The following is a 288,358-nucleotide window of genomic DNA, read 5'->3' on the forward strand; positions in this document are numbered from 1 at the left end:
AGCTGACTCCAGGGCTGCAGAGCTGGCTGCCCCCACTGTGGTTGTTCCTCCTGGGGCCTCACGGGGTAAACAACCCCCACTGAGCCCTGCACCAGGCAGGGGCAGAGCAGCTCCCCCAAGTGCTAACACCTGAAAATCAGCACAACAGGCCCCTCCCCCAGAAGACCAGCGAGACGGACAAGTTCCAGGGGAAGTCAAGGGACTTACAGTATACAGAATCAGAGGATACTCCACCGCGTGTGTGTGTGTGTTTTCTTCTTTTTGATTTCTGTTTGCTTCCCCCACCCCCTTTTTTTCCCCTTTCTTTTTCTATCTCTTTTTCTTCTCTCTTTTTCCCCCTTTTTTTCCTTCCTTTTTTCGTTTTCTCTTTTCTCTCCCTCTTTCTCTCCTCTTTTTCTCCTTTTCCCAATACAACTTGATTTTGGCCACTCTGCACTGAGCAAAGTGACTAGAAGGAAAACCTCGCCTCAAAAGAAAGAATCAGAAACAGTCCTCTCTCCCACAGAGTTACAAAATCTGGATTACAATTCAATGTCAGAAAGCCAATTCAGAAGCACTATTATACAGCTACTGGTGGCTCTAGAAAAAAGCAAAAAGGACTCAAGAGACTTCATGACTGCAGAATTTAGATCTAATCAGGCAGAAATTAAAAATCAATTGAACGAGATGCAATCCAAACTAGAAGTCCTAACGACGAGGGTTAATGAGGTGGAAGAATGAGTGAGTGACATAGAAGACAAGTTGATGACAAAGAGGGAAACTGAGGAAAAAAGAGACAAACAATTAAAAGACTATGAGGATAGATTAAGGGAAATAAATGACAGACTGAGGAAGAAAAACCTACATTTAATTGGGGTTCCTGAGGGCGCCGAAAGGGACAGAGGTCCAGAATATGTACTTGAACAAATCCTAGCTGAAAACTTTCCTAATCTGGGAAGGGAAACAGGCATTCAGATCCAGGAAATAGAGAGATTCCCCCCCAAAATCAATAAAAACCGTTCAACACCTCGACATTTAATAGTTAAGCTTGCAAATTCCTACGATAAAGAGAAGATCCTTAAAGCAGCAAGAGACAAGAAATCCCTGACTTTTATGGGGAGGAGTATTAGGGTAACAGCAGACCTCTCCACAGAGACCTGGCAGGCCAGAAAGGGCTCCTAAATGAGAAGAACATGCAACCAAGAATACTTTATCCAGCAAGGCTCTCATTTGAAATGGAAAGAGAGATAAAGAGCTTCCAAGACAGGCAGGAACTGAAAGAATATGTGACCTCCAAACCAGCTCTGCAAGAAATTTTAAGGGGGACTCTCAAAATTGCCCTTTAAGAAGAAGTTGTGGAACAATCCACAAAAACAGGGACTGAATAGATATCATGATGACACTAAACTCATATCTTTCAATAGTAACTCTGAACGTGAACGGGCTTAATGACCCCATCAAAAGGTGCAGGGTGTCAGACTGGATAAAAAAGCAGGACCCATCTATTTGCTGTCTACAAGAGACTCATTTTAGACAGAGGAACACCTACAGCCTGAAAACAAAAGGTTGGAGAACCATTTACCATTCAAATGGTCCTCAAAAGAAAGCAGGAGTAGCCATCTTTATATCAGATAAACTAAAATTTACCCCAAAGACTGTAGTGAGACATGAAGAGGGAACTATATCATACTTAAAGGATCTATCCAACAAGAGACTTAACAATCCTCAATATATATGCCCTGAATGTGGGAGCTGCTAAATATATCAATCAATTAATAACCAAAGTTAAGACATATTTAGATAATAAAACACTTATACTTGGTGACTTCAATCTAGCACTTTCTACACTTGATAGGTTTTCTAAACACAACATCTCCAAAGAACCAAGAGCTTTAAATGATTCACTGGGCCAGATGGATTTCACAGATATCTACAGAACTTTACATCCAAACTCAACTGAATACACATTCTTCTCAAGTGCACATGGAACTTTCTCCAGAATAGACCACATACTGGGTCACAAATCAGGTCTTAACTGATTCCAAAAATTGGGATCGTCCCCTGCATATTCTCAGACCATAATGCCTTGAAATTAGTACTAAATCACAACAAGAAGTTTGGAAGGACTTCAAACACATGGAGGTTAAGTACCATCTTGCTAAAAGATGAAAGGGTCAACCCGGAAATTAAGGAAGAATTAAAAAGATTCATGGAAACTAATGAGAATGAAGATACAACTGTTCAAAATCTTTGGGATACATCAAAAACAGTCCTGAGGGGGAAATACATCGCAAGACAAGCATCCATCCAAACACTGGAAAGAACTCAAATACAAAAGCTAACCTTACACCAAAAGGAGCTAGAGAAAAAACAGCAAATAGATCCTACACCCAACAGAAGAAGAGAGTTAATAAGATTTGAGCAGAACTCAATGAAATCGAGACCAGAAGAACTGTCGAACAGATCAACAGAACCAGGAGTTGGTTCTTTGGAAGAATTAATAAGATAGATAAACCATTAGCCAGCCTTATTAAAAAGAAGAGAGAGAAGACTCAATAAAATCATGAATGAGAAAGGAGAGATCACTACCAACACCAAGGAAATACAAATAATTTTAAAAACATATTATGAACAGATATACACCAATAAATTAGGCAATCTAGAAGAAATCGATGCATTTCTTGAAAGCCACAAATTACCAAAACTGGATCAGGAAGAAATAGAAAACCTGAACAGGCCAATAACCATGGAGGAAATTGAAGCAGTCATCAAAGACCTCCCAAGACACAAAAGTCCAGGGCCAGATGGCTTCCCTGGGGAATTCTATCAAACGTTTAAAGAAGAAACCATACCTATTCTACTAAAGCTGTTTGGAAAGACAGAAAGAGATGGAATACTTCCAAACTCGTTCTATGAGGCCAGCATCACCCTAATTCCAAAACCAGACAAAGATCCAACCAAAAAGGAGAATTATAGACCAATATCCCTGATGAACATGGATGCAAAAATTCTCAGCAAGATACTAGCCAATAGGATCCAACAGTACATTAAGAAAATTATTCACCATGGCCAAGTAGGATTTATCCCCGGGACACAAGGCTGGTTCAACACTCGTAAAACAATCAATGTGATTCATCATATCAGCAAGAGAAAAACCAAGAACCATATGATCCTCTCAATAGATGCATTTGACAAAATTCAGCATCCATTCCTGATCAAAACTCTTCAGAGTGTAGGGATAGAGGGAACATTCCTCAACATCTTAAAAGCCATCTTCTTAAAATCCACAGCAAATATAATTCTCAATGGGGAAGCACTGGGAGCCTTTCCCCTAAGACCAGGAACAAGACAGGGATGTCCACTTTAACCACTGTTATTCAACATAGTACTGGAAGTCCTAGCCTCAGCAATCAGACAACAAAAAGACATTAAAGGCATTCAAATTGGCAAAGAAGAAGTCAAACTCTCTCTCTTCGCCAATGACACGATACTCTATATAGAAAACCCAAAAGACTCCACCCCAAGATTGCTAGAACTCATACAGCAATTTGGTAGCGTGGCAGGATACAAAATCAATGCCCAGAAGTCAGTGGCATTTCTATACACTAACAATGAGACTGAAGAAAGAGAAATTAAGGAGTCAATCCCATTTACAATTGCACCCAAAAGCATAAGATACCTAGGAATAAACCTAACCAAACAGGTAAAGGATCTATACCCTAAAAACTATAGAACACTTCTGAAAGAAATTGAGGAAGACACAAAGAGATGGAAAAATATTCCATGCTCATGGATTGGCAGAATTAATATTGTGAAAATGTCAATGTAACCCAGGGCAATTTACACGTTTAGTACAATCCCTATCAAAATACCATGGACTTTCTTCAGAGAGAACAAATTATTTTAAGATTTGTGTGGAATCAGAAAAGACCCCGAATAGCCAGGGGAATTTTAAAAAAGAAAACCATAGCTGGGGGCATCACAATGCCGGATTTCAGGTTGTACTACAAAGCTGTGATCATCAAGACAGTGTGGTACTGGCACAAAAACAGACACATAGATCAATGGAACAGAATAGAGAATCTAGGAGTGGACCCTCAACTTTATGGTCAACTAATATTCAATAAAGGAGGAAAGACTATCCACTGGGGGAAAGACAGTCTCTTCAATAAATGGTGCTGGGAAAACTGGACATCCACATGCAGAAGAAAGAAACTAAACCACTCTCTTTCACCATAGACAAAGATAAACTCAAAATGGATGAAAGATCTAAATGTGAGACAAGATTCCATCAAAATCCTAGAGGAGAACAGGCAACACCATTTTTTAACTCTGCCACAGTAACTTCTTGCGAGATACATCCATGAAGGCAAGAGAAACAAAAGCAAAAATGAACTATTGGGACTTCATCAAGATAAGAAGCTTTTGCACAGCAAAGGATACAGTCAACAAAACTAAAAGACAACCTACAGAATGGGAGAAGATATTTGCAAATGACGTATCAGATAAAGGGCTAGTTTCCAAGATCTATAAAGAACTTATTAAACTCAACACCAAAGAAACAAACAATCCAATCATGAAATGGGCAAAAGACATGAAGAGAAATCTCACAGAGGAAGACACGGACATGGCCAACATGCACATGAGAAAATACTCTGCATCACTTGCCATCAGGGAAATACAAATGAAAACCACAATGAGATCCCACCTCACACCAATGAGAATGGGGAAAATTAACAAGGCAGGAAACCACAAATGTTGGAGAGGATGGGAAGAAAGGGGAACCCTCTTACACTGTTGGTGGGAATGTGAACTGGTGTAGCCACTCTGGAAAACTGGGTGGAGGTTCCTCAAAAATTTAAAAATAGACCTGCCCTACGACCCAGCAATTGCACTGCTGGCGATTTACCCCAAAGATGCAGATGCAATGAAACGCCAGGACACCTGCACCCCGATGTTTCTAGCAGCAATGTCCACAATAGCCAAACTGTGGAAGGAGCCTCGGTGTCCATCGAAAGATGAATGGATAAAGAAGATGTGGTCTCTGTATACAATGGAATATTACTCAGCCATTAGAAACGACAAATACCCACCATTTGCTTCAACGTGGATGGAACTGGAGGGTATTATGCTGAGTGAAATAAGTCAATCGGAGAAGGACAAACAGTGTATGTTCTCATTCATTTGGGGAATATAAATAATAGTGAAAGGGAATAGAAGGGAAGGGAGAAGAAATGGGTGGGAAATATCAGAAAGGGAGACAGAACATGAAGGCTCCTTACTCTGGGAAACGAACTAGGGGTGGTGGAAGGGGAGGAGGGCAGGGGGGGTGGGGGTGACTGTGTGGTGGGCACTGAGGGAGGCACTTGATCGGGTGAGCACTGGGTGTTATTTTGTATGTTGGCAAATTGAACACCAATAAAAATAAATTTATTATTAAAAAAATAATATAACGAATTTGATTTTACAATATTTTATTGAGAATTTTTGCATCCAGGTTTATCAGGGATATTGGCCAGTTTGTCTTCTGTTTAGTAGGGTCTTTTTCTGGGTTTGGAATCAAGGTAATACTGGCTTTGTAGAATGAGTTTGGAAGTTTTCCATCTATTTCTATTTCTTGGAACAGCTTGAAAAGACTAGATATTAACATTTTTTTAAATGTCTGGTAGAATTTCCCTGGGAAACCATCCAGCCCAGGACTTTGTTTGTTGGGAGATTTTTGATGACTGACTCAATTTCTTTGCTGTTTATGGGTCTGTTCAAATTTTCTATCCTTACTGTTTCAGTTTTGGTATTTATAAGTTTTTAGAATTTGTCCATTTCTTGCAGGTTGCTCAGTTTGTTAGCATATGGTTGCCCATAATATGTTCTTATAATTGTTTGTATATCTGTAGTGTTGGCGGTGGCATCTTCCCTGTCATTCATTATTTTATCTATTTGGGTCCTTTCTCTCTTCTTTTGGATAAGTCTGGCTAGGGATTTAGTAATTTTATTAATTTGAACAATTTATAAGAATCTTAGTTTTGTTGATCTGCACTACTGTTTTTTAAAATTTATTTCTATATTATTTATCTCTGCTCTAATCTTTATTATTTCCTTTTTTCTACTGGGTTTGGGCTTTGTTTGCTGTTCCTTTTCTATGTCCTTTAGGTGTAAGGTTAGGTTGTGAATATAATTGAGAACGTTTCCCCTATGGTCAGGAAAAAGTCAAGGATGTCCACTCTCACTTTAACATAGTACTGGAAGCCTTAGCCTCAGTAGCCAGAAAACTAAAAGAAATAAAATGCATCCAAGTATACAAGGAAGAGTTAAAATGTTCACTATTTGCAGATGAAATGATACTCTTTGTAGAAAACCTGAAAGACTCCACCACAAAATTGCTAGAACTCATACATGAATTTAGCAGTGGCAGGAAATGAAATTAACATGCAAAAATCTGTTGCATTTCTATACACTAATAACAAAGCAACAGAAAAAAATAAAGAATCAATCCCATTTGCAATTGCACCAAAAATAATAAGATACCTAGCAATAAATCTAACTAAAGAAATAAAATCTATAAGCTGCAAACTAAGGAAAGAAATTGAAGAAGACAAGAAATGGAAAAGCATTTCATGCTTATGGATTGGAAGACAAACATTGTTAAAAGTCTACACTAGCCAAAGCAATCTACACATTTAATGCCATCTCTATCAAAATACTACTAGTATTTTTCACAGAGCTGGAGTAAATAATCAGAAAATTTGTATGGAACCACAAAAGACCCTGGATAGGCAAAGCAGTTCTGAAAAAGAAAAACAAAGCAGGAGGCATCCAGATTTCAAGCTATATTACAAAGCTGTAGTGATCAAGACAGTATGGTACTAACACAAAAGCAAACACACAGATCAATGGAACAAAATAGAGTACCCAGAAATGGACCCACAACTACATGATCAACTAATCTTTGACAAAACAGGAAAGAATATCCAGCAGAAAAAAGTTTCTTCAACAAATGGTATTGGGAAAACTGGACAGCAACATGCAGAAGAATGTAACTGGACCACTTTCTTACACCATACAGAAAAATAAATGCAATATGAATGGAAGACCTAAATGTGATACAGGAAATCATCAATATCCTACAGGAGAACCCAGGCAGAAACTCTGACCTTAGCTGTTGCAACTTCTTATTAGATGTGTCACCACAAGCAAGGGAAACAACAGCAAAAATGAACTATAAGGACTTCATCAAGATAAAAAGCTCCCACATAGTAAAGAAACAATCAACAAAACTAAAAGGCAGCCAATGGAATGGGAGAAGCTATTTGCAAACAACATATCTGATAAAGGTTTGATATCCAAAATCTACAAAGAACTTATCAAACTGAATTCCCAAAAACAAGCCAATAAAGAAATGAGCAGGACACATGAATAGACACCTTTCCAAAAAAGACATCCAGATAACTAACAGACACATGAAAAGATGCTCAACATTACTCATCATCAGGGAAATACAAATCAAAACCATGTTGAGAGATCATCTCACACCTGTCAGGATGGCTAAAACAACACAATAAACTCTGAGAAAGTGAAACCCTCTTGTACTGTTGGTGGGAATGCAAACTGGTGCAGCCACTCTGGAGAATAGTTTGGAGGTTCCTTAAAATGTTAAAAATAGAACTGCCCTATGATCCAGCAATTGTGCTACTCAGTACTTACCCAGAGGATACAAAAATACTGATTTGAAGGGATACATGCACCCTGATGTTTATAGAAGCAGTATCAATAATAGCTAAACTATGGAGAGGGCCCAAATGTCCATCAACTGATGAATGGATAAAGAAGATTTGGTATGGATATATATATATACCTTATTTATTTATTTATTTATTTATTTATTTATTTATTTTCAAAGTCTAATTTTAATCCAGACTGAACAAACAAGCAGAAAAGTGAGAAAGCTAACTGTATTAGCAGACACAGATGTACCAAATGTGAAACAGTGGGTTATTAACAAAACTATTTAAATGCATATTTACAAGCAATCCTTTTGTACATAAGTTTTACTTTTAGTTAGTTGGAAAAAGGCTTTTGACAGTAGGTACAAATATTTTTAAATAGAGCTGAGGTGATACTACATTATAGTAAAAGTATTAGAAAAGTGATCCTCAGGATGTATCAATTATAAAACAGATGAAAACTTGAGTGACAAAGATCTAGTAAAATTCTCTAGTAAAAAAGTCAATGCAAACTCATGCTACAAAATAAAAATGAAAGCCATATAAATAAAGCAGAATAATGTTCTAGGCTTTAGGGTAATGAAGTTGGGGGGAGGAGGGAAGAACAATACTAGAATTGCAATAAATCCTAAGTGAAAAATCTGGTTTAGTTGGGAGTTTTAGGTCTTTTTTTTTTTTAATGACATTTTAAAAGCCCTTGGTATCAAATAGCCTATGGAGTATCACTCAGCCATCAAAATTAATAAAATCTTGCCATTTGCAATCACACGCAGGGAGCTGAATGTATTATGCTATGTGAAGTAAGTCAGTCAGAAATAAAAAGTCCATCACTCATATGTGGAATTTAAAAAAGAATAAAGATGAGCATATGAGGAGGTGGGGGGAAAGGAGAGAGGGAAACAAGCCATAAGAGACTCTTAATGGTAGAGAACAAACTGAGAGTCGATGGAGGGAGAGGGTAAAGGATGGGCTAGATGGGTGATGGGTATTCAAGATGGCACTTGTTATGATGAGCACTGGCTGCTGTATATAAGTGATGAGTCAGCGAATTCTCCAGAAACCAATATTTCACTGTATGCTAACTACCTAAACTTTAAATTGAACAAACAAAAAATGAGCTTAGCTCTCTCTGTTCAAAAGTAGTATGAAAACAATCAAGTCATTGTTAGACAAGAACAATCCAAACAGGTATCAGAAATACAAAGACAAGAGTAAAGCTATGAAAAGTTAAAGAATACCAGCTTACATTTTACAGAGAACACAAATTCCTAAGATCAAGAACTCAACAAAGACAGATCTAACACTAAAAGCAAGATAAGCCAATGACTATTTATAGGCATAATCCACCTCCTATAGTTTATATAACCTATTTGGTTTTTTTTTTTTTTTTTTAGTGGTTACTTTAGAGTATATAACATACATACTTAACATACCACAATCTTTTTTTTTTTTTTTTTTTTTTAACTTTTATTGGTGTTTAATTTACCAACATACAGAAAAACACCCAGTGCTCATCCCGTCAATTGTCCACCTCAGTGCCCGTCACCCATTCCCCTCCAACACCCGCCCTCCTCCCCTTCCACCACCCCTAGTTCGTTTCCCAGAGTTAGGAGTCTTTATGTTCTGTCTCCCTTCCTGATATTTCCCAACATTTCTTTTCCCTTCCTTTATATTCCCTTTCACTATTATTCATATTCCCCAAATGAATGAGAACATACACTGTTTGTCCTTCTCCGATTGACTTATTTCACTCAGCATAATACCCTCCAGTTCCATCCACGTTGAAGCAAATGGTGGGTATTTGTCGTTTCTAATTGCTGAGTAATATTCCATTGTATACATAAACCACATCTTCTTTATCCATTCATCTTTCGATGGACACCGAGGCTCCTTCCACAGTTTGGCTATTGTGGACATTGCTGCTAGAAACATCGGGGTGCAGGTGTCCCGACGTTTCATTGCATCTGAATCTTTGGGGTAAATCCCCAACAGTGCAATTGCTGGGTCGTAGGGCAGGTCTATTTTTAAATTTTTGAGGAACCTCCACCCAGTTTTCCAGAGTGGCTGCACCAGTTCACATTCCCACCAACAGTGTAAGAGGGTTCCCTTTTCTCCGCATCCTCTCCAACATTTGTTGTTTCCTGCCTTGTTAATTTTCCCCATTCTCACTGGTGTGAGGTGGTATCTCATTGTGGTTTTGATTTGTATTTCCCTGATGGCAAGTGATGCAGAGCATTTTCTCATGTGCATGTTGGCCATGTCCATGTCTTCCTCTGTGAGATTTCTCTTCATGTCTTTTGCCCATTTCATGATTGGATTGTTTGTTTCTTTGGTGTTGAGTTTAATAAGTTCTTTATAGATTTTGGAAACTAGCCCTTTATCTGATATGTCATTTGCAAATATCTTCTCCCATTCTGTAGGTTGTCTTTTAGTTTTGTTGACTGTATCCTTTGCTGTGCAAAAGCTTCTTATCTTGATGAAGTCCCAATAGTTCATTTTTGCTTTTGTTTCTTTTGCCTTCGTGGATGTATCTTGCAAGAAGTTACTGTGGCCAAGTTCAAAAAGGGTGTTGCCTGTGTTCTCCTCTAGGATTTTGATGGAATCTTGTCTCACATTTAGATCTCTCATCCATTTTGAGTTTATCTTTGTGTATGGTGAAAGAGAGTGGTCCAGTTTCATTCTTCTGCATGTGGATGTCCAATTTTCCCAGCACCATTTATTGAAGAGACTGTCTTTCTTCCAATGGATAGTCTTTCCTCCTTTATCGAATATTAGATGGCCGTACATTTCAGGGTCCACTTCTGGGTTCTCTATTCTGTTCCATTGATCTATGTGTCTGTTTTTGTGCCAGTACCACACTGTCTTGATGACCACAGCTTTGTAATACAACCTGAAATCTGGCATTGTGATGCCCCCAGCTAAGGTTTTCTTTTTTAAAATTCCCCTGGCTATTCGGGGTCTTTTCTGATTCCACACAAATCTAAAAATAATTTGTTCTAACTCTCTGAAGAAAGTCCATGGTATTTTGATAGGGATTGCATTAAACGTATAAATTGCCCTGGGTAACATTGACATTTTTACAATATTAATTCTGCCAATCCATGAGCATGGAATATTTTTCCATCTCTTTGTGTCTTCCTCAATTTCTTTCAGAAGTGTTCTATAGTTTTTAGGGTATAGATCTTTTACCTCTTTGGTTAGGTTTATTCCTAGGTATCTTATGCTTTTGGGTGCAATTGTAAATGGGATTGACTCCTTAATTTCTCTTTCTTCAGTCTCATTGTTAGTGTATAGAAATGCCATTGATTTCTGGGCATTGATTTTGTATCCTGCCACGCTACCAAATTGCTGTATGAGTTCTAGCAATCTGGGGGTGGAGGCTTTTGGGTTTTCTATGTAGAGTATCATGTCATCGGCGAAGAGGGAGAGTTTGACTTCTTCTTTGCCAATTTGAATGCCTTTAATGTCTTTTTGTTGTCTGATTGCTGAGGCGAGGACTTCCAGAACTATGTTGAACAGCAGTGGTGAGAGTGGACATCCCTGTCTTGTTCCTGATCTTAGGGGAAAGGCTCCCAGTGCTTCCCCATTGAGAATGATATTTGCTGTGGGCTTTTCGTAGATGGCTTTTAAGATGTCGAGGAAAGTTCCCTCTATCCCAACACTCTGAAGGGTTTTGATCAGGAATGGATGCTGTATTTTGTCAAATGCTTTCTCTGCATCTAATGAGAGTATCATATGGTTCTTGGTTTTTCTCTTGCTGATATGATGAATCACATTGATGGTTTTACGAGTGTTGAACCAGCCTTGTGTCCCAGGGATAAATCCTACTTGGTCATGGTGAATAATTTTCTTAATGTGTTGTTGGATCCTATTGGCTAGTATCTTGTTGAGAATTTTTGCATCCATGTTCATCAGGGATATTGGTCTGTAATTCTCCTTTTTGGTGGGGTCTTTGTCTGGTTTCGGAATTAAGGTGATGCTGGCCTCATAGAGCGAATTTGGAAGTACTCCATCTCTTTCTATCTTTCCAAACAGCTTTAGTAGAATACGTATGATTTCTTCTTTAAACGTTTGATAGAATTCCCCTGGGAAGCCATCTGGCCCTGGACTCTTGTGTCTTGGGAGGTTTTTGATGACTGCTTCAATTTCCTCCCTGGTTATTGGCCTGTTCAGGTTTTCTATTTCTTCCTGCTCCAGTTTTGGTAGTTTGTGGCTTTCCAGGAATGCGTCCATTTCTTCTAGATTTCCTAATTTATTGGCATACAGCTGTTCATAATATGTTTTTAAAATCGTTTGTATTTCCTTGGTGTTGGTAGTGATGTCCCCTTTCTCATTCATGATTTTATTAATTTGAGTCTTCTCTCTCTTCTTTTTAATAAGGTTGGCTAATGGTTTATCTATCTTATTAATTCTTTCAAAGAACCAACTCCTGGTTCTGTTGATCTGTTCCACAGTTCTTTTGGTCTCGATATCATTGAGTTCTGCTCGAATTTTAATTAACTCTCTTCTTCTGCTGGGGGTGGGGTCTATTTGTTGCTTTTTCTCTAGTTCCTTTATGTGTAAGGTGAGCTTTTGAATTTGAGATCTTTCCAGTTTTTGAATGTATGCTTGTATTGCGATGTATTTCCCCCTCAGGACTGCTTTTGCTGCATCCCAAAGATTTTGAACGGTTGTATCTTCATTTTCATTAGTTTCCATGAATCTTTTTAATTCTTCCTTAATTTCCTGGTTGACCTTTTCATCTTTTAGCAGGATGGTCCTTAACCTCCACGTGTTTGTGGTCCTTCCATACTTCTTGTTGTGATTAAGTTCTAATTTCAAGGCATTATGGTCTGAGAATATACAGGGGACTATCCCGATCTTTTGGTATCGGTTCAGACCCGATTTGTGACCCAGTATGTGGTCTATTCTGGAGAAAGTTCCATGTGCACTTGAGAAGAATGTGTATTCAGTTGAGTTTGGATGTAAAGTTCTGTAGATATCTGTGAAATCCATCTGGTCCAGTGTATCATTTAAAGCTCTCGTTTCTTTGGAGATATTGTGCTTAGAAGACCTATCCAGGGTAGAAAGAGCTAGATTGAAGTCACCAAGTATAAGTGTATTATTATCAAGGTATTTCTTGAGTTTGGTTATTAATTGGTTTAAATATTTGGCAGCTGCCACATTCGGGGCATATATATTGAGGATTGTTAAGTCCTCTTGTTGGATAGATCCTTTGAGTATGAGATAGTGTCCCTCTTCATCTCTCACTATAGTCTTCGGGGTAAATTTTAATTTATCTGATATAAGGATGGCAACCCCTGCTTTCTTTTGAGGACCATTTGAATGGTAAATGGTTCTCCAACCTTTTATTTTCAGGTTGTAGGTGTCCTTCTGTCTAAAATGAGTCTCTTGTAGACAGCAAATAGATGGGTCCTGCTTTTTTATCCAGTCTGAAACCCTGCGCCTTTTGATGGGGTCATTAAGCCCGTTCACATTCAGAGTTACTATTGATAGATATGAGTTTAGTGTCATCATATCTATTCAGTCCTTGTTTTTGTGGATTGTTCCACTGAACTTCTTCTTAAAGGGGAATTTTAAGCGTCCCCCTTAAAATTTCTTGCAGAGCTGGTTTGGAGGTTACATATTCTTTCAGTTCCTGCCTGTCTTGGAAGCTCTTTATCTCTCCTTCCATTTTGAATGAAAGCCTTGCGGGGTAAAGTATTCTTGGTTGCATGTTCTTTTCATTTAGGACCCTGAATATATCCTGCCAGCCCTTTCTGGCCTGCCAGGTCTCTGTGGAGAGGTCTGCTGTTACCCTAATATTCCTCCCCATAAAAGTCAGGGACTTTTTTTCTCTTGCTGCTTTAAGGATCTTCTCCTTATCTTTGGAATTTGCAAGCTTCACTATTAAATGTCGAGGTGTTGAACGGTTTTTGTTGATTCTAGGGGGGGATCTCTCTATTTCCTGGATCTGAATGCCTGTTTCCCTTCCCAGATTCGGAAAGTTTTCAGCTAGGATTTGTTCAAATACATATTCTGGCCCTCTGTCCCTTTCCGCGCCCTCGGGAACCCCAATTAAACGTAGGTTTTTCTTCCTCAGGCTATCATTTATTTCCCTTAATCTATCCTCATGGTCTTTTAATTGCCTGTCTCTTTTTTCCTCAGTTTCCCTCTTTGCCATCAACTTGTCTTCTATGTCACTCACTCGTTCTTCCACCTCGTCAAGCCTCGTCGTTAGGACTTCTAGCTTGGATTGCATCTCATTTAATTGATTTTTAATTTCTGCCTGATTAGATCTAAATTCTGCAGTCATGAAGTCTCTTGAGTCCTTTATGGTTTTTTCTAGAGCCACCAGTAGCTGTAAAATAGTGCTTCTGAATTGGCTTTCTGACATTGAATTGTAATCCATATTTTGTAACTCTGTGGGAGAGTGGGCTGTTTCTGATTCCTTTTTTTGAGGGGTTTTCCTTCTAGTCATTTTGCTCAGTGCAGAGTGGCCAAAAACAAGTTGTATTGGGAAAAGGAGAAAAAGAGAGAGAAGGAAAGAAAAGAGAAAAAGAAAAAAGAGAAAGAAGAAAAAAATAGGGGAAAAGAGAAGAAAAAGAAAGAAAAAGAAAGAAAGGAGAAAAAAGAAAAAAGGGGTGGGGTGGGGGAAGCAATCAGAAATCAAGAAGAGAGAAAAAAAAAGCACAAAACAAAACAACAAAAAAAAAACACAAAAAAAAAAACAAAAACAAAAACAAAAAAACAAAAAACAAAAAAAAACCACGGGGGAGTATCTTCCGATTCTGTGTAGTTTAAGTCCCTTGACTTCCCTTGGAACTGGTCCGTCTCGCTGGTCTTCTGGGGGAGGGGCCTGCTGTGCTGATTCTCAGGTGTTGGCACTTGGGGGAGCTGCTCTGCCCCTGCCTGGTGCAGGGCTCGGTGGGGGTTGTTGACCCCGTGAGGCCCCGGGAGGAAGCCACAGGGCGGGGGCAGCTCTGGGACCCTGGATCCAGCCCCCGCAGTAGCTCCGGGGCTCTCCTTCTGCAGGGCCTGGGGGCTCCGGGGCGGGGCCGCTGATCTGCTCAGTTCCAGGCAGGAGCGTCCTTGCTGTCCTGGGCCCTCCCGGCCTCTGCCTGTCCCGGGGGAGGCCGGATCCTGGGCTGTGTCCCGGCGCCCTGTGCTCCGGGGCCTGCGCTGTTGGATTCGCGCTCCCGGCGGTGCAGCCCCCTCCGCGGAGCCGCCGCCCGAGCCTCTCCGAGCTGTTCCCGGAGCCGCGCAGCCCCCTCCGCGCGGAGCTTCTTCCTCTGCGCGAGCCGCCGCCGCTGAGCTGTTCCCGGAGCCGCGCAGCCCCCTCCGCGGAGCCGCCGCCCGAGCCCCTCCGAGCTGTTCCCGGAGCCGCGCAGCCCCCTCCGCGCGGAGCTTCTTCCTCCGCCCGAGCCGCCGCCGCTGAGCTGTTCCCGGAGCCCCGCAGCCCCGCAGCCCCGCAGCCCCCTCCGCGGAGCCGCCGCCCGAGCCCCTCCGAGCTGCTCCGGGTCCCGCCGAGCGCTGCAGCCCTTAGGGAGCTCGGCGCACTCCCCGGGGCGCAGGTGCCTGTTAGTGTCCCCGGGAGCCCGAGGGCATCCCCGCCCTCCTGGGTCCTGCTCCACCTCCCTGCGAGCCCCTTTCCGCGGGGAAGGTCGGTGCAGCTCCTGCTCCTCCGGGACGGGGCTCTCCTGTCCTGGGGACACTCGCCCCGGCCTCAGCCCGGCTCCTCGCGGGGCCCCTCCCCCTTGGAGGCCTTTTGTTCCTTTATTTCTCTTTCCCCGTCTTCCTGCCTTGATAGAAGCGCGAACTCTTCTCACTGCAGCGTTCCAGCTGGTCTCTCTTTAAATCTCAGGCCGAATTCGTAGGTTTTCAGGATGATTGGATGGTTTTCTAGGTAATTTGCTGAGGACAGGTGACCTGGAGACCCTACTCCTCCGCCATCTTGCCCCTCTCTCCCACCACAATCTTTTTTTGTAATAACATTACATTCAGTATCCTTGTAACAATGTATTTCCATTCATTGTGATATATTTTGCTTCTGTATATATTTTGAAACCCAAACCCACAGCATATTAACTTATATATTTTGTTTATTATATGCATGTTATTTTGACTTTAATCAATTTCCTTTTAAAGAAATATAAAAATCAGTAAAAACCATTTTTAAATTATCCAGGTATTTATCATTTCCAGTAATCTACATTTCTTTGCACAAGCTTTCATTTGATATCATTTTCCTTTATTCTGAAGATGCTTATTTAAATCTTTTAGTACTGCCGGTATGTGTTGGAGGCACGGAATTCTCTTAGTCTTTATTTTTCTGCCACTTGTATTTGAAATATATTTTTACTATATATTGAATTCTAGGTTGACAAATTTTGGGTTTTTTCTTTTTTTCCTTTCAGCATTTTAGTGCTCTCATTGCTTTGTCTTCTAGACTGCATAATTTGTGATCACAATGTGCCATAGTGTGTTTTTCTTTGTGGTTTTCTTGCTTTGATTTCATTTACCTTCTTCAATCTGTGGGGGTTACAATTCTCATCAAATTTTTAAACATTTTGGCTATTTTAATGTATTTTTCTCCCCTCCTTCTCATCTGTCATTCTCATTACACAAATGTTAGATTTGTTAATATTATCATCGAAGTTACTGTGGCTCTATTCATTTTTTCAGTATTTTGTTTGTGTGGTTCACTATGAATAGCTTTTATTTTTGGTTTTGGTTTTGGTGATAATTTCCTTTGTGCTGTCCTATCTTCTGTTTAGCCCAATCAATGTTTTCAATGACTTTTTCATGTATGCTAATTTTTTACCCCAAAAATTTCATTTAGTTCTATGTTATAGCTTTTGTTTCTTCACTCATTATGTTCATAAGTTCCTGAATATATTTATAGGAACTATTTAAAATTTCTTCTCAGGTAATCCAATCATGTTGTCATTTTTTATTTGTTTCTATTGACTAATTTTTCTCCATGTTATGGATTTTCCTCCTGCTATTTCACATGTGTAAAAATATTGTATTGGATTCTTATCTTTGTAAATATTACTTTTTTGTGTGTCTGTATTTCACTGTCTTTTTAAAAAATAATTAAATTTTGTTGCAGTTTGCAGGTGTGTAACTTGTGGATCAATTGATTGTTTTTGGTCTTTATTTAAAGAACAGTTATGGCAAGTCTAGATTAGCATTTACTCTAAGACTAATTTAGCTTTGCTCTTAAGGCATGACTCTTGTGGGGGTCTGACATGAATTTCCTGGGTATTCCATAAGGTCTCTTCACTCTGGTTTTTCAGAATTTGACTATGTTTTAGGGTAGTGTGACCTCTAGGAATTGTTCAGTTTATAATTCCTTGTTTCTGCCTAGCTGCTTGGAATCTCATCATATGCCTTGCAATTTATCGTCTGGGACAGACTCAAGGGGATAATTTTACCAATTTAACCAATTTCTGGAGTTACCTCTGTTGATCTGCCTTTTCTCTTATATTTTCCCCAAAAATTCCAGCCACCTTAGTATTTCTCTCCATCCCTGATCTCAACTCAGTGTGAATGACATTTTCTGCTTGGGTTCCCTTTTTTCCACAGACTGGAAAGGTGTAGGAAACAAGGACGACTTATTTTCTTTTTTCAGCAGTCCCAATTCTGTATTAGTCAAATATCTAAAAAGAGTTATTTAGCATGCATTTATGTCTTTTTATAGTTGTTTACGGTATGAAGTCCAAGGCAGTTATTTCTCACAGCAGAAACATAAGTTCTCCTATATATGTATATTGTTATGTATCTTTATAAAATGTAATTTGGTAGATGACTGGTAGCATTATTTTGGGGGTTAATGAGTTAAAAAGTAAAGGAGAGGCCTTCTCTGAATTAATGGTAAGAATCCATGAACTAAAAAGTGTATATTACTGAAGTTGATAAATTATATCTGAGTTACATAAGCAAAGTTAAATTTAAAACATAGATGTATACAGGCAGAACTCATGGTAAACACTGGCTAGACTGTAAGGAGTGGTTTCCAAGGAGAACTAATCAGTGCCCAAAACTGTGGCAGCAAACTTTACTGTGGTTGGGTGTAATTGGGGAATTGATGATGGGCTAGAGGTAGGTGGCCAGTTTTGGTGATGGGCACAGTTTAGCATTGGAGGAAAGTTTGGGTATGCAAATACTGAACTGGAAGGCCAATTTTGATAGAGAAACATTGTTCCTCCATGTGCAAATCTACTCTGACATAATTCCTAGTTGAAGCCCTAGACGTCCATTTGGCAGGATACTGGTATGTTGCCCTAGCGCAATCATGAAAGGGTCTCCACATGAGATTAAAGGGAGCTGCAGTGGAGGTATCATCGAGAGATAGCCCCCAAAATAGCCCCACATGAAAGCCTAAGGAGTCGGAATGGGTTCCCCATGCAGTGGAAGATCCCTAACCAAAGAGCCTAGAGCAGCTAGAGATTTATGGATTCTCTTGGAGAGCTGGTTGACTTAGAGCACCTTTTCCTGGAGTATCTGTTCCTAAGATGCAGCTGTGCCTGTCTTTGCTAAGAACTGTTCTTCACAAAGACTTGGTTATACAAGATTGCTTTTCTATCTTTGTTCTGCTCAGTGACCTGACCCTGTCAATGCCATAACATGACTCTCTGGTGTCTGAAATTTCCAGGATGTTCTTTAGTGCTGTCCTTCAAAGATCTGAATGTGTAGAGAAATGTGATGAAGTAGTCCCTGAAGGGGATCCTGAGACCTCTAGCTGCCCACATTGTAGTTTCAGGGTCAGCTTGGCTTTCTAGCCCCAGAAAAATTGTTTTTCTGGCTCCAAAAAAAAGCAAGCCTCATCATTGATACTGTGGTTTTCAGTTACAATGGTTAAAATATGACTTTTTGGGATCCCTGGGTGGCGCAGCGGTTTGGCGCCTGCCTTTGGCCCAGGGCGCGATCCTGGAGACCCGGGATCGAATCCCACGTCGGGCTCCCGGTGCATGGAGCCTGCTTCTCCCTCTGCCTGTGTCTCTGCCTCTCTCTATCTCTCTGTGACTATCATAAATAAATAAAAATTAAAAAAAAATAAAATATGACTTTTTGTTTACTAAATTAGCAAAACTTTTATAAAGTTTTAATACTTTTTATAAGAATAATTTGACATAACTATCCTCATAAACTTCTTATATAAAAATAAACTGACTAAAGTTTTATGGAAATAAACTTATCAGTATAAATCAAGAATATTTAAGATAATCATATTATTTATCAAATATTTCCCTATCAAAGAATCTATCCTAGAAAAACTAACTCTGTCATAGGTGATTTTTCAAACTGTTTATTGAATTATTATTTATAGTAATAAAATTAAGAACAAATTAAGTATTCAAAATGGTAGAATGATTAAATTATTTGTGATAAATTCATTTGAGGTGATCCTGGTTAGGCATTATAGTGTTATTTCTCAGAGCTACGTTATGTAATAAGAAAAAGCTCATGTCATCATATAGATTGAAAATATCAGGATACTAATTATATACAATTTGATTCCAAGTTTGTAGAAATGCTTACCCATAGACAGTTATGGAAGGCAATGCACAAAAATATCAGCAGTGCTTACTGCCTGCTCTCATGGAGAAAATCATTATTTTGGTCTTGTACCTTTATTTTTTCTTAAATTGTCTACAATGACTACATATTATATGTTATTAAAAATAATTTCATGGGACTTTGTGTACTATTTTTGCAGTTTACTGAGAGTGTATAATTATTTCAGAATAGAAAATTTTGTCTTATTTTAAAGTAAATATTATATTTATTTACTTTATACTTATTCTCAGCTGTTATTTATTCCCCATGTGTTGTTACAGTAGAATATGACCATTCCTTTAGACAAATGAAAGAAACAAAACATTCTTCCTTCAGATCTCAATTATCAGGCAAAAATGAATCTTTCAAAAATTTATCAGTATCCATTTGTTTATTCAGTACATATTTATTGAGTGTCTCCTACATGCCAGATACTGTGTTGTGTGCTAGAAAAAAAAGGATGAGTAAAACAGACTCTTTTCCTTTCATCCAATGTGTTTTATCATTATTATGGGGAAATAAGAAGAAAGACTATAGCAAGAGGAGATGATCTAATCTTAGGGATGTTGTTTTGTTTTGTTTTCCCATAAAATATTGAAATCTCAAAAGACCATCAAATGCTCAGCTTTGGTGAAAAACGTAATTTGATTTGAATAGTCCTGTTGATACTTAACAGCTATAGGAACATGAGAGAAGTTATTTAAATTCTCTGAGCATCAGTTTCATTAACTGCAAATGAGAGATGTTGTACTGACCTCAAAGGATTTTGTGAATAATAAATAACGTGTAAGGTGCATTGTACAATGCTCAGCCCATAATTTGAATTCAACAAAAGTTAGCAATCATTAACTTTAACAACTGATTGATATAATGAGACTAAAGAAGTATGCAGATAATAATAAAAAAGATTGAGATACTGTATTAATTGTAGCTTTCAACATTTACTACAGTAGCGTATACTGAGAAAAGCATAGCAGCAATTAGTTCTGAGGTCAATAAAAGCATATGCAGAATGGTTAGGTAAAGACAAAGCAATAGAATAACCAAGTATAAAAATATTTTATTAACCTATTAAGGTAGAAATAGTGTTAGCAAGGAAAAGAAACGAAAACAAAACAGAGATAGTGAGATCTAATACTACTGAAATATATATCATGTTCAACTGGGATGTTTTATCAGATGGTTTTCAGTTCCTCTTTTTTACACCTTTACTGTCATTACAGCAAACATCCCTCTGGAAGGAGATCTACAACCAAAATTATGTGCTTTTTCAGTCTATGTCTTATAGAAATATTGTTCTGATTAAAAGGAAAAACAGAGACACCTGGGTGGCTCAGCGATTGAGCATCTGCCTTTGGCCCAGCACGTGATCTCAGGATGCTGGATCAAGTCCCACATCAGGCTCCTTGTGGGGAGCCTGCTTCTCCATCTGCCTATGTCTCTGCCTCTCTCTCTCTCTCTGTCTCTCATGAATAAATAAATAAAATCTTAAAAAAATAAAAGGAAAAACAGTGAAGAATATTGAATAAATGTTTTTGTTGGTTATCGTCCATGTAGCCTTCACACTCTAAGATGTGAAGACACATAATTTTAGGTTGTTGGCATTGCTAGTGAAGAAAGGAAGTCTGAACTCTCATCTAATTGATAACTAAAGAATTCATGATGGTGTATCTGGTGATCATAGGTAATCTTCATGGGACTCAATGGAATACTGTCTCATTGAATAAACAAAATAAGAATATTCACATGGGTATGTATTAAATATCATCATCATCTATTACATTCTAGTACCATGATTAGAACAGGAATCATTTGGTGAGTGCTGATTATGAGCCGTGCTCCATTCTAAGCACGTTGTATATACTAATTCATTCCCACGACAACTTTAAAAAGTGGTTACTAGCATTCTTTTCATTTTGTAGATAAATAAACTGAAGCAGAAGAGATAAAATAACTTTTCCAAGGTCACCCAGCAGAGGATTTAAAACCAAATCACTATGCTCAAGGCTCCAGGCCTGCTCATTATATCTCTTTTCTCTATTGCCAGATACTTAAGGAAGCCAAACAAGCAATAAACAAAATAAATGTAGCATTTTCCAATTTTAATAACTAGTTAGTTATTCACTGTACAAGCAGGAAACTTGGCCCAATTTCATGGAATATCATGCTTCAGGTGGAATAAAATTTGAGAACTTCCTGAAAAATTATTCTGCTAAGAACCCAAAAGTTTAAGGTAGACCAGGAATAAATAAGTATACATGACATTTTCCTTTTTCTTTCCTAGATTCATATGGCAAAATAATGACTAATAATAAAAATGATAGGAAAACCAAAAATAGCTATTAACACCCAGAACATAGTGGGTGCTCAATAAATATTTATTGAATGAATGACTAATAATTGGATATTTCATACATGCCAGAGGAAGCAGATCTTATATGAGCAATTTAATATTATTTTCATTACTTTACCAGTGAGGAAACTGAGATATTGAGGGATTAAATGATTTATCAAAAAGTGTACCTAAAATGGTAAAACTAAGATTGAAGCATAACTTCTCTTATTTTAGTTCCCACAGAATTTTCTACAGATGTCAGGCCTTTCCTTATATGTTCATATTTTGCAGGCTGGCAATAAAAATCTGCAGGTAGTAATCTAACAAAACTATTTTTAAAACTACTTAGTTTGTGTCATAGAATTTTCTGTAATGGCTTTTTATGTTTAGATAATATGTGTAAGTGCTGTAATGTAAGAAGCACTCCAAAATTTTATCTCATTTAATAGCTTAATACCCCTATGAGATACACTGAAAAGAATTATTATTCTTTTTAGTTTGATAGGAAAGAAAATTGATACTCCGAAAGATTAGGAGCCCTACTCAAGATCAAGTACTTTATTAAGCCATGGAGACAACTTTAACCCAGCTCTTTTGACTCCAGGTATCTGCACACTTCACTGCATAACTCTGTATTTTTGTAATGTTTGTTAGATTAATGGTAGACATTCTGAGAGTGTTTCCTATTTTACAATAAAACTATCTTAGAGCTCCCTCAGAAGTAGATCTTGAGACAAGGATGGTGGATGTAATTTGAGAGAAGTGGAAAACTGGTAGGAGAATTTTGTCCAGGACAAAAGTACTCATTCCTTAGCTTCTGGGAACATTGTCATCTGACAAACCTCAGCTGAATCCCTCTCTGGGGCTTACACAAAGTCACACCATATTCTTGGGGGTAGCCCATTTCTAGTGATATGGTCAGTGCAAGAGGCTTCATACCCTTTATTCCATATCAAGAACATTTTGAAGGAAGTGATACATTCCCATCGTAGGCTCTAGCCCATCTATTTGAACCATATAGAATGGGCTAGAGCCTACGATGGGAATGTATCAGTTCAGCTTCTTTCTGTGCCCAGTCCTGCTTGCTTCTTAACTCTCTTGACAAATGCTGTTTCAGAGAGTCTTTTCATTAAAGTTCTTTTATATAAATTTTGTCTCAGAATCTGTTCTCAGGCAACTGGGTATGTAACAGTTGGTATAGTCTGAAAAAGCAGACTCTAAAATGCGATTTTGAGTTGAATGTCTAGCAGTGTAGCTGAATGTCACATCACTGGTGGTAGATAAAGCATGGATAGTTCCTGGAATTGAGATAGTGTGTAATTGTCAGAACTTCCGCCAGTGGTGAAGTGGAATGGTGTACTAGTGAAATGGAATGTCTTGATTTGTGTAATATATGAGATGTTTGAGAAGCACAGGGGAAATATAAAGACTATGGAATCACATGCCTTTGGGGGAAATCAGCATGTCTACAGGTGTCTAGAGAATGCTTTGGTGGAGACATTCAGTAGAAAATTGGAGCACAAAAGAGTTTGCTTGGTAAATATGTTTTTGCAAGGTATCTACCTATAAAAAGAGTTTGAAAAAGGCACTTGTTGCAAAGAGACTTCCAAATATAGTGCCTTCTAGAACATAAACCTTAAAATGTAGCAGTATAAGGAATACACTAACAACACGAAGAAGGAATGGTTCTAAAAGTGAAGAGAAGAGCCAGGAGAGGAGAGTGTGGCAAAAGCTAAGGGAGCAGAGTGATAAGAAGATGGTCAATATGATAGGACTAATAACAGGGTAGTTTTTGACAATGAAGAGGTGATTGCTGATCTCAACAAAAACAAAGCAAATATAAACAAAATTATCCTTACTAAAATTGAAAAAAAAAGAACATAAACCACACTTTCAATAAGTTTGGCTAAAAAGGAGAAAAAAAAGAAGAAATAGAGATTTCATGACTTAGGTGGCATAGTATTTTAGAAAAGAGAGGTCCATATGGAAAAAAGAAAATATACTAAGACACCAACATGTGGATGATTCAAAAATCAAGGGTTTGGAGGATCGTTGTGAGGAAAATTTGTGTGTTCCAGAGACACAAAGGTTGAAATTTCAAAGAATTAATTTTTTTTAAAACAAGTACCAGTGAGAAAGGCTAAATATATGATATGTTTACACCTCATGAAAATTTTAAAATGAAATTAGTTCCTTAAATTTTACCATAAAATATGAAATACAACAGCCAAAAAGCCAGTTATCTGAAAATAGTAAGATAATACTAGAATGATATTACCAGTAATTTCTTTATATTTCACTAATGATTATTGATACTTAAGAGAGAAATTAGAGAAAATGTGTAGGTTAGAACTTACATAAATGCTTAGTGTGTTGGCAAGAATGGAATGTTTTTGTATTTGTTTTTTTAAAAGATTTTGTTTATTTATTTGACAGAGACAAAGAGAGAGAGAGTGAGAGAGCACGGGTAGGTGGAGCAGCAGGCAGAGGGAGAGGGAGAAGCAGCCCCCCTTCCCTGCTGAGCAGGGAGCCTGATCTGGGGCTCCATTCCAAGGCCCTGAGATCATCATCTGAGCCCAAGGCAGATGCTTAGCTGACTGAGCCACCCAGGCACCCTGCTTTCTTTCTTTTTAAAAAAGATTTATTTATTTATGAGAAAGAAAATGCAAGTGGAGGAGTGCGGGGTGAGAGAGAAGCAGACTCCCTGCTGAGCAGAGACACAATGTTAGGTTGGATCCCAGGACCCTGGGATTATGACCTGAACAGAAGCAGATGCTTAACTGACTGTACCACTCAGGCACCCCATTTGTTTTCTTTCTTAGAAAACTTTTTTTGTGTGTTTTGATAAATGAAGTAATATGTTAGTTTAGTTGGACTTCCCTATTTAAATTTTAGGTTTTGGGTGGCTCAGCGGTTTAGCACCTGCCTTTGACCCAGGGTGTGATCCTGGAATACCGGGATTGAGTCCCACGTCAGGCTCCCTACATGGAGCCTGCTTCTCCCTCTGCCTGTGTCTCCACCTCTCTCTCTCTCTCTCTCTCTAATGAATAAATAAATAAAATCTTTAATTAAAAAAAATCTTAGGTTTTGTTTGCTAAATTAGGCCTATGTGGCATTCATTTGGAACAGCTGTGATCACCTTAGTCCTTTACAGATATAGTCAACTCCAGGAAGGAGTTCACAGTCAACAACTTTATGATTTTGGAGTGCTATACCTTAGCAGGAAAGGCTTTAAACCTTAGAAGAAAAAAATGGCTGCAAGGTCAAGCCTTCTCTACTAAAAGTCAAGGTTCCTTGCCTGACCTGGTGAAATTACAGACTTAATTGTGTTAAAGTTTCCCTGGAAAAGACAATTCTCCCATCATAATGTTTCCTTAGTACATGGAGGAGCAGATCAGCCTTGAGGGCCAGAATGTGACAAACTTTTCCATCCTTCTCTCTAGCTCTCCCCAGGTTCTGTCACATGCACACCTAATCAGGATCTAATTGCGCAGTTGAAGCAAACATGGGAAATTCAAAGGTCCTTATGTTGCTTCATAATCAAAGATACAATCTGTACTGATTTCATTACTTGAATTAGTAGAACTATTTTTATGCACTCTAAAAAAATTTCCCATTTTCATATTGGTTATGGTTTTTTTGAAAGGCTAAATTCTTAGGGATGTGATGCAATAAATCTTTTGACTGTGTGACTTCAGTGAACATGCTTTTAGATTGCCTATATTTTTTAAATACATTTTTTATTTCTGTTGTTTTAATTAAAGTATCTGCTGCCGTTCACTGTGCTGATGTAGGTCAAATGGGAATAATTTACCTTTAAATAGCATAAAACATAAGAGAAAAATATTGGATAGCATGTGGTATCAGATTTATATTTTCTAGATTTATGGTATAATTTTCCAAGAAATCTTCAAGCTCTATATGCAGTATAAAAGCATTTGAAAAGGCTTATTTATACCTGTAGGAAAAAAGAAAGTTGTTCCAAAACACACATTGGTATTCAATTCTTTTGTATCACAAAGAGCTTCTTAAATTTGTTTTCAATCAGCAGTTTTGTGATTCCTGTATATTTTCTTTCTAGTTCTTTCAAACTTAATATGCAGGAAGCTTTTGAGTGTCTAGTTCTATGGTTAATATGTATTAATTAGTACTATATCTGAACCTGCACTGGAGCATAAACTAAAAGATACATTCAAGTCCCAGCACAATTTCATTATTACCTAAGAAACAAATAGAAAAAAAAAACTCTCTCTGAAAATTACTGTAAGAATTAAAACATACATTGTGTGTAAGAAATGTGCACAATGATTCTCAGTATTGACTAAATGACAGCTCCCTACTCCACTTTTCTATCTTTTATGATTCTTAGTTTCCTCATCTCTTATAAATAAAGTTTTCGGAAGCCCCTCAGGAAAGTAAATCATATTTCTATTTGAGTCAAAAATGCAGTGTCAAAAGAAATTGTCATTCCTGAGGTGCCTGGGTGGCTCAGTCAGTGTTTGCCTTCGGTTCAAATCAGGATCCCAGGGTCCTGGGATAAAGCCCCGCATTGGGCTCACTGCTCAGCAGAGAACCTGCTTCTCCCTCTTCCTCTGCTGTTCTCCCTGCCTGTGCTCTCTCTCTACAAATAAATAAATAAAATATTTAAGAAAAAGGAATTGTCATTTCTGCCCCATATTACCCAATGAAAAGTGTATAGTAAAGCATAAGGAAATCTTAATTCATTGCAGGATGATTTCCACAGATCCAACTACCTGAAGGGGATCCTGGATTAGTCCTTCACTACCTTAACATTGGATTTAACTGGGGTTCTCTATCATACAGTGCTTTGTGCTCAACTGCTGTGTGCAGTTTTTCTTCCCCTTAATTCAAGTCCAAATGAAGCTATCAAAGAATGTTTAGAGCAGAAACTGTGACATGAGAAAAAAATGAATTAGGTAATCTAAGAATTTTAGAAGTATGCAATATGTTTCCTCACCTCTAAGGTTCTTATGCTTCATATGTAAAGAAAATAAATGGACTTCAGATTCTAGCTGTAACAGAATGGTTTGTATCAAATTAACTTTCCCACTGAGGGAACAGGAGGGATAGTAGTAGGTATAGGATAGTAGTAGGAAGTACAAAAGGTAAAAATAATAGGTTAAAAAAACAAACAAACAAAACTATTGGAAAGGCAGTGGAGAGCAACCAATGCAAGCAGGGCTTCAAGGTCTTATGACACTTGAGAGAAGTGTTAGTAGGCGATCTTTATATTTATCCCAGTTCTTTCTTCTGAGGGTGCTTTCAAACTGTGGTTGGGGAAAGGAATTTGGTAGAACTAACTGGCTGTGAATACAGTCTCCTGGTACTTTAGAGGCTAAATCTTGAGCAGGACAATCCAATGAAGGAGCTTCAGAATCTGCCTATATAATCCCATGAGTTTTTGGCCAGTTGCTTAGACTGTGTAGTTCCCAGAAAATCACCAAAAAATCCAATAAAACAGGACATCCAGAAGGTTGAAAAGCTGAATAAAGGTTTTAGCATCTGTGTTATGCTAAGGAGACAGGGGTTGGAATTGAAGCAATTCAATGGTAGAGGAGCCTTCATAAACATCCTTGGCTTTCAGATGAGACTGTAGAAAAGCCACCTCTTAAGAATAAGTGATGGAGGAAAAGATGTTACGGTTCAAAGCCAAAGGCCAAGAAAGAATTCTTGAGACGTTTTTAATTTTTTTCTGTCTCTTTTTCTCCACATAATAAGGACCCTACCAAAGCAATAAGTATTATGTTTTGAGAGTAAGGGCACATCTGGAGAAGATAGCCCTAAGAAAGCCTGGCATCATGCCTCCATAGAATCACTACATTATTGCTGTTAATTTTAACTTATATAGCCAACTGTTAGTATTGCTTATCTGAAATTAATATAAATGGAATTATTTGTATGCTTAATGTCCAACTCCTTTCACTCAAGATAATAACCACAAGATTCATCCATATTGTTGTATGTATACGTAGTTCTTTTTATTGTTTTGTAGTATCCCATTATATGAATATTCCAAAGTTTATTAATCTAATCTACTGTTAATGGAAATTATTTCAAGTTTGGGGCCATTGAGAAATATTCTTGTACACACTTGGGGGAACTTTTGTACTTATTTCTCTGGCGTATATGACCAGGAATGGGATAACTATAGCAGATATTGCCAAGCTATTCTACAAATTGGTGGTGAATGTTTGCACCTCCAGCAGTGAGTTTTGAGAATTCCATTTACTCCACATCCTTGCTGACATTGGTATTGTCGCTCTTTGGAATTTGAGTCTTCAGGGAAGTTATGTAATGGTATCAAATTATGGTTTTAATTTTTTTCCCTTTGTAAGTAAAGATATCAAGCACACTTTTCTATTCTTATTGGCCATTTATATTTCCTCTGATGAAGTCCTTGTTCGAGACTTTTGCCCATTTTTGTTGTTTTTAAAAATTCATTTGTAGGAATGTTTTATATATTCTGATTATGAGTCTTTTGCTGGATATGTGAATTGCAGTATCTTCTACCATTCTGTAGACTGTCTTCTCAATTAATGGTGTCTTTTTATTGATAAAAGAATCTTAATTTCCATAAATTCAAAGGATTATCTATTTTCTTTTATGAGTAGTAGTTTTGGGTACTGTTTAAGAAATCTTTTGCCTACACTAACGTTATGATATTATTCTATTTTCTGCTAGAACTTTATTGTTTACCTACCACATGTAGGCCTATGATCTATCTTGAGTAAACTTTTGCATATGGTGTGAGCGTGTCAGATAGGGATATATATTTAGTGTCATTTAGCCCCACTTTGCATTGCATCACTCAATTTCCTTGCTGCTGCGTAGTTGTGCAAATTCAGCTTCCAATGGAGCCCTGATTACACCAGGAATAGAGGAAACTTAGAGTAATGACTAGTTCTGACTGATAGCACCTTGTACAATCTCATTGCAGCTGGAGAGGAATGGAGCCCAACTTGTAGCTGGACTCTACTAGCAGCAGCCTAGTAGAGTAATTACAGCACTGCGGACTTCCAGGTGGAACATCAGGGAATGAGAGCATCACCATCTGCTTTTGGCAGAGAGAGGATAGAGGATCAGTTCTCCACTTACTCTGCCTTGATCAGGGAATTGGAGTGCTGACAGCTCTGGCCGGTAAGCGATAGATTAGCTCCTACCCACACCCTTGGGGAGGAGAATTGGAAGGCAGCGTCTTACTTCTGCCAGGCAGGGCTGGGGTTGAGTAGAGTAGCTCCCTGTTCAGCCCTATGAAGTACCTTGTAGGAGGTAGGTGCAGTTTTTCTCTTGGTGTTTGACTGGAGTAGGGTAGATGTTGCCAAAAAGAAAGCCACATATTTATAGTCCTTTGGCTAAATGGAATAGGCTTTTCTTGGAGGCTTTGTTTGTTTGTTTGTTTTTTGGTGCTTGTTGCAGGTTTTGGGTTAGAGACTTCTGTTGCACCCTGCTGAGATATATGGGACCCGATAAGGAAACCAGGGAATTCACTGTGCTGCTACTCCTCTAAAGTCCCAAGATCCCAAGGCAATTTCCTTCTTTTTTTTTTTTTTCCACCATCTGTGTCTTTCTGTGCTTGTTTGTTGTGCTATGTCCATGGTTTTTAGTTCTGAGAGGCAGAGATCAGGCTACTCCAGTTTAGCCAGACCAGAAGTCTTTTTTATGGCTTTTGTACTGGCCAAGACCTCTTGTACATTATCTAAAACAAATCAAGGTAGTTGAAATTCTTATTTTGTTCCTGGATCTGAAGAAATTGTCCAATACATTGTCAATATGCTATTTTTGTAGATGCTTTTGCCTGATTAAGGAAATTTCCTTATATTCCTACTTTGCTGGGAGTTTTTAGAATAAATAGGTGTTGAAATTTATTCAGTGGTTTTGATTTTTTTTTTTTTTTTTTTGTCTTTTGCCTTCTTTGAAAGAACCAAATGGCTTTTCTCCTTTATTTTGCTAAGGAGGTGAATTATATTGATTGATATTCAAATCTTAAACTTGCCTTTTTGGAATAAAGCACAATTTGTCACGATGTGCTATCCTTTTTATATAGTGTTGAATTTGATATTCTAATATTTCATTAAGTACTTTTATTTTTATGGTTATAAGAGAGATTATCTTCTTAAATGTATTCATTGAATCCTTAATTTTATGTGGTATTTTTTTCAGTTCAAAAAGTTTTATTTTCTTTCAGATCTAACTCCCTTCATATTGTTAATAATTCTATTTCAAAATTATCAACTTATCCCATTAAGATATGTGAAATAATTCCATAATCCCAATATGTAGGGCCCTTGTTATTCTGTTTCTTCTGCCTGTTGCTTATTATTTTAGTTTTCATTTATGTAGTCTTATCTCCTATAGACTTGATCATTTTGATTGTATAACTGACATTATATTTGAAAATTTATTTGTAGAAATAAATTGAAGATTGAAAGTAATGTTACAGAAACACCTGAGTGGCTCAGTGGTTGAGCGTCTGCCTTCGGCTCAGAGAGTGATACTGGGGTTCCTGGATGGAGTCCGGCATTAGCCTTCCCCACAGGGAGCCTGCTTCTCCCTCTGCCTATGCCTCTGCCTCTCTCTGTGTGTCTCTCATGAATGGATAAATAAAATCGTTAAAAACAACAAACAACAACAACAACAAAAAGTAATGTTATAATCCAACATGGAGGATTTATAGTTACTTCTGCTGAGTGTCTGAGGATACTAGCAATCTAAGATTACTTTAAGCAATTCCCAGGAATTGAGGATATTTGAAATTTTATTTTTAAAGTTTCTATGAGAACAATATGGTTCTATTTTGGGTTCGCTCTTTTTCTGGGTTGCAGCTTTTTAAGGTCTCAATCCATAATATTAGAGATACCAATACTTCCATGTTTTTGGAACCTTGGACTCTAAAGATTTTTCCCCTGCCCTGAGGTATTATCAGAAGTGCCTCTTAGATTCTTATCATGTCCAATAGTACCAGCAGAAATACTGTCCCAAGTGCTGGTTGATCTCTTTGGATTTCTATCTGTGATTGGATTTGGTACTGGTAAAATAAATATTCTTCATCTTGTTAGTGTTCAAGGAGATTTACATGCCTTTATATGTATCTATCTTTCTATCTAAATATGTCTATCTGTTATTTATCTGATTCTTGTGGTTGTCCTTGGTGGGAAGATTAATCCAAATGATTTGATCTATTATTAAATATGAAGTGTGATTTTCTTGTTTAGATTCAAACAGTTAGTAATTCTTTGAATGCCAAGATTAGGGTTTTTTTTTTTTTACTTATTTTTTATAATGAACGAATATTCCATGTATAATAGGAAGTATTTATTTTAAAATATAAATTGTAAAAGATTAGAATGGCAGAGATCTGTTTGAAGTAGGTTATATGAAAAATCATGGAAGAAAATATAACACAAAAATCACAGAATTCATAGTAATCATAGGTGGTATAAAAAAACAGGCCATATTCACCTGCTCCTTGTATATTGCAATGTCCTGGTCTTAGCAGTACTCAATTTAACTCAAGCAATAAAATTTTCAGTATATTATTGATGAACTGTAATATACCAAAAAGATAATAGAAAAATCTTGAGCTTCTGGTTGTGATAAGAAAGAATTTGGGATGGGGAATGCCTAACAGGGACAATATGTGATTTAGAAGAGATATAACTATCTTTAAATATTTGAAAATGTATTATGCTGAAGAGAGAATTTAGTGCATGTGACTTAAAATGGCAAAAATAAGAAAAAAAAATGAAAATAGGAAGGAATATTTTCCAAATAATAAAAAATTTACATATGCTATATACTATGGAGAGCCTTGCAAAACATAAAGTTAGTCTGCTATTAGAAGTGTTAAATGAAAGAATGGATGGATACTTCCCAAGCTTCCTTTAAATGGGAGGATCCATCACAAATCTAGAATATTTGTAAAATTTTTGATTCCAGATAGTTCTGGCAGCAGAATACAGGAGATATTGTATATACAGCATATGATGTAGTGGCAGGTAGAATATATGTAGAGGTGAGAATTTAAGATCAAGTAAACGAAGTAATTTAAACACTAAATTTTGTTGTATCTGAATATGAATTTGACCCTGGGTATAGCCAGGAGATGGAAACCAAAAGGATTCTCTGAAAAAGAGTTAAATGATTTGGTGGTTTACCAGATATACAAAATGAAGTAGAAGAGAGTAATCAAAAATGCCTTTTATATTCCTCCATATTTGGAAAAATGTAGGATTAAGTGGGATGATACATATGAAAACTCACATTATAAGCTATAAAAGATTTATAAATAATTGTTATTACAAAAGTTTTTGTATAAATTTTCACTTTCTGATTTCTAAAACTACTTCTTTTCCTGAGAAGCAGTCATTTGCTCTATAAAATTTTCTACCTCTATAATCTGTCCTGTTGAAGAATTGCAGTAACCCATGTGTGAATAATAGAAATTTTTCATTATTTCTGGCTTATTCAGTTTTAAGCATTTCCAATTTTAGGGAAGTTCGGGCTCATTATCCATCCTGGAAAGGTAGATTATTGCTGGTAAGATAGTATTATTTTAGCATGGAATTTTTTTTAAAAATGGAATAATACTTCCCATGTCTGGTAAGATTGTAATTTTTTTATTATCCTTCTACTATTTGCATAACTATACAAGAGACTTGAATTATACCAGGAAACATGGACATATAATTCACAATTTATGTTTTTTTTTTTTTTTTTTTTTTGTGGTGGTGGTGGTGGTGGCAGTAGGCAAAATTATAGCTACCCATTGATGTCCCTATCTTAATCCTCAGAACCTGTGAATACTTACCTTCTATGGTAAAAGGGTCTCTGCACATGTGATTAAGTTAAGGACCTGGCTCTGAGGAGATTATCTTGGATTATCCAGACCCAGGTTCATCATATGAGTCTTTAAAAGCAGAGAATGTTTCTAATCTGGAGTCAGATATATAATTATTGAAGATAGGTCTGAAGATGGAGGAAGGGGATATCAGTCAAAGAAAATGTGTGGTCTCTAGAAGCTGGAATTGGTAAGAGAAGGGATTCTCCTCTAGTGGTTCCGGAACAGAACACAGCACTGCCAATATCTTGATATTAATCCAGTGAGATCTGTGTCAGATTTCTGACCTAAAGAACTATAAAAAAATATTTGCATTATTTTGAACCTATAAGTTGGTGGCCATAGCAGCCATAGAAAACTAATACAATCATCCTTTCATGTTTACTAAAACTATGTATTGCTCATTTTATTAGTTTGAAGTGTGAGCAGAAAAAAAAATCTGGGTCTAATCACCACTAAGAGTTGTATTCTTTTTTGTGTAATAAATCTAGAGTTAGTCAGCTCATGTCAGGTGCTACTGCTTGAGGCTGTCATCTAGACTCAGACTCATTTTAGCTTCTTGGGCCATCATTCTTAGCAGGTGTTTTTCATTCTTATTGTTGCAAGGTAGCTGCTGGTTCTCTAGATATCTCATCCTTATTTCAAATAGGAAGAATAGAAAGATAGAAGTGAGCAGATAACAAGATGGCATTGTATGGCATTGCCTAGACAAGTTCATATGGCTCCTTTAGTTGTGAGGAAACAGAATTTGAAATTCTTAGCTAAGTATATCACTACCCTGAACAAATGTGACTGTTAGGAAGAAACAGGGGAACTTATTATTAAGTTATTATTAAGAACTTATTATTATAAGTTCTAACAGGGTTAGAACTTATTATTGCCTTTTACCTCTATGACTACAAATTAAATTAATTAACTAATTTTATTGGAGTATAATTGACATATAATATCCTATTTGTTTCAGTTGTACATCACAGCGGTTCAAGATTTATATACATTACAAAATAATCCCCATTGTAAGTTTTGTTGCCATCTGTCACCTACAAAGTATATTGACTATTGTCCCTAGGCTGCGCTTTAATAGCCCCAAGACTCATTTATTTTATAAATGGGAGTTTTTCCTCTTAATCACTTTACCTAGTTGACCTATTTCCCTATGCCTCCCCCACTCTGGTGACCAACACTTTATTTCCTTTATCCATGCGTCTGTTTTTGTTTTGTTTGTTTTGTTTTTTAGGCCATAAATACATATTTTAGGAAGTACTGAGCTACTGCTGGAATAAAAAAGATCTTTATGTACTGTGAAAAAGTAATGATGAATAAATTATATAAAGGGTTAGAGTACAGCATTCATGATTTGGGCACATGAATGATAGGGAATAAAATGTAGGGGAGAATTGCTTGGCAAAGGGATCTGTGATTAAGATTTCTTTATCAGCCTATTCCTCTTGTCTGGTTGACATTTATTTTGTCTTCCATTTATTCTTTCAGGCCTTTCATTGTAGAAATAATCTAGAACTTAAGTTCAGGACTTCTCTTTCTGTTCTTTGTAGAAGTTGTCTATGAAACTCTTCTGATAATTTTGAATATCTATAGATCCATATTTAGTGTATTGCCAGAAGTTAAATTGGCCACAGCTAATCTAAATTCCCTGGGCTGCTTTTTAAAGCCCTTTGCCAAGTTAAGGGAATATCCTTTCACCCTCTCCTCCATTCTCTAAATAAGAGGTCAGTGAAACTAGGCTTGCAGGCCAAATCCAGCCCATCACCTAGTTTTATATTCACTTGGAAATATAAAATTATATTGGAACACTTATTTACATTTTGCCTATTGTGGCTTTTGTGCCACATTGGCAGATTTGAGTAGGTGGACTAGAGACTTGCCCTGCAGAGCTGAAAATCCATACTATCCGGTGCTACAGAAAATAGTTGCCAATGCCTGACATAAATTAATCATCATTATTTTATGTTATGGAGTTTAATAGGGTAGAGTATATAAGTAGAGACTGAATCAACCCAATCACTATGAAATACTTTCTCCTTATTCTAGGAGTTTATCTCCCATCTCCTTGTGACTCTTCAGCAGGAGCATTGCATCATGTAAGTTTTGTAAAAACACCTGGTACTTTGATTAACAGATGAACACCCAGAATTATTAACCTTAAATAAGAAAGGGTCAAAGCAATCTGAGACAAAAGAGGAGAGTATGTTACCAGATGGATCTGGTTAATAGAAACAAAAATCCAGGCAAGTATCTTGCCTAATCCTAGGATTGCTATAACTCCAAATTTCATAGTAAATTGTTGAGTCCAAAATATTCTCACAATTAAATTAGAGTCATCCTAACAAGATGAAGCACAGAGTTCTACATGCTAAAAGAATAGGGTGTATAAAGTACTTAGAAAGAGCAAAGAGGTTATTTCTCAGATGCAGTTGAGCTGAATTGTGAAGGATGAAGGAATCATACCAGGGAGACAAAACAAGGAAAGACATCTCAAGGTATGGGGAGGAAAAAATTTAGTACGTGCTGTGTTGGGGACTTAAATAAGTGTTATTTTTTGTATTAGTTTGCTAAGGCTGCCCTACCAAAGACTACAGACTGGTGACTTAGATGATAGAAATTTATTTTCTCATGATTCTAGAAATCAAGATATTGGCAGGGCTAGTTTCTTCTGGAAACAATCTTATAGATACCAGTCTTCTCACTGCCTCTTCACATTGTCTTCTTTCCATATGAACCTTTCCTAATTTCCTTTTCTAATAAGGATACCAGTATTACTGAAGTAGTGCCCACCCTAATAATCTCATTTTAACTCAACTACCTCTTTAAGGTTCCTTTTTCAAATACAGTCATATTCTGAGATACTAGGGATTAGTACTTAAACATATGAATTTTGGGGTGACATGTTCGACCCATAACATATGTATTCATAGATTCAGAAGTATGTTGATTCAACGATAGGGTAAAATTATGAACTGGGGGGATGGTGAGATAGGTGACTGTAAAAGTAGCCAAATCCTGAATTGAATAATGTCATACTGAGGAGTTTGGACTTACTTCCAAATAATGCAGAATGGAAGACTAATTTTAAACAGGCATTATTATCAGAATTGCATTTTAGAAAAAGAAGTTTTACAGTACTGGAGAAAGTTGTAAAGTAGGCAACACTAGAAGCAGAAAGACCTGGAGGTTAGGTTTTCTAATAGGCTATGCCACTGAAAATGGAAATATGAACAAAAGCAGTGTAGCATTACATGGAAGGGAGGGGACAGATTTCTAGGATATTTTAACTTTTCTGACTCTTTGAAAATGGAGTAAAGAGAGAAAACAGAATAAGCTTGGGTTGTGGGGTTTATAGTAGTTCTTATTAGTGGAGATAGGAAGAGAGATGGTTTAAATTTGGGAATGTTTTACATTGATGTACTTGTCATGATTAGTTTCATATGTCAAACATTCTAGGCTACAGGATGCCCATATATTTGGTTAAACATTATTCTGTGTGGGTTTGCAAGGGTATTTCTGGGTGATGGTAGCCTTTGAATTAGTAGACTATGTAAAGCAAATTGTCTTCCCAAAGTGGGCAGGCCTCATCCAATCCACTGAAGGCCTGAATAGAACAAAATGCTTAGCAAGGGAAAATTCACTATTTGTCTGATGGTCTTTGAGGTGGAACATTGGTCTTCTGCCTTCAGGCCCATACTGGAATTTAGATTATTAGCTTTCGTGTTCTCAAACCTTCAGATTACAGACTTTGGAGATTCTCAGCCTCCATGCTGTGTGAGTCAATTTCATATAATAAACCTACCCTCCCCTGGTTTAGTCTTTTTTTTTTTTTTTAAGATTTTATTTATTTATTCATGAGAGACACAGAGAGGGAGAGAGAGAGAGGCAGAGACACAGGCAGAGGGAGAAGCAGGCTCCATGCAGGGAGCCTGACGTGAGACTTGATCCCAGGTCTCCAGGATCAGGCCCTGGGCTGAAGGTGGTGCTAAACTGCTGAGCCATCCGGGATGCCTGTCTTTTTTCTTTTAAAAGAGTATGAGGGCAGCCCCGGTGGCTTAGCGGTTTAGCACCACCTTCAGCCCAGGGCCTGATCCTGGAGACCTGGGATCAAGTCTCAAGTCAGTCTCCCTGCATGGAACCTGCTTCTCCCTCTGCTGTGTCTCTGTCTCTCTCTCTGTCTCTCTGAATAAATAAATAAAGTTTTTTAAAAAAAGGAGTATGAAATGATTGTAAAGAAGAAAGGGGCGGGGTGGGAGGGAGGGGCATCTTTCCCTCAACTGTGAATATAGTCTTAAATTTTAAAAATGTGTAAATTGATCCTAGACCAATATTGAATTTTTTCAATACATTAATACACACTTTTTAGATCATTTTATCTTGTAGTATATAACGTCAAAGCCTATGGGTAGACTCTAATCTATGAATTATTGACAGCAAAGCCAGGAGTGGGTCCTTTGAGGCTCTTACAGTCTATTTTATAAAAGTGGGGTTTTTAAATGTGTGGTTCAACAGTGTTTTGTGATGCCAAAGAAGTTTAGAGTTGAATTCCACTAAGAAATAACATAAAAATTTATGTAGGTCATGATTATTGAGAGAATGATAGTCTTATAATTTAGTGATATCTGAATTAGTACTATTTTAAATAAATATACTTTTATTTATTTCTGTTCTCACAAAGCATGCTTTATACTTTGAATTTAAAATAATAGCAAAGTGTTAGGATTTTGACATAACTTCTTTAGTAATGAAGTCATCAATATCTTCAGTACATAGAGTAAGGAATATCCCAACTTGGTGGTAGGTTCTTAGGAGGGTAATGGTTTTGTAATTGAATTTTTGCTTTTCATTTTAACAACGTTATTTTTATTTGCTTTCAAAATTTTATTTATTTATTCATGAGAGACAGAGAGAGAGGAAGAGGCACAGGCAGAGGGAGAAGCAGGATCCCCGCAAGGAGCCTGATGTGGGACTCGATCCTGGATCCTGAAATCAGGCCTGGGCCAAAGGCAGGCGCTCAACCGCTAAGCAACCCAGGCGTCCCTCATTTTAACAACTTTAAAAATGACCCTTCTCTCCTGTATTGCCCACTTTCATATTGTCACCCTTCACTTTCTATACTCATGTCCTTCTTGACTTTAATACTTTGCATTCTACCATGCTTCAAACAAATCTCTGATAATTAACCAAACAACGTGGTTTTTAAAAGGCAGACCAATAATAGCCAGGCTATGTATGAGTAAGTACATCACATAGGATTTCTTTCTATGATAGAATTTATAATTTCTTAATGCTGCTGTGCTAGAGATTATACATGAAAATCATTTTGTAAGCAGAAATAGAGAACAATACATCAGAAGGTTAAAAGCACCTCAGTGTCGGACAGACCTATCTCTGAGCTCCGTCTGGACCGTATATTAGACATTTGGCCTTGGGCAAGTTGCTTTAAACTGCTTAAGCTATAATATTTTAGTCTATAAAACATAATAAAGGAAGTATCCGACTGCTACATTTGTTATGATAATTAAATTTCATAATGCAGGTACAGTGCTGGCACATATTAAACATTCAATAAAAGTCAACCATTCTTATACAGACTGGAACCAAATACCTTCTCTCTAAGTCACTGATACAAGTCCCTTCTTTGTAATGCTGTCTTTAAAATAATTGGTACCTACATGAATATTAGCAAAAATGAAAATAATCAAACTCTTACCAGGGAACACCCTGACGTTTTAGTGGATAGATCAACACCACATGTTCGTTTTTATTCACTTCATATTTTTATTAATTCTTTGCAAACATTCTTGTATCAGATTGTTAAGTCAGAAATTGATGGGAGCCATCTATGGTAAAATGTTGCCCTGTTATTACAGTTTTTAGTAGTAAACCCCCTTTAAAAGTAGACTTATTTCAGTGTGTCTTGATATTATAATAAATTTAAAACTAATGGAGTCCAAATAGACATTTTTTCCTTTTTCTATTTCATGGGCTATTATGGCCACTACCTGTTTGGAATGTCAGTTCTGCTTCATCATTCTGCTCTTTGATAGCAAAAAAAAAAGAAAAGGAAAAAAAAAAAGATTTTCGAGGATGAGATCTAGAAAGACTTTTTATTTTCATTTCCATTTTCCAGGACAGCCCAAGTTTTGTCTAGGCTAGAAAAGGCTTGAAAGAGTCTCACTCATCCACTGCATCCTTTATAATATAAACCAAATTAATCCCAAGGAAAAGAGCACCTCTCTTCAATAACTGTGAAGCTGGCATGATAATAATCTAGCCCTTGTATACCCACCTGCCTCCATTGAGCATTAATTCCATTCTTAGCCTGTATAATATGCTTTCTACACCCAGGGCAGGAGTAAGCTTGGCAAGGGGTCAGAAGGAAACTCTTCAGCATGGCAGTCAAGAAACCTCGGATGGTTGTACTACAATGCTGTGGTCATCAAGACAGTGTGGTACTGGCACAAAAACAGACACATAGATCAATGGAACAGAAGAGAGAACCCAGAAGTGGACCCTGAAATGTATGGTCATCTAATATTCGATAAAGGAGGAAAGACTATCCATTGGAAGAAAGACAGTCTCTTCAATAAATGGTGCTGGGAAAATTGGACATCCACATGCAGAAGAATGACACTGGACCACTCTCTTTCACCATACACAAAGATAAACTCAAAGTGGATGAGAGATCTAAATGTGAGACAAGAGTCCATCAAAATCATAGAAGAGAACACAGGCAACACCCTTTTTGAACTCGGCCACAGTAACTTCTTGCAAGATACATCCACAAAGGCAAAAGAAACAAAAGCAAAAATGAACTATTGGGACTTCATCAAGATAAGAAGCTTTTGCACAGCAAAGGATACAGTCAACAAAACTAAAAACCTACAGAATGGGAGAAGATATTTGCAAATGACATATCAGATAAAGGGCTAGTTTCCAAAATCTATAAAGAACTTATTAAACTAACACCAAAGAAACAGACAATCCAATCATGAAATGGGCAAAAGACATGAAGAGAAATCTCACAGAGGAAGACATGGACATGGCCAACAAGCACATGAGAAAATGCTCTGCATCACTTGCCATCAGGGAAATACAAATCAAAACCACAATGAGATACCACCTCACACCAGTGAGAATGGGGAAAATTAACAAGGCAGGAAACCACAAATGTTGGAGAGGATGCGGAGAAAAGGGAACCCTCTTACACTGTTGGTGGGACTGTGAACTGGTGCAGCCACTCTGGAAAACTGTGTGGAGGTTCCTCAAAGAGTTAAAAATAGACCTGCCCTACGACCCAGCAATTGCACTGTTGGGGATTTACCCCAAAGATTCAGATGCAATGAAACGCCGGGACACCCTGCACCCCGATGTTTCTATCAGCAATGGCCACAATAGCCAAACTGTGGAAGGAGCCTCGGTGTCCATCGAAAGATGAATGGATAAAGAAGATGTGGTTTATGTATACAATGGAATATTCCTCAGCCATTAGAAACGACAAATACCCACCATTTGCTTCAACGTGGATGGAACTGGAGGGTATTATGCTGAGTGAAATAAGTCAATCGGAGAAGGACAAACAGTGTATGTTCTCATTCATTTGGGGAATATAAATAATAGTGAAAGGGAATATAAAGGAAGGGAAAAGAAATGTTGGGAAATATCAGGAAGGGAGACAGAACATAAAGACTCCTAACTCGGGGGAAACGAACTAGGGGTGGTGGAAGGGGAGGAGGGCGGGTGTTGGAGGGGAATGGGTGACGGGCACTGAGGTGGACACTTGACGGGATGAGCACTGGGTGTTTTTCTGTATGTTGGTAAATTGAACACCAATAAAAATTAATTTAAAAAAAAAAAACAAATCCAGGGTGAGTAAAATAAATAAATAAATAAATAAATAATAAAAAAATAAAAAAAAATAAAAAAAGATTTACTCTAAAAAAAAAAAAAAAGAAAACCTCGGATGAATATGGGAACCTGCTATTTCTTGGAATCAAGAAATCCATTGCTGTAAAGGGTTTTCCTGTGCGTTCTCTCTTCCTGACTCTACTCAGAAAGACTGTTGCTGTCCTTAATAAAGTAACTGAAAGTCCCTAGACAAAAAGCTGTTTAGCAGACTCCAGCTCAGGGTCTGTATTGGTATATTTCAGAGTTCCCACAGAAGGCTGGGGTGCAAGATCTAGTGAATATCTAGGGGGAAAACAAATGGGAACTATGACCCCTGAGAAGTGAATCCCGACTTACCCTCACCAGTGCTCTTCTTCCAAGTGTGCTTCTATCTGTACAACTCTGTGCCATGCTGGTATCTGTCTCTGTGCTGGCAACTTTCAGGTCCTCCTAAGTTAGGGAATATTGGAGTGCTATATGCCCACTGAATTACCCCAAAATTGATTTTCACCAGAGCCAAGAGTATTTTTTAAAAAGATTTTCATTTATTTATTCATGAGAGACACAGAGAGAGAGAGAGAGAGAGAGAGAGAGAGAGAGAGAGGCAGAGACACAGGCAGAGGGAGAAGCAGGCTCCATGCAGGGAGCCTGACATGGGACTCAATCCGGGGTCTCCAGGATCACGCCCTGGGCTAAAACGTTGGGCCACTGTGGCTGCCCAAGCCAAGAGTTTTTAAGTGGTAAGATATTGCATGTAAGTTCAGAACATAGAATCTTTTTTTAAAACTACTTTATTGGGGCATGAGTGACATACAAAAAGCATATTTAATGTATGTAACTTGATAAGTTTGGAATAAGCATATATAGATGAAACTGTCACCATAACCTGTGCCACAAACATATTCATCACCTCCAGAGGTTTCTTCCGACCCTCTTTATTAATTGTTAATATTATTTTGTGATAATAGCACTTAGCCGACTTTTAAGTATACCATAAAGTATTAACTATAAGCACAATGCTGATCTCTGTAAGTAGATCTCTAGGACTTATCCATCTTGTCAATGAAACTTTGTACCCTTTGAGCTTCTCTGTTCTGTAAATTATTTTGGAATCTCACCTTCTATTCAATTTAATAATAATTAACTGAGGAAACATCAAGAATAGAGATCTGTGCCGAGTACTCTGAAGTATACAGAGTTGAAAAGGGCAAGCTTTTGATTTCCCATCTACGAACTCAGAATGAGCAATCAGTAGAGAAGCACAAAAGTCCATGCAACTACACACAAACAACTTTTCTATTTTCATCTAACCCCATAATGAAGCTTTAATAAATATCGAATGATGAGCTTTTCCTTTCATACGATATAGTTGCAGATACTTGGCCTCTTAGTCTGTGTTATCCATAGCATTGTCTACTCATTAAAGGACTGATGTAAAATCTATTTTGGGGGGTCCGCAAGGCCCTGTAGTTAACTGAAAACCACTTTAGTATCACTATAGATTATGAGATACAGAGCTACTTCCTATCTAGTAAAATCAAGTATAAACTATTTCTTGAACATCAGGTTACTTTCCTTCAGTATATTAGGCGATGTACTGGTCTGGATACCATGATGACATTAGATGTTTAAAACACCATTTCCTAAAAGCAACTTTGATTTGCAGTTTAGCACTTGTTGAGGGATAACGTGATAACTAAAATGTAAGCAAAAAGAATGGTCCTAATAAAGTAGAAATGTTGCTAAAGTTATACACTTCACTGGAATGACAATGTTCTTTGAATAAGTGAAATAGAGAGGATTCTCAAGGAAATTTGTTAAAGCTCATCCCATGAATCAACTAAGTACATACACAACCTAAAGATTGCTTTTGTCATTTTTGTTTCAAAATTGAAAATTGACCACTGAGAATTTAAATTAATGTATTTCTAATAGTTTCTGAGTAAATTCATGTGGAAAATAACCTACAAAGTTGATGGTGAAACATCAGTTGAACGTTGTTAGATTCAGCCAAGAGAAAGGTTTATATCACCACCTAGGATTCCCCCATTGCTGTCCTTCTCTCCACTGGGGTCTTTATCACCACCTGGAGTTAACTTAATTGTATTTTTGCCAACTCTGCTTAGAATTAAATATTTATGATTGAACAATTAAATATGGGATTATCTGGCAAAGGATTCTCTTGTGCAACCATTTCCAGAAATAATAGGAAACAGATTTCTTTAAAATATCATTCATAATGCAATATGGTACTATTATGGTGGTGAAATGACAAACCCTTCACCTGAATTATTAGACAACTTATATTCCTTCCCCTCCCATGTGCTCCAATAACACCTCACACTTGAACTCTGCAGTAGAGCCTCATGGTTAGAATTCCTGGAGTCAAGACAGTCAAGACAGTCTCATTTGGCCACCTTCCATTTGTTTTGCCCTCAGCATGTTATCTAATGTCTGTATGCCTCAGTTTCCTTGTTTGTGTACAGAATGAGTAATTATTACATCTATATCATATAACTATTGAGAAAGATTTAATGTGATAATGAATATGAAGCTCTTTTCACAGTTCCTGATGTAGAAAACTCTCTCTCTCTCTCTCTCTCTCTCTCTACACACACACACACACACACACACACACACACACACACACGAGTTGACTTGTCCACTTCCTTTGCAGATAAGCTCTTTCTCCTGATACCCTCATTTTGGTGAATTAAGATCAATATCCTTATAAGTGTGAAGATTCAAAACCTTAAGCAGAATCAATTTTTAAATTTATATTGAAACAGCCTCTCTCTTTGTAGCCAATGTTATCCATTGCTGAATTCTAGCAGTTCTGGGTTCTACCATAATATCTTTCTAAAGAAAGATTTTACTTATTTATTTGAGAGAGAGAGAGAGAGAGAGAGAGAGCATACTCATGAGCTGGGGATGGGGCAGAGAGAAGAAGAAGCAGACTCCCTGCTTAGTAGGAAACCCTAATGACACAGGGTCAGGAGCCAGAGTTGACCTGAGCCGAAAATAGATGCTTAACCGACTGAGCCACCTAGGACCCCTCACTGTGATGTCTTTTGAACATCTCCTTTATGTTCCATCTATTCTCACAATCATGTATGACTTCTCATCTAGGTTATTGCTTCCTCGCAAAGGAAGCTCCTACCTCTCCTTACTCTAATCCTTCTGAAGTAGAACTTCCAGATTAGTCTTTCTAAAATTTTATTTTGACAGAGATGAATGTTTGTAATAATGTACTGAGTATGATTATTATTCATTTAACAACTATTGATTGATCAAGTGTTATAGTCCAGGAAATGTTCTAATCACTGGGAATATAACAACAGTAAATATAACACAGATAAGTCTCTGTCCATAGGAAGCCTGAATTCTGGTGATCATACTGGTTCTAAAATAATGATTTAAAAAATTAAAAAAATAATATGACAATGTAATTTATAAAATAGTTAACTACAGTAATGCTTATCACTTGTAATCATTTGTTGTATGCCTAAACATTTTTAACTATAATGGCATATATTTCATATAGATTCCCTGTAAATTTTAGACACTTTTGAAAATTAAGCATGATTTGCATTTTACAAATGAGATAAGTGAGGCTCAAATAGATTAAGTAACTTGCTTAGCATTATGCAGTCAGTGGGAATCAGATCCATTATGTAACTTTAAGTCCATCTGATAACAAAATCAAGCAATTTTTAATATAACATGTAGCCTCTGTTTTATGACTTAACAAATGGGTAGTTTGTTTAATACTAATCAAGACACCACCAGTGCCCACTCAACTATTTATTTCTAACTTTATAGTTCTCATATTCTACCTTCAAACCATATAGGGTCACTCACTCTTCCAAAAACTGCATTCCACTTTCTCCCCTCTGTACAATGTCACCTTGATTTCCCTAGACCTAAGATTCTCCCTCTCTCTTTTTCTGTCCCTCTTCTTTCTTTCCCTCACTCCTCTCTTCCCTACCTTTCTCTCCTAGTATCTAAGATCCAAGAAACTTTCTAAAACCTCCCAACATAACTGAACATCCATAATATAGACACCATTGAATCTTTTGTACTTTTATATACTAACTTTAAGCTACCTTTTATTATAGAATTTGAATAAATCTTTGATTCTGTTCAACTAGATTCATTCTTTGATCTATCACTGTATATGATAAAGTGTTTGTAAGAATGCTCTACAAAGTGTATGAGTCCAATATGTCAAATGAAAATTGGGGAGAAGAAACAAATGATCTCTTAATTTGCATGAGGAAGTGACTGCCAACCACTCCATATTTAGCTGGGCCCAATTGGTAAAAGATATAAAATCTTTAAAGAATTAATAAAAATTATGGCTAAACTATAGTTTGTAAATGCAAAAACACATGAGTTTGATCAACTTAGAGGAAGAGTGATAAAAAAATAAGTGATTTTATTGATTTAAATGACATATCAGATGTTGGCTTGAATCCACCTTTTTCCTTTTTTCAGTAACTTCTTGTCTCAGGTCCAATTATTATGGGATTTTCAATGGCTTCCTTAAAACGGGCTAGTAGTACTTTAGGATTTATGTTTGGATACTCCTTTGAGATAATTCCAAAGACACAGGGAATATTTAAATTTAAAGCACAATAAAATGCACCTGGGTTTTCATAACCTTGCTCTAGTTTGGAATGTTTTTAAATAGTGGGATTTTTTAAAGAGCAATTTTTTTTTTCTAATACAGTGAGGCAGAAAAGCCTCAGTTCAGAAACATCAACTTTACAAAAAATGCCTTGAGGGAGGCCTAAGATGTATTATCTAGAGGCCTTTCACCTCTTCCTTCAGCCCTGGTGCCTGTCATAGCACCATCAATCCATTTCTAGCATTTTACTTAGCTATGAACTTCTTAGAGTGACAAGAGAGTGATTCATAATATATAGTAAGGCTTCCAGGAAGCTTTTTTACTTTAAGCTTCAGGGTAAGTGAATCAGCCTTTTGCTTTCTCGCAGGAACTACTTATCTTCAATCTTTCAATTAAAGGTCAAAAAATGAAAGAAGACACTCTGGTTGTCTATTACGGTGTTTTGTTCCCATTGTCAGCGAATCTGTTCTTTACATAGTTGTCTCTCAACCTGTTCAAGATTTATACTTTTCTCCTCCTGTTTCTGATTAAAGATGTGAGAAATTTTCTCAGGATTTTTGGAAATCTTCATGAATTACCAACAATAACAACAATAACAAAAGATGGAGACTTGTAATCACTTTCAAAAAAGGAAGAAATAAAGTGCCTCCCATAGAAAGAGTAATGTTTAAAGCCTTACAAATAAGGTTAAAGGCAAAAATTTGTAAGAGTCAAACTAAAATTTCTTTTTGGGAATTTAAAACCATGCTTCCTGGTGTCTTTCTCTGTGTCTGTATAGCTAAGTGATGAGGAAGATAAGTAAGTTTATGCAATTAAAAAAATAGTTAACAATCATTAGATGCTTATGATGTTCCAGTCTTGACATGAAATGTATTCAATCCTCATGGCAACCCTATGAGATAGTCCTGTTAATACTCCTTCCTACCTTACAGAGGAGAACTCTGAAGCATAGCAAATTGCCCACGGTGAAAGACCCAGGAAAGGACCAGGAAGAGACTTTATTTCCATGAGGTGTGATTTTGAGCACATATTCTTAACCACTTTGCATAATGTCAGAAACTAATATGGAAAATTCAGACTCCTAGCATTTAGAATGGATTTGGAGTCTGAAATGTTTTAGTGACTCCTCAGCTCTTCATTTTATATGTACATACTGAAGTAGGACACAGCTATGAACATATTATTCTTTCTCAGTCCTTGAAATAACAGTGAGGGACTATCAAATACATCCCTTAATCCAAAATCAATTTATACTTATTGAATATCTCATGACCTATTTGGATGTTCAACAAATACTGTTGGATGAATGTATGAAACTACATATTATTTAACTAAATTCTCTCATTCTACTACATTTGTAAGTCACTGTGTTAGCCGCTTCTACATACATTGTCTTACCTAAACCTCAAAATGCTTCTGGGAAGCATATTATCCCACCTTGATCTGAAGTTGAGATCACCAGCGTTTAAGAGAACGAATATAACTTTCTCTAGGTCAACAGATTGAGAGGGACAGAACTGATGTTTGGAATTCTGCTAATCCTGAGGGCCAAAAAGTTTACCAGTCATACAGAGTATAAATCACCTTTAAATAATAATAATAAAAAAACTCCTTTGCTGAAATATATTCCTTCATGTCTGATGTAGAATGATGGGAGAATTATTTCAAGGCCAACCTTCCAAATGATAAAGAAAGCTTCTAGCAAAAATTCATTAATGGAATGTATTAAAACAGTTATGGCTGGAGGATTTAAAGCTGTCCAGGTATCATAGTAATAACATGTTAACAGTATTTCAAGTACTTCTGTTTTTTAGGGACTTTTAACTTATCAGAATCCTAAGCCCCAACTGTTAACAATTAAAAGTCTTAAGAATGCTTTGTATAGTACAAATCCTTCTATATCTTAACTTATTCTGTGTATAATTAAAAGTTATTATAATTTCCTTCTGCAAATCTTAAGAAACTGCAGAATTCCTAATTAAAACAAAGATGATTTTTAAAAAGAAAACAAAATTATAAAGAAAAAAAAAGAAAACAAAATTCTAGAACTTAGAGGGGAAAATAGTAGGGTCTGAACTTCTGTAGTTCTATTTTCAGAAATTTTGCCACATGTCATGAGGAATCTAATTAAATGAAATGGACCAAAATCTCTCAGCAAAATTCCTCCATGTGTCATTGGAGTCCAAGAGAGATAAAGTCTCTAAAAAAGACATATTGATGAATTCCACTAATGTTATTATGGCTACAACATTAATATTGCTGGGAACTTAGTTCAAATTCCTCTCCAAAAAAAAAAAAAACCAAAAAAAAAAAAAAAAACAAATTCCTCTCCAAATGGTATTTTATCCACAAGCTGCAATAACAGATCAGTATATTTGGAGATTTATAAGGCAAAAGCCACTTTCTGGTTGTGCAAATACTGAGAATCAAACTTAATGAATTTGCAGAAGTAAACCTATGATATTTCTGGTTCATGGATACCTGTGTAGAATGACATTTACCTGAATAAACTTGGAAACTAATCAATAGTTCTGTGGTAAAAATATCAATAGAAGAAGGTGAATTAGACAGAGGGAAACCTTTAAATTCCTCAACTTGTCTTCAACCTTATTCAAATGTTGGAATAGGAATCTTTATTTGGCACATCTGCTACTCCAGACAACTGGATATGTCAGGAGGTCAGAGTTTGACAGCATCATCCATTAGGGTTTTCTTTTTTTCTTAAATTGTATTTTATTGTTGTTAGAATACCTAACACGAGATCTACACTCTAAAGATTTTTTTAAAACAACATATCATTGTTGACTATAGGTACAAATGTTGAACAACAGATCACTAGCACTTATTCATTTTATGCTTAACTGGATTTTGATGCATACTGACTCATAAGGCACATATCCTCTTCCCCCCAGCCCTTGGAAACAACCATTGCCCTCTTTGCTTCTATTAATTTGACTATTTTATATTCCTCATATATGTACAATCATGCAGTACTTGTGTTTCTGTGATAATTCATTTCATTTAATGTCCCCAAGTTTCATCTGTGTTGTGGTATATTTCAGAATTTCCTTCTTTTCTAAGGCTGACTAGTATTCCATTGTATGTATGTACTACATTTTCTTTATCCACTTATCTGTCAGTGGGCATTTTGGTTCTTTGGCTTGACATCTTGGCTCTGCTTTTGGTGACATATTCATTAAATTGTTGCCGAGACAACAATTTGTCAAGGATCTTTTACCCTATGTTTTATTCTAGGACTTTTATAGTTTTGAATCTTATGTCCAAGTCTTTAGTTCAGTTTAAATTGATTTTTGTGTATGGAGTAAGATAAAGGCCCAATTTCATTCTTTTGCATGTGGAGAACCAGGTTTCCCAACACCATTTGTTAAGGGGATTGTCCTTTCCTGACTGTATTCTTGGAATCTTTATATACAATCAGTTGATGGTAAATATGTGGATTTATTTCTGGATTCTGTTCCATTGGTCTATAAGTCTGTCTCTATGCTAATACCATACTGCTTTGATTACTGTAGATTTGTGATATATTTTGAAATCAGGACATGCAATGCCTCTAACTTTGTTGTTCTTACTATTGATTTGTCTATTCGTATTCTTTTGTGCCTCCATATGAGTTGTAGAATTGTTTTTTACTATTTACGTAGAAATTGCCATTAGGATTTTGCATTGTCTCAGTAGGTTGGTTTGGGTGGCATGGACATTTTAACAATAATACATCTTTCAATCCAGAACATGGAATATCCTTCCATTTGTTTGTGTCTTCATTAATTTCTTTTGTTAATGTAGTTTTTAGTATATACATCTTTTACCTCCCTGATTGTTTATTTTTATTTAGTAGTTTTACTACTATTACAAATGAGATTGGTTTCCTAATCTTTGTCCTTTATGACAGTTAATTACTTTAAGCCCACTTTGTTTGATATAAGTATAACCATACCTACTTTTTTTTAATTTATTTTTTATTTGTGTTCAATTTGCCATCATATAGAATAACACTCAGTGCTCATCCCATCAAGTGCCCACCTCAGTGCCCATCACCCAGTCACCCCCACCCCCCGCCCACCTCCCCTTCCAACACCCCTAGTTCATTTCCCAGAGTTAGGAGTCTCTCATGTTCTGTCTCCCTTTCTGATATTTCCCACTCATTTTTTCTCCTTTCCCCTTTATTCCCTTTCAATATTTTTTGTATCTCCAAATGAATGAGACCATATAATGTTTGTCCTTCTCTGATTGACTTATTTCACTCAGCATAATACCCTCCATACCTACTATCTTTTGGTTACCATTTGCAGGAAATATCTATTCCATCCTTTCACTCAGTTTATGTGTGTCCTTAATCTAAAGTAGGTTTCTTGTAGATAGCATGTAGTTGTGTCTTTTTTTTTTAATGCATTCAATACATCCCTGTATTTTGATTGGCAAATTTAATCCATTTACATTTAAAATAGTTCTTGATAAGGAAGAATTTACTATTACATTTTTATAGTTCTTTTCTATTAGTTTATATTTCTTTTGTTTGCATTTTTCCCTTTTTCTGCATTCTCTTGTGTTTTGTTGATTTTTTAAAATATTCATATGCTTTGATTCCTTTCTCTTTTTCTTTTATGTAACTTTTGTAGGCATTTTGTGTGTGTGTGTATGTGTATCTGTGTGTGTAATTACCTTTAGACTTACATAAAATAACTTACAGTTATAACAGTCTATATGTGGATATCTTAAACTTAGTTGCCTACAAAAACCGCCCATGCACTAGACAAAGAAGACACCTCTTCTAGTCTTTACAAATTGGCTTTGTGCAGGCAAATACCCCCACCAATCAGTCTAGCTTGAAATTCTGGGGGTCTCTTCCCAGGGATAGAATGCAGCTGTAATTTATATCCATTTGTGCTGAGCTGAGGATAGGAGTATCTAATCCAAATCACCATTGTGTTTTTCCCCGGGTGGATAGTCTATTCCATACCTATAAGAGCTCCAAGACTGGCAAGTCAGATGGTTGTTCTTTGGGCAGTCCTGGAGAATTTCAAGTGCTGGGTATATAGACTAGCTCTTTCCTTCTCCAGGAGTAAGCTGAGAACTTGCATTTTTTATTTTATTGCTTTGTGTTGAACAGGATGGGGATCTGTGATGACTCTTTGTTCAGGCCTCCATATCTTCTTATTTTTATTTTTTGTTTTTTAAATTTTAATTCCAGTGTAGTTAGCATACAATGTTATATTAGTTCCAGGTGTACAGTATAGTGATTCAACAATTCCATATATTACTCATGGAGATAATCAAGGCAAGTGTACTCTTAATTCCATTCACCCATTTCACCAATCCTTTTGCTCAACTCCCCTCTGATAACCATCAGTTTGTTCTCTATAGTTAAGAGTCTGTATTTTGGTTTGTCTCTCACTATTTCCTTTGTTTCTTTGTCTTGTTTCTTAAATTCCAAATATGAATGAGATCATATAGTATTTGTCTTTCTCAGATTGGCTTATTTTGCTTAGCATTACACTCTCTAGGTCCATCCTTGTTATTGCAAATGGCAAGATTTTGTTCTTTTATATGACTGAATAATATTCCACACCTTCTTTATCCATTCATCTATCAATGGGCACTTGGGCTTCTTCCACAATTTAGCTATTGTAAATAATGCTGCTGCAAACACAGGGATGCATATATCTCTTTGAGTTAGTATTTTTATATTCTTTGCTTCTATGCCTTTTTTTTTTTTTTTTTTTTTTTTTTTTTTTTTTTTGCCAAGGTGGCTAGACTATGCTGGGCTCATCAAAGCTTCAATACTGGCAAGGCAGAAATCCTTTAAGAAGCTCCCTTAGAAAAATTATATCTCTATCATCTATCTATCTATCTATCTATCTATCTATCTATCTATCTATCTATCATCTCCACACACCCTTTCCCTGTCCTAGGAAGTCTTTTCCTGATCATATGGTGCTGTGCTTGGGGCAAGGACTCTGGTGAGATGGTTTCACAAATCTTGCTGGCTATGATGAACCCTATTTCACATTCTCCTGGAATAAGCCTTTCAGTTGGTTTCTGGATTTTTTACAAAGGGAATTTATTTGTAAAGTATTGCTGAACTGATGTGTTTGTGAGATAGAGGAGGGTCCAGGGCTTCCTACTCTGCCATCGTGCTGGTATCATGACTATTTTTTTCTAACTGTTCCAATTTCATACATATTGAGCCAATACCGAGACATTGAACAAATCCAGGGAGCATCATTACAATAAAATGCAATATAAATGGTGCCCTCTGTGATAGTACAATTCTGTTGCCCTTCTATTAGTATATTTTGTAGACTGAATGGAAGTTTGTATTAGATATAAGAAAAAGAGTCAGGAAATGGGGAGCTAAGCAGTTATTAAAGTTAAGCCTCAGCTCTCTTAGAGTGATATCTCATTGTGGCTTAGTTTATATTAATTTAATAACTAAAGATACTGAACATCTTTTTTATGTCCTTCTAGGCTATTTGTATATGTTTTTTCAAGAAATGTCTATTCAAATCCTTAGTCATTTTTTAAAAAATGGCTTATTTGTATGTGTTTTTTATTGTTGAGCTTTTCATATTCATTATTGTGTGAGTTCCTTATGTATCCTGGTTATATGTCCTTTATCATATATATGATTTGCAAATGAGTACTTAATAGCTGATACCCTTTACAATGCAAAAGTTTTTGGGTTTATTGAAGTCCAACTTATCTCTTTTTCTTGTGATTTTGGTGTCACATCTAGAAATTGTTTGCCTAAGTAAATATAACAAAGATTTACAGTTATGTTCTCTTCTAAGACTTTAATAGTTTTAGCCCTTACACGTGGGTGAAGATCCACTTGTATTAATTTGTATAGTGTGAGACAGAAGATCTAATTTCATACCTTTGCATTTTGATATCCAATTAATATTGGCACAGTTTGTTGAAAAAGATGTGAATTGCCTTTGAATTCACTAGGCATCTTTGTCAAAAATCAATTGACTGAATGGGAGAATATATTTGCAAATCATAATCTGATAATGGATTAATATATAAAATAAGGAATGTACACAGCTTAATATAAAAAGCTGATTTAAAAAATTGGCAGAGGGCTTGAAGAGACTTTTTTCCAAAGACATATGATGCTGTCCAACCGGCACATAAAAGATGCTCATCATCATTAACCAGTTATCACCTCACACCTGTCAGAATGGCTATTATCAAAAAAAAAAAAATAAAAAAATAAAAAACAACAAGTGTGGCAAGGATGTGGAGAAAAAGAAAAACTTGTGTGCTATAAGTAGGAATGTAAATTGGTGAAGCTACTATTAAAATCAGTACAGAGGTTCCTTGAAAATTTAAAAATAAGAATATCATGTTATCTAGCAATTCCATTGCTAGGTATTTATCCAAAGAAAATGAATATAAGAATATATGTACCCCTGTGTTCAGTGTAGCCATTATTTATAATATGCAAGATATAGATACTACTAGTGTTCATTAGTAGATGAATGGATAAAGAAGATACAATATATACAGTGAAATACTATCCAGCCATAAAGTGGAATGAAATCTTGCCATTTGTGACAATGTGGATAGACCTAGAGGGTATTATACTAAGTGAAATACATCAGAGAGAGAAAGACAAATATATGATTTCACTTATAGGTAGAATCTAACAAAAGAACAAACAGAACAAAATAGAAACAGACTCATAGATACAGGAGGCAAACTGTTGGTTACCAGACAAAAGGGTTTAGGGAGTGTGTGTGAAATAGGCAAAAGGGATTAAGAAGTATGAACTTCCAATTACAAAATAATAAATCATGGGTATGTAATGTACAGACAGGGAATATAGTCAATAATGTTTTAATAGTTTTATATGGTGACTAGACTTAGTCGGATCATTTCATAATGTATAAGAACATTGAATCACTATGATTTATACCTGAAACAAATAAGATATTATATGTCAATTGTATACTAAAAAATCATTTGACCATAAATATAAAAGTTTATTTGTGGACTCCCAGTTCTGTTCTAATACTCTGGATGTCTGTTCTTATTGCAGTACCACATTATCTTTTTTAAAAAAGATTTTATTTATTTATTTGAGATAGAGAACACAAGTTGGGAAGGGAGGGACAGAGCGAGAGGAAGAAACAGACTCCCCATTGAGCAGGGAGTCCAGGATCATGACCTCTGCTGAACGCAGACACTTACTTAACCAACTGAGGTGCCCTTACGCTATCTTGATTACAATTGCTTTGTAGTAAGTTTTAAAATTGGTGTGAATCACCCAACTTTTTCTTCTCTTTTCCAAATTGTGTTCGTTATTTGGGGACTCTTGCATTTCCATATAAATATTAGGATCAGTTAGTCAATTTCTGCAAAAAAAGCCAGCTGGGATTTTGAAAGAGATTATGTTCAATTTGTAGATTTATTTGGAGTGTATTGCCACCTTAAGAACATTAAGTCTTCTAATTTGTGAACTTAGATATCATTCAATTTACTTAGGTTTCCTTTAATTACTTTCATTGTTTTTTTATAGTTTTCATTGTAAAAGTCACTTTTTTGTTAAGCTTTTTCCCAAGTATTTCATATTTTCTGATGCTATTGTGAATGCAATTATAATTCTTAATTTTAGGATTGCTTATTGGTAATGTATACAAGTTGATTTTTATAGATTGATATTATATCCTGTAACTTGCTGAACTTATTAGTTCTGATATATTTTTTTAATTTGCAAATTCCTGGGGATTTTTAATGTACAGGATCTTTTCATTTATGAATAGACATAATATTCATTATCCCATCCTCTCCAGATGCCTTTTTTTTTCTTGTCTAATAGTTCTAGCTAGACTCTACTGCAATGTTGAATAAAAGTGATTAGAGTGGACACAGTTATTTTGTTCTTGATTTTAGATAGGGAACATTCAGTTTCTCACCATAGATTTATGCACTTAGATGTTGGTTTTTCATAGATGCCTTGTATTAGGTTAAGAGGTTCCCTTCTATTTCCAGTTTCCTGAGTTATTTTATTACAGAAGGATGCTGCATCTTGCCCAGTGTTCTCTTTGTCCATTAAGATGATCATGTGTCCTGTTATTTATTTTATTAATATGACTTATTACATTGATTTGTTTTTGGATGTTAAACAAGCCTGCATTCCTGGGATAAATCCCACTTGTTCACGGAATAAAATCTTTTTTATATCTTAGAAGTTTTGGTTTGCTAATATTTTATACAAGGTTTTAAGGCTTATATTCATAAGAGATATTGTTCTTTGGTTTCGTTTCTTCTTATGTCTTTGTCTATTTATAGGACTAACATGACACTGACCTCATAGACTAACTTGTGAAGTATTCTCTCATCTATTTTTTCTTTCTGAGTTGGCTAACCATATGTGTTTTTTTTAATATTCAATAGAATTTGCCACCTAGTGTGTCTGGCCTTGGGCTCCTTTGTGGGAAGTTTTATTTATTTATTTTATTTTTTTCAACTTCTTGTTACATGTGTATTAGATTTCCTATTTTTTATGTGTTCATTTTAGTAGTTTGTGTCCATTTTGGAGGTTTGTGTTCTCCTATTTTTTATGTGTCCATTTTGCTGGCTTGTGTTCTTCTAAATTTATCCATTTAGTCTAAGTTATCTAGTTGTTTTTCATGTAATTGCTCATAATGCTCTTTTGTTTTCTAGTGAGAAGATATCAATAGAGAGTAACTTCCGATATGAGTAATTGTTCTGAAATAATTGGCTCTTCCTGCCTACGTGGCATTCAGAGATAGCCTTCATCTGTTTCCTCTCTAGTCTTGCTTATTTCAGTTTACTAACAGGAAGTCTCATTCAGTGGAGCAGGTCTGTGCAATGCTGTTTAGATATCCATGCAACTTCCTATTTCTTAGGTCTTTGACATTCCTCATGCCTTGATTCCCTTCTTGCCCCCCTCCTTTTTCGTAGTTATCCCAAGGATTCCTTTATTTCTGTTCAATTTGGCAGCCTCTGAGAGACTATATTGGTTATTTCAGTTCTAAGGAATTACTTTAAGTCCACAGTTGTACTAATTACTGTCCCACTTTTTTGGCATGAACACAGATGTTCATACATATTGTTCAGTGTTGCACATGTAAGTTCTGGCACTCCAGTTTGGTTTAGAGCTATATTAAGGGGATACAAAGTTGATTTTGAAATCTCTTTGTAATCTTGGTACTTAGCACAGGGACCTAAAAAGACCAGTCAATGAATTTAGAGATTTGAATGAATAATGAGTAAGTCCTTTTAGTATAGATTGTAGATTGTATTTAATAAGGCAGGAATTGCCTTTGAATAACTGATATGAGATATTCCTTAATCTTAGCTGATTTTAACTTGTACCAGGGATTCCTGTGAGATATTTCCTAGAATGTGTAATACTACTTTTTAGTGTCAGTGGAAAGATACACTGCAACTCACTATCTGCAGTTTATTTGTAATATGGGAATATTAATATGTACCTTCCAGGGAAAGGATGAAAATGATTTTACATGTAAAACTGGCATGAAAATTGTAAAGCACCCCACAAACATTAATCCTGTTGTTAAAAGAATGAGCTGAGGAAAATGTAGACAGCATGAATATATTATTGTGCCTTTAGAGGAAAAAATTTTTTAAGTGCCTAAACTATTTCCCCCCAACAGGCTTATTTTATATAGACAAAACAATTTAAAAAAAAAACAGATAAAAGAGGAAAAATGACTCAAATGATGAATGGTAGAATATAGGAACTTGAAGAAATGATGTCGCATCATATTCTTCTATGAAAGAGATGTAGGTATGTCTTTCTGTAGTCCTATTCCATTCATCACTGGGAAACTTGTGGGATGTGCACACTAAAGAATCAAGTGATATATTTTTATTTTTCAAAAGGACATTGGCTTGATATCTCTCACGCCCATTTCTTCTTTTTTTTTGTATGCCCAGTATTGGCCTACATTTCCAGCCTCCTTTGCAGTTAAGTGTGATCATGTGGTGGAGGTCTGACTAAGGAAATGTACAGTCTCTTTTTCCCCCCTTATTTACAGAGAGATACAGTGATCCCATCATATGCTTGGACTTTGAAGTTGGTCATTGAAGTTGCATCAGTGGGTTTCTGGGTGATTGAAGTTGCACCAGTGGGTTTTTGGGTGGCTGCATGCAGTCATATTTTGTAAAACAAAAGAAAATTATAGTAACATGATAAGGACTGTAAGAGACTCTACAATAATGAAAACTTTATTTTTTAGCCCACTGTTATCCAAACTCTAGCTCTATAAAATATTTTGAGTTTGTGGAAAGGGGAAAAATATTTATTAATAACTGGTAGAATGTACCTTACATTGAGGTGAATTTTGTCATGAATTTTGTCATGTAGAATGGATAGCTCTGAGGCTCTAATAACTATTCAGTAAGGCATGCTAGAAAAAGGCTGGCATGCAGAATAGATGGAGGATTGTAATAGTATACCTACTTGGCTGCTCTGAGTGCTACTGAAATATAAGAATGTTCATGTATTTACATTAAGCTAGGAAGCAAAATGGAAGGGAAAAGAAAAAAATAATTTTTTTCTTTTAATTTTTAGAACTCAAGTTTCCCTATTCAGAATTCTTAAATTTGAAAAGAACTGACACAGATATATTAGTTTTTCTTTTATTTAAAACAAAATTTACATGGTTTTTTCAGCATACAAATTACTATAAATTCAAACATTAAAAGGGTACAATTACTTTATTTTATTTTTTTTAAAGATTTTATTTATTTATTCATGAGAGACACAGAGAGAGGCAGAGACAGGCAGAGGGAGAAGTAGGCTCCGCACAAGGAGCCTGATGTGGGACTTGATCCTGGGACCCCAGGATCACACCCTGAGCCGAAGGCAGATGCTCAACCACTGAGCCACTGAGGCATCCCCAAAAGGTATGATTACTTTATTTTTAATATATCTATAGAGTTGTGCAACCATCACTACAATCCAGTTTTAGAGGATTCCCAAAGTATTCCCTTATGTACATTTTAAATCAGTCCCTGTTCCCACCATCATTCTCAGAGAATCATGGATCAGCTTTGCCTTTTATGGAACTTTAATATAAATGGAATGTTAACAGTATGTAGATTTTTGAATCTATCATCTTTTACTTAGCATAATTATCTTAAGCTCTATCCACATTATAGTATGTATCAGTCGTTTGTTTCATATATTTATGAGCATATGAATTCCTTGTATGGACATAACATTTTGTTGGTTTATCAATTAATGGACATTTAAATTGTTTCCAATTTTTAACTCAACAGTAATTTTACAATAAAGTTTGTGCACAAGTCTTCATGTGGACATATGTTTTTATTTCTCTTAGATATATGAGAGAAGGATTTGTCAGTCATAAATTGACAAAATGTTTTTCAAAGTAGCTTTACCTTTTAAATTTTCACCAGCAATGCAAGAGCAAGATTCTCCATAGTTTTACCAATAATAATAATTTTTATATTTGGATTATAGCTATTAAAATGGGAACAAAATGAAATTCTATTGGAGTTTTAATTTGTATTTACCTAAAGACTGGTAATGAGCATATGCATATTATGTCTTCATATATCTGTTTGATGAAATGTCTAGCATATGTTTTGATCTTTGTAAAATTGTGTTCTTTGTCTTCTTATTGAGTTCTAAGAATTCTTTATATAACTTGGATACAATTTAATTATATATATGACTGAAAATATTTTCTCTTTACTGTGCTGGCCTTCTAATTTTGTTATTGGTGTATGTTGAAGTTCTCAAATTTTGAATTTTGATTAAGTGAATTTATCAATTTTTTCCTTTTATATTATTTGATATCATATTTCAGAATCCTTTGTCTAACCCAAGGTCATGATAATTTTCTTCTGTGTTTTCTTCCAAGAGATTTATAATTTTAGCTCATAATTTTTCATTGTACTTCATTTTGAGTTACTACTTACATATTGGTCTGGGTTGTCTTCATTCATATTTTTGCATATGGAGATGCAATTTTCCTAGCATCAGTGTCAGTGTTGAAAATACTATTGTGCTTCATTAAATTACTTATGAACATTAGAAAAAAAATAAAAACAAAAAGAGTTAATCATAAATATAAAGGTTTATTTCTGTACTCCCAATCCCATTCTATATTTATATGCCCATCATTATAGCAGTAAAACACTCGTTCAATTACTGGGTAGTAGATAACAGGAATCCTTCAGATTTGTCTGTTTTAAAAGTTATTTTAGTTATTAAAAATCCTTTGCATTTATAAACAAATTTTCAGTTAAGCCTGTTGCTATCTAGAAAATAAAAGACTGATGTTACTTTGATAGGAATTAAAATGAATAAACAGATTAATTTTAGGAGAATTTCCATCATAATAATGTTGAAACTTATAATCCCAAACATAAAATATCTCCTGATTTATTTGGATATTCTTCAATTTCTCTTATTAATATTTTGTTTACCATAGATATATTTTATGTTGTTTTTCTAAGTATTTAAAAATTCTGTTTTTTTTGTGTGTGTGTGTATGTGTCTGTATTTTCACAAAATGCATCAAGTCTACTGTGAATAGTTTTATTTCTTCCCTGCAATCTGAATGCTTTTATATTTTATTTTAGTTTGTCTTATTGCAGTGATTAGGATTTTTTATTGAATTAAAGTGGTTAGAGTGGACATGCTCTTATGTCTATATTATGGGGAGGATTAAGAAAGTAGTTAGTTGTAGATTTTTCACAGGTGCCCTTTTCAGGTTTTTATTTCTAAATTGTTGAGATATATTACCATAAATTTTAGTAAAATTTGTTTCATGTATTTTATTGAAAAGGTGGGATTTGTCTTTTATACTCCTCATATGATATATTGGCTGATATTGATGTTAAACCAACCTTTCATTTCTGATATAGCTTTCAATATTATGTCTTTGGATAGGTATTATAGTATTAGTGGCTTCTTAGAATGAAGAGGAAAGTGTTGCCTCCTCCTGTTTTCTTGGAGTTTATGAATGATTGGTAACATTTATTATTTAAGTAAATGTTAGATTTTATAAGAGAAGTTCTCTGGGCCTACACTTTTGTTTATGTGGAAAATTTTAATAACAAACTACTTTACTGGTACAGATTTATTGAGAGTCTCCATTTTATTTTGAGTCATTTTTAGCAATTTTTGTCTTTCTAGAAATTTGTCCATTTCATCAGTTATCTAATTTGTTGGCATAAAATTGTACATGATATTCTCCTATAATCCTTTATTTTCTGTAACTAAGGAATAATGCTCCCCTCTTTCATTACTGAGTTTAAAAATTTATGATTTTTCTCTTTTTGTTTTCTTGCTTAGTCTAGCTAAAGTTTGTCAATTTCATTAATCTTTAAGAATCAATTTTAGGATTCATTGATTTTTTAATTTTTTATAGCTCTTGATTTTGTTGGTTTCTGCTTTAGTCTTTATTTTCTTCTTTCTGCTTAATTTGAATATAGTTTGCTCTTGTTAGCTTCTTAAGATGAAATCTTAAGTCTTTGTTTAGAGATATTTTTCTTTTCCTTTTTTCTTTTCTTTGTTAATATAAACACTAAAAAACTTGAATTTCCCTTTAAGTACTACTCTAGCTGCATCTCATAAATTGAAAAATTTTCGTTTTTATTTATCTCAAAGTATTTTAATTTCCATGTGGTTTCTTATTTTATCTATGTTTACTTTTTTCACTGAATGATTTGTATGAATTTTATAAAAAATTAAAATTCCCTTTCAAGGAAACAGTTTTTCATTTAGACAATGAAATCTATTTTCTGCTCAATCAACAAAGAAGGAATTCCTGTGCTTTTGTTTGTGATGCACAAATCTAGAGCCTCCAGGTGGCCATGTTAGCAAGAAGTGTTTTGTTTAAGCTACAGTGTGTTTAAAATTGTCAGTGTAGACAGTTTTATAAGGGCCATATTCTCCAAGTGCCTGTCTTATTTTTCAAACTGCCTATCATATTAAACCAAGTTGGCTTCACCCGTTACTGTTGCCTGATTGTTTTTTTTTAATTAAATTAAATTAAATTTATTTATTTATTTTTTTGTATTTTTTTTTTATTGGAGTTTGATTTGCCAACATATAGTGTAATCAGGAGGAGCACTGGGTGTTACGCCTGATTGGTTTCTATACTCACTTGAGTTTGAGAATCCTGATGCTACTCCTGCAACCTGAATGAGTGATTGCCCCTGTAATGATTACCAAAGGCCATTTCTCTAGAGAAAAGTTTTGAATCTCAAAGAACATCATTACTTTAACAAGTAGTATCTATGTTTCTTACTCTAAGAATTTAATAATTATGCTCTGTTTAGCCTTGTTTAAAAATCACAAGGGGTGGGCAGCCTGGGTGGCTCAGCGGTTCAGCACCGTCTTCAGCCCAGGACGTGATCCTGGGGATCCAGGATTGAATCCCATGTCAGGCTCCCTGCGTGGAGCCTGCTTCTCCCTCTGTCTGTGTCTCTGCCTCCCTCTCTCTCTGTTTCCCACAAATAAATAAAATATTTTAAAAAATCACAAGGGGTTATGGGTTCTCATTAGAAGGAAAGGAAATGAAGAAGAGATTTCTTATGGTTCATAGATAGTCCTTGGAGGATCCTTCTTTCCTGCATTCTAGTATCTCTATTTAATTGGTTCAAAGTACAGATTCTGAATTCTTCCAAAGAAAATTTTCACTTATGTTGTTTATCTGTAGAAGATATGTTGGTCTAGGAGCCGATACTATAAAGCCTGGGTTAGACTCTACACCAATCAAATTGATTTACAATAGTAAGGAAAATATAATTTAGTATTATAGTACTAAAATGCTACAATATTAGGACAAAATTGGAAATTATAAAACAGCAAACAGGAAAATTTGATGACTGAAAAATAAGTAGTTTGACTTTTTTTTGATTTATTGGTCTAATTTTCACAGTAAAATTCATTCTTTTAAGATATTCTCTTCTATGAATTTTGACAAATTTATAAATCATGAAACTATCACTGTATTTCAATTATTCCAAAATTTCTGTGAATCCTTTCATTTCATTTACATCTCATACCTTGGGCCTTCTCAACCACTGATCTCATTATTGTCTCTAAAATTTTGCTTTTTCCAGAATGCCATATAAACAGAACTATACAGTGTGCAGCCTTTTAGGTCTGGCTTATTTTATTGAGCATAATGCTTTTGAAAGGAATATAGATTATTATTATTATTATTATTCTTATTATTATTTTTGCTGAGTAGAATTCCATTGTATGGATGTGCTATATATTTTTTTTTCAATAGATAGATATTGCTTTGTTTTACATTGAGGGATATGGTTTTTAAGAACTTTCATATATAAATTTTTGTGTGGAGATATACCTTGTTCCAAAGTGGCTACAGCTTTTTTGCATTTCCAACAGCAATATATTAGCATGGCAGTTGCCCTGCACTCTTGCCACCGTTTTGTATAATCAGGTTTTTTCTTTTCTTTTTTTTACTTTTAATTTGAATGCTTCTAACAGATACATAGTAGTATCTTATTGTGGTTTTAGTTTTTTGTTTCCCCAATGACTAATGGTGTTGACAGCATGCTTTCATGTTCTCCTTTGCCATTTTGCATATATATCTTTGTTTGAAGTGCCTATGAAAATCTTATGCCTATCTTTTATTAGGTTTTTATACTGATTTTTGAGAGTTCTGTATATATTATCATTTTGTAATATTTTCTTCTAGTCTGTGATTTGCCTTTTCATTTTCTAAACATCTTCCTAAGAGCAAATTTTTAAATCCTGATGAAATCTAGTTTAATAATCTTTTATATGTAAGTTTTTGCTCTTTGCACCATATCTAAGAAATCTTTGACCAACCCAACGTCCTAGTGATTTTCTCCTGTTTTCTTCCATAAGTTTTATGGTTTTAGGTTTTATATTTAAATCTATGATACATTTTGAGTTAATTTTTTATATGATATGAGGTCAAGGTTAATTTTATTATTTAATTTTGGGCATGTAGATCTGGCACCATTGTTGAGAAGACTGTTCTCACTCCTTTGATTTATCCTAAATCATTTATGTAAAATAGTTGACCATACATATTTGAGTCTATTTCTGGACTGTCTGGTTCCAATTCAACATTTTGAAATACAAGTAGAGGTACATACTGTTTTATAGAACTTAGATCACATCACATTTTTGTTTTTAATCTGTTTCTATTATTATGAAAATCTTTCTCTTTATTAAGTAACATTTGAAAATGAGATCACTTAACATTAAATATCATTTTGTGTAAGAGTTCCATGTTACAGCTGAAGTAAAAAGCAGATTGAGATATTAAGAAGGTAGACCAATTTTTCATTTAAATATACTTTTTTTCATCTCAGGTAGGACTAAATGAGAGTTAAATGCTCCTAAAAAGTACTTAGAAATAATGTTAAAGTGTAAAGTGTAACATCAGTAGTACATACATGCAAAATAGAGCCATTTAAAATTAAAGATTGTTCCAGACAGATCTGATAGAAAGATCTAGATTCACACCTGAAAAACAAAACAAAACAAAACAAAACAAAACACATTTGTGACTTGTCACAGGACATCTAGAGTCTCACTTGGTTATGGAAACAAAAAAAAAAAAAAAAAGAAAGAAAGAAAAGGGGAAAAAAAAAAGCTCCTCATTAGCAACAGCTGCAACAATGAGCACCAGAGCAAGCAATGCATTTTCAGCCTGTCTTCAGTAATAAAAGTACAAGCCACAATGTGTGGGCTGCTTGTCAACTTCTAGGAACATTCCTGCCAGATAGAAAGAGAGGCTCTAGCTGTCCAGCCAGTCACTTTGCCCACAGCAGAGAAAGAATATTATAGCAAAGGCTGGGCTGCAAAGGAAAACCTCTTAGATTTATCAGAATATCAGAAAGCATCTCAAGCTTGCTTGATTTCCTTGTTCAGAATTGTCACTTTCTCCCTCTCTGTGTATACTACTGCTGCAAGTGGCATTTTTACTGAACAAAAGAATCAAACAGAAACACCAATGTGGAATGACTTGCTGTCCTAAAAGCACATCTCCAGTACACTTTGATCACAGGCTTTCAACATTAGCATTCTGTGCAGGAGTAAAAGAAAAGCTATTCATAGTGCAGAAGAGAAACTTCCCCAAGGTTTTAATGAATTACTGTTTGTTCAACAGTTGTCAGGTGTTTCAAATCGTTCTATTGATAGTACAGTACTATGTGTGTTTTATGAATGACAGTTAAACCTAATCTGTCCTTATATAATATACTACTATACATTTTGGAAATCTGTAAATTATAGTTAAAATGAACTTGGTGCAACTTGATTTAGAATCATTTGCTTTGATTCTCCAAACATCTTAGAAATTCTTCCCTAAAGCTTCACATTAGTTAAGAAGTTGAATGCAGCTGTAGAATGAATGGTAAAGACACTCACAAAGAGAACTAAGTTCACCGTAGGCCAAAATAGAACTATATTCATTCAATTACTGTTTTCTTTATTTTAACTAAAAAAAAAAAAAAAAAAGCTTGGGTAATTACCAAGGCTGATGTAGGCACAACTATATTGAGGGAATCATTGAGAGCCCAAAAGGGCAATACAGGCAGCTAAGAATGGCATTTGAAGTGTGGCTGAGTAACTCTTAAATCAAATTATGGAAACTTGCAAAACCAAGGTCTCACTATAAAGAACCAAGGACATCAATGCAATATACTTAGGATTTTGTCTCCTCCTGAAAATTCAGTTTGATAATTGCATTAGAAATATGTTCATGAGTTGGGGATTGTTTGGGATTTAGTTGTTTGAGTTTTCTTCATATTAAAAGGAAAACTTTGCTAGAAAAGTAATGCAGATCAGAACTTCTAGTTTTCACTTGGGAATGTAGAGAGAAAAAGTATCAATCCCAAATATGGAAAAGGAAAAAGCTAGCCAAACTGCAATTTCACAATATGTCTTGAACCTAAAATGGAATACCAACTATAGCAAATTAGTCTAATAGTGTTATAGATCACTAACATAACTAACATGACACTGGAAGGAGTCGGGAAGGGCAGAATTAACATAATTAACTTTGGAAAGTGATATTTTGACTGCATATTGTAAGGTTAAAAACAATAAGAAATGTGTAAAAATACTATACTCTAGTTAACAAATATGTTTCCTTCTTTGGGGAGAAACAGGATATTTGTATGTTATCAAGGTATTTTTCCTAAGATATTTATTAAATATAAAGGGTGATTTTGCAGTGGAAAAATGTGGCATACTACTCAAATATTTCTTATACCTCATTCTTAGATCTGCATCACATACCATAATATGGAAGTGCATTCATTTATTTAATAATATTTGGTTTAAATGTACTTCTTTCAATTTTGTATAATTACAGAGAGTGCAGTGCAATCAATCTTATACATTCATCTTTGCAAAGTTGTGAGTATATTGTACATATTTAACAGTAGAACTAATATATGTCAAAAGATTTCAGAGAAACTGGACCTATTTTAAAGTAGAGCCCATAGGATTATTGATGGAATGCATATATGATATGAGAAAAAAGAAGCATAAATGATGATGAAGCTTGTTTGCTTGAAAAAATGGAAAATATGATTTTCATTAGTTGTGATAAAAACCCATTAATAGAGAAGAGTTGCAAAGACTTGGGCTAGGGATAGGAGTAGAATGGAAGGTGTTCCAGGGCCAACTGTATCAAACCTTGCTGATACAAGTAAAATGAAGGCTGAGGATTAAATCATTATGAGATTACCTGTTCCTTGAAGTTTACAGTTATAGCAATAGAATCAAGTTTGGGGTTTTACCCTTTGGAAACTTTCTCACTTTCTTTTATTCTCAAATATATATTCAGGTTTTACATCTCTTTTTGCTATATCTTTGCTAATTTATATTCTTCAAGAAAAATGATTCATTTCAACCTAGTTTTCAAATCTATATGAATTTAATTAGTACAAACTATGTGTGTGAATATATATATCTTTTAGATAAATATTCTGATTTCATAACCAATAATATAAAGTTGTATTTTCTTTCCACTTTATATTAATTAATATGAATGATTTTTCTATTTAATTATTTTTATTGTATCAGAGGGCATAATATTAGAATTATATCTATTTCATTTCAGTTTTCTAATTAATTTATATATATGTCCTTAGAAATGCTTTCTTTCTGTTCTTTTTCTAACTTTTGAGTTTATTGTTTAATTCATTCTTCATTCTTTTCTGTTTATTAGTCAATTTATATGTTTAATAGAGGTTATTTTCAATATTGTTATTTTCTAGTTACTTTACAGATTTGCTTCTCATTTTCTATTTGTTTCAAGAATAGGTTAAAAAATATATAAAAATAAATTGTAGAAAGGTTTTTATACAACTTTTAGAATTTACAAACTTTATTAAAATTTAAGGTTATTAAAAATAAATTAGTATTTATCTTAGAAAAATGATTTATTGATATTAGAATAAAATACTTATATAAACCTATCTCTCTTCCCATCTATTATATAGCTAATGTTAGTCATTACTTACGCTTTCTATTTTTACTTATTTTATGTTCAGTTGTCAAGGGGATAAAAAAGTTAATTAAACATTATTGTGTTTCAATCTATTTCTTTTTTCTTTTTTTTTAAGATTTTATCATTTATTCATGAGAGACATAGAGAGAGAGAGAGAGAGAGAGGTAGAAACATTGGCAGAGGGATAAGCAGGCTCCCCTCAGGGAGCCTGATGAAAGACTGATCCTGGGACTTTGGGATCACACTGGAGTGGAAGGCAGATGCTCAACCACTGAGCCACCCAGGTGACTGTCAATCTATTTCTTTTAGAATTTCCTTCATGTACAGTTTGTGTAGTTTGATGAAATTATCAGTTATAATGTCCTTTTAGATTATATCTTTTATTGATCTCCTGATTTATTTTTTATCTTGTTTATCTCCCCTTTTATGCCCAGGCCTAATTTTTAAACATATAATCATTTTGAATTCTTTGATTTTACATATATACATTAAATTAATTCATGGGATATATTTTATTTTGTCTTCTTATATTTATCTTGGTGGAAAGTTCTTAACATGAAAGATGGAAAAGTGAACTAAATTTCCTCATACATCCATTTTCCCTCCTGCTTTTTCCATTTTTTTACACTGCTGAGATTTATAACGTTTCTAGATTCTTTTTAAATCATTATTCCCGGGATCCCTGGGTGGCGCAGCGGTTTAGCGCCTGCCTTTGGCCCAGGGCGCGATCCTGGAGACCCGGGATCGAATCCCACGTTGGGCTCCCAGTGCATGGAGCCTGCTTCTTCCTCTGCCTGTGTCTCTGCCTCTCTCTCTCTCTCTCTGTGACTATCATAAATAAATAAAAATAAAAAAAATTTAAAAATAAATAAATAAATCATTATTCCCATAGCTCTAGACTTAAATTCTTATCTGCCTTGAATACCTAAATTGATCTCCAGTGTTTACTATATATAGTTTGTTCATACCAACCATATTTTTTTTGTTTCTGAGTTCTTAATTTTTTTTCATCTGTTAGCTCTATAGATTACAGTTTTATTTATTTATTTTAAATCTGGGTTCATGGGTGGTAGAGAACTACCTATCATATTACATCTTTTTTTTATCATATTACATCTTAATGTTAATCTCAATTGTGAAAAACATTTGAGATAGGTGGGTACACATAAATCACATAGATGGAAATAAAATTCCCGTGACAGAGCTTTTTCTTTAAAATATTGTAAATATTGGACTTTGGGGAAAGGCAGCAGAATAAGAGGACCCTAAATTCACCTTGTACCATGGATACAACTGGATAACAAACACATCAGTGTAAATAAGCCAGAAAATGACCTGAATACTGGCAGAACAAACTTCACAACTAAACATAGAGAAGAGGCCACATTGAAGAGGACAGGAAGGGTTGAGACACAGTGGTGAATTAAAGGGACCCACAGGAATGGTTATGGTAGGGTGGTAGCCACAGGTGCTAAGAAGGGAGAGAAACAAACTCTTACATCAGGATCCCACACCTAGAAGTTGAATTCCCATAACATTTGGGTTTGAAACCAGAAGGGCTGAATTGTATATGTTCTTACAATCACCAGGGTTTAACACCTGGAACTTTGAAAATCAGTGGGCTTGGCTTTGGGAGAGCTGGTAGGGCAAGAGGAAATGGAATCTGACCTTAAAAAGATAGCACAACAAACAGCCCTGCATAGATACAACATAGAAACAGCTGTTTCAAAAAACTCCTGGGGCATAGGGAGGGAAATTTGTTTACTAATCTCAGAGCATGCGCTGGAGGGGCAAGGATCTTTGGAAGAATTCTTAGGGAACAAAGGAGATGGCAGGCACTATTTCCCACCCCCACCCCCCAGCCCAGACACACATGCCTACAGGAACCAGTATTGTGCCAACACTGGCTATCTAACTTACTAACAGCACACACTCATGTATTTCCTGCAGACATACCCTCCTTAGCCATGCCTTAGTTTCAGGTTTCCTCCCACAGCAGATCTGCACACACTTTGCTGAAATTGCATGCCCTGTCCCCATGAACATCTGTGGATCCACCCCTTCCAACCTAGACTGCAATTTGCCAGTGACTGTAGGTCCTCATACAGGGGACAGACTTTGATGACACTCATGCCATGCTCTATCAAGCCTTGCAGAAGGAGTGTTCTAAAGCAGTTCCATGTCCCCTCCATCAACAGACCTGCTCAAACTTGAACAGTGCACATTCCACCCCCACATTCTCCTATAGATCTGCCTTCTCCAGTATGGCATAGCCAGAGCCTATCCAAAGCAGTACCACACACCTGACAGTGTGCAAGCAGCCTCAACTGGGGCCAAGAGCACTCCAAAGCAACTTGTGTCCTGGGAAGAGGGGAAGATAACCACACAAACAGGTCCAATTGTAGCCTAATAAGTGGTCTGGAAGCATATATCTGGTCTGACTGCAAGTGTGGCAACAAACGATAACTTCTCAGGGGACAAAATTGGGAAAATGCCCTGTAGTTCTATACTACTACATCTCTGGCAAACACTCGGTCTGACTCAAAACAAGGCAACCCTACATTGAGACCAAACCTTGCCTACAATGGGCAAAGAGACCATTGCAGATGACTAGACAGAAGGCAAAAGCAACTCAGTCACAACAACAGGGTTCACGTAGTGTACATAGGAGACACCCCTGAAGTGTCAAGTTCTGATGAATAGTGGACATTGCTCTACAGGGCACTACAGGACCTCTTCTTCATAATGCCACTTCTTTCAAGAGCAGAAGACAGAGATGACTTTCCTAATAGGTAGAAACAGAGATAGAGAGTTATACAAAATGAGAAGAAGAATATGTCCCAAATGAAAGAACAGGACAAAATAACAGCAGGAGACCTAAGGGAAATAGAGACAAGTAATATGCTGGATGGAGAATTTGAAGCAATGGTCATAAGGATACTCATAGCACTTGAGAAAAGTAGAAGACCTCAGTGAGATCTTTAACAAATAGAAAACCTAACATTTACATTATAGGGATCTCAGAAGGAGAAAGGAAAGAGAAAAAAGGAGAAGAAAATGTATTAGAAGAAGTAATAGCCAAAAACTTCCTTAATATGTAGAAGGAAATAGAAATCCAGATCTAGGAGGTAGAGAGAGCCGTCAAAAAAAATCAACCCAGGAGGTCCACATTAAGATCATAGTAATTAAAATGGCAAAAAGTACTGAGTTTTGAGAATTTTAAGCACAAGAGCAAAGAAAACAATTGCATACAAGGGAACCCCAGAAGACTACCTGCTGATTTTTTAGCAGAAACTTTGGAGGCCAGAGGGGAGGAGTATGATATATTCAAAATGCTGAAAGAAAGACACCTACAACCAAGAATTCTTATCCAGCAAGGCTATCATTCAGAATAGGAGGAGAGATAAAGAATTTCTTAGACAAATGAAAGTTAAAGGAATTCATGACCATTAAACCAATCCTACAACAACTGTTAAAGGGGACTCTTTTAGTGGAATGGAAAGACCATAAGTACAAGTAAGAAACATAGGAAGCAAAAAGCTATAAAATCAAGTATTTCTATAAAAACAAGTCAAATGATTCACAATATAAAAGAATGTAAAATATGACATCATATACCTAAAATTGGGGGAGGGAAGAGCAGTGAAGAATAGTTCAACCTTAAGTGATCATTAACTTAATATAGAGCACTATATGCATAAGATGTTACACACAAACTGGAAAAAAAAAAGATGGTATACACAAACCTAATGGTAACCATAGATAAAGAAAAAAAAAAAAAACAGTAAGTGATATGCAAAATAAAAAGAGAAAGGAATCCAAGTATATCACTAAAGAAAGCCAGCAAGCTGAGAGAAGAGAGCAAGAGAGGAAAGGAACAGAGAGAGAAGAACTATAAAAATAATTATAAAATAAGTAACAGAATGACAATAAGTACATGCCTATTAATAATTACTTTGAATGTAAATGGACTAAATGTTCCAATCAAGAGACATGGAATGATAGAATGGATAAAAAAGCAAAACCCATTTATATATGCTGCTTATAAAAGGCTCATTTCAGACCTAAAGACAATGAGATTGGAAGTGAAGGGTTGGTAAAGCATTTATACTAAAAAATGAAGTGAAGAGAAAGCTGGGGTAGCATTACTTATATCTGACAAAATAGGCTTTAAAACAAAAAACTTGTAATGGGACAAAGACAGGCACTACATAATCATAAAGGAAACTAACCAACAAAAATATACGACAATTATAAATATACACCAAAATTGGAGCACCCAAATACTTAAAGCAGCTAATAACAAACATAAAGTAATTAATTGATAGTAATATAGTAACAGTAGAGGACTTTAATAGCCCACAATCATCATTGGACAGATAATCCAAAAGAAAATCAACAAGGAAACAGTAACTTTGAATGACATACTGGACCAGGTAGATCTCTGAGAAATATTCAGAGTACTCCATCTTAAAACAGCAGATACATAGATGAATTCAATAAGGCTGTGGGATACAAAATCAATGTACAGACATCTGTTGCATTTTATACACTAATAACGAAGTAGCGTAAAGAGAAATTAAGAAAATAATCCCACTTACAATTGTACCATAAATAATAAAATACCCTGTGAAAATCATGGACTATGAAAACTATTAAATATTGATGAAAGAAATTGAAGGTGATACAGACAAATTAAAATATATTCCATATTCATGGATGGAAAAAATAAATATTGTTATGCCAGCCAGAGCAATGTACCAAAAGCAATATACAGATTTAATGCGATCTATCAAAATACTGACAGCATTTTGCACAGAAGTAAAACAAATAATCCTAAGTTTTATACCAAACCACAAAGATCCCAAATACCAAAATGATCTTGGAAAAGAACAAAACTGGAGGTGACACAATCCTAGATTTCAAGATACACTGCATAACAGTAGTACTGGCAAAAATAGACACAAAAACCAATCAAACAGAATAGCAACCCCAGAGATAAACTCTCAATTATATGATAAATTGATTAATTGTCCACAAAGGAGGCAAGAATATGAAATGGGAAAAGGACAGTGTTGGGAGGCCTAGGTGGCTCAGTTGGTTACATATGTGACTCTTACTTCAGCTCAGGTCACGATCTCAGGATTGTAGGATTGAGCCCTGTGTTGGGCTCCAGGCCCAGTGGGGAGTTTTCTTAAGATTCTCTCCCCCTGACACTATATCATACTGAAAGGGTCTATCTAACAAGAAGACCTGACAATCATGAATATTTATGCCCCTAATGTGGAAGCTGACAAGTATATCAATCAATTAATAACCAAAGTAAAGACATACTTAGATCATAATATGCTAATAGTAGGAGACTTCAACAGCACTTTCTGCAAATGACAGATATTCTCAGCACAACATCACCAAAAAAAACCAAGAGCTTTAAATGATACACTGGACCAGACAGATTTCACAGATATATACAGAACTTTCCATCCAAACGCAACTGAATACACATTCTTCTCAAGTGCACACGGAACTTTCTCCAAAATAGACCACATACTGGGTCACAAATCAGGTCTCAACCAATACCAAAAGATTGGGATTGTCCCCTGCCTCTTTTCAGACAACAATGCTTGAAACCAGAACTTAGTCACAAGAAGTTTGGAAGAAACTCAAACACATGGAGGTTAAAGAGCATCCTACTAAAACATGAATGGGTCAGCCAGGAAATTAGAGAAGAATTTAAAAGATTCATGGAAACTAAGGAAAATGAAGATAAACCATTCAAAATCTTTGGGATACAGCAAAAGCAGTCCTAAGAGGGAAATACATTGCAATACAAGCTTCCCTCAAAAAATTGGAAAACACTCAAATACACAAGCTAACCTTGCGCCTAAAGGAATTGGAGAAAGAACCTAAACCAGGCAGAAGAAGGGAGATAATAAAGATTCGAGCAGAACTCAATGAACTAGAGACCATAAGAACTATAGAACAGATCAACAAAACCAGGAGTTGGTTCTTTGAAAGAATGAATAAGATAGATAAACCATTAGCCAGCCTTATTAAAAAGAAAAGAAAATGACTCAATAAAATCATGAATGAAAGAGGAGAGATCACAACCAATACCAAGAAAATACAAATGATTTTAAAAATGTATTATGAGCAGCTATTTGTCAACAAATTAGGCAATCTAGAAATGGATGCATTTCTGGAAAACCACAAATTACCAAAACTGGAACAGGAAGAAATAGAAAACCTGAACGGGTCAATAACCAGTGAGGAAATTGAAGCAGTCATCAAAAACCTTGCAAGACACAAATGCCCAGGGCCAGATGGCTTCTCAGGGGAATTCTATCAAATGTTTACAGAAGAAATAATACCTATTCTACTAAAGTTGTTCCAAAGGATAGAAAATACTTCCAGACTCATTTTATGAGTCCAGAATCACCTTGATTCTAAAATTAAAGAACCCACCAAAAAGTAAAATTATAGACCAATATCCCTGATGAACACAGATGCAGAAATTCTTTTTTTTTAAAGATTTTATTTTATTTATTTATTCATGAAACACACACACACACACAGAGGCAGAGACACAGGCAGAGGGAGAAGGAGGCTCCATGCAGGGAGCCAAATGTGAGATCCTGGGACTCCAGGATCATGCCCCGGGCCAAAGGCAGGTGCTAAACAACTGAGCGACCCCAGGATCCCCCAGAAATTCTTAGCAAGATACTAGCCAATAGGATTCAACAGTACATTAAGAAGATTATTCACCATGACCAAGTGGGAATAAGGATGTAAGTTTGGTTCAACACTCCTAAAACAATCAACATGATAGACTGAATCAACAAGAGAAAAAACAAGAACCATATGATCCTCTCAGCAGATGCAAAGAGATGGGTAGCCCTGGTGGCGCAGTGGTTTAGCGCCGCCTGCAGCCAAGGGAGTGATCCTGGAGACCCTTGATCGAGTCCCATGTCAGGCTCCCTGCATGGAGCCTGCTTCTCCCTCTGCCTGTGTCTTTGCCTCTCTCTCGGTCTCTATGAATCAATAAATAAAATCTTTAAAAAAAATAGATGCAGAGAAAGTATTTTACAAAATACAGCATCCATTCCTGATCAAACTCTTCAGAGTGTACGGATAGAGGGAACATTCTTCAGCATATTAAAAGCCATCTATGGAAAGGCCAAAGCATATATCATTTTCAATGGGGGAAAAACTGGGAGCCTTTCCCTTATGATCAGGAACACAACAGGGATGTCCACTCTCACCACTGCTATTCAACATAGTACTAGAAGTCCTAGCCTCAGCAATCAGGCAACAAAAAGAAATAAAAGGCATTCAAATTGGCAAAGAAATCAAACTCTCCCTATTTGCAGATGACATGACACTGTACCTAGAAAACCCAAAAGACCCCACCCCAAGATTGCTAGAACTCATACAGCAATTCTGCAGTGTGGCGGGATACAAAATCAGTGCCCAGAAGTCAGTGACATTTCTATACACTAACAATGAGACTGAAGAAAGAGAAATTAAGGAGTCAATCCCATTTACAATCGCACCCAAAAGCATAAGGTACCTAGGAATAAACCTAACCAAAGAGGTAAAGGATCTATACCCTAAAAACTACAGAACACTTCTGAAAGAAATTGAGGAAGACACAAAGGGATGGAAAACTATTCCATGCTCATGGATTGGAAGAATTAATATTGTGAAAATGTCAATGCTACCCAAGGCAATTTACACATTCAATGCAATCCCTATCAAAATACCATGGACTTTCTTCAGAGAGTTGGAACAAATAATCTTAATATTTGTGTGGAATCAGAAAAGACCCTGAATAGCCAGGGGAATATTGCAAAAGAAAACTATAGTCTGGGGCATCACAATGCCAGATTTTAAGTTGTACTGCAAAGCTGTGATCATCAAGACAGTGTGGTACTGGCACAAAAATAGACACATAGATCAATGGAACAGAGTAGAGAACCCAGAAGTGGGCCCTCAACTCTATGGTCAGCTAATATTTGACAAAGCAGGAAAGACTATCCAATGGAAAAAGGACAGTCTCTTCAATAAACAGTGCTGGGAAAATTGGACCGCCATGTGCAGATGAATGAAACTAGATAATTCTCTTGCACCATACACAAAGATAAACTCAAAATGAATGAGAGATCTAAATGTGAGGCAAGAATCCATCAAAATCCTAGAGGAGAACACAGGTAACACCCTTTTTGAACTTGGCCACAGAAACTTCTTGCAAGATACACCTATGAAGGCAAAGGAAACAAAAGCAAAAACTAACTATTGGGACTTAATCAGGATAAAGAGCTTCTGCACAGCAAAGGAAACAGTCATCAAAACTAAAATACAACCTATAAAATGGGAGAAGATATTTGCAAATGACGTATCAGATAAAAGGCTAGTATCCAAGATCTATAAAGAACTTATTAAACTCAACAGCAAAGAAACAAACAATCTTATAATGTAATGGGCAAAAGACATGAAGAGAAATCTCACAGAGGAAGACATAGACTGGCCAACAAGCACATGAGAAAATGCTCTGCATCACTTGCCATCAGGGAAATACAAATCAAAATCACCATGAGATACCACCTCACACCAGTGAGAATGGGGAAAATTAACAAGACAGGAAATAACAAATGTTGGAGAGGATGTGGAAAAAAACCTCTTGCACTGTTGTTGGGAATGTGAACTGGTGCAGCCACTCTGGAAAACTGTGTGGAGGTTCCTCAAAGAGTTAAAAATAGACCTGCCCTACGACCCAGCAATTATACTGCTAGGTTTTTACCCCAAAGATACTGATGCAGTGAAATGCCAGGACACCTGCACCTCGATGTTCATAGCAGCAATGTCCACAACAGCCAAACTGTGGAAGGAGCCTCGGTGTCCATCGAAAGATGAATGGATAAAGAAGATGTGGTCTATGGATACAATGGAATATTACTCAGCCATTAGAAACGACGAATACCCACCATTTACTTCGACATGGGTGGAACCAAAGGGCATTATGCTGAGTGAAGTAAGTCAATCAGAGAAGGACAAACATTATATGGTCTCATTTATTCAGGGAATATAAAAAATAGTGAAAGGGATTAAAAGGGAAAATAGAGAAAATGAGTGGGAAAAATCAGAAAGGGTGATAGAACATGACAGACACCTAACTCTGGGAAACAAACAAGGGGTTGATGAAGGAGAGGTGGGCAGAGGATGGGGTGACTGGGTGACGGGCACTGAGGGGGGCACTTGGCGGGATGAGCATTGGGTGTTATGCTGTATGTTGGCAAATCGAACTCCAAAAAAATATATATATACAAAAAAAAATTCTCTCCCTCTCCCTCTTACCATTTTCCCATGTTCCCTCTCTCTCTCACACACACACACACAAAATAAATTAAAAAAAAAAAACACGATGTCTCAACAAAAATGTTGGGAAAATTGGACAGCCACATGGAAAAGAATGAAACTTTACCACTGTCTTACACCATACACAACTTAATCTCAAAAGTGATTAAAGACCAGGACACCTGGGTGGCTCAGCAGTTGAGCATCTGCCTTTGCTCAGGGCGTGATCCCTCAGTCCCGGGATCGAGTCCCACTTTGCGCTCCCTGCATGGAGCCTGCTTCTCCCTCTGCCTATATCTCTGCCTCTCTCTGTCTCTCATGAATAAATAAATAAAATCTTTGAAAAAAATTGATTAAAGATCTAAATATGAGACCTGAAACAAACAAATCCTAGAAGAGATCACTGGCAGTAATTTCTCTGACATCAGCCATAGCAGCATTTTTCTAGATATGTCTCCTGAGGCAAGGACAATGAAGGCAAAACATAAACTATTGGGACTACATCTGAATGGAAAGCTTCTGCACAGCAAAGGAAATAATCAACAAAACTAAAAGGTAACCTACTGAATGGGAGAAGATGTTTGCAAATGACATATCCATTAAAGGATTGGTTCCAAGATATATAAAGAACTTCTACAATTCAAAACCAAAATAACACAAATAATCCAATTAAAAAAGGTCAGAACATAGACATACATTTCTTCAAAGAAGAGATACAGATGATCCACAGATATATGGAAAAAATGCTCAACATCTCTCATCATTAGGGAAATGAAAATCAAAACCACAATGAAATATCATTTTATACCTGTCAGGATGGCTAAAATAATTTTAATAAAAAACCCACAGGAAACAAATGTTGAGGGTGATGTGGAGAAAAAGAAATATTCATGCACTGTTGGTGGGAATGCAAACTGGTATGGCCACTGTGGAAAACAGTATGGAGGTTGCTCAAAAAGTTAAAAATAGAACTACCCTATGAGGCAGCAATCTCACTACTGGATATTTACTCAAAGAACACAAAAAACACCAATTCAAAGGGATACATGCAATTCTATGTTTATTGCAGCATTATTTACAACAGCCAAGATATACAAGTAGCCCTAGTGTCTGTCCATAGATGAATGGATAAAGATGTGGTTTGTTATCTGTAAATCAATTAATGTGATACATCATATTATTAAAAGAAAGGAAAAGGGATGCCTGGGTGGCTCAGCAGTTGAGCATCTGCCTTTGGCTCAGGGTGTAATCCTGGGATCCGGGATTGAGTCCCACATCCAGTTCTCTGCCTGGAGCCTGCTTCTCCCTCTGCCTGTGTCTCTGCCTCTCTCTCTCTCTCTGTCTCTCATGAGTAAATTAAAAAAAAATATTTTTTTAAAAAAGGATAAGAACTATAGGATCCTCTTAATACCTGCAGAAAAAGCAAAATACAGCAAACTTTCTTGATTAAAACCCTCAAGAAAGTAGGAATAGAAAGAACATACCTCAACATCATAAAGACATTATAAAAGATCCACAGCTAATATCCTCGATGGGGAAAAACAGAGATTTACCCATAAGGTCAGGAATATGACAGGGTTGTACACTTACACCACTGTTGTTTAACATGGCACTGGAAGTCCTATCCTCAGCAATCAGGCAACGAAAAGAAATAAAAAGCATCCAGATCAGCAAGGAAAAAAATTAAACTTTCAGTCTTTGCAAATGACTGAAACTCTATATAGAAAACCTGAAAGACTCTCACCAAAAATTTGCTAGAACTGATACATGAATTCAGCAAAGTCAAAGGTTATAAAATCAACATACAGGAATCTGCTGCATTTCAATGCTCCAATAATGAAGCAGCAGAAAGAGAAATCAAGGAATTAATTGCATTTACAATTGCACCAAAACCAATAAGTTGCCTAGGAATAAAAAACCAAAGAGTTAAAAAACCTGTACTCTGACAAGTATATGACACTGATAAAAGAAATTGAGTTGACACAAGGAAACGGAAAAACATTCCATGCTTATGGATTGGAAGAACAAATATTGATAAAGTGTCTATACTACCCAAAGCAATCTACACATTCAATCCAGTCCCAATCAAAATAAAACTAGCATTTTTCACAGAACTAGAACAAACAATCCTAAAATTAGTATGGAACCAGAAAAGTCCCTGAAAAGCCAAAGTAAAGTTGAAAAATAAATGCAAAGGATTAAATGCAGTTCCAGACTTTAAGCTGTATTACCAAGCTGTAATCATCAAGATAGTATGATACTGGATCAAAAACAGACACAAAAACAGATTAATGGAACAGAAGAAAAAACCCAGAAATGGACCCTCAGCTATATGGTCAACTAATCTTTGACAAAGTGGTAAAGAATATCCAATGGAAAAAAAAGACAGTCTTTTTACATATGGTGCTGGGAAAACTGGACAGTAACATGCAGAAGAATGAAACTTGCATTCATTCTTATACCACATATAAAAATAAATTCAAAATGGATGGAAGACCTAAATGTGAGACAGGAATCCATCAAAAACCTAGAGGAGAATACACACTGCAACCTCTTTGACCTTGGCTGCAACAACATCTTATTACACACGTCTCTCTAGAGGCAAGGGATACAAAAGCAAAAATGAACTATTGGGACTTCATCAGGATAAAAAGTTGCTTTTTTTTTTTTTTTTTTTTTTGACAGCAAAGGATATAACAAGACTGAAGGCAACCTACCAAATGGTGACATATGGATAAAGGGCCGGTATCTGGTATCCAAGAATCTATAAAGGACTCATGTAAATCAACACTGAAAAAATAAATAATCCAGTTAAGAAATGAGCAGAAAACATGAACATTTTTCCAATGAAGACATACAAATGGCTAACAGACATGAAAAAATGCCCAATTTTATTGTTTTCCTTTGACACATTGAATGAGTCAGCATGTAATAGCTATTGAATGTTCTCCTTCCACACACCCTTTTTATGTTTATAAAATTTTTTGACTTAGGAGTTAGATTCTTTGCAAATAAATATGATTATACTGCACACTTCTTTCTTTAACACTGCCTTCTCTATTGATCTTCTCTCTAGGATCATGCACACAAATGGTTGTCAACTATTTTATTAGTTTTCTTATCCCACCCTCCACCTAATTTTTCCAAGAAAAAGATAAGAATTGAGGTGTTCAGAAATGCCATACATACCTTTTAGGAAAGTATGCATACTACTTACACTGTGAAATATCATATTGGGTTTTAAGATCCATCTTGATTTAACCCAAAAGGCACAATATCTCACAGGCTGTGATGTGAAATTTATAGCCATTTTTGTTTAGTCTCACTATAAATAGGATTTTCATCTCACTTTTTTACTAATCATTTGTTTTACTTAGGGAGAGGAATGAAGTAAACATGGCTTTACTCCATCATATATTATTGAAAGTTATCCGTTTTGGGGGGATGCCTGGGTGGCTCATTTAAGCATCTGGCTTTGGCTCCAGTCTTGATCCCAGGATGCTGGTATTGAGCCCCACATCAGGCTCCCTGCTCAATGAGGAGCCTGCTTCTCTCTCTCCCTCTTCTGCTACCCTGCTTTGCTCTTTCTCTCTCCCAAATAAATAAATAAATAAATAAATAAATAAAATCTTAAGAAAAATGTTACCAAGTTGTTTTTCTCTTTTAAGCTATTGTCTATGACATCTCTCAAGAAAAAAAAAAAAGAATCCTCATCTCAGAAATTATTAGGATATATTTTATTCTCTATACACATTAAATACACTTAAAATTGATTTTTCTTGAAATATTTAAAATCTGTATTATTTCTATTATCAAATCCTAAACTATAGTAGAGTGGGTTTTTTTCTACAAATGCTCATTTCTGATGCTTTTAATATATAATAACATATTATAATATTTTATATTTTTTAGATGATAATAGTAACATTTACTGAAAATTACACTGAGGTCTTCAGATGCCAGGTTTTGAAGAATTGAATGAAAATTTAAGTATTTATTGTAATTATTTATGCTAAGTATAATTTGTATGGTAAGTTGTATGTTTATGGATCTCTTGATACTTCTTTAATTATGAAATAGTCTAAGCTTCCATCAGATACTTCACTGGAACTTGGCTTCTCTTTAAATACCTGCTTCACACTAATTTTTGATGCTGACATAATCAAGGACTTCTTGGGAAACAAAAAGTCCATGCTGTGGCATAGGTTAGCCATTTGGAGTTTGATTTTACATCTAGTTCCTATGAGAAATTCCTCTCTCTTTTTTTTTTTTTTGAGAAATTCCTCTTTTAATTCAACTTTAGTAAATGCTTATTTGTTTATTTATTTACTTTTTAAGATTTTAATTCCAGTTAGTTAACATACAGTATTATATTAGTTTCAGATTTTACAATATAGTGATTCACCAATTCCATACATCACTTAGTGCTCATCATGACAAGTGTACTGCTTAATCTCCATCAACTATTTAATCCATCCCCCTTACCATCTCCTCTATGGTAATCATTGATTCTCTATAATTAAGAGTCTGTTTCTTGATTTCTTTATCTCTCTCTCTCTCTCTTTCCTTTGATTGTTTTGTTTCATAATCTGACATCAATAAAATAATATGTATGGCATTTGTCTTTCTCTGACTGATTTATTTAGCATCATACTCTCTACCTCCATCCATGTTATTGCAAATGGCACTATTTCATTCTTATTTTGGCTGAATAATATACCATCACACACACACACACACACACACCATAACTTCTTTATCCATTCATCAATTGATGGATACTTGAGCTGCTTCCATAATTTGGATATTGTAAATAATGCTGCTCTAAATGTAAGGGTGCATGTACCTTTGAATTAGTGCTTTTGAATTCCATGGGTAAATACCAAGTAGTATGGTTGCTGAGTCATAGGGTGGATTTTTTTTTTTTTACTTTTTTGCAGAACCTCCAAAGTGTTTTATACATATATTATTGAAGTTCAATTTGCCAACATAACACCCAGTGGTCAACCATCAAGTGCCCCGCTCAGTGCCTGTCACCCAGTCGCCACATCCCCCCCTTCCACTACCCCTTGTTCATTTCCCAGAGTTAGGAGGCTCTCATGTTTTGTCACCCTCTCTAATTTTTCCCACTCATTTTCTCTCCTTTCCCCTATAATTCCTTTCACTATTTTTTATATTCCCCATATGAGTGAAACCATAAAATGATTGTCCTTCTCCGATTGACTTACTTCACTCAGCATAATACCTCCATACTGTTTTAGACAGTGGCTACATCAGTTTGCATTCCCACTTACGCTGCATGAGAATTCCTTTTTCTCCATATCATGGCCAACAATCGTTATTTCCTGTGTTGTTGACTTTAGCCTTTGTTATAGGTGTGAGGTGATATCTCATCGTAGTTTTGATTTGTATTTCCTTGATTGTAAGTGATGATAAACATCCTTTCATGTGTCTGTTGGCTATCTGGATATCTTTTTTGGAGAAATATCTGTTCATGTCTTTTGCCCCTTTTTAATTGGATTATTTTGTTTTGGGCTGTTAAATTTTATCAGTTCTTTATATATTTTGGATACTAACCTTTTATTGGATGTCATTTGTCAATATATCTTCTTCCATTCCATAGGATGCCTTTTTGTTTTATCAGCTGTTTCCTTCAGTCGGCAGAAGCTTTTAATTTTTTTTTAAGATTTTATTTATTTATTCATGAGAGACATAGAGAGAGAGAAAGAGGCAGAGACATAGGCAGAGGGAGAAGCAAACTCCATGCAGGGAGCCCGATGTGGGACTCGATCCCAAGACTCCAGGATCATGCCCTGGGTGGAAAGCAAGTGCTAAACTGCTGAGCCACCTGGGAATCCCAGAAGCTTTTAATTTTCATGTAGTTTCAGTAGTTACTTTTTGCTTTTCACTCCCTTGCCTCAGGAGAGATATCTAGTAAAATGTTACTACAGCCAATGTTAAGAAGTTACTGCCTATGATCTCTTCTTGCATCATTATGGTTTCAGGTCTCACATTTAGGTCTTTAATCCATTTTCAATTTATTTTTGTCTACTGTGTAAGAAAATGGTCCATATTTCTCTTTTGTATGTAGCTGCCCAGTTTTTCCAAAATCATTTGTTGAGAAGATTGTATTTTCCCATTGGATATTCTTTCCTGCTTTTTTTTTAATTTTTTTAAAAAATTTATTTATGATAGTCACACAGAGAGAGAGAGAGAGAGAGAAGCAGAGACACGGCAGAGGGAGAAGCAGGCTCCATGCACCGGGAGCCCGACGTGGGATTCGATCCCGGGGCTCCAGGATCGTGCCCTGGGCCAAAGGCAGGCGCCAAACCGCTGCGCCACCCAGGGATCCCTCTTTCGTGCTTTGTTGAAGAATAATTGACTATATAGTTATGGTTTCATTGCTGGGTTTTTATTCTGTTTCAATTGATCTATATCTATTTTTGTGCCAGTGCCATACTGTTTTGAATACTATTGCTTAGTAATATAGTAATATAACATGAAGTCTGGAATTGTGATGCCTCCAGCTGACCTTTTATTTCACAAGATTACTTTGACTACTTAGGATATTCTGTAGTTTCATACAAATTTTAGAATTATTTGTTCTAGTTCTGCAAAAAATACCAATGATATTTTGATTGGGATTGCATTAAATGTATAAATTGCTTTGAGTAGTACACACATTTTAATAATATTTGTTGTTCCACTCCATGAGCCTGGAATGTCTTTCCATTACTTTGTGTCATCTTCAGTTTCTTTCATCAGGAATTTATAGTTGTTAGAGTATAGGTGTTTCACCATGTTAATTAGGTATATTTGTAGGTATGTTTTTCTCTTTAGTGCAATTGTAAATGGGATTGTTTTCTTAATTTCTCTTTCTACTGCTATTAGTATATAGAAATGCAACAGATTTCTGTACATTGATTATGTGTCCTCTGACCTTACTGAGTTCATTTATCAGTTCTAATAGTCTTTTAATGGAATCTTAAGGGTTTTCTATATGTAGTGTCATGTTATCTGTAAAGAGTGAAAAAGAGTGAAAGGTTTACTTTTTCCTTACTGATTTGCATAAATGTCTTTATCTTTGTTTTCTGGGTGCTGTGACTAAGACCTCAGTCCTATGCTGAATAAAAGTGATGAGAGTGGACATCCTTTTCTTCTTCCTGATCTTAGGGAAAATGCCGTCAGTTTTTCTACATGAAGACTGGTGTTAATTATGGGTTTTTCGTTATATGCCATGGTGTTCTTCTGAAAAATGGAGAAGGCTGCTTCTCTCCCTTACAGTGCACTTTGAACGCTCTAGCTTAAGACTGAGAGTTTTTAGCCCTTTTTGCTTATAAATGTCTTAATTTTCATAAAACTTAGATATGAACCTAAACATGGCTGGGCCAAGATGCTACTAGGAATTACACACATATCCACTGCCTCCCCAAATACTTGCACACTCAGTGTATGTTCCAAAAGCTTCTTGTTTTATTTCTTATGACAGTGAGCTTCTCTTGATTCTCCATTACCGTCTATGTCCAGTTTTGTTTACAGTCCAACAGAGGATACTGCTACGTAAGTAATAGGCATGTTCTGTTGTTTAAACTAAGAATTCTACTTTTACAGTGAAAAATGCTCCAGTGGGGGAAAATACTATATCATATGAAGTATAAAAATCACACCTATGAAAAGCTAGTTGTTGTTGTTGTTGTTGTTGTTGTTGTTGTTGTTGTTGTTTTAAATCATAAGAGCATAATCTAGAGACTACAAACTGCCTGGTAAATACTGACATAAATTACGTGGACAGTGGCAGAAATAAAAGAATGTCTGTAAGCTTTAATCAGAGATTGCAAATTGGTAAATATTTTTGTTTTCCCTACACACTGTTTACATTTTTAATAAGTAACTAAGATAATAGTAAAAAATAATGGTAGCTGGTGTTAATTAAGTGCTTGCTGTGTAGGGCCTTATATGAATTTCACTCATTTAGTCCTCACAATATCCTATGAGATAGGCAGCACTGCACAGTGCATTCCTTCCAGCATAACAACCATGATATGGTCTTCATAGCCTTTGAGACAACACTATTTTGAGCTCCATTTTCAACTGCAGAAATTCAAACATGGAGCAGTTGAGGAACACAGGAAAGTCACAGACTAGAAAATGTCAGAGCCAGGATTCAAATGCAGGGTCTCAGGCTCTAAAACATGCCCTGTGCTATACTCCCTCTGAAAACAGAAGATTTCATCTTACAACTCCTGTTTTGGCTCCTGTGGAATAATCAGGTGATCTTTTAACAACAGCCCTGCATTTTATCATGATGGCTGCTCCTCTGCACAAGCAAACGCACATAACCATATTAGCACGGTCCATTCCACTGTCTCCTTGACAGGGAGCACTTTAACATTTTATTTGCCTTCCTGCTTTTCCTGTGGTAGAATTGAAGGAAGGTGAAAAGCTTCTCATATACGTGTCTGTAACCCAAAAGATAGTTCAAGAGGGCCAGGTATTCTATCAGCCCCATACATACTATGTCCCCACCGGCTCTGTATACATGTGAATTTGTGAATCTAGATCTAGGTTTTCAAACCAAGACCTATAAAATAACAGCAAATCTCAAAATTATACCTACAGCTATATAATTTTGAGTTCCACTCTAATGTAGTAGAATGGGTAGATTTTGATCATAGGCTTTGGATTAGTCAGACCTAATTTAAATAAAAGCTTCACCACCTATTAGCTCTATGACTTAAGCTAATTATATTTTAAGCCCTGAGTCTCAATTTCTATTACTATTCAGTGTATCTAACAAAATAAAAATGTTCAACACATCCATTCTCATTAAATGAATAAACAATTATATGAACAAAAATATAAATGAAAACGTATAATATGCTAAACAAGTACTGCTATTTTCTATTATTTTTCTGCATTAACTCATAGTTTCAAGTCTGAGTCTTTGATCCTTTAATCAGAAAAAGAAAAGTGCTGATATTAATCATTCAAAGCTATCTATATACTGATGATTTTTCCCTTGTAGATTCTAATCAGGATGCTGTGAAACAATGGTTAGGTGTTTTGCTTAAGCTGCACTTTTCTTTGATCTATCAGTGCTAAAGGCAAAGATTCTCCTGCAGAGCTAGCAGAGATACCTGGGAATTACTTCTAAGATCCTGACCAATGACTTTATTCCACTAATGAATGACATGACTTTTGCTACTTGGATGTATTCTCCCTCTCACACCAGCCTTGAGGAAGTAACAATTTGCCTGAATATATATGTGTTGTTTATTGACAAAGCATTTGCAGAAGGTTGATGAGACCAACAATGAAACTAGGATGTCCATTATTTTCCTACAACGTGCATCACTTTGCATTATACAGCCTGTATATTTGAGTATAGTGATATTAGATCCTTGGAGACTAATATTACTAAGGGCCCAGCCAAGTGTTTTACAGAAAGCAGACATTCAATAAATACTTGTCAAGAAGTAAATGAATGGATAAGTAATTGAGCACATAGCAGAACAGTTCACTGTATTTACACTCATTTGCATGAGATCACATATACAATCAGCCTGAGTATCAAGAGAGAAAGAATAATAAAAGAGATTAAGTCATGGTCTCAACAGAGACACCTTGCTTCACTAGGTTAGGTTGCCTTCAGATTTCCAGAGGTAAGATATTATATGGAAAGCTGGCTTTAGCTACTCCTTAAAGCATATGATTTCCTAGAGGGAACCTGAAGCATTTTCATTGCTGTCCCTTTAAATATACAAAGATAACCTACTTGGAAGATGGCAGTGAAGTAGGATACTAGGCTTGCCTTGTCCTATGAATACAACAAGGTAACTATCAAATCATCTTTAAAAACCCAGAAATTGACCTGAAGACTTACAGAACCACTTACTACAGATGGCCGTAAGGTCAAAGATGTGGTTTAGGAGTGAAATGGGTCATGGCTCCTGTTGTACAGAGGGAGCCACAGTCACAGAGAAGGGCAAGAGACAAACTCGCACACAAGGGAACACACTGCAAAAACAAATCCCCATAACAATTGGCTTGGAAAGCAAGAGGAGCTAAATTTCATGAGTTCTTGCAACCAGCTGGACTTAGGCATAGAGTTTTAAAGGTCAGTGGGCTTGGTTCTAGGAGACTTCAGAGGACATTGGGGCTGCTCTTAGGGAGGAAGCAGGAAATGGCTCATGGACTTACAGCATGAAAACAGCAATCTAAAGAGTGCCTGAGACACACAGTGGGGAGGTTATTCAATAATCATGGAGCAAGTCCCAGAGAGATACAGTTCATGGAAAAACAACTCTAGGAGCAAAGGAAAAGGCTGGTACCATTTCCCTTCCTTGTCCCTCAACACAAGCTCAGGCCCACCGGTGGTAATCAGCACAGCATCCACACTCACTATCTAAACTTGCTTACACCAAGCCCCAACCCCCAAAGCTCCAGTGGAACTGCTCCTCCCGTTCATGCTTGCTTTAGTCCCTCCCCTAGAAGACAAGCCCAAGCCCCAACTTACACAGCATCTACCATCTACCAATGTGGGAGTTTTGCAGAGCCTCAGTTCCATTGGCACTGGTGACAAGTCTCATTTAACAGACCAGAGAACATCTAGTTAAAATGTGTTACATTCAGGCCAGGGACCAAACAGTACCCACAACAGGCAAAGAAAGTCTCTGAAAATGACTGCCTGAAAGATACAGTAGCCAGGACAAAAGACCTGAGCACCTACAGTGCACATTGAGATATTCCTGGAAGTGCTAGGCCCTGAGGAACAGGGGACAGTACACTGCAGAGCACTACAGAACCTCTTCTTCACAAGGCGATTACCCTCAAGAACAGGAGACATAGCTGATTTTTTTTTTCCACAGAGAAACAAGGAAAAAGACTTAAACAAAATGAGAAGACAGAGAAATTTATTCCCACTGAAGGAACAGTGTAAGGCCACAGCCAGAGATCTAAGTGAAAGAGATTGAAGCACAATTGCCCTGCTGCCTACCTCATAGGATATTGTGAGGACTAAATGAGTGAAATTCATGTAAGTCCCTACACAGCAAGCACTTAATTAACACCAGCTACCATTATTTTTTACTATTATCTTAGTTACTTATTAAAAATGTAAACAGTGTGTAGGGAAAACAAAAATATTTACCAATTTGCAATCTCTGATTAAAGCTTACAGACATTCTTTTATTTCTGCCACTGTCCACGTAATTTATGTCAGTATTTACCAGGCTGTTTGTAGTCTCTAGATTATGCTCTTCTGATTTAAAACAACAACAACAACAACTAGCTTTTCATAGGTGTGATTTTTATACTTCATATGATATAGTATTTTCCCCCACTGGAGCATTTTTCACTGTAAAAGTAGAATTCTTAGTTTATTATTTTTTTTTTATTTTTTTTTTTGAATTCTTAGTTTAAACAACAGAACATGCCTATTACTTACGTAGCAGTATCCTCTGTTGGACTGTAAACAAAACTGGACATAGACGGTAATGGAGAATCAAGAGAAGCTCACTGTCATAAGAAATAAAACAAGAAGCTTTTGGAACATACACTGAGTGTGCAAGTATTTGGGGAGGCAGTGGATATGTGTGTAATTCCTAGTAGCATCTTGGCCCAGCCATGTTTAGGTTCATATCTAAGTTTTATGAAAATTAAGACATTTATAAGCAAAAAGGGCTAAAAACTCTCAGTCTTAAGCTAGAGCGTTCAAAGTGCACTGTAAGGGAGAGAAGCAGCCTTCTCCATTTTTCAGAAGAACACCATGGAGTTTAGCATCCTGGTGGTGCCATGACTTGGCTGCAGAAGGGGCTTACTTACAGTGTCTGGTGGACTAGGAGATACTAAGTGATGCCTGACAAGAAATGATAGGTACTTAGCATACACAGGAGTACCAGGATGATGCCAAGGCAACTCAGCATCCGTGCATGATAAAAGAGAATCTATTTCTGAGCATACATGGCACCTGCTGAATTCTCCCAGAAGCCATGGAGAAGACCCTGCCATGGAACTAGAACTCCTTTGGAAGAAGAGGAAAGGGAACAGTATTAAAACTATTGCTCTTAATGTGATTTTATTCCTACTAAGAGGCTGGTTAAGTTTGAGGAAGCTTGGAATATGCTTTAACATATATTATAAATTTCATTTTAAAATAAATATATATTATTTAAATGGCAGAAAATCAGGGCATAGAAAGACAGAACAACTACATGCAATTATATACCTCTTTTGTAAGCAGTTAGTAAGTTTTGATGGCTTCCTAGATGTTAAGCCCTTTCTCTAACATGTGGTACATTATCTTAAGCTCTAGATTGATATTGCATGATTTAATGTTTGTATCAACTGTTTCTAAGTAAGTTTCTTCCATGATACATATGTGATTCTCTCTTCTATCCTTAAAGCCAGTAGAATCATTTCAATAAAGTTTATTTCATTTTCTTTTTCTTAGGGAGTTCAACATGTCCATTTTTCAAGTTGTGTAGAACAATCGTCCAGTACAATTTCCCTTCACTTCACTTTTTAAGTGATGAGATTTTTATTGCTTACAGCTAAGCATTTCTATACTTGGACCAGCTTTCTGTGTTGTGATGCCAGAACTAGTTAGGTTTTAAATTATAGATAATTGTTTGTTATACACATTGGCTACCACCTGTCTTTGCTTCCTTTGGCAATTGTGTGGTCTTTCTGGCAGTGTTTCTCAAAGTGTGGTGCTCAGACCACCTGCATCAAAATCACTTGACTAGCTTGTGAAAAACACCACTTCCTGAACCTATCAGATTTCATAAATCAAATTCCATTTGACTTTACCCACTAAAGTTTGTGAACCACTGCTATACTGGCTTTACTTTAAAGCTCTGTTTCTATGTTTAAAAAGAATTTTTTTTCTTCTGAAAATATGCAATTTAAATGAGCCAATACATTTTGATTCTGAAGTATCGGTGCTCAATTTAAGTCTTACAATCCAGTAGAAATTAGTAAGAGGCTCTAGATAGCCTCTAGATAAAAGCAAAAGACAGATTAGCAAAAATGAAAAAAATCATTAATAAAGTATCATAAGGGTTCAGCAAAGAGAGAAGCATTAACACACATTGAAGTAGAATGAATAACCAAGAATTTGTGAAGGGAGCAGTTGTTATATAGGACTTGAGATGCTTGGAAATTTAGATGTGGACATAGGGGAGTCCACTAGGTGAGCAGCAGAGCAAATGCACAGGTCTGGAAAGATGAGGATAATAATCAATGCCAGCTCATAACTCAGTTCAGCTGAAGCATAAAATACACCCTTGAGAGTTGTGAGTGACAAGGCTAGAGTTACAGGTTTGAATGTTGTGAAGTCTTGAAGTCTATGCTGAATAATTGTTATTTTTTGGCCCTTCTGAATGTCTGTGACATTTTATGTGAGCTATAAATTTAAGGTAAGAAGGCACATATTTCTGCATTGTAAGATTGTGTTTCTGATTTAATTAGCCACATTTGAAAAGTCAAATCAGAAGTGAGCCACACAGAGGAGAACATTTCAGAAAAGCTCAGTGTAACTTCTTAGTCTCTACAGAACCTAAAGGGGGCACATATCATGTGGGTAGCACTCTCTTCATAAGATACAGCCTTGCAAGTCCTGACAAGTTCAGTTCTCATTATATTACAGTCATTTTTCACTTTGGTATTGCAGCATGATTCATTAAGAACTTACACAATCTGTGTGTTTCCATTGAATAGTATGCTTGAAATACAGAACATTTTCTTTTGGACCAAAGTCAGTGCCATCAAGACTACATTTTCATCCTGGGCATATGATTCCTTTATAAGGAGAAAGCATAGCTAGGGCACAGGATGTCTTCCAACATGTTGGGAAATCACTTTCTTTACAGCCTCCTACTTAACACATTTAATATCTTCTAAGATTTCTGATCCTAACTTTGATAAAAAAAAATCTGTAATAGAACCATGTCCTTATAATATGTTATCATATGGGATTTCTGGAACCTGTGGGACTTACGCAGTTCCGATTAGTAGGATGAACCGAGAAGCCAGCCAGGTCAGCCTTCTCTGGGAGACATTACTGACTTCTAGAGAGGCTGATGTGAAGACTTCAAGATGCGTGTTAAGTGCTAAAGAGATAGACATTGCCCAGCAAAAGAGAATATCCAAGAAAACCTCAAAAAACTTGCCATCAGAAGTATAACCAGTCTTTTGGGGATACTGCAGAATCCTACAGGATATGCTGGGACATGAAATCACAGATAGCTCAAGTATAGGTGTCAACAAAAGGGCCAGAGGTTGAGTTTGAGTTCAGAGTAAGGAAGAATTGTTTTTAAGGTTGACTGGAATTTGCACATATTGTAAGTACCAGTGTGGGTTCCTGATTTGTGCTTTCATTAGTCAGAGATAATATGGGCCTGAGTTAGAGTAGAAGTTAGAAAATAATTGATAAAAATGAGTACATATGGACAGGGGGATGGTTTAAGTAGGGGATGGGCATTAAAGAGGACACTTGTTATGATGAGCATCGGGTGTTGTATGCTAAGTGTTGAATCACTAAATTCTACACCTGAAACTAATGCATACACTGTTGGTTAAGTAATGAATGTAAATAAAAACTTGAGAAAAAATGAGTCCATAACCTCATCTTGTAATTGAGTGTGTGTTTGTGTGTGTGTGCACATGTGTGTGTCAAGGGAAATGAGAAAAGTGGAACTCAATGTACACATTGCTTTTGAATATTTTTAAGGAAGTTAGGGACTAGATTTAGACTAGAGATATGTACTTGTAATGAAAATCTCTAAATTGTAAAATATACTGAAACCTGTCACTTTCTATTTTTAAAATGTTAAAAGTTAGTATTTTTCATAGCACTGTGAGTAAAAATACTATACTGCCTCCTCCTAAACATAACCACATCTGCAGCATCATTGTTCTATGGATAATATATAATAGGACATCTGTCCTTTTTTTCTGCAACTAAAATCATTCCCCCTTGCTGGAATACTATACTTGAAGGCAGTGTGGAGTGCTACAGGAATGCACATCATATTAATGCCTGAGGAATGTCACCTTGGCCTATACTCCTAGTCACAGGAAATGAATTTGATATCTCTCACAGCTACATCTCTTTTCATGATTCCCTCACAGAGTGAGAGAATGATGTGTAAACTTCCCCTGACAGCTGATCTCTCATAGAATTCCTCACACACTGATGTATTTGACAGAATCAGCCACCTTAGTGAAGTCCCCATACACAGTCCACTCATCATCACCCTCTAACTGTCACTGTTCCTTCTGCTCTTTATGGGAGGTTGCTATACTTCAGGCAGTTCCCTGGCTGCTGTGAAAATGCTCCTGCCTTGGCCTAGGTGGGGAATTGGCCAGGTGACAGATTTTGTGGAGAAAGGTCTTTTTAATCCAGCTAGTCAATGCTCCAGGACACTAACAGCTTGGATAGGCAAGAAGTTTCCCTGTAGAAACTGCTAAACAAGAACTCTTCTCTTTGAGCTTCTCTTAATCCTGAGCCAGAATGTGTGCATATCTGTGGAGGAAGACAACGACTCCTGTAGGTCACATGTTTTGTTAAAGTTGAAGGCAGTGAGAGACATATGTGAATTCCAGCTTGGCCTTGTACATTCAGTTGTCCTCAGGGGTTCCTGTCTTCCTCACTGTCCTTCCAGTTTTTCTTGCTAACTGCTAGTCCTGCTGACCTGCATTGACTTCATCTTATCATATGATGCCTAAGCAACCTTCCACAAATTCCACAGATGACTTCATCAGCTTACATAATACTGTAGGGTGAAATACCTATCATAAATCTATTATTCCTCATCACTTCTCTGAACAGACCCTTACTGATATCAAGGTTGTTTATCAAGAAAATGATGATAAGGCTTGCACATTAGTGCAATACCTGTAGTATGGAGAATGGGTTCGAGATAAATTAATGATCAGAATATTCTAAATAGCAAAACTCTTCACCTTTCAAATGAAACCTTATTTGAAACCTCAGATCATGGGGGACCTGCTTGTTTGAAATATGGATGAGGAACTTAGGACCTGATTGTTCTTCCCACCTTTGCCCTTCCCTCAGCAATTATGGAAGTACCCAAAGTTCTGAGAATATAGTTTAACAATGTCTGCATTACAAATGCTCTTATAGGGATGCCTGGGTGGCTCAGCGTTTGAGTACCTACCTTTGGCCCAGGGTGTGATCCTGGAGTCCCGGGATCGAGTCCCACATCGGGCTTCCTGTGTGGATCCTGCTTCTCTCCCTACCTGTGTCTCTGCCTCTCTCTATCTCTCTCTCTCTCTCTCTGTCTCTCATGAATAAATAAATAAAATCTTTGAGAAAAAAAAAGAATGCCTTTGTAGAATTACACTATTGGAGGGGCACCTGGGTGGCTCAGTTAAACATCTGACTCTTGATTTTGGCTCAGGTCATGATCTTAGTTAAGTTGGTGAGATAGAGCCCTGCATCAGGGTCCCTACTCAGTGGGGGAATCTGCTTGAGATTCTCTCCCTCTGCCCCTGCCACTACTTGTGCTCTCTCTCTTAAATAAATACATCTTAGAAAAAAAAAAGACAGGAATTACAGATCTGGAGGTGAGCATGGAGTATATGGGGCAGAGGTAAGAGGTATCTAGAAAGTAAAATTAGCACTGCTTTGTGTGCTTGGTGTGGAAAAGGCCAAAATCTGGGAATATTTCAGGCCAGTGGATTAATTGATGGTACCATTTCTTGAGAAGATATTACAAATGGACATGTTAATTTTAGGCAGTTGAGTTCTTGGCTTGTTGATGCCATGATGTGCATGATGTGGGCTGGAACTGAAGAGAGAGGTCTTCTATAGAGACGTAGCTTTAAATCATTGAGAAGTCAAGTCAGGTTTAGATTATGAAGACTAGATTAAGAGAGCTAAGGCACAAATATATACTCTGAGAAATAGCAATATTAATGTGGTCATAGAGACAAGTGGTGTTTGAGTTGCCAAAAACATAGGAGAACCAGGAAAGAAGAATCCATAGGCTATAAAGAAAGGGAACATTCAAAGAAAGGCCAATCAATAGCATGAAATGTCAAGTATGCCAAGGTGATAAAATATCCTTTATATATAGCAGTTATAGGGATCCCTGGGTGGCGCAGCGGTTGAGCGCCTGCCTTTGGCCCAGGGCACGATCCTGGAGACCCGGGGTCGAATCCCATGTGGGGCTCCCGGTGCATGGAGCCTGCTTCTCCCTCTGCCTATGTCTCTGCCTCTCTCTCTCTCTCTCTCTCTCTCTCTCTGTGTGTGTGTGTGTGTGACTATCATAAATAAAAAAAAAAGTATATATAGCAGTTATAGAGTCATTATGTAATGTATGAGGGATAAGAGGAAGGGAGGAGTTACCTTGAGGAATGAATGAGAAAATGGTCATGGAGGTAGTGAGTATTTTGTGAAGCAAGAGGGTAAGGTATGAGACAGAGGGAAATGGGGTAAAGGATGTGAATTTCTTTTTGAAACACCAACTCGATAACAAAGAATAATTCAAGAGTAATTTAGTGAATATTAATCTGAGTCATTCATTCTTTTCATTCAATTTCTATCTCATTACTTCCATCAACAAATATCTTTTAGCCAAGATCTGTCCTGTACTCTTAAATAGCAGAAAACTCTCTGCTTCTTATAGTTACAAAATATTATGCTCAAACCTCTAATAGCATTAATTATTAAAGATCTCTTCTTCTCTGGCTCAGTTTGGCCATACCCTTAAGTTGTACCACTTACTAGAAATGAAACCAAGCTCCCGAATGTTCACAGCCCCTGAAGTTTCTGTACTTAACCATCTGAATTCAGGGTTCTGGTTCCCCTTCCTTGCCAATGCTTATTCTTGGTTTTGACATTTTTCTTCATTGGCTTGTGTGAGACACAGTTTTAAAACAATTAGAGTAAGAACATTATTATTATTATTATTATTTTTATTATTATTATTATTATTTTAAAGATTTTATTTATTCATGAGAGACATAGAGAGAAAGGCAGAGACATAGGCAGAGGGAGAGGTAGGCTCCCTGCAGGGAGCCTGATGTGGGTCTCGAACCCAGGACCCGGGATCATGACCTGAGCCAAAGGCGGACATTCAACCACTGAGCCACCCATGTGCCCTGAACATTATTATTTTTTTCTTATTCTGATGTTATAGAGGTTAAGTTCTTGATGCCTTGTTTAAAGTGATCATTTAAAAAATTTTTAAAAATAAAGTGATCATTTAGCATTAACCTACTCCACTTTAGGTATTCTGCTTTGGAATTTTTAATCTCATTAACTCATTTAATTTTCACAATAACCCTATATGAGAGTAATTATTATACCATTTTAATAGAAGGTGATGAGTCTCAGAGAGGTTAAAAGAGTTGTTCAATTATACAAGGTTAATAAATATCAGAGCAAGAGTTAAAAGTTAAATTATTATATTATTAAATATAATAATTTAAACATAGTGCCTGACATATGGCAAGCACTGAAGATCATGCATTATTGTTAATACTATTTCTAATAGTTTTTGCAATCCATATCTAATGTTCTTCCATTATGACACAATTTTATCCCATTCTCAGACAACTGCTCAAAAAGATGACAATCATTTATGTGATATCAAGACAAATAAATGGTAGTCAATACTCTGAAATTAACACAGCTGAGTGTCAAGAAGAATGTCTGGGATGGGATAAAAAATATGAAATTGGGACATAAAGATAGATGCCCTTCCCACAGTATCAATACTAAAATTGAGTTGGAGCTTAGTTTCCAGTAATAGATTTAATATAAAATTGATAATTTCTCGCTTTTCTTTGATGGATGGTGATGAATTTTGTGATAAAGTATTTAAGAAAACACTGAGGAAAATAGGGACTTTTAGAATTTATTTAATAATAATTTCCTGAATGTGAGGGGTCTGAATTCAATTGCTTTTAAAGGCCTTTGTTTACAAGATTACTTCTAGGTTTTTTCCTTTTCGTTTTCATTTTTGTTTTCTTTTACATTTGAAAGAATAACTATAAGAACAGAAAAAATGAAAACAGGTGAAAGGAAAAAAAGTATAAAAGCATGTTATAATACTGCACAATACAAAGGAATGAAAAATAGCTAGAAAGAGACTAGATTTTAAGGACATTTTGACTGTTACATGGAGGAAATAATGTTGATTAATTTTGATAATGCTATTAAAGACCATGACTGTAAAAAAAAAAAAAACCAGAAAATATAATAGTTTTAAGATTTTACAATCAGTTAATGAAAAGCACAAAGCTCTATAATTAGAATCCAGGTTTGTTTGACTCTGAGGATGGCTCTAAATCAATACCCTACCCTGAATTTTTAGTTCTTCAATAATCAATTCTCAGAGACTACAATAACCTTTTGGTTCCTATTAATTATCATCTTAGCAGCCACAGACAAGAGCAGTATGCTGTTATGGTTTTCACATCATGCATGATTGCTTTGATGCTTTCTAACCCAAGTGGTTCTCTACCCTGCAGCAGATTCCTTTCTTCCATCTGTAGCTGAGTGGTTTCAGAAATCCCCATGAGAATTGTTGGCCACCAAATTTGTGGATGTCAGTAATTAAGCCATCTACTCCAGCTGCAAGCTATTGGGCAGCCTGGGTAGTAGAAGGGCATCCTCCCGCTGCAAAGTATAGTCACAATGAGAACAGAAAGATCATTGCCCCCTGGTTGGTTGGCCATGTACTCGGAAGCTTGGCTTATCCTGGATTTAACCCCATGATTTTCTCATCCATTTTGTATTGTTTTTACAAGAAGGTCGTATTTACCACAAGCCACCAGGCCTGTGAGTTGCTTTTATATTTTTATAATGTCTATACACAAAGAACAACTGTTCTCTGTATCTGCCATTAGTACTATATGTCCTAGAATTATAACAGGCACATGATAATTCTATTATAGGCCTGCATTTTATTGTATAGGTTGTCCCTGACCTGGACTGGGGTGGGTTTCATGTCACTCATAATTAATTATACATTTCCATGTTTTCTATCAAAATTATACCTGTACTCTTTGGATTAGAGAACATTTGTTACCCATTTTAAGATTTTTACTCTGTTTAATCACTGAAGTGTAGCTACAAGAGTGAGAGTTTCTACCAAGTCTCATCTGGGATTATTTCACAATGTATGAGCCTCTGTACATCCTGTTTATATGTTAGTTTTAGGTGTTTTTGATAATGCACTCTTCTGTCACAATTGAAATGTATTAATGATTAGACTGGCAATCAGTGCTGATTGTGTCCCATTATCATTGTATCTCCAACATCTAGCATGTATCTGCATATTTGCATATGGTAGAAGTGAAACAATATACACTGAATGAATGAATAAATAAATGAGTATATTGATCAAATATCCTTGTTTTCATAATGCCTTTCCAAGTAGTGCCCAATTTCTGGTCTTTTCATTTTGATATGCAAGCTCCTTACTTAAGTCAACACAAAATATATTTTGTATTTACTGTGTGCCAGTCACTTCCCTCAAAGGGATCACATCTGTGGTAGTGTGTGTGTGTGTCTCTGTGTGTGTGTGTGTGTGTGTGTGTGTGAGAGAGAGAGAGAGAGAGGAAGGGATTCAGAGATTGAGAATAAGTATGATCATTGAGCAGCATGTAAACAGACATGTAAAACAGGTAGTCGCAGCCAGTGTGTAAATTAAATACAAGTGCAGTGCAGCACAGACAGGATATCACACTCAAACCCAGAGCTTTGAATGACTTCCTGAAAGAAATAATTCTTTTTAAAATGGTGAAGTAACCAGGACAAGGCAATGTGGAGAGGAAAGAGTAATTACCGGCAGAGTCATCAACACATAGAGTATGAGCAAAGCATGCAAGTAGTGAAATATGGCTGCTAGAGGGTGGTAGTGGGTGAGGCCTGGGTATTGCTCTGATTCTTGACATCTCTGGTATTATCATATTCCAATCCAGTATTATTTCCTTGCCTACAATAAAAGCTTCCTATGTAGTTTCCCTGATTGTATGCTTCTAATAGTGTCTTTGCATAACAGCTGCCTGAGAGACCTTTTTAAAATGCAAATCATGTCACCCCTTTGCTCAAAACTACATGGCTGACCATCTCATTGGAATGAAATCAAAAAGCCTTAAAATGGTCTACTCATCTCTAGATGCTCTGGCTCCTGACTCATCCTCTGTTCTTGCTTCCTGTCAATCTCCCCATGCTCACTCCATTCCAGTAACATGGGAGATCCCTATTCTCTATGAGGACACCAAACTATCTCCCAACTCAGAAATTCTGTGTTTATTCTCTCTTCTTAGAATATCATTTTCTCTAAATTTTCCCAACTCTCTGTTTTATACTTGGAAGTCACTAATGAGTTGTCTTCTCTGACTATACTATCTAAAATTTTACCTACCTTCTATTTTCTTATTTGCCTTTGTTTTCTTTGAAAGCCTAACAGCATATCACTACCTGAAGACACACTTGATACATACTTGTTTATTGTCTGTTCTTCCCCCACTAGAATTGTTCCAAGTGAGAATTAGGGATAGTGCCTGCTTTGCTTACCATTTTAGCTCTAGTTTCTCAAGCAGTCTTTCACATATAGGATATCTTCAACACATATTTGTTGGATTAATAAACATTAATAAATGAACAAATGAGACTTTGTATTTTTAAAGATCCTCTTCTCCTACATGATTATTACACACACAAAAGAAATTAGATTTTATCCTGAAGTAATGAGGAATAATTGAAGAATTCTAAGCAGGGAGTGCCATGACCAGACTTGTATTTTAGAAAGATCATTCTGTTATCCAGAAGGAGGATAGATAGAAGGCTTTTGGAGTAATCTAGGCAAGAAATTATAAAAATGGAGCAGAAGATGTGAAAATAAAGAAAGACAGGAGGAGACACTTTAAAGAAATATTCAGTTGAAGAAATCGATAAGTCATCCTTAAATCATATGGGTGCATTTGGTAAAAGAGTAAGAAATGTAGGGTGAGTGATTTGCCTGGGATGCTCAGTTTTTATACTGAAAGTCCAGCATCCTGAGACAATCCTCATTCCTGAGTAGAACAGGCTAGTTGATAACCCTAAAAAAGTCAAACGTACTTATAATACCTAACCCTTTACCCAGTCTGCATCTAAATAGTGGCCATGATTCCCAAATGAAATATTGTGCTCTCTTAAGAATCACTTTAAATCCAGTGTTCCTCTAAATATTCTTTACTTTCACCTCCCCTTCCACTCTGTTCCTCTTCACCATACCAAAGCCCTTTCTCATCTTCCTCTTCTGAAGGACCACAATGCCTGTTCTTAATCTCACCTAGAACAGGTGAGCTGCTAATTTGCTTTGTATAATATGTTTGTTGACCACTTTGCAAATTTATCTTTTAGACTCAAGGCTCACGGAGGGTAATGTCATGCTTTATTCATCCTGTTATCCTTGCCCAGCCATGTAGTTAGTACAGCTCTGAATTCAGGTCTATTGAAAGAACTGATGCAGAAATGTATGCATGTATGAGTTTGGGCCTAACAATTTATCATATTCTAATGAAGGAATGTGTATGATCTTCTCAATCTCATATTTCTTTAAACCCTAATTATTATGTTTAAGACCTGGTATAATTCCCTTGTAGTTAGAAACAAACCTGTGTACTTACACTTACACATTATGTGTAATGTATGGGAACCAACTGAAAACTTTAAAGTAAATTCAAGGGTGACAGTAGCTATTTGTTATAACTTCAACAATCTTCTCAAAATACTTCACATAGAGTAGGAATTACATGGGAACTTAAGATCAAAATTCACAAATATAAGGTATAAATAGTATATTATTCACTGTTTTTCAGCATGAAGACTACTTGTTTTCTTTATTAGTTATAAGATACTTTGGTATCAAGTGGCCCGTCATATCTTCCTTAAACTTGGCTGAGAGAGCCTTCTACTTCAAGCAAAGCCAGTATTCTCTTCTTTGATACCAGATTCTCCCATAACTAGTCCTCTAATCTTTTTATGCTTTCCTCTTTTGAAATGAAAAAGTTATTTATTATTCTCAATATTCACCTTGCATTGTAGTAACTCTCTGAACAAAGAATTTGAAATCCTAGTGTCCCTGAGGCTTCCTGTTGAAGAGATATGAATGCAAGACTGTGGGAAAAAAATTTCCCAAAAATATCCTTCAAAGTTAGAATGAATTGCCTTGACATAGAAGTAGGTTGGATTTGTTCAACAGTGAACTTAGTTCCATGTATTATAATGTCACATGATTAGGTTGCTAATATATAGGAGATGATCCTTTAGGGCTATGCAAGTCCCAATTTATATCCTAAAAATCATTTAATTTTCAAAGCAGCATCGTTAATATTAAATCATGGAGACCGGTTGTACCTCTTAGTCCAAAAGGGTTTCACTCTTGAACATAGAAAATATAACTTTTCTTTTTTATGTTTCTTCAAAGTTTCTTATACTTTAGGATACTCCATTCCTTATAGACATGACATATGAATGTCATATAGGTCTGTATGTAATAATGTGTTTTAATGCTATGTAGATTAAAAAAATTAAATGTAAGAATGAGAATTCCAGTGCTGGACTACAGTCCTAGTTATTCTAAATGCTCACTCTTCCTATTCATGCCAACTCTAGAATATATAATACTGATTTATAATCATATTTACTTAACACCTTTCTTTTCTAGGCAGCCCTGCTTAGAAAGAGATGAATGTATTTAATGACCTTTGAGCCCAAGTATTCAATGATTAAATAAATAATGTTTTAATGACATATTTTTTGGAAGGATGATGTAGTGGCCTCTGAAGAGGCTCTGCATGGCCAAGCAGGCTGGCCTAGTGTTGTACAACACTAGCAGAGGTATTGAAAGTCTGTTACTTTTGACTTAAGCATCCCCTGTTTCCACTTAAAAGTTGGACTTTTTTTTTTTTTTAGCTATTTTGAGTAGCTCAAATAAAATGACACATGTTTCTCTGTTGTACTCACTGAAGATCTTTCACAATGATAACAATTGCTTGCTTGTGTAGAGAGATTTACAATCCACAAAAATCTTTTAAAGTCAATTATACTCCTTGCACTTCACTGTAGGGCTAGATAGTTATCTCCATTTTCATTTGATAAATGAGAAATAAAATCCATCAGTAGTTATCTTAATTAAATACAGTAAATGCCAGTTATTTAGCACGAGTATAGAATATGTTATACTATGTTCTGTGTATATTATGTTCTGTTTTATTATGTTCTTATATAATCTAATTATGTAATAGGCCATATATTGCCTACCAATTTTCAACATATATTAACATATATAGGAAAAATGTAATGACCATAATTTAAATCTCATTGGTAAAAATGGGAGGATACATATACAAATTTCCTCCTTCCAAAAAGTGTATGTTGAGTAACTATACTCTATAGGGCACTGTATAGACACAGTGTTGCATAAAAGCTTCTAAAGAGGTATAGGTTATGATAAAACAATGATTAAAAAACTTCATTAATGGGGCAGCCCGGGTGGCTCAGCAGTTTAGTGCCGCCTTTGGCCCAGGGCCTGATCCTGGAGACCTGGGATCGAGTCCCGCATTAGGCTCCCTGCATGGAGCCTGCTTCTCCCTCTGCCTATGTCCCTGCCTCTGTGTGTGTGTGTGTGTGTGTGTGTGTGTGTGTGTGTGTGTGTATGTCTCTTATGATTAAAGAAATATCTTTTTTTAAAAAAAACTTCATTTATACTCATAATTTTATGAAATTGACACTTCTCTCCAATTCTGTCAAGCAAGATTTTTTTCTGAAATAATAGAGTAGTGCTTAAGGAAACTGAAATAATAGTGTAATGCTTAAGGAAACTGGTGATTTCTCTCTTTTTTTTTCATATTAATTGCTTTATTTTGCTAGTTAGATAACTTTTTTTTTAAATTAATTTTTATTGGTGTTCAATTTACCAACATACAGAAAAACACCCAGTGCTCATCCCGTCAAGTGTCCACCTCAGTGCCCGTCACCCATTCCCCTCCAACACCCGCCCTCCTCCCCTTCCACCACCCCTAGTTCGTTTCCCCGAGTTCGGAGTCTTTATGTTCTGTCTCCCTTCCTGATACTTCCCAACATTTCTTTTCCCTTCCTTTATATTCCCTTTCACTATTATTCATATTCCCCAAATGAATGAGAACATACACTGTTTGTCCATTCTAAATGGAGAATGGTTTGAAAGGTTCAACCAGAAATTCTCCCTTCTCATGGAGATAGCATTGGCTCTTCACATAGGGTAGTCAGATTGGGCAGGAGTTTAACAGAGAGCACTGACTCTCCAATGTTTTATAGAAAAAAGCTTCATAAAATGGATGATGTTCAAAACAAAATGTCCTTGGCTGTGTGCAGAGTTCCCTGATAGTATTTTGCTTTCATTGTCCCCAGTCTCATCTCTTACAATATAGACACATTTCTGTCAAGGTAATATCTCAAATTTCTAAGTCGGTCAACACACACTTATTGAATGTTACTATGTGCAGAACACAGTACTCAGCTGTTGTCATGGTGTCTCAGAGGAAATTGTCACTTTTCTTTACCACATGTTCAATTTTTTTTTTTTTTACCAGGAAGAGAAACATAGCTCTATATGAAAAATCTACTTACATAGCTCTAAGCTATGTAATACATTCAATTACTAATTTTCAGTTTCCTCAGTGAAATGATCATGAGGCAATGTTAGGTATTAAAGGTAAATATTAATTACATATTAGTTGTATTTTTGATTTTGGCCTACAGGATCTGAAAAAATCCAGAGAAATCCATATTCTATATACCGAAAATGTCAGTCCAATATTTTAAAATATTTACAATCTTTCTCTGAGAAAATTATTAAGTTGGAAATACCTGAGGCACTTTAGAAAGTTTAGAATTGGAGGAAATATAGAAGACTAAAAACAATGCTATGTTGAAGGCAATGTGAGAATGTAACGTAATTTTTTTTTACAATTACCTAGTTACATTTTACAACTTCTTTTTTTCCCCTGTGTGGTACCCTTCCCCTTTGTAACTATTGAGATGACTCCTTCTGCTTACTTGAAGATAGCATGTATTTTCAGGGGATATAAAAAATATTATCATTTTCTTTCTGTGTATTTTTGCTGATTCGCTAACACTCTTTATGAAAACTCTATGTTTGCAAAGAATCCTTTCTCCTCTAAATAGTTGGCAATATTTTCATCATTCAAAAATAGATGTCAAATATCATCTTGTCTTATGAAGATTTTTTGGAATCTTCTTCAGTGTTCCATCAAGTAACTGGTTCCACTAGGCTCTTGTAACATTCCATGTCCATCTCTACCACTGCTAACCCATTATAATGTGCTTATAAGAGTATTTCCTCTCATGGACCTGGAGACCTAGAGGATAAGGACCACTGCAATAGTTACCTGATACTGTATGTTGGCTAGACAAATGGAAGTGAACATATCTTCAAACTCATTACATATATATTTTTACCTTTCCCTTAATTTGGGCTTTCTCTCCAAAGGCCCTGCTTCCTGTGTTACACATGGTTTATCACATGCATCAAGAGATTAAGGACATTAAGCAGGTGACAAATATCAACAATGAGCTGGGGATTTATTGTAATCAACCAATATGCTCAGCCTCGTAATTGCTCAGAGCTTTTTGCTCCATAATTATATGGTTGCCTCAGTGTAGCCATTCAATGATGTTATAATTAGTGGGTAATTAACAAAAGCATTTACTGAGACGCTGCAGAGCATGAAACTTGTGTGTAGGTTGAAAACATGCGGATTGATAAACTAGTAGTCAACAATTTCCTAAAAACACTTCAGTAGATCCCTTTCAAACCTCAGCAATTGTAAACCCCTTTCTCGTTTGCAGATTCCATACCTTACTCCACAAATTGCATTGTGTGCTCTCTAAAGCCTAGAATGGGTCCATATACCTTTTGCTTTACTATGTCCTCCACTCCATCTGTAATACCATAGATTCCCTTTTCCATTTCCACAACTCCTTAATCTTTATGGAAATTGCCAATTCACAAAGGCATTACACATATGTATCTTTATTTGACATGTGCGGTGGATTCTACAAAGCATGGACTCCAAGTTAATGATTAAAAAAAAATACCTTGGAGGAGCTTAAACCGCTTACCTTAGTTTGAAAGACTTTTGGTAAAACAAACCTGTCTCAAAACTGGGCCTATTCAGACTTTATATTAAATGATCTTTACAACTTACTTTGGGCAAAATGGGGCATAGGAAAAGTAGAAGAGGAAGCAGAGCAGAATACATTTGGGAGACAAAGAAAAAGAATAAAGAGTAAAAGTGAGAGTTAATGTTGAAGGAAAATGATAGGGAGTGTTATTGATACCTAACAAAATACCCCAGAGGATTAATCAACACATAAACACATGCCGGATGCTAGACATCCTCTTAGGCATCATCTTTCCCATCTGTAAGAGGACAATATTAGTAGTATCTAAGAAATAAGGATGTTTGGAAAAATAGCTAACTGAGATAATGCATGTTAAGTACTTAGGACTCCAATGATTGGGAACTCTTAGGATGCGACAGAGAGAAGGAGAAAGAGAGGAAAGAAATGTAAGGGGTTTGTGAGGCAAAATAGGACCTGCCCACTCAGTGTTACCCAAGGGAAGTAGGACTGGAATCCTCAGTTCAGTTCTGGTCTTGAGACCAGAGCATATATTGTTTATTGTGGAGATGGTTGTTCCTACTTGCCAAATCTAACCCGCTAAGTGCTAGGATCCAATGGCTTAGCCCTCTTGTTCTGATTCCATCATTACTGAGCATTCTTCTGTTTATGATTTGATCGCCTTCAAAGCCAGGAACATACTGCACTCCAAATGCCAACACATGCATCTCAGTCCATAAGGCATCTATTTCACCACTATAAATTAGAAACAAATTTCATTCTAGGGATGCATTATCCACAGTTGTAGCTGGTTCTGTAACTCCTCTTTTGTTGGCTTTTTGTGTTCTTCCCTATCACCTTTCCACATTTGTCTACTGGTGTTCTTTTACTTTTAAAATAAACTAGTTTTCCTGGCATCCTTGTCTCAGAGTCGACCTGTGAAGGAATCCAACCTAACACAATCACCTGTCGTCTTGACCTCTGTCTCTTAGATTCACAGAATGAAGCATGGAGGCATGACCACCAGAAAGACTGATGTTATGTACACATTGTTCATGATGCATGAGAAGAAGAAAGCCATCCATTCAATTCTAATTCTGAAAAGTCCTGGGAAGAACTCTTGTCTGCCATGAAGTAGGTATCAAGGGAGGTGTAGTGCTTTGCTTTTCCTAGCCTGAGTGACAAGCCCAGACAGGAGGGACAAGGTACTGTGACTAGCAGCCCTGTCAGAGACACAGAGTAAATAAGGAGCGACCCCCAAAAGAAAGGAAAAGAGATGAAGTGTGCTAAGCAGGCAAAAACAATAGACGTCTGGTATAGATATATAAAAAATAGTATTACTCACCAACTATAAATCAACAGTAATAATATCCTGTCATCCCTCCAGAGACCAAGGGGAGGAACTGTCAAGACAGTGTGTCCAGTCCCACCATACCCCTTGATACATGCATCACAAAAGTCTGGCCCCTTGGGCATCTGGGTGGCTCAGTGTCTGCCTTTGGCTCAGGTCATGATCCCGGGGTCCTGGGATAGAGTCCCATATTGGGCTCCCTGCAGGAAGCCTGCCTCTCCCTCTGCTTATGTCTCTGTCTCTGTCTTTGTGTCTCTCATGAATAAGTAGGTGGAATCTAAAACAAAACAAAACAAAACAAAACAAAAACCTGGCCCCCAGTGATACTTCTGGGCCCTATTCTGGAGCATCAGAACATAGCCAAGTAGTCCATCCTTGTTGCTGCCTTTTTCACAAGTATTACTAGTGAAAGAGCACTGGACAGGGAGTCACTAAAACTGTTTTAAGCCCCTGCTCATTCTGAAGCTATGGCTTCCTTACAGCTTCCTGTGGGTGTTTGAGTTGAATCTGTACAATCCCAGCCCTAAAATGCTATAATTCCAGGGCACTTTGTAATCTTTGTGTTCTGGAATCAAAATTACACCAGTAAGGACAAGATAAAAGACAATTTCATCGTATTGCCATTCTTATTAAGATCGGATAATGTTTATCAATACCCACTAAAAAGGTTGCTAATTGCTCATACTTAAATACAGAGTAATTTCTCAATAATAGCTTTATTTTATAATTGGTTTCACTATTGCCTGTCTTCCTAACTCTGTTTTCCTTGCTATAGTCAGAGTGATTATCGGAAAACAGAAGTTAGAAGGAAATAAGTCAGTTTTCCAACTGAAACAGACTTCCCCTATTTAGTTCCAAGAGAAAATAATCTTGTTATTTTGTAATTAAAAATAATAATAATAACCATAACAGTAATAACAACAACAATAATGAAGGACATACCTAGAATAACTGCTTTGACTGTAAATACAGTAAACACTCCAATGAAAAGACAAAAGGTGACAGAATGAATAAAAGAAGACCCATCTATATTCTGCTTACAAGATACTCTTCAGACCTAAAAATCCTTGCATATTGAAAGTAAAGGATTGAAAGCATTTATCATGAAAGTGGGAGTGAAGAGAAAGCTGGAGTAACAAAAGACTATGGTACTGGCACAAAAATGGACACATACATCAGTAGAACAGAATAGAGAGCCTGGCAATAAACCCATAATTATATGGTCAGTTGCTCTTTGACAAAAGTGTCAAGAATATGTGATGGGATGAAGGCAGTCTCTTCAACAAATGGTGTTGGGAAAACTGGACAGCTACATGCAAAAGGATGAAACTGGACCACTTTCTTACACCATACACAACAATAAACTCAAAATTGATTAAGGACCTAAATATGAGAGCTGAAAACATGAAAATTCTAGAAAAGAACACAGGCAGTAATTTCTATGACATCAGCCATAGCAATATTTTTCTAGATATGTCTCCTGAGCCAAAGGAAATAAAAGCAAAAATAAATTGTTGGCACAACATCAAAATAAAAAGCTTCTGCACAGCAATGGAAACAATTAACAAAACTAAAAAGCAACCTCCTGAGTGGGAGAAGATATTTGCAAATGACATATCTGATAAAGAGTTAGTATCCAAAATATATAAAGAACTTACAAAACTCAACATCTAAAAAAACAAATAATGCAATTAAAAAGTGGGTAGAAGACATGAACAGACATTTCTCCAAAGCAGCCATACAGATAGCTAACAGGGGCACAGAAAGGTACTCAAAACCACTAATCATCAGAGAAGCACAAATCAAAGCTACAATGAAGTATCACCTCATACCTGTCAGAATAGTTGAAATGAAAAACATAAGAAACAACTGTTGGCAAGGATGTGGAAAAAAAGGAGCCCTTATTCACTGTTCATGGGAATGTAAAATGTTGCAGTCATGTGGAAAACCATAGAGGTTCCTCAAAAATTCAAAATAGAATTAGTACATGATCCAATAATCCCACTACTGAATGATATTTACCCAAAGAATATGAAACTCTTAATTCAAGAATATATATGCACCTCGTGTTTATTGCAGCATTATTTACAATTGCCTAATTATAGAAGCAGTCCAAGTGCCCACTAAATGAATGGATAAAGTGTGGTATGTTTAGAATGGAATATTACCCAGCTATAAAAAAAAGAATGAAATATTGCCATTTGTAACAGTATTATAGATCTAGATAATATAATGTAAGTGAAATAAGCCAGAGAATGACTAAATACCATAGGATTTCATCCATATTTGGAATTTAAGACAAATGAAACAGGAAAAAAAAGACAAATGAAAAAAAGACTCAACTATAGAGAACAAACAGACGGTTACCAGAGAGGAGGTGGGTGAGTGGATGGGTGAAATAGATAGAAATAATTAAGAGTACACTTGTCATAATGAGCACTGAGTAATGTATAGAACTGCTTAATCACTATATGGTATATCTGAAACTAATTTAATACTATATGTTAACTAAACATTTTCTCAATGTGTGTGTATTGTATTTTTGTTCTCTTAAAATGTCATTTATAGACCAAAAGCATTGGTAAAATACAATTTATTTTATGTTCTTTTATGAATCATGCTTTTGAAGTCAGGTCTAGAAACTTCTGATAGAACTCAAGGTCATGTAGATTTTTTCCTATTTTCTTTTAGGTGAGTTTTTTTTTTTTGTGAGTTTTTAATAATACCTTTTACACTCAGAGCTATGATATATATTGGTTTCGTATGGTATAAGGTGTGAGACATATATCAAGGTTTACTGTTTTGTAAAGGCTGTTGAGTTTTTCCAGCACCATTAGGTGGAAAGATTATTCTATCTCCATTAAATTGTGTTCGTACTTCCATGAAAAATCAGCTCACTACATTTGTTTTGATATATTTTTGAGCTTTCTATTCTGTTTAATTAATCTCTGCCTATCTGTTCAGCATTACCGTGCTTATCACTGCAGATTTAGTGAGTCAGAAATAAGTGTGAAAGCTCTAATTTGTTCCTTTTTTTCTTCAAATTTATTTAGACTATCCTCATTACTTTCACATTCTCTAAAGAAATTATAAACCATATAAATCTGTAAAAAGCTAGTCGGAATTGTGATTGAAATTCCATTCACCTTATAGACAAACTGGAGAGATTTGACTTCAAAACAAAATTGAGTCTCCTAATCCATGAACATGGTATATATCTTCATTTGAATATCTTCTTTGGAAAAATGTACGTTCAGGTCCTTTACCAATTAAAAAAAATCGGATTACTTTTGTATTTGATTTTGAGTTGCACGATTTCCTTATCATTTTAGATATTAATCTTAATCAGTCATATGATTTGCAAATATTTTCTCCCATTTTGTAGTTTGCCACCCATTTTCTTGATTATTTACTATACAGAAACTTTTTAGTTTGATGTAGCCCCACTTGTTTAATTTTGCTTTTGTTGTAAATCCAAAAAATCGCCAAGAATAATGACAGGTTAGATTTTCTCCTATATTTTCTTCTAGGAGTTTTACAATTTCTGGCCTTATGTTATAGTCGAATCTTTTTTAGTTGACTGTCATGCATATAATGAAATAAGGATTCAATTTCATTCTTTTAATTGTGGATATTAATTTTTCCCGTCACCATTTATTGAAGCAATTGATTCCCTATCGTGTAATTTTGGTACCTTGATCCAAGATGAGCTGACTCTATACGTGAGTTTATTTCAGACTTCTCAATTCTGTTCTGTGTGTGTTTTCATACCAGGACCATACTTTCTTTGATTATTGTAGCATTGCAATATAATTTGTAATCAGGAAATTGATGGTTCCAACTTTCTTCTCCTTGCTCAAGATTGTTTTAACTATTCTACTTCTGGGGCTAATGTCACTGGAACATTTGCCATTAGAAAAATGCCACTGATAGTGAACACATTGAATCTCTAGATCACTTTGGATTTTATGAGCATCTTAACAATACTATCTTTTCCAATGAATTAATACAGAATATCTTTCTATTTGCTTTATCTTCTTTAGTTTCTTTTTTTTTAAATTTATACCAACTTAATTTTTATTTATTTATTTATTTTTAAATAATAAATTTATTTTTTATTGGTGTTCAATTTGCCAACATACGGAATAACACCCAGTGCTCATCCCGTCAAGTGCCCCCCTCAGTGCCCGCCACCCATTCACCCCCACCCCCCAATCTCCTCCCGTTCCACTACCCCTAGTTCATTTTCCAGAGTTAGGAGTCTTTATGTTCTGTCTCCCTTTCTGATATTTCCCACACATTTCTTCTCCCTTCCCTTATATTCCCTTTCACTATTGTTTATATTCCCCAAATGAATGAGAACATATAATGTTTGTCCTTCTCCGATTGACTTACTTCACTCAGCGTAATATCCTCCAGTTCCATCCACGGTGAAGCAAATGGTGGGTATTTGTCATTTCTAATGGCTGAGTAATATTCCATTGTATACATAAACCACATCTTCTTTATCCATTCATCTTTCGATGGACACCAAGGCACCTTCCACAGTTTGGCTATTGTTCTTCTTTAGTTTCTTTCATCATTTTACATTTTTATGTATATTTATCTTTCACCTCCTTAGTTAAGGTTATTCCTAAAGTATTCTATTCCGTTTGATGCTTTTGTAAATGGAATTTAGTTCTTAATTTCTTTTTCACATCATTCATGTATTGAAGTGAAACTGATTTTTATATATTGATTTTGTATCATGCAATGTAACTGAATTCATGTGTGAGTTCTAATGTTTTTGTGGCAGAATCTTTAGGGCTTTATGTAAATATATATATGATCATGTCATGTTCAGGGATAATTTTATTTCTTCCTTCCTGATTTACTTTTTTATTTTTCTTAATTGCTGTGGCTAGGACTTCCAGGACTTGGTTGAATAGAAATGGTGAGAATTGACATCTTTATCTTATAACTGATCTTAAAGGAAAGACTTTTAGCCTTTTCCCACTGAGAATGATGCCAGCTGTGGGCTTGTCATATATGGCTTTTGTTATGTTAATGTACGTTTACTCTTTCATAATTTGTTCAGTTTTGAAAGGATGTTAAATTTTGTCAAATGCTTTTTCTGTACTTACTGAGATAATTACAGTATTTTAATCCTTTATTCTGTTAATTTGGTTTACCACATTTATAGATATGCACATATTTGTTGAACCATTCTTGCATCCCAGGAATAAATCCTACCTAATCATGGAGTAAAATCCTCTTAATGAGCTGTTGAATTTGTTTTGTGAGCATTTTTAAAGCATTTTCACATTTATGTTTATAAAGGATATTGATTTGTAATTTTCTTTTCTTGTAGCATCCTCTCTAGCTTTAGTATCAGGGAAATGCTGTCCTCATGAAATTAGTTTGGAAGTGCTCTCTCCACTTCAGTTGTTTAGATGGGTTTGAGAAGGATTGGCATTAATTCTTTAACGTTTTGGTAGAATTCACCAATGAAGACATCTGTTCCTTAGGCTTTTTTTGTTAGGAAATTTTTTATTATTAAATCAACTTCCTTATTTCTTATATGTCTGTTCAGGCTATTTCTTCATCTTTCAGTCTCTGTTAGTTGTATATTTCTAAGAATTTTTCCATTTATCCAAGTGTATACAATTTTTAGCATATCTGTTCAGAATAGTTTTTTCTCATTCTTTCCATTACTATGGTATCTGTTGTAATGTCTCCTCTTTCACTTCTGATTTTTTAAAAGACATTATTTTATTAATTAATTAATTGGTTAATTAATTAGAGAGAGAGCATGCATATGTGTGGGAGCTGAGGGGGCTTAGAGGGAGAGGCAGGGGGAGAGGGAGAGAGAAAATCTTAAGCCAGCCTCCAAGGCCAGTGCCGAGCCTAATGCAGGGCTCCATCTCACAATGAGATCATGACCTGAGCTGAAATGAAGAGTCTAACAATTAACCTACTGAGCCACCCAGGCACTGTTTCATTCATGATATTATTTCAGTTTTCTTTTTTGTTATTCTAGCTAAAGTTTTGTCCATTTTATATTTTCAAAAAAAATATTCTTAATTTTTAAAATCTTTTATAGGGCAGCCTGGGTGGCTCAGCGGTTTAGCGCCACCTTCAGCCAAGGGCGTGATCTTGGAGACCTGGGATCCAGTCCCACGTCAGGCTCCCTGCATGGAGCTTGCTTCTCCCTCTGCCTATGTCTCTGCCTCTCTCTCTCTCTCTTTCTCTCTCTCTGTGTCTCTCATGAATAAATAAATAAAATATTTTAAAAATTAAAAATAAAAAAATAAAAATCTTTTATATATTTTTTATTCTTTTTTTTGTTGTTTCTTCTCTGATATTTGTTAATTCTTTTTGTTCTGCTAACTTTGGGCTTAATTTGTTCTTCTATCCCTTAGTTCTTTGAGGTGAAAGTTAGATTATTTATTGGAAATATATCTTTTTCTTAATATAGGTATTTGTTCTTATAAACCTTCCTATTGGAACTGTTTTTGTTCCATTCCATGGGTTTGTTATATTGTGTTTCATTGTCACTTGTCTCAAGATGTTTTTTTTTTTTTCTTTTTCCTGTTTGATTTCTTTATTGACTCACTGTTCTTTTAGGAATGTGTTCTCTCTCTCTTCTTTAATTGAGGTATAGTTGATAAACAATATAATACTCATTTCAGGTGTAAAATAGTGATTCAACATTTATATACATTATGAAGTGATAACTATGATAAATCTAGCAACCATTTGTCACCATATAAAGTTCTTTACAGTATTATTAACTACATTCTATATGCTGTATGTTATATATCCATGATTTATTTATTCTATAATTGGAAATTTGTATTTCTTAATCTCTTGCACCTATTTTGCCTTCCTATCAACCTCTAACCTCTCCAGGAACCAATAGTTTGTTTACATTTATCTGAGTGTTTCTGTTTTTGTTTTTTTTTTTTAGGTTCTACATATAAATGAAATCATATGGTATTTCCCTTTTTCTGTCTGTCTTATTTTATTTAGCATTAAAATCCATTAATGAAAGGATGGACCTTGTTGCAAATGGCAAGATTACTTTCTCTTTTTATGACTGAATAATCTCTCTCTCTCGCTCTCTCGCTCTCACGCGCACACACACACATTTTCTTTATTCATCTATAGATGGATATTTTTTAAAAAGATTTTATATATTTATTCATGAGAGACACAGAGAGAAAGGCAGAGACACAGGCAGAGGGAGAAGCAGGCTCCATTCAGGGACCCCAATGTGGGACTCGATCCTGGAACTCCAGGATCACACCCTGAGCTGAAGGCAGATGCTTAACCACTGAGCCACCCAGGCATCCAATATAGATGGACATTTAAATTGCTTCCATATCTTGGCTAGTGTAAATAATGCTTCAATGAACAAAAGTGTGCATATATCTTTTTAAACTAGTGGTTTTATTTTTTTTTTTTTTGGATAAATATCCAGAAGTGGAATTACTTGATTATATGACAATTCTGTTTCTGATTTTTTGAGGTATCTCTATACTGATTTCCTTTGAATTTGCACCATTGTGCATTCCCCCCAGCTACATGAAGGTTCCCTTTTTTCCATTTTCCAACACTTGTTATTTCTTGCTATTGTTTTTTTTTTTTTAAGATTTTATATATTTATTTGAGAGAGAGAGCATGAGCAGAATCAGGCAAAGGGGCAGAGGGAGAGGAAGAAAGAGATTCACTCCTGTGTAGGGAGCCTGATGTGGGGCTCAGTCCCAGGACCCTGAGACCATGACCTGAACTGAAGGCAGACACTAAACAAACTGAGACACCCAGGCACCTGTATTTCTTGTTTTTTTTGATAATAGCTACTATGAGAGGTGTGAGGTGATATCTCATTGTGATTTTGATTGGCATTTCCCTGACACATTTTTCTATGTGCTTATTGACCACCTATATGTCTTCTTTGGAGAAATATCTATTCAGGCCTTCTCATTTTTAAGCTGGGTTGTTTGTTTGTTTGTTTTATATATATTGAGTTGTGTGAATTCTTTATATATTTTGGATATAAATCTATTGTTGGTTATTTCATTTGCAAATCTCTTCTCCATTCAGTAAGTTGTCTTTTCGTTTTGTTGATGGTTTCCTGTACTATGCAAAAGCTTTATAGTTTGAGATAGTTTCATTTGTTTATTTTTGCTTTTGTTGCCTTTTCCTGAGGAGACATATCTAAAAGAATATTGCTAAGAACAATATTCAAGAACCTATTGCCTATGTTTTCATTTAGGAGTTTTATTGTTTTGAGTCATGTATTTAAGTCTAATCCATTTGAGTTTATTTTTGTGCATGGTATAAGAAAGCGGCACAATTTTTTTCTTTTGTATGTAGTTGTCCAGTTTTCCAGTACCATTTATTAAATAGATTGTCTTTTTCCTCATTGTATATTCCTGCCTCCTTTGTCAGAGTTTAGCTGCATAAACATTTGTTTATTTCTGGACTCTATTCATTTGATCTGTGTTTATTTATGTGTCAGTATCATGTTGTTTTGATTACTATAGCTTTATATTATAGTTTGAAATCAGGAATCATACTTCCAGTTTGTTCTTTCCCAACACTGTTTCGACTCTTCATGATCTTCTATGTTTCCATATAAATTTTAGGATTATTTATTCTAGTTCTGTCAAAATGCATTGATATTATAATAGATATTACATTGAATCTGTAGATTGCTTTGGGTAGTCTGCACATACTAATTCTTCCACCCCATGTACATGGTATATCTTTACATTTATTGTTACATTCTTATCCAATATATTATTGAATTTGACTTGCCAATATTTTGTTGAGAATTTTTACATCAATGTTCACTGGGATATTGGCCTGAAATTTCCTTTTTTCCCGGTGTCTTTATCCAGTTTTGGTGTCACGATAACACTGGCCTCATAGAATGAGTTTGGGAGCATTATTTCCTCTTCAATTTTTTTTTTTGGAATAGTTTGAAAATGATAGGTGTGAACCCTTCTTTGAAGGTCCGGTAGAATTCACATATGAAGCTGTCTGGTTGTGTACTTTTGTTTATTGAGAGTTTTTAATTACTACTTTAATTTCATCACTAGAAATAGATCTTTTAAATTTTCTTATTTCTTCTTGATTTAGTCTTGTAGATTGTATGTTTCTAGAAATTTGTCCATATCCTCTAGGTTGTCCTATTTGTTGACATTTAATATTTCTTAACAGGCTTTTTTGGTTCTTTTTATTTTTATGGTATCAGTTGTAACTTTACTCTTCACTCCTGATTTTATTTAATTTGGGCTCTCTTGATGAGTCTAGCTAAAGGTTTATCAAGTTTATTTTTCTTTTCAAAGAACTGTCTTTTAGGTTCATTAATATTTTATTTTCTGAGATTATATTTAATTTTTTTCAATTCTGATCTTTATAATTTCCTTTCTTCTATGAATTTTGGGCTTTGATCCTCTCTAGTTTTTGTAGGTGTAAGTTTAGATTATTTGAGATTTTTCTTTTTTCTTTTGACAGCTTTATTTCTATCAACTTCTCTCTTTTTCCTGTGTCCATGTATTTTGAACCATTGGTTTCCATTTTTATTTGTCTCAAGGTATTTTGATTTCCTGCTTCCTTCATTAACTCATTGGTGTTTAGTAACATGTTGTTTAGCCTCCATGTGTTTGTGTATTTTTCAGTTTTCAACTTACAGTTGCTTTCCAGTTTCATATCAAGTCAGATACTTGATGTAATTTCAGGATTCTTAAATTTATTGAGGCTTGTTTTATAGCCTAACACATAATCCATCCTAGAGAATGTTCCTTGTGTGCTTAAAAAGAATTTGTATTCTTCTGTCATTGGGTGGAGTGCTCTGGATATTTCCTTTAAATCCATCTGATCTAATTTGTCGCTTAGGACCAATGTTTTCTTCTTTGTATTCTCTCTGGATGATTTATTCCTTGATCTAATATGGGTGTTAAAGTCCTCTACTATTATTGTGTCACTGCTGATTTCTTTTTTGTGTGTTTGTTAATATTTGATTTATGTATTTAGGTGTTCCTGTTTTGGGAGCAAAAGTTACAATTGGATTGATCCCTTTATCATTATGTATACCCTCTTTTTTCTCTTTTACATTTTTAAAAAATCATTAATTCAGCTATTCTGTGTCTTTTGGTTGGAGAATTTAGTCTGTTTACATTTAAAGTAATTATTGATAGTATGTTCTTATTGCCATTTTGTTGCTTGATTCTGGATTATTGTACTTCTTTTCTGTTTCTTCCTTTCTTGCTCTTTTCCCTGTGATTTGGTGACTTTACTTAGTGTTATGTCTCTACTCTTTTATTTCTATCTTTGCTGTGTCTAGTTTAGGTATTTGATTTATGGTTACCATGAGATATGTGTGTGTGTGTGTGTGTGTGTGTGTGTATCAACACACATTTATGTAATATATATGTGGATGTGGATGTGTATATAAGAGTCTATTTTAAGTGAATGGTCACTTAGGTACAAGTACATTTAAAGGAAGTACATTTTGTGTGTTTGGGTATTCACAAAACAATCAGCATGATACACCACATTAAGAAAAGAAAGGATAAGAACCATATGATTGCCTCAACAGATGCAGAAAAAGCATTTGACAAAATACAGCATCCATTCCAGGTTAAAAAAAAATCAACAAAATAGGGATAGAGGGAACATAACTCAACATCATAAAGGACATATAAGAAAGACCCATAGCTAATATAATCCTTATTGGGGAAAACTTGAGAGTTTTTCCTCTCTGGTAAAGAATAAGACAGAGTCTACTCTCACAATTTTTATTTAATAGTACTGGAATCCTAGCCTCAGTAATCAAACAAAAAGAAATAAAAGGCGTCCAAGTCAGCAAGGAAGAAATCAAATTTTCACTATTTGCTGATGACATGATAATCTATGTAGAAAACCCAAAAGACCACCAAAATATTGCTAGAACTGATACATAAATTCAGCAAAGTTGCCGGATATAAAATCAATGTACAGAAATGAAGAAGCAGAAAAAGAAATTAAGGAATCAATCCCACTTACAATTAACACCAAAAACAATAAGACATCTAGGAATAACCTAACCAAAGAGATAAAAGAAGGTCTGTGTTCTGAAAATTATAGAGCACTGATAAAACAAATTGAGATGACACAAAGAAATGGAAAAACATTCATGGTCATTGATTGGAAGAATAAATATTGTTAAAATGTCTATACTACCCAATGCAATCTACATATTTAATGCAATCTCTCTCAAAATAGTGAACAATGCTGGTGGTATTTTCTATAAGATTTATCCAGTTCTTGAATTATTTTTGGTGAGAATTCTGATGTCATCTTTATAAATTTTTCCTGTGTGCATTGTGTCTTTTCCCCCCTTTTAGGCTGCTTTTAAGATTTCCTCTTTCTCATTGGTTCTGAGAAGTTTTATTAATATGTGTTTTACTGTAGTTTTCTTCATGGTCTTGTACTTAAAATTTATTGAGCTTCTTAGGTCTGTAGATATGAATGCTTCATAAAATTTTGAAAAGTTTTGGTCACTATTTCTTCAAATATTCCTTATTTCCCTCTCCTACTTTGTGGAATCCACTTAATTGTATTTCAGGTGGTTTGAACTCACTGACACTCTTCTTTTAATAAGCTGTTTTTTCCCCTGTGTGTTTCATGTTGGATAGTTGCTATACTATGCCTTAAAGTTTATTAACCTTTACATATGCAGTAAATAATCTACCATTAATTGCATCCAGTGAGTTTGTCATCTTAAACATTGTAGTTTTCATTTCTTGAAGTTTGACTTGGGTCTTTATGAGAGACACAGAGAGAGACAGAGACATAGGCAGAAGGAGAAGCAGCCTCCCTGTCGGGTGCCTGATGTGGGACTTGATCCCTGGACCCAGGGATCATGACCTTAACCAAAGGCAGATGTTCAACCACTGAGCCACACAGGTGCCACAAATGTCCTTCTTTACTAAATTTAAATCTGCTTCATTTCCTGATTGGTTTTGACTTCTTGATTATTCTCCTTATCATGGGGTATGTTTGTTGTTTGCTTCTCTAGCATAACTAATAAGTTGATTGGATTCTAGACATAGTGAATGTTACCTTACTGGGTTCTAAATATTTTTGGATTTTTATAAATCTTGAACTTTGTTCTGGCATAGAGTTAAGTTCTCTGGAAGAGGTTTTATGTTGTTTTTGTTGTAGCTTTGTTTTGTTTTTTCTTTTGAGTCTTGTTTGCATTTTTTAGGAGGGACTGGAGCATTTCATATTCTACAGATAATTATTTCTCACTACTGAGACAAGACTCTTCTGTTTGCATTACCTACTGACTGCCCCATGAATCTTTGGTTATCCAGGATGGCAGGTAAAAATAGGTACTATTCTTAGCCCTGTGTGAGTACCAGGCACTGTTACCTGTAATCTAATTTGGTGGTTCTTTCTTTGGCCTTAAGTAGTTTCTCCACACACATAGGCTCCTCACTACTCTTGATTGTTTGAGAGGACTTCTTTGCAGATCTCTAGAGTTTTCTCTCTAGATCTCTCCTCTCTGATTCTGTCGGATCTCAACTTTGTCTTGTCTCAAGTCACATAATCTTCCAGCTCTACCTGGATTCCTCTTCTCTGTCCTGCAGCCTGGAAAGTCACAAAACAGTGAGCTGTAGCAATCACAAAAGTCAGACTCACTTTATTAGTTTCCAGTGAAGTGTTTTTTAGATATTTCTTTCCTTCCTTCCTTCCCTTTCTTCCTTCTTTTATGTCTTTCATTCTTTTGTAGTTTCATGAGGGAGTTACTTTTCTTGGTAAGAAGCAAAGTTCCCAAAAGCCACTTTTTAATTTCATTTTGAAATAAAAATTGTGTATATTTAAAAAGTTGTTGATATTCAAGGTATACAACATGATGATTTGATATTCATAGTGAAATGATTGCTACAGTCAGGAGATCATTATGTCAAGTGGAATAAGGAGATGCAGAAAAATAAAACACTACATGATCTTATCTAAAAAAGTCTAATACATAGCTGCATAAAGTAGAACTAGAGTTCTGAAAAGGGAGAGGGAGGTGGGGAAAAAAAGATCTAGGTCAAAAGGTCAAATTGAAGTTACAGAGGGTAAGTCCAGAGATGTAATATACAGCATGATGACTATAATTAATACTGTATTAATATTGGAAATTTGTTAAAAAAGTAGATTTCAGGTACTCTCATTACAAACAACCATTTTCTTATCTGTTGCTTATTAATCTTCTCCATTGTTCCTTTGTTTTTTAAGGGATTGTTTTCTGCTTCCTTTACTCTCACTTTGGTCAATTTATTCTATTTTATTTTATTTTTTTTTTATTATTTATTTATGATAGTCATACAGAGAGAGAGAGAGAGGCAGAGACACAGGCAGAGGGAGAAGCAGGGTCCATGCACCGGGAGCCTGACGTGGGATTCGATCCCGGGTCTCCAGGATCGCGCCTTGGGCCAAAGGCAGGCGCCAAACCGCTGCGCCACCCAGGGATCCCAATTTATTCTATTTTTATCTCCTTCTTGATATGGATCCTTGGGTCATTAGTTTTTAGTTCTTTTTTATTATAAGTATTCAATAATTTTTTCGTTAGTTTAATACATCATGCTTTATATAGGCATTGTTCAGTACCAAATATTTCCTAATTTCTATTATTATTTCTTTGATCAATGAATTATTTTGAACATTATCTTTTTACATTTTCAAGAATATGTGAATTACAGTTTTGTTATTGGTTCCTCATTTAAATAATGTTTTAACAGGGAACACAATCAACATGGTTGAAATTATTTGGTAAAAATTGAGATTTTATGTGTAACCTAGTTTTGTTTTGTGTTCTTTCCTGGTGTTTGATAAACACTTTATTAATATAAATTATTGATGGTGAGTCCTCACTTAAATATAACTGAACACTGTAAACTTTAGATTGTTTTGGTATGTTACTCTGGGCATTCAAGAAATACTGCATTCTCATGTAGTAAGAGAAATGATAAAATACAGTCCAATCTAATTATTTTAATAACAGCACACTTTGCTCATTTTGAGGAATCATCTTGAATTGTCACATTAGTTTTAATTACAGTGATAGCAAGTTTGTCAGCAGATAAAAAAGAATCAGGATACAATTTAAAATACTGTAATAAAAGAACAGCCATGATGTCCACAATAGCCAAACTGTAGAAGGAGCCTCGGTGTCCATTGAAAGATGAATGGAAAAAGAAGATGTGGTCTATGGATACAATGGAATATTACTCAGCCATTAGAAACGACAAATACCCACCATTTGCTTCAACATGATGGAAGCTGAGTGAAGTAAGTCAATTGGAGAAGGATAAACATTATATGGTCTCATTCATTTGGGGAATATAAAAAATAGTGAAAGGGAATAAAGGGGGAAGGAGAGAAAATGAGTGGGAAATATCAGTGAGGGTGACAGAACATGAGAGACTCCTAACTCTGGGAAACGAACAAGGGGTGGTAGAAAGGGAGGTGTGTCGGGGGTTGGGGGGACTAGGTGACAGGCACTGAGGGGGGCTCTTGACAGGATGAGCACTGGGTGTTATGCTATATGTTAGCATATTGAACTCCAATAAAAATATATGTAAAAAAAGTTTTTTAAAATATAAAAGAACAGCTATTAAATCCTTTGTGTGTGTGTGTGTGTGTGTGTGTGTGTGTGTGTGTAAAATAAGGATTTTTGTTATAGGGCACAAAGCACATTCTTTTAAAGTAATGTTTCAAAAAATCTAAATGACCTTTAAATTTTATCAAATCAACTATTAAAGTTACAGGTCATATTTACTTAAGCTTATTCAGATCCTTCTTTTCTTTCAAATCCACAAAGTCTTGAAGAACTTGAGTGGACTTTATTCTCACCTGTGTTAATGACATGAGATATTGAACAGATCTGTGTGCTTAGAATTGACTTTCTTTTAAGTAAAATAGTTTGGATTTTAGAATTGTAATGCCTGAAGTAGGTGTATTATAAATATTATGTGAAATATTGACTTTATTTTCACAGTGACTCTGTCAAGTTCAATTTGACAAGACCAGGCAGTTTAAGTTATGAGTTCCTCCAGCACTGGAAAACATTGCCTCTTTTCGAGAAGCTGTAAAAAATCATAAAGAGTCAAAAATTGCATCCCAGCCTTCTAAATAAAGAGGTGTCCTCTTTTTATTATTATTGGATGCAAACAGTGAATGCAGTTGTATAACTTATTGTAGTATAGAAGATAAACTTAATAAAAACTCTTTCTTTGAAGAGAGAAGTCAGAATGGAAGACCACATCTTAGCTGGCCTTGTATTGGTACTCTCCTCTGTCTAGGTTGGATCAATATCTTTCTCTCCATTTTCATTTAGGGATACAGCTAAAAATAAACACCAAAAATACCTTAGGTCCTGAGTCAGCAAAGTAATTAACCAGCATTTAATACTTTGGTTCTGGAGTGGACCAAAAAGGAAATAACAATTAAGAGCCTACAAGCTAAAAAAAAAAAAAAAAAGAGCCTACAAGCTACTTTGATGAATCTTTTGAGAATAACACATTAGGTAATTAAATTCACTCTTCGTTGGGGATCATATATAAATTGTATAGCTTTTCTTGGGTAGCTGGAAATACAGTATCCAGGAATAGGTCAAAGAACAAGAAAACAGAGAAATGTTTAAATGTGGCCTACCACTGAGGTCAAAAAGGATAATGTATTCAGCTTTTCCGCAGTAACCTGTGGACATAAAGTCTGCCAGTCTTTCAGATATACTTCTCTACTTCTTAGTATCCTCCATATGTCTGGCTCTTAGTGGAGAAAGTAAAACCAAAGATCTGTCAGAATGTTATATATCACATCATTCCATAAGCTTCTTGAATACAAAGATTATTTGTTTGCATTTGGACCTGCATATTCCAAAATCATTTCAGGCATAGAACAGGTAAAATATACCATAGAACAGGAAATATATATTAATGACATTATATGACATATAATTTGACATGACAAATATATATTTATGACAAATATATATTAATGATATATATTAATGACATATTTCCTTAAATTAGTAGAGCAGTCGCATACCAATTACCCTAAAAAATAATTTTTGTTATTTAGATTTGATGTTTCTGTTAAACTTCTCAGACAGATTGATTATGAGAACACGCCAAAGTCTTTTTGCACTTTTCATGAGAGAAGAGGCTCCTTAAAAAGGCTATTTAAAGGTTTCTATACTGGAAGAGACATTTTATAGGAAAGAAAAATTGGTACATAATTATTGATAAGACACATTAAAAAATATATTTCTGTTAAAATATTTTTAGGATTTTTACTCAGCTGAATGGCAACCTTAGCTTCCCAGAATTTCTTAATTTCATTTATGGTTATCAAAAAATTAAAGTTCTTTTATGAGAAATCCTAAACTACTTCCTAGATGGAAGTCTTGAATTATATCAAGCAAAAAGTACTCTGTCTCAGACCAAGTTTGGGAAAGAGTTCTTTCTCATTTATTATAAAATGGTTCATAACCAAAGTAGGTTAGGGGCACCTGGGTGGCTCAGTTGGTTAAGTGTTTGCCTTAGGCTCCGGCCATGATCCCAGGGTCCTGGGCTTGAGCCTTGCTTCTGGCTCCCTGCTCATAAATGAGCTTGTTTCTTCTCCTGCTCCCTCTGGCCCTCCCCCTGCTTGTGCTCTCTCATTCATTCTCTTTCTCTCCCAGATAAATAAATAGCATCTAAAAAAAAACCAAAAAAACAAAAAACAAAAACAAAAAAACCTAAGTAGGTTAAAGCTATTATAGAATTCTTGAAATAAAATGAATTTGGATATAACATGGCCGATAGTTGGCTCTTTTCCTCTGACAGGCCCTTTTCCTCAAAGAGAATAGGCTGTTATTATGAGAAGGTCATGGTGATGAAGAAATTATAGGTAAGGAAGAAGAGAAGAAATATTTAGATCATCCATATTTATTTACTTTCTCTTTTGTTAATTTTACAGCATATAGAATACAGGGTAGGAGAATGAGAATGGAAATGGGCATGAAAAGAAATAAATGATTTATTTAAAAAAATAGTCTTGAAAGAAGAAATGATAATAAAATTTCATTATAACCGTAACTTAACCCTCTGCAGTGAGGTCTAATAAAGAAAATTGAATAAACTGACATCAACTAAATTGTCCTTCTTTTGTAGGTATTTGTGTTTTTAATTCATGGCTACTTTTAAGAACTCTTTGTTTTTGATTTTCTGTAGTTTTACTATTATGTTTATGCATTGACAGGTTTTCTTTTAAGCTTCCTCAATTTAAGAACTGGTGTTTTTCTCAACTCTTAGCCATATTTCTTCAATGTTGTTCATTGCCCGTTTCCCCTGATAAAATAATTTGGACTTAATATTTTCAAACATCTCAGCCTTTCTGCCATGTTTCTCATCTCATTTTTATATTTTCTATCTTTTCATATCTCTGGGTTACACTGTAAACAGTTTATTCAGCTCTATATTCTGGTTCATAAATTCTCTTTAAATATGTCCAATCTGGTTCTTAACCTATTTGTCATATTACTATCCTATTATTAACTTTTTTTTTCAAACATGTTTGGTCAACTCTGATAGTCTCTTGTGCCTTCATCATTACTGACATTCCTTTTATATCTTGTTAGAAACAATAAAATAATTTCTTTATATTCTGAATCTGATGATTCTAGTATCCTCAGTTGCTTTTTAAAAAATATTTATTTATTCATGAGAGACACAGGTAGAGACATAGGCAGAGGGAGAAGCAGGCTCCCTCGGAGGTGCCTGATGTAGGATTTGATCCCAAGACCCTGGGATCATGACCTGAGCCAATGACAGAGGCTCAACCAACCAAGGCACCTCCCCCTTCTTTAAAGATAAATTCTAAGTTTAAAAAAAAAATAAAATAAAGATAAATTCTAAGTTTTGAGAAGATATGATTCTCTGTTCTTTATGTTGAATCATGTTCACACCTTTTATGTCCTTCTATGCCTAATGTTTTGGTTTTAGGTTCATACTTTTGAAACATTATTGGTTTTTTTGTGTGTGTGGCTAGAGAGATAATTTGTGTTTATCCCTTCTTCACAAGAACATAGTATAAACCACAATTTGGGATTATTTAAAACTAAATCTCTAGTATGGCTTTATAGGAAACAAAGTTTCTATAAATTTATTTCCTAAGTCCACATAACTACACTTGAATAGTGTTTTCAGGAGAGACTCTCTTTAAATGTTAAGCTAGAGCAAAGGCTAACACAAGTACATTTCTGTTTCTTTCTCTATAAAGTGTGTTGTGTGTTTTAGCTCATCTGTTGAGGGTGCTGCCAGACAGGAATTTTGACTTTACCTAGAGGTCTCCATTTAGACCTCTCATCTTTATGAAAGCTTAGACTTCATCTCTATCCGTGACAGTAGCCGTTAAAATTGAGGCTATGGGCCACAAGTATGACAGATACCTCTAGTGCTCTGGTCCTCATCCTGGGTTCATGAATTCTCAATATTTCTGATTTATTTTTCTGATTGTCATTAACTCAATCATATTATAACACACACACACATACACACACACACACACACACACACACTATATTAATTTTGTCCAGTATTACTACTTTGGGCATTTTCTCTGAGCATCTATCTCATCAGCCCCATTGCTAGAAATAGAAACCTTGCAATGATAACTCTACTTTTGTGTATTCTTGAGTATGATTTGTCCTTGAGGAACTATGCCGCCTTTGCTTTTTCAGCCCCATAACCATTCCACCTAATAGTTATAAAATGATTGATAGTTTGATAAGTGCATTGATGAATGACTAGATAAATAAATAAAAATATTATCCCATCAGCCTATGTAATTTTTTATGTAGGATATCTGAAAAAATATTCTTGAAATATCTTGATATTCAAAGTATAGTTTATATTTTGTTCTGATGAAGAAGTTGATTGATATACTTTTTATAGTTACATGTTTGCTCTACTGAGGTTTTCAGGCATAGGACACTATGTCTAGTCAACTCTACAATTAATTCCTAGAAGAAAAAAACTCAAATACCCAGCTTTTTATAAATGGAAAAAGATAAAAGAACTCATAATTTAACAATGATTAGTGACTTGTTAAGCTTAAATTTCCTATTTTGTATGGACTATAGAATAACTAACCACATTAATAGCAAGCAAATGAATTAATTTCAAAATATGATATCACATAAACGGCTGAGTACTTATTGCTTTGCCTATTCAACATGAATAAAATATCTTCTTGCCATTGAATGTTTCTAACAGAAAAGCTTTTTCAACAATTTAATTTGTTAGTTTATCACTGGAAATATGAATAGTACATTGTTTCTAAAATTTTATTATAATGTAATTATTGCTTTTTTCCATACTTTAGATGTGTCTGCAATCTTATCATTTTCTATAATAGATCTATAGCTAGAACTTAAAATTTTAAAAAAATCAAATTAGGTTAAGCCTGGTCATATAGTCATGGTCATATAGTCATGGTCATATAGTCATGGACAACAGCTGGCCCTGTATATAAAGTTTTGTTAATATTCTAGGTTTGTGTTACTGTATTCCACATCCAATACTGGGAATGACTGAAAACTGGAAGTATTTTGAAATGTCATTGTTTTGATATATTACTGCAAATGTAATTTGGAGTATGAGGCACCATTTGTAAGAGAGAATGATTTTTAGCAATAGAAGATACGCTTTCTCTTCTTTTACATCTACAGTGATTTGTAAAGGTTCTTGCTTTTCTAAAGAATGTAAAGTATACACAATAGGGCACAGTGAATAGTCAGAGTTGTGGGCTCTTAGGCAAGTTACTTATACCTAAAGTTATGGGCAAGGGTTTTGGTATGACACAAATCTAGGTTAAAGTCTCAATGTCTTCGTCTTATGTAGCTATGTAAATTGGGCATCCCTTAACTCATTTTTACATCTCTGAAATAAGTATGTCACACCTTCCTTACAGAGAGATGAGAAGGATCATTGTAAAAATGGAAGCAAAGTGCTTACTAATGGGTCTGACACATAATTAGACAATCAACTTCATAACTTGCAGATTGCTATCAGGATCATGTGATATAAACAAAGGAAAACGATTTGAAAATGGCGAAGCACTAGAAAAAGGGAAGCACTAGAAAGAGCCTAGGTGGCTCAGTTGGTTAAGTGTCTGACTCCTGATTTTGGTAAGGTCGTGATCTCAGGGTGGTTAAATGGAGCCCCATGTCCTTGGTTGGGCTCCATGCTCAGTGGGAAATCTGCTTCTCTCTTTCTCTCTCTCCCTCCCTCCTTCGCCCTCTGTATCTTCCCCCATCTGCTTGCACTCTCTCAAATAAATAAAATCTTTAAAAAACAAAAAAACACTGAAGCATTATACAGATGTATCAGTATTTTAATAAAGATTAAAATAGGATAATGGCATTACCTTTCTTGAAAATTATCTTAATGGAAACTCAATTTTCCACAAAAAAACAAAGCATTTTATCTTTTTCCAAGAACTCATGATGAAACAAAAAAAAACCTTGTGCTATCGCCTTGTATATATACTGAAATAATAGTTTATTGTTATTCTACCCATCAAATTTTATCAAAAAATTTAAAGAAAATTCTATGTACCGAATAATAGAGATATAGAGAATAAATATATACCTAGGAGACATCATTTGCCTGAGGAAACCAGTAGGCAAGCAGAAAACCATTCTAAAGACAGGATAAAATATAAACTCTAACAGGAATAGAAACAACGTGATGGAGAACCATAAAGGGAGGTAAAATACATCTTGATTCAGGCAAGAGGGAAGGCTTCAGGGAAACTGCGGGGCTTGAGCCAAGTCTTGAAATAAAAATAGCGCATCATCCTGCCTGGGCAAGAGTGAGAACATGACAGGCTGTGTGCTCAGCTTAAGCAACAGCACCAACGTTTGCAGGCAGACAGTATGCTTGGCACAGGCCACAGTCTGGTGGAGTTGAAGAGTATTGCATTTGAAAGGTAAAGCTGTCAATGAGGAGGCCTATCCACCATTGGCTTGGAATTTGCTAGTATATCCTGAATTTGGCTGTTATGAATTGGTGGCCTTTCTCCAAGGCACTATTGGATCAGCTCTTCTTATTTCCGGAATGCCCTATGATTACAGTGCAACACAGATTCTATGTAGAAACTAGTCACTAATCTCTCCATTCTACAAATAAAACAAAAGAGAGTTTTTGGACCAGGTCAGCCCCTTTGCCCTTATTTCATTGTAGCTGTACCCACAGTGGACTCTATAGTCTCCTGAATATCCATGAAGTTTTGAAGTGGTTTAGAACACTTGGAACATTCGTCTTTTCTCAAGCAAATGGCAGATCTAACTCTGGGGATGAGGCCAGTGCTGTTTGGCAGTAAAATGTTCGGGTGTGTATGAAGAGGATAGTTCTAAATAAACCAAAAGTCCTAGGAAGGATCAGAATTGAGCCATGACATTATTATTACATTTTTCTATGTAGAGAATTGAAGAATGAAATAAGCAGTGTCCTGCCAAATTGAGTTATACAGAGGCAAAAATGTAAGGACAGCTTTGGGTTAGGGCCCTGGAATCAAAAAAGCGTAGACTCACTAGAGATTAAACACAGATTAAATGTACACAGGAAAGAAGAGGCCACCTTTTGGTGACATTCATCACTTAAAGCTGTACTTTAGCGTTTCTGTAAGTACTGGGAAAGTTTTGAAAAATATGCAAAACTCATAAGTATGAAACATGCATTTAATTATGCCTTATTTTAAAAGTTTTTAAAAGCTGTGTAGATGCTTATTTATTGCTTTTCTTAGTGCATCATTATTTTATATTTACATTCATAAATATTAGGAAATATCAAAGTTTAAGGAAAGACTAAATCATTAGCTAATGATATATGTACTTGCTGAAATAGCATACCATCATTCAGTGTCAATTTTAAAGGTAATATAGCTATATAGATAAATGTTCTGGATAAAATGTAAGATGAAAACAAAATCTAAATTGATATTTATAATTGAGATTACCAGGATTAATGCATATAGAAAAATAATAAAAAGAAGCATAGAAAATAAAACTTAATGTGTTATTAGTAGCTGATGGCATACATCTTTATTTACATGTTATTTTATAATCTTATTTTTGTAATCAACATTGAAAAATCAATCCTTCTTTAAAATGAAGAGAAGATTTCTGAACTCAATATAGGATGTCTGGAATACCATATAACATTTTTTAAAAATATTTTATTTACTTATTCATGAGAGACACACAGAGAGAGAGGCAGAGACACAGGCAGAGGGAGAAGCAGGCTCCATGCAGGGAGCCCAATGTGGGACTTGATCCCAGATCTCCAGGATCACACCCCGGGCTGAAGGCGGCGCTACACCACTGAGTGCCCCCCCCCCTCCCCCCGGCTGCCCCCATATGACATTTTTAATTAGCTAAGTAAGAAGTTCTCCCCTCAACTTCAAATTTAGTTCACTTCCACCTGAAAATAAATCTGCCTAAATATTTGCAACACAATTAAGATACTAGGACTGTAAGGAAACTTTGGATGTGCATGCTGGGTAGAGATGGAGGGATCTATGAATTACAAAAAAGTTTCAGAGAAGTATTTCAGACAAAGGACTTACACTGTGTTTAAAATGTAAAATGTACTATTTTACATATTTCAAGCAATGCAGTGGAAATCTATGGGGTCATTGTTAAAATGTTGATACATATCATGAAACGTTAAAAAGAAAACCTATGTAAGCTAGAAACAGGAAAAGGAATATTCCTGCCAATCAGATGTTTGTGAGATGGTGATAAACAGGCATTAAATTGGAAAAAAAAAAAAGTATGAGGATTTTTTTTTCTTTGTAAGCAGAGAACAGCCACTGTAGTATGATAGTTAGGGATGAACGTACAGGAAGGGCAAGGGGAAAGAAGAGATAGTCCCCAAATTTGAGGCCAGAATGAAAATAAAGGAAAACTGGAAAAGTCAATATAGGAGAAAAAAGGAGGCATATAATCAAAAAATAATAATAACATGATAAAGATGAAGAATTGATTATTTGTGATTCCTGGGTGAGAAAATAGTACCCACATCATAGACAAAAATGTGAGGATAAACGAAGATTCCTAGTGGAGGAGAAGCATTAAGTCATTGGATATGGAAAGTGGCAACTATGGACTACCTTCCACTTTCAGTGGGGAAATTTCTAAATATCTAAGTATCTACTCTATATGAATCACTGTGGTAGGTGTTTTCACAGATGTGAGCTAACAGATTCTATATCTGCTGCCATCCAGAAAGACAAAGAAAGGTGTGTGTGTGTTGTGTGTGTGTGTGTGTGTGTGTGTGTTGAGGTGATGTTTGCCCAAAAGCAACACGTAATTAATGTGTAATTAGATTTACCTTTGCCAAAGAAAACAGAGTTACTGTTTCTTTAAAATAGTTTACACTTATATAGTTGATGGACACTGAAATAGGAAGAAAATCCTTCATATTTGCATAATGAGAAAATATCCTTCCAACTCATAGGTAAATTTACTATGACTGCCATGGGATAAAAAAATATAGCAGTGGCTCTTTAAACATGATAAAAATAGTTACCCAGTCCAGTGCTCAAAGGAGGGTAGATAAAGATGAATTATAAGCTGTTGATTGACTTTGGAAATTCACAGTGTAGCTTCTAGGATGATATAATAAACTGTAGGAACCAGCACCTGTGCCTTTAATCTGCTGTTGCTGCTGCTTCTGGCTTATTGATTGAACTCGAACTTGCACCTGGGGTATTAGTGAGCCAACTGTACCAGCATTGATTCTCCTCATGCTCTGCTCCAAAATGTTCCTCTCCTCTGATTACAGGGAGGTTGGTTGTTTTCCTTCTTGCAGTACTATGTGTTAGACAGCTCTTACAAGGTGTTGCAGGTGACTTGGGTGCCCCTGCCAAATCCATTTAGCCCACCTGACATCAGCACAGATGTAGCAGGCGGCTTCATCATGCTGCCAGCCTCTCTCAAGCATGCAGTCGCCCACATTTCTCAGGACTCTCTCTGTTCTGCTATGACCTTGGTGACACCAAATAGGCTATCATACCACATCACACTCCAGAACTTCCCTTGGCCATTAGTGAGCTATGAAGTAGGGTTTCAAAGCTACATCCAAAGAGAGATTGGTTCCAGAGATTATAAAGGTAATCGGAAATATAAACAAACAAAATAATATCTGACCAGAATGGTTTGCACAGTATTGAGGGGGAGAAAAAAATTATGTATAAGAACTTCACTTCTGATATAAATATAACTCAGGAAAAACTCAAAGATTTATTACTAAAATTAATACAAACAAATGAAGCTTTCATTTCCAAATCAAAAGAGAACTTCATCTTCAAAAATAAGGAAGCTGAGGGACACCTAGGTGGCTCAGTGGTTGATCTGCTTTTGGCTCAGGGCTTGATCCTGGGGTCCTGAGATGGAGTCCTGCATCAGGCTCCCCACTTAAGTCTAAACACTTAGTCTGTGTTTAAGGGGAGCCTGCTTCTCCCTCTGCCAATGTCTCCACCTCTCTCTGTGTCTCTCATGAATAAATAAAATCTTAAAAAAATAGGGAAGCTGATCGCCACAAAATGATTCTTACAGTAATTGGGATGATAAAATAATAGTTGAATTTATACTGAAAAAAATAGTTGAGTTTATGCTGATAAGCAGTATTAGAAAAACCAAAGACAGACATGTAACACAAGGAAAAAAATGATTAAAATGAGAAAAATATCAAAAGATACAGAAAAAGGGATGCCTGGGTGGCTCAGCGGTTGAGCGTCTGCCTTTGACGCAGGGCATGATCCTAGAGTCCTGGAATAGAGTCCCACATCAGGCTCCCTGCATGGGGCCTGCTTCTCCCTCTGCCTGTGTCTCTGCTTCTCTCTCTCTCTCTCTCTCTGTCTCTCATGAATAAATAAATAAAATCTTTAAAAAAAGAAACAGAAAAATATGAAAGGGCAGATACTGAGTAAAAGAACAAATAAAATAGGACTGCTAGCAAAAGAAAACATTTAAGGCTATTACAACTAAGATTTAATTTTTTAAAAAACTTAAATTTACCACATTGAAATATCAGCAAGCAGCAATATCTTACTGCTTTTATTGAACCGTTTATTGAACATGGTGAACCCTGAAGGTCTCTATCACTGCCTAAGGAACAAGTTCTGCTGACTTTTCTTCTACACACGTGGATGAAATCATAAGCATATTTCACTTTAGCTTGGTTCTCAGATTCTGATTTGATTAAAATCACCCAGAGGACTAAGCAAACCAGGTTTCTAGGCCTTGCCCTAGAGCCTCTCATTCAGCAGGTCTGGAGTGGTACTGAGACTTTGTATTTCTAACAAGTTTTCAAATGATCCTCATGATGCTGCAGAGGGTGAAGGGACCATACTTTGAGAACTATCGCATTAAGGTTTCTGGTAACTCTCAAGTAATTAGTAGTAAAATTTTTGAGGTATTAAAAACATAAAGATTTGTTTATAATTACAGATTTACTTCCTTATATGATTCATAGCTTTTCACCCACCCTCATTTAAAAAAAACAACAACAGACTGCTTTAGCTGCGGTTTTGTTGTGGAAGTGTATAGACAGGAAGGGGGTATCTTAGATTTCCTTGTTCCTTCTGGATATACCCTTATTCTACTTGTTGCCTTCTGCTTTTGCACCCTCGGGCTTCTTAAGGGGAAGATAGGCATAGTCTTGCATGCTAATGCATTGTTCATGGGGGTTGCTGTATGTTGAATGTCAAATGTTAATGCTTTTTCACCTGAAAAACATGAAGGACTCCAAGGAGAAGGAGATGACTTTGCCTCAGTCTAGCCATATCAGCTTCCCCTCAGTTCCTGGCTTCCTGCCCACGCAGTCCCACTGACTTGCTCAACTGTGTCACGTTTCTTTTCAGTCCCTATTTTATACCTGAGAGGTGGAATGAGGTAGGAGCAAAAACCTATCTAACAATTTTTAGCCAGTCCTGCATTGTCTTCTAGTGTTTTCAGACTTTGGTGGCACTTTCAAAACTTCAACACATCAGGGAAAGGTGAATTTAATATCTTTCTACTATAAAATATAAAAACCTTAGATATGTTGTGTATTTTAACTTAAAACCATAGACTCTATAAAAATACCTGATTCTGGGGATCCCTGGGTGGCGCAGCAGTTTGGTGCCTGCCTTTGGCCGGGGGCGCGATCCTGGAGACACGAGATCGAGTCCCAGGTCGGGCTCCCGGTGCATGGAGCCTGCTTCTCCCTCTGCCTATGTCTCTGCCTCTCTCTCTCTCTCTGTGTGACTATCATAAATAAATTTTAAGAAATACCTGATTCTGTGCTATATTTCATTAATTAAAGTCAGACACCCAACCTCTATCTTCCAGTTGTTATTGAAATTACACTCTCTTTTGGGTTATACCAATATGTAGGAAGAAAATGAGAATAAAACTTCTCAAATGAGAGTAAGGCTTTTATTCTCTAATTCATAATGATTGTCACTGGTATACAAATTGTCTGAGATCCCAGATATCCCTTTATTCTGGTAGCTCTTTGATTCTGGATGCCACGTGTGGGACACTGAAGGGCTGTTTGATGATGTAGGAAACCTGGTACAGCTGCTTCTTAAGAGTCACCACTTTCCTGAGGACACTGCCACATAGGGAGTAGAGGCACTTCGGGGATGGAGTGGCATCAAAATCAAATAATCATGTGTTGGTGGATAATGATGTGCTAGTGGATGGATGGCAAGGCATGTAGCAACCAAAGGAAGTGGTTCTATGTTCATGTTTTACTGACAATAGTGATGATAAAGACTTTTATTTTAAGTAACTTTGTGACTGCCGAGGAGAACTCACAAAATGAAAACATTAAATTTAAAGCCTTCTGAACTCAAGTCATGAGTGGAGAATCAGAAAGCTACATTGTTGCTAAAGGAATTCCTTATCATTTTAACCTGAAAGCCAGACATTGCCAAGGGTCAGATCCAGAATTTGGCTGTACAAGTTGCAGTGTTGTAAAATCATTTAATTTCAATCTTGCCAGGTTTCTTAGCTAAATTAAGATAAATAGGAAACAGTAGGATCCTGAGACTTGGAATGGGGACAAATTTGGGCATACACAAGCATGGTCGATAATTTTTAACTAAAATTACTACAAAATCTTCTTGTGGAAGCAGATGTTTCCATCCTAATAAGAGAACCAGACATTTCTAACAGTAATTTTTCAAGAACTTCAAATAGGGATCATCTTTCATAGGGAGATTCAGATTGTCTTTAGTACTTACACTCAATATATATTATTGCCTCCAGACCCATAAATAGACTTATGTTTCAGCAGAGTCCCAGTGAGATGTGATCCATCCAAAAAGGAACTAGTGTAGACACTGAAATACTGCAGAATCTTGCCAATGTGTCTCTGTAAGAACTGAAGGAACATGTATGAAAATGGCTTCTAAGGGTATTGTTCCAAAGATGACAAAATGGAAAGTTGGCTTAAACCTATTTTATTGCTATATTACTCATTTGGAATTTGTGATCTATATTGTTTGGCTCAAGCATGTGACTGTGGGCCTGGCCTTAAAGGTGACCTACAGGGAAGAGAGCTGATGGGATTTCCCAAGCATACTACAGAGGAAAGTTTTTGAAAACCCAAGGAGATGGAAATGTTGGGAGTAGAACTTTTTTAAATTTTTTTATGTATTCATGAGAGACACAGAGAGAGAAGCAGAGACATAGACAGAGGGAGAAGCAGGCTCCATGCAGGGAGCCCAATGTGGGACTCGATCCTGGGACCTCAGGATCATGCCCCAAGCCAAAGGCAGACACTCAACCACTGAGCCACCCAGACATCTGGGAATAGAACTCTTATGTGTAATCTCTTCAGCCACTTCCTAATTCTAGGGAAGCCAATGAACATTCTCTTCATGAGGACATTAAAAAGGGGGAAAAAAAGCAGCATTTATAAAGAATTCTTAAAAGCCTGTTCTCTTAAGGCCAGAGATGATCATGGACATACCACTATGTAATTAGGTTCCTCAATTGTAGCAAAAATAATTTGTAGAAGGTGGTAGCACTTCACCACAGGTGGCCAAATTTTCACAAGTGATTAACTGAGTTGAATGTGGAGTGTTTTGATTCTCAGGTTTCCATATTGGTGAATAATCAACTGATCAAGGGAACAAATTCTATGAATGAAAAAGAGGGGCAGCCTGTACTTATTGTAACCAGATAAATTCTAGGTCCAGTTGGAAGAAACTGGACTCAAGTCACTACAGTAGTGATTCACAACCCCTTACTCAGTTTGCAGACTCAGGCTTCCTTAATTAAGGAGTCTGATCCCTTTGCAGTGTGGCCACAGTGTATGGTATAATTCTTCCTCCAAGCCTTTGTGATGTGGCTATTCAGCTGTGTGTGTGTATTGGAAAAAGGATAATTTTTCAGGTTTTCTGGAGGCTATTAGGTACTGACTTCAAAACAAAGATAGTTCTTAACCAACCCCCCTTTCACATTTACCATCACGGCCCACTGATAAAATATGTGGCTTATGGGTATTAGATGATAGACAATGTCTTGGCCAGAATCCATCTCTGTGTACATTCAAATGATACCATAGAAATATCTGTGGTTATTTCCCTAGTTTGAGTGTGTATAGTAGAATTCTATCACCTATCACCTATCTATCTGTCATCTATGTTTATTTACCTAGTAACTGATAGAATTCCCACATCGGTTCCCTGCTCCATGAAATAAGGTCTGTTATAGAGGAAAGACCAAATTCACATTCCTGGTTTCACCATTTGCCATGATAGTAAACTGAAAAGCAACATTGCTTCTAAAGGAAGCACTGAAATTTGTGTCACTGTCAAAGACTTGAACATAGTACAAGTATTTATTCCTATCAAACTTTATTAAATTGACTGTTTGACCAAGCCAATGACATGGAAATCTTGGGGAATGACTGTATGATCTTAAATCAGATAATGTCTTGATTTGAGTTCTTGCAAAAACCCAAGACAAGGACTTGAGTGCAGCATTTATAGGAGAGGTGATCTTGAAGCACAAGTATAGGAGTGGGGAACTGAGATAGGAAACTTTACTATTTTAATGTGCATTTTTATGAAGTGGGATTATTGCTATGGACAACTAGGGCCTCATTCTTTTGGGAATCCTTTGAGGGGCCATATAACTTAGTATTGTCCAACAAGAAGTTGGGAAGCTGGCATGTGTATCACTGACCCCAATCTTTCACTGGTTGAGATTTACCTTTGGTGACCTTGTATCTGGCACTTTGAGGCTTGACTTGTGCTTGGCCAGCTCTTGTGTTCCAAAGTAAAGCACACAGGCCAGGAAGCAGAAAAATACATGTGGTCAACTTGAAAGCTATTAGTGTACAAGGAGCTACAGCTACATGGAAACTGAAAAAGTGGGTAAGGGGATATTATTTGGGGATAAATAGCATCTGTTATAGGTGAGGATGCCAGTAAGACTTCCTCTATTCCTGGTATGCAGCTACTAACATGCAGATAGTTCTTCAATCACAGACAGGCTGAACATAATGAAATATACCAGCTTTCAAGAATCTTTCCTCTTTCCCCCTCTTTCTTTCCCCTTAAATGACAATTCTGTCACTCCCCTATGCCAGTTGGATATGTATAATAATTTCTTCAGTTTATTTAGGCTTTCAAAATACAAAGTAAAAACTAAAACTGCCTTGACTTTGAGCATCTTTTGTTCTTCACCTTACAAAATAGATCAGCAAACAGTAAAACATCCGAATCTCTGAAGCAAGGAATAAATTACCTGATTACAATTAATGAAAAATAATATACACAGATTAATATTTTTTGAGTCGGCTCTATGCCCATGCCCAGAATGGGGCCCAACATGGGGCTTGAACTCAGGACCCTGAGATCAAGACCTGAACTGAGATCAAGAGTTGGACACTCAGGGATCCCTGGGTGGCTCAGAGGTTTAGTGCCTGCCCAGGGTGTGATCCTGGAATCCAGGGATCATGTTCCGCATTGGGCTCCCTGCATGGAGCCTGCTTCTCCCTCTGCCTGTGTCTCTGCCTCTCTGCCTGCCTCTCTCTCTCTCTCTCTCTCTCTGTCTCTCATGGATGAATAAAATCTTAAAAAAAAAAAGTTGGACATCCAACCAACTGAGCCATCCAGACACTCCTACACAAGTTAACATTATAAATGTCATTGTATTATACATTTTCTCCCAGTGATCTCCTAATATGATTTTCACTGTTCTCTCAACATTTGGCTGGGCATAGTTTTTGCATATCAATAGTAATTGAATACAAAAATATCTGTTAAGAACAGGAAAATCTCACCTCACTGAAACTTGGGAGCATATTCAGGAGTTTTATATGTACAGAATGTAATAAAAATTCTCACTTCTTAAATGTTGCTGTGTATCAGGCATTGTATTAACCCGTTTGCATGCAACTAGCTCTTTAATCCTCACAAAAATTCTATGATGCAAGTGCTGTTATCCCCATTTTAAAGCCTAGGAAACTGAGAATCAAATGAGTCAAGTAGTTTGTCTAAGGACACATAATTGGAAAGTGTCAAATTAGGGTCTTAGAAGAAGTTCTCAGTCTCTAGAATCATGTTTTCTTATACTGCTACATACCTATGCAACTGCCCAGGAGTTAAAGAGAGAGGCTGTTGGTTACAGAAATCAAGAGGATTCATTTCAGATGGTGGCATAGTGAAGAGAAGCTTAGAGGACACTTAATGAAGTATACGAGTAGTACTTTTTGTGTGTATGTTTGTGTGTATGTATTTGTGTGCATTTGTGAGACTCAGGAGATAGTCAAACCATATATGGGACATTCAGGCACACGAATATCTTCCTTTTCACATACTGTTTCTCCATCCCTGACTTTGGGCATGCTGGCATTACAGGCAGAACTGAGGCCAGGCAGATTTCCATCCTCTTCACTATGCCTCCAGAGGTCTTGGGATACTCTTTTAAAGAGCAGAAAGAATGGATCTAAGAGACACTGAAATAGATTAATAGAAGCCAGAATTCCACAGGGAGTCAATAAGCATTTCCCAAATTCACCCCACTACAGCACATCCCAAATGAAGAAAGAGACGTGTAGTAGGCATTTAGAAATATGCAGAATATACATAACCTGTATGTAACTTGAATAAATGTTCTTGGATGAAACGTTAATATTATAAAGAGGTTAAGTCTTCCAAAATTAATTTACAAATATAGCCAAATGCCAATCAAAAGTGTTTGGTGGAAGAAGGATTCTGATTATGATAGTAAGAGGTTAGTGGATAATAGCCCAAAAAATAAATAAATAAATTGGCCATAATATTAAAAAACGAGCATTTCAAGGCACAGAAAACTGAGTACAAGTGGTCAAAAATTGCAAATGTTTATTCTTGAAGAATAACAGGAATTATGAGTCAGAACATTATGTGTGTGTGTGTGTGTGTGGCCTTTTAGTGAGGCTGCTCTCATCCATCTGACCCAAACTCTACCTGATGTCTTCCCACCCCCAAGTTTGGTTGGTGAGAATAGCAATTTTACTAGTATATAGTCTACTGTGAAACCCAGAAACTTTGCTACCAGGAAAGTGAGCTAAAATCTGGAGGTGAAGGCAAAAATACATGGTTTTCCTAGCTAAAAAAAGAAATAGATTTAGAACAAACAGTAAGAACTAGTAGTGTCTTTGCTATCCTAATGCTATCTCCTGTTGAGGAAAGTAGCAGATCAGCCAGCCATTTTTTAGTAGGGGGATTCTAGAAATCAAAGAGCCATGGGAAGGCTGGTGTAAGCTCTCCACATATTCCAGGCTGACCTGAAAACTGTGGATACATAAGAAAGAACTAAACAACGGCAGTGAAAAGTGAAGGCCAAGGAAAACATGAAAAATGGCTACAACTTTGACTATACATAGCTCACTTTGTAGACTGAGGAAACCTTACAGAGTTACAGGTAGTTGAGCACAATCTTTGCCAAAATCATTGACCAATTACATATACAGACACATAGGTGACCCTTAGGAAGATTGGTTATACAAAAAAGTAAAAAGTAAATCTTTTTTGTAATAGTAACTGAGCAGAGACATACCATGGCGGAGATAGATCCCATAGTGTATGTGTAGGCATGCTGTTACTAAAACAAAACCAACATTCTAGTGTGCCTATAATATAATGTACTCTAAAATGTCTATTTCAGCAACAATAAGAACAACAAAATACTAGTGCGCAATAGGAAAGTATGACCCATACACAAGGAAGAAAAAGTTAATAGAAACTGAATTAAAGGAAAGCATATAAAAATGAATCAATGAATAGGAGAGCTTAATATAAAAATAGAAAGTATAAAAAAGGTTAACATAGAAAATATAGAGTTGAAAATTAAAACAACCAAAATGGAAAATGTAGTGGTAAATGGACCAACAGAAAGTTTTAGATGTCATAACAAATAGATAATGAATTTGAAGATAGAACACTAGGGAATTTCTTTTTTCTCTTTTTTTAGAAGATTTTATTTATTTATTCATGAGAGACACAGAGAGAGAGGCAGAGACACAGGCAGAGGGAGAAGCAGGCTCCATGCGGCACTCGATCCCGAGACTCCAGGATCATGCCCTGAGCCAAAGGCAGGCACTAAACCTCTGAGCCACCCAGGGATCCCAACTAGAGAATTTCCAACCCAGAAAATATAGAAAAACAATTGAAAGAAAATGAACAGAATCTTAGAAATTTGTCAGATAGTCATAGGCATCTCAACATACATTTATTAGAAGTTTCATCATGAGAAAAGCAATTAAATGGTATGAAAAAAAACTATTGAGGAAAAAATGGCTGAAACTTAAAAACTGATTTTTAAAAACTAACCTATTAAATCAAGAAGCTGAAAGAATCTCTAGTTGGAAAAGCGTAAAGAACCTACTTCTAGACCAAACACAGCCATGGTTCTAAAAGACAAAGATAAAGAAAACATTATTAATCTATATTTCCACCTCAGCAAACCACAGAAAGAAAAACAATTCAAGGGAGAATAAGGAAATAATAAAGATCAAATCATATATCAATGAAATGGAAAACAAAAGGTTTAAAGATAATAAGTGAAAACAAAAGTTTTTTCTGTAGAAAGATAAATTTTTTTTTAGCTAGCTAGACCAACAAAAAAAAGAATGCACAAATTATCATGAGAAATGAAAGAGTGAACATCTCTATAAACTATATCCCAATTAAAAGACCTGAAGCAAAAGTTGTAAACAACTTTATGCCAGCATATTATATAACTTAGATGAAATAGGTAGATTCCTAGAAAGACACAAGTTAGCCAAATTAGTTTTTAAGAAAAGTAGAGTTCTGTCAGACAAAATTATTTAATCCTTATTATAAATTTTCATTAAAAGAAAAAAAAACAAGCAAAATTACTTCATTTGTGAATTTTGTTAAAAGGAAGTAATAATACTAATCGTGTGTAATCTTCTTTACAGTTACAGGAGAAGGGACAACTTCCTCATTTATAAGACCAATATTAATCTAATAAAATTAGCAAAACATCACAAGAAAGTGATATCATATATATATATGCCATCAACACTGATGCAAACTTTCAAAAAATATTAGCAACCAAATCAACAATATAGAAAAAAACTGTTCATCATGACCAAATGTGATTTATCTAATGAATACAAGTTTGTTATTTTAAACATCTGAAAATAAATTTAAAAGATACACTGTATTAGTGAAATGAAGGTTAAAAGCCATAAAATAGATATTGAGAAAGCCTTTGATAAAAATCCAACATTCATTCATGGTAAAAACTCAATAAAATATGAATAGAAGGAAATATCTGAGAGAAAATTGTCCCTTGGTCTTTTGTTTATGCATGTCTTACAAGCAATATATTGATAGCTCTTTTGTTTGGGACTATCTTTTCAAGGATGTTTGTAGCACAACGTGTTTGGAAAATAGAGAAAGTGTCTCCAGAATAAATAATGGATATCCTTACATGTTTAATAATGTCTGTCTCTGGAGCACAAGGCAGACATACTTATTGCCTTTCATAGGATATTAGGATCTCCTAAGATAAATTTTCTCTTTAGTAACACAACCCACTGAATATACATGTATAAATTGGCCATGTTTATATGACATTCTGGAAATTAGGGCTCAAGGAAATAGTGCAAGAAAATACCAATACTTTAGTAGCAGCTATCAATGTGAATTAAAATATGTTGTCTTTGATTCAAAAGCCTTATGCTTTCTGTCAGTACCCATTAACCTGTGGCAGGCTAATTTATTAGTTTGAACATTTGCTAAAATCTTAGATGCTTTGCAATTCTTTAAAGATATTTCCTCAATCTGATGAAGTATACCTAACAATAACCTACATCTACCATTATGCTTAAGGTTTAAAGACTTAATTCTTTTCCTCTAAGATCATTAACAAGCCAGGGGTGCCCATTATCACCACTACTACTTAATTGTCCCTGAGGTTATAATCAGTATAGTAAGGAAGAGGAAAAAAGAGGCATAAAGATTAGAAAGGAAAAAGAAAAAGATTAGAAAGGAAGAAGAAGAACTTTCCTTATTTTGAAATAACTTGATTTCTGTGTAGAAAGTACCAGATTAAAGGCAGGGGTTGGTGGAGGGTGAAAAGCTACCAGAATTAATAAATACATTTGGAAAAGTTGAAATATCTAAGACCAATATACAAAAAATCAATTGAATTATTATATGCTAGTAATAAATAACTGGAAAATGAAAATATTAAAACAATACTATTTAGAATAGCATAAAAATATAAAGAACTGGGGTGCCTGTGTGGCTTAGTCAGTTGAGTATCTTGATCTCCCCTCAGGTCATGATCTCAGTGTCCTTGATCCAGCCCTGAGTCAGGCCCCAAGCTCAGTGTAGAGTCTGCAAGTTATCTCCCTTTCCCTCCTCCTCTGCACGTCGGCCTGCTGTTGAGCATGAGGACTCTATCTTTCTCAAATAATGAAATATTTTAAAAAAGAAGTATTATGGGATACATGTGAAGAAGGGATATAGAAGACAAATGCTGATTAGAGTTAAAAAGGATCAATTTAAATAGGTGAAGTGTTGTGTCATGCTGATCAATCAAAAGTTTCAATATATTAAGATGTCAAATCTTCAAATTGATACAGAGATCTAATGCAATTCCAAAATATCAGCAGGCCATTTTAAAAATTGCCAAGCTGATTCATAATTTTTGTGGAAACGTAAAAGACATATAATAGTCAAAACAACTTTGAAATAGAACAGTAAAGTTCAAGGACTTATATTATTTCTTTTTTTTTTTATTTTTTAAAGATTTATTTATTTATTTATTCATGAGAGAAAGAGAGAGAGAGAGAGGCAGAGACACAGAAGGAGGGAGAAGCAGGCTCCATGCAGGGAGCCAGACGCGGGACTCCATCCTGGGACCTCAGGATCGCTCCCTGGGCCAAAGGCAGGTGCTAAACCGCTGAACCGCCCAGGGATCCCCTATTATTTCTATTCAAGTATTTTTATAGTTCTAAAATAATCAAGTATAGCATTGGTGTAAAGACAAATTAACCAATGAAACAAAAGAGATAACCCAGAATTTCCTTCTTCTTCATGAACTTGACATTTTTCCTTGTTTTTATATTCTCAGCCAAGATGTATTTGAAAGGATATAAAGCAAAATCAATGAAGGGAAGAGGTGCATGGGATAAAATCCAGAGGAATCCACGTATGAGCTTCCATGAATTCTCTTCCACTGGAGTCACACAGGACCCGTGGAATTCCTGAGGTATTTTGTAGAATGTCTTTTAGTTGCTCTTTCTTTATGGTTAGACTTTAGTTATGGGATTTGGGGATAATACCACAAAGATAAGGTGGTATCGTCTTCTCATTGCATCAATATCAGTGTGTATGTCATAATGATGTGACCATATGTTTTCTCCACTCTTACTATCAAATCTCTTCAATTAATGCTATTATTATTTTATATCTCTCAGTAACATTTGGAATATTTTTTTTTTATTTTTAGTATTTCCTCATATAAGTATAACAAATGTTTTAATAAGTTTATTTCTATGTAATTTATATTTTTAATGCTTTACTATTTCATTTTATCTGTTAACAGATTATTATACGTCTAATGGAAGAACACACATTTTTTCACATTTGTTCTTTATTCAGCTACTGGACTATCTTATAGTTTACAATGGTTTTTAATTGATTATTTTTAATATTAGAAATATACTACATACAGTAAAAATTAATAGGTTATAGCATTGCCCCATGATGAAATACCATATGTCTTTAAAATAATTTTAAATACTATTTTAATATACAGAAAACCTGTTATATCATTACATAAACAAAGCAAAACAGAAAATGATGGATTTCAACTGTATCAAATTTACTTGGGATGCTTACTAGCAATGTAGACTACTGTTCTCACAGAATTCAGAGGATAAGACTCAGAATTCTGCATTGTTAATAAATACTCCTGGTCATTCTGACATGCATAGGTAATTAAGAGTAAAATCTGATTTATATAATAAGACATATATAGAAGAAAATCTGTGTAGTAGAGAATTCAGGACTTTTCTACAAACTCTTTTCATCTCATTATCGTACTAACTCTCAACTTAAAATAAGATTTGACAGGATCCCATCAATGATGTAAGGAATTCAGCAAAAAAATTTCTTCTATTTCATTTTTAGCAGGAAATAAAAGGTTTTTTTGAACATTTAAGAAGCTGAATAGAGTTGTGGTATTTTGGAATATTTCTTTTTTTTTTCAAAGATTTTATTTATTCATGAGAGACATAGAGGGAGAGGCAGAGACACAGGCAGAGAAAGAAGCAGGCTCCATGCAGGGAGCCCGATGCGGGAGTGGATCCCGAGACCCCGGGGTCACGCCCTGGGCTGAACGGAGACGCTCAACCGCTGAACCAACCAGGTGTCCCTGGAATATTTCTTAAATGAGTGTTTTGTTAATGGGAGAAAGACACAGATCCTGTGGAAGTGTGACTGTATTACTGGTTTAGGGGGACCAATAATGACTCACTTGAAAAAATCAGGATTATTTAAAAATTCAGGAGGCCCAGAAAATGCAAATGTGTCTCCTTTTGTACAATAGCATGAAGAATTTTAAGACAACAGAGCATTTAACCAAGTGCAGGGCACTTCCAAGCATAGGCTGTTTTGTGACTCTAGGTTGCACACTCTTAAAGCTGGCTCTGCACTTAATATTCTAAGAGCAAGTTACAATTTACAAAAATAATTATAGTTTCAGCTTTTGTAGTCATAGCTTACTCACTATCATTTTTTTGAAACCATTATGCATAGAGTTCTGAACAAGATTGCAAATGGTAAGTCTTTATAACAGATACTCATTTTTCAAACATTCTTCCCTCAGGTGACCTAAATCACTCTATTTCTTTTTCAAATGTAAAACATTTCTTGCATAGTGATTTAAATTCATCCCATGGAAATGTCCTTGCTTCTCTAAATAATCTTTTAAACATATTTTAACATGTCTATATAGTAAAATCCTTATAAATAATAAATAAATGTACATGAGAATAGTGATAAATGTATATTTTAGAATGTTTGGAAAGATAAAAGCCATTTTTAGCCAGTAGGTATTGCCTTAAAAAAAAAAAAAAAAAAACTTCAATTATTCTAGGAAACAAAGACTATTTTTACCTCTCAAGAATATTCATCCTAAGAGGTTAAAAGGTTTGAACCTTAGAACAATTTTAACTCTCTCAAATTCCTGTCACTATAGGATTCCTTCCAGTGGAAGGAGAAATTCTTTCTTGTTCACTGTAAAGTCATTAGTGAAGCTTCCTCATTTGAACTCCTTTACTACTGGTGTCCTTTGAGTAATAGGTGGAAGGGTATTTTGAATGTGTGAGTTAGGTCCTTTTGTAGTTCTTCTGAATTTTGTATCTTCAAAAAATTAAACAATGAGACCTTGGTTCACAAAAAAATGTACTTTTTTCACAACCCACACCCAAACACCCTCCCACCCCTGTTCCCATGTACATTCAGTGTGAGACTAGCATAGTCTGGTTTTTAACTGTAATGGCCTTTATTATATCTGTGAATATTCAAGAGAGTCTCATCTAATTGAAATGTACAGTGAAGTAATTTACATTGTCTTTAGTCACATCTGTGAATTCTCAGTTAACAAACTCTCTGTGGTCTTGGGGCAGTGTATTATCGCCCGTTCTGGCCCTCTCTTAAGGACTTAATTCAGCAATAGGAGTACCTTTTGTGAGTTTGTTATTTTTTTCTGTTTTTATTTTCCATTGGGTGTAGTAATATGAACAATGAAAATATATATTGATTAAAAATAATTTGTAAATTTAATTCTACAGTTGTGCAATGTTTATGTAGGCAGGAAGAAGTAACATTTGTTACTAAATTTAAATAGCATTAAAACATTCTTATAGTCAATTTATGAAATGAGTATCATTCCCATTATACTGAAGAGGAAGCAGGCTCAGAGAGAGCAGGACCTTAGTAAAGCAAAAATATTTTCCTTGAACTTTATTCTTCAGCCTCCAAATGCCAGGGTTATTCCACACATGGCGTAGACGTTCAGCATAGAATTATATAACACTTCCTCTTCACTATATTTTTCCATCTTCATTACTTCAACCCTCAATATCTCTATATATTTCACTAGTTCCATCACAGCTCATTTTCACATTTCTCTCCAAAGAGGAATTGGATAGTTCACCTTAGTTACCTTTGATCATATATTCTTGCTATTTATTTATGCCCATTAACTATTCTTACTACATTCAAAAACCAAGTCAAATTTTAAGTTCTAGAATTATTCTTTAAATCTAAACTACATGGAGCTCTGTCAACACATAGGAACATGATTTGTATTAAGTGCTGAGGTGGCAGTCAGTTGTATTGGAAAGGAAATAACTTTACAGGCAGAGAAACCTGGGTTTATGACTTATAAGTGGCATGATATTTTATGAGATACTACATTTCAGTTTCTTAACCATTAATGGTGGTAATAGCTACCACATTGTTTTGTTAAGTTTAAAAAAAGATCATGTCTAAAGTATTAAACAGTAATTGGCACATGGAAAGTCATTAGAAACATCATTTTCCTTTTAATTTTTTATTGTATGTCTGTGAAGTCTTACTATCTATAATCAAGATAATCAATATATTCAGATCATCTGCTATCTTAATCTAACACTTTAACAACTGATATTCACCAAATGATACAGCAACATCACTAGGTTCTAGAGTATATTTCAAATGAAGGGAAAATGTACATGTGTGTTTTACAACAATCTTTTTTAAAACTTCATGTAAAGCAATGTCAGCCTTCTGGTCAAATAAGAAATATGCACATTTTGTTGGGCTTGACAGTGTTTTAAAATTTTTAAATCATTGATCAACATTTAAGAATCAGGATATTTCCAATTTATCTTAAAACATCTGAAAAATTTGGAATATTGGTGCTGTATCTCTTTCAGGGCAAAAAATCAGCCAGAATTCCTAAGTAGGTGCCCCACTGGTTTGGGACATGCCTCCTCCATTTCTCTGGGTTCCCACTTCCACCTATTTTCCTGTACTCAGGCATGTTCATTCGGTTTACTTGCTAGGTAATTAATTCTTCCCTCTGAAGCCACACTAGCAGACTTATTAACATTCACATGCCTACAAACAGTCTGCTTAATGCAATCTAGACTTTCTCTATCACGCACGTTAATTTTCTTTCAGCCTCTTCCCACTGTCCAATATCAAAGCCACTTTGACACTGGTATTTGTTATGGTATTTCACAAAGTTGGTATATATTATGGCAGCACTCTGCTTCCAGTTACCAAAATCTGCATTATTTTCCTGTTGCTACAATAACAAATTATCACAATTTTAGTGAACTGAAACAACACAAATTTATTATCTTTCGATTTTAGACGTCAGAAATCTGAAATAAATTTCACTAGGCTAAAATCATGTTGTCAAGTGAATTGCATTTCTTCCAGGGGCTCTAGAGGAAAATCCATTTCCTTTCATTTTCCAGCTTCTACAATTTTCTCTCATTTTTTGGGTCATTGCCCCCTTCTAGTAATCAAATGACTCCAACCTCTGTTTGCTTTATCACATCTCTGACTCCTATCTTTCTGCCTCCCTCTTATAAGGATCCAGAATAATTTCCCCATCTCAAAATCCTCAATACAGTCACATCTCTTTTGCTATGTAAAGTAACGTATTTACAGGTTCTGGGGATTCATGTGTGTACCTCATTATGGGCTATTATTCTGTCTACCACACTTTTTTAAAAGTGATTCAACCTTTAGTGCCTGACCATTCATGACTTAAAGTCATATTACATGGACCTACAAGAAGGTGAGGACTGGTGGCCTATTCCTAAAACAGGTCACGTAGCCTTTGGGGCTCATTTTTGGAAAATCTTTTCCTTCTGTGGCCAAACAACTTAGGGTTCAGTTCTTTGTGTATCCCTTGTCTGCCTCTATCATAACGCAGAGTATCTATCTTCCTAAAATTGTTAGAAATCATCACCGTTAACTTTACTGCTAGGAATCCTCTACTTTTCTCAGAAAGAATGGGAGACAGCATTATAATTTGCTTTTTTAAAAATCATGCTCTCTGAAAGGAATTCTTATGTGGAGATCCTCTCATCTGAAGAGGGAAATATAACCCAGCTCTAAAACCCTGTAAAAATAAAATGGTGTTTAAAAATAAAACTGATGCAGAGCTCTATTAATGAAAGTACTTCTTATAATATCTCATATTGACAAATATATCGCTGACACCATTAAGGGTAAAATATATTGCAAAAAGCATGTATTGGAAGGTGTGAGAATGCATTCATGTTACACTTGCTGAAACCTCTTGAGAAAGGCTTTTGCCTGTGTTGCATTGACTTGCATAATCATTATCTTTCTAAATATAAGAATTTCATTCCATTCTGAATATAAGAATGCCATTCTCTCTCTGCCTCACTCTTGTTTTGGCCTTTTCTCAAGAACATGCAATTAAAATAATATGATTAAAGAAATCCTCTTCAAAATTATTTATACTGACCCATAGCTGAGAGAACCAAGGCTACTACATGCTACCTGTATACAAATAAGACCAACTTTAGTTTTTAGGAATTTTTAAATTGTATACAAGTTTTCAGAATCATTAGTTTTTTCAGTCATCCTAATGAAAGGCTAATGAGTATAGATTTCTTTGTCACTATCAGAAGTTTTATATTTAATGGCTAAAGACCACATTAATAAGTAATTTACTTAAATTTAGCTTTTACTGGATAGAGTATAAAATAGGAAAACAGTGACATTACTGAAAAACACATTGTTAGTTTTTTTCAGCACTGTTGTATTTTGTAATTACTGTTACCTCCCAGGTATTTATCTCCCAAGTACTCATTGATGACTTTATTTACTTTTAGGTATTGTAAAGTTCATGAAATTAGGTGCTTAGTCTTCTAAAATCTGAATTTCCAACCTTCATTCTTCCTAATGCAGGTCTTTTTTTTTTTTTTTTTTGATGATCTGAATGTCTAGCTAAACAACTCTAATAAAAATGAGATTAAAAACCAGATTTTTAGAAAGGGATGTAACTTTATCCAAATATGTCGTTTTTCTTTTAAAAAAACTGAGGGTTTCTTTTAACCACATTTTATACTGATTATAAAATTGTTTTAATTATTATAACTACTTAGAAAATGTGAACGTCAGGAACTTCTCATTTTCTATTGTTTAATACATAACTTGCACTGTAACATCAGCTCATTAAGATGGAGGAGATAGGAAAAAATATTTTTTTGCGAGCAGTTGAGCAAACCTTCATTTGCAAAGACATACTGTTATACATCAGAGAATATAAGTATATTAGACATTGATTTTACTACTAAAGAGAAGAATCTGGATGAGAGTCTAAAGATGAGAAAGATAAGTAAAGCTAAGGCTGCCTTACCTTATCCCTGAAAATATTTATGAAGGTACTTAGAAAAAATGAATCCTTTCTTCTAAGGGAAAATAATTAACACAATCAATCATGTTCTTTTTATAGCCTGTGGATACAGTTTTCCAGTCTAGCCTTTGTTCATTTAAAACTGTTTTAAAGTTTTTAATATAAAAGAATTACTAAATGTTAACTAGCAAAGGGAAAAAATAAAAACCTGTTCATAATTATTTCAACTGTGTGTCCTTACTAATATTATAATATTATAAAATTACAGCAATGAAATTATTCTTGGTCTAGGCATGGGATGAAACGAAAAGCAATGTATCTTCTATGGTGTGGAATGGACACAACTACCCAAAGTTCAAAATTGAACAAAAAATAAAACTATATCTTAAGACAATATGGAATAGCTTCCAGAGTTATTGTCATTTGCTCCATATATCGAGGGGATGATTAGCCTTAAGGACACACACAGAACAACAGCATCAGCTGAAGAGACTAGATTTTTTTAAATTTAAATTTTAGTGAACAAATAGTACAATATTGGTCTCTGGAGTAGAATTCAGTGATTCATCATTTACACAGAATACCCGGTGTGCATCAACAGGTGCCCTCCTTAACATCCATCTAGCCCACACCCCATCCACCTCCCTCATCAACCTTCAGTTTTCCTATATCATTAAGAGTCTCTTGTGGTTTTCTCCCTCTGTCTTTTTATCCTCCCCTCCCATATGTTCATATGTTTTGTTTCTTAAAGTCCACATATCAATGAGATTATATGGTATTTATCTTCCTCTGACTTACTCGTTTTGCTTTGCATAACGCTCTCTAGCTACACCATGTCATTGCAAATAACAAGGTTTCATTCTTTTTGATGGCTGAGTAATAATTCCATTGAATTTATATATACATTCACCACACCACATCTTCTTTATCCATTTATCAGTCAATGGACATTTGGGCTCTCTCCATTATTTGTTTATTGTTGGTAATGCTGGTGTAAACATTGGGGTGCATGTACCCCTTCAAATCTGTACTTTTGTATCCTTTGGATAAATACTGAATAGTACAATTGCTGGATTGTAGGGTAGTCCTATTTTTAACTTTTTGAGGGACCTCCAAATTGTTCTCCAGAGTGTGGCTACACCAGTTTCTATTCCCACCAACAGTGCAAGAGGGTTCCCCTTTATCCACATCCTTGCCAACACCTGTCATTTCCTGTGTTGTTAATTTTAGCCATTCTGACAGGTGTAGAGTGATATCTCACTGTAGTTTTGATTTGTATTTCTCTGATTATGAGTGATGTTGAGCATCCTTTCATAGATCTGCTAGTCATCTCGATGTCTTCTTTGAAAAGTGTGTGAAAGGACTAGATATTTGATACAAATAAATGCATTAAAATTAGTAAATGAAAGTACAAACTTTGCTAGGGGCATAAAAGGTATTATTAGTCCTCCATATAGTAAAACCAAAGGATATGTCTTTCTACTTTCTACTTAAATTTGAGAGTAGATTTACAATATTATTTTAAGCATAAAGAAGTTCTGGTGTTATGAACCTCATTTCTTTGCATCTTCAGATCTTGTTTCTATTCATTTTCAGCCAGCCTAGTGCTGGCCTATAAGGATGACATTAATAGGTTTCGTTTTTGTTTTTGATTTTGTTTTTGCCCTCTTGCTTCCAGATAGGTTTTGCCAAGAAGAATAAGAAGAGAGTCATATGCAGGAGTAAAGAAGGAAGGAATGATATCAGCATATTTGTTTTCTTGGCTCCTTCTCTTCATAGTCTCGTTATGCTAGTCATGTGTCCCCACCAAAATATCTCAGCCTCATGTCCCCTCCACCTTTACTCTTCAGGTCTGAAAGTAATATTGGCCTTTATTATTGGTAACCTACTTGCCCAAATATGAGACTCTGTTTTCTTTATTTGTTGGCTATGACTGAAAATATATCCGCTATTAAACTGCCATCATATTATTTTGGGTGTTCTATATGTTTCCCCCTAAGACTCAGTCTGAAATATCAAGTACATGATCATGTGGCCTTAGATTCTCCCAAACAGTTAAAAATAAGAATGTCATGGCTTACTTTAATTGTCTGAAAAACCAGATCAGAAATTTCCAAGAACAAGAATGAATTGGTAAAAAAGTTACTCCAATTTCATTATGTAAATATCTCTACATGTTTATAGTCTAAACAAAAATATTTGTATACATATACTATGACCTACTTGCAAATATTCCAAAACCCCTGTAATGATGTAGGCTTACACAGATGTGAAAAATAATTATTGTAGCCAATTTGAAGTGTCAGGATGGATCCTCCCCAAATTTTGGTTTGAACGTTGAGACATACTTATACCAAGGGAATAGTAAAAGGTTTATTTCTTTCATAATTGAGGCTTTTCTGGGAGAAGAGGGTAGGCCTCCCAAGACAGCCCAAAAATGATGTGAGAAGGCAAGGAAGGGAGACTGGCTAGAGGTTTTTATTATGGTTAGGGGGTGAGGCTAGGGGGAGGGCCCCCAGGCAGTTTGACAAGAGGCTTTCATGGTTCAATCTTTCTCTAATGCAAAAGGATCTATCAGCTTTCCCAATTGTAGGGGAAAGGGCAAGTAGGAGGGGGAAAGTTTAAAAGCTGTTAGCAGTTAAACATTAAAAATGGAGTCATAGTTGGGATCCCTGGGTGGTGCAGCGGTTTAGCGCCTGCCTTTGGCCCAGGGCGCGATCCTGGAGACCCGGGATCCAATCCCATGTCGGGCTCCCGGTGCATGGAGCCTGCTTCTCCCTCTGCCTGTGTCTCTGCCTCTCTCTCTCTCTCTGTGTGACTATCATAAATAAATAAAATTAAAAAAAAATGGAGTCAGAGTTGGTACTACATTAGCTGTTAACTAATTTTAATACAAATGTATTTTGCTTCAGCATCATTTTCTCAGTCCACCTCACAATACCAAACCTACAAATCAAGATCCTTTGTTAAAAGATTTCTTCTTTCAGAGAATGCCTCAGTTTTTAGACATGCATTAATTGTTTGAAAATTAATAGTTATATTTTAATAAGCATCTTCTCTATAAGATCAGTGAAGCAAGGGTCAATGCTTCCTTTGTCCAGTATTTTATTCAAAAAATAGAACTTCCATCTGGAATGTAGAAAATTAGCAAGAACATCACACCCACACTTATGCAAGAATAAGAAAAACATCAAAAAAAAAAAAAATCCAGGCAACCTGCAAATTTACCATTTTGTAGATCCTGTCAGAGAACTTAGGTAGCAGAGCCATAAACTAACCTGAAATCTAAGGAAATGTAGGGACTTCATTGTAAGGAAAACCAGAACAGTAACACTTATTTCTCTGGGTAAATGCTTCTGGCCAATCAGTGGAATCCAGGTAAAAAATTTTAACAAATTGATAGAAGCTAACTATAGCCTAGTTAGATAAAATAGGATATCTAGGGTACACAGACTTGAAGGAAATTCAATATTTGCACACCCACTGACAAGCCATTCTTTGGATGTTTGTCAGAAGTTCTGAGATAGACTTTTTCAGGGTACAAGTCTGGGAGAGAAAGAACAACCATTATAGGAAAGTCACAAAATTTCATCCTCTACTTGTTCTCCCCTACCTCCCCTACAGAATAAGAGTTTAAACTGTTAAAGGAAGTGCAAAAACAAACGTATGAAAAACAACAACAACAACAAAAACAAACCCTGTTATACTTGGAACTAAAGAAAACAAATAGCTTTTGATAAAAGGGGACAAAATAAGACCTTTTATCCTATGAGAAGGGTAGGAATGCTTACTGGTTCCAAACCAATAGTCCTATAAGAGGGACAGAACCCTTGAGAATGACCTACCCTTAGGATTCAGGAACCTAGATAGTGCCCTCCTGAAACTTAGGCTAAATCAGAATAAAAGTGAACATCTCTTTTCTGTACCCCACCCCTCAACAGGCAAAAAAATCATAGAGTAATAAGAAACAGCAATTTTCTGCTGGGAGGAAGGGAAGAGCATACAGAGAGACTCTGGATGGGGCACTACTATACAAAAGGAAGACCTAAGGATGAAGATGAGCAAATACTAAGATAAAACCCCTGGTAAACCAACTCCTACCCTAAAAGTGAGGAAATATTAGTGGAATTTGAACCCTGTGCTAAACTGAAGTAAACTATAGTAACAACAAATCCCAAATACATATCAACTGCTGATTGGATTGACTCAATTTACACACTGATAACAATAGGAAAGTAAGCCCATTTCCAATCCAATAAAGAGAAACAAAACTATTTATTTCAGTCTATCTTAGTTTTTAGGGCCCTACATAAGACATACAGCTATCAAAAAAAAATTCCGAGGCATATAAAAAAAGTTGAAAACAGCATACTGTCAAGTAAGAAAATCAATAAGACTAAAGTCAAGATAAGACAAAGATTTTCGAACAATGAGATAGTGAATTTAAAGTAACTAAGATTAATATATTAAATATTGCGGTTAAAAAGATGGATAATGTGAAAATCAGATGGGTACTGTGATACTTTTATGTGTCAACCTGGCTAGGTTATAGTGTCTAGTTATTTAATTAAACTCTATCTAGATGTTACTATGGAGATATTTTGTAGATGTAGAAGCTCAGAGAACACCAAGCAGGATAAATACAATACAAAACAAAACACCTAGTCATGTATAATCAAACTGCTGCAAATCAGAGGCAGAGAGAAAATCTTAAAAGAAAAAGAAAGAAAAGAGGAGCAAAGATAAGAATAGCTGGCCTCTCATCAGAAACTACACAAGCCAGATGATATTAAGAAGGGCAAAGAAAAACTTTCAATTAAACATTCTATACCCAACAAAAAAGATCTTTCAAAACAGAGAAGAAAATATTTACTTTTACAACAGCTATTTAAAGGATTTATTACCAGCTAACCTACAAAAAGTGCCAAGTGTAGTTTTTCAGACAGAAGGAATATATTCAGAACAAGAAAAATGACCAGGGATAATGAAATACATAATGATAAATGGGTCAATGTTTGTATTATATATCTTTTACTGTTCTTTTACTTTTAACCTATATGCACTGTTGTGGTTAAAATAATTTCTTGTAGACAGCACCTAGTTTGTTGGGTCAAGTTTTGTTTGTTTGTTTTTTATCCCCATTCAGATAATCTACTTTTTGGTGTTATTAAATCATATATATTCAATGTTATTATTGATATGTTCTTATTTAGGAACACCATATTATTTGCTTTCTGTTTTCTTTCATGTTTGTTCCATTGTGTTCCTTCCCTATATTCTTTTATATTAGATGAATATGTTCTAGTATCCCATTTTACTATTGTATTTTGCTTTTGTGATTTTGACTACATACTTTTTATTATTTTTTTTTACTGGTTTCACTAGAAATTAAATATACCTAAATTTTCTCATTTTACTTAAAATTAGTATTTTACCAGTTCAAATGCAATATTGAAATCTTACCAGCATATAAGTGGCAATAGTGATAATAATCCTTGCCCTCTCTCCTTTATTTCTAGTTGTCTGTTTCTCTGTTTACATAAAATACATATATTACATATAACAAAGGTGTTATATTTGTACACATATGACATATAGAACACATATACACATATAACAAATTGCAAACCTCACAAAATAACGTTATATTTTTTTTTTGCTTCCAACCATAATACATACTTTAATGAAATTAGGAAGATAAATAGTTTATTTTACTTATCCAGATAGTTGCAATTTATGTTGTGTTTTCTATATCCCTAAAGTTCCACATTTCCTTCTGGATTCGCTTTGCCTTAGTATTCCTTAGGGCAGGTCTCCTAGAAACAAATGGTCTTAATTTTCCTTCATCTGAGAATGTCTTTATTTCACTTTCTTTCCTGAAGAATATTTTCACAGGATATGGAATTGTTTATTAACAATTTATTTTTCTCATTATTTACAGAATAATTTTTACTGTCATCTGACCATCATGTTTCTGATAAAAAAATATATTGTCCTCTGAATCATTACCCTATACATAATACGGCATTTGTCTCTGGGTTCTCAAGAGTTTTCATCTTTAAAATTTAGATTACAGTCTATCTGGGCATGTTTTCTTTGTTTATCTGGTGTGGAATTCACTGAGGTTCTTTAAAATGTAACATAGTTTATATTTCTTTTACCAAATTAAAAAAAAATTTAGCTATTCTTCATATATTTATTTGGTCATGGTCCTCATGTTAGGATGTCTGCCGTGGCAGGCAGTTTCTTATTGGAACACTGGTGAAATCTAAAGTCTAGCATTTGGTTAGTAGTAAGGCACCAATGTCAGTTTCTTAGTTTTGACAAATGTACCATGTTAATATGTTAACAAAAGAGGAAAGTGGATGCGGGTTATGCAGGAACTCTATCTCTGTAAATCTGTAAATCTATAATCATGACAAAATAAGAAGTGTATTTTTAAAAATGTATTCTTGCTTCAGCCAAGTGAAGCAAAAGAAGTACATCTAATTACTCATTGCACCCATGTACTCTTTTTCTTATGTCATAAAAGACATTTATAGGAGTTAGGAGTGTGAAAGACAAATGGCACCAAACAATTAAGGGGATGAGTTTATTGCAGCTATTGTGACTGGGAGAATGTTCATCAGTGCAAAGGCTCCTCTTAAAGAAAAGAAAAGGAGTGTGGGATTTTGTAGAGGCAGGTAAACAAGAGAGTCATTAGGGAGCCTGGGTATTGAGTCTTAGCTGAAGGATTGGATGCAAGGCTTATATCTGAGTATGTGAAGGCAAGATGGTTCTTTGGGTTAGCTGTTTCTCAGAACACTACAGGGTAAGGGAAGAGTTTAGGTAAAGTTCAACATTGTCAGGGGCTTGAATGCTAATACTGCTACATTTGCTCTCCAGGAAATCATTTTCTCAGACCCAAGTTTTTGCAGAGAGACTGAAATGGAGTCACCATAGTTCATCTAGAGGCCCCTGAGAAGGGAATGCCAAACAGGACTGACTCTGAGTGGAAGGAATCTCTTAGGGAACGGAATTATATATTATAACTCTGGAGGAGAATTGCTTAAAGATTAGGAAAGTGCTCAGCAGCCTGGGTGGCTCAGCAGTTTAGTTCTGCTTTCAGCCCAGGGCCTGATCTTAGAGACCTGGGATTGAGTCCCACATTGGGCTCCCAGCATGGAGCCTGCTTCTCCCTCTTCCTCTCTCTCTCTCTTTCTGTCCCTCGTGAATAAATAAATAAAATCTTTAGAAAAAAAAGATTAACAAAATGCTTGAGGAAACAATGGCAATATAGGGCTGCCACAATTATCTGTCACTCCTACCCACCAAAATAACCCTAGAATTGCCAGCCTGGTTTCTCCCATTTTGCAAGCCACCCCCAAAAGAGGACAGGTTTCCTCTTTGCTGGTTTTGCCAATCTACATAATAAAATACTAATACTTCCTTCTGCTTAGTATTATTATGGTGAGGAATGCAAATGAAAGAGGCAGGGGGAAAAAAAAAAAGAAAGAAAACCAGAAGGGCTGAGGTAGAAGGAATGATTTTGTAAAGTGTTTAAAAATGCAGCTGAAAACTTTTAGAGTGTGAGGGAATACATAGGAGAGGAAACATATGTTATAACATATTTTAAAAAGAGCTATATATTTAAATTCTCCTTAATAATCATTAAATATGTACATAAACATTGAAATTTCTTTTTAATTACTTCTGGACATTGATTTGTCCTTCTTGAACACAAAGTCATTCTGAGACTGAACTACCTGAGTTCAGGTTTCTTAAAGTTTACATAAGAAAATATATTCATATTTGTGCTCCTGGCAGTTGGGGTTTGTCTCAGTGCTTTTGTCTTGGCTGCTCCTTGGAATCATCTAAGGAGCCCAAAAATACTAATTTCCATATTTCATCCTCAGAGATTCTGACTGAATTGGTCTGAAGGTGGCCTAGAACTCAGTAATTTTAAAATATGCCCCTCCAAAAACCCCCCAAAATTCTAATGTACAGCCAAGATCGAGAATCACTAAGTTTGCATCCAGTGATGCAAAGCCAATAGTTATAGATAATTTATTTATTTCTGCTTACAAAATTACTGATTGTTTTTAGCTCAAGTTAGGAACAGTTCTCTGATACCTTCTTAATGAAGTACCTGCCATTCTTGTAACCATATTTGGTAAGCAGAAGCTAACAGAGCCTATCTTTCAGATGGTCTTTCCTCTATCTATGAGGCATTTCTATCCACTCTCTCACTAGTCCCACTTTCCCACCATCAGGGTCATACTAAGCAACACAAATAAAGAGGATGCAGCAGTGACAGACAGCATGCAATCCAGGAATGTGAAGATTGCCTAAATAAACCTGTGTTTCTACCCTACTGTACAAATGAGTACTTTAGAGGCAACTTTCAAAGATTTTAGCTAATATAAAACAAGGTTGAAGCATAAATCATAATTACATTGTATTTATTTTATTCCTTTAATATGGACTGGAAATATCCAATAGTATTTTATGTGATCTTTTCTACTCTGCTTAAAGAGAAGCTATGAAACAGATGGATGTCCTGCTGACAACCACCCAGGAGGCCAGCTTCTGAGAGATATGTGTGAAGCTGAAAGCAGTTTCAAAGTGATGAGGGGGAGTTGCAAAATCTTATTAGCAAATAATGGAATTTGTACATCCCCTGCACCTCTAAAGAGGAACTGGCCTGCATGTCTTTTCTTACTATTTGTTTTCACTTAAAAGGCTATTACAGCCTTCTCTACCCTTGGCATGGAGCACATCTTCTCATTGTGCCCATTATAAGACACAATAAATAGATTTGAGTTCAGAGACTCAGGCACTTTAATTGCCACTATGCACTTTTCTCAAGTAATAAAAAGAAAATACCAACTTTTATGTGTCCCCTTTGATATGGTCTATGTATAGTACTAGCTCTTTATTCCTCCAAAGACTCAGCTTCTAGAAAAGAAAAACTAGTCTGATGGTATTGTTTGCCTTTAAAGAAAATCAATAGTCAAACTTAAAAAGTGATCTCACTTGAAGTAAAACATAGAAGCTCTTCAACATATTAAAGAGATATACATGGATAGTAGTTTGTTTCCTTTAGTTATAAATGACCTAAAAGGGAAGTTACTGAAACAAGATGAAGGATGTCCTAAATAGAAGTGTTGAGTGACTTTATCAGTCTGCTGTAGACATAAACTCGGGTTTGGCTGTATTGCATTGTGTAAAGAGCATACACCTTAATATAAAGAAAATATGGATTTAAGTGTTGACTTCGTTATTTACAAGTTACATGACATTGGGCAAATTACGAAACTTGCTTGTGCCCCATTTCCACAGGCATAAAACAAGAATAACTGTAACTATTGTATAACGCTGTTGTCTCAATAAGAGACATTGTATAATGCATAACTTAGTGTAGTATAGGCATTTAGTCATACGGTTACTCTTCTGTCCTCTAAACCCCACAATACTCATTTTTCAGAAGGTATCTTGGGTGCTATTACTAGGGAAGATAATGAGATTTGAGTAAGAGGCCAGAAGGTCAATAGAAGTGGTTTTCATTTACAATGAAGTACTCACCACTATCTCCCTGATTCAAGAGAAAAGGGCAATCTGATGATTTCCCTAGGACATGGTATTGGGAATATGATTTATTATCCTATATGGTAGAATTTGGAGGCTTATAATTAAAAGAATGACAGAAATGTCACTTGCATTACCAGCTTTCAGAGTGGGCTCATTATGCCAGAAATATGTTGTTCTTAGTTGATCAATATCCTACATTGCAGGCTTTTTTTTTTTTTAATATCTAAGGCTGTGTCTAAAGTCCTCATTTTTGTGTAGGAATATTCATTTGCCATAATTTTACAATAATCAAATTAAAAGTAATGAAAATTATTTAGTCCATAAAAGACATGAATAGCCAACAAACAAAAACTGAGATAAGAGATTCACAATATAGTTTTTGGTTGGTATTGTTTAAGAAAACGACATTTTCAGTTTAACTTCTCTCTCAATCATAGAGACAGGAAGGACCATGCACCCTATTCTAAGGCTAGAATGAACTCTGCGGACTTACATCTTACAGTCAGTTACCGCTGTTCTACTGTATAACTATCTTTTAAAATAGGGCACTGAATTAGGTAAAGTATTGTGTGAGAAATCTAGTTGATGTTAACTGAAAAGTATAATCCAACTTTCATCCAATTACTTAGAAGTTGAGACTTTCTATACTTGTTTAGTGCCATATCTAGCCAGTCTTGCATCATCCATGTAATGACATTAAGAATGTTTCTTTTTAAAGCATAAGTTTCTATTAATGATGTAAGAGATAGGCCAAAAATATAGCCATTACTTTTCATATCTGATTATAAATATATTACCATTTTGTGTTATATTACCAGGAAACTGAGCTAAATAGAAAGGATTTCCACTGTTTGCTTTTAGAAAGCCCTCTGGCTTGTAGAAGATAATTTGTATATTAAATACTAAAATAATTAAAATAATATATTTAATATAAATAATATATAAAATAAATATACTTCATGTCACTATCTTTATACTAAATACTATTTCTGATTTGTCCAATGTGCTTTGATGCTCTAATTATTTTTCCCTTTATTTTCATCACGACTTCTGAATCATTGCTTCTCTAAAATCAAGACTATTTCATACCAAAAAGCATATCACTTCAAATTATGTTTTCAGGGGTTCTCATTTGGGTATTTGTAGCACTTAAAGCATAAGTACGGAGACACCTGAGTATCTCAGACAGTTAAGCACCCCACTCTTGGTTTGGCTCAGGTCATGGTCTCACAGTCATGGGATCAAGCTCCTCATCTGGCTCTGTACTCAGTTCAGAGTCCATTTCAGGTTCTTTCTCCCTCCACCTCTGCCCTTCTCTTCCCCTACTCTCAAATAAATAAATAAAATCTTTTAAAAAAGTAAAGCATTGGTATGGATTAAAGGAAGCACTCTTAAGTTTAGGTACTCTTTAATAAATATTTGGAATGAAATGAGCAGTATACCAAAGAAGATCAATTGCTTCCTCTTTATGACTAATTTCTTTCTGGTTCTCTAAAATAAAGCTTAATACTTTGCTAGTGCTCAGTTCAGAGATTTGGATACTTAATAACTGACTTATTACCTTAAATCAAACCTTAGTATTCCTCTAAATACCTTTGAGAAACCACGCTTCTCTTCAAAGTAGATTGCATTTGTGGAATAAATTCATTTTTTTGTATATCTAACCAGTCATTAGAAGCACACATCAGATCACTCTTCATCATGTCTGCTACTCTCTTTCATTAATAAAAACTGACATTTCATTCAGCTGTTATGCACCAAAATATATGATTTATATAAACAAAAGAGCAACTGCAGAAATTTCCTGTATCTGTTCTGCCATGTGGGGCCCTTTAAAAATATTTTATTTAGATTTTATTTTATTTGGCTTCCCAGACATGATTATGCCAAAGTTTTCTTCACATCCTCTCAAGAATATTAATTGCAAGAAGGCAGTATTTGTCTATAGATTTAAATTCTAGAGAAACATCAGTAGATACTGTGATCAGTAATGTGTGATCAGTACTTGACCTTTCGCCTTCCTTGTAGAATTTCATTATTCTGATATAGATTGGGATAATATATATTTGCAGAAATCCTCATGACTCAATGGAATTGCATTCTTCTGGGATGTGACTTACTCTGTAGAGGTGATAATAATGATGGTAGTTTCATTTCACAAATAAAAAATTCAAGGTAAAATAAAATAGATAACAAAATGGGTACAGAAATTGCTAGGAGAGTTCAAATGAAGAAAATATAAAAGTCAAATGTGGGATTAGAAATTAATACTTCTGCATGTGGATGTCCAATTTTCCCAGCACCATTTATTGAAGAGACTGTTTTTTCCAGTGGAGAGTCTTTCCTCCTTTGTCGAATATTAGTTGGCCATAGAGTTGAGGGTCCACTTCTGGATTCTCTGTTCTGTTCCATTGATCTATGTGTCTGTTTTTGTGCCAGTACCACACTGTCTTGATGGCCACAGCTTTGTAGTACAACCTGAAATCTGGCATTGTGATGCCCCCAACTATGGTTTTCTTTTTTAATATTCCCTTGGCTATTCGGGGTCTTTTCTGATTCCACACAAATCTTAAGATTATTTGTTCCAACTCTCTGAAGAAAGTCCATGGTATTTTGATAGGGATTGCATTAAATGTGTAAATTGCCCTGGGAGCATTGACATTTTCACAATATTAATTCTGCCAATCCATGAGCATGGAATATTTTTCCATCTCTTTGTGTCTTTCTCAATTTCTTTCAGAAGTGTTCTGTAGTTTTTAGAGTATAGATCCTTTACCTCTTTGGTTAGGTTTATTCCTAGGTATCTTATGCTTTTGGGTGCAATTGTAAATAGGATTGACTCCTTAATTTCTCTTTCTTCAGTCTCATTGTTAGTGTATAGAAATGCCACTGACTTAGGATCTGGAGAAAGGGGAACCCTCTTGCACTGTTGGTGGGAATGTGAACTGGTACAGCCACTCTGGAAAACTGTGTGAAGTTTCCTCAAAGAGCTAAAAATAGATCTGCCCTACGACCCAGCAATTGGACTGCTGGGGATTTGCCCCAAAGATGCAGATGCAATGAAACGCCGGGACACCTGCACCCCAATGTTTATAGCAGCAATGTCCACAATAGCCAAACTGTGGAAGGAGCCTCGGTGTCCATCGAAAGATGAATGGATAAAGAAGATGTGGTTTATGTATACAATGGAATATTACTCAGCCATTAGAAACGACAAATACCCACCATTTGCTTCAACATGGATGGAACTGGAGGGTATTATGCTGAATGAAATAAGTCAATTGGAGAAGGACAATCATTATATGGTCTCATTCATTTGGGGAATATAAAAAATACTGAAAGGGAATAAAGGGGAAAGGAGAAAAAATGAGTGGGAAATATCAGAGAGGGAGACAGAACATGAGAGACTCCTAACTCTGGGAAACGAAGAAGGGGTGGTGGAAAGGGAGGTGGGTGGGGGTTGGGGGTGACTGGGTGATGGGCACTGAGGGGGGCACTTGATGGGATGAGTGAGCACTGGGTGTTATGCTATATGTTGGCAAATTGAACTCCAATAAAAATAAATAAATAAATAAATAACTAAATAAATAAATAAATGAGATTAATTAATATTCAAAATGTGTTTAGTCATTCCACAAATGTGGATTGCCTGCAATGTGCCAGGTAATAAGGGATCTAGGTGGCTTATTCAATGATGAATTTATATCTTGTACAGTATAGAGGGGGCTACTCCTGAGTACACAGAAACACAGTGTAATAAAATCTGTAAAAGACAGAACCAAGATGTGGGAGATCATGGGAGGGGCATGTAATTTATAATTTACTCTGTGAAAACCAGAGAAAGAGCCTAGGAAGGTGATAAAAAACATTTCCCAAGGAAAGGAGGCAGAGAATGCAGTAATTAAGAGAAATGAGAGGACAGGACATGCCCAAAATATGGTAGCATTCAGAATAGTTAGAGCAATAGTATGAAGAACAGATGTGGTAAAAGATGAAACTCAAGTGGCTTGAGGGTCTTATATTTCATATGAGGATTTATCTTAAGGTCTTGAAAATCATTGAGAAGTTTTAAGCAGAGGAGAACCATGATCAGATTAATACTTTAGAGAAATCATTTTGTACGCACTATGGGGGATTGATGATAGGGTAAGAAGAAACACTATTACCAATTAGTCCCTTACAGAAATCTGGGCAAAGATTAGGATGGAATACAATTATGGTAATGACAGGATGAATGAAATGGTTGAATCAGGATATAAAGGATATAAGCAGATATAAAACTTGGTGGCTTATGAAATACACAGGATGAGGTAGAAAGAAATGTTAATGCTTATGTTTTTTGGCTAAGTATTGGGCTAGTTGTTGGAGTGATTCAGTGTGATAGAAAAAGGAGAATGTAAGCATGAAGGGGAATAATAAATTGCTGTTTTACTAGTAATGTTATAATCAAGAACAGTTTCAGTGCAGAGAAGTAAATGGCAAATGGGGAAATTTATGGTCATGGGTAACATCAAGAAAGGAGAGAGTATAGAATGATGGGGTAAATATCTCAGGGAATGGGAGGATGCCTTTATTTAAAGGGTAAGGCAAAGCAAAAGTAGAACTCAAGAAAAATATAGTAAGAAATATAGAAAAGATAAATTGTGCCAAGCCAAAGGAGGACAATACTGTAGGATAAATAAACACTTAAAAGTACACATTGAGTTCTTTTGTATCTTGAGAAGTTATTGGTGACTTGAGAGAGTATCTTCATTAAATGAACACTAAATTAGAACACTAAACAGTAAAGGGTTGGGTTACCAGGTGTATTAGTCCAGGTCCTCCAAGAAGTCAACATAAGACATGATTAAAGACCCAAAGATTTTATTACTGGAAATGCCTGTGAAAGAAAATAGGATTGGGGAGGAGAAAGCTGGGAGCATCATGACACAGTGATACAAGTCTGACTCCAAGGAAAGGAGAGAGGGAGTAAGGTGAGTAGAAGCTCTTGGACTTACGTACATTTTAATGAATGTTTAACAGGATCATTAGGGAGTCCTTGAGCCAAAGTAGGCCATCAGAAGAATCCTGTGTCTCCCAGAAATGAGCTTAGTGTCCCAGTTGTGCTTGGTCATTACTTAAAAGCAGCTCCTAGGAAACTTGATCTCTGAGGCAATGTGGCAGTGGATTTCAGAGCACAGTAACTGGGACTCTTGCTCAGTTTTGTCCATGTAGGTAGAGGCCTACAAACCATATTTTCACGGACAGTAAAGAAGAGGTGAATGAGGATATGGGGAGAAATTGGCAGTAAAGCATATCTAAAATTAAAGCAAAGAGTAGAGAGGAGACGATTATGAAGATTGAGCAGGGAAAATATTTTATGTAATGTGAGATGATATGGTATCACATGTTCTAGTTATTTATTAGGATATTGAGGATGTGAAAATGTTTACAGGTATTCACATATTGCCTACAGTGCAGTAATTGCAAACATAGCTGCTAGTAGATAATAAAAAAAAAATAGACTCATAATTGATGATAGGGCTTGAAGCCAAAGGTAAAGGGAGGGCTTAGCTGGGCAAGGAGGAAAGATAGTTTAACCTCCAAAACCAAAGTGTGAAAAATACAGAAGAAGAAATAAGCACTTTTAAAAGGAGAGGAGGGAAAACAAATCATCTTATGTAAATTAGGAAGCAAGATCATCTGGTGGAAGAAAAGTGAGGATGAGATCAAGTTAGGGTTGAGTCAAGATAATAAAATTTATTCCTCATGATGTTGAGGGCATCTGCTTGATACCAGCACTGGGTTGATGAAGGAATTTCTAGAAACCATGTGAATGAATATAGACATAAATGTCCTTCAAAGGTTATGTGATTCTCCATGAAATGGTATATGATTCTCCAGTATTTGTCAGCCTGGGATCTCAAAGATGAGGATTAAAATTTGGGAAGGGCAGATAAGTAGAGAAGTCATTCTAAAATGTTAATCAATAGAAATGAAAAGACTCTAAATGTGAGAAGGCAAGTGAAAGTGTAACCAGAGTGGCAGACTCTTATAGTATAAATTTTAAAGCTTATAATAATTCAGAAAGTATTATTTTTTTCTATAGTATTCTTTAACATCTTATTTATTCTTGAATACAGTCTATTATCTCCAGATTATAATAAAATTGGTAATAAATCACAATAAAACTTTATTATAATAAAAACTGAGTTCCTTAGTTTCATTTACTGCAAATACATAATTCTGTTTTTCTTAGGGGAACTGGAATTAATGAACTTTATGATTTATGGATCTACATGAAATATATATGTCATCCATCCACCTTCTTCTGTCCCTTCATTATGTAACCTACAAATAAAACATGTTTGGTTAAGAAGAAAATAGGGTGACTTGGGCCTAGAAAGGCAGTTTGTGATGTATCAGACAGTTGAAGATATATCCATAGTAGGTATTATCTGAGTAGCAGAACCAAAAATTAGTTTCATATGAACAAAGTAGAATAGATTTTACTGAAACAGCCAAGCTCAGGACATGGAACCCAAAAAGTTCATAAATAAATATTGATCCTCAATTTCTTTCAGCAACCAGTCTTCTAAAGAGCATGAATCATGTCTTTATTAATTCTTATGTACTTAATAATATATTAATATAGCATATTATTTAACTGTTATTTAAACTGAAGCATGAATCATGTCTTTCTTAATTCTTATGTACTTAATAATATATTAATATAGCATATTATTTAACATGTTATTTAAACTGTTCTGTGCCTGCCACTGTGCTAGACAATGGTGCTACAAGTGTGATCAAGATATCCTAAGTTTCTACCTTTGTGAATTTTGCCTTCTGTTGGGATCTTGCTGCTCCAAGGTAGTCCACAGACTTGCATTACCTGGGATGCATTATTGAAATGCAAAATCTGCTCCAAGGTAGTCCACAGACTTGCATTACTGGGATGAGTTATTGAAATGCAAAATCTGTGGCCACATCCAGACCCACTGAATCCAAATCTCCATTTTAATGAAGGTTCTGAGTGATTCAAATTCAGAGAAATGTTTGATAAGCACTGTTTAGTGAATGCCAGCAAGCTAAAACTATATTATATTGCTACAAATCCACTCCTAGGGGTACAGAAGTACCATGGACACACACACAAAGACCGCCTGACTCAGAATAGGGTGCCAGAGAAAAGTAATCATTGACCCTTTACTCTGTGAAATTCTTTAATTTAGAAGACTTATTTTTCATAATACACAAGAGCAAGAAAGTTCTGACTAGAAAACATTCCCAGTTTCCCATTCTGGTGTGGCTCTCTCCTTCTTTGGCAAATTATTAGACATATGCTAGAATGTTGCAACTTGTAAACATTTTCTATAATCCATATTAATCTCTATCATGTTTTTTGTTTAAAATCTATTTTACCTTATTGTTATATCATTCTATAACTTTTTTCACTTTATGCATCCTATGAGAAGTTATATTTTTTGTAAGTTAAACACTTACAAATTAGTAAGTGTTTTCCAGAAGGTCAACTGTCAAGTTTCCCTTGTACCCATTTTATTTAATCCCTGCCCACATTAAGGTTTAGAACCCATTATAAGTCACCTTATATGTAATATAAGTAATATGACAATAATCAGTTTTATATTTGCTTTTCTCTAGATCCTATGAAATCTTAACTAAACAATCCTATTAAAAATGGTTTGATGCAGAGACACCTGGGTATCTCAGTGGTTGAGCATCTGCCTTTGGCTCAGGTTATGATCCCAGGACCCTAGGATCAAGTCCCACATCAGGCTCCCCGCCAGGAGCCTGCTTCTCCCTCTATGTCTCTGCCTCTCCTTGTGTGTCTCTCATGAATGAATAAATAAAATCTTTAAAAAAATTGTTTGATACAATAATGCTCTGATAGAAATCACTGCTACTAGTAATAGTGACAAAAGTGTTATTATTGTAGTGATTATTACTTACATTTATAGAGAATGTTTTTTGTCAGACCATGTGTTTTCCCATCCCAACTTATGACCCCATCGGGTATTTACAATTATTAGTCCAATTTTATCACTGAAACCAATACTCAAAGAGAGGTTAAATACATTGCTTAACATTCCATAATTGGCAGAGCCCAAAATCACATCCAAATATGTTGAATCTCATCAGCTGACCTTGATGCCCCAACTATCCTGAGGAGGACATGAAAAAACAAGCAGTGTTAACATGATACCACTTATATTGGGAAGAAATCACTCAAGAAATCACATCTTTCACATACCCATGCAAATCTCTTGGATTTTTGAAATATTAGATCTTGGGGATTCTAATAAAATTTAATATTTCTGAATGGTTGAAATACATTTAGGAAAGAAATAGTTCTCATTGTCAAGTCAATGACCCTAGTAAAGAGAGGCCTCTTAGCATCTTTCTACATTTTAGTTTCTTGGTCTTTCAGCAAACCTGAGTGTTGTTCTACTGCAGTAATATCTACATTGGCTCTTTTGGTCCAAAATGCCTTAATTTAGAAAATATATCACCTTAGCTATCTCATTTGCCTGAATTCCCAGCTATAAAAACACTGTGTGTGTTTTCCTACCTTTCCTCAAGCACTTCTAATAGCAAATCCTGAATTGATTGCAAATGATAAATGGCACGTTATGCCTCAACCAAGCATACTTTTGATGATTTAGTTGGCTCTTGATTTTTCAAATCTTTTTCAATCTCCAAACTCTATTAAAGCAATAAAGCTTGATAAAGTGGCAATGAGCATGGCTCTCAGGAAACAACAAGGATCTATGAAGGAAAAAAAGAGTAGGAAGTTAGGGAAGCTTTACCTTCCAAGGAGCAGGACAATAACTTTGCTATACAGAATACAGAGCTTCATATTATAATTATAGAATAGAATTCATGGGACAGCCCAGGTGGCTCAACGGTTTACCGCCACCCTCAGTCCAGGGCGTGATCCTGGAGTCCTGGGATCGAGTCCCGCGTCAGGCTCCCTGTATGGGGCCTGCTTCTGTCTCTGCCTCCCCCGCCCCACTCTCTCTCATTCTCTCTGTCTCTATGAATAAATAAATAAATAAATAAATAAATAAATAAATAAATAAAGTAAACAATTAAAAAAAAAAAAGAATAGAATTCTACAAACCAAAATGGCCAATAAGGACAGAGGGTTGGCTGGGTTCCATTGAGGTGACCCTGACATCTGGTGGGACCTAACTAAAGATCTGTTTTTAACCTAAATGCTCAGTTGAATGTGTCACAATCTTAAAAATGAAAACTGATGAAACTATTCTATATGATAAATTTTCTACAAATACTGAAAATGATTCTTGTTTTATTTCTGACATTCATGAATGTTTTCATAACATTAATAACAGAATGAAATCGAAAGGGGGATCCATCTGTGCTTTGTTTTTTTCTCAAATCTCCAGTTCTACATGAAGATATATTAGTATGTGCCTAAGAACAAGTGCCTGATGTCTAGAGTATGGAAAGAAACAAAAGGATGGAAAAGTTATCAAATGAAGCCAATATTGAACTATTTTCAAAAATCCTTTTTCTCCAGAAGTTTTTATTTAATCCATTTGTTGTTGAAAATATTTGAAAAACCTTCTCCTTCAAGCGTGTTATGAGAATTAATGTGTGTGCATCTCATAAATCTAGAACTTTGTAGAATGCATCTCATAGCAGGGATCAGGCTCAGCAAGTCTCTCAGTATGGTCTTAACTCCAAGAGAACCATAGCAAATTAACATAGAACTTCACATATAGTTTTCAAATTTAGCTTTGAAAATAGAGATGTAAATAGATAGATGTTAATAGATTAACTCATGAGTTAATTATCTCAACATAAGGATTCAGCTTTGAATCCTTTAATGTCAATATCAAAATTAAGACTAAACTATGAAAAAATTTTAAATATTACAATAATTAACTAAGAACAATCTATTTGTCATATGTTATGATCACTCAATAATTGAGTGATCATTTTGCAAAACTTTGAAGTACAAGGTAACGGATATAAGAAGTTTTCTTTCAAAAAGGGTAGTTTCAAAATCATATAAAATTGTTTACTTTAGTAGGAGACCTAGAAGAAGATGGAAGAAACTAAGGGTTAGCCACTGTAAAGGAGTTGGTAAAAATGTGACCCTATTTTTTCTAACATTTCTTATTTGGGGTCTTCTACATCCCAACCATTCAAAAGGTGTCTCTTTGTCCACTCAACAACTCAGGAGCTGAGCTGATTGGGGAAAGGAGGGAAGAAACAAAGAAGGAAAAAAAAGGAGGACTTCTTTTTTATTTGAATCTCTTCAGAACTTTGCATTTAGAAACTCAGCAATTTGAAGCAACATTATAGCTAGTTTGGTTGGTGTTCTTTGTTCTGGCTTGAAGCAGTTATGCACTTAGCAAAAACTAGTATCTATTTTTACCAAAGCATTCCTGTGAACTTGGTAGGAATTATGGAGACCAATGAGAAATTGAAACACAGTTCTTGGGATGCCTGGGTGGCTCAGCTGTTGAGCATCTGCCTTTGGCTCAGTGTGTAGTCCCAGAGTCTCTAGATAGAGTCTGGCATTGAGCTTCTTGCATGGAGCCTGCTTCTCTCTCTGCCTGTGTCTCTGCCTCTCTCTCTCTCTCTCTCTGTGTGTCTCTCATGAATAAATAAATAAATAATCTTAAAAAAAAAAACACAGTTCTTAACCCCTAAGTACTTACAGCAGGATAAGGAGATAAAGGCCCAACCAAATACATAGTCATACATGATAATAAGTAGAAAATGCCATAAAAGAGTACCCAAAATGTGCTTTGAGTGTTCAGAGATTAACACAAATGGATTAAGAATTTACAGGTTATATCATAGGATTGAATACAATGAAATCACGAAAAAGAATACTGTGTACCACAAATGTATGTTTACAACAGAAGTATTTCTGTGATGTATTGTCAAGTAAAATAAAGTTTCAAAAATAAGAACTTATTTATAATTCAATCTATTAAAAAAAAAGATACATGTATTTGTCTACACTGCAATCCAGTGTGAATTTAGCTATAAAAAATGGTCAAGGTCTAGAAGAATATTCTCCACAGGTTTAATGGTAGATCTGTCTAAATAGTAGGGCTTGACCAAAATGGCCCTACATTCTCTTTAACTTAACTAAACTAAACTTTAGACAGGTTTCTTCCTGACTGTAGGCCCCTTTTTAAGAACTCCCTTTTCTTAGAGCCCTTACTTTAGAAAATTTACAATTATAAATTCTTTTCCTGCCTCTTAGAAATGTAAATCTCCCACTATCTTCTTGCAAGTTTTATGACCTAGGAATATCTTTCTCAAGGACCTGGGAACCATCCCTTTGAAATGTGGTAATCAAGGAAAATAGAGACCCTACCTGAGTGTGCGTGGGAGGCTTCAACTGGAGCCTAAGAGGGTAGGGAGAGATAGAGACTCTCTCTCAGTGTCTGTGGGAGGGTAGGAGCATAATGTCCAATTAGCAAACACAGATGGCCTCATCCCATTGACCTTTTAACACATCCAGTACTTTCCTACAGCTCGGTCCACTGCTTCAAAATCTCCTGACTTTGTTTCAACAAAGTTTAGTACAAATTCTCTCAGTTATTATAATAGTCTTGACCCGTATTACAAATCTTGAATAGTCTTCTTTGCCTTATTTAATTCTGTATTTTGCAGTTTTTTCTTTGACAGATTTCAGATATATATTTTTATAACTGTAATTTTTAAAATGTTATAAGTATCCCGAAGTATCATTTGCAGCAACAAAAAAACCTCAAAAGGGAAGGAAAAACAAAGCAAAAACCTCTTGTTTCGGTGATATTACCATTGAAATTCACCAGAAAACATTTATTTACCTTTTGAGTTTAACACAAGAGTTTTCTGTTAAGATTCTTCAACTCATGTAGCATTTGTGTACCTAGAAAATACATGTTTTCTCTTAGAGATTCCACTAGTATTTACTCTCCAAATTCCTCCTAGCAATTACTCCTTTCAGCGTTCCTTTTTTTCTTGTGTTTTCATTTTGTTTTGCAATTGAAATTGTCCCTTGACAAATGCTATAAACCACAATCCCTTACCCATTTGATATTTAACAACAGCAACAAAAATCTAGTTTTGTGATATATATGCTAAAAGTAGGATGAATGAAAGTAAGTTTCATGCATTATTTTACTAGAACTGTAACCTTTAAATCTAACCCCCAAATCTCCATTGCTTAATGCAGATTCATTTTCCTAAACAATGAAATCTTTATATCTCCCATCGGTCATAAAAACATCTTCCAATTATCACTTTTCTTCCCTGGTCCATGTCACTCACTTTGTGGTTGATAATACTGCAAATCAAATAGCAATCAGAATAATGATCTGCCACCGGTTGGAGTCATAGGTGGTGCTACATATTGTGAAAGATTGTTCACACTAATCAACTAATAATGACATTGCTGCTTCCATCATGCTAAACAAAATTCCCTCAGTTGTGCAACACAATTACTACTAATAACCTGTGAAACCTTTGTGTGCTTAAGAAGACTGTTTTAGAGATCATCTGGAGACTTATCAGAGAATAAACCAGGGAAGATAGAATCTACCAGATGGAGATTACTCTTTAGTAATTAACTAGACATTGCTCCTTTGGGTCCATAACATTTTCTAACATCATGAGGCATTTCCTTTAGAATAATGATGCATCTATATTAATATATTAGATCGGGAGCAGCTAGGAGATAGTGTTAAATATTAAACATTTCATACATGAATTATATTATTAATAACCTTTCTTTAGTTTTTTAAAAAAGGTATGCTAAAGTGACAGTCAATAAACAAACTTAGAGGCATTAATATTAAAGGACAACCAATGAATTCAGACTCATGACAAAATGGGTATTTGTTCATTTCTCAAGAGAGACATACCTTCATGATTATTAATATAGTGGTTAGAGATTTACTTTGAAATGGAAAAGCTGAAAATACCGTGAGTAGAGTTAAAACAATGAGTTACACGTTCAAAGCATTGGAATTCACCACCTTAGGGAACTATTCTCTTCCCATGTGGGTACCAGGCTGTTCAGAGGTGTGAGGTTAGATGACAAATGAGCCGTGACATCTTCTATGACACAGACATTGTACATCTTGTTTCAGGAAACATTTAAGAGGAGGGGGAGAAATCTTTCAGAGGTGGTGAGAGTTTCGTTAGGTTAAAGAAGCCATCCCTCCATTTGTCACTGTTAAAATTTGTGGTGAAAAGCGTAAAAACACATTTAGGTTCAAGCTGAATGATTTCTGACAGGCTGACAGACAGCTGCGTTTTGCTGGTTTTGAAATGCAGATTTAGGGCAATACAGTGTGGTGTCATTATTTCAGCCCTTATAAGGCATTTTTTCTAAGTGACAGCTGGTTGCTTCAAGGTCATTTTACTAATGGCCCAAGGTCAGGGCCTCAGTAACACATGATGCTTTGCAGTGTTAATTAACCCTTTAATACTGGCAAGGAGTTTGTATATTTCCTAATCACAATTACTTGGAATATTGTATAGGAATTTTTAATTTAATTATCAAAAGTATTCCACAAGGAGATAATAAAGACTTAAGTAAATCTGCCTCAAGGAAAACCACATTAGAGATGATGGAAAAGTGTTTGAAACATAACTGTTTCACCAAAGGTATTTACTGAAGGCCAGACACTGGTGACTTAATTGAATTGCTACGTTCACTTCTTTACAGCAATCATAGAAAGAGTTAGCGTATCTTCCCTAGAGAGTAGAAACTAAGCCTTGCCATCTTAGGTGGTTTGTCAGAGGATCTTGCAAGTTGGGAGTGTGGTCCTTGGGCCAGAGGCATGAGAATCACCTGATAGTTTGTTAGAAATGCAGAATCCCAGGAACTCCCATAAATCTACTGATTCAGAGCTAATTTGAACAAGATTCCCAAGGGATTGGTATGCACTTAGGTTGGACAGTAACTCCTGGGACACATAGCTAGTAAGTAAATGACAGAGTCGGCTTTCAGATCCAGTTTGGTTTAGCAACATGGGAATCCCATTCTTTTTTCCTAACGCATGTCCTTTGTTACTGTTTTATTGTTTTTCTTACGTTTGTTTTGTTGTTTTTATGAAACTGTTCTTCAGGAGCACCTGAGTGGCTCAGTTGGTTAAGCATCCACCTGCTGCTCAGGTCATGATTTCAGGGTCCTGAGATTGAGTCCCACATCAGGCTCCTTGCTCAGTGGGAAGCCTGCTTCTCCCTTTGCCTGCCACTGGCCCTGCTTGTGCTCTCTCTCTCTTGCTCTTGCTCTCTTTCTCTCTCAAATAAATAAAATCCTTAAAAAAACTCTTCTAAAAAACAAAACAAAACAAAAAAACCTGTTCTTCAGTGAGGCATGAACTGGAAGCATGTTATGCAGCATCAAAGCTAGTTCAATTTTAGATTTTTTCAGATTCTTTTTTTTCTCTCCACTACCAAATTTTGATGCTATAGTTATCTGCAATCAGTGAAAAATAGAGTTAGACTTAGGAACTAGAGGTTTAAAATATAACTGTACCAAGTAATTTGCATGTTACTTATAAAGATTGCTTGTGCAGGTTTGAGTCTGCATAGTTCAGGGCCACAATTATAAACACAAGGAAATAAAATATTAATCTTAATATTTTCATGCATACCATTGAATGGGATGTAGGAGATATTTGGAAGTTGAAACCATAGAAACATTTCTTATATTTCCACAGTTGTTACTGTGTGCTTCATGTTTTCTTAGCAGTCATGGTATCCTTATTTCTTTTTCTTTTTCCTCTTATTTCCTCTTCCCTTTCTTCCCCCAATTCTGTTTATAAATTTGAGAAATAGCCTCCATTCCTATTTACATACAGGTCCTAAGAACTTAGCTTTCTATATGAAACTGTAAGAAATACATTTCATACATATAAGCCTCCTAGTCTATGGTGTTTTTGTTATAGCAGCCCAAACAGACTAAGACAGACGTCAAGTGTCTTATAATAATCTCAATTAACTCCAAGGAGTGATTATTTTTATAACTAAAACATACTGGATTCTCAGCTTAAGTAGCTTCAAAAGGGCAAAACACAGAGCCATCACAAATTTAAACCCAAAATATATCTGATATCTTTTCCACTTTTTCATCTGTAAAAGCTTCCTGCTTTTGATCTGCCTCTCTGAAGATTGCCCATTCTCTCAGATCTACCTTACCACCTTAAACCCATCTTCTTCTGCTGGTCTTTCTCACTAAAACTCTGCCTCAGACAAGTGCTTAACTGACCTTTCTTTCCTTATCACTTGCAGCTTTTGACACTGATTTTTTTTTTTTTACATTTGATTGTATTTTATTTATGCTTTTCCTAAGAAGGGACTAAATCCTTAAAGAGCAGAAACCTCATACCTCTTTTGGTCACTCACAGTAATGTGTGGGGCTAGAAACTCAGAATGTACAGCTACTTATTGAAAAGGAAAATATTTCCAAGCTATAAGACGTGGTTATACAGAGAAAGTAAGTTCTTTCATCATGTGATTATTCAGAAAACAGTGACATCTTTCTTGTTGTCCTTTGTTACTAGGCACTTAGACAGAACGTCCATTAAAACTGGTTATTAATGGCTTGCGATATTAGAAAAATGTTCTGGTCAAGTAGTGTAGAGAAAAGGAATAGAGTTATGGCTTTACTTCTTACCAACTCCATGACTTGAACAAATTTCTTAACATTTCCAAACCTCAAATGCATTATATACAATGGTGCTATGGTGCTACCATTATGTGGCTTTTCTGATGTTAATTACTTAGTGTATTGTGAAAAGTGGTCACTCAATGGATATTTTGTCAAACTGTGTTCAAGGACTTGAATTGAATACTGTAAAATAAACCTTCATGATAAGTGAAATGTTCAAGGGAGCTAGGAAAAATCTAATAGGTGCTGTTTATTTAGTTGTTAATATGAGTCAGTGTTAGATAATTTAAACAATAATGCTTCTTATAACTAAAAAATGGAGTCTTCATAGCAATACTATGAAGTTATAATTTATTATGAAGTAGTTAATTTTATAGATGAGGAATTGAGTTTAAGTAACTTGCTCAAGGCCATAAACCTAGTGAACTTAACCAAGCAATATTTATGGGTGTTTAAACATAAAAGAAATTTTATTTCTGTTTCCTACTAACCCTTTAAACAATTTCAGTGGACATAGTCCTTCCACTGCCCCAGGAGAAAAAGTTGGACATAAATGAGATTTTGTGGTCACTTGTGGTTAGTAGATAGTCCAGGCCAATTTATTTCACAATTAAATTATTAAATTTATTAATTAAATGTATTAATTAAGGGTGTCCATTTCCATATAATCAGTAAAGCTTCCAACCTGATCAAAGGTAAGCTTCTTTCTACTTTCTCTGGCTACAGCCTGTTACCTCAAGGAAGGAGCTGTGGTCAGCATCATCTCTCTTGTCACTTACTTTCCTACTATATAGCTACAACTTTAAACTCCTTCAAGATAGTAAGAAATGAGTTGAAGGAAGATAGTTAAAGGGTATAAGAGAATTATTTTTTGACTGGTTCCCTTGCAAGTTGGCTTTCTTCTTTCTGGTCTGGACAATGTTTAAAGGTCCTTTTTTGGTCTTCTACTTCCATAGTGCCTTTGGAGATAACGTCTACCACTCCCACATGCCTTTGTTGATGTTTTGTTACCTACAGTTTCCTAAATCTGGGCAAGTACACTCTATTCTGTAGGTCACTGACTCTTCTCAGACTCTAAGAATCTAGACACCTAAATCATTATTAGCTGTGCCGATTCTACGTTGTGTAGGCTTATCCTAGCACATCAAAGTCTCCTTCACATTACCATCAAAGCTGCTAACTAGCTTTTACTTGTGCTACATGGCCCCCAGGCAGGAGGAAGACATTAACTTGATGTGTCTTATAAATACTTGGGATACGTTGCAAACTCTTTGCATGGTCCTGCTAAAGACTCTCTCACTATGCTTAAGGTGAAAGGTACCTATTCCCACCTCTTTTGTGTGTGTGTGTGTGTGTGTGTGCATGAGGCCAATTAGGGGAGGGGTGTGTTAACAGCATATCAGCAGCTTTATCCAAAATTATCTTCATAAAAATCCCTTATACCACCCTCTTTACCACATCCACTCTACAACATCACAACACTTTTATAAAATTAATGGATGTACACTTGAAAAGCTGCCAAGCTATTTTAGGCCGAATTATGCAGTTTATTTTATGGGTGATCACTTCCTTTGAAAAAGACAGTGTAACGCATGGAGTTTAAATTAACTCCACATGTGTCTATGGTCATACAGTCTCCACTTTGTAGAGGAAATTAGGTCAAAGGATAGTTTGACTGAATTATTCAGTTTAAGTTCAAAGTGATTCTGAAACATATGTATCATTTAACCAGTTGAGAAGGCAGTAATGATTCCTTTTTGTATCCCCTTTGGTCAAACTGTACTTTCTTATTCCCAGCCCCATTATATAACTAGAAACAGTATTCTTCAAAGTGGTCAATAGCAGGAATTGCAGAAATGGAATCTCCCAAAGCACGAGATTTTAGAATTGTGAAAATACCAAAAGACAAAAGCCACAAGACTTATAAATTAGATAGTAATACTAGAAAATTGGCTGCATTCTTGAGAAAGACTACATGGATGAATCCACAACTGTGACAGAGAGAATATAGAGAAAGAAAAAAAGTAGAAGGAAATATACAACGAAGCATTTAGGATAGTATTTTAAACTACAGAAAATAATTCATTTTTATGTAATTAATATGGCAGATGCTGAGGGCATTAAAAATAAGAACAAATAATGATATATTGTGCCTGGGTAGCTCAGTTGGTAAAGCATCCAACTCTGATTTCAGCTCAGTTCATGATCTCAGGATTGTGAGATCGAGTTCTGTGCCAGGCTCTGTACTGGGCATGGAGCCTGCTTAGTTAAGATTTTCTCTTGCCCTCTACCCCTTCCTCCACTGTTAAAAAAAAAAAAGAAAAAGAATAAATAATGATGCAAAAATTTCCCTAGAACTTCTGAAACTAGCGAATTTACAAAAATAGGTAAGGTTGGATAAAAGAACTAAAGTATCGGAAGAAGAGGAAGAAAAAGACTGACATGTTTGTACACTTGTGCATAATCAAGAAGGAATAATGGCACCACTTCAGAACTTCAGAGAGTTGGCTCACATTTATTTATTTTTCTTTTAAATTTTTTTAATTTTAATTTTTTATTTAAATTCAATATACTTAACATATAGTGTATTATTAGTTTCAGGGGTAGAATTTAGTGATTCATCAGTTGCATATAACACCCAATGCTCATTATAACAAATGCCCTCCTTAATGCCCAAGAATCAATTACTCCTTCCCTAGCCACCTCCCCTCCAGCAACCCTAAGTTTGTTCCCTAGAGTTAAGAGTCTCCTATGGTTTGCCTCCCTCTCTGTTTTTATCTTATTTTATTTTCCTTCCCTTCCTCTATGTTCATATGTTTTATTTCTTAAATTTCACATATGAGTGAAATCTTATATTTGTTTCTATGACTGACTTATTTCACTCAGCATAATAACCTCTAATTCCATCCACGTCTAATGCAAATGGCAAGATTTCATTCTTTTTGATAGCTGAGTAATAATCCGGTGTGTGTGTGTGTGTGTGTGTGTGTGTGTGTGTGTATACACACACCGCTTCTTCTTCATCCATTTATCTGCCAATGGACATCTGGGCTCCTTCCATAGTTTAGCTTTTGTTGACATTGCTGCTATAAATATCAGAGTGCAAGCATCCCTTGAAATCACTATTTTTGTATCCTTTGGATAAGTATCTAGTAGTGCTATTTCTGGGTCATAGAGTAGTTCTATTTTTAGCGTTTTGAGCAACCTCCAAACTGTTTTCCAGAGTGACTGCAAGAGATGGCTCACATTTAATCCAGGACAATCCTCTGTAGGTTTGCATTCAATATGCTTAAATCATTCAGTGTCTGGAACTAAGCAAATGGAAAAAGCTGCATTTATGTTTCTTTCTTTTTTTTTACATTTAATTTTTTTTTATTGGAGTTCAATTTGCCAACATTTAGCAGAATACCCAATGCTCATCCAGCCAAGTACCCCCCTCAGTGCCTAACTCTAGAAACGAACAAGGGGTAGTGGAAAGGGAGGTGAGCGTGGGGTTGGAGTGACTGAGTGATGGGCTCCATTTATGTTTCTATTACAATTTTGGAATCACTGCACTGAGCATTTCTTCAAGAAATATTTTTTTTTATTCATTTCCCCTCAACATCTTCCTTATGCTGGCTAAGAGACATTTTTATATAAGACCTCCCCATGATTTTCATATTTGGGCTCACATATTAAAAATACTTGTAAAGAGCAGCTTCATGTTTTTTTTTCAATTTAATTCTTCATTTAAAATTATATTTATTTATTAAATAATTTTTATTTAAGTATAGTTGACAAACAATGTTACATTTGTTTAAAGTGTGCAACACAGTGATTCAACAAGTTTGTATATTATGCTATGCTTACCACAAGTGTAGCTGCATCTATCATCATACAATGCTATTAAAATAACATGGACTATAGTCCTTTTGCTGTGCCCTTTATTCCCATGACTTATTAATTCCATAATTGGAAGACTATTTCTCCCATTTCTCTTCACCCAATTTGCCCAACCTCTTACCCTTTTCCCCTGGCAACCATTAATTTGTTCTCTGTATTGATAATTCTGATTCTTTTTTTATTCATTTTTTAGATGCCACATATTAGTGAAATCAAATGGTATTTGTCTTTCTCAATCTCAATTTATTTCACTTAGCATAATATCCTCTATGTCCATCCATGTTGTCACAGATGGCATGATCTCATCCTTTATATGGCTGTGTAGTATTCCATAATGTGCCCAAGGAAATACATACACATACACACACCCCACATCTTCCTTATCTATCAATGGATACCTGGATAGCTTCCATATTTTGGCTACTATAAAAATGCTGTAATAAATACCTTTTAGAATTAGTGTTCTCATTTTCTTTGGGTAAATACCTGGTAGTGGAATTACTGGATTATATGGTATTTCTATTTTTAATTTTTTAAGGAACCTCCATATTGTTTTCCACAGTGGCTCTATCAGTTTGCATTCCCACCAAGCATCATGATCCTCTTTTCTCCACATCCTCACCAACACTTGTTATGTCTTGTCTTTTATATTTTAGCCATTCTGACAGATGTGAGGTGATATCTATTATTATTATTGGATATAATTGACATATAACATTATATTAGTTTCAGTTATACAACAAAATGATTTGATATTTGTATGTATTGCGAAATGGTCACCACAGTAAGGCTATTTGGCATCTATTATCGTGCATAGTTACAAAATGTTTTTTTCTTGTGATGAGAACTTATAAGATCTTTCCTTTTAGCAACTTTCAAATATATAGCACAGTATTATTAAGTATAGTCACCCTTTTGTACTTTATATCCCTGTGACTTATGTATTTTATAACTAGAAGTTTGTACCTTTTAACCTTGGTCATCCATCTCCTCCAATTTCTGCCTCTTCCTCCTGGCAAGCACCAATCTATTCTGCATGTCTATGAGCTTATTATTTTTTTCTTTTTTGTATTCCACATGTAAGTCAGATCATATTGTATTTGTCTTTCACTGACTTATTTCACTAAATTAATGCCCTTACGGTCAATGCATGTTGTCACAAATGGCAAGATTTTATTCTTTTTTATGGCTTAATAATATCACATTGTATATATATTTTTTCTTTATCCATTTTCTTTATTCACCCATTAGTGGACACTGAAGTTGCTTCCATCTCTTGAATATTATGAGTAATACTGCAATGAACATCAGAGTGCATACATCTTTTCAAGTAAGTGTTTTTGTTATCTTAGAGTAAATACCCATAAGTGTAATTGCTGGATCATATTGTAATTCTAATTTTAATTTTTGGTGAACCTCCATACTGTTCTGAATGTGTAGTAGCTGAATGTAGTGGCTGAACCACTTTAGAATCCCACCAATAGTGCACAAGAATCTCCTTTTCTTTACATCCTTGCCAATACTTGTTATCTCTGGTCTTCTTGATAATAGTCATTTTAACAGGTGTATAGTAATATCTCATTGTGGTTTTTGTATGCATTTCCCTGATGATTATAGATGTGAGCAGGTTTTCAAGTACTTGTTGACCATTTGTATGTCTTCTTCAGAAAAATGCCTGTTCATGTGAACTCTGCCCATTTTTTAATTAGATAGTTTGCTCTTCTGCTATTTATCTGTATGAGTTCATTATTTAATTTAATTTAAATCTTATTTTATTTTTGAACTTGGAAAATTTTTATGCAGAATAGTCATTCCAGCAGCTTCTAATCTGACATACTCAATATTATAGGAATGACATCCATGTCTTATTTTAAATCATATTATCTTAATTTTCTTGAAGTATATAAAGATTAGTATGTTATATTATTATATTACATAGATTTACATGATATTTATTTCTCTTTTAACATTTTTATTTAATTTCCAGTTGGTTAACATACAGTATTATTAAGCAAGGGAAACAAAAGCAAAAATAAATTATTGAGACTTCATCAAAATAAAAAGCTTCTGCATAGCAAAGGAAACAATCAACAAACTAAAAGACAAGCTATGCAATGGGAGAAGATATTTTCAAATGATGTATCCGTAAAGGATTGGTATCCAAAATCTATAAAGAACTTATCAAACTCAACACCCTCCCCCCAAAAAATAACCCAGATAAGAAATGGGCAGAAGATATAAACAGACATTTCTCCAAAGAAGACATCCAATGGCTAACCAACATGAAAGGATGTTCAACATCATTCATCATCAGGGAAATACAAACCAAAACCACAGTGAAATACCACCTCACACCTGTCAGAATGACTAAAATTAACAACACAAGAAACAATAGGTGTTAGTGAGGATGTGGAAAAAGGGAACCCTCTTGCCAGATCTAGGGAATTGAAACCTGGGGGTGGGGTGGGGCTCAGTAATCTGTTGTAAAGAATCCTCCAGGTGGGGGGCCCTGGGTGGCTCAGTCTGTTAAGGGTCTACTTTTGGCTCTGGTACTGGTATCAGGCCCCAATGAGGGGGGGCCCTGCTTAGTGGGGAGTCAGCTCCTCCCTCTCCCTGCCATTCCCCCTGCCTGTATTCTCTATCAAGTAAATAAATAAAAAATCTTTAATTAAAAAAAAAAAAGAAAGGGAATCCTCTTGTTGGTGGGAATACAAACTGGTGTAGCCACTCTGGAAAACAGTATGCAGATTCCTGAAAAACTAAAATTTAGAACTACTCAATGATCCAGCAATTACACTACTGAGTATTTACATAAAGGTTACAAAAATACTGATTTGAAGGAATGCATGCACCCTGATGTTTATAGCAGCAATATCAACAAGAGCCAAATTATGGAAAGAGACCAAATGTCCAACAACTGATGAATGGATAAAGATGTGGTGTGTGTAGATATATATGATGGAATATTATCCAGCTATCAGAAAGAATGAAATCTTAGCATTTTCAACAATGTGGATGGAACTAGAGGATATTATGCTAACTGAAATAAGTCAATCAAAGAAAGAGAAATACCGTATGATTTCACTCATATGTGGAATTTAAGAAACAAAGCAGATGAACATGTAAGTTCTTTGTATATTTTATATATTAACCCCTTATCAGATATATGGTTTGTAATACTCCCATTTCATAGGTTGCCTTTTCATTCTATTGTTGGTTTCTTTTTTATCGATGTTGATGATACTTTTCTTTCCTGTGCAGGAGCATTTAGTTTTGTTTAGTTATTTAGTTGTTTTGTTTTGTTCATTTGTTTAGTTTTGCTTTTGTTGCCTTGGCATTCGGTGTCCATTCTGAAATGCCTTTGCCAAGATGAATGTCAAAGACTCCATCTTTGGTTTTGTGTTTGTTCTTGTTTTTAGGATATTTATAGTTTCAAGACTTAAATTCAAATCTTTAAGCCATTTAGAGTTCATTTTTATTTATGGTGTAACATACTGGTTCAGTTTCATTCTTTTGCATGTAGTGGCCCAGTTTTCCCAATGCCACTTTTTGAAGAAACCGTCTTTTCCACATTATATGTTCTTACCTCATTTGTTGTACATTAATTGATTATATAAGCATGGGTTTGTTTCTGGGCTCTTTCATCTTTTCCATTGATCTATGTGTGTTGGTATATTGTTCTGATTACCAAAGCTTTGTAGTATAGTTAGAAATTGGAATGCCATGCTTTCTCAAGATTGCTTTGGCTATTTAGGATCTCTTGTGGTTCATGCAAATTTTAGTATTATTTATTTTAATCTGTGAAAAATGCTTTTGGTATTTTGAGAGAGATTGTACTGAATCTGTGTATTGCTTTCTGTAGTATAAACATTTTAACAATATGTGTTCTTCCAATCCCTGAGCATTGAATATCTTTCCATTCATTTCTGTCTTTTTAAAGTTACCATCATTGACATATTTTTCAGTGTATAGCTCTTTCACATTTCAATTAAATTTATTCCTAGGTATTTTATTCTTTTTGATGCAATTGTCAATGGGATTATTTTCTTAATTTATTTCTCTCTTTATTATTATTATTATTAATATATAGAAACACATATTTTCGTATATTGATTTTTTTATCCTGCAACTTACTGAGTTTATTGATTAGTTTTAACATTTTTGGGATGGAGTCTTTAATGTTTTCTATATAATATAATCTGAAAATAGTAATAGTTTTACTTTTTTCTCTTTGACTGGGATGCTCTTTTATTAGTTTTCTTGCCTAATTGCTTTGGTTAGGACTCAAATACTTCAATAAATATGGTGAGTGGGCATCTTGTTTCTGATCTTGAAGGATAAACTTCAGCTTTTAACTACTGAGTGTGACGTTGGCTGAGGGCTTGTGTAGGCTTTTATTTTGTTGAAATTTTTATCATTAATTAATTCTTAAGATTTGTCAGATGCTTTTTCTGCATCTGATGAGATGATCATATGATTTGTATCCTTAATTTTGTTATTGTCACATGTCACATTGGTGGATTTGTCAATGTTAAACATGCTATTCTTACATGCATGCAATAAACCCCACTTAATGAAATAAGTCAGAGAAGGACAAACATTATATGTTCTCATACATTTGGGGAATATAAATAATAGTGAAACGGAATAGAAGGGAAGGGAGAAGAAATGGGTAAGAAATATCAGAAAGGGAGACAGAACATAAAGACTCCTAACTCTGGGAAACGAACTAGGGGTGGTGGAAGGGGAGGAGGGCGGGGGATGGGGGTGAATGAGTGATGGGCACTGAGGGGGGCACTTGACAGGATGAGCACTGGGTGTTATTCTGTATGTTGGCAAATTGAACTCCAATAAAAAATAAATTTATTATTAAAAAAATCCCACTTAATTTACTGTTGTATTCAATTTTCTAATATTTTATTGAGGATCATTAAATTTGTCTTCTTCAGGAATCTTGGCTTTTCATTTTCTTGTGTCATCTTTGTTGAGCTTTGGTATTAGGGTAATGCTGGCCTCATAAAATGAGTTTTGGAAGTATCTGTCCTCTTTTTTTTTTTTTTTTTGAAAAGTTTGAGAAGTATTAGTATTAATTCTTCCTTTTTTTAAAGATTTTATTTATTTACTCATGAGAGACACACACAAAGAGAGAGAGAGAGGCAGAGACACAGGCAGAGGGAAAAGCAGGCTCCATGCCAGGGGCCCAATGTGGGACTCGATCCTGGGTCTCTAGGATCATGACCCAGGGTAAAGGCAGCACTAAACCACTGAGCCACCCAGGCTGCCCAGTATCAATTCTTCTTTAAATGTTTGGTTGATTACCATTAAAGCCATGCAGTCCTTCACTTTTATGTACAGCTTTTTATGTGTCAGTCAAAGCTCAAAAAAGTGGCTTTACAAAATGAACAAACGTTCTGAAAAGATATCTCATCAAAGAAACTAAATAAATGGCAAGTAAGAATATGAAAAAATTATTAATATCATATATTATTAAGAAATGGAAAATTATACCACATGATACTACTATACACCGTTTTGAATAGCTAAAATAGAAAACACTGACAACTTCATATGCTAGAAAAGATGTGTAGCAACAGAAACTTTCATCCATTGCTGGTGGATGTGCAAAATGGTATAGCTACCTTGAAATATAGTTTGGAATTTTCTTGCAAAGCTAAATAGGCTTACCATACACTCCAGTAATTGTGTTCCTAGATATTTATCCAAATGAGTTGAAATTTTATGTCTATAAATATATCTGCACACAACCTGTTTATAGCAGACACATTCGTAATTGTTAAATGCTGTAAACAACCAAGATCCTCTTTTTTTGAGATTTTATTTGTTTATGTGAGAGAAGCAGATATAGTGAGAAAGAGCATGGGTGGGGAGGAGAGGGAGAAGCAGGCTCCCCACTGAGCAGGGAGCCTGATGCGGGGCTCAATCCCAGGATCCTGGGATCATGTCCTGAGCTGAAGGCAGACACTTAACCAACTGAGACACCCAGGTTCCCCCCTAAGATCTTTTTTAGATTATTTATTTATTTATTTATTTATTTATTTATTTATTTATTTATGATAGTCACACACACAGAGAGAGAGAGGCAGAGACATAGGCAGAGGGAGAAACAGGCTTCATGCACCGGGAGCCCGACGTGGGATTCGATCCTGGGTCTCCAGGATCGCGCCCTGGGCCAAAGGCAGGCGCTAAACTGCTGCGCCTCCCAGGGTTCCCCCTAAGATCTTCTTTAAAAGTTAAATGGATAAACAAACTCTGATGAATTCATAGAATGAAATATTATTCAGTAATAAAAGGAAATGAGCTATCAATCTACCTAAAGAACATAGAGAAAACTTTATTGCATTTTACTAAGTCAAAGAAGCTAGTCAGAAAAGTGTACATGCTGTATGAATTCAACTATATAGAATTCTGGAAAAGCAAAACGGTAGAAACAATATAAAGTTCAGTGATTTACAGTGTTCTAGAGTAGGAGGAGAGGGATTAATAGGTGAAGTAAAGGATATTTTGGGAACAGTAAAACTATTCTGACACTATAATGGTGGCTATATGACACTAGGCACTTGCCAAAACCCATGGTACTGTACAACAAAGAGTAAACTCTGTTGTAAAGTATAGACTTTAGTTAATAATAATGTGTAAATATTGGTTCATTAATTATAAAAAACATAACACATTAATGAAAGGTATTAATAATAGGGCAAATTGTGAGCAGGGGAGAGAGAAGGTATATGGAAAATCTTATTATCTGCTTAGTTTTCTGTAAACCTAAAATGTCTGAAACACTAAGTCTATTAATTTTTAAAGCATATTAAAAAAACAAGAGATGCTGTACTGGGAAAATATTAAAAAGCCAAAATAAATGCTATAGAATATCAGCATATCTATTTGCTTTCCTTGTCCATATTTTATTGGAAGCCATTGATTATAAATAAAAATTGTGAATAACATTGTAAAATTATATATAAAAATAAGATATAACAGATATCAGCCTAGAACAATTTAGTGTAGGAAAACATAATCCTTTATGCTTTTTAAAAAATATTTTACTTATTTTTTTGAGATAGAGTGAGAGCTAGTGAGAGAGCATGTGTGGAGGTGGGAGGAGGATAGGAGAGAGAGAGAGAGAGAGAGAGAGAGAGAGAGAAGCAGGCTCTTCATTGAACAGGGAGCCGATGCAGGACTTGATCCCAAGACCCTGAGATCATGCCCTGAGTGGAAGGGAGATGCCTAACCTACTGTGCAATGTTGATGCCCTCCCTTTGTGTTTTTTACAGCTATTAAGACTGTGTCATTTAGGATACTTTTTATTGGCAAGCCAAATTTGCGTAAAGTTTATGAAAAGCTACTATCAAACATAATAAGAAATAATAATGGAGGATACCTTTAAGTTGGGCGTAGTCGGTAGAATATCAGTTGGAAATGCTTTTCTCTCTAATGATAGAAATGCCAAAACATAATGCCTTTGACAAGATAAAGGTTTTATTTTATTGCCATTATGGTAAGTCTAGCATCTAGAGTTTGGTGTTTGCAGACATTGGTCCAGAGTCTCACTGGCATTAGAGTCAAGATCTATATTAATCTCTTATTCTTTTTCTCATGGTTCTTTGTTGCAAAATGGCTTCTCAATCTCAAGTATGCATTACTTTTCCGATCAGAAAAAGGAATAAGTCAGAATAAAAGGGTACACTTCATGTGAATCCATTTCCCTGTTAAATAGTTTTCCTGGATGCCCCCTCACTTATTCAACCCTTCTTCACTTTCCAAAGCAATATAGCATGGTCTCCATCTGCAAAGAATGCTGGGAAATGTAGTTTTTAGATAATTACATTAATGACTCCAACAAAACCAGAGTTCTATTAGTAGGGAAGAATGTATATTGTGCATGCAACTAGTAGTTTCCAGTACAAGATGCTCATGTCCCTCCTCTACTACCTTCAAGTCTCTCAGCTTTATCCTTGACCCGACTCCCTTCATTTTTGCAAAGTCACTGTAACAGTACCAAAAATTAATCACATCCAGACATAAATATTCAGATACTGAAAGAATTGCTTGTTTTGGTTCTATCCTCCTTGGACCCAAGAAGAATTCCCCAGACGCCCCTACCCAACAATTAACATTGTTGATTCATTGACTAGGCTAGGCTATAAACACACTCTTAAACTAATCTCCTCCAAGAACTGTAGTATTGTCTTAATTGCTCTAGAATGATCATAATTCAGAAAATCTAAATTCTGACATCAAATAGGAATTGAGGAATACTTGCCTGATAAGTATCCAAAAATATTTGCTACAGTGTTACTGTACCATGCAATAAATAATATTCTAAATATCAGCATTCAGTGATTAAATAAATTGACTTTTCTTGATAACTTGCTTCTTTATTTGGAAAATTTACCTCTGTGGAACTCTTCATTCCCTGACGAAAAATAAATCAGTCACTCCCATATGCTAGTCATAAAAAAAAAACCTTTCGTATTTTCTCACAAGGCTGTATTTGTGGATATGGCAAATGGAACATTTGGTTTTGCCTCCTCATGAGGGTCATCTTCAGAATGAAGCACCATTACTCATCCTAAATGGCTGCCTTTGCTGTTATAGATTGTGCTGCTCAATCTGAGCTCTTAGGTTAGTGAAATATGAACAATAATTGCTTCGTGCTAGAATATAATAAAAGCACAATAACATATATCATTGATTGAACACTTACCATCTTACATACATTATTACATTTAATTTGTATTATAGGAATAAGGTATATCAAATTCTAATTTATTGCTTCAGAAAATTTAAGTAACTTGGCCTAAGTTATTTTTTTTTTTTTTTTGGCCTAAGATTTTTTTTTTTTTTTTGGCCTAAGTTATATATCTAAGAAGTGACCAGTCCAGGATTTGAATCCAGTATTGACTCCATATGTTTTTATGTTCTTTACAAGTTTGCTATACTGTCCCCTTCCTTTATGAAAGGTGTTTTTGATGCTCAGTAAGGAAGCTGGATTTATTCAAGCAACAGATTTCTCATTTAGAGATGTTATTTAGTACAAAAGAGCAAACAAACACTAGGTTTTGATTGATGGCAATTATGTAATCTTCTTTTGTTTCTTCTAGTCTGTTCTTCCCTCTCTTCTAATGATGATATGCTTTAAATAAAAACTCTTTGAAGATAAACTTAGAAGGAGACAACTTACACCTCCAATTGTGTGGACTTGAGACATATCAAAGCAAATAATTTGCCTCGTGCAGAACCAGATTTTGGGTAGAATAGGATATCAAAAAGCTCAGCTAGTCTCATGAGTGGCTAGGAAAGCTATCACCCACCCAAAAGGAAATATGTAGATGTGTTCTCAGTTCTAAGCTATGAATATCACTTTAGGCGAGAATTAGAAATTGATATCAAGGGCTGGGAAGCAGGGCCTGGTTAGAAGTTAGGAGTTAGAGTTTAGGGAAATATTCTGTCATAAACATAAACACAAACCAAACCAAAAAATCAGGAACACAAACCAAATAACTAGAAAATTAGAGGGAGGTCTAAATAATAAATACAAGAGTAAGAGCAAGAAACCAGAAAATATTAAGTAAGGCATTCATAGACAATTCCTTCTCTAGCAGATAAATTTGTCCTTTATTTTAAGCTTTAGAGTAGTCTTGTGGTGTGAATGAATTAATTTCACCATCATATCTCATCAGAGATGGGATAAATGACAATATGGACGTGGACTAGAGAACATGTTTCCAAGGTTCATATTTTCGGGCACTTAATAAGTACCTTTAAATATCCTTTTGGTTAAGAGGAAATGTCTAACAATCATTTTCTCTTGCTGTTATAGATGAAATTTAAGATCTTTAAAAATATATTTTAATATTACAAACTCAAAGCAATTTTCAGAATATTAAAAAAATCACTGATGATGTTAGAATATCAAAATGATACTGACATTCTATTGAATGTAACATTCAAATGGAAGCTTCAAGCACTATAATAAAAATGATTTTTAAAGTCCTCTTTTTTTCTTTTTTTGCATTTTACTTGTCTCCATTTGGAATTCATACGATAACTTGAAGTTTCTAGCCCAAGTAGGAAGAAATATGGCAAATATGTTTCTATGATTTAAACACAATATCACTTTATTTAAATAAGGTGTATTAGTACTCAGACATTTGGAAAATTTATAAAGTTAGAATATGATTCAGTAAAATATATGTATTTGTGCCCAAGTATGCCAAACAAATAAAAAACTGCTATAATACATTTGAAATATTCTGAAAATTTGGTGAAATTATTTTTTTATTTTTTACTTTTATTTTACTTTATTATTTATTAATTTATTCACAAGAGACACACAGAGAGAGGCAGAGACCTAGGTAGAGGGAGAAGCAGGGTCCCTGCAGGGAGTCTAATGCGGGACTTGACCCAGGATCCCCTGATCACGCCCTGAGCCAAAGGCACTCAACCACAGAGACCAGGTGTCCCAAATTTGGTGAAATTAAACTGAACATACACTCTACTATATTTCCTGAAAGTTATAAAACATGCATTATTTTATCCATTAAATAAAAATGAATGTGAATCTAGAGCTGCATCCAACATATAACAAAGAATAAAGCTTCTCTACTCCTAATTATGCCCAAGTAAATGAAATATAATGGTGGAAATGAGGATGAGACAGAAAAAAAAGGGAAAAAAAACCGCACAAGAATAAAGGGATTTAGACATATAATGGGAAAATAGGAGCTTATTTAACAATACTGTTACTTATATATTTCAAAGTATAACTTTAAAAAATTTAAGGACAGACTCTTGTAAAATTATAGAAACATATCTAATAATTTATTAGGGGCATTAATATATGAGGGTGTTAGTAAGATAATTAAGCTCTAACAGCATCTGGGGACTACAGGTGTATGTAGTCCATTACAAATGGCATTTAATAAAAGTGAATGTTAGCTGCTGCATTAGTTTCCTATGGGTCAGGTGGACCTCATGGAAGAAGAGCTAAGTTGGGCCATCTTGCAGGCAACAAAACAGGAATATTCCAGGGCACCTGGGTGGCTCAGTGGTTGGCCATCTGCCTTCAGTCAGGTCATTATTCTGGGGTCCTAGGATGGAATTCCCAAGGGGAGCCTTCTCCCTCTGCCTGTGTCTCTGCCTCTCTCTGTGTCTCTCATGAATAAATAACTAAAAAAAAAAAAATCTTAACAAAAAAAGGAATAGTGCAGCAACAAGAGGCTGTGGGAATATGCTTGATTAAAGTGTGAGGCAGAGTGGGAAGAGGAATATCCAGAATGCACCTTCCACAAGAACCTTAGCTTCTACCAGGAATCCTAGAAATTCACAGGTCTCTTTCCTCAGAACCTACACTTGAAGACCTAAAGCACAGAAAGCATTCCCAGGGACTTGGTTTAAGGAGGGGATAAAAAAGAATGTTAGGATAAGTTTTCAGAGATTGCAAATTGGAAAACATTGACTAAACTCAGAGAGATAAATAAAACTAGAACATTTGGGGTTATTTTTTATAATCAGCAGAAATGTATAACTTAAGTACAACTTCACAATTTCTCAGCTCTAATGAATTAATATATAGCAAAGTTAAATATGAATACGTTCTCCTAGAAAATTACGAAATCCTTGGGTGGACTTGGTAAGCCATATCCCAGGGCGTTCAAATATTCATCCTACCCACATTTTATTTTTTGGTTTTAAATAATTAACAACACATTTAAATGGGATTACAATCAGACTTTTAATTCTTTATTAACATGGGAAATATTCTTGGAAAATCTTTTTCAATTGTGGCAAGTGTAGAGCTTCACATGAAAAAAGGCTATGTTTTTGAAGGAATGCCTTTATTTTACTTTCAGAATCTCATCTCTAATATTGTCAAATCCATTATTTTAATTATCTCTAATGCTAAGTCCTGAGGCTGAGAAAAACTAAGCTAAAACTTGTTCTGCCTTTGTATAACACCAATTGTGAATAGAAAAGGTCTGGATTCTTAAGCATAAAAGAAAGTCTTAAAAAACTAAAGGACAGACATTCCAAACAGTGGCACTATTGAAATTACCCAACTTTTGTGGTCTTTTGAGATTTTTCAGAATCTATGTTAGGGAACTGCTAAAAACATTGTTATATAAGATACAAATGCAACTTTCTGAAGAAAACTTTATGAAGAGAGACCTGTGTTTCATTAATTAGTTTCTTAAATTTTTTATTTGAAAAGAACAGTGTAGAATTAAAGTGAACAAAGACTTTAAGCTGTTGAACAAATGGTAGGCCAATGTGACTATTGCTAGACAAATAGATTCATATATGTGCTCTATATTCATATTGAAAATTATTTGCAGATTATCAAACAACAATAAATCCCATGGTTACCCATAGGAAATCAAGGGAAACAGCATGTGAGAAGGAAGGACAAGAAAATTACTCAGATCTAATACACTTTAATGATGACAGGACTGTAGAAGATGCTTCCTCTTATATAGCCCTCAGTTCTGTCATTACCTGAAAAAGAAGAAGTGTCTCTAGAATAGAAGATCTCACCATTTGAAGGCTAGAAGGTGTTATACCCTACGTATGATACAAAATCAAGTATAAACTTTGTTTCAGCTCCAGCAGGTAGAGTTTAGAAGTAATCATCTCTCTCCTTACAATAAGGAAAAATTTTAAAAACTGAAAATCAGTAATTTTTGACCCATCAGAGAATCTAGGATATGAGGCAAACCATCATGTTGAAATCTGGAAAGACAGGCAAATCCAGAGCATAACCAAGATCTGCTTCCCTAGAATACAAGCTACTGGAGCCAACAACTGGTCTGAATACTTAAGTGTTTATTTTGAAAATTTTCTGAAAATCAAGAGTGAAATGCATGAGATAGAAATTTCTGGGGACTACAGATTTAAGAGGAGCCCATACTTTCATGGCCTTTTTTTTTTTTTTTTTAAGTAGGCTCAACACCCAGTGTGTAGCCCAATGCAGGGCTTTAACTCACAACTGTGCTGAGATCAAGAGTCAGATGCTTAGCTGACTGAGCCAACTAGGTATCCCTCATAGCCATTGACCTTTGAACTGTCAAATTCTCATGGTAAAGATCTTAAAGTTTTTTTTTTTTTTCTTCCTCCAAAATGTAAGGGAAAGGGTGACCATTATGAAACATGCCCATAGTACCCTCTATAATAAAGGTCTACTGTTGGGATACCTGGGTAGGTCAGTGGTTGAGTGTCTGCCTTCAGCTCAGGTTGTGATCCTGGGGTCCTAGGATTAGTCCTGCGTCAGGCTCTCTGCAGGCAGCTTGCTTCTCCCTCTGCCTATGTCTCTGTCTCTCACTGTGTCTCTCATGAATAAGTAAATAAAATCTTTAAAAAAATAAAGGTCAACTCTCTAGGAAAAAATAACTTTTGAGAGATTTATCTCCCCTGGCAGAAGGACATTTCTGTAACTTTAGCATTGCCCCCAAAAACTTGCTGTCTCATTGAAGGGGGAAAAAACTATACCAATGGAGAAACACTTGGGAAAGTGGTACAAAAACAAGGACACGAGAAATTTGAAGGTCTGGTATGTACAACTATAAGCAATAAACACAACCAATCTCTTAGCCAGATTATCCTAAATCCTCATACTAAAAGCCTAACTCAGTTGCTGTTACCCAATACAACAAGTCTAATTTTCAACAAAAAAATTACAAAACATACCAAAGGCAAGATGAAAACGCAATCTGAATAAACAAAGCAAACATCAGAATCAGACTCAGGTAAGACAAAAATATTGGAATTATATCAAGGGTAAATTTTTTTAAAACTGTAACATTTGTTATGGAAATAATGGAAATGTGGATAATATGTGAGAACAAACTAATAATCTAAGCAGAGAGATTGAAATTCTGTGAAAGACATTGAAAGGAAATTCTAGAAATTAAAAAGCTTGTAAGGGAATTACAAGCCTCAGACCCTATTTAAGAAGGAGTCTCTATAGAAACCCAAAGACAAAGGGAGATCAAAACCAGATCCTAGAGGAAATTTTAGCCTCTAACACCAGAACTGCAATCACCAGTAAACAGAGCCAAACTGCTAGTCTGATAAACATAAGCTTCATGCTAAAGACCTATCTGCCTTAACAACTTCTACCCAGTACATCATGTCTGGATCTCAGTGAAAATTTACATGGCATGCTAAAAGTCAACAACAACAAACACAAGCTAAAAAAAGACAAATATTGGGGCACCTGGCTGGCTCAGTGGTTGAGCCACCTTACCTTTGGCTCAGGCCATGATTCTGGGGTCCTGGGATTGAGTCCTGCATCAGGTTCCTCATGAGGAGCCTGCTTCTCCTTCTTCCTATGCCTCTCCCTCTTTCTCTGCTTTTTTTTTTTTTTTTTTTTTAAGATTTCTTTGTTTAAAAGACAAACATCATAATACAAAATCACACACACACACAAAAGACCAAACTCAGATATGGCAGATGTTTTGAAATTAGAAAACCAGAAAATTAAAATAACCATGATTAATATACTAAGGGCTTTAATGGGAAAAGTGAATAACATTCAAAGGGGAATAGGTAATCAATCAGAAAATTGGAACTTGAAGAAATAATCAAAAGGAAAGGCTAGAAATAAAAAAAAAATAGAAAAATGAAGAATATCTGTGGTGTCATCACTAGACCAGACACAGATGAGGAAACAATCATGAACTTGAAGAAATGCCAATAGAAATTTTCTAAACTGAAAAGCATAGAGAAAACAGAATAATAATTAAAAAAAAATAATATTGAGCACAATATCAAGTAGCATGGCATATACAAAATGGAAATGCCAGAAGGAGCAAAAAGAAAGAAAGGAAAAGAATTTGAAGCAGTTATGACTACCAATTTTCTGAAATTAAATTCAGAGAAAACATAATTTAAAAAAATGAATACTGAACACAGTATCAAGTACCAAGTACAATTATAATAGGTGCAATATACACAAAGTGGAAATGCCAAAAGGAGCAAAAAGTGAGAAAGGAATAAAAGAAACATTTGAAGAAAGGATAGCTACTAATTTTCTAAAATTAAATTCAGAAACCAAACCAGACATCCAGAAAGCTCAGAGAGTACCCAGTGGGGAAAATGCTAAAAACTACCCCTAGGGATATTGTATTGAAACTATAAGATATCAAAGACAAAGGGGAAATTTTTGAAAGAAGCCAGAAGGAAAAAAAAAAATCCTTATCTGTAGAAAAACAAGGAAAATAACTACATTGGACTTTTTTCAAGAAGAGAGTAGAGTGAAACTTTTACTGTGGAAAGAATAGATACTATCCTGCAATTGTTATCCAGTGAAACTATCCTTCAAAATTCAGGGGGAGTACTTTCTTAATCAAATAAGAATTGATCAAATTTGTCACAGGTAGACCTGCATTGCAAGAAATATTGAAAGAAGTCTTTAAAAGGAAGATAATTGTACGCCAGAAACTTGGATCTGCATAAAGAAAGAAAGAGTATTAGAGAAGCAATGAATAAAGGTAAAATCACTATTTTTTTTTTTGCAAATGTTATAACATTTGAACAGTTTATCTAAAATGATATTAGCAACAATCAGGTGATTGTCACTTGTGGATAAGTGAAATGAATAACAAATGTAATAAGAGATGGAGGAAAGATTTGAGAATACTCTATTATAAGGACTCTATCCTGCAGGGGGCAGCCTGGGTGGCTCAGCGGTTTAGCACTACCTTCAGCCCAGGGCGTGATCCTGGAGACCCAGAATCCAGTCCTACATCAGGATCCCTGTATAGAGCCTGCTTCTCCCTCTGCCTCTATCTCTGCCTCTCTCTCTCTCTCTCTCTCTCTCTCTCTCTGTATCTCATGAATAAATAAATAAATAATCTTAAAAAAAGGACTCTATGCTCCACATGACACGGTATAGTTTTATTTGAAAGTAGATGTTAAAATAAAAAGATTTTGCACAGTGAAGGAAACTATCAACAACAAAAAGGCAACCTACTGAACAGGAAAAGATATCTACAGATGATATATCTGTGATAAGGAGTTAATATCTAAAATATATAAAGAGCTCATATGACTCAATTGCAAGCAAAAATCAAGTAATCCGATTAAAAATGGACAGAGGAGCTAAATGGATTTCTTTTTAAAAGAAGACATACCAATGGCAAAGAGACACATTAAAAGATGCTCAGTATCAGTAATCATCAGGGAAATGCAAATATGAACCACAATGAGATATCACCTTACACCTATTAGAATGGCTAAAATCAAAAAGACAAGAAATAACAAGTGTTGATGATAATATAGAGGGAAAGGAACCCTCATGCATTGTTGGTGGGAATGTAAATTAGTACACCCACTATGGAAAATAATATGTAGGTCCCTCAAAAGTTTAAAAATACAAATACCATATGATTCTAATAATTTAACTCTTGGGTATTAACCAAAGAAAATGAAAACACCAATTCAAAAAACATATATACACCTTTAGGATGCCTGGGTGGCTCAGTTGGTTAAGTGTCCAACTTTAGCTCAGGTCATGATCTCAGAGTCATGAGATCAAACCTCACATCAGCCTCTGCATTCAGCGTGGAGTCTGCTTGAGATCTCTCTCTCCCTCTCCTTCTGTCCTTCCCCAAGCTCACATAATTAATTAATTTAGAAAATCTTTAAAAACAGATATATGCCCCCTATATTTATTGCAGCATTGTTCACAATAGCCAAGATACGGAAGCAGCTCAAGTGTCCATTATTCGATGAACGGATAAAGGAGATGTGTGTATGTATGTGTGTGTGCATGTGTGTGTATAATATTCCATATATACTTCAAAAATATGCATATATATATGATGGAATATTATGCAACCATAAAAGGATAAGATCTTGCCCTTTGCAACAAGGATGGCCCAGAAGGTACTATGCTAGGTAAAATAAGTCCGAGAGAGACAACTACTATAGGACTTCACTTATGTGGGGAATTTGAAAAACAAAACACACAAACAAATAAAAAAAAAGCAGAATCAGACCTATATATACAAAGAACAAACAGATGATTGCCAAAGGGTGGGTAATTGGACAGAATGAGTGAAGGGGAAAGGAAAAGAGACAGGTTTCCAATTATGGAATGAACAAGTCATGAGAATAAAAAGCACAGCATCAGAAATATAGTCAATGGTATTGTAATAGCATTGTATGATGACAGATGGTAGCTATATTTGTGGTGAGTATAGTATAATGTATAGACTTGTTGAATCACTATGTACACCTGAAACTAATGTAACATTGTGTGTCACCTGTATTCAGATTACAAGAAAAGCACTAAATGCATAATCTCAAATTGAAAATAAAATGAAAATGGATTTGAATTTGTTCTAAATATATATTTTAAACTTTAAAGCAACCATCAAAAATATTTGAAAGAGAAGTATAATTGATATGCTAAGAGAGGAGAGAAAATGGAATCATACAATATTTTCAGTCAAAGTTAAAGAAGGCAGAAAAGAATGAGAGACAAAAATAAATCACAGATGCTATAGAAAAAATCTACAGACTTAAGGTACCAAAAGGAGTTTATATAAAATTAGGATCAAAATTTTTTCTAAGTATGACACAAAGGCAGAAGCTATGGAGAAAAAAGAAAATGGATTTTATCACAAAATTTAATTCTTTATGGTTTTGTAAATGCTATAAATAAAATTTTTAAAGGCAGCAGTATTTACAACAGGCATGATAAAGAGTTGTCTTAATATATGATGAACTCTTGGAGATCAATGTGAAAATAATGCAAACTTCATCCTGTTTACCTCTTTTCTGTCCTCTTTCCTGGAATGTAGACAAAGGGAATAAACAGTTGTCTTGAAAAATGAATAAATACAAGTAGGCAACTATAATGAATTTTTTGGTTTATGAATAATGAAATAGTTGCAAATTTAAATATGACATATCCCCTGCTCAGAAATTCTGTAAAGAGAGAAAATAATAATGATATCTAGGTGGGCAAGGATCAAGAGAAATAATTATCAACATTTCTTATTTCAAAAGATAGTTCCAAAATTTGTCAGTCTATTGAATCCAAGAATTTTATTACTAGGAATTTAACTTAAAAAGTAATCACACAAAAAAAAAGAAAAAAAAAAAATAAAAAGAAAAAAAAAAAAAAGAAAAAAAAAAGTAATCACACAAATACATTAAAAACTTACATTAAAATTTCATAGCACTATTTCTTATAATATTAACATTTGGGGAACACCTACATCTCCAATAATATGGCTCATTTAAAATATCATTATATATTTGGAAACAAAAATGCTGTACAACCAATAAAAACTGCCATAGAGTCTCTTTGAGTGATATGGAAAGATTTTTTTATAATATATCGTTGGGTGGCAATTAACATATTTCTGTAGATTGTAGCTATCATCTTCCTATTGTAATGGGTGATAACATTTACAGGCTTTTCCTTCTCAAATCTCTTGTCAACCAGTTTTTATCTATATTATTGTCTTTTTTCGTATTCACTTTGGTACTATAAATTATGTGTAATTATCTCATATGATTTATTTTACTTCATTCTAATTTCCACATTTATTTTACTCTTTGTTTTACAGTTAAGTAGAATTTATACATACTGTTAATCCTTTTCTGATAGTTTTCAAAGTCATATATTGGTTTGCTGAAGTTCATTCTTTAATAATTGTCCTCAAGTAAGAACTCCTAAGAACAATATTACCTGACTTGTGGCAAAGTCAAATAGTTTTCTTTAGCTTTTCTACTTGAGTGTTGGCTTGTCTGCATATAAAATCTTTTCTCATGTATCTTGTAGTTATCTGCTTATTACATTCTGGCATTGAATATTGCTATGGGGAAATCTGAAGCCTGTTTGATATTTTTTCCCCTAAGAAGTGACTTAAACTCCCTCCTTAATTAACTGAAAGATTTCTTTTTATTCCTTTAAATTGAATAATTTTACCAGGATATGTTTTGCTGTTAAATGTTCTGTGTTGATTTTTCCCAAGATATCCTTTCATATTCTTCACTTTCAATTTAATAGTCCACTTTCTTTTTTTCTTTCAGGAGAGCTTTAAAAATACTATCTTTAAATATATATATTAATACACCGTTTTAATTTTCTTTTTTGGTATTACATTTTTTTGTAAGTTCATAAAAAATCCGAATTTGAAGGAAGCGTTTTGTTCTTGCATCAGTGAGGAAGGAATGATCCTTTTGGAGGTTGAGTCTGAAAGACTACAAAAGTATAACCTACTTGTGCAAACTCTCTTTCGAATTCATTGTTCTTTTCCATCCTTTCCCCTTGCAATATCTTTGTGTTAATGCTATACCAGTTTATTTTTGTTACTCATCATTGAAAAAATTACATATTTCTGGAACAATAATATATAGGAAGATTCTATGCAAACTCTCCCCTTCAGCCTTTCTCAATGAAATGCAATTCCTGACAGCTTCTTAATTTGGTTCCTGCCTCTATTATTACAGTGAAGGGATAAACTTTTGCAATCCAGGATGTCTTTAAAGAAATGATTTCCCCCCCTAGGATTTTCTAAGGTTTTCTACCACTGGATTAACCCCTGCTCATCATCTCTTCATTTCTTCATAATGATTTTTGTGCAGCCTTTACCCTTCCATGGACATATAGTCTACAAATAAAATCTGTCTCAAAGTTTCCCTGAAAATGGAGTTTTCCAATTCTCTCCTTGAGTAAATTTTTACATGATTTCTAAATGGAGCAGAGAAAAGGTGCTGACTTATATAGACATTTATACCATAATTCTCTGATTCTTTCTACTTTAGAAGGATTTATTAGCTACTTATTTAAATTTGCATCTAGTGGATTTAATGCAGTTGATCAACAAAGAGCAATTAGATACAGATTAATATTATATTCCAGGAGACACAAAATTGAAAATTTGAATTTCAGACATTGCAAGTGGAACTGCTAGAAACTTGAACAACCTAGCAAAAACATTTATGGCTACAAGGTACAGATATTACAATATGCGGAAGAAATGAAATCTGATGTGAGCCCTCGTTATGATTATTTCTGCATTATCTCCAAGTCAATCTTCTCTAAAAAATTCTCACCTTTCATTTTTATCTAATAATCTTCTAAATGACGAGGCAGCTCTAAATTGTGTCTTCTCATAGTTCTCATATGCTTCCAAAAGATGCTACTAGTAATTGATGATTAGAGGATTATAGTCTGAATTCAGTCATGATTTGACTAACAGGAAGAATATATAGTTTTTAAATATAGTTTTTAGACCTGAACCAAAAGACTGTAGGACTTAAAATTTTGCATGAATAATTACATTATGTTTTTCCTCTTGGGATCAAATCCAGTATATGAAGGCTTACTGAGTCTAATACAAAGAAAAAATGTCATTGTGCTTCTTGTTTTTATTATATATCATCATCATCTTAATTGTTATCCACTAGTGAATAAATCTAAGGTCTTTTTTCCCCAAATAAATTTACTGAAACATAAATGTAGTGATAAATAAATAAATAAATACCAAATATTCACAGTATTTTATTTAAAAAAGAAAGCTATGCATGATCAAAGCAACACTTTTATGTTTGCTTTTTATCACCGAAATTAATAAAATGGCAGAACTTGATAAATAAATATTGGCTGAATGAAACCAGAATCTGAGTCACTATAGAATTTTGGACTCCTTATTAATTGACAGCTGTTGATACAAATAAAGTAAAAATCCACCACTAGCAAATTTGGAATATGAATATTTTCTCACAGCAGTTAAAGCACGTAAAGAAATGAAATATGTGTGATTATTTAGGGGAGTAAAATTTTGATGATCTTTCTCTGAAGCAAGTTGGTAAATTATGGTGAGAATTTTTGAAATGGTCATATATTTCAAATAGTAATGTCACTTACATTAAATAAATGCAAAAAATGTGAATAAGATGACAAATGAAAAATATTTGTAATAAAGAAGTTGCCAAATAATGGAGAAATTCTTTAAAATATAGAGCATATCAACATAATAGAATGTTATATAGTCATTGTTAAAAGTAATTTAAAAGTTTTTTCAGTATCATGGATAATGTTTCACATTAAAATTTTAAATAAAAATGCAGGATCTGGGATCCCTGGGTGGCGCAGCGGTTTAGCGCCTGCCTTTGGCCCAGGGCGCGATCCTGGAGACCCGGGATCGAATCCCACATCGGGCTCCCCGTGCATGGAGCCTGCTTCTCCCTCCGCCTGTGTCTCTGCCTCTCTCTCTCTCTCTCTGTGTGACTATCATAAATAAATAAAAATTAAAAAAAAAAAGCAGGATCTATAATTATGTACAGTATGTTATCAATTATGTAAAACATATATAAAATAAAACATATTACTGGAAATCCAGTAAAAAGTAAATGATAGTTATTTATAGATTGTGGAAATAATGGTAATATTTGTTTTCTTACTATGTAATTTCTCTAACTCTACCATCAATATATATTTACAAATATAATTTTATTTTTTATGAATAATTTAGTCATAAAATAAATATAATTTAAGGTATTTCAAACTGAAAGAAAGGAAATTTGTTTCTGTGTTAAGTGTTCTTTCTCAGTAAATGTCAGGATATTTTAAACATTTTATCAAATGTTTCTTATATAGAACTTGTATTTTTCAAATGGTTCATTTAACTCTGAGAAGCAAATATCTTCCATTCTCTGAATTATCAAACTAAAATTACTATGATCAGATTCTGAGCATAAAAAGCTATTAAAGCTATGTTATAACTTCCTCTCCTGTGACATTTAAACAGATTCTTCCCATCATTTTTGAGATATAATCCACCTTGTCTGGAGAACTAATCAGATACTTACATAAAATACTTCCAGAAATTAGTATACTTAAAGTTAGATTTAACACAAAGACAGTTTGACTTGCTTCAGTGCCAACTATGCACCTTTTAACCAGCTTTGTTGGTGTGTATAAAGTCTTTGCTCATGTTATGTTGTTTCTCTAATATCTACAAAAGTTCTGTGATTTCAATTAACTGGGCCTTATTTCTATAAGCCGCAAGAATCTCCAGACTTATGACCTCCAAAGTTCCAAGTGCTTTAATTTCTTCTCTTAAAGGGATATCAATATTATTAGTCACTTATTATTTAATTTTTTTTTAAATTGATTACCTACAATTTGATTAGCTACCTTTGTAGCTATTGAAGCTATAAAAATGAATAAGACATAGGAGTAGACTTTCAAAAGCATATAATCAAGAAGAAACATAGAATTAACTCAAATGTGAGGCAACTTTTGATGAGGGCTATAATAAAAGAACCAATGAGTTGTTCTGCAAATACAGGGATGGGATAGATTATTTTTGAGTGAAGGGATGCATGAAGACTTCTTTAATAGCCAACACAACTCATTAAAAGGTAGGGATTTCCATGCAGCCCTGGTGGCTCAGCAGTTTAGCGTCGCCTTGGGCCCAGGGCATGATCCTGGAGACCCAGGATGGAGTCCCACGTCGGGCTCCCTGCGTGGAGCCTGCTTCTCCCTCTGCCTGTGTCTCTCTTTCTCTGTGTCTCTCATGAATAAATAAATAAAAATCTTAAAAAAAAAGTAGGGATTTCCTATACCTTGATAAAAAAGGAAGGTGATTATGAAACAGTTGGAACAGGATTTATACTAGAAAATAGTCTGTGTATAGACCAGTTAATTTTGTTCTATTTATTTAGCAGCCTTGTATTCTAATCCCAGCAATCCCTTTGGCAAAAGATAGATCTCATCACATGAGAGCCCACAAAGCTTTCTCCACTACTAGGAAATAACACAAATCACCTTCTGGTGATTCGAGGATAGTAGCTTCCACTTTATGTATGAAGGATGCAAGTTTATTCACTGGGTTGATGGCTCCATTTGACATGCTGTATTGGCAATATTGCCCTGACCTAATTAGTCATCTACAGTTACATAACACACAATGTCATCATGACTTCATTGGCATTTCCTAAAAGCTAAAGGAGACAATATTCAGTGATCAATATTATATTTTAAGAATAGTATCTAATTAAATTATCCTTGCTGAATAGAGGATGTTTTTGTAGTGATTAGATATTTTTAAAGTCAAATTCCTCACATAACCATTATACTAATATTGAGCAAAGAGACCTGACGCTGATGATTCTTTTTTGCCAAGTTTCTGGAATTCATTGGCTAATAATGTGATCTCAGGTGTACATATTGGCTTTTCTTTTATTCCGCCTCACACTTAGCTCTAGTAAGGGATATGTACATAAGAGTACTGCTCATTTCTCCAAACATTGCTATAATCAGTTAATATAATCTGGCCAGAGCCAGCTAAATGAAAGTTTAAGAAAAATGGAGAAATGGGTTTCAGAAAATTGCTGACTCCAGGAAAGCTAAGGTTAAAGGAAATGCATTTATTCTGAAAAGCATCTATTAATCAGGACTCTGTCTATTTGATTAAAAGCTCTTTCGGTAAAAAGCAACAGAAATCCATTTAAACTAACTTATGTATAAAAGGGAATTTATTATAGGAACAAGGAAGTATGCCCTAGGACCCTGGGGAAAAGTGACCAGGACTAATACCAGGAAATGTGAAAATCAAGCACCAAGGCAGGTATTCTTAATTTGTTTATCTCTTTGTACCTCTTCATATAATTGCTGTGCCTACTGTTCCCCACCAAATGGCTCTGACCATGATTTGATCACCATTTCCCTTTCTAATACATCTATTGCAAATAGCAGGGATGGCCCCAGTTTCTTCACCACCCACACAAATTATCTCTGAATGATTTTCCTATCTCAAAAATAGTCATTCTGTGGGGCAAACAAATGTCACTCTCCTAGTGGGATGAACTAACAGTACAGATTAGATCGACTACCCTCTAAAACAAGGACTAGATTTAATTATTGGAATCAGTTTGGGAATGCTAAGGCCTACCAGGCAATTAGGCCACATTGGAGGCAGTGTCAACCAGTACTTCTCGTCACTGGTGTAGAAACCATTTTGGTCGGGGTAATTATAAACAGCACTCTCAGTTCAGGGCTACTATATATGCCTGTGCAATTTTACTTCTTGTGAGGCAACCAGGCAGTATCTTGTTATTCTTTAGAGAAAAGAGTGATTTGTATCTTCTTTGGCCTGGAAGGCATTCAGGTCTTCCTCACTGATTGGACTTGTCGTAGGTGATAGCATTACCTTAGGCTTCTTCCTTGTAGGCCAAGATGGATTATGTGCAATTCTTAATACATCCTACTGTATCTAGATTAATGTCCAAGCCAAGTGGAAAATTCAATTTAAAGAGAAATTTAAGGAGAAAGCCCCTTGATTTTCTAAAATGGATACTATTGGTTTATTGGATTTGCTCAACTGGAACCCTAGGAGGTACAACTGAGGTCAATACTGGTCTATTCTTATTATAAGAAGTTATTCTCAAGTATTAAAGTATATGTTTGATACAAATTTATACAGGTAGCTTAGGGAGCAACAGTTTAAGGATCTTGATAGGTAGCTTAGACATCATTTGTATTATGTTTAACTTAGACCCATCATTATAGTTGTTTGGGTTTTGGAGTTTTACTTTCTACAATGGAAGGTACCACTATTCCAGAACTAGCTGGATTGATACCCATTTATGTGTTATAAATTCTGAACTAGTTCATTCTATGGCTGTGTCTAGATTTCTTTCTGGTATTGGTGCCTACTTGTCAAGGAAATCCCCTTTAACTCAGGAAGATGACAACTTTTTCTTGGGACAGTGACTCTTCAAAATCAGAAACCTGGGCAGCGTGGGCATCTCAGCGGTTTAGCACCTCCTTCAGCCCAGATGTGATCCTGGAGACCTGGGATCGAGTCCCGCATCAGGTTCCCTGCATGAAGCCTGCTTCTCCCTCTGCCTGTGCCTATGTCTCTCTCTTTATCTCTGTGTCTCTCATGAATAAATAAATAAAATCTTAAAAAAAAATCAGAAACCTCCCAGATAAATAGGTACTTCTAAATGATACAAATCTCCAGCTATTAAAGTGTATGCAAGTGATGAATTGTGCTTTCAAGCATTTCAGGCCTTGGAAATGAGGCCTTGTCAGTGGGATCTGCCAATATTTTGATAAGCTTCTATCTCAAGAGCAAATTTGGGGGCCTTCAAACATTTTTTTTTCATTTTTTTCAATTACTTTGTCGTTTGTATGGGGTTCTGGAAGTGAAAAAGAGATTATCAAGTTATCTTTTAGGAAGTTGCCATCTTAACCAGAACTGTGGTATTCCCCTATGAATCATACCATGTTGCTGAATATTACAGTGAGTGTGAGATGCAGGTGGAATGTGATGTCCTACAAAGTGGTATCATATGTGTGTAAAGACCCCTGCCAACATAATCACTCCTTATGTAGTCTGTTAATGGTGTGTCATTCAAGATCTCCAGAGAGATCCTGATGTAAGCCTTTTCAGAGCTGTGACCAGATTCAGTGAACCAAAAATTACAACACATGTTCTGTTGAAGGGGGTGTTGTACTTCTCCCAGGTGTTGACAATTTTCATGATAACTATTATTTGTTGAGTACCTTATCCTTGCTTATTTCTGTAATAAAGTATAGATCACCATTTTTCATTCCCCATAATGCTTATAATAACCCCTGCTTTTCACATGAGGAGAGAGGCTCAGAAATAAGTCATTCAAGTCATACAGCTTAGGAAATGGTAGACCTAAGATTTGAATAAGAAATTTTCTGGCTCTCAAATCCATACTATTTCTACAGAGTAACATGGTGAAATTATATATAAACTATTAATAATGTAGCCAAATGTGTGCCCATTGTGGCAAACATTTTTAATATGACTTAGAAAACTACATGTGCATATATATTCATGCCCTCAAAACAAAAGCAGTACAGTAGGTGAAGAAAATAGAGGGAAAAAGTTCAAATTATTGGATATATACTCATCAGTGTAAATATCTGGAAACTGAATACCCTAGAAGGCCCAAGGTCAGTTAGATATTCATAAATGTTAAGTAACTGTTACACTAGGAATTTTTATAGTCTGGAAAGTTTTGAAGTCACAATCCATAATAGATGACTTTTATGTCAAATATTTAGAAAGACTCAATAAACTGAATTAGGTTTCTGACTAAAGGTTAGCATGGGTAGAATTAGTAAAATTAGTAGATAGTACTAAGAACAGCAAAAAAGCTAGACAAGTATTTATAGTCTTGGATCTCCAGCTAAATATTATAGTTAAATCAGTCCTGTTTTATATTTTAACTTCTTAGGTTTCAGGTCTCAGAGACTGAACTCTCAGTCTTATTTGTAGTACTACCCATGGAAATGTCTGCTGCTCATGGTTTATGAATATTGACATTCTGAAGTGAAGACAAAACTATTTCTCTAATTTTCTATGACAGATTTTCAAGATTAGACTCCAGTGATTTCTATTTGATTAAAGATAGTAAAAGGTGGATATATAAAATAATTGATTAAAATATTTTACAAAAAGAAAAATTATTTAGGTACATAAAACTGAATATTTAATGACTAACCAACACAAAACCCAAAGGATTTCTCCAGAGGTGTCAATTAAAAATCTGTATCTTCTAAAACTTTGAATATTGCCAAGAACTGCTCAAACAGAAACTAGAATGAGTAACAATATTAGTTGAATACTATTTAAGTTGTCATTAACAATAAGAGTTGTCCAGAACAACTCCTGGGATTGATTTGATTCCAACTTGATTTGGAATTCTAGGCTTTTGGAGGGGAGAAAAGTGGACAAATATATTCTCATGTTTGGCGCTACTATAATCAACCAGTACAATAATGTTTGAGTATATTTCCAGGCTAATTCTTATAGGAAAAATTAATTTACATCTCAAACCAGATTTTAAAAGATTGCTTTATTTAGTTTTCACAATAATCCTGTAATTACTTATTTTCCTTTTAGAGAGGAAGAAACTAGTTTAGAAAGAACTAAAATGCTATAAATTAAAAAAATAGAAATAAAATTTGGCTCTCCTAGTTTTCAGCTCAATATTCCTTCCATTTCATCACGTTCCTTAGTCATTATTTTAATATTTTCTTAATGAGGAATTTCCTATTATGTGCTCATCATCTGACCTTGAGAAAGGAGAGCAGGAGAACTGTTGTGAAGATGGTTTCTGAACTGCAGTTCCATTGAAAAGTGCATAAGGGTAACCTTAGACTGGTAGACTTGACCAGCTGGAGTTTGTTTTAATTTATACTATGAGTTAAATCATTATCTCTAAGAAATACAAAGCCACTGACATCTTCTTGATTGTGTCTTAACAGTAAATAGATTAATGAGAATTAAGGTCTCACTTTTGATATATCACCTTTGAAGAAAAGGTGGTAGGTTTCAAACAGAAGTAGAGGAGAAAAAAATCAACAAGGACGTTTCATTATATTGGAAACTTCCTCTCTCTATATATACATATATATATGAACATGCACAGACACACGCAGGGCAAAGAAAATGTGGGCTTTCAAGAAGAACATGAAGAATGTTTTGTTTAGAACAAATACTGAGTCATCTATACTGTGCCTCAATTATATTATTTATTGTCCTATAAAATCATAACATATGCACATTCTTTAATTTTTCAGTAACTAAGACTAATACGAAGAGAATAATCTATTTAAATAAAGTCTGAATACTTTAGTAATGAACTACATGGACCATCTAAATTACTTTGCACGATATATCACTCAAATAAATATATTGCTAGAAATGACTTGCTCAGTCTGAACACATAGGGAGAATTGGGTCCTGCATTCTTTTTGAAAAATATGCCTTGTTGAAAGAAAATTTCTTTTAAAGGTTTTATTTATTTATTCACGAGAGACACAGAGAGGCAGAGACACAGGCAGAGGGAGAAGCAGGCTCCCTGCAAGGAGCCCAATGAGGGACTTGATCCCGGACCCCAGGATCACACCTTGAGCCAAAGGCAGACATTCAACTGCTGAGCCACCTAGGAGTTCCGAAAGAAAATATTTTTATTTTTTTATTTTTTTAAATTTTTATTTATTTATTTATGATAGTCGCACAGAGAGAGAGAGAGAGAGAGAGAGAAAGGCAGAAACACAGGCAGAGGGAGAAGCAGGCTCCATGCACCAGGAGCCCGACGTGGGATTCGATCCCGGGTCTCCAGGATCGCGCCCTGGGCCAAAGGCAGGCGCTAAACCGCTGCGCCACCCAGGGATCCCCGAAAGAAAATATTTTTAATCCAGTATGGAAGGAGTTTCATTTCTTGATGATTATTCTATGTTGCTTTAATTTATTGAAAGCTTACTGTTGGTTAGTGTGTAATAATTCATAAGGCTGCTTATGAATATAACTTTCTATCAGAGCTCATCGTTCTCTTTTAAATTACTTTTTAATTTTTATTTTAAAATTATAAAGCAAAATTGACCTTTTCTTTTGGTGTATAAGTCTGTGAATTTTAACACATGTATAGATTTACTCTATTATCAACACAATCAGGGTATGGAATAGGTTCCTCCCTCAAAAAAAAAAAAAAAACTCCCTTATACTCTTCTATTATAGTTACATCCACCCCCACCTGTACTTCCCCATGTTTTGCAGTACATACAGCTTGTAGTTGCTTAATAAAAACAGAACTGATATGCTAGTTATGCCATAGAGTAACAAATATCTATGATTATGTGTGTAATGTAATTGGGGAGCAGGGTGGAGTATGTTTCATCTACTTGGGGAAGGGACATTTCATAATTGTATAAAGAGGGTTTTTTTTTTTAAGTACATCTTCTCCCATTGATTTTGATAAATATTCCCTCTCTCTTTGGAAGGATAAAATTACTTTCCTTCTCCTATTTGAAAATCACTGCAATTATTAACCACCAGTATTTATAAAAACATATGATACCCCATAGCTTATATTTGGGAAGATGGAAAAGTACAAGTTTTAAGAACAATGGCTTTGAGGAAAGTAATTTTTATTTTGTTTATTTATTCATCTTTTGGCATTAAAGACCCCTCTTTAAGGTACAGTGGGTTTATGTACCATAAGAAAAATAGTATGGGGACATGAATTGAGTCTTGTATCCTGTTGAACTCTCAGGTCCTGGGACATTTCTTAGAATGTTGTAGGTAATCAATAAGGAAGTGATGAATGATTAATACATTTTCTAAGCTTCAATCTACTCTTTAAAATTAATAATAAGACTCAGAGATTTCTGCTTCTTATCACAATAGAACAGGAACTAGATTTATCCTCCCTCCTCAAATAATTAGAAAGCCAGTAAAACAATATATATAGGACAACAGTTTCACACTTTGGGCGGCAGAGAGAAAATGACTGTGATTTCTAAGGGAAGCAACACAAATAAACAAGCTGAACCCTGTATTTGCCCCAGCTAATTGTCTGGGTATAGATCCCTGGAAGAAGTACAGAGCAGAGGAACCCAATGTTTAGCACCCTTGCTGAGTGAGTAGAGAAGAAAAAGCTCAGAAGTCAGGCAAAGTTGTTCAAGTTCATAGGAGCAATATACTAGAGGGAAAGGAACGCAGAAAGCACTGGACATCTACAGAAGAGTCGCCTCATATCTTTAGCTGAGTATAGACTTGTGCATTCATAGGAAGAAATTGCCCAAAGTTCTTGAAAAGAACCACTGAAAGGCAACAGTTCAAACAATTTTTGGAGCTCATATATATGAAGAATAGTTCATTGATTCAACAGACAGAATAAAAAGACCTCATAAAATATATGACATTGGATGGAGCCCCCAGAAAAGTATTACATGACTCAGTACTTTCACTTGTAGGTATATGACTAAGAAATCTGATAACATAAGTTCATTCAAAAACATGTACTCAAGTATTTGTATAGCATTATTCATAATAGCCATGAAGTAGAAACAACCCAAATGACTGTCTAATGAATGAATGAACAAAATAGTGTATATACATATAATATAATGTTATTCAGCCTTAAAAAAGAATGAAATTCTCATATTTGATACAACATAGATGAACCTTAAAAGTATGCTATGTGAAAGAAGGCAAACACTTAAGGCCATCTATTATATGAGTCCACTTGTATGAAATTTCCAGAACAGGGAAGTCCATTTACACAGAAAATAAATCATTGCCAGGGATTGTTTGTAGGGAGAAATGTTGAGTTGCTACTACATAGTATGGAGTGTAGAGGTTTTTTTTTTTTTTTTTTTTTTGGTGATGAAAATTTTCTGGAATTGATAGTGATGGTGGTTGCATAACCTTATGAATATACAAAAAACAAAAACCACTGAATTGTATGCTTTTAAAGAGTAAATTTTACAATATGTGAATTATGTCTTAATAAAAAAGAAAGCTTTCCATTATTAGTAGGATTATATTAGCTCTAGACTAAAAAGAACCCTAACTCACCCTAACAAAATTTAACAGCAAACTTTGGGCTATGGTCTAATGAGGAAATTAATAAATTCTTGCTCCACAAAAATAACTATAAACCTGAGAAAAATTGGCAAAAACAACCATTTCAGTGTTCTGAAAATCAATCAATACAATCAACAATAAGAGAAATATTTATGCTTTCACAACAGTTGAGTTTTGTTAAAGAAGAGTGGGAATCTGTGATATTCTAACCTGGGGCTACTCTTTTCCTCTTAGCTTGACTAGTGCAGAGTTTTGACCAGGGCAGTGCAGGTGAGGAGTAGTAGCAGATCTCTTCTGCCATTAGAGGGACTCTATTGGTTTGTAACAGTAAGCATTGTCCATGCTCTGTGCCACTAACAGTAGACCTGTCCTCTAAGAGTCAGGTAAATCTGGAAACACAATTAGGTCAGTCCTATTAACCAGAGGTTATGTGTTTATTTTGTTGGGACATGCATGTGCACAGCCCAGAACTGAGAGGACCCAAGAATTCAAACACCCCCCTGGCCATACGTAGACTGAACACATGTATAAAGGAGACTCAAAAAGGCCTGGTTGCAAGAAAACCCAGGAAAGATGTCAAAATAGTCTGGAGTTAAAATCATTCTCCTACCCCAAAGACAAATCTATCAGCAGAGGACACAAGCCTTACTGGCTCAAAGTGTTTGAGAACAACTTCTATCTAATTATTAGCAAAACATTACATGACATGGACATGGAAAAAACTCTTAATAAGTCATGCTTTAAGGGGATCCCTGGGTGGCGCAGCGGTTTAGCGCCTGCCTTTGGCCCAGGGCGCGATCCTGGAGACCCAGGATCGAATCCCACATCAGGCCCCCGGTGCATGGAGCCTGCTTCTCCCTCCGCCTGTGTCTCTGCCTCTCTCTCTCTCTCTCTATGACTATCATAAAAAAAAAAAAAAAAGTCATGCTTTAAAATAAAATCAATTTAAAAAAAGTAAGCAGAGACATTAGAGATTATAGAGCACAAAGTAGACATGTTTTTATAGATTAATTACAGATGAACGATTAAACAAGAAACTAACAATAACGAACTTCAAGGAGGAAGAGCAGAATCCCTAGTTGCCATAATATTTTATCTAAAATGTCCAGTTTTTAGGCAAAAAATATGAGACATGCAAAAAAAAAAAACCAGGAATGTGACTTACATTATGGAGGAAAAGAGACAAATCTCTCTCAGTATGTATGGTTGTTGGATTTGGCACACTTCTATTCCCCTATTGTAAAAATGTATAAAGTGAAGGAAATAATGTTGATAGAAGTAAAAGAAAGTAGGACCACAATGAATTAACCAATAGAGAATTAATAAATAAATAGGTCTAAACAAATAAATCCAACTTATTTTTTGACAAAGGTCAAAAGATAGCAATTCAATGGAGCAAGGATAGACTTTTCAACATCTGATGCTATAACATTGGACATCAGTGGCCTCTCTCAACCAAATCTAACACATTATACCAAATTAACTCAAAAGGGACCATAGATTTAAATGGGAAACATGAAACTTTTAGAAAAAAAATATGGGATAAAATCAGGTTTGAGCTAGGCAAAGAATTCTTATACTTGATACCAAAAGAATAATGCATAAAATTAAAATTGATGACTTGAACCTTATCAAAATGAAAAACATTGCTCTTTGAAACAATTTAGGAGGGAAAAAAAGACTCTTATGTAACTTAGGAGAAAAATATTTGCAAAATACATATCTGAATAAAAAAGAGTTGTGTATAGAATAAAGTACTCTAATAACAGGAATAAAGCTAATGATCCAGTTGGAAAATAGTCAAAAGGTGTGAGTAGACATTTCACTGATGAGAACATAAGATGGCAAATAAGAACAGAAAAGGGTGTTCAACACCATTAGGCCTAGGAAAATTCAGATTAAAACCACAAAAATATCCTGCTGCACACCTAGAAGAATAACTAAAATAAAAATAATGACACTAGATGCTGGTAAAAGTGTGGAGAAGATGTATACATTGTTAGGGAGTATCCAAAGTAGTATATTTTCTCTAAGAAATGGTTTGGCAGTTTCTTATACAGTTAAACTTGCAGTTACTATAGAATTTAGTAATTCTGCTTTTGGGCTTTTATTCCAGAGTAATGAAAACTTAAGTTCATAGAAAAATCTATAATAACTGGTTATAGTAGCTTTATTTGTAAGAACCAAAAAGTGGAAGAAGCCCAAATCTCTATAAACAAGTTATTGATTAAAAAAATTGTAACAGATCCATACTAAGGAGTATTACTCAGCATTAGCAAGGACTAAACTACTAATACATGCAACAACTTGAATGATTCTCCTGGGAATTAATATTGGGTTTAAAAAGCCAATGTCAAGAGGCTATATATTATATAATTTCAGTTTTATAACATTTTTGAAGTGATACAATTTTAGAAATGATGGATAGTTTATGGTTCTAAGGCACTAAAGGTAGGGGCAAGAAGGAAATGAGTGTGGCATGACAGGGCAATATGGAGTTCTTGTGGTAATAAGAACATCTGTATCTTGACTGTATTATCAATGTCAGTATCCTGGTTGTGATATCATAACATAGTTCTCAAGATGTTAGCCATTGAAGGAAAATGGGTAAAGGGTACATGTGATCTCCAAATGTACACCGTGATGGAAAACATCAGTGAACTAGTCCAGCCAAGTCACTATGTAATTAAACAAGTACACAATAATAAAAATGGAAGTAGCAAAACTCTAATTTTCAAAAAAATAATTTTTAATCATGAAAAGGAAATATCAGAAACATGTGACCCACAATGCAGGAAAAAATAAGGCAACAAAAACTTATTTTGAGATAGTCCACATTTTGGATTCAGTAGAAAATGACTTCAAAGAAGCTATGATATATAACTTCAGACAACTAAGGAAAAGCATATATAGAATATTAAAGTATGAGAAAAATGTCTCACAAAGTAAGCGATATAAATAGAGATAAAAATTATACATATGATCTAAATAGAAATTCTTGAGTTGAAAAATACACAAAGGAAATGAATACATATGATCTAAATAGAAATTCTTGAGTTGAAAAATACACTAAGGAAATGAAACATTCATTAGAGGGACTCAACTCTAGATTTAAAATGGCAGGAAAAGGAATCAGTGGACTTGAAGATAGACCAATTCATATATCCAGTATAAAGAATAAAAAGGAAAAGGAAAATAAACAAATTTTCAGAAATCTTTGGGAAACCATCAAATGTAACCATATTAATGTAAAACAAATTTCAAAAGAAGACAAAGAGAAAGGGACAGAAAAAATATATTTAAAGAAACAATTGCTGAAAATTTCACAAATATGATAAAAAGTGTTAATATGCATATTCAAGCAGATCAACAAATTTCAAATGTAATAACCTCAAAGAGATGGACACCCAGATACATAATAGTCAAACTCAAAAGCCAAAGCATTTCATAAATAGAATCTTGAAAGCAGCATGAAAAAAATTTACTTATCATGTACCAATATTCCTCACAGAAATTAGCAGCCAACTTCTCATCAGAGATTGTGGAAGACAGAAGTCAATAGAATTATATGTTTAAAGTGATGAAATTAAAAGTCTGTCAACCAAGAATTGTTTATCTAGCAAAACTATTCACCAAAAACAAAATTGGAATTAAGATATTCCTTGATAAACAAAAGTAAAAATAGAAGATCATTTGTCACTAACAGACCTGCCCTACAGAAAATAATAGAGTCCTTCTGGTTAATATGAAGAGCAGTCAACAAAAGCTCAAACCCAAAGGGAGACATAAGGAACACTGGGAAAGACAAATATGTAGGTAAATATAAAAGAGAGTAAGCATGTAATTTTTATAACTTGCTTCTTCTCTTATCTTAAAAAGACAACTGTTGTAGGTAATGTCTATACAACAGGTGAGGTGGACTTACAATGTATAAATATGCAATTTGTAAAATCATATAATAGTACAAAGGAGGGATGAGGGAACTGAGCTACATGAAGCAAAGCTTTTGTTATACCATTGAAATTATTTTGATATTGTTTGAGGGGAAGATGTTAGTTGTAAAATGCATGGCAATCAATAAAAAGATAACCTGAAACATAATAAAAGAAAGAAGAGAATTAAAATGCTTTATTAGAATATTTGTCTTTCACACAAAAGATGGAGGATCAAAAAAGGCGTAAGACACACAGGAAACAAAGATATAAAGTGATAATTACTTCATAGTCCTAAAACTGAAGACTAAAAAGGAACATAGAGGTGAAACTACATGGTTAAGTGACCTCTCTCTGTAGTCATGGACATAATGCTGATTCATTCATTGCTTAGTGAGAACACAAAACACACCTTAACTGTTTTAAAAAGTACCTGAAAATTATGAGCATAGTGCCAGACTATTTATAATCCCCAAATGGCACATATGAAAAGCCTGCCTGCCTATAAATGTCCCATAAACTCATTTTCTAGTTACTGTATGTTACCAGTTAGGTTGTCTTTGGGTAATCCTTCAGCTGAATTTTCCCATGTAAAATATTTTTAATAAAATCATCTGGGAAGCATTTTGTGAAAGTATCATTTGGATTATAACTTTCCCTGAGCCTGCATCTGCAGGAGAAATGCATTTGGAAAGAGCTAGACAATGGACCACCAACGTTTCTCTATATTCATACTGAGTGTCTTATTTGTGCTTATGAAATTCTTGATAGGAAGCTTTAAGATGCATTAGATAACTTGACCAAAAAAGCCTGTAAACCTGAGCACTAAAAACAGACCCAGTAATCTCTTTTGCCTATCTCCAAGTTTTGGATAAATTCTGACAGTCTTGATCTCTGTAAAACAATTTTATTTGTTTGTCAGGAGAATGTGACAGTGACTGGAAGACATTCTCAGTTGCCCATAAACATCCCACAATGCATAAAACAGTCCCCTACAACAAAATGTCAGTAGTGCCAGCAGATTTGAGAAACCTGCTCTAGGAGAAGAGGTTAACTTAAACATTTCATACAATAAAAGTGAAAATAATTTCTTAGTGGTGGAAAAAATAACTCCAAAGTTATGGTTTATGCCGTGGTGAACATTAACATTATATCTAACATGGCAGTCTCATCCTTATAGTTCTTTGTTAAATCGCATATAAATCTCTAGCTCCTCAAACGTATTTGGACTGGTTTCTTGCTGGCTTTTTTATTACTTAAAATCCTTGACATGTAGTTCTTTTATACTTGCATGTTGGTTATGGTTTTTAATCTTTTGAAAATTATATTTTAATAACTGATAGAAGACTAGCTAGAAAAATAGATAATTTGGGAAAACTTTCTATTTAAAATTAATTCATTCCTTGGCTTTTACGGAAAGGGTGAAATGTCAGTCATTGCCATCATCAATGTAGGTACTCCCTCAAGCTTACATAGCATGATCTTCAACAGACATTTCTGGGGTCTTAGGGATATCATAGCTAATTAGATTCTGTTATTCTTTGATTAAGCTCACCTTCCTACTTAGTAACCACCCTAAAGTTTATCCTGTAGAGACATCTTTTTTCCTGAATGTTTTCCTTCTTAATCCTAAACTGATGTTCAACTAAAATTGAATGTACTGTATTATGCTTTTTCTTCATCCTGGTATCCTGAGAAAAATTATTTTTTCCAGTATGTGAGATTTCTTTTGCTATAAAAAGGACCCATTTGTCCCATGTCTGAAGGTTTTAAAGTTGTCTGAAGTCTTTACCCATGTCTCCAGAAGAAGAGTGTTAACACATAATCGGCCTTAAGTAGAACCCAATCTGCTAAACTGAGAGTTTATGTCACTTGAAAGATTGAGTAATTTTATAGGACAAAATTAACAAAAGAAAACCACATAAATACATTTTGATCTTTGAAGTAGTGGAAAGAATTTTATGTACCAAAATAGTTTCAAATCTTGGCTCCACCTTTTATTAGGTGCTTAATGTTAGGTAAATTACAGATGGTCTCTGAAACTCTGTTTCCTGTCTGTAAATCTTTTCTAGCAGGATTGCTCTTATGATATATGAAAAGGTCGGTTGTGAATTATGTATCCTAAAACTTAATTAACATGTGTTGGTGTTTGTAGACATAGATAATTATATTTTTTCACTATTCCTTTTTTAAAAACGTATTTTTATGTATTTATTTGACAGAGAGCACAAGCAGAGGGAGCAGTGGGTAGAGGGAGAGGGAGAGGCAGGGCCGCCCCCCCCTGCCCCCCCCACCCCCCCACCCCCCCACCCCCCCCCAGCAGGATGCCTGATATGGGGCTCAATCCCAGGAGGGTAGGGTCATGACCTGAGCCAAAGGCAGACACTTAACTGACTGAGCCACCCAGGCACACCTTTTTCACTATATCTTTGAAGAATAATCGACTCCAAAATGCTGCAAGCATGGCTATACTACAGATTATAATTTTTACCATATAACATCACAGTGTTTGAAAGAGCCATGTTAAATAGAGACATTGAATGTAGAATGGACTAATTTGACTCTCTCACTAAGAATCATATTTCTAAGGCTTTGATTAAATTTTGTGCTTCAGCAAAATTATAATTCAAAATGCAATGAACTGGGGCACCTGAGTGGCTCAGTAGATTGGGTGTCTGCCTTCATCTCAGGTCATGATTCTAGAGTCCTGGAATCTAGCTCTAGCTCTGCATTGGGCTTTCTGCTCAGTGGGGAGTCTGCTTGTCCCTCTGCCGCTCACCCTGCTTGTGCTCTGTCTCACTTTCTCTCTCAAATAAACTAATAAAATCTTTTAAAAATGCAATGAACTTTTCATTTTTTCACAAATGGTTAAACTATGAAGTCATATATATAAACTACAAGTGCCTATTGCATAGCCTCTTTCATTCATATGAATCAATATTCTTTAAAATATTGTGAAGGAGAAGAGGAAAAGGGGTAGCAGTGAGACTTTTGAGGCTTCAGAATGAACAATCTGTGCTAAAAGGTAGATTGGGAGAAAGTGCAGGTATGGTATGTAGAATAATGTCCCTCACCCTCAGAAGAAAGAGGTCCATGTCCTAATCCCTGGAACCTGTGAATGTTATCTTACGTGAGTAATAACTACAGAAATAGAGATCAGATTGATTCAGTGTGAGAAGGGCTCAACCTGCCTTTGCTAGCTTTGAATACAAAGGAAGAGATCTGTGAACCAAGGAATGCAGGTAGTTTCTAGAAGCTGGAAAGGGCAAGAAAATGGATTCTCCTCAAGAGCCTCCAGAATGAACACAACCCTGTTAACACTTTGATTTTAACCCATTGAGATTCATTTTGAATATGACCTCCAGAACTATGAGATAATGATTTTGTGCTGTTTAAGCCACCAAGTTTGTGATCATTCAGCAGCAATAGGAAGTTAATACAGCAGAGAATCTTATTGTTCACGGAATACATAAAGAGAATATAAAAGAGGTGTATCTCCTTTTTTAATCCCTGGGAGTTAAAAAACAAACAAACAAACAAAAAACAAAACAAAACAAAACAAAACAAAAAAACAAAGGGAAACTTGCTGTGCATAAATTACAAGGAGATACAAGCCTGGATAGGGAGACATCAAAGGAGGTAAGATTTCAGAGCACCCTCATGAGCAGAAAGAGAAGGTACATAGGGACACGTCCCATTCATTAATGCCTGAGGTAGGGGGTCAGAAGGGGGCATTTCATTTAAAATGTTGGAGTGGGGAAAGGAATTCCAGTGATTGATTAATTCACTTACCCATTCATTCATGGTGACTTAGTGTGTTTCAAGCACTGAATATTTTCGAAGACTCATTATTGAGCATAGTTGGCCCCATCTCTATACTTTAGGAGACCACAATCTATCTTCTCAAGAAAAAGACAGTTAACAAATGAAACACAGTTAAATATAAATTGCAAACTTCACTGATAGGATAAAGGAAAAGAAATGATTATAGAAAGGAAGACTCACTGAGAACCTGATTCAGATCAAGAGAATCAGGTAAAGCCTTCCTGAGAAAGTAATACTAGTGTTTAGAACACAGAGGATAGCTAGGCCAAGGTCTGGGTAGAATCTTACAGAATGGAGAAAGAGAATATGCAAAGACCTTGTGCTCAGGGAAAAAAAAATGGGATTATGGAGAGCATATAGGAGCAAGAAAGACAATGTCTAGAATTGTCTGGGCAGACATATTACCAGGAGTTTGCTGCTTTCTTTTTATTTATTTATTTATTTATTTATTTATTTATTTATTTATTCATGAGAGACACAGAGAGAGAGGCAGAGACATAGACAGAGGGAGAAGCAGGCTCCTTGCAGGGAGCCCAATGTGGGACTCCATTCCGGAACCCGAGATCAGGCCCTGGGCTGAAGGCAGGCACCTAAGCCCTGAGCCACCCAGGCGTCCCGAGTTTGGGGCTTTCATTCTAACAGTTTTATACTGTGATTCCTGATAATTCTGATTCCCTACACTTAAAGTTTAGCTTAAATGACTGGATATTGCAATGGCAGAGATGGAAGGATCTTTAACTCGCATCCAGCCTAAATGCTTTGATTTCAAGTTGAAGAAAGTGAGGCACAGGGAGGTTTACCTAGCTAGGTTAAAGTTGCACAAGCTAGCTCCGGATCAAGAGCTAAGTTCCCTAGTGTCTTTCAGCCATTGGCCTTCTTCACACATGATAATGCCAACTGCTGAAACTTCACCAGCTCCAGGAGGGACTGCTTCCAGAAAAAACTGGATGATGAAAGGTCCATTGGCCATTTTGTTATAATCCTCCTGGCCCACCCTCCCTGGGATACCATAATACCAGGCTTCTCGAATGCTGAGCAGCTCTATCCTTTAGGGGGGAAAAAAAAACAAAAAAAGCAAAGCAAAACAAAACAAAACTCTTTTATGGAGATAAACATCAAATTTATGCTTAAGGAGTAAAGAGTGTGTACCCTGGAGCTCTCACAGTACTTGTCACCACAAGGAAAGCATCTGAATTAATTAGGTTTCACTTTTATTTTTTTCTTCATTTTTAACTTTTCGGCCTCAAGGTCTTCTCAAGGTAGAAATTTTACTGCTATGAGAAATATTAAGAATGAGGTGATTTAATTCTCTCTGGTTGGTGAAAAAAAATACTTTCATTTCAAAATAAGCTGATATCGTTTTTTTAAAGCTGATTTCTTACTCTGTTTTATATATATATATGTATATATATTCCCTAAGCATTTGTAGTTCACTCCATTTGTTGTCATTTCGTAAGCTGAGAAGTTTTTCTGTGAGTTGAGGGACTTATTTATTTATTTATTTATTTATTTATTTATTTATTTTGGAGTGGCTTTTTTTTTTTTTCAGCTGAACATAGATATAAGTAATACTACAAATATATGTTAAGAGATTTGTTATTGTGTTATTTAGTTGCATTATGTTGTTACCTTGTATTATAGAATTCTCTGATGTTCTATGTCTAAATGATAAAATGCAGGCTCTCAGAGCTGAAAGAGATTGAGGGGGAGATAAAATTTTTTTCTGCTCGATATCTGTTCTGAGTGGCATGAACTTTTGTTGCTTTAAAAGGAGAGCCCGAACTAACCAATATCTAAAAAAACATCCATCCCCACCTCACCCCACCCCCAACAGCACTGTAGCTTAGGCCCAGATGGCCTTCGTCTAAATAATTATAGCCACCTAATTTGCCTGCTATCTTTTAGAACAGCATTTTTTAGAGTATGGTTTTAAGATTACTTATGTTATACCCAATGTCAGCCCCACCACACTAGAGGCTTTGTATGAGAACCTGCATACCAAAAATTGATGACCAATGCTTTAGATTTAGTCATTTTCATGCATTATGAAATCAGCTTTCTGTGGATTTCTGCATTAGAATATGATGTCCTCACTGAATTCATTATACCGTTCCTACGTAGGCCCATCCCATTGAGCGTTTAAAGTCAGAGACTTTTACAAAAGGAAAAACTATGGATGCATGGACAAACAAGGATGTAGTCGCATACTTGTAAGTATGCCCATAAGACAGCCTTTGTCCCCAAGGCAGAAGGCATTCACAGATGACATTTCTTTCTTTGAAATCCTATGGATCTTGATGGGTGTGAAGATTATGCCTCCATTCCATGCAGGGAGCCTGACATGGGACTCTATCCTAGATCTCCAGGACCACACCCTGGGCTGAAGGCAGTCTAAACTGCTGAGCCACCTGGGCTGCCCCAATGTTATTATGTGAATGAAATAAAGAACTGAGCAAGGATCAAGTATGTCTTTGAAATCAGCAAGATGCCACTAAGAATGCACCAGGCTGTGATTAAAATTTAGCCACCCCTCTCCAGAGACATCAAAAGTAGGAGATATATTCCTGCTGTCCCATCCCTCCAAGGTTGTATGTAAGAAAAGAAGGCTGTTTTTTCATTGGCTTAGTTATTCTGAAGACCTGCTCATTAGAAGCAGGGATATAAATTTTATAGGCTCAATTGCTTAATTTAATTTAACAAATCAGTCAATCAGTGCCTAATATAGTGAAATATTTTGTTCAGTTCAGAATAAGATAAGGTCATTGCTTTTTAATTCTCCTCATAATATTTGCTATTAATAAACAAACTATTACTTATCTCCTTTACTTAATTCCCAAGAAAAAGGTATCACAACCAGAAACTAAGAAATTTCCTCTATATGTACTAAGTGGTGAAATTCATCCTACTTTTAATGATAATTTACTTAATATTCTCTGCACAGGATCAAAGCAAAATGTTTTGAGTGAACTCCATTGTTGCTATCAGAGAGGTTAGGTAATTTACCTGAGGGTACAGAACTATGAAAATTAAAGCCAGGATTTGAACCTAAGTGGTTTACTTTTGGAGTCTTACTCTTAAACATTTCAAGTCTCCTCCATGTAGGGCAAACAAGCATGTGAAGGATAAAGACGGCTAACCGTAGAGGGTTCCTGTTTTGATGACTTACTGTCTGACCTTATGCAAAATTCTAGCAAGAGCCTCCAAGATTCCTGTCCCCTGATGGCCATGCCCTTCATTGTCCCCTCCATCTGAATGTAGTTAGGGTCAATAAATCTGACAAACACCACTGCTGTGATTATATATATATATATATATATATATATATATATATATATATATTGGCTGGTAAGAGTCATATATATTTTATACATATAATATATATATATATATATATATATATATATATGATTTTTTTTGTTTATTTGAGAGAGAGGGAGCACACACATGGTGGGGAGGGGCAGAGAGCAAGCCTGTCTTAAGCAGACTCTGCACTGAGCATGGAGCCCAATGTGACACTCGGTTTCACCACCCTGAGATCATGAACTGAGCTGAAACCCAAAGTAGGGCACCTAACCAAAGGCACCACCCAGGCACCCCATCACTCCTGTGATTATATTTCTTAAGCAGCTGACTTTATAATCAAAAGGCGGATTATCTTGGGTGGGTCTGACCTAATGAGATGTGCTCTTTAAAACAAGGCAAAGTGGCAGAAGACTTACCAGCCAGAAGACACAGCATATATGACTTTATAGCTCCTAGGTAAAGAACAGCCACATGGCTTGGAAGAGAACTCTGAGCCACCAGGTGGGGATCAGCCAACTGGCACCCTAATTGCAGCCTTCTGATAACTGGAGCTGTGGACCCAGCTAACCCACCTTCAAATTTGTGACAATGTGTTATGTACAGTAGAAAATCAATACAGGCTATTGCTATCTTATTTCTTTGATGATGTCACATCCCTGCAGTGTCCTTATCTGCAATCACTTATGACCCAAATAGGCCATTTAGAACTTTCATCTGCATCTGTAGCATATCTGCAAATAAATCATTTCGCATTGTCTAGGTATTCTCTTTTTTATGGCATCTGGTTGCCACAGCTCAATGTGTATCTTGCTAAATAATTATGCTTCCTCTGTGGTTGGGTCTCTACACGTTTTACTGGTTCTGTGAACAAGGGGATTTCTCAAATTTGTTGTTGATCATTGGTTGTTGATTTACTAAGCTTTATGATCACAGGCCTCATCTGTGTTGTTTCCCACTGAATCCCTAACATGTAACAGTGTGCTTAGCATATAGTAGATGCTTAAAAAGTATTTGTCAAATAAATGAATGTGCATGGTAACATACAGAGAAAAACATGCAGTGGCTAAGCTAATTTATATTTCTTTTCAAGCAGCAGATATATTGAGCAGCTGAATCCTGGTCATTCCATTGCTTTAGATGGGGGTGTCCCTCTGTCTTCACAGTGTTATATATATTTATGTCTGCATAAGATGCTTAGAGAGTATTGCTGAAAGGCATAGGAATAGAAACGATACAGGCAAAAACAGATTCATTCATGTGCAACCTTGACTGGAGCTTCAAAACTAGCTGACTTAGCATACAGGTTTTGTTTTGAGACATTTATTCCTCTATATCTCTTCTAAGCACAAATCAGATGGAATAAGTATGTTGCTCTGAATCTGTGCAAAATCAGGTGAAGTGGGCTAGCTGTTTTGCACTGAGCAGCACTGTTCTCATCATTCCTCTGTCAGCAATCCAGACCGCACCGGGTGTCCAGGGAACTTCAGGGGTCAGCAGAACACATTGCACATAGCAGGATTTACTGTTGGTGCTCAGCCCTGGCTGGTGTTAGACTCTCCTCCACACAGGCTTCTACACAGTTAATGCACCCAGTATTTCACCTATACCCTCCTATCTACTCAGCCTGGTACAGTGTATAGCATGCAACACGCAATGTATAAAAAGAAAAAAATTACAAACATGCATTGGAGGAATAGAAAAGGGACCTAACAATAACAGAGCACGGACTACTTGCCAAGGAGACTGCCAGATATTTAATAAACATTAGTTGATTTGATGCTCACATTAACCCACTTGCAGAAGGACATGTTATTCCTACCACATAGGTGACTAAATGGAGACCTATAGCAGCAATGTCCACAATAGCCAAACTGTGGAAGGAGCCTCGGTGTCCATCGAAAGATGAATGGATAAAGGAGATGTGGTTTATGTATACAATGGAATATTCCTCAGCCATTAGAAACGACAAATACCCACCATTTGCTTCAACGTGGATGGAACTGGAGGGTATTATGCTGAGTGAAGTAAGTGAATCGGAGAAGGACAAACATTGTATGTTCTCATTCATTTGGGGAATATAAATAATAATGAAAGGGAATAGAAAGGAAGGGAGAAGAAATGTGTGGGAAATATCAGAAAGGGAGACAGAACATGAAGACTCCTAACTCTGGGAAACGAACTAGGGGTGGTGGAAGGGGAGGAGGGCAGGGGGTGGGGGTGAATGGGTGATGGGCACTGAGGGGGGCACTTGACGGGATGAGCACTGGGTGTTATTCTGTATGTTGGTAAATTGAACACCAATAAAAAATAAGTTTATTGTTAAAAAAAAAAAAGGCCAAACAACAAATCCTGCAAAAAAGAAGGGATTTGAACCTAGAACTGCTCAAATCCCAGGTCAATGCGTGTTCTGTGATTTTCAATTTGTTAAATACATCCAGGAGCCCCAGCCAGTGTCCACACTGGGGGCTGAGGTATCAGGTGAGGGTCATGTTCAGGCCCAAGGAAACAGTTTATTGTCTAAGATGGCCTTTCTCAGTCATGCTTAGAATCTGCTAGGTACACCTTTCCCAAAGAAATGTTTCTAATCTTCAGTAATGATAAATCAACGTCTGCCTCATTTTAAGCTTTACCTAAATTATATACAGTCAGAGCGAGCTTAAATGCCCCTTTTTATGTAAGGGCATATCACTTTTTCCTTCCTGGATGCTTTTAGAGAGTATTATTTCACTTCTATTTGTCTTTTTTTTATGTTCTTTCATTCAAATAAAGAAACTATTCATTGTATACTTTTCTAAACTTGGAGGATATAGGGAAAAAAGCAGTAAAAATTCCCAATCTATGGAGCAGAGAGACATGCCTAGGCATAATTGTACAATTTTAAAAGTGCGACATAGAAGTAGCTACAGATTATACTGGAATGAATGTCATGCTCTACTAACTGTCTATGAGGGTAAGATGAGGGACACTTGATGGTACTTTAATTGAGTTTTGGTGAATAGGCTCTTCTCTAGGCAAATAAAAAAGTAGGAAGGCATCCTGGAAAGAAATCTGAGCATCTGTAAATAGAAGTTTATGGAAAGAGTATGTTTTGATTGTGAGTATACCATATGACTAGACTCCAATGCATGCTGGGATTTGTAGGCAGAGTGAACATAGCATAATATGCCAGAGACAGGTCTTCAAGGGATTTGCAAAAAAGTTAAAATGATTTTTTCCTTTTTCTTTCTTCTGTATTAATTTTTTTCCTGAAGATAAAGCAAAAATATGGCTTGCTTTCAAGCAAATGAGTGACTAGTTAGGTTTGTATTTTAGAAAGATCCATGTTGGAAGTGGTGGGGAGAAAATATTAAGGCAGACAGGGTGATACTGAGGGTAGGGGAACAGTACCTTGGGTATTGAATGTTGATTTCCCAAAAAAGTTTTTTAATAACCTCATAAATCAGTGTCAATAGTAACAAAGAATCAGGAGAAATTTGAAATATCTTCATGTAACCTATACTAAGGCCAATAATAGATAAGATAGTGAAGAGAAGGAGAAAAAGAAGATAACTTAAAGCGTTCTAATTTAAGAGCCCAAATAGAAACACTTAAGGAGGGAAGTGGATTGTGAGAAAGTAATCTAAGTTTATTTTGTCTATACTTTTAAATACCATTTATATATATATTAAATTACAAATACAAATATTAAAAATATATAGTATATAATATTAAAAAACAAATACAAATAGTCTATAGTCATATAGGTCAGATATGGTTACCCTCGGGGAAAGTCTGCTTTGTAACTAGGGCAGAAAATAATGAAGTCCTCTTGGGTTTTTCTGATATATTTCTTAATCTGAGTGGTGATTGCAGGGCTCACCTGGTAAAAATTCATTAAAGTATACATGTAGAATTTGTATACTTGTCTTTATATATGATATACCTTAGTAAATGTTTACTTAAAATAATTTTAAATTAAGCTCAATGGATAACTTTAAAAGCAGTGTAAATACAACTGAAGAGAGAAGCAACTAGATGGAAAATAAATATGAAGAAATTATGTTCATATTAACACAGTGTGTAACACCACCTTGTACTTCATGATAATCTTTCTCAGTTCCTGTGCCTTCGCCTAATCACTGGCTTCTTCTCACTCCTTAATTCTTGTACTTTCTGGTGTTCTATCAATGGCTTTCTTCTTTTCTTGATCATATTCTTTTGTATTTACTCAATAAAAGCAACATTTTTCAAAGAAACATTTATCTAAGACATATGAGGTTGGTACAACTATTAAATCAAATGGTATCTGTTTAGTATGATATATTTGAAATATTTGAAATACCTTATAAAGCATTCCTTAAGAATTTTTTTGCTTTATGGTTTAAAAGATGATTTCTCCAAAAACACCCCAAACGAATTGATTTTCTGTAGGATTTTAAAAGGAAAATAGAGGAAGTCATACACTTTTCCTGTATCAAGGTGGATAAAATTAAACCTTTTACTTATTTTATTTTTTCACTAATTTTCACATTTTTACTTGAATTCTAGTTAATATACATGGAATATTAGTTTTAGGTGTAGAATTTAGTGATTTATTACTTACCTACAATACCCAGTGCTCATCACAAGTGCCCTCCTTAATACCCATGACTCATTTAACCTATCTCTCCACCTGCCTCCCTTCTAACATGGTTAACGTAAGGTTTGATGAAATAATTTAGAAGAAAGGATGTAGTTACACTATACAATGTGATTTTTAAGAACAGTTTTCTCATTTTGGGAAATGAAATGGTTTCTACCTCTTCTGCTCTTTCAGCTTTTCAAGTGCGCATTCTATACTATCCTAAACAAATGTGATTAATATTTAATTAATTTTTAAATTTTGAGATGATTGTAGATTCACATGAGGTCTTAGAAATAATTCAGAGAAATCCCATGTACTCTTTATCCAGTTTCTTCTAACAGTTACATCTTGCAAAGATATAGTAGGAACACAATGGGATATTTACATTCATACAATTAAAATACACAACATTTCCATCAGCACAATGATTCCCTCTTCTGGCCATTTTATTGCGTCACATCTACCTCCTTCTCCGTACTCCACCCACATGCTAACCCCTGGGAACCGCAAAAGGAGAACCATATGCTCTTCATTTCTAAATTTTCTCATTTCAAAATGTTATATAAATGAAGTCATAAAATATGTAACCTTTTAGGATTGCCATTTTTTACTCAGCATAATTAATTTCCTGAAAATTTACCCAAGTAATTGCATATGTCAATAGTTCATTCTTTTCTATTGCTATCATTTCATGGTAAGTATGTACCACAGTTTCTTTAACAGATCACCTGTTAGATGTTTTCTGGGTTGTTTGCTGGTTTTGGCTATTTATGGATAAAGCTTCTGTGAACATCCATGTATAGGTTTTTGTGTGAACATGAATTTTTATTTCTCTGGGATGAATGCCCAAGAGTGCTCTCTGGGTCATGTGATAGTTGCATATCTTTAAAACTGTCAAACCATTTTCCAGAATGGCTATGCCATTTTACATTCCTACCAGCAACGTGTGAATGATCTTTTTTCTCCTCTTCTCCGTTTATATTTTACGTTAGCCATTCTGACAAGTGTGTAGTGATAACTCATTGTGGCTTTAACTTGCATTTATGTAATGGTAAATACGTTGAACATACTTTTAATGCAGATCATTTGCCATCAATTACATTTTGAAAATTTGAAAACAAGATTCTGATGGCCCTTTTTGGTTGAGATCGGTCTAGATACATTTCCTGAATAGGTGATGTTTTTGTTTTTGTTTTGAAGGTTCAGATTTCACAGCTGGAAATAGTTTGTTAAGTGAAGCATCTTATAAAACTTAGGTTCCTGAGATGCCTGAGTGTTTCAGCCAGTGAAGCCTCCAACTCTTGGTTTTGGCTCAGGTCATGATTTCAGGGTCATGGGACAGAACCCAATGTCATGCTCTCTGCTCAGTGTGGAGTCTGCCGGAATTTATCTCCCTCTGCTGCTCCTTTCTCTCTGCTCCCTCTGCTCCTCTCCTTGCTCATGATCTCTCTCTAAAATAAATAAAATCTTAAAAGAATAATTTGGGTTCCTATGATGCAAGACCAAGGAAAGTCTAAGGGATAAATGTGTGTGTGTGTGTGTGTGTGTGTGTGTGTGTACACAGGAACTCACTGGGCTAAAATAACAAAAGTTCCCCATTTACAATTTACCTATGAATACTCCGTTAACCTTCCTGACAATAAACAGTAGCTAGGGAGCCCCACCTCCTAGGAGAAGCAGTCCATGTTCAGCCAGGTAAGCATGATTAGCCACTGCCTCTTCTTCCTGTTCACTTTATTTTTCCCTCAGGGAGAAAAATCTAGTACTATTGGTTGGATTCTCGCTGATATAAGCAAGGAGATATAGACAAATATAATAATGTGGGAAATGGAGCCTCAGATTTTGGTCTGTGGCAAAAAAAGGCAAAGTTAGAAAAAGAAATATGACAGTGAAAAGTCTATCTATGTGTGGATTTGAGATGCTTAATGCCAGCAACTGCTTCCGGATTCCTTATTATGTAAAAGAAAGAAACCAGTATTCACTTAAAACACTATTAGTGTAGTATTCTGTTACTCGTAAAGAATCTTTGAAAGAATTCCCCATTTATTTGGACACTCTGGACTAATGACAGAGAAAACTGCTAACTCACTTTTTTCTCTTTATTAAATTTGTAGCCTCCCAAATCTTGAATTACCTTTTAGAATAAAACACCACGGAGAGCCAATGAGGAGAACATACCTGATCTCATGCATGAGACGACTGGAGAAGTCCTTGTGTATCCTGAGGTAGGAATTTTAGGGAAAATCCTTTGCTTCCAAAGGTTTACCCACCCAGGCACCACAAGTGATTTTTGTTTGCATTTTCTCTATTTGTTCCTTTTGAAAATTCCAATGATCCTACGACAAAACCTACTAAACACATGCATGTAAATGTTAGTGGAATTTAGGATTCCTTCTCTTAGAACGAGAGAACCTAGTGGTTTAAAAGCTCTGGAAATTTGAGAATATGAGAAGACAGACCAAAAAGAGAATAAAATAATCAGCAAGGACAAATGAGGACCTGTACATTATATTCATTCTGTTAACACCCTTTCTCATGAATGAATTCATTTGTGGTTAATTCTGCTTACCAATTATGACTATTCTAGATTTTTAGAACCTTTAGAACCTAAAGACATATGTCAGGGACAAAATGACCACCTGAAGAAGCTCTGATCCATAAGATAATAAATTTAAAATACATTTCAATAATCCTTTTCCTCCTCCTACATACTAACCAGTCTGGGTTTGCCCATACTGTCAAGACTTCCGTGCAGGGACGATTCTCCATCATGCTCTTGACACAGGCTCTGGCATGAGGTGCAACCTGTGCATCCCACTAGGGATGGGTTTAGAGAGGTACAAATCATTAAATCAGTATGCTTATCTTATTGGTTATCAGTGTAGGACAGAATTCAAGATACTCTTGGAAGCTATTATAATCCTCCTACTAACATAATATTTCTACCAAGTTGTATAATATGTATGATGAATTCCTTCTCTGTGTTCTAAAAGGAATTATACATAGTTATGGAAAGTGAGCGAAGGTGAAACGTGAAGAAAATTTTGGATGTAGAGATTCTTTCTTTGTTATAGTTCAAGCACCTCCCTCATGCAGCTTCGGAGTTTATCCCAATATGGGAATGCCTAAAATTACTATTAATCTGCTACTTACTTGCCTCAACATAAAATTTTTATTTTAACTAAAAATATGGCTGATTCCACTCCTATACTTCCACTTGTTGGGTAACGGATATTCCTAAGCAAAGAACAAGCTTCTAAGAAATTACCCTAATCGACAAATACCTTTACTCCAAACTGCTCACAGTGAGGGGTAGAGTGAATCAGAATCAATTTCTGTCCTTAAGCCATAATAGAAGCAGATAACAAACATGAAGCACTGAGCTTTTCTGTAGTTAATTTGGAAGAAACTGTTATACATGGAGAAAGTCTGATGGTGCTTAGTTTGTAGAAACAAACATACCCTAAGTATGGGGTATTTCAGGGAAGACTGTTTTGAATGTCTCTAAACATCCTTTATCAGATCAAAGAGAGGTTAAACCCTTGCTCCGGATTTGGACACAGCAAGGTTTCTTAGCACCTACTATTTCATATTTTACACGAATGCACCCTGCATTGTTAAAAAAGAAAATGAAATTAGCTCACCAAGGGCTTAATTATATCCTCTTCAGTGGGCATCAATACTATTGGCAGCCCTCATAGGGATATTCTCTTGACAAATCAAGTTATTGTCTGAGGCATGAAGTGTTAGATTATGATCAAGCCAGCGTGACGCTGTGATTCATGGCTACTCTATTACTGAGAGGAAGCAGGATTTCTGTTTCATAACGACTTTGAATTTCTGGTGAGACAAGTGAATCCTTTTGTTCAACCTCAGGAGTTCATCTTCAGTATCTTAGAACAGAATTGTTTTACAGACTCAAACACATGAAGACACAGAGGGATATTAAATAATGATGTGGGAGAGCTTCTCCTCCTGCAACAAACCCTTTGGAATTCTAACAAGGGCCTAAAGTGAGCTGAGCAATCCAAGTGATAAGAGTAGATTATTTCCATTGTAGAATTTAATGTTTTAATGGATATATTTTTAGCATTGTTTTTTGTATCATGGTTACTAGCCCAGAGTCTCACTACTTTCTGATATGTATACCACAAAACACCCTTTGTTATTAAAGAAAATTCTCTGTTTAGCAGGTTTTCACAAACCCCTGGTTACATAATTGCAACTACTGTTACAATATGATCTAAGGCTGTATAGCTACTTCATATAAAATAATATAAAGTAATAAAATGATTTTATAAAAGAAAATACTTGCTAGAAAATATTTTTAAATGACAGGAAAACACAAAGAATTGAATTAAAAATTATTTTCTTACCACTAGGAGATATATTTTTGATCACTTTTTGTATACATTTATAGCCTTTTCATATGCATAGAAAAATGTTTTTTACAAAGCAGCCTCATAACTCTACATATTTTTTTCAACCTGAATTTTTCATTTAACAATGTGGTATGGACATTTTCTCATTAGCAGTCAATCTTGTTAATGAAAATGCTATTTTGCCTGAATGTTTATGTGTAGAAACTGCAGCTGAGTACCTGTATACAGTTAAATATTTTAAAATGAATTCAGGAAAAATTTATAGGTTGCTAGGTTTATGCTTTCATAATTGTGGTAGGAAGTATTTCACACCTCCCCTTACTTTCACATCTAGAAGGCTACTGCCCTCCACCCCGAACACCCCTTTATTCTCTATGGTTTCTAAGTGTGTAGGTTAGCAGTCTGAGGAGAAAAAGGAAGAGATAAGAACAGGGAGCTTCTTCTGTTTCAAAAGTGTAGAAGATAGAGAATGTATATTAGTAGTATCAGGGAGCCATTCTGTGCATTATTCCTTCCAATCTTGTTTTTTCACCTTCTCCAAATTCTTCCATTAGAATCAGGGCTAGAGAAATAAATTTTTTTTTCAGTAGAAATAGAAAAAGATGGAGACATTATAACTTGAAAGGACTTATGTGGTTGTTACCCTGTTTCCTACCTTCATAAACTCCATGCTTATAGTATGGATTCAGCCTCTGTAACTACATACAGATTCTGAATTTTTGTTAATGTCCTTGATGCCTAACAATACCATGAGACCTGCCTAGAAAATGTGGACATTGAGATAGAACTTTGAAGAAATCATTTGTCCTTTGATCTATACCTCATAGAATATTCCACAGAAACAATACCAAAGAAATCTTCAAAAAGGATCATAGATATAAATGTAAAAGTGTGAAACTTCAGAGGAAAACAGAGGACAAGATCTTTGTGACCTTTGGTTAAACTGATTTCTGAGATATGGTACCAAAAGCATGCCCCCCCCCCAAAAAAAATATTGATAAATAAGATATCATCAAAAACTAAAATTTTTTATCTTCAAAAAAATACTTCTAGGATAATGAAGGAAGAGCTACAGGGCATCTGGGTGGCTTAATGGTTGAGCATCTGCCTTTGGTTCAGGTCGTGATCCCAGGGTCCTATGATCAAGTTCCCACATTAGGCTCCCCATGGGGAGCCTGCTTCTCCCTCTGCCTATGTCCCTGCCTCTTTCTGTGTGTCTCTCATGAATAAATAAATAAAACTCGAAAGAAAGAAAGAAAGAAAGAAAGAAAGAAAGAAAGAAAGAAAGAAGAAGAAAAAAGAAAGAAAGAAAGAAAGAAAGAAAGAAAGAAAGAAAGAAAGAAAGAAAGAAAGAGCAAGCTATAGTGTAGGAGAAAATATTTGCAAAGCACATTTATCTGATAAAGGATTTTATCAGAATGCATAACAAGCTCTCAGACCTTAATAGGAAAATAAGACATTCAGTAAATAAATGGACAAAAGATTTGAACAGACACTTCACCAAAGAAGCTACATAGATAGGAAATAAGCAAATGAAAAGATACACAATATCATTAATAATCAAGGAAATGCAATTGGAAACCATGATGTACCACTATACAACTATTACAATAGCTAAAATTAAAAGGCAGACCATTTCAAATTTGGTGAGGATGTGAAAAAACTAAAACTATCAAATACTGCCATAAGAATGTAAAATGGAACAATCACTTTGGGAAAACAATTGGGCAGCTTCTTATAATATTAAATACACATCTGCTGCTTGATCCAGGCTAGGAATTTGCCCAAGAGAAAAGAAATAATATACCCACTTAAAGACTTGTACACAAATGTCATAGCAGCTTTATTTGTAATAGCCAAAATCTAAAAACCCAAAGGTATTAAGAAATGAATGTTTAAGGCAACTACAGTACATCTATACTCTGGGATACTATTCAGTCATAAAAAGTAATGAACCATTGATGTATAGTAGATGGATATCAAAATAATTATGCTGAGTGAAGGAAGCCACACAGTAAAAGGTGCATGTGAGTTCATTTATGTGAAATTTAGGTAAAACAAACTAATACATAGTGACAGAAAGCTTATGAATGATTAAATGTATGGAAATAGAGTGAGCTGAAATGAGTAAAGAGAAGAATTGCAAAAAGCATGATACAAGAAAATATTACAAGTTGACAGATATGTTCACTATCTTGATTTTGATGATGTTTTATGGACCTATACTGACATCAAAACTTACCAAATAATACACTTATATATGTGCAGCTTATTGTTATGTCAGCTATACCTCAATGAGACCTATAAATATGTTAGAAAGATACATGTGGTTAACTAAATATTATACAATTTTTTAAATAGTGAAATATTTCTACATTTTATACAGTTACCTTTAGAGTGACTCATGTTTTAACTTAAAATGATTTCTTTAACATAGTTAGGAACTATAGGATAATTTGAATTCTGTCAAAGTCCAGCCAACAATGAGAAATGAGTTAGTTGTTAATGACTGTAAAAAGGGGAAAATGGTCCCCTTGATGTGGGGGTTGTCTTAATTAATAACATCAGGGAGGATGGCAACTTTTACAAATGGGTGTTGCTGCTATGCCCAACTCCCTGTGACTCATTGGAATTTCAGTCCCAGGCAAGTAGGCACCCCTGGAGCCAGAAATCATGGTCACTGTTTCTCTGTCCCCTCCTCCATGGGAATTCTTGCCTCTGGCTGATTGAAATGTCCCCATCTACACATGCACTCACTATTACCAGCCCCTGCCCACACATCTAGTTACTTAAGTAAGATAAAAGAAACTTCTCAGTGGAAGTTCAGTGTGAGATTCCTCACTGGAGCCTTACAGCTGAATAAAGTCTTTTTCAAACTTGAGTGTGAATATGAACCAATATGAATAATCTATGAAAACATATCAAGTATGTATATTCCTAAACCCCAATCCTAAATGTTCTGCGTTAATAAGCCTGGAATGGGGGCACTGATAGTAATCTAATACAAGTAATTCCCAAATTATACTTTGAGATACATGAATTGAGTTGGTATTTTCCTATGCATTTCCTGTTCTAAAAGGAATTTGATGTCTTATGTCAAACTCCCGAATTAAGTCAATAATTCACTTTCGTAATTATAATGTCAACATACTTGATACAGTTAGGAGCTTTTTGTCTTTGGCTCCTCCTTTCATGTAATTTTCAGAAAGACTGCTCTGGGCCAGACACTAGGACAGATATTGAGAGGACAAAGAACCTTGGCCTTCAGGACAGTGGTGTTTGGGAGAGCATGGTAGAGTAAAATGACCAAGCAGGAGATTCTGGGGCAAGGTCACTTGAGCTTTCCCTGAATGATAGCATCTGATTCTTCCATTAATGTGTTGTGTAATCTACGAACTGATCAGTTAATTAGATGCTCTCTAAGTTTTCTTCCCAAAATTACATTATATCATTCTAGTTTGGATCTAAAATAGATAAGTTTCAGGCTTATTGTCTAAAAGAAATACCCGGCAGGATCTGAGTGTATAAATAAATAAAAATAACAGATAGTTATATTATTTATCTTTTTTGGTTTCCTGTCAATTATGTATGTTTTTGTTCTGGCCTTACCATAGAGGGAGAATAAGAAAGTCCTCTGGTTCACTTCTCATTCACTAAAATTTAATTTGAAGAATAAAATGCTTCCATCTGGCTCTAAGTTATCCGAAACTTATGAATATTTTATATTACCAAAAATAAGTGAGGAACGTAGTCAATAGAGTAAACTCTAATACATTGAGAAAATTGAGGTGACTTCATATAATGGATTTCACTGCCAGCACTGTGAGGAGAGCAACAGTTTGAAGATGGTAAAGTAACCTCATATGACAGGTCAGTTTCAGGGCGCATCACGAAGCAGCCTTTGTACATTAGTCAGAAGTGGGTCAGATTAGAGAATGCATGCATCTCTAATAGACTTTCCCGGGCGTAGAATGACAGCTACCAACCCTCTTACCCACCTTTCCATGGCCCCCAACACTCTAAAGCTGGCATATTGCGAGGTCCATGTTGCATGATTAGATTTCAGAGATAGAGTTAGCTTTTCTATTGGAAATGGATAATGATGAGTCAGTCGCATGGACATCATTGCTTCTGCTGAGGATATGCATATTTTCTTTTTCCATATTTCAAGAGGCCACTAGCAAATGTTAAGACAGTGCTATCTAAAATATGTAGATTGCTCAGTTGGACTTGCAGCATTGCTTTTTTTTTTTTTTTTCAGCTGTCCTGAAATGGGTTATCTTAAATGGAATAGTAAATGCTTTAAACTAGAGTCCACTGATTAAGGCTCTTAATAGAAATATGGACTATATGATTTTCTAGATGATCCCATAACATAAACAGAGTGACCAGAGAGAAGAGGCAAAGGATTAATAAATTACCTCCACTAATAGTCTCAGTTTAATTGGGCTTACTAATTTTATGCCATAGTTCAGTTGTTTGTATTTTTGACTGGCAGCTTGCCTTTGAAGACTCTGAGAGATTTTCTTGATGATGCCAATGAGGCTGATCTCAAACAAAGCAGATTATTCTAGGCTTTCCTGCTGCAAAATATAATCAACATGTTATATATAATTTCTGAAGCTGCCTACACCAAAACAGATCTGAAAACTCATTGACACCAAGAACCAAAACATCATTTAAGTGCTTACGCTGGGAATCATGCTGGGGAGTAATAGCTGACTTCATCAGTCCATTGACAAGGCTTGCCAACATTGTTATCCCCAATCACTTTGTTTCTTTCAAATCTACAGTAAAGAATAATGATTTTATGAAAAGGCACAGACTTTCAAATGCTTTTAAATACTTATCAATGTAGAAAAATAAAAAATACGTGAAAATAGGGGCACCTGGGTGACTCAGTCTGTTGAACCATCTGACTTGATTTCAGCTCAGGTCATGGTCTCAGGGGCTTGGAGTTTAGTCCCATGTCGGGCTCCATGCTGGGCATGAAGCCTGCTTGGGATTCTCTCTCTCCCTCTTCCTCTGCCCCTAGTGTCTCCTCCTTCAAAAAAATGTGAAAATAAAAGCACTTATGAAATTTATTTGCTTTGCTAAAGAACTATAATTTTCTCCAAATGTTACTATAGCTCTTTATCCTTTCACTTTGTTCTGAGCTGCAAGGATTGATTTAATGTTTCTCCATATCACTAGAGAACTTTGAGACGCTTAACCCTATTATTACTCATGGATAGTTAGTCAGAGGGCTCTGTCTATATTTTGGGGCTATGCATATCTAGTGCTAATTGGCTGGATGGAAGCCGGGAAACTCTTGCAAGCATTTTCGTGACTGAAAAAAAAGCTGCAACATGGTGGCCTTCAAGTAGAAGCTAGCCTGAAGTCGGTGTTTGAGCAGGATATGGTTTAAAATGTTTTAATTTGGATGTGAATGTTTTTAAATGGAGAATATTCCTTAGCTCTGTCATTCTCACAGTCCTCACCAACTCCTGTTTGGAACCCATGCCTTGACACATTAATATTTTGATCCTGACATGTAGGCATTTGAGCTTGTGTGTTTTGATTTAGATGTGATTCTCCTATAAAGGGAAACTGTTGAAAATACAAGTTTCCTGAGGGTAGTAGAAAAACAGAAGCACCTGTTTCCAAGAGGTGAAAGATTGTAGGCCCATTTTCCTAATAAAATTTTATTTTTGTGGTTGTAATATATATCTTAAAACTTAATATGTGGTTTAAAATCTTCCTTTTGAAGAGATGGAGACTCTTTATGAAAAAAGTTGAATATAACTTTACTATCTCAGGAAACCTTTGTCTGGGAAGATAAAAGGTGCAAATGACTTTTTGTTCTCCCAGTACTTTTTGAAAGACCCACCAATTGTTTAATAGAAAGATCAAACGACAAGTTATACCTCAACCATTAAAACTTCTTTTTTTTTAGAGTTTTTTACGTTTTTTTTCTTAAATTAGATTTCAATTTGCCAGCATATAGCATAACATCCAGTGCTCAACCCATCAAGTGCCCCCCTCAGTGCCCGTCACCCAGTTACCCCACCCCCCACGCACCTCCCTTTCCACCACCCCTTGTTCGTTTCCCAGAGTTAGGTGTCTCTCATGTTCTGTCTCCCTCTCTGATATTTCCCACTCATTTTCTCTCTTTCCCCTTTATTTCCTTTCAGTATTTTTTATATTCCCCAAATGAATGAGACCATATAATGTTTGTCCTTCTCTGATTTATTTCACTCAGCATAATACCCTCCAGTTCCATCCACGTAGAAGCAAATGGTGGGTATTTGTCGTTTCTAATGGCTGAGGAATATTCCATTGTATATATACACCACAACTTATTTATCCATTCATCTTTCGATGGACACCGAGGCTCCTTCCACAGTTTGGCTATGGTGGACATTGCTGCTAGAAACATCGGGGTGCAGGTGTCCTGGCGTTTCACTGCAGCTGTATCTTTGGGGTAAATTCCCAACAGTGCAATTGTGAGTCATATAGGGAAGATCTATTTTTAACTCTTTGAGGAACCTCCACACAGTTTTCCAGAGTGGCTGCACCAGTTCACATTCACATCAACAGTGCAAGAGGGTTCCCCTTTCTCCACATTCTCTCCAACATTTGTTGTTTCCTGTCTTGTTAATTTTCACCATTCTCACTGGTGTGAGATGGAATCTCATTGTGGTTTTGATTTGTATTTCCCTGATGGCAAGTGATGCAGACCATTTTCTAATGTGCTTGTTGGCCATGTCTATGTCTTCCTCTGTGAAATTTCTGTTCATGTCTTTTGCCCATTTCATGATTGGATTGTTTGTTTCTTTGCTGTTGAGTTTAATAAGTTCTTTATAAATCTTGGAAACTAGTCCTTTTACGTCATTTGCAAATATCTTCTCCCATTCTGTAGGTTGTCTTTTAGTTTTGTTGACTGTATCTTTTGCTGTGCAAAAGCTTCTTATCTTGATGAAGTCCCAATAGTTCATTTTTGCTTTTGTTTCTCTTGCCTTCATGGATATATCTTGCAAGAAGTTGCTGTGGCCAAGTTCAAAAAGAGTATTGCCTGTGTTGTCCTCTAGGATTTTGAATATTAGTTGACAATAGAGTTGAGGGTCCACTTTTGGATTCTCTATTCTGTTCCATTGATCTATGTGTCTGTTTTTGTGCCAGTACCACATTGTCTTGATGACCACAGCTTTGTAATACAACCTAAAATCCGGCATTGTGATGCCCCCAGCTATGGTTTTCTTTTTTAATATTTCCCTGGCTATTCAAGGTCTTTTCTGATTCCGCACAAATCTTAAGATTATTTGTTCCAACTCTCTGAAGAAAGTCCATGGTATTTTGATAGGGATTGCATTAAACGTATAAATTGCCCTGGGTATCTTTGACATTTTCACAATATTAATTCTGCCAATCCATGAGCATGGAATATTTTTCCATCTTTTTCTGTCTTCCTCAATTTCTTTCAGAAATGTTCTGTAGTTTTTAGGGTATAGATCCTTTACCTCTTTGGTTAGGTTTATTCCTAGGTATCTTATGCTTTTGGGTGCAATTGTAAATAGGATTGACTCCTTAATTTCTCTTTCTTCAGTCTCATTGTTAGTGTATAGAAATGCCACTGACTTCTGGGCATTGATTTTGTATCCTGCCACACTGACGAATTGCTGTATAAGTTCTAGCAATCTTGGGGTGGAGTCTTTTGGGTTTTCTAGGTACAGGATCATGTCATCAGCGAAGAGGGAGAGTTTGGCTTATTCTTTGCCAATTTGAATGCCTTTTATTTCTTTTTGTTGTCTGATTGCTGAGGCTAGGACTTCTAGTACTGTGTTGAATAGCAGTGGTGAGAGTGGACATCCCTGTCTTGTTCCTGATCTTAGGGGAAAGGCTCCCAGTGCTTCCCCATTGAGAATTATATTTGCTGTGGGCTTTTCATAGATAGCTTTTAACGCTGAGGAATGTTCCCTCTATCCATACACTCTGAAGAGTTTTGATCAGGAATGGATGCTGTATTTTGTCAAATGCTTTCTCTGCATCTAATGAGAGGATCATGTGGTTCTTGTTTTTTTCTCTTGCTAATATGATGAATCACATTGATTGCTTTACCAGTGTTGAACCAGCCTTGCATCCCAGGGATAAATCCCACTTGGTCATGGCGAATAATCTTCTTAATGTACTGTTGGATCCAATTGGCTGGTATCTTGTTGAGAATTTTTGCATCCATGTTCATCAGGGATATTGGTCTATAATTCTCCTTTTTGGTGAGGTCTTTGTCTGGTTTCGGAATTAAGGTGATGCTGGCCTCATAGAACGAATTTGGAAGTATTCCATCTCTTTCTGTCTTTCCAAACAGCTTTAGTAGAATAGGTATGGTTTCTACTTTAAACGTTTGATAGAATTCCCCTGGGAAGCCATCTGGCCCTGGACTTTTGTGTCTTGGGAAGTTTTTGATGACTGCTTCAATTTCCTCCCTGGTTATTGGCCTGTCCAGGTTTTCTATTTCTTCCTGTTCCAGTTTTGGTAATTCATGGTTTTCCAGAAATGCATCCATTTCTTATAGATTGCCTAATTTATTGGCAGATAGCTGCTCATAATATGTTTTTAAAATCGTTTTTATTTCCTTGGTGTTGGTGGTGATCTCTCCTTTCTCATTCATGATTTTATTAATTTGAGTCATTTCTCTCTTCTTTTTAATTTGGTTGGCTAATGGTTTATCTATCTTATTATTTCTTTCAAAGAACCACCTCCTGGTTTTGTTAATCTGTTCCACAGTTCTTCTGGTCTCTATTTCATTGAGTTCTGCTTGAATCTTTATTAACTCTCTTCTTCTACTGGTTGTAGGATCTATTTGCTATTTTTTCTCCAGCTCCTTTGGGTGCAGGGTTAGCTTTTGTATTTGAGTTTTTTCCTGTTTTTGAATGGATGCTTGTATTGCAATGTATTTCCCCCTCAGGACTGCTTTTGCTGTATCCCAAAGATTTTGAACAGTTGTATCTTCATTCTCATTAGTTTCCATGAATCTTTTTAATTCTTCTCTAATTTCCTGGTTGACCCTTTCATCTTTTAGCAGGATGGTCCTTAATCTCTATGTGTTTGAAATCCTTCCAAACTTCTTCTTGTGATTTAGTTCTAATTTCAAAGCATTATATCTGAAAATATGCAGGGGAAAATCCCAATCTTTTGGTATCAGTTAAGACCTGATTTATGACCCAGTATGTGGTCGATTCTGGAGAAAGTTCCATGTGCACTTGAGAAGAATGTGTATTTGGTTGTGTTTGGCGGTAACGTTCTGCAAATATCTGTGAAATCCATCTGGTCCAGTGTATCATCTAAAGCTCTTGTTTCTTTGGAGATGTTGTTCTTAGAAGATCTGTCGATTGTAGAAAGCGCTACATTCAAGTCACCAAGTAGAAGTGTATTATTATCTAAGTATGTCTTAACTTTGGTTCTTAATTGATTGATATACTTGGCAGCCCCCACATTTGGGGCATAAATATTGATGATTGTTAGGTCCTCTTGTTGGATAGATCCTTTAAGTATGATATAGTGTCCCTCTTCATCTCTTACTACAGTCTTTGGGATAAACTTTAATTTATCTGGTATGGGGATTGCTACCCCTGCTTTCTTTTGAGGACCATTTGAATGGTAAATGGTTCTCCAGCCTTCCATTTTCAGGCTGTAGGTGTCATGTCTAAAATGAGTCTCTTGTAGACAGAAAATAGATGGGTCTTGCTTGTTTATCCAGTCTGAAACCCTGCGCCTTTAGATGGGGTCATTAAGCCCATTCACGTTCAGAGTTACTATTGAAAGTTATGAATTTAGTGTCATCATGATACCCATTCAGTCCCTGTTTTTGTGGATTGTTCCCTTGGACTTCCTATTTCTATTACAGAGTCCCCCTTAGTATTTCTTGTAGAGCTGGCTCGGTAGTCACATATTCTTTCAGTTTCTGCCTATCTTGGAAGCTCTTTATCTCTCCTATTCTGAATGAGAGCCTTGCTGGATAAAGTATTCTTGGTTGCATGTTTTTTCTCATTTAGGACCCTGAATATACCCTGCCAGCGCTTTCTGGCCTGCCAGGTCTCTGGGGAGAGGTCTGCTGTTAATCTAATATTTCTCCCCATAAAAGTTAGAGATTTCTTGTCTCTAGCTGCTTTAAGGATCTTCTCTTTATCTTTGGAATTTGCAAGTTTCGCTATTAAATGTCGAGGTGTTGAACGGTTTTTATTGATTTTAGGGGGGGATCTCTCTATCTGCTGGATCTGAATGCCTGTTTCCCTTTCCTAGTTAGAAAGTTCTCAGCTATGATTTGTTCAAATACATATTCTGGATCTCTGTCCCTTTCGGTGCCCTCGGGAACCTCAATTAAACATAGATTTTTTTCCTTCTGAGTCTGTCATTTATTTCCCTTAACCTATCCTCATGATTAGGACCTCTAGTTTAGATTGCATCTCATTTAATTGATTTTTAATTTCTGCCTACTTAGATCTAAATTCTGCAGTCATGAAGTCTCTTGAATCCTTCATGCTTTTTTCTAGAGCCACCACTAGGTTTTTAATTGTGCTTCTGAATTGGCTTTATGGCATTGAATTGTAATCCAATTTTTGTAACTCTGTGGGAGAGAGGACTGTTTGATTTTTTCTTTTGAGGTGAGTTTTTCCTTCTAGTCATTTTGCTCAGTGCAGAGTGGTCCAAAACAAGTTGTACTGGAAAAAGGGGAAAAAGAGAGAAGAGAAAAAAGAATAAAAGAAGAAGAAGAAGAAGAAGAAGAAGAAGAAGAAGAAGAAGAAGAAGAAGAAGAAGAAAAGAAAAAAAGGGTGGGGGAAGCAAACAAAACAAAACAAAACAAAAAAAAAACAAGGGGGAGTATCCTCTGATTGTATATACTGTAAATCCCTCAACTTCCCCCTGGAACTTTCCAGTGCTGCTTGGTCAATAACTTGCTTTTACCCTGTTCTTCTAGCTGGTCTTCTGACGGAGGGGCCTGCTGTGCTCATTCTCAGGTGTCAGCACCTTGGGGAGCCACTCAGCCCCCTGCCTGGTGCAGGGCTCAGTGGGAGTTGTTTATCCTGTTTATTCTGTGTGTCCACTGTGAGGCTCAGTGGTGGCTGTTTATCCTGTGAGGCCCCAAGAGGAACAACAACAGTGGCGGTGGCCAGGTCCTCAGCCCTGGAGTCAGGTCCTCAGCCCTGGAGTCAGCTCCCGCAGTAACTACCGCTGCTCCCAGTCTGCAGGGGCCCAGATGCTCCGGGGCAGGGGCGCTGATCTGCGCAGCTCAGGGCCCCCAGCGGCAAGAGCGTCCTTCCTTGCTGTCCTGTGCCCTCCCGGCCTCCGCCTGTCCCCGGGGGAGCGCAGGATCCTGGGCTGTGTCCCTCGCGCCATGGGCTCCTGGGCCTACTGCTGGATTCGCGCTCCCGGCCGGGCAGCCCCCTCCGCGGGGAGCCTCCGCCCGGGGCCTGAGCAGCTCCCAGGGCCAGCTGGCCGCGCTGCAGCCCTTTAGGGAGCTTGGCCCGCGGGGTGTGGCGCGCTCTTCTCCACGCCCCCGGGTGCCTCCTCTGTTAGTGCCCCTGGGAGCTGAGGGCATCCCCGCCCTCCTGGGGTCCTGCCCGAGCTCCCTGCAAGGCCTTTCCATCGGCGAAGATTGGTGAAGCTCCTGCTTCTCCTGGTGGGGGCTTTCCTGTCCTGGGGGCTCTCGCCCCGGGGCCTTAGCCCTCCCCCTTGGATGCTTATTTATTTATTTGTTTGTTTGTTTGTTTATTTATTTTCTGTCTTCTTACCTTGATAGAAGCACAGACTCTTCTCACTGTAGCATTCCAGCTGTTCTCTGTTTAAATCTCAGACCGAATTCGTAGGTTTTCAGGATGATTTGAAAGTTATCTAGGTAATTTGGTGGGGACAGGTGACTTGGGGACCCTCCTCTTCTGCCATCCTGCCCCCCCACCCTAAGAACTTCTTGACTCAAAACTGTTGACTTGTTATATCGACAAATGCTACATGATTATTTTATGATTGCTACTCAATCTAAAACAAGTTCTTAGATTGGAAATGCATTTTATTTTATTTTATTTTATTTTATTTTATTTTATTTTATTATTTTATTTTATTTTATTTTATTTTATTTTATTTTTTTTATTTATTTATTTTTTTTAGGAGTTGTAAAATCGCTTTAATTCGGTTCTCTCTGCATTACAAGACGCCGGGGCAGGCCGTGGAATGCGCGCGCTCCCCGTCACAATACTGAGCCTGTAAGTGCGGGTTACCAAAATATACATCTGTGTCACCTTTATAAAAAACCACATTTGCTGCCCCTCGTTTTACAACAGGTATAAAAAAACTATAAATATTTACACCCTTGTTCCACCCCAAGACAGACTCTCTGAGGGTCCAGGCCCGGGAAATGCGTTTTAAGCTAGACTTCAAGATCTTATTAAATTTCCTTAATTTTTTTTTTCTTTCCCTCTAAGATACTACTAAGACTGTCAAGGCACTGCTCTCCCTGCCTAGGTAAGCAATAAACCCAGCTTTGTCTTACCAACAGGTTTTTTGTTTGTTTTGTTTGTTTTATTTTGTTTTGTTTTTTGGTGATGTTTGGAGATATCTCACAATACTGTGTTCTCTTTTGCTTCCTGGAAGGTCTAGAAAACTAAGTAAGGGTAAAGAAAAATATAAATAAGGCAAAAGCATGTACCTAATAAAGAAAAGTAGATGCCATGGAATGCCAGTGTTAGAAGAGAGATGAGCAGTAATATCATTTCCCTTAATTCCCTCTTCTTTGAATAATATCCTTCAGACTCCTGTGTTCTCATAACATTTGGTTTCTGGATTCTTCACTCTTAAAGGCAAAGAAATTGCAGGAAATGCCATCTAATGGTTCAGATATGAGAGTTAGTCGTGAACACAAAAACAGAAAAGTAAGGGAGATAACAATGATGCTCAAAAGAGAGACTCAATCTACCTACTAATAAGTAGGCCATTGAAGTAAGAGAACAAATTAAAAGATGACTGAAACCTTAGGTATTAAAAATGTAAGGAATGGTGATGCCAATGTCAGAATGGGGAAAAATTGGCATGTTATTAGATTATCACGTTCTATTTGACTCATTTTAGACTTCAATTGGACAGGAAAATGGAGCTATCTTTCAAAAATATAAACTGAGGATGATAGGCCTAGAGAGAATGTGAAGTGCCAATGAAGAAAATGTACATTTGGAAATCCTGTGAATGAACTGTGCTCTTTGTGGGTACAGAAAGGAATGAATAGAAATTTCCTCATGAGCCTCAAAGCAAAAGGAAAAAGAGAAGTAGAAGTGAAAGACAAGGAAGAAAAATAAGAAATAGAGAAAAGAAAAGAGGAAAGGAGAGAAAAGAAAAAAAGGAAGAACATAGAAAAGTATGAGAAGATATTATTAGAGAAGGAAAGCAAAATAAAGGAAAAGGGAAAACATTTTTTTAAAGATTTTATTTACATATTCATGAGAGACCCAAAGAGAGAGAGGCAGAGACACAAGCAGAGGGAGAAGCAGGCTCCATGCAGGGAGCCCGACTTGACTCGATCCTGGGCCTCCAGGATCACACCCTGGGCTGAAGGCAGGTGCTAAACCGCTGAGCCACCCAGGCATCCCAAAACATTCTAATAAAGAAAGCTAACTGAGTTCAAGTGGGAAAGGGCCAAATGAAGATTAAAAATAAATTTTTAGGGCTGCCTGGGTGGCTCAGTTGGTTAAGTGCCTGCCTTCACCTCAGGTCATGATCCCAGGGCCCTGGGATCTAGCCTCACATAGGGCTCCCTGCTCAGCTAGGAGCCTACTTCTCTCTCTCCCTCTGCTGCTCACTCTGCTGTTCCCCCTGCTTATACTCTCCCCCACCCCTCTCAAATAAATAAAACTTTTAAAAATATAATTTTTTAGAGGGAAGTTGGTGGCTAACTTTCTGAAGTTAAGGTTAAAAATATGAGGTAAGGATAGAACCTTGCAAAAAATTTTTAAAAAATACTAACCAAAATACCAATATTGTCCAGAAAAATAATACTAGCTAGCTCTGGGGAGATTTTAGAGGCAGTTGGAAATAAAAGCTAGATTGGAAAAGATTAATATTTTTATATGTACATGGGAAAAGAAAGATATTTGAATACTTTCAACTTTCAGTGGTCTCTGTTGCATTTTAAAGCAGGAGGAATATATATATATTGTATATACATACACACACATAACAATAAAACAATTAGTGAAGCGTCAAAGTAAAAAAAACTATAAAATGATATTGGGCAACTGAACAAATAACTAACTCTTTAAGTGAAAATATGATCTATTCTGGGCTGTGTGTGTGTGTGTGTGTGTGTGTAAGAGAGAGAGCAAGGAATTAAATAAAAGCAAAATTTATATGCTTTGTCTTATCTTTTTCTCATTCTTCCTGATAGTCTCATTCTCTCAATTTCAGGAGACATTACTGATTGGTAAGGTTATCATCACAGTTTTGCTTTTTCTTTTTTCCTTCTCTTTCTCTCTGCCATCACCTGTTTCAGCTCCTGCTTCTAGTCTTTCCTTGGGTCATGCACCCCCATCTCATTACAGACCGAATGCTTTTTAAATGAACTTCCATAATATCAGAATCATTTTGTCACCTAGCAGTTTCTTCCTTGAAGCATCCACATGAAACACTATAATGAGGTTCTTCCTAGGGAAAACTTTTCCCATTTAGTGGACTTTGCCTATTGCCTGAAGTTTCTGAGTGGTTAATGATATTTTCTTCTGATGTCTTGAGAATCGATCTCTCAGAGTTTTCTCTGAAAATCTTGGCAAAGGCAAACCATTTCCTAAGGATAATAAGAGCAAAGCTACCATTGGATTGTAATTCATAAAATAGAGGGTGTGCAATCCTTAGATTTTTATATCATTTCTCACAGGGAATTGACTTCTACTTGCAGCACTTTCATTCTGGACGCTGCAAGAATGCATTCCGTGAGTTAAGTAAAGGAATGCTTTGTTTTACCTTGCTTAAATGAAAATTAACTGGTCATGATACAGTGAAATTGTTTAAGGCACAAGCAAAAGTAGTTTTGTTTTATAAATATGTACATTGATTCCATACTATGTCCTGTTTGTCACATAGAAATGCATCTTAGGACTTTTGCTTTCTGTCTTAAGGTGTAAACTCTGACTCTCCATTTTGTAGGCAGCATTTCTCAAAGTGGTACATGAACCACCCACATTAAATTCATTTGAGAGGGTTTCCGTACTAGAACTGTAAAGGCCCATTCCTCTGCACTGACGTCAGTAGTTATATGCTCTCACAATCATCCATGCCACACCATTACTCCCCAGAAATTGTCTTTTCCTGAAATTCTGGTAATAGATCAAAGAAATCTGTAAACCACAAATGAGTGTCTTATAATGTGTTCAAAAATAGATTCTGTGTCAAGCATAAATACTGGTACTATTTATGTAGTACTGCTTTCCTAGGGAATTTCTCAAACTTCAATGTTTAATCATTGCCTTTTTAAAGATGCAGATCCCTAATTCATTTTGTCTGAAAATAATCTCAAACGAATTTAATGTGGGTGGTTCATGTACCACTCTGAGTATAGTTGTTCTGTATATAATGATATTTTTTATCTCTGGCTACTTTATTATTTTTTTAAAGATTTTTTATTTATTTATTCATGAGAAACAGAGAGAGTCAGAGACATAGGCAGAGGGAGAAGCAGGCTCCCTGTGAGGAGTCTGATGTGAACTCAGTTCCAGGACCCTGGATCGCACCCTGAGCCAAAGGCAGACACTCAACCATTGAGCCCTCCAGGTGTCTTCTGCCCCAATTTTGAATCCTTCTTACACACAAAGCTTGAGAACTAGACTTTGACTTAAGGAAATTAGAAAGTGGGAGCAATTTACGGGGAGCGATTGTGAAATACAGAAGGTGAGTTGAAAGAGCTCGAGACACTGCTGTTATGGAAGAAGAAAAAGACTAAAATTATTTATAAAACTATCTGGTGAGAACAACATGAGGAAGTTAGCTTGGTTTAATGCATATGGAGAAGAGAAAAGGAAATATAATATCTGGTATGGAACCTCAGAACTGAACAAATACTAGCTGTGTAATGCCATTAATTGGGCAATTACTCTTTCAGGTACTGTGGAAAGCACTTCACAGACATTATTTAACCTCCACAAGTCTATGTTTCTGGGGCAAACATTAGGCACATTTTACAGATAAGCAAATAAGCCTTAGGAGAATAAATCATTTAGCCCGAGTTCACATGGCTATTGATGCTGAGTTTAGAAGACAAATGTAGGACAAATTTCTAAGTTTGTGGAAAGTTTGTGTAGGAAGAATCACTTTGAAATGAAGTTGAAAAGACATGCTCCCCATGAAGACCAGGAAAGAGTAGAGCTAGCATGAGGGTAAAGTAGTGTATATTTAGAGAAACTAGTCAGGTCGCATATAAGCCTGCATTCATCTCTGTTTAGAATCTTACTATTTGCCAAAGTCTAGTTAATCTATTGTTTCAGTTTGTTTACTGAGTTACTCAGGGTTATTGCTGTTCTTTGCTAGCCTATGCAATGATATGTATCTGAACAAGTCCCAGGAATAGCAAAATGACACTGGGTCTAAATGACTGATAGAAGGCTGATTTGGATGGCTCATTATGGAAGAGAGTTTATTTTCAAAGGTACAGAGAGAATTCTCCATCTTATCACACTTGGCTATATCCCTTACCATTGGCAAGGCTCTTGTTCTGCCCTGTATTTTTATTTTCTGCCTCATTAATCTCTAATCTTTACTTCTTACTCACCCTGAACTCTTATTCTGAATGACCAAGTTCATTACCAACAAATAAAGAAAAATAAAACATCCATTTCGAATTGAAAGAATTCAACAGATCCTTTTCATTGCCTGCTTCACTGTATTTTTCTAAAGGACATTATAAATCATGTGTACATAATTATATCACAATATACGAAATGAAAACAACTCCTACATGAATAAAAATTAATAAGCCTATCTATTCTACTTTAGTTTCATTTTTAAAGAGAATTAAAGAGACCTGGATCAACAGAGCAATGGTACTACAGTCCATCTACAGTCTGTTTGTGATCCATGAAAATATTTTTAATTAAAGAAACAAACATCTCAAATGATATTACACCAGTCTTCAATTTAAATCTCTCTCTGATCTGAGCTCTGTTTCACTAAACAAATATATTTTTTATTACCTAGCCTTATTTTTTCATATTCTCCTTTTCCTATTTCATTCCTTATTGTATTAGTCAGCTTAGGTTGGTGAAACAAAATATCATGAAGCGAGTTGCTATAATTTTTATTTCTCACAATTCTAGAGGATGGAAAGTCCACAATCGAGGTACTGGTATATTCAGTTCCTGGACAAGGGCCCTCTTTCTGGCTTGCAGACAACCGCCTTCTCGCAGTGTCCCCACAGAGAGAAAGTTGTGGTCTCTCTAACTCTTCTTATAAGGACACATCCCTCTCCTCATCACAAAGTGGAATTGTGTTTATGACCTCATCTGAACCTAACAACCGCACAAAGGTCCCATCTCCAAGTATGACCACATTGGGGATTAGGGTTTCAACATATGTATTTGAGGAGGCACAAACATTTGGTCTATAACCATAGAAACCTTATTCTTTGTATCAAACTCTACATGTCCCTCTCCACTCTTCTATATATAAACACTCAGTCTGGATGCAAAGGTTCAATATCTGAGACATCAATTCCTTATCTTACTAAAGAGAAATGAAAGGAACACAATGTATCTTTTCCCGTGCTCTTTAACAATGGATTTTTTAACCTTTGGATATTCCGTATCTCTGGTTTCTTCTCCAAGAATTATACAGAGTAGAAGGATAACCTGTCAAAATTTATTCAAGGTATGAGAATAAAGAGATTATTTGTTTTTTAGATTTAGAAATACCTCTAAACTCTATCCTATATATAATGCATCCTTTAATTTTTTTAAAGATTTTATTCAAATTCTAGTTAGTTACCATACAGTGTAATAGGAGTGTCAGGTGTGCATGATAGTGCTTCACCACTTCCATATAACAGTTGGTGCTCATTAAACAAGTGCACTTTAATTCTTTAATAAATACTTTAATTCTTAACATTCGGTGGTTTTTAGTGTATTCACAAGATTGTACAACCATCACCACTATCACCACTAAAAACATTCCAGAATGTTTTTATCACTTTAAAAAGAAATCTCATACCCATATCAGCCACTATCCATCTCCCTTCTCCCCAGTTCCTGGCAACCACTAATGTACTTCCTGTCTCTATGGATTTACCAATTCTGAATATTTCATACAAATGAAATAATATACTATGTAGCCTTTTGTATATGGCTTCCTAACTTAACATAATGTTTTCATGGTTTATCCATCCTATGGCATGTATCAGAACTTTGTTGTTTTTTAAAGAATGAGTAAAATTTCATTGTGTGCATGTGTATAGCACATTTTGTTTAGGCATTCACCAGTTGATGGATATTTGGACTGTTTCTATATTTTGGCTCTTACGAATAATGCTTCTATAAGTATTGTATGAGCATATGTATTTTCAGTTATCTTGGGTTATAACTAGGAGTGGAATTGCTGGGTCTTATGAAAGATCTTTGTTTAACTTTTTGAAGAACACAGGATATTTTTACATTTATTTATGTCTTTATTTTATTTTTATTGAAGTATAATTAAAATCAGTATATTATTAGCTTTAGGTGGACAACATATTGATCAACAATTCTATGCATTACTGAATGCCCACCACAATAAATATAGTGACCATTTGTCACTATATACTGTTATTATCATATTATTGGCTATATTCCCTTGTGCTGTACTTTTTATCTCTGTGACTTGTCTATTTTATAATTGGAAGTTGTATCTCTTAATCTTCTTTATCTATTTCACCCATCCTCCCACCCACCTCCCCTTTGGCAAGTACCAGTTTGTTCTCTGTATTTAAGAGTCTGATTTTGTTTTGTTTTTTTATCATTTGTTTGTTTCTTTGTTCACTTGTTTTGTTTTTTTTTAGATTCCACATATAAGTAAAATCATATGGCATTTATCATTCTCTTTCTTATTTCATTCAGCATAATGCCCTCTAGGTCCATCCATGCAAATGGCAAGATCTCATTCTTCTTTTATGGCTGAGTAATATTCCATTCTATACACATACCATATCTTCTTTATCTACTCATCTATGGATGGACAGTTGATTGTCTATAAGTTGATTTCTTCCATATCTTTGCTATTGTAAATAATGCTTTAATAAACATAGGGGAACATATATCTTTCCAAATTAGTATTTTTCTTTTCTTTGTGTAAGATCCAGTTTTGCAATTACTGGGTCATATTTACACCTTTTAATTTCTTCCAACAGTGTTAGGTAGCTTTCAGTGTACAAGTCTTACAATGAAATATATCAATATTTTAATATTTCAATAAAATATTACAATATTTTATTCTTTTCCATACTATTTTCAGTGAGATTTCTTCTTAATTTCATCTCCATGTTATTCATTGGTAGGGTGTGCTAGTCTATAGAAATAAACTGATTTTTGTATATTGACCTTATATCAATAGAAAGTTAATTTATCTTCTTGATTTTTGGCTTAAAAAGTCCAAGAACTAGAGATTCTTTGTCCGTGTCTCAAGCTTCTATGTTTGGCATCCCCAGGGCTTCATTTTTCCCTTGAGAATTCATGGCAGCCTTAAGTGGACATATATTCATAATTAGTTTTCCACATTCACGGAGCTATAGACCTTACTTTGATCTTGTGACTTCATCAAAAAATTAAAATCATATTTAACTTATGATCTGAATTTTAATGTATTTTGGATATAAATGGTCAGTGCCACCCTTCACAATCATATGGAAATAGTAATATTTGTATGTAAGTAAACAAAACATCTATCCATTGGTTCCTCCCTACCTCTAACTTTTTTTCCTACTTCTAACTTTATATTAACTTTTTCTCTGTTCACTCATAGAAGTTCTATAATTTCTGTTCATTCCTTCAAATATAATTCAAAAGGATACCAGCTGATGGGCATAGAGATGCTCAGAAAATAAACTAGGAGAGCCATGAACATTGTTCTTATACAATCAATTATCTAAGTTATAAGAAACCCTCAAGGAGCTGGCATTTCCCTCATATAGCTGGCATTTGGAGAACCTGGACATTACAGACACAATAGCTGATGCCACAAGACTAGAATTTCTTTACTCCAGGATAGGCAATCTGAAGCCATCACACAAAAGAAACAATAAAAATTTTAAAAACCTGCTGCATATGCTCATTGCAGCCATACAAACCTTAGCATTTCATACCTTGCCAGAGTTATCAGGTGTAGAGCTGTCCTTGAATCTAATTTTCATTCCAACAGAAGTGTGAGAAGTCAAATCATTGCCTAGCAAAAAAAGGGAAAGCTATCTTTAGTGTGTAGTTTGCAGCAATCATGCCCAAGGGGAATTCAGAAAAAAAAAATCACTCATTAAAAATCATTAGGTTGAATTAGGTTCAATGCAAACTGTTTCACCTGATAATGCCAAATATGAACTCTAAATTGCCCATATTTAGAAAACTTCCATTATCAAATATTCCATGATATATACTTCTTACATGTTTACCGACTTAGCCCAGTGTATTTGATGATTTTAAAAATATGAATTTTAGGGATCCCTGGGTGGCGCAGCGGTTTGGCGCCTGCCTTTGGCCCGGGGCGCGATCCTGGAGACCCGGGATCGAATCCCACGTCGGGCTCCCTGCATGGAGCCTGCTTCTCCCTCTGCCTGTGTCTCTGCCTCTCTGCCTCTCTGTGTGTGACTATCACAAATAAATAAAATCTTTTAAAAAAAATATGAATTTTAAAGTATTAAATTCTGAAATGCATATTTAAGTATTTTGCCTTTTCCATTGAGTTGTCTAGTTGTCTAGTAGTTTATTTTTGATTTGTAAGACCTCTTTATATATTTCAAATAGGATCCCTCTGTTAGCGTTATATGCTGCACTTGTCTCTTGCATATATTTTCTTTGCACTATTACATTAATAAAATTTTATTTATATTTGTAATTTCATTAATATTTTGTATTTTAATAAATTCCAATTTTAAAATATTGTATTATTAATTTTTATGCCATTGTTTAAGAGGTGATTCTACACTAGGAAATTATGCATTCTATATTATTTTCTATAATTTTATTGGTCTTATATTTATTTACTTTTTTAAGGATTTTATTTATTTATTCATGAGAGACACAGAGAGAGAGACAGAGAGACAAAGAGACAGAGGGACAGGTATAGGGAGAAGCAGGTTACATGCAGGGAGCTTGACGTGGGACTCGATCCCAAGTCTCCAGGATTACGCCCTGGGCCAAAGGCAGCGCTAAACAGCTCAGCCCCCAGGCTGCCCTTATTTTATATTTAGTTCTAAAATTCACCTAGAATGCATTTTTATTTTAGTTTTTCCCAAATGAATATTTTATTTCTCCAGCAATATATTTTTTAAAGATTTTATTTATTTATTCATGAGAGACACAGGGGAAGAGAGAGAGAGAGAGAGAGAGAGATTGAGAGAGAGAGAGAAAGGCGGAGACACAGGCAGAGGGAGAAGCAGGCTCCATGCAGGGAGCCCGATGTGGGACTCAATCCTGGGACTCCAGGATCAGGCCCTGGGCTGAAGGCAGGTGCCAAACTGCTGAGCCACCTGGGCTGCCCTCCAACAATATTATTTTTTTTCCCAACAATATTATTTAATAAGAACATGACTTTCCCATAATTCTACAGTGTCATAACATGGTTATGTTTCTGTGCTCTCCTATTCTATTCTATTCTATTCTATTCTATTCTATTCTATTCTATTCTTCTATTATTTTCTATTCTTTTTAATTTTTTTCTATTATATTCTGTCGTTTATCCCTCCAGAAACAAATACCTCACCTATTTAATTACTTTAATTACTATAGCATTGTGAATCTTGACATCCAGTGGAGAAAGTCCTTATACCACATTCTTAAAGATTATCTTTTTTGATTGTTATCCTTTCCAATTCTGATTCCTTGCACTTCCTCATAAATTTTAGAATCACTTGTCAACTTCTAAAAAAACTGAGATTGTATTCAAACTCTATATTTTAGAGGACTGGTATCTTTATGACACTGACTTTTTTAATCCAATCCATGTTTTACCGTTTCTGAAATAAATTCTACATATTTACTATTACAATTATTATATTCGAATAGAACATCAGAATAAGCACATAAGTTATCAGTGAACAGTTTAATAACATTTTTACAAGGTAAAGCTACTCTTGTACCTAGCACCAAATCAAGAACCAGACATAACCAAAACTGTAGAAGTCTCTGTTTTGTCCTCTTTTAATCTATTTTTGAACATTAAATAATTAGAATCATCCAGTGAATATTATTTTGGTTGATTTATTTTTACCATCATTAGAGTTATGAAATTCACTCAAAATTTTACATATATTTTACTCATTAATTCTCATTGCCAAATAGATTGCATTTTCTAAACACATCAATTATTTTATCCATTCTACTATTGATGTGCATTTGGGAGATTTCCAGTTTGGGGCTATTATGAATAGTCCTATTATAAATATATGTATAAATTTTTATTGGTTATATACCATGGAAATGGCATTGCTGAGTATGCATCCTAGAATATGTATATATTTACATTTGGCAAATGTTGCCAAGTAGTTTTCTAAAGTGGAGGTATTAATATTTGATACTTTTGACACTACTGTAAAAGTAATCTATTTAAAATTCTTGGTTTACACTACCTTATGGTGGAGGAAAATGTGATTGAATTCTGTTTTATATTTCCTTTTATCCAGCAACTTTATTAAGGTTATTTACCAATTTTAATAATTCTATTATAGTTTCTTTTGGGTTTTCTGCATACATGATCATTCTGTAGGTGAATAGTGATAGTTTTTTCCTTCCTTTCCAATTCTGATACCTTGCTTTAATCTATTGTATAATGTAGAGTAGAAACAGTGATAATGATATCCTTGTTTCCCTGATTTTAGAAGAAAAGTTTAAATGATGTACCATTAAAATTGGTATTCTCCATAAGTATTGTTACACATCCTTTCTATTTTTAGTTTTCAGGTCTTTTTTTTAAAATTTTTATTTATTTATTCATGAGACACACACACACACACACACACACACACACAGAAGCAGAGACACAGGCAGAGGGAGAAGCAGTATCCATGCAGGAAGCCCGACATGGGACTCGATCCCGAGTTTCCAGGATCCCACCCTGGGCTGCAGGCAGCGCTAAACAGCTGAGCCATCCAGGCTGCCCCAAGTTTTCAGGTCTTTTATTATGAATAGAGATTGAATTTTATCATACATATTTCTATACCCACTGAGATAGTCATATATATTTCTTTTTTTCTGTTAATTAGTGTGGATTACATTAATTGGTGCTTAGATGTTAATTTTTTTTTTAAATTTTTTTTAATTTTTATTTATTTATGATAGTCACAGAGAGATAGAGAGAGGCAGAGACACAGGCAGAGGGAGAAGCAGGCTCCATGCACCGGGAGCCCGACGTGGGATTCGATCCCGGGTCTCCAGGATCGCGCCCTGGGCCAAAGGCAGGCGCCAAACCGCTGCGCCACCCAGGGATCCCTAGATGTTAATTTAATCTTACATCTCTGTAATAAGTGCAACTTAGTTACTGTGATTTAATGTTGTGATAATTTCTGGATTCAGTCTAATTTTTTATTATTTTTTAAAAATTTTTAAAGATTTTATTTATTTATTCATGAGAGACACAGAGAGAGAGGCATAGACATAGGCAGAGGGAGAGGGAGAGGCAGGCTTTTCCCAGGAAGCCTGATATGGGACTTGATCACAGAGTCCAGGGATCACATCCTGAACCAAAGGCAGACATTCAACCGATAAGCCACCCAGGCATCCCTTCAGTCTAATTTTTTAAAAGATATTTTCATATTTATGCCCAACAATGGGTTTAGCTTATATTTTTTCATATTTAGAAGTTTTGATGTGAAGATTTTTCTGGCCTAATAAAGCTAAGATTTATTGTAAAGTTGAAATGATTTCTCCTTTAAATGAAATAATTCCTTAGTGGAACTAGCTGGAACAAGAGTTCCCCTTATGAGGAGGTTTTCAATCACAAATTAAATTTATTTAGTAACTGTATTGATTATTCATATTTTCTGTTTCTTTTTATGTTGGTTTTGGTAAGTTGAATTTTCACTTCATCTACCTTAAAATTTTACTGGCATAATACTGTATCTTTTATATTCTTTCTATTTTTTATACCATCTATAATGATATCTCCTATTTAAAATTATCTTTTATTTTTGTATACTTTTTGGTTCTTAGCTTTGTAAAACAATTGAGGTATAATTAACATACACCATTATATTAGTTTCAGGGGTCTAATGTAATGATCGAACATTTCTATACATTATTCAGTGCTTATTACAATAAATATGCTCTTAATCCCCTTTATTTCACACATCCCTTGACTCACCTCCCCTCTAGCAACCACCAGTTTGTTCTCTAAATTTAAAAGTTCTGGGGGTTTTTTTGTTTAATTTTTCTTTGTTCATTTGTTTTTTTTAAAATTGCACATATGAGTGGAATCACATGATATTTGTCTTTATCTGACTTATTTCACTTAGCATTATATCCTCCAAGTTCATCAGTGTCATTGTAAATGGCAAGATCTCATTCTTTTTAGGGCTGAGTAATATTCTATTGCATATATATATATATATATATATATATCACATATTCTTTATCCATTTATGTATTGGTGGACACTCTTATACAACTCATCATCAAAAAAGCATATAATCTGATTGAAGTGGGTAGAGGACCTGCATAGGCTTTTTTTTTTCCCCCAAAGAAGACATACTAATGGCCAAAAGATAATGAAAAGATGCTCATCATTATTAATCATCAGGGAAATGCAAATCAAAATCACAATGATATATCACCTAACACCTGTCAGAATGGCTAGAATTGAAAGACGAGGAATAACAAGTGCTGGCAAGGATGTGGAGGAAAAGGAACTTGCATGCACTGTTGGTGGGAATGCAAACTGGTACAACCACTTTGGAAAACAGTATGGAAGTTCCTTGAAAAATTAAACGTAGAATTGCCACAAGATGCAGCAACTCTACTGCTAAATATTTACCCAAAGAAAATTAAAACACTAAATCAAAAGGAAAAATGTACCCCTGTCCTTATTGCAACATTATTTACAATAGACAAGGTACAGAAATAACCTAAGTGTCCTTGTTATTTCAAGTCCTTGCTACTGAGTATTGTGGCTTCTACATATAAAAGCATATTTTTTTCTCTACTATGTGTTCTATAATTTTAGTTCATTCTTCAACTTTTCTTGCTTCACACCATTTTAGATTGTCCTAGGAAAATTATTTAACAAAGAACATTCATTTTAGCAAACTATTAAAGGTCTCTCTGTCTGTGTAAAATAGTACAGTCTGAAACACTAGAGTCTTAATAAGTAAAACTCAATAAAATACATATAGTTTCTAATCCAACTATGTGTTCTAATTCCAAAGTTTTCCCAAATAAGGAAAAGTCCATTTTTTAACAGAATCAGATTCAATAAGTTATGATAGTATATCACAGATTAGGTGGCTTAGGAAGTAAGACTCTTGATATAGAGATTATTATCTTGGAGGTTTACTAGACAATGAGTGCTCTTGTGATCAACACCAATGCAAAAGAAGAGAAGGAAAGGGCATATGGAAAGATTCAGTTATGATATAATCTCAGTAGATGCTTCAGCTGTGTGAATCTCTAAAGTTGGAATGACTTCATGTTTGTCTTGAGTTGAAGTGGAAAGATTGAGCCTATCTATCCCCATATTATTCAGTCAGGGTCAGTTTTGGGGAGTGTGAAGCCCTTGACAAATATTTTTGTGAGGCCCTGGTCTATATAAACCTTTTAAAACCATTTGTTTTTAAAAATGGATTACAAAATTCATAAGCCCAGATGATATATACTGCTTTCTTGATGAAGATTTAGAATAACAGAGATGAGTTACTTACATATTTGATTATTGTCCAATTGGTGAAGAACCTTCAAAGTGTCCAGGCTCTAAATCTTCCTGTTGAGTTCCAAGAATTCTCTTTTTATCTTTTTTGCCAAATGTGTCATTCATGCATACTTTCTTATTCTCCACCCTATCCACTTTGAGAAAAAGGTAGCAACACTGTTATTACTCACAATGTCATGGCATTTTGGAGTCTGGATTGAAGCAATATAAATCTTCTTGTTTCTGTAGTACCCTAATATCATTTATTTAATGATGGCTATATCATTACTATGATGCTATGTCATCCATTATGCTATTTATGAATACTGGCTTCAAGTGACTCTTTCATAAATTGTTATTGTGCTTCACTGCTGATGAATATAATTGTAAGTCTTACCCAGGGCACACCAGAAAACCTGAATGGCAATTCATTCTATGTTAATGTTATATTTACTGCTCAGAATTTTATAACATAGATATAGAACAGAGTAACTTCTAATCTTGTCTTCTCTTGAACTATTTAGGACATAATCCTTTTGTACCTAGAATGTGAAGTCTTTCAGACTTAATTGCATGTTTTATACACAATGGAAGAATAGGTGAGGAGCCTGTAAGATAAGCAAGGGGAGCATTCACTCTCCTGTAAGGAATATTCATCCTTCATCTGATACAATTTAAAACTGACATAAGAAAACCCGAGGCAAGGAGTGCCTCAGTGGCTTAGTCCATTGGTTAAGCATCTGACTCTTGGTTTCAGCTCAGGTCATGATGTCAGGGTTGTGAGATCCAGCCCCATGTCCGGCTCTGTGCTCAGCAGGGAGTCTGCTTAAGATTCTCTCTCTTGGGGGGGAGGGGCAAGATGGTGGAAGAGCAGGGTCTCCAGGTCACCTGTCCTCAACAAATTACCTAGAAAACCATCCAATCATCCTGAAAATCTACGAATTCGGCCTGAGATTTAAAGAGAGACCAGCTGGAACGCTGCAGTGAGAAGAGTTCGCGCTTCTATCAAGGTAGGAAGACGGGGAAAGAGAAATAAAGACACAAAAGGCCTCCAAGGGGGAGGGGCCCCGCGAGGAGCCGGGCTGAGGCCGGGGCGAGTGTCCCCAGGACAGGAGAGCCCCGTCCCGGAGGAGCAGGAGCTGCACCAACCTTCCCGGGTGGAAAGGGGCTCCCCGGGAATTGGAGCAGGATCCCCAGAAAGGCGGGGATGCCCTCGGGCTCCCTGGGACAGTAACAGAGGAACTGCGCCCGGGAGATGCGCCGAGCTCCCTAAGGGCTGCAGCGCTCGGCGGGACCGGAGCAGCTCGGAGGGGCTCGGGGGCGGCTCCGCGGAGGGGGCTGCGGGGCTGCGGGGCTCCGGGAACAGCTCAGCGGCGGCGGCTCGGGCGGAGGAAGAAGCTCCGCGGAGGGGGCGGCGCGGCTCCGGGAACAGCTCGGAGGGGCTCGGGCGGCGGCTCCGCGGAGGGGGCTGCGGGGCGGGAGCGCGAATCCACCAGCGCAGGCCCCGGAGCACAGGGCGCCGGGACACAGCCCAGGATCCGGCCTACCCCCGGGACAGGCAGAGGCCGGGAGGGCCCAGGACAGCGAGGACGCTCCTGCCTGGAGCTGAGCAGATCAGCGGCCCCGCCCCGGAGCCCCCAGGCCCTGCAGACGGAGAGCCCCGGAGCTACTGCGGGAGCTGACTCCAGGGTCCCAGAGCTGCCCCCGCCACTGTGGCTTCCTCCCGGGGCCTCACGGGGTGAACAACCCCCACCGAGCCCTGCACCAGGCAGGGGCAGAGCAGCGCCCCCAAGTGCTAACACCTGAGAATCAGCACAGCAGGCCCCTCCGCCAGAAGACCAGCGACACGGACCAGTTCCAAGGGAAGTCAAGGGACTTAAAGTATACAGAATCGGAAGATACTCCCCCGTGGTTTTTTTTTTGTTTGTTTCTTTTGTTTTGTTTTTTGTTTTTTTTGTTTTTGTTTTTGTTTTGTTTTGTGCTTTTTTTTTCTTTCTTCTTGATTTCTGATTGCTTCCCCCACCCCACCCCACCCTTTTTTTTCTTTTTTCTCCTTTCTTTCTTTTTCTTTCTTTTTCTTCTCTTCCCCCCCCCTTTTTTTTTCTTCTTTCTCTTTTTTCTTTTTCTCTTTTCTTTCCTTCTCTCTCTTTTTCTCCTTTTCCCAATACAACTTGTTTTTGGCCACTCTGCACTGAGCAAAATGACTAGAAGGAAAACCTCACCTCAAAAAAAAGAATCAGAAACAGTCCTCTCTCCCACAGAGTTACAAAATATGGATTACAATTCAATGTCAGAAAGCCAATTCAGAAGCACTATTTTACAGCTACTGGTGGCTCTAGAAAAAAGCATAAAGGACTCAAGAGACTTCATGACTGCAGAATTTAGATCCAATCAGGCAGAAATTAAAAATCAATTAAATGAGATGCAATCCAAGCTAGAAGTCCTAACGACAAGGGTTAACGAGGTGGAAGAACGAGTGAGTGACATAGAAGACAAGTTGATGGCAAAGAGGGAAACTGAGGAAAAAAGAGACAAGCAATTAAAAGATCATGAGGATAGATTAAGGGAAATAAATGACAGCCTGAGGAAGAAAAACCTACGTTTAATTGGGGTTCCTGAGGGCGCCGAAAGGGCCAGAGGGCCAGAATATGTATTTGAACAAATCCTAGCTGAAAACTTTCCTAATCTGGGAAGGGAAACAGGCATTCAGATCCAGGAAATAGAGAGATCCCCCCCTAAAATCAACAAAAACCGTTCAACACCTCGACATTTAATAGTGAAGCTTGCAAATTCCAAAGATAAGTAGAAGATCCTTAAAGCAGCAAGAGAAAAAAAGTCCCTGACTTTTATGGGGAGGAATATTAGGGTAACAGCAGACCTCTCCACAGAGACCTGGCAGGCCAGAAAGGGCTGGCAGGATATATTCAGGGTCCTAAATGAAAAGAACATGCAACCAAGAATACTTTATCCAGCAAGGCTTTCATTCAAAATGGAAGGAGAGATAAAGAGCTTCCAAGACAGGCAGGAACTGAAAGAATATGTAACCTCCAAACCAGCTCTGCAAGAAATTTTAAGGGGGACTCTTAAAATTCCCCTTTAAGAAGAAGTTCAGTGGAACAATCCACAAAAACAAGGACTGAATAGATATAATGACACTAAACTCATATCTATCAATAGTAACTCTGAACGTGAACGGGCTTAATGACCCCATCAAAAGGCGCAGGGTTTCAGACTGGATAAAAAAGCAGGACCCATCTATTTGCTGTCTACAAGAGACTCATTTTAGACAGAAGGACACCTACAACCTGAAAATAAAAGGTTGGAGAACCATTTACCATTCAAATGGTCCTCAAAAGAAAGCAGGGGTTGCCATCCTTATATCAGATAAATTAAAATTTACCCCAAAGACTCTAGTGAGAGATGAAGAGGGACACTATCTCATACTCAAAGGATCTATCCAACAAGAGGACTTAACAATCCTCAATATATATGCCCCGAATGTGGGAGCTGCCTAATATTTAAACCAATTAATAACCAAACTCAAGAAATACCTTGATAATAATACACTTATACTTGGTGACTTCAATCTAGCTCTTTCTACCCTGGATAGGTCTTCTAAGCACAACATCTCCAAAGAAACGAGAGCTTTAAATGATACACTGGACCAGATGGATTTCACAGATATCTACAGAACTTTACATCCAAACTCAACTGAATACACATTCTTCTCAAGTGCACATGGAACTTTCTCCAGAATAGACCACATACTGGGTCACAAATCGGGTCTGAACCGATACCAAAAGATCGGGATAGTCCCCTGTATATTCTCAGACCATAATGCCTTGAAATTAGAACTTAATCACAACAAGAAGTATGGAAGGACCACAAACACGTGGAGGTTAAGGACCATCCTGCTAAAAGATGAAAAGGTCAACCAGGAAATTAAGGAAGAATTAAAAAGATTCATGGAAACTAATGAGAATGAAGATACAACCGTTCAAAATCTTTGGGATGCAGCAAAAGCAGTCCTGAGGGGGAAATACATCGCAATACAAGCATCCATTCAAAAACTGGAAAGATCTCAAATTCAAAAGCTCACCTTACACATAAAGGAACTAGAGAAAAAGCAACAAATAGACCCCACCCCCAGCAGAAGAAGAGAGTTAATTAAAATTCGAGCAGAACTCAATGATATCGAGACCAAAAGAACTGTGGAACAGATCAACAGAACCAGGAGTTGGTTCTTTGAAAGAATTAATAAGATAGATAAACCATTAGCCAACCTTATTAAAAAGAAGAGAGAGAAGACTCAAATTAATAAAATCATGAATGAGAAAGGGGACATCACTACCAACACCAAGGAAATACAAACGATTTTAAAAACATATTATGAACAGCTGTACGCCAATAAATTAGGAAATCTAGAAGAAATGGACGCATTCCTGGAAAGCCACAAACTACCAAAACTGGAGCAGGAAGAAATAGAAAACCTGAACAGGCCAATAACCAGGGAGGAAATTGAAGCAGTCATCAAAAACCTCCCAAGACACAAGAGTCCAGGGCCAGATGGCTTCCCAGGGGAATTCTATCAAACGTTTAAAGAAGAAATCATGCCTATTCTCCTAAAGCTGTTTGGAAAGATAGAAAGAGATGGAGTACTTCCAAATTCGTTCTATGAGGCCAGCATCACCTTAATTCCGAAACCAGACAAAGACCCCACCAAAAAGGAGAATTACAGACCAATATCCCTGATGAACATGGATGCAAAAATTCTCAACAAGATACTAGCCAATAGGATCCAACAACACATTAAGAAAATTATTCACCATGACCAAGTAGGATTTATCCCTGGGACACAAGGCTGGTTCAACACTCGTAAAACCATCAATGTGATTCATCATATCAGCAAGAGAAAAACCAAGAACCATATGATACTCTCATTAGATGCAGAGAAAGCATTTGACAAAATACAGCATCCATTCCTGATCAAAACCCTTCAGAGTGTTGGGATAGAGGGAACTTTCCTCGACATCTTAAAAGCCATTTACGAAAAGCCCACAGCAAATATCATTTTCAATGGGGAAGCACTGGGAGCCTTTCCCCTAAGATCAGGAACAAGACACGGATGTCCACTCTCACCACTGCTGTTCAACATAGTTCTTGAAGTCCTCGCCTCAGCAATCAGACAACAAAAAGACATTAAAGGCATTCAAATTGGCAAAGAAGAAGTCAAACTCTCCCTCTTCGCCGATGACATGGTACTCTACATAGAAAACCCAAAAGCCAAAAAAAAAAAAAAAAAAAAAGAAAACCCAAAAGCCTCCACCCCAAGATTGCTAGAACTCATACAGCAATTTGGTAGCGTGGCAGGATACAAAATCAATGCCCAGAAATCAATGGCATTTCTATACACTAACAATGAGACTGAAGAAAGAGAAATTAAGGACTCAATCCCATTTACAATTGCACCCAAAAGCATAAGATACCTAGGAATAAACCTAACCAAAGAGGTAAAAGATCTATACCCTAAAAACTATAGAACACTTCTGAAAGAAATTGAGGAAGACACAAAGAGATGGAAAAATATTCCATGCTCATGGATTGGCAGAATTAATATTGTAAAAAGTCAATGTTACCCAGGGCAATTTATACGTTTAATGCAATCCCTATCAAAATACCATGGACTTTCTTCAGAGAGTTGGAACAAATTATTTTAAGATTTGTGTGGAATCAGAAAAGACCCCGAATAGCCAGGGGAATTTTAAAAAAGAAAACCATAGCTGGGGGCATCACAATGCCAGATTTCAGGTTGTACTACAAAGCTGTGGTCATCAAGACAGTGTGGTACTGGCACAAAAACAGACACATAGATCAATGGAACAGAATAGAGAACCCAGAAGTGGACCCTGATATGTACGGTCTTCTAATATTCGATAAAGGAGGAAAGACTATCCACTGGAAGAAAGACAGTCTCTTCAATAAATGGTGCTGGGAAAATTGGACATCCACATGCAGAAGAATGAAACTGGACCACTCTCTTTCACCATACACAAAGATAAACTCAAAATGGATGAGAGATCTAAATGTGAGACAAGAGTCCATCAAAATCCTAGAGGAGAACACAGGCAACACCCTTTTTGAACTCAGCCACAGTAACTTCTTGCAAGATACATCCACAAAGGCAAAAGAAACAAAAGCAAAAATGAACTATTGGGACTTCATCAAGATAAGAAGCTTTTGCACAGCAAAGGATACAGTCAACAAAACTAAAAGACAACCTACAGAATGGGAGAAGATATTTGCAAATGACATATCAGATAAAGGGCTAGTTTCCAAAATCTATAAAGAACTTCTTAAACTCAACACCAAAGAAACAAACAATCCAATCATGAAATGGGCAAAAGACAGGAAGAGAAATCTCACAGAGGAAGACATAAACATGGCCAACAAGCACATGAGAAAATGCTCTGCATCACTTGCCATCAGGGAAATACAAATCAAAACCACAATGAGATACCACCTCACACCAGTGAGAATGGGGAAAATTAACAAGGCAGGAAACAACAAATGTTGGAGAGGATGCGGAGAAAAGGGAACCCTCTTACACTGTTGGTGGGAATGTGAACTGGTGCAGCCACTCTGGAAAACTGTGTGGAGGTTCCTCAAAGAGTTAAAAATAGACCTGCCCTACGACCCAGCAATTGCACTGTTGGGGATTTACCCCAAAGATTCAGATGCAATGAAACGTCGGGACACCTGCACCCCGATGTTTCTATCAGCAATGGCCACAATAGCCAAACTGTGGAAGGAGCCTCGGTGTCCATCGAAAGATGAATGGATAAAGAAGATGTGGTTTATGTATACAATGGAATATTACTCAGCAATTAGAAACGACAAATACCCACCATTTGCTTCAACGTGGATGGAACTAGAGGGTATTATGCTGAGTGAAATAAGTCAATTGGAGAAGGACAAACAGTGTATGTTCTCATTGATTTGGGGAATATAAATAATAGTGAAAGGGAATATAAAGGAAGGGAAAAGAAATGTTGGGAAATATCAGGAAGGGAGACAGAACATAAAGACTCCTAACTCAGGGAAACGAACTAGGGGTGGTGGAAGGGGAGGAGGGCGGGTGTTGGAGGGGAATGGGTGACGGGCACTGAGGTGGACACTTGACGGGATGAGCACTGGTTGTTTTTCTATATGTTGGAAATTGAACACCAATAAAAATTAATTAAAAAAAAAAAAAGATTCTCTCTCTTTCTCTCCCTCTGCCCCTGCCACTCGTTCTCTCTCTCACAAATAAATAAATCTTAAATAAAACTTGAGACAAGAGGAAGACATTGTTTGGAAGGGCCCCTTGGTATTGTTGATCAATGATATTGAAAGCATCTGAATTGGGCAGCTCAGGTGGCTCAGCGATTTAGCACTGCCTTCAGCCCAGGGCCTGATCTTGGAGACCCAGGATGGAGTCCCATGTCGGGCTCCCTGCATGGAGTCTGCTTCTCCCTTTGCCTGTGTCTCTGCCTCTCTCTCTCTCTCTCTCATGAATAAATTAATAAAATCTTTTAAAAAAGAAAGTATTTGAAGGAGATAGTTGTGGCCAAATCTGATGGACTGCACAACTTGTGACATTGAGCTTGTGGAGGAGCTAAAGGACCATCGTGGGTATTAGCAGTAGGAGATTCACAGGATAAAAGATACCTCTTGGGTACAGAGAAGTGTTGTAAAACCAAGAACAGGTAAAAGTCAACAAGGGCCTACAGGGCAGTTCAAACTCAAGAATTGATGGCAAACTGTTGGGAACCCAAAGTCCTAAACTTATCCTGTGTCCAATGTGAAAGTCACTCCAAATCAGCATCCTAGCCCTATTCTGGTGACCAAATCTCTCATGATACCATGAAAGAAATTCTTTTCCAGCCACCTTCTTGTGATAGAAGCTATCCTTGTGGGACCTAATGATCCATAGATATAAGTCCTGGAACTTCTTTGAATAACAGGTCAACCCTGTACAGGACTAGGATGGACTGATATAAGACTTATGAGTACCCTAAATAGGAAAAGCTGGGCCTGGATTTACATTGATCCACATCTAGCTCTGAGATAATAGAGTTCCACCCAGATGGCACAGTTGGCCTCGGTTGGTCACAGGCACTGGAGGACTTAGAATATTTGGAGGAAGGTACTACAAAAGATGAGAGCTCCTGAGCCTCCTAAGCCACAGTGATGAGAGAGGTCCCACTTTCTTGGGATTAAGGGAAGTATAGATCTTAGTCATTTGAGCAGTAGCCCTGGGAAAGGGACATAATCTTAGGATAGGTGATTCTCTGCATCTAAAATAACCACCATAGCATAAAGGGCTGATAGCAGAAGGATTTCCTCTGGCAGCATTCTCAGCAGACAAGGTAATAAACTTCATTCCAGAAGGGGGAATCTGGGTCCTATATCACAGCTCCTACCACCGAGAACTATTTAAAAACAAACAATGTTCAGAGTTGTTTCATATGTCTTTGCGATTGTAATCTCTTACAAGAACAATTTAAGAGGTATGAACTTAAAAAAAAAAAAAAAAGAGGTATGAACTTATAATAAATAAGGAATATTTCTGAACATTTTTTACTGCATATTTTTAATAACCTTAGACTAATTACACTAAAAGCAAATTTAATTTGAAAATAAATAAAACGTAAAATCAAATCAATGGAGTAAATGGTGGTCGTAAAGTGCTGCTTGCAGGTATTTGGGAATGAGACAATTCTACCTTTTAATATCATAGAAACTTTAGCCAATTGGCAATAAATTATTGGGCCCATGGAAGTAAAGTGTATTTTCTTCATACACATGTCAAACTTACTGAATTCCGTAAGAAAACAAAACTTCTACTCAGCTATCGAAAAGGAATAAATCTTGCCATTTGCAAAGATGTGGATGGAGCTAGAGCATATTATGCTAAATTAAATAATTCAGTCAGAGACAAATACCATATGATCTCACTCATATGTGAAATTTAAGAAAGAAAACAAATGAACATATGGGAAGGGGAAAAGATAAAAAGGAGAGAGGGAAACAAGCCATAAGAGACTCTTAACAAGAGAGAACAAACTGAGGGTTGATATGGAGGATGTGGGTTGGGGTTGAGCTAGGTGGATGGGTATTAAGAAGGGCACTTGTGTTGAGCACTGGGTGTTGTATGTAAGTGATGAATCACTGAATCCTACTCCAGAAACCAATATTGCACTGTATGGTAACTAAAATTTAAAATAAAAAAAACTTTATTCCCAAATCATGTTTTAATTTAAATTTGAGGTAAACCTATTTATCAATGTTGTATTAACTGTTTCAGCCAGAGTATTTTCTAGAAGTATGGGTAAAATAATGATAACAATGCTCAAAAGCAGTGGACACTGGATGTGGAGCAAGAAACATTTACCTGCCATTACATACATCAATTGTTCATAGTTGTTTCCTTATCTTCTCTCTTTTTCCCACTCTGTCTCCAGCTTCTAGTTTCTATCTTATTCTCCTTTCTCTATGTCCATCACTTTCTTCTTTATGTTATTTATATTCTACTCCTCTTCTTCTCTTACCTCTGTCTCTATCTATCTTCTTTATTTAGAGAATTTTTAGCTCCTTCTCCCTATTCTTTTCCTCTCTATTTCCTTTTGTATTCTCTCAGTTCCTTTGCTAGTCAAAATTATTTATAAATATATTTTAGTTTTATTATATATAATAATTATTGGATTCAGTTATAATTTCCTATCATCATTTGAAGATATTTTGAATTTTTTCTCTATAAACAAAATACAAGTAATAGAGTAAACTTTTATAGATGTATATGCCAATTATCTTTTTATTCCTATTAATCAGTGACTCCTGAGAAAGCAAAGTCTTCCACCCTTTCCTGTAGGCTTATCTATTGTTGTATGAAAGAAAAATGAGAAGAGAAGTGCTACACAATTTTTATATCCTTCATCACAATATTTCAGTCATTCCCAAAACATAGCTGTTGCATAGTACTAAAATTTCAAGGTCGACTGGTTTCTTTTCTGAAGCTGTATAGGAGGAGACATTGCATAAGATATTACAGGGAAATTGTATGAGAGTCTGATGACCAGTTGAACTCCCAGGGAGAACTCAAACTAGCTCACTCTATCACTTCCCAGGAGCATAAACAAACAATTGTAGTTCTGCCTCCTTCCACAAATACTGCCTTTCTTTTTCCTCTCCTTATTTTATGATAGTGAGGGCCTGTGCCCCAAGCCAGACCTTAGGAGTTGAATTCCACCACAGACTTTCAACCCTTTCAGGACACAGCAGAGTCCCTCAGTCAGGAAAATGCATCTGCTCAGTGATTCGTGAATCAGCACACTGAAGGAACCCCGCCTTTTAGGGTAAGGAAAAGACAATGCTTACTCTCCATATTGTAAGCATTTAATAGTGGAATTTTAACACTTGGCCACCTGGGTGCTTTAGTCTATTTGTTTGGGAAAAGGTGTTTTATGTATTCTTTCAAATCATACCCCAGAGGGAACCACTTACTCTAAACACAAAGGCAGCTCTTCTGATGATGTGTAGGTAGCAATTAAGATCATCAAAGAAAAGGGAAAAGAAAAAAAAAAAGAAATGAGGAAATTTCACTGACCTAGTTGTTAATACGAACAGAATGTTCCATCAAGTACAAACATCAGTTTATGGCCAAAAGTACACAACTCCCTGCAGTTGGCCATTCTTCCCTTCTATTTCCAAGTCAGGGTGAATATCCTCAGATTCTGTCTTATTCATTCATTAGCAAGTTGAACACTGACTCCCTTCTAGGCATGGGGGATAGAAATAATATTTTCAAAAAAACCCTGGATTTCTGGAGGGCATGTGTGAATATTACATTAAATAATAATAAAACCTAGCCAACCTATTTAAAACTCCTGCTCCTATTCAGCCTTCTTTTCTTGCTATGGTATATGTTACCTTCTAGTATTCAATACAGTTTTCTCCATTTTATAATGTTTATCATTGTGGAGGTGTATCATCCTTACTGGAACATATGCCCCATAGGGCAAGTATATTTGGCTGTTTTATCAACAGTGTTTCCAAAGACCTAGATAAAGTGGGATCCTGGGATATATAATATAAATATATAAATATATAAATATATATATATACTATATATATAATATAAATATAATATATATAAATATATATAATATAAAAAATATATATATTTATATATAAATATATAATATAAAGTAGATATTGCTTAAATGAATTAATTGTAGCTTACCCATAAGGCCTATAATAGATACTGTAGTGCATCATCAAGAGCTCTTCTTCCCAGTCAGTGCACCCACCCATACTTAAGCTGCTGGGCCTATTTGCTGTTGATAGCTGCTTACAGTTGTGTTGCTCACTAGATAATGCCTTTAGCTAAAGTAACTGCATTGCCCAAGATTATATATCCTTTAAAGGTATGCCCTGGGTTCAATGACTGTATAATTCTGGGGTATAAATAACTTAGCCACTTGCCTTAATTTGGGACAAGTCTGAATGGACAGCCCAACTTCAGAACTGGTCAAATAAGGTTAGGTTCTATTTGCAACTGCATTGTGAGTCATCTTCTCAGGTGCCTTATTTTAATAGATGTCACTCCCCAGAGCCAGCAGCTCTTTGCTTCAAGAGTCTGTTACTCTAAACCAAAGGGATATAAAAACATTGACTAGGGCTACCTGTGTGGCTCAGTCAGTTAAGTGTCTGCTTTAGACTCAGATCATGATCCCAGGATCCCAAGATCTAGCCTGGAGTCAGGTTCCCTGTTCAGTAGGGAGTCAGCTTCCCCTCTCCCTCTGCCCCTCCTCACTACTATGCTCTCTCTCTCTTAAATAAATAAAATATTTTAAAAAATAAGCATTGGCTAAATTTTCCTTGACATATTAGGGATGGCTTTAGTAAGTAGCTGTTGGTTAAGTAAGGGGAGAAACAGCATTCAGGTGAATCACACAGTTTATGCAAAGGCAGAAAAGCATAGAAGTATTTATATTCATCATGGCTTCTGTTTTCTTCCATTCTCCTGATGAACTAAGAGGAATTCAGAGGTTATAAGCAGAAATGTATCATTTAATTTTATTAGTATATAAAACTAAAGAACAAAACTGGAATGTGAACTTTCCAGTTTAGGAGATATATTTTATTATTCTTCATAATCCCTTCGCCCCTACACCATTGCCACCTCCCACTCTCAATGCCTTGGGATATAATTGAATTAAGGACTCATCAGTGTTAGTTGATTCAATAAATGAAATATTGCCCTAAAATAGAAGAATACTGTATACATTAAGAATACATTTTAGACTAACAAAACAACAGTTCCAAGTTTATCCTTTAAGACTAAAAACTTGAATATAGAACAGAGTCCACAAACGTACCAAGAAGAAAACCAAATTATATTCACAAATTCTATAAAGCAGTCTTTTCTGTTATTAATTTTGACTTTCCCCCATCCAATGTATTCTGTATCTGAAAATAAGCTTCCAGATCTGTTTGTGTTGCCTTCCTTCCTTTATCTGGGCAACTTCTGAGTGTGTGGATGCTCCACAGAAATGACTTACAAGAATTATGGAAGGATGGAAAAACACGGAAATTTCCATGTATTATGTGATAGACATAAAAAGTATTGAACTTATAACTTGAAGATCCTACTTTGTTTTTCCTTTTTTAAATTAGTCTTGCTTTTCCTGGGCAAATAAAAATGGTAGGCCTGAGACTTGTGATAGCCTTATGTGGAAGGCAAAAGCATGGGGACCTACAATGAAACAATGTAAGGCACAGAGTATATATAATACTTTATAAGATTACCAGTTTTGCCTATTGCTAGCCAGTGCTTTTTCAGCCACTCAGATTGTCTATATCAGTATAATCTATGTGAGTTACCATGTGTTAGACCCATCAACGGGAACAGAGAGCAGATGTCTTGGCACACAGACCATGTTTTTTGACATAAGAGGACACTGTGAGCAGTGTCTCACAGTAGCATTAGAATGCTATCTATTCAAAATTTAAGATTGGAAAGGCTTACCCTAGGGACTATCTTTTCCCATTCATTAATACCCTAGTTATTATGCTTCCTTGATCTCCAGTTCTACCGTTCTTGGCAATTCCAACTGTAGGCAAACCTCACCATTTACAATGAGTACCCTTGCTTCCAGCTCATTGAACAAGCTGCCAAAAGCCATAGGGAAGTGCTTCCCTTTGGCTCCACAACACATTCATATGACCCAACTTCAGCAGGGGCATCATTCATGCTCTCCTATACCCAGTTAGCTCTGTATTCCCACAGCACCTGGAATCAATCTTCTACTTTCAAACCCCTCACTCATCCTATAATCCTTACTTGTAGTCAGTATCCTCTCCTTCTCTCTCTGAGATCTCATAGCTTTTGGCATGTACTGCTGTCATAGCATATAGTCATTTTGCATTATTCCATTCATTTTACACTTGAGGAAACTGGATATAAAAATAGCAGGTGAGTAATCCAAGGTCACACAGCTGGTAAGAGGCAGAGTCAGATTTAGAAGTCAGGTTTTCTAAACCCAAATTTGCTGCTCTTTCTCTTTTATCAAATAACATTCTTATAAGGAAAAGAAATTTTCTATAATAAAAACAACTCTGGAATCCCAAGGTTGAAGGAAAATCTTCAGAAGGACATGGACTGATAACTCAAGAGTTTAGAATTATGACTTTTCTTTTTCTTCTTTGCCTCAATAAATTAAAATAATGTGGTGTCATATTGGTTCACAAGGATGGACTACATTCCTTCAGTGGTTAAAAACAACTTCTTTTGAGTTGAATTGAAGTTGCTAATCAGAATGAGACCATCCCAAAGACTTCACAAGCTCAAGTTTTTGTATTTATTGTGTTACTACATGACATCCTGTATTTGGGGAACTCTAACATATAGCTATATTCTCATTTGCAAGGGCTCATACAATAACAGGCCTGAGGTAGGCAGCCTTTAAAATGGCCCCCAAATATCCCTATCTCCAAGTATTCACATCTTTTGTAACCCTTTCCCCATAGTCATGGACTGGACTAACTCACCTCTCACAGTTAAAATACTGTAAGTAGGTTTAGAATGTTGTTTTTAATACTAAGTTATAAAAAGACTCTAGCTTCCATCTCAGGAGCCTCTCTACTGGCTCTGTCTCTTTTTCTTGGTCTTTCTCTTTTTCTCTTCTTCACTGAAGCTTGCCAGGGGCCATATGAGTAAACTTGGCAGCCAATTGTCCTGAAATTTGCCTCTCCTTTTTATAGTCTTTCTCTTCAAATAAATAGTTATTTTTTAAGGGCATGAATCATATTTATCTCTGTCTCTCACACTGTCTAATGTTTTATCTGGCATATTTTAGGTATTACATCATGACTTTCTAATCAGGGATACATTTTGAATGCTTTAATCAGGATATCTTTATTGAATAAAATACCATTTGATATTGTTTCTCCTATAAAATTCAATCAAAGCATTTGTAAGCCACCACTTACAAAATCAGCATGTTTCAGGGAGAAAATAAATGAAATTATACATATACACACAGGTTATTTTTTTCTCCAAATAATCCATTTATGGAATTTGCAGAAGACCCCCACCCCCCCAAAAAAAAACCATAAACCACTTCAAGCTATCATTATGTCTGCATAGAAGTGTATTTCTTGCACTAATATCATTAATAAGTAAAATCGAATGGTTTATAAAATCCCAGGTAACTTGATTAAAAATCTGATATGAAGGTTACCATAAAAGACTTGAGTTTATTTAATTTAACAAAAAAGATCTCTGACTCAATATCTTTTGTATTGTATATTTTCAATTTCAACAATTAATGTGGCATAGGGAATTCTTTATGCTAATGTTATAGCTCCTTGGTTGAGCCCTAACACCATTATCTGCTTTAATGAATAATTCATTCCCTGTTGAAAACTTAACTATATCATTTTTACTGGATATGAATGAAACTTTGAAGTGCAATTTAAGTTGAAAGAATTTAAGATTGTAGAGAATTCCCATAAACCATCAAAAAGTGCTGTGCTGGCAGTATTACCTAGCACTCAAGTGTAATCGCTTTAGAGAAAGCTTGTGTGAGATCCTAACTTTTGTTTCTTTTGTAAAAAATATTGATGGGATTCATTTCTTACTGCATTTTCACACTGTGCACTGATTAGTTTACCTCTAAATATCTAAAACAATATGCTCCTTATTTCTAACTATAGATTGAGAACCTAGATAGTCACCATAAAGAAAGCTGATATTTGCTCTTTCAATACTAAGCTTGCCATGGAGAGAAGTCTTTTCTAGTAAAGAATCTCAACACTGGCAATGGCTTAAATATATCAAAGATTTACAAGGGTTACTAATGGATTCTTAGCCTACTGCATCCTAAAAACTCAATAGATGTAATGGTAGTAACCTACTCTTAGGAAAAAAAGCTAAACAGGGGTACCTGGGTGGCTCAGTTGGTTAAACATCTGCCTTAGGCTCAGGTCATGATCCTGTGGGGGTGGGGGTGGGAGTGGGGGTGTCCCTGCTCAGCTGGGAACCTGCTTCTCCTTCTCCCCTTGCCCCTCCCCATCTCTTGCTTGCTGTCTCTCCAATGAATGAGTAAAATCTTTTAAAAAAAATGGAAAGAAAAAAGCTAAACAGTGTTAATTATCTCAAAATCTTAAAGAGATTGCCACCAATCAGTATATGTGCATTTCCTGGCCCTGTAATCCAGGATGAGCTACAATGTATATGGGGATGAAGATTTTTCTCAAAACTGTAAGAGACTAGTCACCTTTGTCAACATGGGAAAATATCTTAAAACTTGGGAAGCATTAGGTTTATACCATGTCACATGACCAAACAGAAACATTTGTAACATTCCACAATCTGCCAAAGCCTTATGGAGGGATGCCTGAGTGGCTCAGTGGTTGAGCATCTGCCATGTCCTTCATCAGGCTCCCAGCAGGGAGCCTGCCTTTCCCTCTGCCTGTGTCTCTGTCTCTCTCTCTCTCTCTCTCTCTATCTCTCTCATTGTCTCTCATGAATAAATAAAATCTTTAAAAAATAAATAAAGACATAATGTCTCATTTCTCTGGCTTACTCCAAGTCCTCTTGTACCTGGGTGCAAGTAGAACAGAACCTTGGAAGCATTGGTGAAATCCTTCATCAGTTTCCCCTAGAAATCAGATTGCTTTGAGATTTTTGTAGAATGTTATTGAGCACCAATTTGGGAGGGAACCTGAGGTGGCATTCACATTGTAGGACTTGAATAGTGCACAGTCTCGCTGGCTCACTCCCCCCATGCTGCCTTTCCCCTTTCCCTTCTATCTCAAAAAAATCCAAGGTAATTAAAAATTCTTTCTCTTGTCTAATGAAAAACAGGTTTCTCATTTCCAGGTATTGTATATGCCTATAAACTAACTCCATATAACCTAAAGAATTTTTCTATTCCCAGGGAGAATTTTTACCAATTAATACTATATTAACATACACATGCATATAAATAAATATTTATATATTTATGGAGGAAAGAAAGGAAAGAAGGAAGGGAAGGAGAAAGGGAGAGAGGAAGGAAGGAAGAAAAGAAGGAAGGGAGGGAAGAAGAAAGGAAGAAAGAGACACAAGTACTAATCAGAGAACATTGCTGAAGACACAAATATTAAATACAGAAGGAATCTAGAACAGGCTGTTATAGTAGCTAAAACCATAGCTGGGATTAAATATTGGCTTCACCTGATTACAAGTTTTGCAACCCAGGGAATATCATTGAACTTTTCTAGGCTTCAGTTTCCTCATCCATTAAAATTGGCATACAAATAAAAGTATTCAACTCATGGGCTATTAATCAGTCTTAAGTGAGATAATAAGGTAAAGTACTTAAAATACTATCTATTCAGCAAATCATCAATAATTGTTAGCCATCATTATCACAAGTGTCATTATGTAGAAGTCACACTAAGATGACAGGAAATGCCTGAAGACAGGATGAACTGCAAATGTCATGGAGTGAAACACTGATTCTAATGAACATGATATATATTAGACTTATTAGATAACTTTGCTAAAAAGAGCATCTCCATCAGCAGCCCCAAATATACACTCACACACACACACACACACACACACAGCCTCACTGACCGTCTTGCTAATAACTCCATTCCACAAAAGTCTCAATCACAGAGGAGTCTAGTTATAAAAGCACTTCTTATAGCATAATTATGACCAGAATTGAAGGGGGGGGAAATGGTAGGAGAATCCTCCATTCAAAGCTTTAAACACTCCAAATTACAAACCATGTCTAGGTGAAGAGAAAACACACTTGAGAGCAATTTGACCCCTTTAAGACTGAATGTTTTCAAAGACCTCAGATATGGACAAAAGGCTGAAATAATCCAGACTGGTGGGCTCTCTCTATCCTTGAAGGAGACTGTACTTTTTTTAGTGAGCCACTTGTGTTCTCACCAAGTAGTGTTTTGTTTTTAAAGTCTTGTAGTAGAGATAACCTAAAGTTTGTAGGCTGTGATGTAAAGGAAAGATGATATTTAATGTGATTTTATGCTCTGAGGTATAGTGATGCTGATGCCAATCATGGCTGAGTTTGGGTTCCCCTTTTTCCTTGTAGTGAGCATTACAGGGTTTAAATGGATTAGGCTCCCTCTCCAGATGTTCATTTTTAACACTTTATAAATAAGAGCCAACAGAACTTTAAAAGCATGACCTGTCCAGTGGACTGTTCAACTTTCATTCTTTCCTAAAGCATCCTCGGTCATAAATTTAGGTGTGGGGGGAGAACTATTTAATTAAAGCCTATGGCAATATCACCAAGAGGATAAAAAGTAATAATCTTTTGAATTTGCTTTTGTGCAGATAAAAAAATGCAGCCTTTCCATTTCTCTTAGATGTTATATTCAAGATAAAAGCACTGAATTTCCAAACACTTCTTTTATTGTCAGGTTGCTGGCATGTAACCCTTTCTCTTGAAAAATAAAAAAGGCAGAAATGTGCAAAGATGCTCCTTAGCTTGAATCTGTGGACATGGCACCATACCTTCTCTCTTACATATCATTTTGTAAAACCAGGTTTGCTTCGTTTATATTCCCTACACATCTCTCCCTTTTTGTCTACCTTAGGTCTTTTAAATTTAGCTTCAAGAAAAGTGCTGTATTATGGAATCAAGTTTCCTTATCTTTTCTCCCGAAAGAATTGTGTGCAATATTTATTTCCCTTATGTTGCAATTTAAAGCACACAGGAAACTGTGTTGAATACCATCACTCCAACTCTCATTCCTCTATCAAGATAATGCTTATACACATTTCTATATAGTATATAATGAAGTGAAGCTATACATTTCTTCATTTTCTGCACTGCCTATCAGAATTTAGACTTCCAAAATCAAGGAATATTTACTTATAATACTCCATAGTGTAAATATTATTCATGTTTGACAGGGGTGAATAATAAATAGAGTTCCACATTAAAAACAAGAACAGTTCTTACCTAACTCACTGCTGTGAACTGTTACTCTAAGAGTTAAAGAACATGTACATATTCATGATGTTTTGTTCACAGGAGGCATTCAATAATCATTTAATACCTGAGAGATGAATGAGTGAGAATATCAAAAGTCTAAAAAATTCCAATATACTCAAAGTAGGACATCAATTAGACTGTTTATAATAAAAGTATTATTTGCTTTTTTCCTATTTTTCTTCTAAATGTGAAAATTTGGGTTGAATTCAAATGGCCTTTTTCTCAGGAAAGCCTGAGAAATTATTATTTATTTTTAATACATTTTTGATGACCTGCCATTAAATTTCATGATTCATTTTTTTCCTGCAAAAGATTACTGATCCTGTAATGGAAAAATCCACATGGTCAGGCACATGATTTTTAAAGAAAATTTCAGGCAAAATAGCCTACCTTAAATACAGGTACATTGATCTAGTTTGGTTGTTGAATTTATATATTAAATGGAATTGATTAATTTTCAAAAGTCCTACTCATGAATTATGTATTTTTAAACCATCTGAGGAATGTAAACTATGAAAAGTATTCTTCAACATTCCTTTCATACATCTTGAAATTGTGCTTGATAATTAGTAATAGAAAAAAAAGAATAAAGATGGAAAAATTAAATACTTTGATTTCAAAGACACATACATTAGAATAACAGTAAAAACAAATCTATTTTCAACTCTAGTCACTGTTAGGAATGTTTTTTACACTCAGAAGTATCAATGACTATATGAACAAAACACAAAAATCCTTCAGGAATTAAAAATTGGAAGGAAAATATTATTTTAAAAGGCTCCTCTGGGGTATTCAGTGCTTTTGACATCAGTTGAAACTACAAAAATTTATAGAATTTTTCTAAGAAAAGCAATAGCATTTGAGCTTTACAGATTTCACCTGACAGTTTAAAAAAAGTTAAAAAATGGTTTTTTTGGTATGTTTTTCATAAAATTAATTTAGATAATGTGTGGAATAGCTACAATTGATAAACTTTGTTTAGGTATAAATCTATGAAAGTTTTTCTTTTTTTAATCTTTCTGATCATAATTAGTATTAAAATAATTTCAGGAATTTTTCACTATGTTTACCAGTTTCAAGTACTTCTCTTTAAGAGCAGTTAAAAAGGAATGTCTTGAGAACTGTTTAAGAAATAAGCCCATGCATTTATAGTCGACAAATCATTGACAAGGTTTTCAAGTACACAAAATGAGGAAAATACAGCCTCCTCAATAAATGATGTAAAGAAAGCTCTATCTCCATAAGTGAACGAATGAATATGGACCCTTATTTCCCATCATATAGAAAAGGTGACTCAAAGTAGGTTAAACATTTAAATGTAATTCTTGAAACCATAAAATTACTAGAAGAAAACACAAGGGAACAGCTTCTTGACGTTGGTGTTGGCGATGATTTTTGAGAGACATCAAAAGCATAAATAACAAGCAAAAATAGACAAGTGGGATTACATCAAACTGAAAATCTTCTGCACAGCAGTGGGGAACAATCAACAGAGTGAAAAGGCAACCTATGGAATGAGAGAAAACATTTGCAAACCATATGTCTGATAATAGGTTAATAGCCAAAATAATAAAGAACACATACAACTCAATAGCAAAAACAAACAAAAACAAATAATCTGATTAAAAATGGGAGAAAGACCTGAACAGCATTTTGCTAAAAAGGACAATATCATTAATCACAAAGAGATATCACACCTGTCAGGATGTCTATTACCAGGGCATCTGGGTCACTTGGTGAGTTAAGTGTTGGACTCTTGATTTCAGCTTAGGTCATGATCTCAGGGTCATGAAATTAAGCTCTGCAGGTAGGGGCTCTGTGCTCAGTAGGGAGTATGTCTGAGATTCTCTGTCTCCCTCTACCACTCCATCTCTTCTCTCTCTCTCTCTCTCTAAAGTAATAAATAAATCTTTGAAAAGCAAGAATGTCTATAATCAAGAAAACAAGATATAATAAGTGTTGAGGATGTGGAGAAAAGAAAACTTTGTGCACCATTTGTGGGAATGTTGGTATAGGCATTATGGAAAACAGTATAGAAGTTCTTTAAAAATAGAACTACCAGTTATTTTCTTGCTGTCCAGTTTTCCCAACACCATTTTTTGAAGAGACCATCTTTTGTTCCATTGGATATTTTTTCCTGCTTTGTTGATTATTAGTTGACCATATAGTGTGGGTCCATTTCTGGGTTCTCTATTCTGTTCCATTCTTCTCTGTGTCTGTTTTTGTGCCAGTACCATACTGTATTGATCACTATAGTTTTGTAATATAACTTGAAGTCCAGAATTGTGATGTCTCCAGCTTTTCTTTTCTTTTTAAAGATGGCTTTAGTTATTCAGGGTGTTTTGTCATTACATGCAAATTTTAGGATTGTTTGTTCTAGCTCTGTGAAAAATGCCACTGGTATTTTGATAGGGATTTCATTAAACTTGTAGATTGCTTTGGCTAGTATAGACATTTTGACAATATTTTTCTTCTAATTCATGAACATGGAATGTTTTTCCCTTTCTTTGTGTCCTCTTTCATTTCTTTCATAGTGTTTTATGGTTTTCAGAGTACAGATCTTTTACCTCTTTAGTTAGGAATATTACTAGGTATCATGGTTTTTGGCATAGTTGTAAACGGAATGGGCTCCTTGATTTCTTTCTGCTGCTTCACTATTGGTGTATAGAAATGCAGAAGTTTTCTATACATTGATTTTGTATCCTGGGATTTTACTGAATTCATGTGTAAGTTCTAGCAATTTTTCGGTGGTCTTTCAGGTTTTCTACCTAGAGTATCATATCATCTGCAAATAGTAAAAGTTTGGCTTCTTCCTTGCCTGTTTGGATGCTTTTTATTTCTTTTTGTTGTCTGATTGCTGAGGCACCTTCCAGTACTGAGTTAAATAACAGTAGTGAGAGTGGACATTCCTATCTTGTTCCTGACAGTAGAGGAAAAGCTCTCAGTTTTTCCCCATTGAGGGTATTAGCTGTGGGTTTTTCGTATATGGCCCCTTACATCAGACACAAAAATAAATTAAAAATGGAAGAAAGACCTAAATTTGAGTTAGGAAACCATCAAAATCCTAGAGGACAACACAGACAGAAACTGCTTTGACATTAGCCATAGCAACTTCTTACTAGATAGGTCTCCTGGGGCAAGGGAAACAAAAGCAAAAACAAACTTTGGGACTTAATCAATATAAAAATCTGCACAGTGAAGGAAACAACAAAACCTAAAAGGCAACATTCAGAATGGGAGAAAATATTTCTAAATGAAGCATTTGATAGACTTATTATCTATAATCTATAGAGAAATTCTAAAACTCAATACCCCAAAAACAAAATCCAGTTAACAAATGGGCAGAAGACATGAATAGATATGTTTCCAAAGAAGACATCCAGTTGACAGACACATGAAAAGGTGCTCAGCATCACTCATCCTTGGGGAAATATAAATCAAAACTACAAGTGATATCATCTCACACCTTTCAGAATGGTTAAAATTAACAATACAGGGAATAGCAGGCATTGGAAAGGATGTGGAGAAAGGGGAATTCCCCTTTCAATGGGGCATGGAAACTGGTACAGCTATTCTGGAAAACAGTATGAAGTGTCCTCAAAAAGTCAAAAATAGAACTACCTTACCATCCAGCAGTCTCACTACTAGGTTTTTACCCAAAGGATATAAAAATGAAGGGATACATGCACCCCAATATTTATAGCAGCATTATCAACAATAGCCAAATTATGGAAAGAGCCCAAATGTACATCAACCAATGAATGGATAAAGAAAATGTGATATATATATATATATATATCTTTTATATATACATATATCTTATATATATATATCTTATATATCCTATATATATATCTTATATAAAGAAGATATATATATATATATATATATATATATCACATTTTCTTTATCCATATGTATGTATACACACACACACACATACATAATGGAATATTACCCAGGCATAAAAAAAGAATGAAATCTTGCCATTTACAGTAACATAGATGAAGCTAGAGAGTATTATGCTAAGCAAAATAAGTCAGAGAAATACAAATACCATATGATTTCACTCATATGTGGAATTTAAGAAACAACATAGGTGAACATAGGTGGGAAAAAGAGAGAAGCAAACCATAAAACAGGTTCTTAACTATAGAGAACAAATGAGGGTTGCTGGAGGGGAAGTGAACAAGAGGATGGGTTAAATAGGTGATGGATATTAAGGAGGGCACTTGTGATGAGCATTGAGTGTTGTATGTATGTGATGAATCGCTAGATCTATACCTGAAGCTAATATTGCACTGTATGTTAACTGGAGTTTAAAAAAAAAAGCAATAAATAAATAAATAACCAATAAATTAATCAATTAATCTACAATATGAATCGACAATACCTCCTCCTGGGTGTATATCTGAAGGAAATGGTATTTGTATCAGAGAGATGTCTGCACCCCCATTTGTGTTGCAGCACTATTCACAATAGCCAAGATATGGAAAAAATTTAAATGTCTATCGACAGATGAGGAAGTAGGAAATCCTTCGAACTGTGACAACATGGATGAACCTAGTGAGCATTATGCTAAGTGAAATAAGCCAGACACCGAAAGACAAATACTGCATGATCCCACTTATGTGGAAAATATAGTCAAACTCATAGAAGTAGGGAGTAGAATGGTGGTTGCCAGGGGATGGGGTAAAGAGTACATGGGGAGATATTGGTCCAAGGGCACAGAGTTTCTGTTATTCAAGATGAATACGTTCTGGGGGTATAATACATATCATGGCAAGTATAGTTAGCAGTACTCTAACACATACTTGCAATTTGCTAAGAGGATAGATCTTTAGTGTTCTCACCACAAACCAAAATAAAAAGAAAATGATGTAAAAAATATAGTAACTCTGCGAGGTGATGGAGATGTTAAGTAGCCTGATTGTGGTTATCATTTCATAATGTATATGGTATAGATATACCAGAACATCAAACTGTGCACTTTAAAAAAAAAGAATGGCTACCATGCTGAATGACCTATATTCTCAATACCTTGTTGCATTGTGTTATTAAAATTTAAGTTATAAAACTACAAAGTTAATATATTCATTTTGGTTTTAGAATTGAACTCCAGTCATTTCTCTCCAAATAATGATTGTTTAGCTGGGAGTAGTTTCTGCCCTGGTTTTGTTTTGACTATCTCTTTCCTTCATCTTCTGTAGACAGTTCTTCTTTATCCCACACCAGTCTGTCAGAATGGTAATGTCCTCCTAATGAAGTACATTTGTAAATTTCAGAACCATCCTCAGTTTTTCTGTCATTGTTTCTTTATTTGCTATTCTTAAAACAAGTTGTATAAATTCAGAAAATGAGGTAAGAATCTAAAGATAATTACTCTTGCACACCTTCTTAGCTGACTGTTATTACTCCAGAGTATCCCTGTGATTGTACCATGAAACTGAGTGAGGATAAGGCCGTTTCCTATAAACTCTTAGAGTCTAGTCTCTCCTATCATTTCTACTTTGGCTACTTCATGATCTACAACATTCTGTTTATTATCTGTTTTAGGTCCATTGATGCATGAGTTACCTGGACTTATACTTAGGTGTAGTTCTATTTTGGATAGGAAAGGGAAGTCAAGAAGCATCTCATTCATCATCAAACGACAGAGAATATCATTGCCTTCAGATTGTTTTAAAAAATTTATCTGAAAAAAAAATTATCTGAAGTAATACTGGTTTAGAGATTTAAAATAAAGAGAACATCATGTCAACCCTTTTGCTAATGTATGTAGAATGCTAATTTAGTTTACTATATTTTTTGTTATGGACATACCTTTTAAGATCAATTATGACCAAGAACTCATCCAAGTCATCTCCCATGATTTCTCTAGAAAACATTAATTTCCTTTATCCTACGGCATGTAACACTTGTTTACCCCCATAAAATCTAGTATAGTATTTATATAGTATGTTTGTCTTTCTTTCATTTTTAAATTTTTTTCAACAGAAACATGTTTACAAGCTTCTTAGAAGATAGAATCATGTATTGTACTATTTATACAATTAAATTACATATCTAAGACTGTTTGAAAAAATAATAGTACCCAACAGGTATTTTTTTGAACCTGACTGACAGAAGATCTAGGATTAGCAAAACTTAATCTTTGGCTGATGGATACCCAAAGTAACAAACTAAGGATGATTCCCTCAATTATCTATTTTAAACCACAGTGACAGTGTCCAGAACAGAACCAGAGATGGAAGATCTGTCTTTCTATATCTCCTAAACTTTATTTTTCCATAGCTGAAAATTATGTTTAGCTCATAAAAATAGTCTTCAACAAAAATTGCCTTCAAATTCTTAGGGACAAGTTGTCTATCTGAAGGGAAACTAGGCAATTACATGGGCAAAGTAGAGGACATACTGTAGGTGAAGTGTGATGTAAGAGTTGAATTCATGGTCTTCAATGACTTATTAGAGTACCAATGTACAAAAGGAGAGCTGTAACCACGGAAAGAGATCCTAAACTCTGGACTAATTGAATTTGGTAAAACTTATTATTGCTTCAAACATTGGGCTTACCCAGGGCAGAGTTTCACAACAACTTATCACCATAAATGATAAGAAGACAGTCTGATTAAATCACTAGGAGTTGCAAGACAGGACATCATCTGGCATTCTCACCAGTATTTCCCTATTATGATTTGGCCCTATAACCTCTAATGTTTGGGTTTACATTTGATATGAAAGTTTTGGGCCTGAAAATGGCCTCTTTGGAGTTTTAGCTAAAGCTAACTTTCCTGGATCTTCACATTTTGTTGATTTCATCCAGGCTATGTAACCACAGTTGAAACTAGCCCAAAATATGGAGCCCCTAGCAGATACACCTGTTAGTTCTGAGAGTGGAAGAAATTTAACACACACACACACACACACACACACACACACACACAAGAATTTAATCCACATGGAAAAAAAAAGACACAAAGTTTTGGGCTACATGTCCCAGTTAAAACAAAAAATATAATTCACCTTGAGATTTAGCAATGTGAATGCCCATGAGGCATACAAAATTTGCTCTTCCAAGATGCAAGAAGAAGACCCAGAGGCAAAAGGTACTAACCTTTTACACAAATTAGCATACTCACCATTTTAAAACTAAAATGCAAAACCATTAGTTAGAACAAGGAGATTCATTAAAAGGGTATCAAAAAAGGCATATTGATGATATGCTGTATAATTCTTGGATATTCTACTTGGAGGGTCAGACAAGGGGGAAAAGCTAATAGTAGCATACTAACAGAATTATAAGAAGGTGGTCTCTTTTAATCATTGCCCTCATCCCATGAAGCAGTCTGTGGTTATTTACTAATCAGTTACTCAAGGACCAACGGCATGACCCTGAGCTTCCTCTTTTATCTCCAATGCCACTGTCAACCAAGAGGCATATATGCCACTCTTTTAGAGACCAAATTGGCTATGCGGTTGTGGACTTACTTTACAACTCAGTTAATATATTTTGCATCCATAACAATACCTATTGCAGTGATACAGTACATACTCTTGATAAGTGATTGCTGAGCAAAACACATGATTGCTGAGCACTCAAGATTATCATGCTTTAAACGGTCTTATGATTATTCCAGATAAACGGTTTTGAATTAGCCTGAAATCTCTCTCTCTCTCTCTCTCTCTCTCTCTCACTCACACACACACACACACACACACACACACACTTTCTTCAGCTGATGAGTTTTTTCTTCTTCTTGGCCTCTATTTACTTTCATCTGTTAGGATCTGGCTAGATATGAAATAACTGCTCTTAGATTTAGGCTAAATGTGGATGGGGTTAGAGAAATGCAGTGTATCCAACAGAATAAACTGTAATTTGAGGACGCTGAGCACAAAGAAGTGTGTAGTCAGTGCAGCTGTGTTATTGAGGGAACTTCTAGGCCTGAACATTCACTTCAGTTCCAACTCTCCTAGGTACCTTCTCATTAACAGTGGAATAATCTACATTAGATTAACGGGGAATTGAGGAGACTTTATCACAGCAAATCTCAGGGTAATGCTGATGCTTTTATCTTAAATGAGGGAACTCTAGTGGACATATCTGTTAAAGGTCTGGATTCAGGGAACATATTTGTTTTTGTAGGCGAACACTAAGACAGGGTAGTGTGGCCATTGAGTATACAACAGGTATAAATACAAAGTAATTATTCAATAGGTATAATTACAACTATTTTGATTCCCAATAGTGAGAAGCTAACCAAAGGATTCCAGGAGAGACAAATAAGAATTAAGTCAGATTGTATTTATTTAGGAATACAATAAAATTAAGTAAATGTCATACACAATGATAGAAAGGAGTTAAGGATGACTTATAAGAAATTTAATTAACAAAGTAGAATATACAGTGTCCATGAGATAATTCTTTTTAACCTCTGATTCCTGGGAAAATTTGTGCTAACAGTTGAATTGTCTAGAGAAGCTTCTCTGTTATATACAAATTTAAACTACTTAAAATTAAACTAAGTCTACTGACTAAGATTTGTACAGCTCTAGAAGAAATTGCAGAAAACACCATATTGGGCAGCACAGAAAACAGATTTGCGAGTTTATATTTCTCTGGGGGACTCAATATCCTTCTCCTGACAAATAAGTAATCCCTCAATCTGAAGATGGCTGTTAAGTGTTTTTAAATTCAATATTGTCTAAAATATATATGTGTGCATTAATAGCAATGTGGATTCAGCTCATTTCAACAAATGTCATTAAAGTCTATACAAAGTGTTTTTGAAACACACCAAAGCCAATTTATTTTTTAAAAGGTTCTATGTAATTCTGTGATCTGCCTTTTTTAATAATTATACAACCTTTGAAAATTACAAAGCTGTAAAAGCCTAATACTATTAATAGTCATTAAAAAAAAAAAAAACACTTTCCCTTCCTCCCAACGACCATCCAGTGAGAATTAAATGTCCTAAAAAGAGGCCAATTCAACATGGCCTCTACCCCGGTAGAAACAAAAAGTGAAAAGATGAGAAGAACATAGAAATTGACCAAGTGGGGATCCCTGGGTGGCGCAGCGGTTTGGCGCCTGCCTTTGGCCCGGGGCGCGATCCTGGAGACCCGGGATCGAATCCCACGTCGGGCTCCCGGTGCATGGAGCCTGCTTCTCCCTCTGCCTGTGTCTCTGCTTCTCTCTCTCTCTCTCACTGTGTGCCTATCATAAATAAATAAAATTAAAAAAAAAATTTAAAAAAAAAAAAAAGAAAAAAAGAAATTGACCAAGTGGTGTATGGTCAGTGTCTCCAGAGTGGGGCCATGGCTGTTGCCCAGGGTCATGAACGTTCACCCAGGATACCTTGTAGTCACATCCTCCTCACTCCAGCATGTCCATCTTCCAAGAACTAGGTGTCATGGAAATCCTTCAGCAGCCTTTTCCTCCACTGTTCTGCTATGTGCATCTGGTTCACTAAGTCCCCACTGTCATAGCTGTCTGCACACTCCACTTTCCATGACAGGTTTTCAATTTCAGCCTCCAGCTGAACCTGCTGGTATTCCAACAGCTTCTTCCTGGGTCTGTGTAGTCCTCATAAGAGTAAGTGTACTGCAGGGTGTATCAGCACTAGGTCAAGAGCTTGACAGTACTCTGTAGGTACTGCCAGTCATTCCAGCTACCCAGATAATTCATGACTCTTTCCTTAATCTTTTCATGAATCCGCTGGCATATCTACACCTCCAGCTGCAAGGTCTTGTGGTTTTCCCACCTCTCAAAGTAGAACAAGTACTTCATGAGGTCCTCCCTGGCCTGGGCCTGCTTGTTCTGGTCAATAATATCAAAGTTCTACTTGTACCAACTGCACTCATAGTACTTACTGCCATGGGTCTTCCAGTCTCCTAGACATATCTGGCTGAAGTCGTGTTTACACTTGGAGCATTGCATGTGACTGCAGCCTTTGTTCTTCTTGGTGACGATGCTGCACTTGGGACAGTCTTTAGCATGAGCAGTAATGGAGTTGGCTATTTCAGAGTTACCAGCACATTTCGTGAGCCATTTCCAGATTATGGCATAGTCTGTGGGGGTGTGATAAATCTGACAATAGTTGAAATAGAAGACCTCATTGCACCGATTGCACTGTACTTAGCACTGGGCTTCTATACCTGAATAATCAGGGGGGAAATCTGCATCAGAACACAGCAGGAGCTGGTAATGATTTTCCAAGTAGTCCCTAAAGAGGTAGTCCCTGTGTTTGTCTCTCAATTCTTCATCAGGCAGCAATGGAAACACAAAGCTCTCTGGTGTTTGAAGTGGACAGTCCTGAGCCATGCAAGAGACATTTACACCGATGCCATCCAAGTACTGAATGGTGCTGCTCCCAGAAGCTGTGACAAAACTGGTGCTGATAAGCCAGAGAAAGTAGGTTTTCCTTCTGCACAAACTGCATACGCACTATGTAGTGTTGGGATGGGGGTGGGCTGTAGGGACATGTTTTGAGGGGTGGGGCTGAACTTGAGCCTCAATGAGCAACTGAGGAGAATTAGACTTGTATCTGTCCAGTATCTCTGCTACTTGACAGTGGAAATTAACTAATATAAGTTTAGCAACTAAATGAGATACCAGTGCCATAGGGAAGGTGTGCTAATGGCAGTGAGCATCTCAGTGGCCTTTATGACAGAGGCTAAGCTAGTTATGGGCTCTTTGAGAGTACCCTCAAACTCTTTATAGGTCAAGAAGTGAATTGGTACTCATCAGGATCGAAGGCGTTGGCCCCGTGCTGCTCCACATTGCTGGCTACTCCCATGTAATAGTCCTCTGAGCCCCCCCCACCCCAGGGTCCTCATCTTCTTCTTCCTCATAATTTGGGTCATAGTTCTCTTCATTGCCAAAAGACCTCTGGCTCTTCATGTCCACAGGCATCTTAGTATCCAGCCAAGCTGCAGATCAGGACAGCAGAGTTCTTCCCCTCCAGCCAAACTTTACCACTTTCTCAAATGCATTAGTGTTTTCTTTTTTTGTCTTCTGTAATTCTTGAAGTCTTTCAGAAAGATATCACCCCAAATATTTAATGTCATATAATTTTCATTGGGAGCCATGGCCCATGGCTGCTGAGCCTGAACAGGCCAGACTGGGTCTGGCTGGGCCAGAGGGATCTGACACAGGCATAGTGGTGGCCTGATGCCCAGGCTCTTACCTCCTGCAGAATGGTCTCCACAGCTCAGAACTGCTCTGTACAAACTATGTTTTATATGGTAAGATAGTATATAGGCACATATAAATGTATGTCATTTAAAACTACCTTTTTTTTTAACTTTTGTTATAGACCCATAACAAGAAAACATTTATTGTTTTCAAAATTTTTTGAAATATGCTCGCTCTTTAATTGGTTCATTCTGTGCGTGTTTATAAGGATACATTTTTTTAAAGATTTTATTTATTTATTCATGAGAGACACAGATAGAGAAGCAGAGACATAGGCAGAGGGAGAAGCAGGCTCCTCACAGGGAGCCTGATACGGGATTTAATCCCAGAACCCCGGGGATCACACCCTGAGTCAAAGACAGATGCTCAACCGCTGAGCAACCCAGGTGTCCCAATATAAGGATAAATTTGAATTGACAAAGAAATGAGTGTTGATTTTTTTTTACTGATTCATTGGTAAATTGAGATCCATAGTTTTTTCTAAATTAATTTCAAAGTTAAAAACTAAATATATGTCTCCGGATGTTACTAAATGTTCAGAAACATGAAATGAAAGAGAAAAACAAGTTGAAGTTTGAAAAATTAGGGATTGATTTGGGATTTTTTTTTTTAGAAAAGTACCATTTTTACAATTAGTGGAAAGATAATTAAAACTGAAGTGTCACAATCAGTCACCAGGATCAAAGGTACAGCATAGGGAATATAGTCACTGGTATTGTAATAGTATCGTACGGTGATAGATGGTAGCTACACTTGTGATGAGCATGGAATAATGTATAGAGTTGTCAAATTTACTATGCTTTACACTAAAAACTAACGTAAGATTGTGTTGCAGGTATACTTCAAAACAAAAAAACTGGCTTATCACCCTTAGTTTTGGACAAAATAAGTGAAATAATGTTTCATAGATTGATAAAGAAAAGAAAATGTGAAGTTCAAAGCATTTAGTTTTTTAAAAGTTACTTATACAAAATATAACATATAGTAAGAAGCTATCTGAAAGTTACTTATAATTTGAAGTTTGACAAATGAGTTTAACCTGACCTACCTTATATAATTGAATTTTGTACTTCAGATCTAATTAGTGTGAGCTTCTTACAGATATACTTTCAGTAAATAAAAATTGATTGAATTTAAATTTTTATAAGGGAAAATTGAATGTAAATAAGGTTGAAGAAATTCTAATTGGAAATATTCATTGTTCTTGAATTCATTTGTTTGATGATGTCAATTACAAGAACAGAAATTATCATGAATTGGGCTATTATTTGATCTTATTTCATCCTAATTAATGAGAAATAGATACACACCTTTTTAAAGGTAATGAGCCTGCAATAATGCACTCCTCTCCTGTAACACTGAGTACAGTCATTGTGAATTATGAATTTGGAAGAGAAATACATAAAGCATCAGCATGAGAGAAAGGCAAGGACATTGGTTCCCTGAAAACAGCTATGTGGATGGGAAAATGTTTAAATTGGGGCAATATTTTTGTTTAACTACTTTGTTTAGATCCAAGAATAAATTGAGCTTTTTTTCTGATTCTCTATAAGTAATTTTAACAAATGAGAATGTCTGAGAGTAAATTTAATAGCAGAGGAATGAAAATGATCTGTGCAAGACAAGTAGAGTTTAAAGTTACTCAGATGCTCTATAGTGACCAGGGAGCTTGGATAGATTATTTGAAAACAGTTCTTAAGTTCAATGAATTTTCACAATTGTATATGCATAAGTAACCACCACCCACACACTCTAAAAAATTCCCTTTTGGCCTTTTCCAGTCACTTTCCCACCTCTGCCTAGGGCCAAAACCTTCTGACTTCTATCATGTATTATTAGATTTGTTCTCTAATATGATGTAAATGAATCCTATAGTATGTATTACTTTGTATTTATTTATATGGCTTCTTTCATTCAACAAAATGATCATTGTGATTCACCTGTACTGTTGAGTACATCAGTGATTTATTAGTTTTTCTGAATATGCCATGATTTGTTTACCTATATTGCTGTTCATGAATATTTGGGCTTTTGCCAGCTTTTGGCTATTGTAAATAAGGCTGCTATGAATATTCACATACAAGCCTTTCTGTGAACATATCTTCTTATTCATCCTGGGGAAATGCCTAAGGGTACAATTGCTGGACTATAGAGTAAAAATATTTTTACCTTTGGAACAAACTGTTAAATAGTCTCCAGACCTCTTTGTCTGTTCTATTCATTCGCTACTTTGTCACTAGTATTTTTATGATTAAAAAATAGTTTATAAGCAGAGTTTATAATACAAAAATTCTACATGACTGTATATGGATTATTGTATATTAAAAAACTGGTAAAGAGAATTAGAAGTACATTGTAGGGGAAGAATAATGACATCTTAAAGATGTTCGTGTCCTAATGCCTGGAACTTATGTTACATGGCAAAGAGAAATTCAGGTTACAGTTGGAATTAAGGTTGGTAATCAGCTGACTTTGAGATGGGAAGATTTTTCTGGATTATCCATCTAGGCCCAATGTAATCACAAGAGTTCATATAAAGTGGAAGAGTGAGGCAGAAAATGGAGAACCAGGGGGATCGCATGAGATAGATTCACCCTAATCTTGCTGGTTTTAAAGATGAAGGAAAATGGCTGTAAGCCAAGGAAGATAGTCAAGCTCTAGACTTAGAGGGAGACTTTTAGCTAGGGAAAGCAAGGAAATGAATTATTTCCTAAAGCTGTGCTAGAGCTTCCAGTGGAAACGCTGCCCTGCCCACACTCTGATTTAGCTGAGACCAACAGAATTGCAATATAATAAATTTGTGTTGTTTTAAGCCACTGAGTCATGGCAATTCGTAACATTAGCAATAAGACACTAATCTACCTATAATGAGACCAAATGAATTAAAAACATGATTTTGAAGCTCTAAATTGACATTAAGGACCCCAAATTGTAGGAGTTTTTGTACTGTTCTGATGTGTTTAAATTGACCTACATGTTTGCCATTTTCTTGTCCTTTTCATACCTTATTTATGGTATAAATTTTACTTTACTTGAAGGATATTCTGTTATGTCTATTGGTAAAAAACTGCAACATTGGGCTTTGTTGAAAATTAGTTTGGTAAATTTAGAATTCTAACTTGACAGTTATTTTCTCTTAACATATTGAAGAAATCACTTTTTTTCTGGCTTCCAATGTTGCTGTGGGGATGTCAGCTGTCAGTTTGATAGTTTTCCTCTAGAGATAACTGATATTTTCACATTGGCTGCTTATAGGATTTTTCCATCTGTGTTTCATGTTCTTTAGTTGCTCTATTATATATCTAAGTGAGGATTTGTTTGTTTGTTTTAGTTAACATACATGAGATTGTAGGGGGCTTCTTGAATGTAAGTATTAGAAACATCTCAACCTTCATCTCCTTGAATATTGCTTTCCTTCCTTATGTTCTTCCATCTTCCTTCCTTCCCTCCCTCCTTCTTTTCTCCTTTCCTTTCCTTTCCTTTCCTTTCCTTTCCTTTCCTTTCCTTTCCTTTCCTTTCCTTTCCTTTCCTTTCCTTTCCTTTCCTTTCCTTTCCTTTCTTTTCTTTCTTTCTTTCTTTCTTTCTTTCTTTCTTTCTTTCTTTCTTTCTTTCTTTCTTCTTTCCTTTAATTCTTTCAGGCTGGGATTCTATACTTTTTCAGGCTGGGATTCTATACTTTTAAACTTCTCGGTTGACCTCCTGTACATCTTAACTTTTATACTCTTTCTTCTTCTTTTTCTGTCTTATCCTGGTTCTGAAGATTTTCCCCACAACTCAACCCTGAACAAGCCTTTATTGCCTCTCAGTATTACAGAAAAATCAGTTATGCTAGGGCTTCACTTTTTGAGCCGCAAAAAAATACTTTTCTCTCAAGGATTTCATTTCAGTTTTGAGTCCCAAAGGTCTTATTTGGATGTCATAAGATGAACATTGACTTCTTCTTTTGACATTCATACTTACAGTCAAAATAGTTCCTGAGACAACAGATACTACTGACAAAATAAGGCAAATGTTATACACCAAAGTACAAGCATGGAGGGAAATGATAAAATTTCAGGTTTTTATACTTTTTTATCAAGTTCCTTTATTTATCAGATATATGTATATTGAGTATTTATATTCCAAGTTCTTTCCAAGTTGGGAGATAAAACTGAACTAGATTTCTTCTTTAATGGAACTCACAATCTTTGGGCAAGATGAGAAACTAAATTATAGAACAATATCTATTGATATTTTCTCCTATTATGAATGAGAACTCAGGTTAGTGAATGTGCTGATTGTTTCCTGGCCTTCTGTTTAATGGAGCATGTATTTTTGCTCTTCTGACTTTGCCTTTGCAATATATTACTTTTAAAAGAATTCTATTCTAGAATTGGATAGTCTGAGTGCAAATGACAGCTCTGACAATTAACAACTGTGGACTTTGGGCAGGTTATATTTTATCTCCAAGTCAGTCTGATTCCTCATTTATATAAGAAGATAATGGTATATTCCTCAGAGGGTGATTAGGAGAATGAAATGGGTTAATATTGAAAGGTATTCAATAAATATAAGTATCTTGCAGCCTTTGTCCAAGTAAATAAAGTCCTATCTCACATATAGGCCAAATTCACTTCCTAATGTTGTTTTTTCTTGTTAAAGAAATCCCTCTATGTTTAAAAACATGCAAGTCTCTTTTAAGAGGCTATTGGCCTAGATAAGAATGGCAAAGGATAGGCATTTGCTTTTATAGCCAGTGCTGCAGAGAGATCCTATTAATTGCTACAAATTATGCAGCTTTTCAAAATTTCTTTTACTTACTTCCAGCAACATTTTGGAGAAAAGTTATATATCAGCTACCCATATTCTGTCTCTATTATGCAATATGTGGTAAAAAATTGGATTTAAAAATTGATGACATATAATGACACAATTTTAACACTGGTGAAATCCATTTCTCCAGCAATTCCTCCTTCCACAACTTTGAAAATCATTTTTGCTTCCTTGTACTGTTTTTGATGAGTTTGAAGTTTGAAAAAAAAAATAGAATGTTTGCTTGACAGATATCCCTTTTGTTTTGGAATGTTATGATTGACATCAGTATGCCAAAGGGTCATTCTGAAAGTAGGAGTGACATTAGCCAAATATGAGAGAAATGGAGAAATAATAAGTGTCAATTGAGGCCCATGGCTGACCCAAGATTTGTGCTGAGACTAGTGAAGCTGGAATTTCAAAGTAATAGGCATAGAATATAGACTATCACATCTGCTACTGATGTATACAGTTTTGGTCATGATTTACTAATTATTATATTTTCTTGGAGAGAAGGCAGCAAGCCTTTAATGTACCACACTTTCATTGCTTTAGGCCCCTGATACCATGTCACAATATGGGTATTCCATTAGAATTAAAGTATTGACAAAATTTAATAAAGAATAGACGTAAGACGAAAAATAAAGGACAGACCTAAAGGGGCATTTTACATCCTTATTTTAAGCATACTTTATATAAAGAAAGTAAAATGTAAATACATTTGTTGTCAGTAGTTGGCTAAGGGTAAATAAGGTTAAGTATTTAAATTGTTTTTAGCAGAGGGGGGCCAAGAAAGGACTGTTGAAGAAATTAAAATGGAGTTTTAAGTTAATATAAGGAAGGAAGAACTTAACTGTTGCAAGTGCAGCCCAGAAAACTGAGTTGTTGATAAATAATGTGCAAACTTATAAATGAGAAAAACTGCCCTAGACAATTGCAAGTAATTGGAATAAAAAATGGTTTCCAATTGTCCGGGCTAATTTTATCCAATTTTGACTGGCCATTAAGCTTTGAGGCTGCCTTTCATGACAGGGTCTAGGTTTCAACCTTTAAGTATGCTTTTGTATTATTTTCCATTTATTTATTTGGTTATTTATCCATCAAATTGTTACTTATATTCACTTTTAAGGCTAGGGTAAGTTCTTTACACAGGCCAATTGATCTAAGGAAAAAATATATATTTTTTTTATCTAGGCCCCAGGATATATTTCAGTCAAATTGAAATATGCAAGTTTATCAGTGCTCACATACTAATATACTACTGGCTGCTGTCTTCTGCTGTAGTAAATCTGTCCAAACTTATTCTTTCTTAAGCATATTTCTAGGGCCCTTCCTATGGCCCTTCATGACTGTGACCCTCAACTGAATTCATTCATTCCATCTTTTGATACTTTTTGATGGTGCTAATAATATCTTGGGTTAGGTTCCCTGGAGGCAGAGACTAAGAATTTGCAAGCAGAGAGTTTTGGGGAAAACTTTGATAAGCAGCACCTCTGTGGCAGTATTGAAGCAGGAATTGGCAAGAAAAGTTGAACTGCAATGCAGGTGTGACCAAGGCTTCAGCGATTCTTTTTTTTTTTTTCTTTTTTATTTAAATTAAATTTGCCAACATATAACTCCCAATGGTCATCCCATCAAGTGCCCTCCTTAGTGCCTGTCACCCACTTAACCCCATCCCTCCACCCACATCCCCTTCTGCAACCCTTTGTTTGTTTCCCAGAGTTAGGAGTCTCTCATGGTTTGTCTCCCTCTCTAATTTTTCCCACTCAGTTCAGCAATTCTTACAAGAAAGAGATCTAAAGCTGGGGCTTCCCAGCTTAAGTCTCAGCTAAAGTCAAGACAGCCAGGTGTTTGGTACCCTGTATTGACCCTTGTAGAGAAGGCCTCATATTGGTACGGTGGCTGTGTTCAACTAAGGGCAAGTAATGGAGTATCTCAACTGAGAGTTGTGGGTCACCACCAGTACCATCAACTGAGTAGTGAAATCTTCAGCTGGAGGCAAGATTAGGTGCCCTCCATAGTTTATTACCATGGCCCCAAAAGTCTTCAGCTTTTTACTCTCTAATCTCTTCTGCTCTATAAAATCTTCCACCTCCTTTCTAATTTCCTTCCCTATGTCTCAGCCTAAAGGACTTCCAACCTCCTCTATGAAGTCTCCAGATTTCACTGAGTCTCTACTACATGGGCCATTGCCTCTTGAAATGTTTAAGGCCTTGGGACATCTGGGTGGCTCAGAGGTTAAGTGTCTGATTTCAGCTCAGGGTGTGATCCTGGGATCCGGGATTGAGTCCCGCATCGGGCTCCCGGCGTGGAGCCTGTTTCTGCCTCTGCCTGTGTCTCTGCCTCTCTCTATGTCTCTCATGAATAAATAAATAAATCTTAAAAAAAATATATAAGGCCAGTATGTTACAAGGAATCATTGACCCTTTTCTGCCAAATTTAGGGGTTCAATAACAAGGTATGTGATAAATCTGTAGGAGGATTAGTATTAGAATTTATAGTTCCTGCTATTTCATTTATAGGTTAGTTTAAAGTAGAATCTTTTTCTTTTTAGTAGTCTCTCTTCTTTCCAAGTCTGAAAATTGGAAAGAAACATACAATATATATTCACTTTATAATCAGATCCTTTGTGATTCAGCGATATTGGAGGCATGCATTGGTTATGGCAACAAAGGAAAATATGTACCTTCATTCATTGTAAAGCATATACAATGACTACAGATTTTCTATCATTGATAGTCAAGAGTTTAGCTGGAAGGAAGTTATCATTTATTGATTATCAGGCATTCCCATAGACATTAAGTCATTTTACTTTATTTTTATAAATATTTGTGACATAAATACT

General features: G+C 35.7%; 1 pseudogene; it reads right to left on the bottom strand.

Moving 5' to 3' along the window:
• Positions 1–278,929: 278,929 nt before the first annotated feature.
• Positions 278,930–280,440, bottom strand: LOC121485772 (annotated as a pseudogene).
• Between the last annotated feature and the right edge of the window lie 7,918 nt (positions 280,441–288,358).

This window comes from Vulpes lagopus, chromosome 2 (genome assembly GCF_018345385.1).
Source record: "Vulpes lagopus strain Blue_001 chromosome 2, ASM1834538v1, whole genome shotgun sequence".
Taxonomy (NCBI): domain Eukaryota; kingdom Metazoa; phylum Chordata; class Mammalia; order Carnivora; family Canidae; genus Vulpes; species Vulpes lagopus.